Raw genomic sequence first — 265,433 nt, forward strand, 5'->3', positions numbered from 1 at the left:
GCCACCGCAATGAGAGGCTCGCGCACTGCAACGAAGAGTAGCCCCCGCTCGCTGCAACTAGAGAAAGCCCGCAAGCAGTAACGAAGACACAACGCAGCCAAAAATAAATAAACAAACAAAAAACACTGTTTCTTTCCACCTTGATTTCCCCTCCATCCTCCTACCCTCCTGCAGCTTTCGAGTGACTGCTGGTGTTATGAAGTCCAGCTAAGGGGTAGTTGAGGTGAGAATATACTATGCTTGGGTTTATTGAATGTATTTATACGATTTGTAAATGGTTTGGAATTTAGTTCAGTTATCGGTAGTCATCCCAGGGGAGAATGGCTTCTAGCAACACTGATATCACCCGCTGTACCAACTGTCCCAGAATCATGCATGAAAGTGCAGAGCCAGAGCTCAGATCAGTACACTCATGTGACCTACAGCACTCGGATGCATGTGGGTTTGAAATGGGCAGAGAAGATAGTCTCTGGAAACCTCTTTCAACCATGAGACTTAACTAATACAAATACCATGCAATTGTTTTATATTGTAGTATTTTGGTATGTACCAGCTACAGAACATTTTTAATTTGTTGTGATTTATTTTCTCATCCATTCCAAGGAATCATTTTTTGTATGTAATCTTGTATTCTTTTTCTTAATGACGCCCCTGTAAAGATAAAATCTCCAAGCCCCATGAAACTTGGACTTGTCCCTACAGCTAACCCTCTGCCTCAGCTGAAGCACATTCTCTCACTCAGAAATTTGGAATCTGGGGACTTCCAGCGGTTAGGACTCGGCGCTTTCACTGCAGTGGGCCTGGGTTCGATCCCTGGTCAGGAAACTAGAATCCTGCAAGCTGCATGGCCAAAAAAAACAAGAAGAAATTTGGAATTGGGATTTCTGTATCCCTGGAACTGTAACATGTAAACACAAAAGCCGTGGGGTTATCACGTTTCTCTCTATGGATGAAGTACTGGAGAAAGCTAGTAGGCAGAGTAGCCTGAGGCAAAGAGTTGTGTCTACTTTGCTGCCTACTGGTTCCTGCCTTTTCCCTTCCTGTAGGGTCTGTTTTAGTTTTCTACTGCAGAAATGAAAATTACCCCAAAAGTTAGTAGCTTAAAATAACAAACATTCCTTATCTCACGGTTTCTGCAAGTCAAATATTCCAGAGCCACTGAGCCAAGTGTTTCTGCTCAAGGTTTCTCATGAGACTGCAGTCAAGATGTCAGCCAGAAACCTTGTACAACCCTAGTGGGAATGGAAATTGGTTCAGCCATTCTGAAAGCAGTTTGCCAGTTCCTCAAAAAATTAAAAATAGGGGCTTCCCTGGTGGCGCAGTGGTTGAGGATCCGCTTGCCGATACACGGGACACAGGTTCGTGCCCCGGTTTAGGAAGATCCCACATGCCGCGGAGCGGCTGGGCCCGTGAGCCATGGCCGCTGAGCCTGCGCGTCCGGAGCCTGTGCTCCGCAACGCGAGAGGCCACAACGGTGAGAGGCCCGCACCGCAAAAAAAAAAAAAAAAAAAATCAAAAATAGAAATGCCTTCTGATCCAGCAATCCCACTTCTGGATATATATCCAAAGGAAATAATGTCAGGATCTAAAGAGATATCCATGATTATTGCAGCATTATTCACAATAGCCAAGATATGGAAACTCCCTAAACGTCAACAAATGAATGGATAAAGAAAATGTTATGGGCTTCCCTGGTGGCGCAGTGGTTGAGAGTCCGCCTGCCGATGCAGGGGACACGGGTTCATGCCCCGGTCCGGGAAGATCCCACATGCCGCGGAGCGGCTGGGCCCGTGAGCCATGGCCGCTGAGCCTGCGCGTCGGAGCCTGTGCTCCGCAACGGGAGAGGCCACAACAGTGAGAGGCCCTTGTACCGCAAAAAAAAAAAAAAAAAAAAAAAGTTGTGATTTTGTGTAGGTGAGATTTATTCAGTAGATAAGTAACTGACACCTGGCTTTTTTACCCTTACGTAAGTGTATAAAACATTTTATATAACTTCATGCATTCAACAAATATACAGTCTACTCTGATGGTGGACTGAGTCCTGGAGATAACGTGATGAATAAGAAAGTCCCTGTCCTCAAGGAATATATAGTCTTGCATTAAAATCCTTGTCAGACTGTGTGTCCCAACTACCCCTGGGTGGCTCTGCCTGTAACCATCAGCCTCTGCAACCTGCTCTCACTTACTGAGCATCCCCCATTTCTGGGTACTGGATGGAATATTGAGGCCAAGAGCCCCTGTCTTTGAGAAGTGGCTGTTTTAGAACGGACCAGATGGTCAGAGAAACACAGTTGTCTGAAGTTTAATTTTAATGTTCTGTGAATACTTTTTCCCCTTGAACGCTGCAGGGGATCTGGACCAAAGACTGTGAGTGGGTGAAAGGAATAGAGAAATGAAAAACTAAAAATGACAAAAAAGGGAAGCAATGATACATTCTCACTTGAGAAATAACTGAGAAGAGATTGCAGGGGGTTGATGTGGGTGTATGCAAGTGATATGTAAATGTGACATCCACGACAGCTCAAATTGTTACAGTCCTTTTGTTTTACATAGTTGAATGTTGGTCATTGGGAATATTCTCCTGGGACCTATCGTGCAAATTTATTGACCACTAATCTCACTCACCCTCACTACCTATTTAATCAAGTGATTAAGGTGAGACATTTTTCCAATCTGACCCTTAGCATCTTTTTTTGCATGACAGAGTTAGATACATAATCTTCAAATCTCTTCCATATTATACATGTTCTTAGAACAGAGAGTGATCGATTTCTTTGCCCTCAGTATTTCCAAAGAAACTACCCCAGGATTTTAACATTTCTTGAAAGGCTAAATCATGGTGAATAGGTAGGAGGAAGAAAAGGAGAGGATAGGAAAAGAAAGTTGTGGGAAAGAATTAAATATAAAAGGAAGCATAAGAGAAGATAGAAAAATAGAGATGAACTTGACAAAAGGTTGTAAAAAACTTCCCCACAACTCCCTAGGATCCACATAAATGCAGAGCCATAGGTCATCTGTTCCTTCCCAGCAGGAGCGTCGGCCACAGTGCTAGGTATGTATTAAGTTCTCAAATATTTTAAGTTGTTGAACTGAGCCAGATTGAATTCCATTTCATTGAATTTATTGTCTCTATGGCTAGCAAAGTCCCCAGTACTAGAGGGGTCAGAGCAGAGGTATAACGCCCACCTGGTGGGGACGTCGACAAGGTGAATCACACAACAGCCAACGCCTTTTGGAGGGACCCCTGATGTCCCTTCCAGCTCTGCGAGTCTACATCTCTATGACAATTTAGTCAGATTAGATTGAATTGAATTCCCTGAAACTCAAATTTTAAGCTCAGGAACACCTGAGTCTGTATTTGCAAATCCTGTTGTAGCCTGCTCTGCCCCAGATCTAATCAATTATTCCCATGTCCAACACCCAATGATCCTTTTGGGCTTAATTGTCGGGGAAAGTAACAACCTATCAGATTCTCTGGTCCTGCTGCCCTTCCTGAGATGCCATTAGTCAATTTTCAGTTCACTTTTCTGTTCCTTTCATTTCCCCCAAGTCATTTTCTTCTATTATTCAACCAGTAAGTGTTTATTGAGGACCACTGCATATCCTGCCTGTGTGCTTGGAACTATATAGAATACAGAACATGCAAACATCTTTGTCCCTGCCCTCCAAGGTGCCTAGAGTTTGGCTGGAGAGGCAAAACTGCCACATGTTTAGTAATTTTCAAAATGAGCTTAAGGCAGTTTGTAACCAAGGACTAAGTGCACGTCCATGGTGAAAATGCTGTAGGATTTCAGAAAAAAGGAATTTAGCTTTCAATTTGGGTAGTCTGGAGCGGGGGGGGGGGGATTTTTTTTAATATTTTTTATTTGTTATACAAATTTTAAAAGTTACTTTCCATTTACAGTTATTACAAAGTATTGGCTATATTCACCATGGAGTAGGAGAATTTTAAATTGGACATTTAAATATGGGATAGATGCATCTTAACTGGAGAAGAAAGAAGGCTATCTTAAGCTGGAAGAACAAGAAGAAGACAGTAATTAGAGCAGGGCATTACATGTAAAGGTCTGAGTGGATGGAGGACAGGGGCAGCCCACGCTGAGACACATGGGAATTGAAGCTGAAGGGTTCAGCACAGAATAACAGGCAGCTATAGCAATGTTTCTAAAAGCTGTCATCCTCAACATCTTCAGTCCTTGAGGCTGAAATCCAGCCACATTAACACTGGGGGCTATTTATGACTGAGGGAGAAAGTGTTTTGTAGTCATCAGCTCTCAAAGGCTCATTCCAGCTACTTCCCACACTCAGCACCATCTCAGGAATGAAGCATGTGCTGGCAGCAGCGAGCATTATTTGCAACAAGGTTGGCAATCAGCTGGCTAGAAGAGAAGGTGGGGTGAGATGTGGAGGTTTGAGTGAGAAAGGTAGATGGAGGAGGAAGGTTGAAGTGACAGACTGTAAGAAAGGTGAAGAAGAGGAGGCGTGCCTGAGAGATGATCATTAGTAAGCAGAGACATGTTCAGACAAAATTCCTCGCCACTTGCTGTGTGCGGCCCTGGGTCATTTCAGCGCCCTTGTGGCTGGACAGCACTCCCTCCAGGTTTGCTCTTCCTATTGGCCACTCAGAGTCTGTATGTGGTATCATTCCACTTCTATCTCAGATTCACCTTTTTCTTCTTCATTCTAATCACAATTTACCAATCACAGCCATTTAACAACCTTCAGCTGGCTGCTTCATGGATTTCTGACACCTCCTTGGAGATGCCGGCATTTACTACCCCAAGGAAAATCTAGTCCACCACGATGGAATCAAATAGGTTACCCTTTTTGTCTTTGTTTCCAGGCAGACAAAACTATATTCGGAAATTAGTGAATCTAAATTGCAATCCATAGTCAATTAAGTTATCATTAACCAGAAGCACACTTTGTGCCAGGCACTACACCAATCTACACATTTTATGTGCTGCATTTCACTTGGTTCTCCCAGCATTCCTTGTGAGCAGGGATTTTCAACCTCTCTTTACAGATGAGGAACCTGGAAGTCATAGAGACTATGTAATTTATACAAGGCTATACAACTAATAAATATCAGAACCAGGATTTAAGTCTGATTTAAATGATTCCCAAGGCCACATTAGTGTGGACCACAGAATTTTAGGTGAAACACAAGTTAACAAATTTATCTTAGTTCTTATTTTAGTTTGCATATGTTAATTTGGTGAGTTCCTACAGTCCTTTGTATTCAGCTCCTACCAGGTACCTATTCCTGCTTCCTTTAGATATTGAAGACAAGGACTTACCTAAGACAAAGAAACAACTTGCAGTTTCTTGTAAATGGTAGGTATTCGACTCATAGCTATTAAATGAATTAATAAATGAATTCCTACACACATGCATGAGTGAGTTAACAGTAGGCATTTATAAATAAGGATTTGAATGTGTAATAAAGAAAGAAGATAGTCAAAGTGGGATAAGAGGAAGTTTCCATTTTTCCTTCATAGAGCAAACAGTTCAAATATAGACACCAAATCCATCCAGGTCACACTTTTTCACCCTCCATTAATACAGTGGATTAAGTAGTCATTCCTGGCTCTCCTGCCAACCTAAGCCCAGTGTCACAGACCCAATAACCACTCCTACTCCTTCACCCTTGCCTGCCTCAAAGTATAGAGGTTTCATAAGCCAGACACTCTCTTTCCCTCACCTTTGTGGTTAGAGATGAACATGTGACCTACTTCTGGCCAATGAGCTTCCAGGAGAAATTAGCTAGCTGGCTTCTGAGGAAGAAATTTGTTCATTGATTAAAAGAAGTCTACCACCAAATTTATTATTAAATAAAGAATAAATATCCTTATCACTTAAGGTACCTTGCTTGAGTTTTCTGTTACTTATAACTGGGCAGATGTAATACAGTTGACCCTTGAACAACATGGCTTTGAATTGTGCAGATCCACTTATACTAGGATTCTTTTTCAATAAATACATATTACTGTAGTACATGATCTGCAGTTGGTTGAATGCATGGATGAAGAACCACAGATATGGAAGACTGACTATAAAGCTACACTGGAATTTTCAGCTGTGTAGAGGGCAGCCACCCCTAACCCCTGCATTGTTCAAAAGTAAACTATATATTCATCTAATAATTCCATTTAATTCAGTAGATTATGTTTTTAAGCCCCTACTAAGAACTAAGCCCTGGGCTTCCCTGGTGGCGCAGTGGTTGAGAGTCAGCCTGCCAATGCAGGGGACACGGGTTCGTGCCCCGGTCCAGGAAGATCCCACGTGCCGCGGAGCAGCTGGGCCCGTGAGCCATGGCCGCTGAGCCTGTGCATCCGGAGCCTGTGCTCTGCAACGGGAGAGGCCACAGCAATGAGAGCCTTGCATACCGCAAAAAAAAAAGAACTAAGCCCTGTTCTCTTCAAACTTTCTACTAAATCTGCCATCCTCTGACATGTCCTTACTCTTCCTTCTGTCTTTACTTCCTGGGAAATAGTTGGTCTTTCCTCTCCTCTATTTTACATTCTATAGGTCTATAAGAAAACATCTGCTTGACTGATTCTATTTCAAAATAGAGAAGGAAGGAGATTAGAGTTTATCCATGTTTTGTGAGCATTGTCTCATGTGAATCTTTACCATCACACTTTGGGGTAAGTATTTTACCCCTGTTTTGCAAAGGGAAAAACTCAGGGTAACTGACTCAAGGTTATACAGTTTGTAAAAGTGATGAAGCCAGGTTGTCTTAACCTGTTTAATTGCAAAAGCCATACTCTTTATACCTCATTCTTTCCCACCTACTCTCACTTCCGCATAAATTGGTTCCTTCGGGCTTATGCTGTTTGAACAATCTAAACTACCCACACATGCACTTCCATTTCTCTATCTGTATTTGTACAATTTACAGTCAACACTTGGTTATCAACATCTGTGGGGAGAGAGCAATTACACAGATATTCCAAACATAACTCATGTTTGTCTCAGAAACCCACAAGGTAATTTGTTTTTATAGCAGATTTTCCTTCTAATCATGTTTTCTTCAAGCTAACGCTAAGATAAATTTGAACTTTCTAAATACCCAGTGATGGCAGAGTAAAACAGCTCAAGCTGAGGAAGGCAACCACCTGGTAGGATTACAATACCTGTAGTATTGTTATAGCAGCCCTAGCAAATAAACACATCCTACTTTCAAATCTTTTAGGTAAATAGCTAGACGTGGAATTACCACATGATCTGATTAATCATATGGTAATTCTATGTTTAACTTTTTGAGGAACCACCATACTGTTTTCCACAGCTGCTGCACCATTGTACATCCCCACCAGCAATGCACCAGGGTTCCAAGTTCTCTACATCCTCACCAACACTTGTTATTTTCTGGGGTCTTTTTGTTTGTTTGTTTGTTTTTAGTATTTATTTATGTATTTGGCTGCACCTGGTCTTAGCTGCAGCACGCGGGATCTTCCTTGCAGCATGCAAACTCTTTGTTGCAGGGTGTGGGATCTAGTTCCCTGACCAGGGATCGAACCCGAGCCCCCTGAATTGGTAGCGCGGAGTCTTAGCCACTGGACCACCAGAGAAGTCTTCTGGGGTCCTTTTTTTTTTTTTTTTTAATTTATTTTTGGCTGCATTGGGTCTTCATTGCTGTGCGCAGCCTTCTCATTGTGGTGGCTTCTCTTGTTGTGGAACACGGGCTCTAGGCGCAGGGGCTTTAGTAGTTGCAGCACACGGGCTCAGTAGTTGTGGGTGCAGGCTCTAGAGCGCAGGCTCCGTAGTTGTGGCGTACAGGCTTAGTTGCTCCGCGGCATGTGGGATCTTCTCAGACCAGGGATCGAACCCATGTCACCTGCACTGGCAGGCGGATTCTTAACCACTGCACCACCAGGGAAGTCCCTAGATAAACTGTTTGAAGTGTGTTTCTTTTATATATATATATGGGTCACAGTTTGTTTTGTTGTGGGTTTTGTTTGTTTTTGTTTTGTTTTTTGTTTGTTTTGACCGCTCTGAGCAGCTTGCAGGATCTTAGTTCCCTGACCAGGGATTGAACCTGGGCCACAGCAGTGAAAGGACCAAGTCCTAATCATGGGACTACCAGGGAATTTCCCACAGTTTTTTGTTTTTTTAAATTATGCTTTCATAGACTAAAAGATACAAGCCAAATTTATGATAATGGTTGTCTCTAAGAAGGGAAAGGCTTGGGACTGGGGTAGAACACATGGGGATTTCAATGACCATTAATAATGTTGTTTCTCTCGTTAAAAAAAGATCTGAAGTATATATAGCAAAAACATTTACAGTTATTAACTCAAAGTGGTGGACATATGGTATTACATTTGTCTCTATTTTCAACTGAAAAACTTTTTTCCCAAAAAGTAGAGCAGTAAAGTACCAAACCATCTTTTGGGGGCAAGATAGAAAGTTCTATGCACTCATTAATCCCAAATTATTGACCATACACCATTTAAGAGGATGAAAGCCTTGTCTAAAGATTTGTACACTGGGACCCAGGAGACATGAGTTGAAGTTTTGAGTCCAACACTAATTAGGTGCATGACCCTGGGTAGGAAATTTCCTTTCTTTGAATATCACTTTGGTTTCCTCCAAGATAAATACTGAAAAATTATGGTGCATACCACTCTACTTATGAATTTTGAACTATAAACGAAGTGAAAAGAATTGCAAGAAAGTTTCATCTTTCTGTGGTGCTTCAGTGCTTTTTAAAACACTCTCATGTTTATTGCAGCATCATTCACAATAGCCAAGGTATAGAAACAACCTCAATGCCCATCACCAGATGAATGCATAAAGAAGATATGGTGTGTGTGTGTGTAGTATATACCATATATACATGGTATATGGTAAATATAATGGAATGTTCTTCAGCCATGAGAAAGAAGGACATCCTTCCATTTGCAACAATATGGATGGACCTTGAAGACATTATGAAAATGAGATAAGTCAGACAGAGAGAGACAAATACCATGTGACATCACTTATATGTGGAACCTAAAAAAGTCAAATTCATAAACACAGAGTAAAATGGTGGTTATGGGGGGCTGGAGAACAGGAGGATAGGAGAGCTGTTAAGGGTACAAACTTGCATGAAATAGTAACTAAGTCCTAGAGATCTACTAATGCACAGTGTAGTGAATACAGACAACAACACTGTATTATAACCATCAACCTTGCTAAGAGACTAGATCTTAATTATTCCAACCACTAAAAAGAAATGATAGGGCTTCCCTGGTGGTGCAGTGGTTGAGAGTCCGCCTGCTGATGCAGGGGACGTGGGTTCGGGCCCTGGTCCGGGAAGATGCCACGGAGCGGCTCTGGGAAGATGCCACGGAGCGGCTAGGCCTGTGAGCCATGGCCGCTGGGCCTGCGCGTCCGGAGCCTGTGCTCCACAACGAGAGAGGCCACAACAGTAAGAGGCCCACATACCGCGGAAAAAAAAAAAAAAGAAATGATAATTACATGACATGATAGAGTGCTAATTATCACTACAATGGCAATCATATTACAATATATAAATGTATCAAATTGACGTTGTACACCTTAAATTTACCAAATGTTATATGTCAAATATATTTCAATTTAAAAAATAAAAATATTCTTGAAAGGTTCAAACATGTACAAAGCAGACAGTATGATAAATTAACACCCGTTTACCTATCATTCACCTTCAACAATTAACAGTTCATAGCATCTCTAACACCACTACTCCTCCCACCCAGATTTTCTTACCTTTTAATATAATTTATTTTATATTTATAATGTATTTTAATATAATTTTTAAAGTTGCAAGAATAATACAGGAACTCTATGTGGCTTTTATAGTCACCAATTATTTATATTTTGCCCAATTATATGTATATGTACATAATAAATATATAAAATATTCATGTAACAATATATATAAATTTTTTCCAAACCATTTATCACTAAATAGTGAACAGTTCCTAAGAATAAGTCACTCTCCTACGTAGCCAGTAAAGCTATCAGAACGGGGACATTTCACAGTTATATAGTACTATTAGTTAATGAACCTTCATGTTCATATCTTGTCAATACTCCAAAGTATCCTTTATATTTTTCCCCATGAACCCACCCAGTTGGTTTTTTTTTTTTAATGCCAATGTCCTGTTATTTCCTGGTACTCTTTTTAAATGTCCAGATATGTCCCCTTTTTTCTTTCTTTCTTTCTTTCTTTGTTTATTTTTGGCTGTGTTGGGTCTTCGTTGCTGCACATGGGCTTTCTCTAGTTGCAGCGAGCGGGGGTTACTCTTCGTTGTGGTGCATGGGCTTCTCATTGCGGTGGCTTCTCTTGTTGTGGAGCACAGGCTCTAGGCACACGGACTTCAGTAGCTGTGGCACTCGGGCTCAGTAGTTGTGGCTCACAGGCTCTAGAGCACAGGCTCAGTAGTTGTTGTGCACGGGTTTAGTTGCTCCGCAGCATGTGGGATCTTCCCGGACCAGGGATCAAACCCGTGTCCCCTGCGTTGGCAGGCAGATTCTTAACCACTGCACCACCAGGGAAGTCCCTAAGTCCCTTTTTTTTAATGTTAATGCCTAGACTTTGCTGGTGCCCTAAGCATGTTCTTGCTCTTTCCATTGGGTAATCTCATCCTGACTCAGAGCATCACACCTCAGCTGAGAGCGCACTGGGCTAGACGCTCTGTAATTCTCTTCATGATTCCAGAACCACAACCAACCCCATTCCAGTAGCCTCAGCTGAGCCCAGCAAGGGACAGTCTCAGGGGAGCAGTGTCAGGAGACCAATGGTTAGGGGAGGAAGCCGTGTCCCCACCCCCAAAGCACAGTCAGAGAGACAAAAAGGAGGGAAAAAGCCACAACTGGGAGATGACCAGTGGGTGTTTTTGTTCCTGGTTAACGATTCCCTTTGCTCTTCCTTTTGCCCATTGGCATTTCCTATGCTTAGAAGTTAGCTTCATTTCTGAAAATATAATTTTTTTACTTGCTAATATAAATAAACTACTCATTCCATTAACAAGGCCAGCAGCACCTCCTCAGATGATTCCCTGGTGGCTGAAGCCAGGAGAGCTTCCTAGAGAGGGTCAGGTCCCAGAATGTCTGCCCCTGTGCCCCCAACTCCCTTCTGTGCTCCACCACGGCTGGGACCCAGAAACAACAAGAAAAGGAACCTAGCTCCAGCCTGATCTAGCCCTAGACTCACACTCCATGGAGCTCATGTCACCAACTCTTTCAACCAGTATGAGAGCCCAGAATAGGTCCTCAGCATCCAGCAGAGGCTCCCCTGGGTCCTTTAGTCAGAACAGCTGGGTAGACTGTCCTCCAGGTTCCTGCAAGCTCCCAATGGGGCAAGACGACTTCTTTTTATCCAGAATCCAGGGAGGAGACAGAAGGGCTCTTACCTGCTCCTGCTGAGTCTTCCTGCTGGCAAGATGGAACCGTAAGCTCCGACTCCTCAAGGAGACCCTAATCTCCCTCTGCCTCAAGACCAAAGCAAGTGACCAAGATCTGCAGGGCATGATCTCTTCTTCCCTGAGGCCTGAAGCTTCCAGGAACCCAGGAGGGGATATGGACCTGGGTGTGTCCATGAGGGCACGAGGCTATAGCCTTATAAACTGTGGCAGGACCGGGATGCAGCCACAGCTTCAGTCCTGAGTGCCATGGTCTCGTTTGCCTGAGCTGTGTGCCTTGTCATTGGACCTGGATGTGTGGCCACCTCAGAAACAGCTCTAGGAGGAGAACCTGAAAGACACAGGCTGGAATGAAGGGGACTCTCAGAATCACGCCACGGGCCTGGCGGGAATCTTGAGTCCCCAATGGAGGTTCACCATTAAGGTTGATAGTTGTCTATCAGAAATCCTACTGAGTTGCATCCATCAGAGCTGGTTCAGAGAGCTGAGTTTGCCTGTTCTCTTCTCCTTCCTGTCCCCCCAAATCTGCACCCACCCCATCCCCTACTCTGTCAGCCTTTCAGCATTTCCTGAGACCCCACTGCATTCAGGGGTCCCAGGTAATCTCTTCCAGCTCCCCACCCACTATGTGTTCATAATCTAACTTGTGGTGGGATGAAAGTTAATGGGCATCAAGTGTCTACCCTGTTTCCAGAAGTGTGCTAGGTACACTGACACACCTTGTCTTCCAGTCCTCACAGAAACTGAGGAAACTGAAGCTCAAAGGGGTTGAGTAACTCTACCAGGTCTCCTGACTCTTTCCAATGCAATTTTGCCCAGTAAATGTTTACCGAGGAGATTAATTCCCACTTCCAGGCTGTTGCGTGCCCCCGTCTCCTCCATCGAGCCCCATCTTCCTCATTTTTCAACGTCCAGCCCCGTCCCTCCTCTTTCTGAAGCCCTCACAGGTCACTCGAATGGTTCCCACTGCAGAGTGGGCACCACGCAACTTCACTCCTGTGTCACGGGAGCGAGTTTGTCTCAACCATATTTCAAGATCCTAAATGGCCAAGGCTATGCTTTATGCTGTTTTGAACAGATGTCGTTTAAATACTGTTGAGCAACCTCAACTGTCAAATACTTTTGGGTAACAGTAATTGTTCAAGTATTTGCTCTTCACTTGATACAAAACTTAGAACAGGGACTTACCTAGTGGTCCAGTGGTTAAGACTCCAGGCTCCCAATGCAGAGGGCACGGGTTTGATTTCTGGTCGGGGAACTAAGATCCCGCATGCCACATGGTGTGGCCAAAAAAAACTTAGAACAGCCTCTGCTTCCAGAAGTTAGTGTGAAAGGGAAACAAAACAATCCAGTCAGGGAAAGAAAGACTTGGAAACATGGACAAAGCCCTGCTAAAGAATTCTAAATCTATCCGTGGGGGTCAACCTGAACTGCCCGATTACAGCAGTGCACAGAAGGAGAATTCAGCTGGGTGAGGGAAGGCTGGCTAGCAGTGCTGAGGGATGGCTTTGCAGGTTTATGCAGGAAATCTGGAGGTACTTCACTAGCTGAGAACCTCAGGCTACATCTGCAAGGCTGTTGGTCAAGGCCACCACAGTTGAGAATTTTTTTATTTTATTTTTTTAAGATGTTGAGGGCAGGAGTTTATTAATTAATTTATTTATTTTTGCTGTGTTGGGTCTTCGTTTCTGTGCGAGGGCTTTCTCTAGTTGCGGCAAGCGGGGGCCACTCTTCATCGCGGTGCACGGGCCTCTCAGTATCGCGGCCTCCCTTGTTGCGGAGCACAGGCTCCGGACGCGCAGGCTCAGTAGTTGTGGCTCACGGGCCTAGTCGCTCCGCGGCATGTGGGATCTTCCCGGACCAGGGCTCAAACCCGTGTCCCCTGCATCGGCAGGCAGATTCTCAACCACTGCGCCACCAGGGAAGCCCCACAGTTGAGAATTATTGATAGATGTCCCTCTGAAGGAATAAAATGGCCCTCTGGGAGTTGGGATGAGAGTTGTAGGTTAGGAAGGAACACAGTCTGTCTGGACCAAGGCAAGAAGGGAGAAAGGGAAAGTTGGGGAGGAGGGCAAGAAACCTCATTTACTGGGAAGCAGGATCAAGAAGTTCAGCCTAAACCCAATGCTGAATATGACCTTGTGAGTGTGTGTGTGTGTGTGTGTGTGTGTGTGTGTGTGTGTGTGTGTCTAGGGAAAGGGGCTGTCATCCTTCTGCTGTAAATGTAAAACCTCTGAATGTCTGGAACACAGTAGAGAATCAATAGATGTGAGGTTACTTCCCCATTCTCTTGTGCCTGTATCTACAAATATAGGCCAAAGTATGCAATACTGAAAGTCAGGGTCCTGGTGGTGTGGCAGAATCCTATCACATGATTCAGCCTTGAAGTTTAACCTGCAAGGTCAACTTTCTGCCCTGCATTCCAGTTTTTCCACCCAGGTGACCCATGTATTTTTCATATTCACTCTTCCTTTTCTAACTTTCTTGGTTTAGGGGTTTAATTTTGCCCAAATGCAAATGTCCATGAGTCTCTGGTCCACAATGAATATTAATGTTTTCCTTTTTCTATCATAGGATGACAGTTTCCTTATACAACTGTTTCCTCGCCAGAAGTCATGGACATGACTCATAGTTCTCAAGAGGGGTGTGTGTGTGTGTGTGTGTGTGTGTGTGTGTGTGTGTGTGTGTGTGTCTGTTATTTAGGCAGCTACAGCATTATATAAGACACTGTGCTTTAGGAGACACATTCAAAAAAATTATATTTGGCTTGGACATCTTTAAATATACATGTAATATGATGAGTATATGTGCTTTAGAGAATCACACAAAGCTGGACATGACCTAATTCAAGGTTGAATGCTGGGCTTGGAAGGCATGCTCTTAAACTAAGGCTAAGTCTTAACCTGGCCTGCATCGGCCTCACTCAGATTTTTGGATTATTAAAAAGGCTTTTCTCAGATCTATATTAAGGATATTACTGTAAATGTAGAAAATCTTACTATGTAAACAGGTTTATCACTGCATCAGTTTTGAAAACAAAAAGTTAGAAGAACCCTAAATGTTCAAAGAAGGAAAAGGATTAAAAAATCCCCCCCCTCAATGGATTACGATGTAACCACTAAATGTAATGCTTATGAAGACCACATAATAACACGGAAAACAGCAGGTCAGAACATCTAGAGTGTGACTGTAGCAATGTGATAAAAACGAGTGGCAAAAAACCTGGGAAGAACACACAAAAATGTAAATGATGGTTATATTACAGTGGTAGCACGGGGGAAAAATGTTTTTCTCAAAAATTTTACTAAACTTTTGTAATGAGCATGTTCAATTTGATACTTTATTCTAAAAATGAATAGTTTAAAAATTGCTGTCCAGCAAGCTAAGTGTGAAAATTTCTTACTTTTGTCTCCTTTCAGAAAGTATATACTTACTAAATTCCTCCGATTCTCCACATTCCTTTAACTAATAAACCAAGCTTTTAGTGCATGCCTGGAATTGACGTCAGGACTGGAAAATTATGGTGAAGAGACTTGGTAGAAATTAATCTAATTCACTCACCTGTAAAAATATATATGAAGCAATTAGGTACAGCACAGTGTGGTAGGCCCTACCTAGATTAATAGTCAGAGCATGTATTGGTCAGATAGCTTACGCTACAAATAAACCCCACAATGTCAGTAAGTTAACACCACAAAGGCTTTTACCTTTGCTAAACTTGAGACAGATCAGGTGACTCTCCAGGGCAACTTTATCCACCCATCAGTATTTGAACCCCTTTCATCTGACAATGCCACCATCTCAACCTTGGAGTGCCCTCCAAGACTTTAATGCTGGGGGAAGGTCATGTAGAGTGCTTTTTAAAAAAAAATTTGTAAACACTTATTTACTCATTTACTTATTTATTTTTGGCTGCATTTTGTCTTCGTTGCGGTGCACAGACTTCTCACTGTGATGGCTTCTCTTGTTGTGGAGCACGGGATCTAGGAGCATGGCTTTCAGTAGTTGTGGCACGTGGGCTCAGTAGTTGTGGTTAGGGGGCTCTAGAGCGCAGGCTCAGTAGTTGTGGTGCACGGGCTTAGTTGCTCCACGGCATGTGGGATCTTCCCGGATCAGGGCTTGAACCTGTGTCTCCTGCATTGGCAGGTGGACTCTTAACCACTGCGCCACAAGGGAAGCCCCATATAGAGTGCTTTTAATTACCTGGTCTGAGGTTGCCTCACATCCCTTCAACCCCCACTGCATTAGCCTGAAGCTACTCATCTGGCTTCAACATAACTGCAAAGGAGACTGGGAAAAGTAGCCTCCTTTTTAATCCAGACATAGGAAAACTAAATGAGATTTCATAAACACATAGTTTTGCCTCTGTCACTGGCCAATTGGGCAGGTAATTACACCATCATCTGTATGGAGTTCTAAAACATCACCAGATTAAACCTGAAATAAGATGCTGCTTAACTCACGTTTCTGCATAATTGAGGTGGAGTGTTTCTTTGGGTGGAAATTTTTAAACATCCTTTGCCTGTGCTAAACTACCTCTGTTGAGTATTTTTTGAATCTCAGACTAAGTTCATGGTGCCACTACAAGCAGTAAAACTAACTCTGAGACCTGTTAGTTGACAGTTGCCTGAAGCTGCAGGTCATAGTTCCCTTGAATTCTAAAACTAAATAATGCACAACACAGTAGTATTTACTAAGAGTGATCTCATCTAAGCTTAAACCCTGTAATGTATCACCCAAGAGCTGGTACACACAAACATCTACCTTCCTGAAGAGAGAATAAGTAGCTACAAAAAGGAATGCATTTTCTAAACATGAAAGTCAGAAAACAAAATAATACAAGTTAAATGTGCATATGATATGGCTGTACTGTACAATTTTAAATTGACTATCAGTTGCTATCCACCTCAACTATATAAATGTTGAACAAATATTTATACTTTCAATCTGAGGAGTGGCAAATCAGTGTCCTGTCTCATTCACTCTTGTATCCTCAATGTCTAGAACAATGCCTGACATATTACAGGCACTTGATAAATATGCTCAGTAAATGAATGGATGGGCATTTGCATTCTTGTTTTCCTTGGACCAGTGGCACTGTCATCACCTGAGAGCTTTTGAGAATTGTAGAATCTGGGACGCACCCCAGACCTACAAAATCAGGATCTGTGATGGCTCTGTGTCAACTGGACTGACCACTTTTGAGAACAATTTGGCATCAAATTAAAAAGTTGAACATGTGTAGACAGTATGATTCAGCAATTCTATGAGTAGGCATATAATCAAGAGAAATTCTTGCACATTTTCATTATAAAACATGTACCAGAAGTGCTTATATCAGGACTGTTTCTCATAGCAAAAAAAGTGGAAGCAAGACAAGCATCTGTCATCAGTAGGAAGGGATGAATAAAATAGAGCATATTATACAATTCAGAAACTAAACAGTAGCAAAAATAAATGAACTACAGGTCTATGCATCCCGATGAACATGCCTCTAAAACATAAGGTTGAGTGAAATAAGGAAGCAACAGAAGAATGTACACAGTATTATTCCATTTGTATAAAGTTCAAAAAGAGGTAAGGTAATGATCAAGCAGTTCTACTCTCGGGTGTATATCCAAAAGAAACAAAAACACTAATTCAGAAAGATACATGCATCCAGTATTCATAGCAGCATTATTTACCATTGCCAAGGTATGGAAACAATTGTACCATCACAGATGAATGGATAAAGAAGGGGTGGTATGTATATACAATGGAATACTACTCAGCCATAAAAAAGAAGGAAATTTTGCCCCTTGTAGCAGCATGGATGGACTTGAAGGACTTTATGCTAGGTGAAATAAGTCAGGCAGAGAAAAACAAATACTGTATGATATCACTTATATGTGGAATCTAAAAACTACTACAAAATAGTGAATATAAAAAAAAGTAGCAGACTCACAGATATAGAGAAAAAACTGATGGTTCCCAGTTGGGGTAGGAGAGCAAGGGGTACTGTAAGGTGGGGGAGCCAGAGGTACAAACTATTGGGTGTAAAATAGGCTCAAGGATGTATTGTACAACACAAGGAATATAGCCAATACTTTGTAAAAACCGTAAATGGAAAGTAAACTTTAAAACTGTATGAAAAATTTTTTTTTAATTTTAAACAGCCCCTCTCAGGGGGTGAGCAAGGGCACCTGCTACTTGGTTTCACTCCCTCATGGTACAGTAGGAGTCCCAGTAAAGCCTTGCCTGAATTTCTCATCTGGCCTGTCATCAATTTCTATCAATTACAGAGTCCAAGGACCCTGGTTGGTAACAAAAGCGGGCTGACGCTAGGATGTGTGAGGATCCTGGGTTAGAGGGAGCCTGTCAGGAGCTTCCTACCTCTGGAGCCACTGAACCCCAGTTGCAGAGCCAGCTCACACTGAGGTGCTATAATACCTTACCTGGAATCCTTGGCTCTTATGAAGGTATTTTTGGGCTCAGGTAGTTGTTCAAATTGATGTTTCTGGGGGAGGACAAGCGCTAGAAATTGCTATACTTGTCATGTTGCTGACATCACCTCAACAATATATCTTGAAGTCGTGTGGCTGACAGGGTCTTGGTGCTCCGGCCTAGTGTCAGGCCTGTGCCTCTGAGGTGGGAGAGCCGAGTTCAGGACATTGGTCCACCAGAGACCACCTGGCTCCACATAATATCAAACAGCGAAATCTCTCCCAGAGATCTACATCGCAACGTTAAGACCCAGCTCCACTCAACAACCAGCAAGCTACAGTGCTGGACACCCTATGCCAAACAACTAGGAAGACAGGGACACAGCCCCACCCATTAGCAGAAAGGCTGCCTAAAATCATAATAAGGTCATAGACACTCCAAAGCACACCACTGGACACAGTCCTACACACCAGAAAGACAAAGACCAGCCTCATCCACCAGAACACAGGCACCAGTCCCCTCCACCAGGAAGCCTACACAACCCACTGAACCAACCTTAGCCACTGGGGACAGACACCAAAAACAACGGGAACTACGAACCTGCAGCCTGCAAAAAGGAGACCCCAAACACAGTAAGATAAGCAAAATGAGAAGACAGAGAAACACACAGCAGATGAAGGAGCAAGGTAAAAACCCACCAGACCAAACAAATGAAGAGGAAATAGGCAGTCTACACGTAAAAGAATTCAGAGTATAGATGATCCAAAATCTTGGAAATAGAATGGGGAAAATACAAGAAACGTTTAACAAGGACCTAGAAGAACTAAGGGCAAACAAACAATGATGAACAACACAATAAATGAAATTAAAAATTCTCTAGAAGGCGGCTTCCCTGGTGGCGCAGTGGTTAAGATCCACCTGCCAATGTAGGGGACACGGGTTCAAGCCATAGTCCAGGAAGATCCCACATGCCATGGAGCAACTAAGCCCGTGGGGCACAACTACTGAGCCTGCACTCTAGAGCCCAGGCACAACAACTACTGAAGCCACGTGCCACAACTACTGAAGCCTGCACACCTAGAGCTCATGCTCTGCAACAAGAGAAGCCACCGCAATGAGAAGCCTGGGCACCGCAACGAAGAGTAGCCCCTGCTTGCCGCAACTAGAGAAAGCCCACACACAACAATGAAGACTCAACACAACCAAAAATAAAAATAAACGAAATAAATAAATTTATTAAAAAAAATTCTCTAAAGGAATCAATAGCAGAATAACTGAAGCAGAAGAATGGATAAGTGACCTGGAAGATAAAATGTGGAAATAACTACCACAGAGCAGAATAAAGAAAAAAGAATGAAAAGAATTGACGACAGTCTCAGAAACCTCTGGGACAACATTAAATGCACCAATATTCGAATTATAGGGGTCCCAGAAGAAAAAGAGAAAAAGAAAGGGACTGAGAAAATATTTGAAGAGATTATAGTTGAATTATAGTTGATGCTACCAGAAAACTACTAGGTTATAGTTGAAAACTTCCCTATGGGAAAGGAAATATTCAGTCAAGTCCAGGAAGTGCAGAGAGTCCCATACAGGATAAATCCAAGGAGAAACACGTCAAAACACATATTAATCAAACTATCAAAAAATAAATACAAAGAAAAAATAGTAAAAGCAGCAAGGGAAAATAACAAATAACATACAAAGGAATTCCCATAAGGTTAACAGCTGATCTTTCAGCAGAAAGATCAGAAAACTACTAGAGCTAATCTATGAATTTGGTGAAGTAGCAGGATACAAAATTAATGCACAGAGATCTCTTGCATTCCTACACACTAATGCTGAAAAATCTGAAAGGGAAATTAAGGAAACACTCCCATTTACCTTGGCAACAAAAAGAATAAAATACCTAGGAATAAACCTACCTAAGTAGACAAAAGACCTGTATGCAGAAAACTATAAGACACTGATGAAAGAAATTAAAGATGATACCAACAGATGGAGAGATATACCATGTTCTTGCATTGGAAGAATCAACACTGTGAAAATGACTATACTACCCAAAGCAATCTACGTATTCAATGCAATCCTTATCCAACTACCAATGGCACTTTTTACAGAACTAGAACAAGAAATTTCACAATTTGTATGGAAACACAAAAGACCCCAAATAGCCAAAGCAATTTTGAGAAAGAAAAATGGAGCTGGAGGAATCAGGCTCCTGGACTTCAGACTATACTACAAAGCTACAGTAATCAAGACAGTATGGTACTAGCACAAAAACAGAAATATAGGTCAATGGAATAGGATAGAAAGCCCAGAGATAAACCCACACACATATGGTCACCTTATTTTTGATAAAGGAGGCAAGACTATACAATGGAGAAAAGACAGCCTCTTCAATAAGTGGTGCTGGGAAAACTGGACAGCTACATGTAAAAGAATGATATTAGAACACTCCCTAACACCATACACAAAAATAAACTCAAAATGGATTCGAGACATAAATGTAAGACCGGACACTATAAAACTCTTAGAGGAAAACATAGCAGAACACTCTATGACATAAATCATAGCAAGATGCTTTTTGACCCAGCTCCTAGAGAAATGGAAATAAAAACAAAAATAAACAAATGGGACCTAATGAAACTTAAAAGCTCTTGCACAGCAAAGGAAACTACAAATAAGATGAAAAGACAACCCTCAGAATGGGAGAAAATATTTGCAAATGAAGCAACTGACAAAGGACTAATCTCCAAAATTTACAAGCAGCTCATGCAGCACAATATCAAAAACACAAACAACCCAATCCAAAAATGGGCAGAAGACCTAAATAGACATTTCTCCAAAGAAGATATACAGACTGCCAACAAACATATGAAAGGATGCTCAACAGCACTAATCATTAGAGAAATGCAAATCAAAACTACAATGAGGTATCACCTCACACCTGTCAGAATGGCCATCATCAGAAAATCTACAAACAATAAATGCTGGAGAGGGTTTGGAGAAAAGGGAACCCTTTTGCACTGTTGGTGGGAATGTAAATTGATAAAGCCACTATGGAGAACAGTATGGAGGTTCCTTAAAAAACTAAAACTAGAACTACCATACGACCCAGCAATCCCACTACTGGGCATATACCCTGAAAAAACCATAATTCAAAAAGAGTCATGTACTACAATGTTCATTGCAGCACTATTTACAATAACAAGGACATGGAAGCAACCTAAGTGTCCATCAACAGATGAATGGATAAACAATATGTGGCACACATATACAATGGAATATTACTCAGCCATAAAAAGAAACGAAATTGAATTATTTGTAGTGAGGTGGATGGACCTAGAGTCTGTCATACAGAGTGAAGTAAGTCAGAAAGAGAAAAACAAATACCGTATGCTAACACATATATATGGAATCTTAAAAAAAAGAAAAATGGTTATGAAGAACCTAGGGGCAGGAGAGTAATGAAGACACAGATGTAGAGAATGGACTTGAGGACACAGGGAGGGGAAGGGGTAAGCTGGGAGGTAGTCAGAGAGTGGCATGGACTTATACATACAGCCAAATGTAAAATAGGTAGCTAGTGGGAAGCAGCCACATAGCACAGGGAGATCAGCTCAGTGCTTTGTGACCACCTAGAGCAGTGGGATAGGGAGAGTGGAAGGGAGATGCAAGAGGGAGGAGATATGGGGATATATGTATATGTATAGCTGATTCACTTTGTTATAAAGCAGAAACTAACACACCTTTGTAAAGCAATTATACTCCGATAAAGATGTTTAAAAAATAAAAACTAAATAGATGCCTGTGGAATAAATAATTAATGAAACTTTAAAAACACCATTACATGTCAAAAAATGGTCCACTTAGACCAATGTTCTATCTTGGAGAAGAGCATTTTTTTTTTTTTTGCTTTTATGATATTAGTCTCAAAAGTCAAGAGAAGTACCCCTTCATCTACAATTCCCAAGATTTCCCTATAATGACCCTTTTAACAGAATGTGCATATAAATTTGGTTAATGACCGGATCATACATGATTTTCCAAATATAATTGGAAGACAGTTTTTTTTAAAGCTGTCATAGAGGGGTTTGATTTGTGGTAAAATAATTTAGCCATCTTGGGGATGTTCACCTTCTAGGCAAGCTTCTTAGTTGTACTCGTATTAATTTGGAGACCTTTTGCTTGAAGGCAGTACTTATATCCTACTGTATGAACTGAAGGAGATATGTCTCCTTTCTCTTTTCATACCAGTAAAATCAGATGGTAAAGCTATGACACAGGCTTGGCCAACAGGTATTATCTTGTAGGACTTTGAATCTTGAGCAAGTGATAGCACAATACGACCCGTTAGCATTGTGTGACCTTCCCTGGTTATCTTCTGCGTAGCCCTCCAGAACTCACTTGGTACCTGTCAAGTTTTCAAGCCTGGTCCTCCAGTCTTCTAATATATATTCCAATATATTGGAATTCCAATATATTGGAATTCCAATATATTCCCTTTCTGCTTCAGATTATTATGTAATTTTCTATTGTTTGCAACCACATGCAAAGGATGATATAGTGTTGTTAAAGATGTAAGAAAACATGTTACTCTTTATCCTCATTCAAAACTGATTAAAATTCAAAAATTCAATAAAAAGAAGAGGGAGGAGATATGGGGATATATGTATAGCTGATTCACTTTGTTATAAAGCAGAAACTAGCACACCATTGTAAAGCAATTATACTCCAATAAAGATGTTAAAAAAATTTTAACAGGTAAAATTCAACAATTATAATATTTAGAAATGCATTTATAGATGGTAAAGCTATTTAAATTAAAGCATGGGGTGATTGACACAAAATTCGGGATAGTGTTTACCTCTTGTTGGGGAGAAAAAAGGGGGTGAAATTAGGGAGAGGCACACAGGAGCCTTCTTAGGTCATGCTACTCAAAATGTAATTTGTGGACCACCACCTTCTGCGTCACCTGGGAGCTGGTTAGAAATGCTTAATCTCAGGCTCTTCCCCAAACCTACTGAATCAGAATCTGCATTTTAACATGATCCCCAGGTGATTCATAAGCACGTTAAAGATACTTGTAAAGTTCTATTTTTAAGGTAGATAGTGCATACATAGGTGTTTATTTTAGCAATATTCTTTAAATGGTGTAGATTTTATACTTTTGCATGTGTATTTTGTAATTAATAACATTTTTAAATGTATAGTTTGAATAAAGTTTTTAAATATTTTTAAGTATACATATAGAAACAAAGACAAAAAGGAAGACCACAAAGATGGCAAAGAACTGAAACCAAACCCAGATATTTAGACTCAAAATCCAATGCTATTTCTACTCTTCCATGCCTTTGCCCCAAGGCAGTAAATGAACTGACTCCAAGGAATTGATCCATTTCCAATTCATGTTGCAACTGGATGGGCCAAAGGCCATGATAAAAATAGAAGACTCTTGGAAACTTTGGTGAACTGATCATTTTTATTTAGATATTCTGGGATGGGATAGGAAAGTTATTTTTCTATTTAGATAATCCCTGCCTCTCCTGGAAATACTTTCCTGAAAAATGTTTTGGAGAGTGGAACGCCTGAAACTTGAACCTTGTACTTACATGCTTTATATGTCTGGAAGGAAAGAAGGGAGAGAAGGGGCACAATTCAGAGAATTAATAAAATTATGAAGTCTCAAATATGATATAAACACTTAATTTGATTTTGTACCTGAATGTTATACACTGTATACATGAATATTTAAATTATTAACAATAGGGCTTCCCTGGTGGCGCAGTGGTTGAGAATCCGCCTGCCGATGCAGGGGACGCGGGTTCGTGCCCCGGTCCGGGAAGATCCCACATGCCGCGGAGCGGCTGGGCCCTTGAGCCATGGCCGCTGAGCCTGCGCGTCCGGAGCCTGTGCTCCACAATGGGAGAGACCACAACAGTGAGAGGCCCGCGTACCGCATTAAAAATATATATATATATTAACAATAGATTATACTTTAAATACTGACAATCAAATTTAATTTTTCTTCTTCTTCTTTTTTTTTTTTTGGCCAGGCTGAGGCTTGCAGGGTCTTAGTTCCCCAATCAGGGATCGAAGCCAGGCCCCCGTCAGTTAAAGCACCAGGTTGTAACCACTGGACCACCAGGGGACTCCCTCAAATTTTATTTTCTGCTGTAACTTTGCAATTCAAAAATCCTTATTCATTTGGTTTATTTGAAAGGAGATTTAATTTTATTGTTGAATATAAAGATCTGCTAATAGTAATCATGCAAATAATGGAGTTAGAAATCGTGTAACTATGAAAATGACTTTTCAATGCTCTTTTAAATTTTGTAAAGAGAAGGGACTTCCCTGGTGGCACAGTGGTTAAGAATCCACCTGCCAATGCAGGGGTCATGGGTTCAATCTCTGGTCCAGGAAATCCCACATGCCGCAGAGCAACTAAGCCCATGCACCACAACTACTGAGCCTGTGCTCTAGAGCCCACGAGCCACAACTACTGAGCCCACGTACCTGGAGCCCATGCTCCATAGCAAGAGAAGCCACCACAATGAGAATCCCATGCAACAAAGAGTAGCCCCCACTCGCCACAACTAGAGAAAGCCCGTGTGCAGCAATGAAGACCCAAAGCAGCCATAAAATTAATTTTAAAAAATTAAACTAAATTAAAATTAAAGAAAAAATTTGTAAAGAGAAAATGTAACATTGATCGTCTTTCTCCCTTCATAAAGAAGACTGCAACAAGCTAAATCATGGTCCACAGCTTGGTGGCCTGTGAACTTCCCTCTGGGAAGTGTTAGCTGATGCTGATTCTCAGTTCCTCTAGAATAGGTGCTTACCCAATGCTCCAAACTCACCTGTACAAAAAGTATGACTTTATTTTTTCTTGGCAAGGTCTTTTGAGTTCCTCTTCTGCCAGATGGCAAAAACATTCTCTCTGTCAATGCTGGGCAATCACGGTCAGTTTAACAGGACCCCCTGACCTTTGCCCAACACCCACCCATACACACACTCCTTCCCTTTCCCAGGGCTGAGAGTACCAAGGAGTAAGGATAGGATAGATAGAGATATTGCCTGGTCCTCTGTCATTGTCTCTCCATGCTGGTATTTACTGTGACATCCTATTCCCACCTGGTTTCCAATTGCCAGACCATGAAGTCATGGTTATAACTCTATGTCCAAAAGGAAAGCCACTCTAGACTCTCCACTACTCCTTGTACCCTCTCAGAGGGGGTCGGACGCATTCACCCTCTCCCACACCACTCCGGGTCTCTGGCCAGCCTGCCATACATGCATTCTTTCCATTGCTCCTACACCTCAAGAGGTATGGAAACTCTGGAGACTGGCCCACAGGATTCCTTCCGGATTCACCAGCCTCTAAGCTCACTACTGCTCTTTCTTCACCTTACAAGTCTAGGGAATTTTTATTTGGTCTTGGAGAAAAAGAAAGGCACTGGAAAAAGCTGGCTTTGACTGAGCACCTATTCTTATATGTCTGTGGTTAAGACATGATTTTATGCCCTGGGTTATTGATGACTCTAGCTTTTGAAGTTCAAAACCTTTTAATCACAAAAGTTTTATCTCTGCCTTGAGTTTCCAGAACATATTTTAAGTCTCAAAGCCCAGGGACTGACTTTTTTGGTATCTGCACTATGTTGCACCAACACTACACCAAGGTGTGGCTGCCAAGAGGTCTAGTGTGAAGGGGGAAGGATCATTGATTTTTTTAAATTATTTTTAAAAATCACGTGTATCAAAATAAGATTCCACGACATCTAATTGTAAAGATCCACACATTTTCTCCACTACAACTTACGTTTTAGCAACAAACTTTGCACATGTATGTACAGCATTTTGTACATGTGTTTTAAATTTTGTTGTTCTCTTTATTGAAACAGTTGTCAGACTTGTTTAAATTCAATAAGCATCAAATTTACTGTTTTTGGCATACCAAATGATATCTTCCTTTGTCTCAATTGTAAAATCATTAACATCAGCATTTTACTTTTCCATTTTCCACTCTACTTTTATAAATAAGGGCAAATACGCAATAAAATATTCAAGTAGTTATACAAACATTGCCATATTCAGATGGCAACACTGCTAAAATGAAACTATTAGCTGGCAGACAGCAGTACTCTGAGGTAACATAAAATGGTTATTTGTCTACTGAAATAGAAAAGTCAAATTTGGTATAAGAAGGTGTTCAGAGGTATGGCTATATAATATATGAAAGGGCCACTTGTTCAAAAGTTAATGATTACCTGAATTTTGATTCATTAAATGTTTGTTCACTCTTACCTATCTTCACATCTCTAAGTGGAAACAATGAAAACAATTTTACTTGTAACGGCTTTATCAGGATATAATTCCCATACCCTACAATTCATCCAGGTAAGAAAAAACCCACACCTCTCATATTCCTTTGTCCCTCCTTTACCCTCACACTACTACCACACTCACAAAACTTCTGATACCAGATGCTTGGGGGTTTCCCCCCACACCAAGCAATTCTCTGTGATACGAACAAGGTGTTCTACAATTCAGTTCAGTCTGACACTAACCAAAGTTAGCACAGACCCCACAGGTAAGGGCTCAGTCCCATAAGACTGCTCCCCACCTCAGACACCAAACCAAGCGGTAGGTCCCTAGGTTATCCACAACTGCAGTCTGACTTGGCTGCAAATTGGACGTTCCAAGACCACCATCACCCCACTATTTGACTCAGTTATTTGCTAGAACAGCTCACAGAACTCAGGGAAACACTTACCAACATTTATCAGTTTATCATAAAATAAAAGGGATGATAAAGGATACAGACGAACAGCCAAAGGAAGAGATAGATAAGGCAAAATCCAGCAGGGTGCCAGGTACAGGAGCGTCTATCCCCGTAGAGTCAGGGGGTACTACCCTCCCAGGATATAGATGTGTTTACCAACTCAGAAGCTCTCCAAACCCCATATTTTTGAAATTTTTATGGCGGCTTCATCATGTAGGCATGATCAATTATTCATTCAATTTCCAGCCCATCTCCCCTCTTGGAGTATTGGGCAGTGGAGTATGGGCATTATTTTTCATGGCTGAATAATATTCCATTGGATCTAAAACATTTATTTATCCATTCATCAGTTAATAGACATTTGGATTGTTTCCACCTTTTAACTATTATGAATAATGCTGCTAGGAACATTCACGTACAAGTTTTGTATGAACACATATTTGCAATTCTCTAGGAATAGAATTTCTGGGTTATACAGAAGCTCTATGTTTCATCTTTTGAGGAATTACCAGAATGTTTTCCAAAGTGTCTGCATCATTTTACGTTCCCACCAGCAGTATATGAGGATTCCAATTTCCTCCTGTCCTCACTAATACTTGTTAATATCCATCTTTTATCATTAAAAACATCTTAGTGAATGTGAAGTGGTATATCTCACTGTAGTTTTGATTTGCATTTTCCTGATGACCAAAAATGTCAAACATCTTTTCATGTGCTTATTGACCACTTGTATATCTTTTTTGGAGAAAATGTGTATTTAGACTGAGTGGGTTATTTTTGTTTTTATTATTGAGTTTATGTGTTCTTTATATATTCTAGATACAAGTCCTTTAGCAGATAATATGATATGCAAACATTTCTTCCATTCAGTAAGTTGTCTTTTCCTTCTTTTGATAGTGTCCTTTGATGCACAAAACTTTTTAAATTTTTATGAAGTCTAATTTATCTATTGATATGGACTGATTTTTTTATCACCCCTACCGCCTCTCAGAAAATTTATATGTTGAAGCCCTAACCCTTAATATGATAGTATTAGGAGATGGGGTCTTTAGGAGATAATTAGATCTAGATGAGGTCATGAGAGAAGGGCCCTCATGGTGAGATTAATGTCCTTGTAAGGAGAAACACCAGAGAGTTTTCTTCCTTCCTCCCTCCCTCCCTCCCTCCCTCCCTTCCTTCCTTCCTTCCTTCCTTCCTTCCTTCCTTCCTTCCTCCCTCCCTCCCTCCCTCTCTCTCTCTCTCTCTCCTGGCACTGTGATCTAAGACTCCCAGCCTCCAGAACTGTGAGAAATAAATTTCTATTGTTGAAACCACCCAGTCCATGGCATTTTGTTATGAGAGCCTGAGCTGAGAAATTTATTTTTTCTTTTGTTGTGCATACTTGTGGTGTCTTATCTAAGAAGCCATGACCAAATCCAAGGTCATGAAATTTTACCTCTGTGTTTTCTTCTAACAGTTTTTAGGTTTTAGCTCTTACATTTGGATCTTTGATCCATTTTTGGTCCATTTTGTATATGGTGTGAGGTAGGGATCGAACTTCATTCTTTTGTATGTGGATATCCATTTGTCTCAGCACCATTTATTGAAGAGACTGTTCTCTCTCTATTAAATGCTCTTGGTACTCTTGTCAAAAATCAATTGGCTGGGGGCTTCCTTGGTGGTGCAGTGGTTAAGCATCTGCCACAAATGCAGGGGGCACGGGTTCAAGCCCTGGTCCAGGAAGATCCCACATGCCACGGAGCAACTAAGCCCATGTGCCACAACTACTGAGCCTGCACTCTAGAGCCCACGAGCCACAACTACCGAAGCCCGTGTGCCTAGAGCCCATGCTCGGCAACAAGAGAAGCCACCACAATGAGAAGCCTGCACACAGCAATGAAGAGTAGCCCCAGCTTGCCACAACTAGAGAAAGCCCGTGTACAGCAACAAAGACCCAACACAGCCAAAAATTAATTAAATAAAATAAATTAATTTTTTTTAAAAAAATGTTTTTTAAAAGTTGAGAGAGCAGACATACTTTTCTCTTTCCTTATTCTAGGGGAAAATCATTTAGTCTTTCACCATTAAGTATTGTATTAGCTGTGAGTTTTTCATAGATACCCTTTATCAGATTGAGGAAATTTCCTTCTATTCCTAATTTGTTGAATTTTTTGTTTTGGGGTTTTTTTTTTTGCAGTACGCGGGTCTCTCACTGTTGTGGCCTCTCCCATTGCAGAGCACAGGCTCCGGACACGCAGGCTCAGTGGCCATGGCTCACGGGCCCAGCCGCTCCGCGGCACGTGGGATCTTCCCGGACTGGGGCACGAACCTGTGTCCCCTGCATCAGCAGGTGGACTCTCAACCACTGCGCCACCAGGGAAGCCCTGTTGAATGTTTTTATAAAGAAAGTGTGTTGGATTTTTCTCACATGTTTCTTTCTGCATCTATTTATTTATATTATGTCAGTAATAATGTCCCCTCTCTTATTCTTGATTTTAGTAATATGAGTCTTCTCTCCTTTTTTCTTGGTCAGTCTAGCTAAAAGGTTTGTCAACTTTGTTGATCTTTCCAAGGAACCAACTTTTGGTTTGTTTATTTTTCTATTCTGAGTTTAATTTCCACTCTAATCTTTATTGTTTCCTTTTTTTGCTTGCTTTAGTTTTGGTTTGCTCTTCTTTTTCCTCAAGTATCTTAAGGTGGAAGGTTAAGTTATTGATTTGAGATCATTCCTCTTTTATAATACAGGTGCTGATAGCTACAAAGTTCCCTCAAATTACTATTTTAGCTGTATCCCATAAATTTTGTTATATTGTGTCTTCAATTTTTCTCTTTTCTCTTGTGATTTCTTCTTTGACTCATTGATTATTCAGTTGTTAATTCCACCTATCTGTTAATTTCCAAAATTTCTTTTAGTTATTGATTTCTAATTTAATTTCACTGCGGTTGAAGAACACTGAATAATTTCAATCCTTTCAAATCTATTGAATAAACAGCTGTCCATATATTTATTAATTCTATAACCTTTCTAATGGTTAATTTGCTCAAGTCTTCTGACCATATATTGTATGAACTTTTTGTATAAGAAACACATTAACCATTTGTCATCTTTGCTGTATTTTTCACATTTTGCATGTATCTCATTTAATCTTGGTTACTTATGTAGAGAACTTTTAAATGTCTGTGTAGTCGAATATGTCTTTTCCTTTTTTAACTTATTCTATCACTTAAAAGTTTGTAAGTTAAAAAAAATTAAGACAGGCCACAGACTGAAAGAAAATATTTGCAAGACACTTACCTGAAGAAAGATTATTATCCAAACTATATGAAGAAACCTTAAACCTCAACAATAAGAAAACAAACAACCCAATTTAACAATGGGCAAAAGATCTGATCAGACACCTTACAAAGAAGTTATACAAGTGGCAGATAAGGATATGAAAAGATAAGCATTTAAGGAATTACAACTTAAAACAACAATGAGATATCACTACACAGCTGTTAGAATGAGTAAAATCCAAAAGACTGATAACACCAAATGGTGGTGAGGATGTGGAACAACAGGAGCTCTCTCACTCATTGTGATGGTAATGCAAAATGGTACAGAGACTTTGCAAGGCAGTTTGGCAGTTTTTTACAGAACTAAACATACTCTTACCATACGTTTCAATAAACACACTCTTTGGTATTTACCCAAATGACTTGAAAATTTACGTCCACACAAAACTTGCATGAACGTTTATAGCAGCTTTATTCAGAACTGTTAAAACTTGAAAGCAACTAGAACAAATAATTCTAAAATTTGTATGGAAACATAAAAGACCCCGAATAGTCAAAGCAATCTTGAGAAAGAAGAACAAACCTGGAGGTATCATGTGTTCTGATTTCAACTGTACAACAAAGCTATAGCAATCTAAACAGGATGGTACTGGCACAAAAGCAGACACATAGATCAATGGATCAGAATAGAGAGTGCAGAAATAAACCATATACAAAAGTAAACTAAAAATAGATTAAAGAGACTTAAATGTAAGACCTGAAATCATAAAACTCCTAGAAGAATACATAGTCAGTACACTCTTTGACAATGGTCTTAGCAATTTGGCGTGTGGGGGTGGGGGTTGGTTCTGTCTCCTCAGGAAGGGAAACAAAAGTGAAAATAAATAAATGGAACTACATAAAACTAAAAAGTTTTTCACAGCAAAGAAAATTATCAAAACAAAAAGGCAGCCTACTGAATGGGATATTTGGGATATTTGCAAATTATATATCCAATAAGAGGTTAATATCCAAAATATAAAAAGAACTCATAAAACTCAACATTAGGGAACTCCCTGGCAGTCCAGTGGTTAGGACTCTGTGCTTTCACTTCTGAGGGCCTGGGTTTGATCCCTGGTCAGGGAACTAAGATCCCACAAGCTGCAAGCCATGGCCAGAAAAACAAAAAATCGAAAAAAAACCTCAACATCAAAAAAAAACTGATTTTAAAATGGGCAGGGGTCCTGAATAGACATTTCTCCAAAGAAGACATACAGAGGGCCAAAGACACATGAAAAGATGCTCAACATCACTAATCATCAGGGGAATGAAAATCAAAACTACACGAGATACCACCTCACACTTGTCAGAATGGCTGTCATCAAAAGGACAACAACTAGCAAGTGTTGGTGAGCACGTAGAGAAGAGGGAACCCTCATGCACTGTTGGTGGGATTGTAAATTGGTACAGCCAGTAAGGAAAACAGTTTGAAGATTCCTCAAAAAATTAAAGAGAGAGCCGCCATTTGATCCAGCAATTTCACTTCTGGATATTTACCCAAGAAAAGCAAAAACTAATTTGAAAAGATATATACACACCAATATTCATTGCAGCATTAGTTACAGTAGCCAAGATATGGAAGCAACTTAAGTGTCCATGGATAGATGAATGGAAAAAGAAGATGTGAAATATTACTCAGCCACCAAAAAAAAAAAAAATCTTGCCATTTTCAACAACATGGATGGATCTAGAGGGCATTACGCTAAGTGAAATAAGTCAGAGAAAGAAAATTACTGCATGATGTCACTTGTATGTGGAATCTAAAAAACAAAACAAACAAAAGAAAATAAAAACAAACTCATAGATACAAAGAACAAATGAGTAGTTGCCAAAGGGGAAGGGAATGGGGTGGGGCAAAAAAATAGGTGAAGGGGACTAAGAGGTATGAACCTCCAGTTGTACAATAAATGAGCCACAGGGTTGTAATATACAGCATAAGGCATATGGGTAATAATATTTTACTAGCTTTGTATGGGAACACATGGGTACTAGACTTACCACACTGACCATTTCATAATGTATGCAAATGTCATATCACTATGTAGTACACTGGAAACTAACATAATATTGTATGTCAACCATATTTCAATATTTTTTAAAGGCTTATAATCTATCTGTACTTTTTAAATGTGTAAAATTATTAGAGACTAATGTGAAGGTACAGTTGACCCTTAAACAACATGGGTTTGAACTGAGCCGGTCCACTTTTTTTTTTTTTTTCACTTCTTAATCTATATTTTACTTATTTACTTTTTGGCTGCACCGTGAGGCTTGTGGGATTTTAGATCCGTGACGAGGGATCTAACTCAGGCCGAAGACAGTGAGAACACCAAGTCCTAACCACTGGACTGCCAGGCAATTCCCAGCCAGTCCACTTTTAAGCAATTTTTCTCCAATAAATACAAAGCACAAGTGAGATTTGTTCAAGATGGCAGAGTAGAAGGACATGCTCTCACTCCCTCTTACAAGAGCACCAGAATCACAACTAACTGCTCAACAATCATCAACAGGAAGACACTGGAACTCACCAAAAAAGATACCCCACATCCAAAGACAAAGGAGAAGCCACAATGAGACAGTAGGAGGGGTGCAATCACAACAAAATCAAATCCCATCACTGCTGGGTGGGTGACTCACAAACTGGAGAACACTTATACCACAGAAGTCCACCCACTGGAGTGAAGGTTCTGAGCCCCATGTCAGGCTTCCCAACCTGGGGGTCTGGCAACGGGAGGAGGAATTCCTAGAGAATCAGAATTTGAAGGCTAGCGAGATTTGATTGCAGGACTTCTACAGGACTGGGGGGAACAGAGACTCAAATCTTGCAGGGCACACACAAACTAGTGTGTGCATTGGGACCCAGGGGAAGGAGCAGTGACCCTATAGGAGGCTGAACCAGACCTACCTGCCAGTGTTGGAGGGTCTCCTGCAGAGGCGGAGGGTGGCTGTGTCTCACGGTGAGGACAAGGACACTGACAGCAGAAGTTCTGGGAAGTACTCCTTGGCATGAGCCCTCCCAGAGTCTGCCATTAGCCCCACCAAAGAGCCTGGGTAGGCTCCAGTGTTGGGTTGCCTCAGGCCACACAACCAACAGGGAGGGAACCCAGCCCCACTCATCAGCAGAGAAGCAGATTAAACTTTTACTGAGCTCTGCCACCAGAGCAACAGTCAGCTCTACCCACCACCAGTCCCTCCCATCAGGAAACTAGCACAAACCTCTTAGATAGCCTCATCCACCAGAGGGCAAACAGCAGAAGCAAGAAGAACTACAGTCCTGCAGCCTGTGGGGAAAAAAACACATTCACAGAAAGATAGACAAGATGAAAAGGCAGAGGGCTATGTACCAGATGAAGGAACAAGATAAAACCCCAGAAAAACAATTAAATGAAGTGGAGATAGGCAACCTTCCAGAAAAAGAATTCAGAATAATTATAGTGAAGATGATCCAGGACCTCGGAAAAAGAGTGGAGGCAAAGATCGAGAAGATGCAAGAAATGTTTAACAAAGATGTAGAAGAATTAAACAACAAACAAACAGAGATGAACAATACAATAACTGAAATGAAAACTACACTAGAAGGAATCAATAGCAGAATAACTGAGGCAGAAGAATGGGTAAGTGACCTGGAAGACAGAATGGTGGAATTCACTGCTGCAGAACAGAATAAAGAAAAAAGAATGAAAAGAAATGAAGACAGCCTAAGAGACCTCTGCGACAAGATTAAATGCACTAACATTCGCATTATAGGGGTCCCAGAAGAAGAGAGAGAAAAAGGACCCAAGAAAATATTTGAAGAGATTATTGTCAAAAACTTCCCTAACAAGGGAAAGGAATAGCCACCCAAGTCCAGGAAGTGCAGAGAGTCCCATACAGGATAAACCCAAGGAGAAAAATGCCAAGACACTTAATAATCAAATTGGCAAAAATTAAAGACAAAGAAAAATTATTGAAAGCAGCAAGGGAAAAATGACAACACACAAGGGAATTCTCATAAGGTTAACAGCTGATTTCTCAGCAGAAACTCTACAAGCCAGAAGGGAGTGGCATGACATATTTCAAGTGATGAAAGGGAAGAACCTACAATTAAGATTACTCTACCCGGCAAGGAGCTCATTCAGATTCGATGGAGAACTCAAAAGCTTTACAGACAAGCAAAAGCTAAGAGAATTCAGCACCACCAAACCAGCTCTACAACAAATGCTAAAGGAACTTCTCTAAGTGGGAAACACAAGAGAAGAAAAGGACCTACAAAAACAAACACAAAACAATTAAGAAAATGGTTACAGGAACATACATATCGACAATTACCTTAAACATGAATGGATTAAATGCTCCAAGCAAAAGACACAGGCTTGCTGAATGGATACAAAAACAAGACCCATCTATATGCTGTCTACAAGAGACCCACTTCCAACCTAGGGAAACATACAGACTGAAAGTGAGGGGATGGAAAAAGATATACTATGCAAATGGAAATCAAAAGAAAGCTGGAGTAGCAATACTCATGTCAGATAAAATAGACTTTAAAATAAAGAATGTTACAGAGACAAGGAAGGACACTACATAATGATCAAGGGATCAATCCAAGAAGAAGATATAACAATTATAAATATATATTCACCCAACATAGGGGCATCTCAATACATAAGGCACCTGCTAACAGCTATAAAAGAGGAAGTCAACAGTAACCCAATAATAGTGGGGGACTTTAACACCTCACTTGCATCAATGGACAGATCATCCAGACAGAAAATTAATAAGGAAACACAAGCTTTAAATGACACAATAGACCAGATAGATTTAATTGATATTTCTAGGACAGTACATCCAAAAACAGCAGATTACATTTTCTTCTCAAGTGCACACATAACATTCTCCAGGATAGATCACATCTTCGGGCACAAATCAAGCCTCAGTATATCTATGAAAATTGAGAGCTTCCCTGGTGGCACAGTGGTTGTGAGTCTGCCTGCCAATGCAGGGGACACGGGTTCAATCCCTGGTCCAGGAGGATCCCACGTGCCACGGAGCAACAAAGCCCGTGGGCCACAACAACTAGAGCCCATGCTCCGCAACAGGGGAAGCCACTGCAATGAGAATCCTGCATACAGCAGTGAAGAGTGGCCCCCATTCTCTGCAACTAGAGAAAGACCATAAGCAGCAGCGAAGACCCAATGCAGCCAAAATTAAATAAATAAATAATTCAAAAAAATTTTTTTTAAAAAAAGAAAATTGAAATCATATCACCAACTTTTCTGACCACAACACTGTGATATTAGAAATCAATTACAGGGAAAAAAACATAAAAAACACAAACAAATGGAGGCTAAACAATACGTTACTAAATAACCAAGAAATCACTGAAGAAATCAAAGAGGAAATGAGAAAATACCTAGAGACAAATGACAATGAAAACATGACGATCCAAAACCTATGGGACGCAGGAAAAAGATTACTAAGAGGGAAGTTTATAGCAATACAAGCCTACCTCAAGAAACAAGAAAAATCTCAAATAAACAATCTAACCCTACACCTAAAGGAACTAGAGAAAGAAGAACAAACAAAACCCAAAGTTAGCAGAAGGAAAGAAATCATAAAGATCAGAGCAGAAATAAATGAAATAGAAACAAAGAAAACAATACCAAATATCAATAAAACTAAAAGCTTTTTCTTTGAGAAGATAAACAAAATTGATAAACCTTTAGCCAGACTCATCAAAAAAAAGAGGGAGAGGACTCAAATCAATAAAATTAGAAATGAAAAATGAGAAGTTACAACAGACACTGCAGAAATACAAAGCATCCTAAGAGACTACTACAAGCAACTCTAGTCAATAAAATGGACAACCTGGAAGAAATGTACACATTCTTAGAAAGGTATAACCTTCCAAGACTGAACCAGGAAGAAACAGAAAGTATGAGCCGACCAATCACAAGTAATGAAATTGAAACTGTGGTTAAAAATCTTCCAACAAACAGAAGTCCAGGACCAGATGGCTTCACAGGTGAATTCTATCAAACGTTTAGAGAAGAGCTAACACCCATCCTTCTCAAACTCTTCCAAAAAATTGCAGAGGAAGGAACACTCCCAAACTCAATCTATGAGGCCACCATCACCCTGATACCAAAACCAGACAAAGATGTCACAAAGAAAGAAAATTACAGACCAATATCACTGATGAACATAGATGCAAAAATCCTCAACAAAATACTAGCAAACAGAATCCAACAACACATTAAAAGGATCATACACCATGATCAAGTGGGATTTATCCCAGGGATGCAATGATCCTTCAATATATGCAAATCAATCAATGTGATACACCATATTAACAAATTGAAGAATAAAAACCATATAATCATCTCAATAGATGCAGAAAAAGCTTTTGACAAAATTCAACACCCATTTATGATAAAAGCTCTCCAGAAAGTGGGCATAGAGGGAACCTGCCTCAACGTAATAAAGGCCATATACAACAAAGCCACAGCGAACATCATTCTCAATGGTGAAAAATTGAAAGCATTTCCTCTAAGATCAGGAACAAGACAAGGATGTCCACTCTCACCACTATTATTCAGCATAGTTTTGGAAATCCTAGCCACAGCAATCAGAGAAGAAAAAGAAATAAAAGGAATACAAATTGGAAAAGAAGAAGTAAAACTGTCACTGTTTGCAGATGACATGATACTATACATAGAGAATCCTAAAGATGCCACCAGAAAACTACAAGAGCTAATCAATGAATCTGGTAAAGTTGCAGGGTACAAAATTAATGCACAGCAATCTCCTGCATTCCTATACACTAATGATAAAAATCTGAAAGAGAAATTAAGGAAACACTCCCATTTACCATTGCAACAAAAAGAATAAAATATCTACGAATACACCTACCTAGGGAGACAAAAGACCTGTATGCAGAAAACTATAAGACACTGATGAAAGAAATTAAAGATGATACCAACAGATGGAGAGACATACCATGTTCTTGGATTGGAAGAATCAATACTGTGAAAGTGACTATACTACCCAAAGCAATCTACAGATTCAGTGCAATCCCTATCAAATTACCAATGGCATTTTTTACGGAAATAGAACAAAAAAATCTTAAAATTTGCACGGAGACACAAAAGACCCTGAATAGCCAAAGCAGTCTTGAGGGAAAAGAATGGAGCTGGAGGAATCAGACTCCCTGACTTCAGACTATACTACAAAGCTACAGTAATCAAGACAATATGGTACTGGCACAAAAACAGAAACATAGATCAATGGAACAAGATAGGAAGCCCAGAGATAAACCCACACACCTATGGTCAACTAATCTATGACAAACGAGGCAAGGATATACAATGGAGAAAAGACAGTCTCTTCAATAAGTGGTGCTGGGAAAACTGGACAGCTACATGTAAAAGAATGAAATTAGAACACTCCCTAACACCATACACAAAAATAAACTCAAAAGGGATTAGAGACCCAAATGTAAGACCAGACATTATAAAACTCTTAGAGGAAAACATAGGAAGAACACTCTGACATAAATCACAGCAAGATTTTTATCATCCACCTCCTAGAGTAATAGAAATAAAAACAAAAATAAACAAATGGGACCTAATGAAACTTAAAAGCTTTTGCACAGCAAAGGAAACCATAAACAAGACGAAAAGACAATGCTCAGGATGGGAGAAAATATTTGCAAATGAATCAATAGACAAAGGATTAACCTCCAAAATATATAAACAGCTCATGCAGCTCAATATTAAAAAAAAACAAACAACCCAATCCAAAAATGGGCAGAAGACCTAAATAGACATTTCACCAAAGAAGACATACAGATGGCCAAGAAGCACATGAAAATCTGCTCAACATCACTAAATATTAGAGAAATGCAAATCAAAACTACAATGAGATATCACCTCACACCAGTTAGAATGGGCATCATCAGAAAATCTACAAACAACAAATGCTGGAGAGGGTGCGGAGAAAAGGAAACCCTCTTGCACTGTTGGTGGGAATGTAAATTGATACAGCCACTATGGAGAACATATGGAGGTTCCTTATAAAACTAAAAATAGGGCTTCCCTGGTGGTGCAGTGGTTGAGAGTCCGCCTGCTGATGCAGGGGACACGGGTTCGTGCCCCAGTCCGGGAAGATCCCACATGCCGTGGAGCAGCTGGGCCCATGAGCCATGGCTGCTGAGCCTGCGCGTCCGGGGCCTGTGCTCCGCATCGGGAGAGGCCACAACAGTGAGAGGCCTGAGTACCGCAAAAAAAAAAAAAAAAAAAAAACTAAAAATAGAATTACCATATGATCTAGCAATCCCACTACTGGGCATATACCCAGAGAAAACCACAATTCAAAAAGACACATGCACCCCAATGTTCATTGCAGCACTATTTACAATAGCCAGGTCATGGAAGCAACCTAAATGCCCATCGACAGACAAATGGATAAAGAAGATGTGGTTCATATATACAATGGGACATTACTCAACCATAAAAAGGAATGAAATTGGGTCATTTGTTGAGACGTTGATGGATCTATAAACTGTCATACAGAGTGAAGTAAGTCAGAAAGAGAAAAACAAATATCTCATATTAACGCATATTTATGGAACCTAGAAAAATGGTGCAGATGAACCGGTTTTCAGGGCGGAAGTTGAGACACAGATGTAGAGAACAAATGTATGGACACCAAGAGGGGAAAGCGGTGGGGGGGGGGGTGATGAATTGGGCGATTGGGATTGACATGTATACACTGATGTGTATAAAATTGATGACTAATAAGAACCTGTTGTATAAAAAAATAAATAAAATTAAATTAAAAACAAAACAGGGCTTCCCTGGTGGCGAGAGTCCGCCTGCCGATGCAGGGGACACGGGTTCGTGCCCCGGTCCGGGAAGATCCCACATGCCGTGGAACAACTGGGCCCATGACCCATGGCCGCTGAGCCTGCACATCCGGATGTCTGTGCTCCGCAACGGGAGAGGCCACAACAGTGAGAGGCCCGCTTACCACAAAAAATTTTTTTAAAAATAAATAAAAAATAAATTAAAAAAATGAAATCTTATTCAGTAATATTTTTAAAAGAGCTATCAAGCCATTAAAAGACATGAAGGAACCTTAAATGCATATTGCTAAGCGAAATAAGACAATCTGAAAAAGTTACATTAATGTACGATTCCAACTATAAACATTCTGAAAGAGGCAAAACTATGGAGATAGTAAAAAAAAAAAAAAAAAACCATCCTTGCCAGGGGTTAGGGAGGAGGAAGGGATTAATTAGAGGAAGACAGAAGATTTTTAAAGTGGTGAAACCATTCTGTATGATACTGTAATGGTGGAAACATTACACATTTGTCAAAACCCACAGAAAGAGAAACTCACACAAAGAGTGATCCCTAATGTAAAGTATGGATGTCAATTAATAACAATGTATCAACCGATGTTGGCTCATGAATACACCGTATCAATAACAGGGGAACTGGTTCAGGGGTGGGTAGGGAGACACTAAGTAAGGGGATATATGGAAACTCTCTGTACTTTCCATTCAATTTTTTTGTAACTGCACCAAAAAAACATATTATAACTTTTTTCAAAGAGTTTGCAAGCTCTTCTCCCTAAAATCTAATATTCACTTGTTTTCTCCCCCTTTTAAATATAACTTTTAAAATCTAAATAAACGTATTATGTGGTATGGGAGGAAAAAAATCTTAGATTTTTTTCTTCCTACTTGTTAACTCCATCATCCCAACACCATCTACTGACTTTTCTTCCCTCTTTGATTTGTGATGCTTTATCATAGTCTTATGTAGAAGGACTTATTTCTGTGCTAACCCATATAACAGTTTGAATTACAAATGATCTACTCATCACCCAATAGGTTTATCTTTATTCTTAGCTTTCTGTGTCTCTTGTTTCTGCAGTGAACTTTAAAAACAACTCGATTTCCTTTCAGATCATAGACTATCAGAGTTGACAGGAACCTAAATATGACAATACCCAAATGACTCATTTTATAGATGAGGAAATTGGGGCCCAGAGAGTACATAGACTACCCCGTGGTCATGCAACTGGTTAAAGGAAGAAATAGGACTAGTACCCAAGTGTTTTTCACCTATGTCAGAAGATAATCTAAATCTAATCTTCCAATTTTTCAAATGGTTTAACGTTAGAAAATCTCAGAGATGTGTTCATTTATTAATTCGGGAAGGGGGACCCAGTGTGCAAGTGAACCTCAGGAAATCTAGGATAAGACAGAACACTGGAGCTCTATTTGCATGAGACGCTTCCCCAGCCCAGTCTCTGGGGAACATGTTTCAAGTTCTTGAATGAAGGGAACTACAAGAAATTGAAAGAGTGGGTAAAGCCACTCTTGAGCAGGGATGGGAGGGTGGCGGATGGTCACTAGAGCTGAGGATCCAGAGCTGGCCAACAAGGACTTCTACTTATCAAAGGAAGAAAATTTTATTCCCATTTCAAGGCAGGAACAGCACAGGAAAAAGACAGCAGTAGTCTTAGCAGAGGCGCCAAAGGGGAAATAACAGTAGCTACAGCAGAAAGAACAAGAACAAAGGAGGCAAGTCTCCTGAGAGATCAGAATACCAATGGCAAACTGGGTTGGGGTTCATAGTCCAAAACTCTGTCATAATATTTACTCAAGCCTGAAGTCTCTGAGAGGATGTGGTACAGGATTTTGCTCTAGTATTAACAAAACAGACCTCCTCCTCCAGGCGTTGCTTCCATTGACCCCCTCCTCTCAGGCCTATTCACCCACACTTCATTGTAATGTCTTGCTTGTGCGCAAACCCTTTGAAGTACTTTTGTTACGTAGTGCAGCTTCCACGTGCGCGTGTGGTGAGACATTCCCACGGAGCCAACCTTGCTTGAAAACAGCTCCGTACAGCATATCAAGAGCCTCAAAAATGTTCTTAAAAAAAAGTTGTTCTTAACTTTTGACCCAGAAATTCCTCTTCTAAGGAAATAATCCAGATGACAAAGATTTATGCACAAAGATGTTTATTACAGCATATTTATAATACCACACATAAGTAGTATACCTAAGTATCCAACAACTGAGCAAAAGTTAAATAAATAATGGTATATCCATTTGATTAAATATCATACAGCCATGAAAAAAAAATTATGGTCTTGAAGAATTAACTGGGAAATGCTATAAACCAATGTTAGACAAGAGAAGCAGGTAACTGTGTTGTTTGTATTGTATAGCTCTATTATGGTTTTTTTTTTTTTAATAGGAAAATACTAGATGGAAGGATGCCAAAATGTTACTAGTAGTTGCCTCTGGATGACAGGACCAAGGATTATAATTGACTTATCTTCTGCTTTAAGACAAACAAATAAAAAACTGTACTTCTGTACTTGCTAAATTGTTTTCAGTTATTACATCTAAAAAAATGCTTATAGCCAGTAAAAAGAATCATTTAAAAGGAAGTTACTCAGTGACCTTCTCTACTCTGTCGTCAGTTTGGAACGTCAAGGATGTACCTGGACCTGCTAGCATTTAGATTTAACCCCACAAACCTGTTTACTGTATCCTTCTACCCCAATTACAAGGCCCTCTAACTCTGAACCACTGGCTATCCACAGGACTAATACACATGAGATGAGGCAAACATGCAGAGGCACAAGACATCTCGCTTTGGGTGGGAATCTGTGTCTCCATTAGAAGGGAGTTTCCACTCTGGATTGGGGAAAGTGAATACATAAAGAATGGATGCAAGGTGGATCAAAGGAAGGGAGGAAATGTGGCTCTCTTAGACATGCCTTGGCTCTCTAAATTTAGAACTATGCCTGGAAATGAAAGAGACCTAACCCCATTGTCAGACTCTAGAGTTTCTCCTACAGGGGGCTTCACTATAGCCCTAGAGGACCAGGACTCCGGAGTTCGAACCATAGTTAAGTGGCTGGGAGGGGAAGATGAGATAGACTGCGAAGATAAACTGAGTCTTTACAGCACACTTTCTTAAATTTTAGTGTACTTAAGAATCAACCAGGGAGATTGTTTACATTGCTGATTCCTAGGCTCTACCGCCAGAAATTCTGATCTAATAGGTCTGGGGTAGAGCCAAAGAACATTGCGCTTTCATCAAGCAATCCCACCACCACCACCAAAAGGCTTCCTGATGCACTGAGCACAGCTTTAAAAATCTAGAGACTTTGAAATTATAGACAAAATACTGTGTGTGTGCACTTTTCTGGATAAAGTCCGTTACTATCATCAGATTCTCAAGGAGTTCCATAATTCAAGACGCCTAAGAACTGTCCTGATGCGCACAAAGAGAACTAGAGAAGCTTCACTCAAGCAGCAAGTCAGGGGGCCGGGGCAAGGTGTTCAAAAAAGAACAAAAACCTACAAACTCTGAGAAACCAAGCAGAACCAAGGCAGAGTGAAGTGAAAGCCAGCGAGGTGGAGAACGCTGAGGATGTACCTAAATCATTTTCACCTATAAGTCTGGAATGTTAATAGCTTATTTTTATTAGCCACAGGAACTTGGTGGATGGATGTGTGGCTTAAAGGCACAGGGGTCAGGAAGACATCAGCTCCAGGGGACAGTAATAGGAGGGAAGGTCAGTGGATTTTCCTAGGCAGATAGACTCCAAGGTTGTGGAGATAAGGGAAGAAATGGTGGTTAACTCTTGGGTTTTACAATCTGGAGTTCAGCTGCTGTAAGAATCCAGAGTACTGTCAGGTAGATGTGGTGGGGCACACCTGAGGCAGCTGTAGTTGAGATGGGGCAGTGATGATAGAAGTGGTCACCATTCCCTACCTCCCTATAAGATCAGTCATGGTGCACAGGAGGACAAGAATAGAGACTGTGATCAAAGATGCTGAGACTGCAGCAAGGAGGAGTTCTGGTGTTCTGCTGAGAATGGGGTAGGAGAGGGAGCTGGCTTCCAGCCCATACTCTAGGAGGTGCTCAGAGAGACTGACTTTGTTAGAAGAGTGAGCATATTTCCACACCCTCTTTGTTGTCCTTTGTGGACCAGGAAACAACTATTACAAATATTATCATAGGGACTTCCCTTGTGGCACAGTGTTTAAGAATCCGCCTGCCAATACAGGGGACACAGGTTGGAGCCCTGGTCCGGGAAGATCCCACATGCTGCGGAGCAACTAAGCCCGTGCGCCACAACTACTGAGCCTGCGCTCTAAAGGCCGCGAGCTACAACTACTGAGCCCACGTGCCACAACTACTGAAGCCCGTGCACCCTACAGCCCGTGCTCTGCAACAAGAGAAGCCACTGCACTGAGAAGCCCGCGCACCACAACGAAGAGTAGCCCCCGCTCGCTGCAACTAGAGAAAGCCCGCGTGCAGCAACGAAGACACAACGCAGCCAAAAAAAAACATTTTCATAAAACGTTTACCTCCTAGACCAAATGTTCATTAGCTACATTCCCCTCAAAACAAACTTCTCATTCATTTGTGATATCACAACAGTCTCTTAGCTGATTTCCCTGCCTCCAATCTTCTGGACAACAGCTCAAGGGATAGTCTTTAAAATATTCAGTTGTTCCCCTAATAGTGAAAATTTTTAAAGCTTCAGAATCCTGTTTTTAAATGAAATATCGCTGAGAAGTCCAATTTAATAAAAGTTAGAAGCAAAGCTGTTCTTGTTAAAATGTGTAGGCGAGCTACACAGCAGCTGTCCCCTCTGCTCAGCACCCCTCTCCCATCCTTGAGGCTGCTCTGGAGGCAACGCCTCCCAGAATCCCACTGGCCTGCTTACGGCAGTAAAAGTACTTATAACCCAAGCATTATAGTTGCTGCCACCATCCCCCCTTCCTAGTCCCATACCTGGAACAATTAGCTCCCAAATTGTTTTTCACCATTTTTCAAAACTTTTGACTATGGGGAATTCCAAATATACATAAAAATCAAATCAAATATAATAATAAACCTCCACATACCCATAATCCAGCTTTAATGATTAGCTCACAGCCGATCTTGTTTCATTTATACCTCTAACCTCTCTTACCCCACACCACTTAGAAGCAAACTTCCTCATAACATTCCATCCACTAGAATTTCATCACATTGCTCAGTCTGACAAGGAATTATAACCAACAATACCAGTGTCACATCTAAAAAATAATAATCCCTTAGTAAAATCAAGTATCCAGTGTTCAAATTTCCAATTTTCTCATAAAATGTTATGTTTATATCAGGAACCAAATAAGACTCATGCATTGTGATTGGTGGATGTCTTTTAATCTGTAGGTTGACTGATATCTTTCAGTCTGTAAGTATCCTTCCATCTCTTTTCCTCTTGCAATTAATTTATTTTAAAAATTAGGTCATTTGTTTTGTAATTCTTGCCCCATTTTGCTAATTGCATCCCCATAGTGTACTTAAACATTTCCCACATCCTCTGTATTTCCTATAAAATAGTAATTGGATATAGAGGTTTGATCAGACTCAGGTGTTTTTTTTTTTTGAAAAACCACTTTGTAGGTGGTATCTGTCTCTTTTTGTGATGTTAGCAGCTGTTGGTGCTCAGTGCCTAAGATCTATTTATTAAGGATGGCAAAATGGTGATATTTCAATCACCCCATTTATTAGATGAAATGTTTTTATAAAATAAACTTCCCCTCACCTATGAGGATACCCACACCTCAATATTTTTCACATTATGCCATCTGTCCTGCATGACACATCTTCTCCACCTGATGAAATGCTAGCTATACTTTCAAACCAACCAAAATATCACCTCTCAGTGAAGTCTTGCCCTCACTCCAAGCAGACTTCACCCTTCTTCTAATGCTAGAAACGTATCATTATAATAACGCTTATCTCATTGACTAATAAATTTAATGCCTCTATCCCTGGGGCTCAAAAACAGAAATGGCCTTTGGTCCTAGCACCTGTATAAAGTATTTATTGAACAAATATGTGCAGGATTTCACTTTACAAAAGTCAGTGTCACTTAAGTGACATTATGTAAATTTTAAGTTACAAAGCAACTCGCAATGAGATAACCATCACTAGAAGAAGAGTTATCAGAATTCAAGACACTTTACAAGACGGAGTAGAGCTGAATTACCAAGGGTCCACCATCAGACTTCAACCAGACTGAGAAGAGAGCCTGGGGCCTGACTTTTCAAAAATACAAAGACATGGTGAGAATCAGGTTGAACCCAGGTCCCTCCCAGGAATTCCGTCAGTAAAAAGTCAGAAGCAGGCTAGATGTGAACCCTGGTGGTACATCAGTATTTAAGAAGGGAAAGGAGGTCCTGAAAACAAGGACTAAAAGGAGGAGAGAATTTTCTTCCTAGAATGTTGGTGATGTCACTAGGGGCATGAAACTAGAGAACTCTGGCTTGGGAGCAGTTTTTGTTTGTTTTGTTTTTAAGAAGCTGCATGGTTTCCTAGTGCAAAGAGAAGTAACTAGCAGCAGAGAGTAGGGTTTGCTTGGATGTTTCATGTTTGGATTTTTTTCTCATCTTCCTGTAGTGTTTATTTGGATCTTGGTCTGGGGTCTGGGGTCTGGGGTCTGGAAACATGGAGGGCATGGATTCAATTTTCATTTAACTCTTCTTCCTCTGATGTAAAACTATAAGGTTCCATATCCTGAAGGATTCCAGGAGTCAACAACTCAGTGGGCAAGATATGAAAATATTCTGTCCTAACCTCCTATCTTTAAGTCAGGCTGACCAATTCACACACAACCCAGCAAACCATTTTTATTTAAATTTTTACTTTGCTTTAATGGAAACTATGTTGGACCTGTTCTCTCTGCCCCCTCCTACACTTCACTCACTGTTCTTTTTCTGCATACACTATGTCCCAGTTCTGTGATACACAGGTAGGCTCCTCACCACTTCCTATAACTGGTACCCCGGGAGTTAAGATTGTTCTGTCAGAGGTAGTACCAGATCTGATTCCCCCCATCCTCCTCTTGCCTTCTTCCCTCTCTACTTGTTTGAAGGTGATATGCTCTGTTCTCTAGTGGTTATTCTAGCTAATATGTACAGTTTCACGGAAGTCTTAAGCTAATCAATACATTCACTTTCCTCCTGAATATAAGAACATGAAAATTAGTGTTCTAGTCACCCCAAGTTACATGTTATTGATGTCCAGTATTTTAATTCTAGCTCATATTTCCCTCCCACAAATTACAGTTTTTACACTTAATGCTTACCTACTCTTACTAACATTATTTACCAGTATCTTTGTTCAGTGTTCCTTCTTGAATCAGATTTTCCATTTAAGACCATTTTCCTTCTGCCTCAGGAATCCTGACTTACCTGCGCAAACTCTGCTTTTGTCTGAAAATGTTTCTAATTAGCCCTCTTCCTTAAAAAAGTTTTACCAAGTGTCAACTTCCATGATAACTTTTGTTAATGGGATGCAGCGAAAGAATTCCAGTTTTCTGGCTTTCATTGTTGGTGCTGACCAGTCACCCATCTAGGCTGTTTTCTAAGGTTTGTCTGCATTTTATCTCTAGCTGCTCAAGATAGAGAGCATTTTACCTCAATGTCTCTAGATACGAGTTGCTTTTCATCTTGCTTGGCGAACTCACCGGGATTCCTAAATCTGAGGTTTAGTGCCTTTCATCAAATCTGAAAATTGATCGGTGGTTACCTCCTTGGATATCGTCTCTTCCTATTGTCTCCTCCTGGAGCTCCAGATACCTTAGTACATTACATCTTCTCATTCACTTGTCCTCTATTGTCTGCTTCTAAACTTCTTTGCCATTTTCCATTCTTCCTTTCATTCTCTTTGGACTGCATTCTGTATAATTTCTTGAGATCTTCCAATTCACTAGAACCCCTTCAATTTCTCCAAATAATCTGAGTTTTTATTTCAAATTTGTATTTTTCATTTCTAATTCAGAAAGGCTTTTTTTTTTTCCCCAAAAAATCTGCTGGGTTGTTTTTTGTCACCTCTTAGCTTCAAACTTGTATTAGCTCATTAATCAAAAAGTTATTTCATTAGTCTGTGTGACAATGCTATCATCGGAAGTATTTAAGGATCAGCTTCTGTGACTTTTTGGCCCCTTTTCCATTTGTGGCATCTTATTTCTTTGTGCATCTTAAAATTTTTAAGCAGGATTTGCTTTGGGAGTTTATATATAGGAATTGAGGTCTTCAAGGGATTGCACTTGCTTCTGGAAATCACCTGAAGGCAAGACCAACTCTAAGCAGATAGAGTAGGGAGCCCAGAAAAGAACCAGATATAGCTTTTTGACATAAGAGAAGCCATTTTAGGCCTAAGCTGTTTTATGATCTAAGCCTGGCCACAATGCCTGCCCTTGAACAGGTCTCAGTAATAATGATCTTAAGGGAACAAAAGAACAAATTGTTACTGGGCAAGAGAAGTAGCAACAGCAAGGCTAATAAATGAGTTCTAGAGACTCCCAGTTCTGTTTTAATGGTAAAGATTAGTCTGAAGCACTTTCTTGAGCTGTTTTTCAGAATTTAAACATCCCCTTGGGCACTCAACCACCAGATCAACTGGAACCTAAAGATGGTGATGTTGACCTTTTCTGGTTTCAATCAACTAAAGCTTGTACTCTGTCAACCTTAGCCCCAATTCTATGGTGAATTCTCCTGAGCCCAAGCTCCTTCATGAATATGCATGTAGCCTTAGCTTAAAACTTCCCCCATTTTGCTGATCCAGAGAGACACTGCTTTGGGAAAGATCCCTGGTGTTCTCCTTACTTGTTGCAAGTAATAAATCTTTCTTTCTCCTGATCTTTGGCTTGGCTGTGTCTTTGGCTTGACACCCACCAAGAGGTGAGCCCAGTTTTGGGGTAATATCAAGGTTGAGACATAAAATTCCTTGCTGCCCTCTTCCATAGAGTTGATTTCTTGTTCACCTTTACACTGAGGGTATCCTGGCTTTGCTTGGAGTCACCTTCGTTTTGTTTCCCATATCCTGCATAGTCACTAAAATAGATGCTGAAAGCCTGCTGAGTTTGGCAAAAGCTGAGTAAAAGCTAGCTCTAGCAGTTGCTTACTCCCTACAATTCCAGTTTTCACTTCATTTTTTAAGATCTATGGATTCCTTACTTTTGTGCTTGTTCAGCAATATGTTTTTAACTATTTTTAAAATAAATACATTTTACCCAGCATCTTGTTTCTGCTGAAAGTACTTTTCAGAGTATCCAATCCACCACAATGCCAAAAAACAGAAGTCTGAATTAGTCCCAACTATACACACTATACTCCCCTCACCCTTGATTCTAACAGACTGGGTTGTAAAAAGGCCCAGAGTGCAAAGTTTGCAAAAGCCCGATGCTAACTTTGCCTTAAGGATGGAGCAAAAAAGAATTGAAGACGAGAGCAGTGTTAAGTGCCTGGCACCGAACCGTGAATATCTCCTATTTCTTTTTCTTTTCCTCAGGCACAAATGCCTTATGGCATCAGACTACTTGTCCATTAGCACTACAAATACCTGGGCAAAGACAGCAAGATAGTAATCCCTTCTGTATCCTAAATAAAAGTGGAAGAACCTGTCCTTTTCAACAATAAAGATAGAAATGTATACAGTGAGAAGCATAGCAGTTTCTCCTCAGCTAAAAAATAAAACAAAATAGCTAGCTGTCACATGCTTACAATAATATTTATGGCTCCTACAATTACACTAACAGGTATGATGCTCTTGACTCAATCCATTCATGGCTGCATTTCATACTACATAAATAGGGAAAAAATAGTCAGGATATAATACAGACAGACCAAAATGACTATTTTCATTTATGCTTTCCCTACCTCATTTCCTCCAGCTTCCTCTCCATCCACGTCTGCCCCTAAATTCTGGGTGGATCAGCTGAAGAACTCATGTTTTAAGTGATGTAGACAGCAGCAAAGTCAAGAGGTCATAGGTTGGGATTTCCCTGGCGGTCCAGTGGTTAAGACTCCATGCTTCCACTGCAGGGTGCGAGGGTTTGCTCCCTGGTCAGGGAATTAAGATCCCACATGCCGCGCACCGCAGCCAAAAAAAAAACTTCATAAATTTACATGAAAAAGAAATTTGCGGAGTTCCCTGGTTGCCTAGTGGTTAGGATTCCGGGCTTTCACTGCCATAGCCCAGCTTCAATCCCTGGGTGGGGAACTGAGATCCCACAAGCCACAGGGCACAGCCAAAAAAAAAAAAAAGAAATTAGCTCCTACAATGTCGTGGGTGTGGGCACGTGCAGGCGCGCGCTTTCTTGGCATAGGCTGTCCCTCAGGAGTGATTTAAATTTCCAGACACACCTCCTTGGCTTTGGCCAATGGGGCCACTTGCTTCCCAGTTGAGGTACCCTTTGTAGCCGGAAGTGACACTTTATTAGTTAGAGCCATCGGCTCTAGGGAATTGTCTATTGCCCTAGAGGGCCCCCTATCAAGGGCTAAGTTCACCTCTCATCAGCTTGGGCGTTATATAGATGACATGATTTACAAAAGAAGTTTCTCCTACCTACATGCTACATGTCAGCCTGTCACTGTCATCTCAGATTCTACAGCAATCATTCCTTCCTCTGAGATAAACACTGTTTCCTATATGAGCACTCCTTTCTTGTGGTTATCATCACACCCACCATGAAACTAGTATCACTGCCAGGGGAGTCGAAGCCAGTCATCCTGGATTCTAGTTTGAAGCTGAATTCTTAAGCAAGTCTTTAGTGTCTCAAGTTGCAATTAACTCACCACAGGCATTTGAATAACCTAGGTTACTTAAGATTTCAGATTCCTGAGTCCCACTTATTTAAGCAATTTTTGGAAACGCAGCATGGAAATCTGCATTTTTAACAAGCTTCCCAGGTAATTCCTGTGTACTTGCTCAGATCTATAAGGCTGGGTGTAGTTCGTCTGTAACTCTATCTATGAAAATACCAAGATAAACCTTTACTATCCTGTACTTCAGATATAAAGACAGACAAAATGAAAAATAACGATCTAGAGTAACTGATCCTTAGTTCTTCCTGGGTGAGATACTTCTAGTCTGTAACAAAGTGCATTAGTTCAGCAAGAAAGAGCAAGTAGCCAAGTGAGGTCATAGCTCTGAGCTGTCAGAAAGTATGTCACAGCAAGACTCATTGCAGCTATTTCACAAACATGTTCACAAAAAAGACTCACTGAGGCAGAAGAGTGGTTGAGCATAATCTATAACCGCCTCCAGGGGAAAAAAAAAACAACTCAGGCTCTAAAGGATCAGGGAACAAATGGGCAAATCTTGACAAAATACACAGGATTCCGAAAGTTCGTATTAAGAGATACCAAGAACCTTCAAAAGCATTACTAAATCAGTGTCAAGAAACAAGATACAGGGACTCTACAAATCATTCTTTTAACACCTTGTTTTAGTTAAGGGCAGAAAAATGTTTTTAAAAGACCACAGATCTCAGCTGCATAGAATTCTCATGGATTGCACATGAGAAAGGGTCCATCTGTTTCATTCTCTAATCTAAGCCTAACATACACAACAATGCCTGGCATATGGAAGATGCTGGGGAAATATTTATTGAATGAGATAAAACAAATGGACCAATCGAGAGAAGAGTAAGGTTTCTATGTAGCTCAATGCCAGTGCATAATAAAGAATATGACAGAAATAAAGGCTATTCACCAGTAGCCGGGTTTTTCTACATTAAAAAAAAAAAAAACCTCCAGCAGGTCTGCCAACCCTCTCTGCAAAGCAAACTAATAGCTTTTGCCTCTGTGCTTCATCCTTCTGAAACTACAACTGCCAGACACAAACCAAGCTTTAAAAGGTTATCAGCTACAATGCTTAGATTTCCTGGTCTTAACTAGCCCAAGAAAGTTTTCATACCCAAGACCTAGTTCAACAAAATTGAGACATGAGCATCACCAGAAGCAGCTATATATTTTTAATCTAAAGACCAGGCATACAGAAAGCATTTTACATAAATTCTCGACTCTTAATAATGTAACAGGAAATATGGGCCCCAGAGGAATAAGCCCCTTTCTGTAGGTCTTAATCCTTGGCCTCTACAGTAAAGACAACCCCTGGTAATCCAATGAGTATTTGCTACCCACCCACATATTACTTGGGAGGACACAGAGGAAGCAGCTATAGGCCTGCCCCTTATCATCTTACTAAAAGATTGAGAATAGCCTGAGAAGCAACATTATGGCCTAGTGAGCCTTTTAATTCTACATATTCAGACTTACTAGGATGATAGCTGGAGCTGGTAGTTTCTAATCTTCTACCCATAAATGTTCAAGAGGGTCATGAATTGCAATGAGCTTTATTCAACGTTAGTTTTGTCAAATGTCGCAAAAGAATCCCAGTGACTTATTAATTCTTTATACTTCAGTTTCCTATCTCTAAGTTAGCAATAAGCTTCCCGTGCTCTACTTAGCCACATTTAATTTTTAAGAATCTTCAGAGGAAAAATGTTTCATATATAATTAAAAAGAATGTTCCTTGTTAAGAGTTGGGATTGAGCTCAAAATAAATCAGTCCTGGTACAATCCCCTTCTAGTTGCTCTGCAGAGAAAAAGGACACTGATACATAAGGAAGTAACCAAGATGAAAAGGAGAGAAGAGATACAGCTTAAAGTGAAGAAATGACACACACCCCCCACATACACACTTTAAAAACTTTATTTATATAAAAAAACTCATTTGTTTTTAAAAGCATTAACAGGAGAGAAAGAAAAACAGAAAAGGTATGGAGCAGAAGACATGCCCCTTAGTAGTGTTCGGTGGGAAGGTGGGATTTTTGGTTCTCTGAAATTGAACGTTTAGTGTTTTTATAAATGAAAAGGAAAAAACAGTTAAAGGTCCCCAAAAGCCCATGGCTGTTCTATTACCCACACCCCACCGACAAAAAGAGCACCAGGAAAAGAGCAGAAGAAGACAAGAGAAACCAAGAGTGGAGCCACATCTGGATGGGGGCGATCTCCCCTGTGCAGTATGCTCTCAGGGTCACAGAAAGGAAAAGGCTCCTTTTTGCCAGAAAAGGAGTGGGACGAAATGTGAAGGGGAAAAGGGGTAAATAAGGAATTCTAATGCAGAGGGAAGGCGGGTGGGGGGTTGTGCACTTTTCTCCTACCCCAAAGCCTCAATATATAAAGGAAGGGGGAGAGAGGAGCATAAAGATTTCCAGTTGCATTAAACAGAGCTTTTAGATTAAGGGGAGGAGTAAAAGGCAAATAAGGGAAAGGGTTAAAAAAAAAAACAAAAAAAATCAACCGCATAGCAGCTGATTCCTCTAGCCCAACCTGCTAATATACACTAAACTAAAAGGAGGAAGAACAGGGGTGGGGGGGTGGTCGGGGAGGGGGATATGGACACGACTTCCCTATAACCCCTTCAGAGATGACAATCATTCTGCGCAACTAAGGAGCAAGAGTCACACCACTCACTCCTCCCACCAATCTCATTTGGAGGTTCATCAGAACAGGATTTTTGCAAAATCCCAACATATACAGTTGAGAAAAACCTTCTATGGCTAAAATTAGAGGCTATTCCAATTCCCAGTGGAGAGACTGAGGTTCTCTAGGTCACCTCTCCTCTTCTTTCTGCTATTTAGGGCCAAGAAGTAGGTAAGAAAGCAACAAAATATAATTTGCAAAATCATGAGAAATGAGACTGCAGAGGCAAAGAAAGGCACATGGAAGGGAAGGAGGAGATGCACCCCAGGCCAAAGGCACAAAGAAGAGGCAAAGCCAGGGGCGAACCCCACCTTTTTAAGGGTAAAGGGGGCAGGAGTATGTACATCAAGTCCTTTAGTCAGCCAACCAATCCAGGGAGGAAGCAGGGGAGGATGGGGCTATAAGGGTGAGAAAAAGGAGAAATAAGGGCAGGGGGAAGCCAGCTTTGTAGCTTCCTGACAGTTTCAGACTAAATGATTCATGTACATTCCTACTCGCTCCTCCTAGAGGCTCTTCTCCCCAGAAGACATCTTTCTGCTCCTTCTCACCCAAGAAGTCTTCCTTGACATATTCTCCTCTTTCTACAGCCTCTTGAAAATGGCCAGGCCAAGTCAGCAGACATTATTATCACAGGATGGGAGAGGAGGGTTAAGGACAGCCTCAGTAAGGGGCAGCAGCTGCAGCCCAGGGCTGGCATGAGGCTTGGAGAAGAGATGGAGTCTGTAGGTCCTTGATGGTCCCTGCCCTGGAGATGAGGAGGGCAAGGTTTCTTAATCTCCGCTCTAGGAAACCTTCACTTGCTCAAGGGCCCTTGCCAAGTGGTATGTGCCAATGTCGCCGGCCGTCTTTGCTTCAAAAATAGTCATTAGGAATAAAGGAAGAGCTCACGCCCTCCACTCTCCAAAAAAGTAAAGGTCCCTTCCCCACCAAGAGAAGAAAAATCTTGCTTAAGAATCATGGGTTTATCAGATTGCTGGACACTGCATATATAGCATGTAACTTCCAATTCTTCCCATAGCTTCCAGTGAGGATTCCCACTCTCTCCCTCCCTCCACACAAGGCCAAGAGTTCCAGGGAGAGCTGGCAAAAAGAGCTAATCTGCAGCAGTCTCTCAAGATATGCATATAACTGAGTCAGGCTTCTTGGGAGTAATTGCAGGGGATCTGGAGGGGGGAGGAGGGACAATTAAGCTTCACTGGAAGAAGTTAGGGAGTTGATGGAAAGAAGGCAGCCACTTAGGGCTACAAGGGCAGGAGGCAGTGTGGCAGTGGGCACAACAGTCCAGCGAAGAAAGGGAAAAATCATCAGTCCATTTCACCACCAAAAAATAAAAGTACATATATTATAAGCCCAGATGTAGCGGAGAGAGTGGTGCTAAATCTTCTGCTGTAGGGAAAAAAGAGAAAGAGATGTTAATAGGGTTGGGACTAAGGAGAACCAAAAGAGAGCTGAGCAAATCTGAAGGGAAGAAAGCAGCACATAATGGAGAATCAGATCACCAGCGGCATGCCCCAGCCTCTGAAGAGGTAACAATCACAGAAGCAGCACCCCAAGCCCCGTGCGGCTGACTGATCAGATCAGCATGGTTGGCAAACTGCTGACACAGAGACCTCCTCCTCAAGGATGATCGTGGGGGTGGCTGAAGGACGTACCATGGGGGGGTAAGACATTTGGTCCCCCTCATCATCCAAAACCAACACATCCACCTCTTCCTCCAGAGATTCCTGCCCCTCGTCCTGCTGTGAACACATGCAGTGTGTTAGTATGAGAGTAAGAAAGCATGAGTGCGCGCCAGATCTAGGGAAAATCCCCAAATTTGTAAACTCAAACAAAACAAGGTAACAGTAAGTGAAGGGCAAGATATTCAAAAAAAGGCAGGAACAGAAAGAGAGTAATGCGAGAATAGATCAGTTGGCGTTAGTCACATAAGCAACACATTTATAGCCTTCTTTCTCCCATCTCGACCATCACAGAATAATGGCACCAGAAATCCCAATGTGAATCAAAACTCCTACTTTTTCCCTGAAAACCCCTACAAGGAAAGGTGCTGTCTTTCACTAAGTCCTTTTTTCCTATTTCACAGAACATGCAGGCTTCAAAACAGAACTAGCCTCAGAAGGACAATAGTATATAAAGAGAATTTACCATCAGGGGCGTTCCCTTCAATGGCTCCATTTCGCCTAGATCCCCAGATCGATCCAGTGTTCTATTGTGGTCTCCTCTCTCATTCAGTGTGGAATAGTTGTTATCTAGTTTAAAAAAAAAAAGAAGTACAGAGACATGATGTTCCCCTCTAGTGTAAAATATGTATTAGGCAGATAAATGTGATTCAGGCCCCTCTTTGGATTAGCATTTGAGCTTTACCAAAGGCATTAAGGTCAGGTGGTCCTTGACATAAAAAAACTTACATCTAACTGGGAAGGCAAAATATATCAAATATGATAATAAAGCTAAACTGAAGAGATCTATGAAGGGTACTGGAATTAGGAGAAGATAGTGAGGTGAGCTGCAATAGTTAGGAAGGACCTAACAAAGTAGACAGGAATTCAGCCAAGCCTTTGGGGATGAAGACCATTTACAAAGCAAGTGGGAAGGACATTCCAATAGGAGGTATTACAAGAGCAAGATAAAAAAGTATAGAGTGAAGAGACAGGATAGCAAGTAGACTAGGTGGGCTCAAACAGAGTATATGGAGAGTAAGACAGAGCGAACCTGGCGTCAGACTGTGAAAGGCCGTGAGCAACAGTTTAGGGACACACGCTTGATTCTGTATTAATGGGGGAGGCATATGAAGATTTTTTTTTTTTAACCTTTGAGCATTTGGGAATGTGGAAAAAGGTAGACAGATCAGGTTTTACTACACTTCCTTGAATCCTTCCCAATGGAATGTCCAGCCAGTGTCCTTCCAGGAAGGTGAATGGTGCGGGTGCTGGAAAGAGCTACAGAGCCAGACAGTTCTCCTCATCCCATATGATAATATGGCTTACTCCATATCCTTAGGCAGGAATTAATCACCTACCTAATGATTTTGTGTTTGATCCCATACTGCTCATCTGAATTTCTTCCCGATCAGGTTTCTTATCTACAGGGAGTCAGAAAGTTATCCAGGTCAAAACCCAACTCTTCAAAATCTAAACTCATAAAAATTGCTCTCTAGTCTGTCCTCCCTTCCCCCTCCCTCCCATCAAACTTTTACTAAGCACCCACCACAAGTGCCAGGCTCTAGACAAAGCCCTCATGGGACTTAAAGAGATCCCTTTCCTCCAGACTCTAACATAAGAAACGATTCACTCTAAGCCAGCAGGTTTCAAATTATTTGGTCTCAGGGCCCCTTTATATTCTTAGAAGTTATGAGGATCCAAAGAATGTTCACTGGTATAGACTACATGTATTAATAGCTACAGTGCTTTTAAATATTTATTTCATTTAAAATTTATTTTAAATATTTATTTCATTTAAAAGAACAATACTTATTCCGTTAACCTAAATAATACTTTTAATTTTTTTAAAGAAAGCATTGTTTTACATTTTTGCACATATTTAAAGTTTGGTTTAAGATAGCTAGATTCCCGTATCTGCCTCTGTATTCAATCCGTTGTGATGTTATTTTGGATGAACATAAATGACTCACTCTGCTGTACAGCAGAAACTGACACAGCACTGTAAATCAACTATACGCCAATAAAAAAAAAAGGATAAAAATTAAAAATGTTTTTTTCTCACCAGAAAGTTAAAAAAAAAAAAGAATCAAACTGATTCTTATTTAGTAGCATCACAGTGGATAGTGTACCAAATTGTTCAAGATGGCTTTATAAAACGTACACACTTATCAAAAAAAATAAAAAGCACTGTTTGACATTTTTGCACATCTTTAAAGAGAAGATAGCTAGATTCCCATATCTGCCTCTGTATTCAATCCGTTGTGATGTTATTTTGGATGAATTATATAAAGAAAATCCAGCATCACACAGATAAGAAGTTGGAAAAGGGAGGAGAACCTTATTAGTCTTTTCAGATAACTGTAGATATTCTTTGATAGTATACTAATACTCGACAAGGAGAGTTTCTTTCAGGTTAGCGCAATAAGGAATCTGAATCCAAACTAAGGCTCTCTTCATAGTCTGTTAAATTAATATCTATTGGTCTTACACTTTGAATGGATCAGTTACTCATGCATGATTTTGAAAATCATGCACTGGTCACTTGGAAAATACTGGTTCACAGAGTTATGCAGATTTTCTAAATGTTAACACATTTCATGATATAATATCAAAAAAATCACATTCATTAACATCGCCACTGATTTCATTTAAAAGTATATTAACTATTGGGATGTTACCAGGCTCACAGTGACAGATACAATTCTTCCAAAATTAAAATTTTTGGGCTTCCCTGGTGGCGCAGTGGTTGAGAATCTGCCTGCCAATGCAGGGGACAGGGGTTCAAGCCCTGGTCTGGGAAGATCCCACATGCCGCGGAGCAACTAGGCCCATGAGCCACAACTACTGAGCCTGCGCATCTGGAGCCTGTGCTCTGCAACAAGAGAGGCCGCGATAGTGAGAGGCCCGTGCACCGCGATGAAGAGTGGCCTCCGCTTGCCACAACTAGAGAAAGCCCTCGCACAGAAATGAAGACCCAACACGGCCATAAATAAATAAATAAATTTTAAAAATAAATAAATAAAAATAAAATTTTCTCTTGAAAATTCAGGCAAGTACTGTCAGTTATTTTTCCTCAAACTGACAAGCTCACTGTGTTCATTTTCAAGAAAATGTCTATTTTTTTAAGTAAAAATAGCGTTCCAAAAAAAAAAAGTGGTTAGTGTACCTAGTAACTCCAACAATAGCACAAGTGCTTTTCCTCAAGATTACCATCATGCTTTGGTATGCTGCAGGGTGCTTTATGAGTACCCCCTATATCATCAACACAGGCTATTAAAAAGCTGTGTACTCAAGAGCAGAAACAATAAAATTAATATTGTTACAGTCCCATCAAGTACGTTCTTAAGTGAAATTGGCTCCTTTTTTTCCCCCTACCCTCCCGAAACTGGCCCTTCTTATAACTGCAAGTACATGGCAACGAAGACTACAACAACTAGTTTGGTTTGGTGTCATCGCCCTGGTTTACACTCAGCCTCCAGCAATAAAGCACCACCACTGCTTATGCACCATCAGCACAAATGTCAACAGATTTGGTGATCCTCAGACCACATTTTAAGAACCCTGACTGAGGCAAAACCCAAGTGTCATTAAGATTAAAAGGGTTATAATAAGCACTAAATATATGATTTGTCTTTTGAAGAAAAATGTATCTGCTCACATGGCAGTGTTTAGAGGATATAGAATAGGAGTGGTTATCTCTGGATAACAGAAATAAGTGACTTTTTTTGTTGTCATTTTTCTGGTTTGTATTTTCTAATTTTTCAACAGTAAATACATACTACTTGGCATTATATGAAAATTCAAAAGGGAAAAAAAATCATTTTGCAATATACAGATCTTCCTCGGACTTACAACGGGGTTACATCCTGATAAACCTATCATAAGTTGAAAATATAAGTTGAAAATGCATTTTAATACACCTAACCCACCAACCATAGCTTAGCCCAGCCTACCTTAAACGTGCTCACAATACTTACATCAGCCTCCAGTTGGACAAAATCATCTAACACAAAGCCTACTTTATAATAAAGTGTTGAATACCTCATAATATAATGTATTGAATACTGTACTAAAAGTGAAAAACAGAATGGTTGTAAGTGTATCGCCTATCCACCCTCATGACTGCATGGCTAACTGGGCGCTGCAGCCGACGCTGCAGTGTGAGACGCTGTCCCACCATGCTATCGCTAGCCAGGGAAAAGAGCAAAACTCAGCATTTGAAACAGTTTCTACTGAATGCACATCACTTTTGCGCCACCACAAAGTCGAAAAATCATAAGCCAAACCGTCATTAAGTCAGGCACTATCTATATACATATGTCAAATCATTATGCTGTACATCTTAAACTTATACACTGTTATATGCCGAGTATATCTTAAATAGAGGAAACAGAGTAGGGTTCGCTCCCTGGTCATTTTAAGTCCACAAGCAAAGATGGGGGAGTCACACGCAGGCTAACTGCCTGTCTTATTTGCTGATGCTCAGGTCTACCAGCTTCTGGGTTATAATCCTGAGGTGAAGTATTACTCTCCCTCCACCAAAAGACAAGCTCATTCAGAAATAAATATATATGCTATTTCATTAGATGGTAAGCCATCTAACGAAAGAATAGCAAAAGAATAGCAGAAGTGGAATAAAAGCAGAGGGCTATGTCCCCTGGTTACTGTACCTGATTTCTGGTTCCGGTCAATGAGAGGGAGAGTGCTATCATCATATGAATGACTGCTCTGGCTTCGAGAAGCATTGTTTAGATTCACCTGGAGGCAAACAAAACACAATAATGTCACAGAGTACTGAATTCACCCTTATCTTATTCCTTAATGGGCTCAGACTTCTAGGTCCTTATTCCCGAATACGATTCTTACCAAAAGGTAACTCGTAAGGGTTAAATAAACACCTATATAGTGAAACAAAACTAGGATATTAGGGCTTCGCTGGTGGCACAGTGGTTAGGAATTCGCCTGACAATGCAGGGGACAGAGGTTCGAGCCCTGGTCCGGGAAGATCCCACATGCCGCGGAGCAACTAAGCCTGTGCGCCACAACTACTGAGCCTGAGCTCTAGAGCCTGCGAGCCACAACTACTGAGCCCGTGTGCCACAACTACTGAAGCCCACGCACCTAGAGCCCGTGCTCCCAACAAGAGAAACCACCACAATGAGAAGCCTGCATACCACAACAACGAGTAGCCCCCGCTCGCCGCAACCAGAGAAAAGCCCGCTTGCAGCAACGAAGACCCAATGCAGCCAAAAATAAAATAAAATAAATTAAATTAAAAAAAAACAAAAAAAAAAACTAGGATATTAGGCTTCTATTTGTGTTCTGAACAGATTACAAAGGTATCAAACACTCACGCTATCAAGGAGATACAGTCTCAGAAAATGACAGTTCAGAAAATGGCAAACTCCTTCAAAGGGCTAAGGCAGATTCGGAGAAAGTCAAAAAGGCCATCATCATCCTTCATTACCACTGGCATTTACACTGTGCTATGACACAGAGGGAGACCAGAGCTATTTCAGCAGCAAATGAACTATAGGCACCATTTTGGGGGAAAAGTTAATAAATGATTTCTTTACACACAGAGACTTGGGGCAAAAGTAGACTCAGGGGAAGTTCCCTGGTGGCCTAGTGGTTAGGATTCAGCGTTTTCACTGCGGAGGCCCAGGTTCAATCCCTGTTTGGGGAACCATCCCACATGCCGTCAAAATACAAAAGAAAAAAAACAAAAAAGTAGACTCAGTGTGACAGTGAAATAGAAGAACCAAAGACAAAAGCATTACCTGAGACCAAGGGGAAAAAAAGGTGAAAGTCTCAGTCCCAAGAGTTATTCTACCTGAAAGTCTGACTTCTTCCATCCTTCTTTTTCCAGTGGCTTCCGCAGTTCCTTGTATCCCCAGATTGTCTGTAATACAAGCGCTGCTGCTCGAACTTCTTTTTCTGAGCGGTTCCTTTTGAGGAAAGTAACACCAGATGGAATTTGGATGTAAGACGAGGGAAGAAGCTGAAAACTTGTACTCTCTAATATAATGTAACGTATGGATATAAATCCCAAAACGGGCAAGATCAAGTATTCACCAAGTCCCATATTTTAACTCAAACGGTGACACAAAGAAATGTTTGATGTAAGAGTCTTATCAATTTATGGATCAACATGAAGACAGAAAAAAGAGCAATACCTCTTTATACTTTCCATGTAAATAAGGGAAAATAACCTTAAAAAGCAAAAGGGGAAAGCCCCTTCCCAGCAACCCCTCTCTCATATTCAAACTTTTCCAGTTGTAATTTTAAGTGTTAATCTCACCCTGATTTGTTGATCAAAACCAGCTTCTCAATACCCTGTGTTTCTCGAAGCTTTTTGGCAGCCTCCAAGTTCTCAGCAATAACTTCATTGATGGTATTCAAAACAGAGACCACAGTGTCCTCAGAGAAATTCTGGGAAGAGCTCTGTTGCCCTCCTGGCAGATTCTTTACCAAGTTAGGAATAGCATGTTTACCTATAGCGGTGAGACAGGAGGAATGTGTGCGGGGAGAACAAGCTGAGTCAGGTTGTTAGGAGCCTAACACTACACTTAATCGCATTGCTCATATCAAGCATAGATACTACCCACATGAATCAACTTCCTTCTCCTGTAGGATTATCATTTCAAAAGAGCAAAGGACCTGGAATAGCCATGGATATACTGTCCTTCCTACTCTTTTATTTATTCTCTCTTTCAGTCACATTAAAACAATCTGAATACTTTATCTCAAATATGCTACACAGTCCATTCAGATAGTCTAATGAAAACAGTACACTGAATACTATACTACAGAATATTATACTACTATTATAGCTTAATAGAACAGTCATTGTGAATTTAAGAAAAACAAAAACTGGGCTCTGTCACTTATGAGCTATATTAACTCTGGACAAATTACTTAACTTCCCTGACCCTCAGTTTCCTTATTCTAACAAAAAATTTTAAAAAAAGGACCCTTGTAAAGTGGTGACATTTAAATGAGAATATACAGACATGCTTAACAATCCCTAGTAACAAAAGTACATGCTCAATAGATAGATATTGTTATTCTATTTTTGAAGAATCAGCCCCTCTTGTCTTTCCAAGAACCATTAAACTATAACCTTCTCCAACCTCCAGATTCACAAACTACGGAGGACTAGGATTCTTCCTCAGTCCTTTCAACAAATAAATTATTTAGCACCTGTTGGATCAAAGGTGCTGTACTAGATGCTAAGGTAACGGCTCCTCACCAATTAATTCTTTGTTGCGAGCATCCACAGCCAGATTTCTCAGGGCTCCAGAGGCAGCTTTCACGACCCGCTCATGTTCATTGGTCAGGAGGTCAGCAATGGCAGAAAGAGCCTTCTCTTGACGCAGAGCTGAGCGGATATATCGACCATACTGCAAGTAGCACATGGAAAGAAGTAGAACAGATTATAAATGGTAGCAAACTAGTTAGCTAAGTCCTCCCATCTCCAAATCCATTTTGTAAAAGGTACTCACCGTCCAGCGCCCAGCACACAAGTTCTGGATGGCCCCTGCTGAGGCTTCTAGGATGGCGGGATTCTTGCTCTCCTTGAGGAGTGAGATGTATATCCGAACCACCTCTGGTTGAAATAAAAGTTCATAGCCTGCACAAGAAAGGATAAGAAAGCAGAGGATGCTTACCAGTACCTACGAACCAGGCTCTGGCTGGTTGAACTCCAGTGTTAGTACTCTGGATTAATGGGTTTATGCTCCAATACCAGTAAACTCTCTAAACCCTCCCACCCACCCAACAGCAAACTCAAGAGATCTGACTACTACATCTGATGTAGTCAGATGTAGCCTTAAGAATGTAGCCTTAAGAATAAATCAACCATGGCAAGAGCAAAACATATCAACTCATATGCAACTCCTGTCTCTCCCTCCTCCTAGCCTCTTCTCTCCTCCCACAGTTTACCCTGACCTTGCTTGGCACTCAAGGGATTCATTTACTCATCGATAGCACTCAGAGTTAAAGATTCCTCATCTCAGATGAATTATTTCTAACTTAACTGAGTCATTCTGCCCACCTGAACTATGATTAAGTGAAAGGGGCTCAATTTTAATAACATCTGAATTTTTATATCCACGGGGAGCTGTGAATTTTGGACTTACCATATTGATGAATATAAAGATCCAAACTGTGATAAAGAGACTTCTTATAACAAGTAAAGTTTGAGTCCCAAGAACTAGTGGCTACTTAGGGTACTTAAGTTTCTGGTCTAGACTACCATTAGGTCCTTATCCTCAAGTAATCTGAAGAGTTGCCATAACAAGAAGTCCTTTGAAAGTTACTGTTATTAGTTTCCAAATACTTCTGTCATCACTTCAAATCCTTAAGTCAGAGGAGACAGAACAGTGAACGTACTGTACAGCCTACTGTTAGGCTGCCAAACACCTATCTGTGGACTACGTTTATGAGCTCTATGGAGCCTGAGAAGAAAAAGATGACTTACCTCGAGCAGGACTAGTTCTTTTAGGGAAATCCACTGTATCATTTATTGGATCCTCTGTGGGTTTTTTCCCTTTGGAAATTAAAAGAAGGGGGAAGGGGTAAAAAGTTTAAGAAAGGGAAGAGTCCACCCAGTATATTTTTTTATTCTTCAGTCAAAATCTTTGGATCAGAGATGCATCAAGAGGGGCAAAAAACAAGAAAACAGACAAACAGACAAAACACCAGGATCCCCAGCTTGTCCCTATCAGATACAAGAACAGAAAACAGGCAGCACGTGGGTAAGACAAGGATAACCACTACTGTTGCTGCCATCCTGAGTCCTGATAACTGGGGCTGCTGTCCAGAAATAGCATGCCATGAGCCATTAGCTCAGAAGAGCTAAACTTGTTTCAGTGGCCATCCTCAACTGAATTTTCCTACATGCATCCACAGGGAAGGGTTAGGCAAAGAAATACCAGGGAAGCTAAAACCAAAACATGCAAATTAGAAGTAGGTAAGCGCCTTAAAAGATTCCACTCACCTCTGGAGAACCACTCATCTTCCAGTGCATCACCCAAGGTGGAAAGTAGAGGAGAGAAATGAAGGAAGAAAAATGCGGCAGAGAGATGTCAACAGGATCATGGGAAAACAAGCAGGAAAGCAGAGAGGAAAAGAAAAACACAGGAAACACAAAGGAGGAATGGGGGAGAAGGCCCCAGATTAGTTGAGTTCTCGGCCTTCACTGCCCAATTACTGATGCCAATACCACCACCACCGCCACCACCACCACCGCCACCACCATGAAGCACACGACACAGGGGAAGCAGCAGCAGAGCAAAGAGACATCCTTGACTGGGCTGATTCCTGTACTTGCTCAGCAAGTATTTTGTACCTAAAGCTAAACGTGTTCCTTCCTCTCCCCATCCTTACATTAAAGAGCAAGGAACAAGGAACCAAGACTCACCTTTGCCCTTCTTGGCCCCAAAGCAGCTGGCAGCATGTGGCCCAGTACTGTTGGCAACATTGGGAGGTGCCTCTTGGTAACGTTCTGCTTGTGGGATTTCTCTGTGAACTTGATACGACAAGTTCCGAAGGAGGCAAACACAGTTCTCCACAAGCTTGGGATCACAAAATACAAGGTTCAATGAGAGAAGAGAACGACTATAGTGATTTCCTAGCAAGTACAGGCTTCCACGATTCACGTATTAAAATATTTATCCTCAAAAGCACAGCCCAATTCATCATCTCTCACAATACCTCAAGTGCCCACGCTTCTCAAAATTCTTGTAGCCTCAGGCTAACAGAAGGTTTCTGCTACCATTTGGTGTGTTAACACAAAACTCAGGCTCACTCTGACTTTTTTCCTAATCAGAAAAAAAATGCAAGTATGGCTAAACAGCTTTAAAATATATAGGTGAAGGAAATTCTAAAGAAAACAGTTTTCGTCTATGGTGAACGCCCACTTTAAGGAGTGGGGGCTGGTATAGGTATCTAATGTTATTTGAAAGCCTGAGATGATAGGTCTGCACTATGGGTACCTTATGGTTGTTGTGAATGGAATTCTCACCCATTAACCTACCTTGCTGTCTGAATCTTTCTGTCCAATCTCAGCCTGAACAATGAAAATGAGAGCATCCACCAAACCGTCACATTCCCGAAGTTTCCGGCGAGCTTCACTCCTCTCCGAGCTGACATTCCTGAGGGAAAAAGGAGAGGCTTCAAGATGACTAAAATCTAGAAACCCTCTCTTAATATCCTTAACATCTACAAGCCCCCTTAATATCTTTTCTTTTCACTGTAACAAATAACAAGTACCTGTTATAAGGAAGGCACTGGAGTTGACAGAAAATTGAATAAAACAGTTCCTGCTTTCAGGACATTTATAACCAGGCCAGGGAGAGGGGTGTATAAATAAAGTATACCAACAACAATAATTTAAGACAGAATAGATACTTCTTGTATGGAAGTACAAGTGAAGAATAGGGGCAGAGCACATAGGGGTATATTCCAAAGAGAGAAAGAATATATCGCACATTTACGGGGTATTAGAAAAAGAAATCAGGAAAACTTACATGAAATAAAAGCACTTGAGTTTAGCTTCAAAAGATAAATAAGCAGAGAAAGGCATTGCAGACAGAGGAAGAGCTCTTCCTCACTCTATCCTTCTAGTAGTTTGTACTCCATTTGTTGCATTTATCGCAGCCTGACTTGAAATACAAATAATTGAAGGCAAGAACACAGGTACACACAAGCCTAGGACTAGACGACTGCCTTACGTGCAGTAGGTATTGAACAAATGTTTACCAAATTATATGAACAAAGTCAAAGAGGCACAGAAGTGAGGAAGATATGCGGTTTACTTGCCGTTCCCCACATAAGGCATATATGATATGCAAGGGAGTAGTGACAAAGGTAGAAAAACAGGTTGAAGTCATAGTATGCAATACAAATAGGACTGGAGGCTGAGTGACAGGCTAAGGAGTTTAAACTTTTTTTAAAAGCAATTTAAGTTAGTCTTCAAAAATTCTACCTTCATACTCTCAGAACCCTTATGTTACCTAAGGCAGCCAGCTGTGTTGGTGAGCACGGACTCCCACTCAATGTGGCGCGGCTTACAATCTTCATTAGGTTCCCGCTCCCAGCCAGAATGCGGAATGATCACTTCATCTGTCAAGGCATGCAGTGCATGGTCCACAATCTCCATTTTGATTGAGTCATGGGATGAGAGATTCCACAGGGTTCCTGGCAGAGACAACTCATCAGATAGCTCTCCAGCACCCAAGACAGTATGTTTGAAGAATGCCAAAGAGAATCCCCTATTCCAACATTTCTCAGTCTTCCCCAATGACCAAATACCTTGTAATGATATTCAAGCTTTAGCCTGTGACCCACAATAATATATTGTACATTATGGCTCAATACAAACATACATCCCATGAAGTAAGGTTTCACAAAACAATACTTATTATAAGCCATACCCTCTAGGCTATCTACACCCACTTCTCAATCCCAGCACCACTGACATTTTGGGCCAGGTAATTCTTTGTTGTGGGGAGCTGTCCTGCCCAACATTAAATGTTTAGTGTATGTCCAGCGTTTACTCATTTGATGTTAATAGCACTCCCTCCCAACCTTCCCAAGTTATGACAACCAGAAATACTGCCAGACATTGCAAATTTCCTCTGGGGGGCAAGATCACCCCCAATTGAGAACTAATGATCTATGCTATTTCTTTTTCTTTCTTTCTTTCTTTCTCTTGGAACGCTGGTTGTGATCCACAAAGTTGTGTTCAATACACACTAATGAAGTATGACCCACAATCTGAAAAACCACTCTTCTAAAGCAAGGACCACAAGCACAAATGCCTATACATGCCAGGCAGGTGAGTCAGGACAAGCAGATATTTTAAAGAAATTACAAGAATATGGGTTAAGTGCCAACTGACACTCAGCTTCAATTCTGGGGAGACAACTTCCTAGGTGGTGGCAGTTGGTCAGAGATAACATGTTGGAAATTATTGTGAACTGGAGAGCACGTGCCCCAATCAGCTCAGACCAGCTACTGCCAGGTAGCAAAATAGATCCATTGCTACCAGTTCCCGCACGTTTAAAATAGAAGGCAAGAATCTGGAATTTTAAGTGAAATCTTCTGCGTTTAAAACATTAGCAAACAATGCTTTAAAATTTGGAAAACCTTGCATGATCCAAATCCGTGAGATGGATTTGACCCAAAGGCCACAACATTTAATCAACAGTCAAAGGACTAGAAATCCTTCTAGTTCTCAATCTCTCTAAGGGATAACAGTGACCCTAACCTAGCAGTTTCCCTTGGGCCTAGAACTCACCAGTAATAACTTCAGTGAGGTCCATATCACGAGCCTTTCGGAGTAATCGCACAAGAGCAGGAACACCATCACAGTTTTTTATAGCAATCTTGTTATCCTGGTCACGCCCGAAAGAGATATTCTTGAGAGCTCCACAGGCGCCAAGGTGCACTTCTTTCTTGGGGTGGTCTAACAATCCCACCAGTACTGGGATACCCTTGAGCTTCCGAACGTCAGTCTTCACCTTGTCATTGCGGTAGCACAGGTGTTGCAGGTATGCAGCTGCATTGGACTTGACAGCATCCAAACGGAATCCTAGCATGGCTATCACCTCTGGCAGCTCTGGCTGTCTCCAATTTGGGGGTGGAGGCCCTCCCTTGCGCAGGCTATCCAAGCTCGCTAAACTTCCCCGTTCGTGCTGGGCCAAAGGAGCCCAATAGTACTGGTCTGATGGTACCTCCTCACCAATCATGTCTTCATAGCTCCTGCAGTGTTGGAAGAACCGGAAAGAAAAAAGGAATACATTAAGTTGTTAAGCCTGGTTTCTTGGGGGGCTCCCATTACCCCTCATCTTCAAGGAATGAGTAACCCCAGCTCTAGTACACTAGATCTTATCTCTCCTTTGCATAAAAAATATACTGATCAATTTTTCTTAATGAGATAAGGCAATAATCTTAAACGCATCTGCAATTAGATTAAAGCTGCCATTTTTTTCTGTGAAGTTTACTAGCTTGGAGGAGCAACAAGCATTCGAAGAGTTAATCACAAAAAAGAACCAAATCCTGACTGCTTAGCGTTTGAACATATCTGACACCTACTAAACTTCTCCAGATAGAGATTGAAATAAACCTTCAGACAGCAGAGTTAATGAAACCAACTGACTTGGTACCACAGAAATAAGCGAACAATGTCTGAGAACAGCTCTCATAAGGCCTTAGGCTAAAGGGAAAATAAGGCATTTACTTACACACAGGAAAGAGCTGGTGGAATAAGACCCTTAAACACATTTCACATTTAAGTCTCTCCTTACCCTATTTTGGAAATTATTAAAAAAGAGATGATAGAGTAAAAGCAGTAAAGGATGTCTTAATACCTCATGTGAGGACTTGGCTTTGGTATTGATGAGGTATAAGCTTGAACATTAGTTTGCACTAGTTCATCCCAAGGTCATCTCTGCTACTCAACAAATGTGTTTGAGACATAATTTCTAGTCTCCAATTTCTAAAGACAACACTTCCAATTCTGTCAAAATAGACACTACTGACCACCATCACATTTGGGATACCCAGTCACTATGAAAAGGAACAGACAGAGCAACTGAAGGTAAAGAAAAACATCTAACCAGAGATATTGCTTCCTATTTCAGTACTACCAACGACCACTAGAGGGTGAGTCTGTCACACTATTATTTATTCATAACCACCAGGAAGGAAGAGACCCATTATCAGTGAGCTCATCTCACTCTGCGGCTCCCACAGGAGAGAGGAGAATCCATTGTGTGGAACTCTCCAAATAAGCCCGTCGTTTGTTCTGCAAAACCACTCCCACTGTCACCAAACCCTCAAGGTTTTAGCCTGAGCAGAGGGCCTGCCTCATAGCTGTCAACATCAACCACTCAAAAGTGATTTAAATGGACAAAGCAGTTAGTAAAAGATCACTATTTTGCAATATCAGTGAAACAAAATAAGCAGGTTATATAGCTGAGTTTTAAAAGTAGGCAACTAAACAGCATATTAAGATTCCATTTCAGTAGGGAAAAAATAAAGTCAGAGTGTGTTTACATGTATAAGAAAAAGAACTCAAAGGAAAAGCATCAAAATGTTAACAGTAGTTCTTTATCAATGGATGGTGTGCTTATCTAGTTTTGTAGTGATGATGTTTTTACTTTTATTATTATTATAATATAAGCAATTACAAAACAATTACCATAACTGAAGATTTTGGTCACTCAAGTTAGTTTTACAAGTGGATCATGACATTCTTTCCTTTGTCTTACAAATAACAAAGCTGTGCCCAGAAAGATTAAATGACTTGCTTAAGGCTACACAGCTAGTGGCAAAGGCACAACTAGAACCAAGGTCTTCTGGTTCAGTGCTTTTTCTACAAATCATTCTGCCTTACTGTTTTCGTTTGACCTTGTATTACTCTCCTAGCCCCAGAACAGGAAGCAGCAAATGTTCTTGCTAGTCAAGCAGGTTTCCAAGTCCAGTATCACCCTGGAATAAACCCAAGAACCGAGCCCAAGCCCTCTTTCTTTATGTCAGTTGCCACAGCAAGGGACAACACAGAATGACCTGGCCGCCAGCACCCACCTAGATCCAATCCCTCTACTAATGAGGAAGTCAGAAAAAGCAGACTTGTCAACAAAGAGAAGAAGCCAACACCCTAGGCAGACTCCTTTGGTGATAGCTGTTATCTACCACTGCTCCAAGTTGCACCAACTAAGGCCTGATGTGCTCCCTCACCCCCACCCCAGGAATAAAAGATGAGTCACATGGGAGTTGGATTTGCTGTCCAAAAGACACCTGAAAGGTGAGTGACTCAGGCTTAGGTAATGAGGCCTCTACCTCTGGGCCCAGCCCAGTCTGCTGTTCACCAAAGCTACGTCATATAAGTAAAATGAGCACCAAGGCATTTGTTTTAGAAAGTCATGACCTCATACAGAAATTCAGCAACAGCTGTTAGGATATCCTTACCATTAAGACATCCATAAATCTTCTCCCTTCATTCTTATCGTTTCTCTTTGCCTGGAAAACAGTCTCTGATTTATTCTAAAGCAGGATTGGCAGCCCATGGGCCAAACCTGTTTTCTGTACAGTCCCAAAACTAAACTAAGAATGGTTTTTATATTTTTAAAAGGTTGTAAAAAGAAGAACAACGGCATACAACAAAAACGATATACTGTTTGCAAAGTCTAAATTAGTTCTATTTGGTCCTTTACAGAAAAGGTTTGCCAACTGCATTCTAAAGCATTTTTTCAAGGCAAACCATCTACCAGTCCAAACGTCAATTACTACCTTTTTCACATCACCAAGGAATCCCCAGGGATAAACAGTAAAGTCGGAATTAGTGACCTTTCAGAGTGTCAATAATGTACCACCCTCTAAGGAAGCCACCCCCATTTCACTTTACAATCAAATGTAAGAACCTAAGCACAAAGTGTCAGGGTTTTTGTGAGATCAAGGTTTGTTTTTACTTGAGATTAAAACCATCACAGCGAAGGTTCTTATATATACCCTTAACTATCTATTCTGGCCTAAAACCCTCAACCTTGTTCTTAACACCAAACCAGAAGCTGAAGAAATTCACAAGAACAAATATTCCATAGCCTCAGACACCAGGTTCCAAAAGGGGGTCAAATCTTAGGCAGAAAATATAGAAACTCTTGGCACAGAAACAAAGGCCACTCTTCAGAACACAGACCAATAACCATCACAAGTTGTTTTCTATAATTAAAATACATGATATCTACAATGAAAAAGAGACAAAAAAGCATGTCAATACTTAGTAAAATCAGAAAAGGGAAGAAAAGGGTGGTCTTCCACAAAAACAGGCAGAGGAGGGGGCCACAACTACCTCTGATCCCAAAAAGCACTTAGACGGAGAAGGAAGAGCAACCCCTTTTTGCTGTCTTTGAAAGACCCTTTTCTTCCCTTTTTCTTGCCTACCTGAGGCGTCGCCGAGGGTCAGAGGGTGTCCCAGTCCGACGGCCAGTGCCATAATCAGACATCATGCCGTAATCCACGTCATCGTAGCCCATACTACGCTGGTCATCCTCGAGCCCATAAGGCTCTGGATGAAAACGATGCAGATCCACACTGCTCCCACCTACCCGAACCTGTGGCTGGGGCCCATAGACATCCTGTCTACTGGGTGCCCGGTAACCTTCCATGCTGGGCCTATACCGCTCCTCAATGCGGGTCACCCGGGACAGACTGCCATAGTTGTCACTGCTACTTGGATAACCATCTTCATAGTGGCGGCTATATCCATCAGGAGGGTAGTGGAAGTTCCTGGGAAGGGTAGCAGTGCCTGCTTGCCCCACATAGGGGCCAGGGCCGCCATTGCCATTCTTGCGGAAGTCACGACCCAGAGTCTGGATATAGTTGTTTGAAACTGATGAGGCATCTACAGGCAGCCCATCTGGTCCCATAGGGACTGGCTGGACTGTCCGTGTTGTCACAGTCTTCACTACTTTCTTGACCTTCAAGTAAAGAAAGAGAAAAGAAAAATTAATGAAGTGAACAAATTAAGCTTAAATTCTAGACCACTCTAAGAAAAGAAACGAACCTCTACCCCCAGCTCGCTTTACCTAGAAATGCCATGCAATCTACCACCTACCCTTCTCTCCATCTTACAGGAATTCTCCAGGCAGGAAAATTGCACAGGCAATTAACTATGCCTCTAAGGGAAGCTACTGCAGACTCTTCCTCATTCCATTAGATCTTCCCATATCTCTTCTATCTTCTCTGTCTACCCAGAGATCACTTTCTCTATGCCTTTACCACAGATCAGTGGCTCCTCACCCACCCTAATTAAGTGCTTAGCCCCTCCCCTTAATGAAGACCAGAGGAAGAACTTCTCCATCATCCCAGACCTTACACAAGTCTTAGCTTACCGTGGTCTCTGTGCGCCGAGTGGTTCCATCATCCGAGGTCTCCACAGAGACAACAGACATGGCTCCCTCAGGGTCCTCCTCCGTGTAGGTCTCCACAATCTGCCCTGGCTCCTGCATCCTGGGGATGGTGCTATACAAAAGGTGACTGTGATCCTACATGGAAAAGAGAAAAAAGAAAGAGCTATTATTAAGCCATATACGCTAACAATCCATCCCAATGAGAGGCACTGCCTCCCTAAAGACACTGCACCTTCTATGGGCCCCAGGATTTTTAGAGGGGTGCCTGTCCCCACTTTTGAATTTGTACAAAAGGGCAGAAGACATAATTTCCCAGTTCTAGACATTTAACAAACAGGAACTGAGTTAACTATAGCTACATCAACACCCAAGTGACAGAGACAGCAGATATAACTTCCCAGCTCCACTCATCTAAGGGGATATGAACGGTGTTGGACTGCAGCCACATCTACATCTGAGGGACCCTTCAAAAAAAAAGTTCACCCAATAAGAACTTTTAAGACGAACCAGAAAACCCCAATAAGAGCTATCTTCTGAATAGCTCTATGCTATTCTTCAGATATGCCTAAGGCTCCAGGTCAGCCAGATTCTAGGCATGGTTTTCTGCAAAGTAGAACCACGCCCATTCTAGAAAAGGGATGCAGTAATTGAGAGATCAAATACTGGATCAACGGTCATTACAATTAATTCCAAAATAAAACTACATTTATACTTTGAAACTCCATTTTTTAATTTTCCTAAATGAAAGAAACTAATTAATGGGAGCTTACAATGTGCCAGGCACTTTAGAAGACACCAATATGCTCTTAAGCTGAGGAAGTAAGAAAGATATGAATAAGCAACCCAGACCTTGAGCCAAAAGAATTACCTGGGGTCCGTTGAGTTTTAGATCTGAAAATTTCTGTCGCTCAAGGTCAACATCGCCCACAAACCGGCCGTTCTGAAACATAGCCCACAAGAAGACAATTCATTTTGTGGCCTTCTTTTGCTCTATCAAACACAAATGATCTTTGTTCCAAACAGGAAAAGGCCTTTCAAGAAGACATTTGTGGCCTGGAGTCCTTCTGTCAGTACAGATAAAAGCAGCACATCACTCCTTAGACTTAACACCTCAAAATTGGAACCGGGCCTAGAACTCTGGCAAACTGGGTCTCTGGAACATAGGAACGTAAGCTCTATGAGGGCAGAGGTTTATTGTGTTTTGTTTTTGGTCAGTTTTGTTCACTGTCTCCCTAGTGCCTTGATCGGTGCCTGGCACATAATAGGTACTCAAAAACTATTTTCTGAATAAACAGCAGAGACTCAGATAAGTTCCCCACGAAATCTTTTTGGAAAGCCATTAAGAACATAAGGAAACTTGGAAAGCCTAGGTTGGGGGGTTTCCAAAGGCTTCTTTATTGTTTCATGCATCTTCATGCTCTACAACCACTGGAAACTCCCATACCAGGCAGCTTTTTAAAGAAAGAGGCAAGAAGTATGAGTTTCTCTTTCCAAGTAGAAAGAAAACAAGTATCTCAACTCCCCTCAAGCAGATGTCTCAGTATCTTCATCACCAATTATTAGAGCCACTGAACACGTTCAAAAATGTCATTCTTAAGTTGCTCTGTCTTAAACAGCAGGAAATAATCTAATAACATTATACTACGTAAAAATACATTTGACTACTCCCCTTCAAAAAGAATGCAGTGAGATTCAGCCACCTTGGGAGACTCTTCCCCCACCCTACTCCCATTACTTAGGGAGTGTAATGCTGTAGGGAAAGGAAGTTAAACATTACTTTCAGGAAGAAGGAAGGGTGTGGTTTCATTGCTGAGCAGAAGTTAAAAATAAAAGAGAAAGAGAGAGAGAGAGAGAATCCACATACTAAATCCTGGAATTCCCCACCACCTCCAAGGCTGAGCAATCCTGCTCTCCTTTTCAATACATACCCCTCCCTCAACCCTAACCCTCTATTCTTGTTCCTATAAAAATCCTAGGAACACTGCAAACACACTGCTTCCAAATTCCTGATCATCCCCAATTGGAATTATATCCTCTCACTCAACACGCTCCTTAGCATGAGGGACCTTCTCCATCTTAAAAAATAAATAAGTAATCAATGAAAGGACTTATTGGAGCATGAGCACTGTTCTTCGTTCCCATCAGAGATCTCTTAAAATGAAGTCTATCAGGCAATGCCTACTACGTACACACACACACACACACACACACACACACACACACACAAAACCTCAGACAGATTACATCACAGCGAAGTCAGACTACAGAAACCATAGGAAACACAAGATACTTCTCATTTCTAACACCAACTCTCCCAAGTCACAGCAGAGTCAGCCAACCCAGAGACCACTGGCTCCTGTGGTTATTTGGGTTAAACAGCAGCATGATGCTCGCTCTCCAACTCTAACCGAAAGAATTAACAATAACCCCTTCCTCCAAGGAATGATCTGCACAGCCAACAAGAAGAGCATGGCGCAGGGATGCACAGTTTATGAACGCTGACTGCCACACCTTCTGAGCAAACTGTTCTCTGAGGGAGGATACAAGATGCCCAACTGCCCCAACCACTAAGCAATCCTGAATTTCTGATATGGGGGTGGGGGGGAACACACAAGAAAAAAACAAGTAAACTGAGTACAGCTTCAAATTATAGGATCTGCCATTACTAGAACTGCATCCCAACCCAGAAACCCCACTCCAGCAAACAAGAAGTCAGATGGATGCTTCTAGAGATAAGTCCACCCAACTCAGCACAGCAGCAATATTCCCTATCTCTTAATCAGTATTTATCAGCCTGTAAAGGTTATCATGAGGCATGGGCACTGGACAGCCCATAACCACGAGGAGAGTAGTTTCCCAAGAAGGATCATAGTCTCTCTATGACCATGCCAAAGTCCTACCTGCAGGTCTGATGGAGAGAGGGGTTACCTGATGCCGGCGGGTGAGGGTGCCGTTGGCCATGAGCGGGTTGGCATCTTGTGGCGAGACCCGGACGCGTTCCAGTTGCGCCGAGACGTGGCGCCGTTCCTCCTCCAGCGCCCGGGTCAGCTTCTCAAACTGGGCCTCTTGTTCCTTCACAGAGGCCAAGATGCTGGCGGTCGACTCCACCTCTGAGTCGTCCATGAAGGTAAGGGGCAGAGCCGCCGCAGGGCAGGGTAAAAAGGGAAGGTGGATCACAGGGGGAGGAGGAAGGAGGGAGAAGGCCCCCCTCACTTCACACTACCGGGAAAAGGTAAGAGAGAGGAGAGAAAGAAAAGGTCACAGGTCAGAGAAGACAGATGAATTATTAATCCCAGAGCCAAAGATGCCCTCTCGTGGTTTTACTGCAGCACAGAAAGAGAGCCACCACCAAGCCTGGACCCACCACCAGTGTCTGTTCAAGCAGGATCCTTTGGCCATTACCCTCTTCAACACCCCACAAGAAATAACTATTGAAAGGAAAAGTGCAACTAGATCCAAGGGAGAATGTGCCTAGGGGCTGTAGTCATGACATGAGTTTAAAATTAGGTTATTCTCCCCTGGAAAAATTTGCTGGCATCAACTCAATGAAAGATGTAACTCCACAGTATAGACAAGCACACGCTCTCCTGCTGGGGCGAGCCACCTCTGAGATACAGGGGCAGTACAGACCTTACTTAACCTCTCCCAAATCTGAACACTGAAATTGCTGGAGTGGTGGCAAAATGTACTAAATGAATATGCTAAATTAAAACGCCGGTAAGAAATGGATGCAGTAAAAAAAATTCCCACCATCAAAGGCAGGAAATAAAACTAAAGTCCTCAAATTGGATACATTTATAAAGGGATTTTCTACTTCTAAAAACTATACTACAGGGCTTCCCTGGTGGCGCAGTGGTTGAGAGTCCGCCTGCCGATGCAGGGGACACGGGTTCGTGCTCCAGTCTGGGAGGATCCCACATGCTGCGGAGCGGCTGGGCCCGTGAGCCATGGCCGCTGAGCCTGCGCGTCCGGAGCCTGTTGCTCCGCAACGGGAGAGGCCACAACAGTGAGAGGCCCGCGTACCGCAAAAAAAAACCACTATACTACAATATTGAGGGCAGAATGTGTGCCTTGGCTAACAGAGGCAAGAAAGCAACAGAATAAAAAAGTCTATGTGTAAAAAGGCAACATTTTCAGTGACCTTCACATCTCTTTGTGGAGTAGGAAAAGGAGCATTATATTAAATTATAAAGTTACCCCTTGAAGTAGTTCGTATTCTAACCTTCAATTAATAGCTGGAACTTCCTACATCTCTGTTATCCTGCAGAAAGCTCTAAACAGGCTACATTTTTACCTCTTTACATATTCCAACTAAGGGTAAATATCCAAGTATCTAGAGGGTTTATGTGTACCACTTCCACAATAAATGATATTCAGAAGCGAAGAGTTCCCCATACCCTATTACATAATCTGCAAGCTGGCTAGTAAGTGGAGGGGCATTGTAGTCATACTGTTGGATTTAGTAGGGTTTCTCTCTTATAAGTTGGCTATAAGAGACTTTCTGGTCAGTCCAAGATATACCACGTTGAAACGCAGGTTTTAGAATAAACCCTCTCCCCTATCCCCCACCCTCTCCTCAACCCCTCCAGAAAAAAGGCACTTAAAATTTTTTTTTATTCTTAATAAACATATTTACATACACACCTGTTAAGAGAAGGTCGTAACTGATTGGTTTAACAGAGAACAGCCCAGTCTAGATTCAAAATATCATGGGAGAAGCATCCCAGCCACCACAGCAAGGAGGAAGCAGGAAGAAGAGAGCTGTAGAAATATTTGGAGGAAAAATAGGAATGAGAGGAAAATAAAATATACCTAATACATTAAAAAAAAAGAGCAGCAAGGGCAGGTGTTGGGGAAAAAACAATCTGGGAATGGAAGGGAGTAATTTAAAATACGACTTGGAATTGCTTAATGTGACAAATGCCCTTTGGACTTTGCTCTGTTTTCAAATACTTGGACCTTGGTCGTAGTTTTCATTAAAACCTGGATTCTACTGTCATGTCAGAGTTCCTCTACATGTATTTCTGTAGAGAACCAGGAGCAGGTCATAATATGGATATATATTCACTTACCCCCTGTTCCCAGCAACCAAATTGGGAAGGAAAAAAAAATTGCTGTTGGAATGCCCTTCCCCCTCCTTCCCACCCCTAAGGCAGAAACCTCAGAGCCCAGTCCCAGCATGCCCACAAAGATATTGAGAAATCAATGCAATAGTCGTCGTGGGGAAGACATGTGGGGACTAGCCTAGGCTAAGCCTTTAGCTTCAGTTCCCTTTCCCACGCTCCCCAGAGCTCTACACCAAGCACAATCGCTTGGGCCTGTTTGCTTTAGAGTATATGTAGTATTCAGCAAGCAAGAGTACCCAGAGGAACTGATAAATAGGTGCCCAATAAATTCCTTAATTAATTCTCCATCACCAAGACTCCTTCCAGTGGATCTAGATCTCCTTCCAGTGGATCTAAATCCAAGAATGTGGCAGTCTTTTTTCCAAAGTCCTCCTACCCAGGCTCTGGGCTCCCGCAGTCACTTATCAACTCCTGTTCTTCCTTTAGGTCCAAAGCCCATTGTCACTTTCTCAATTCCCACCCTGCACTCCAACAGGCCACTCAAAGGTCTTTAATAAGCAGCCTTATTTTTTTTTGAATGTTGCTCCCTTTTCATCTCTGTTACTTCATTTGCACTTGCCCTCATCTGCTATGTACAATGACCTATGAACCTTCCACACCAAGAGGACCCGGAGCTGGGAAGATTCTTCCAGTTCTGGGTTTCAACAGGGTCTGTCTGAACTGTAGTTAGCACTCTGGCAGTCTCTGCCCTGTAATCTTCTTTGCTAATAAAAGACCAAACTACCACTACTTCAGGCATACAGTGCCAACACTCCCTGTTGCACAGAGAAACTGTCACCCTTCCATAAAATTGCCACTTTCTGCCCCCACAACTTTAGCTAATACAATACAGGGAGTTAGGAAGGGCAGTAGGGCCTCTACCCAGGGCTCTAGGTCGGGAAGCAATATCTGGAAAAACATCAGCTTCTCCCATCTTCATGGCTTTAAAAGCTGACCACCTGGCTCTAATTTGGAGAAGAAGGCAGAAAAGTTAAGAAAAAGAAGATCAGATTCCTAGGCCTAACAGCATGGGGGAAATTTTCTGCCTGAAAGAGGGCAGAAGCAGAGCTTTGTAGGACAGAACTGGACTCAGAAGACAGGTCCCAGTCCTGGCTCTGCCACTAGCCAACAATGGCAGTAAGTCACTGCCACGTTCTCATCTGTAAGATGCCAATACCACCAGCCCCGTCTAACTCAGAGTTGCTGTGAGGATCGGCTGAGAATTTAATGCTATACAAATGTGAGGTATTAAGTTGTTTCAAGAGTTAGTTTCTATCTTCCAATTACATTACTTAATAATAATGCCTCAGCCCAAAACTATTTTGTGAACTAGTAGACGAAATTAACTGGATCAAGTGCATAACTGGGTTCTAAGGAGAGGATGAGGCTGGTTTCCCTACTCCAACACTATTTACTAGGAGGTCCCACCTAGACCAGTGTTTCTGGGACACAGGGTGCTTCTCCTAAGCGCCTGGCAGTATCACAAAATTACACATCTGCTACAATGAGCTCTCGATTCCCTGTATGAGGCCTTAGCAGTTTATTACTAAGGAGAAAGGGAAGGTGAAAAGAACTAGCAATTACTGAATGTTTTACATTTACTATCCTGGCAATCCTTACAGCAGCTCTAAGGAAGTTTTACTGCAAATGAGAAAACAGGCTATAGGTGTAGAAATTACCCAAGGTCTCAGTTAATAGCAAATTTTGAACTTAAGTCCAATATAAAATGGACAGTCCAGCACCTCTCTCTTACAACTCTTAAGAGCTTTCTACCCAAACATCACACGAAAAAGGGAAAAGAAAAAATTTCCATTTATCTTTAGGTTAAAGGGTTATCCATAATATCTACAAATAAGAAATAAGTGGGAGAAAAGAAATAAATGGGAGGAAAAAGAAAGCATATGTGGGGGAAGAGAACGAAGCAGTTAGGCAAGATATATAGTACCCCACCTCACAACTCAGAGACTTGAGAGTCTTCTCCATGCCAAACATACACATCATAAGAAAATTATACTATAGACCAGAATCTGCAAACCATTAACTGATGTTGGCAGTTAGAATCAGGAAAGCCTTAAGACTACAGGCCAACATCTTTACAGGCTGGCCACTTATTATTTTCAATGGATTACACTTGTTCTCACTTAAAAACAGTTCATCGGGAATTTCCTGGTGGTCCAGTGGTTAGGACTTGGGGCTTTCACTGTCGTGATCCCGGGTTCAATCCCTGGTCAGGGAACCAAGATCCTGCAAGCCAAGCTGCACAGCCAAAAAATAAAAAAAGATCATCAAGGAATTGCCAAGGTGAGGGAGAGGAGCAAAGTGAACAAGTGAACCTTGCAATTCCCCTAACACTAGATTTTCTCAGAGTAACTGGTTTTACTCTTTTTTTAAAAAAAATAAATTTATTTTATTATTATTATTTTTTTTTGGCTGCATTTGGGTCTTCGTTGCTATGTGCAGGCTTTCTCTAGTTGCAGTGAGCAGGGGCTACTCTTCGCTGCGGTGCACGGGCTTCTCGTTGCGGTGGCTTCTCCTGTTGCAGAGCATGGGCTCCAGTAGTTGCGGCGTACAGGCTTCAGCAGCTGCGGCGTGTGGGCTTCAGTAGTTGTGGCACGAGGGCTCGGTAGCTGTGGCTCACAGGCTCTAGAGCACAGGCTCAATAGTTGTGGCACATGGGCTTAGTTGCTCCACAGCATGTGGGATCTTCCCGGAGCAGGGATCAAACCTGTGTCCCCTGCATTAGCAGGAGGATTCTTAACCACTGCGCCACCAGGGAAGCCCTGGTTTTACTCTTAACAAGCCATAGGTCCTATAGACCTACGAGTCTACAACAAGGCTCCCACATTCAAGCAATGACAACAGTAAACATTCAACCTCTTCTGTAAGAATTCTGAACCAGAAGAAGTTGAATTAAATCAAATACCCAGAAAGACCAAACAGTCTGACAATGCCAACCAGGTAAAAGAGGAAAAGAAGAAAGTCACTTGCCAATAGCACAATCCCCACAATGACTTGTTCTACTGTAAATTGGCCATAGAAATATAATTTGAAATTTTAATTTTTAGAGGTTAAGAACATAAACTTTGGAATCACACTGACTGCGTTCAAATCCCAGCTCCATTGCTTCTTAGCTATATGACTTTGGGCAAATCTCTCTAATCCTCAGGTTTCTTTTCTGTAAAATGGGAAAAATAAAATACACAGGGTGGTTGTGATGATTAAACGAGACAATCCATGGAAAGTACTTAGAAAATGTCTTGACGCACAGAAAGCTACTGCTACCAATACAATACTATTACAAACAGTTAACACAAGAGACTAGAGTTTTGGTCGTGTTGTTAGGGCTTTTGAATAAACCACACGTCTCCACATGTTCCCCTCTCCCACTTACTGTAGCTCTGTAAACTACAGGAATCCTTCACACTCTTAAAGGGAAAAAAAAAAAAAATTAAACTCCAGGCCAGGGGTCAAAAGACCCGGAGTTCAAGTCCTGGCTCTGCCGAAAACAAATTGTGAGACCTTGGAGAAGTTATAAATAACCCCTGTAAGTTTTACTTTTTATTACTTTTCAGAGTTTAGCTTTAATGGGCTAATATATGTAAAACTACAGGCTGGGTAACTCTGAACGTGTCTGCCACCTCCATGCACTTCAGGTAAGTATATCCAAAGAGATGAGCAGGATCAGGCATAGAGGCCTCTGCGGAAAGCAGAAAAGTTACGTGTCTTCAGATGGAGAACTCTAAACCCTGAAAAATAGTCTTTGGGTTCTTAGGAAAGAAGTGTTATCTTCTGTAAAGCCAGGTCCAAATGCAGCCCTCTTCACTTCTTCCTATTTCTTCATTATGAAATCAAAACCAATGTCAGAAAGTTATCCCTTCCCTCTAAATGCAATGATAAGCAAAATTCCTCTTCTACATCACCCTAGGGATTTCAAACTGCTTTTTTAAAAAGCACACTGAGCCTTCTATTAAAGAATACCAATCAATAAAATATAGCACCTGTAACACTACAGAACTGTATTACGTAACATTCAAACCAAAAAAGGTAGGTCTTCCAAACACCGAAAAGGCATTTATTTGCGTTAACTGGCATTTGCCGCAAGCTCAAAGCAATTAATGCTGTTCAACCACAAACAGAGAAAATTGGCACCTTATTTTTAAATCAAAAGGAATGTGTTTTGTCAATAGTTTTTCTATGGCTTCTTATCACAGAGTGCTTATACCAAAGTCCAAAGTCTTAGTACTCCACCCACCACTTGAAGTTCCACCATCCAAAGCTTAGAACAATTCAAAGCTCAGTCAGAACAACTCTCATATTTCTCCCTGCTGGAAAAACTCACTCCCACACTAACCCCAAGTCTCTGAACGTGACTTGCAATAAGATGGAGAAAGGACTCTGCTCACTTCACAGTCTCATGTCAACTGGGCACTTCTCAGAATTACAAAACTTGACATTCCAGAAATGGCATTGTCTTAGGTGTTTAGCAGTTTCTGTGCTTCCCTGGGGATCTGCTTTATGATAGGCTCAGCTTCTCCACTTAAGAGCACTCAAAAGGCTGACTGAAGGAGTCTCAGTTTTACAAGGAAGGACTAGGTCTCACTGTGTCCAACACAAATCTGATGAATTAAGGGAGTCTCCGGCAAATCACCCTCCTCTTAGGAAAGAGTGATCATTCTATCTCATTGGAGTTTCAGAGAAAAAAGGTAAAATAAATATATGAAAGGATTTTTTTTTAAAAGAAATACTTGTTAAAAGGCGGCTGAGCTAGCAATCTCTATAGGTCACTAGGACACCTTAAACATTCCAGTTACCTGTCAGGATTTAAAGTTTTTACTGTGACTTTAAAAGGAAAAAAAAAAAAAATCACCTCCACCGTCTTGACCCTAAATTCAGAAACCAGATGGAACATTCTTCTTGCTCTCTTTTCCCCTCCCAAGTATTCTGGGAACCCCCCAAACCATAAGATACTAAAATGTCTAAATGCTAGACTGGCTTTGAAGCAAAGGAAGGGTGTGGCTCTCAGCTCCTGAGGGGGCCCAGGACTGAAAGGGTATGGAAAGAAACAAAACCTGTTTCTCTCTGGAGAGTGTATGACACACACACAGGACTGGTCTAACAAGCCCTTCTGATCTCTCAGGCCAGGCCACCTCCTTCTCCTCCCCCACCACCCACATGCCTCTCCAAGTCCTTCCACTGGGACAGATAACACTGAATTTTCTCTCAATCCTGAGCGTCTGAGACACATCAAGTTACTTACCTGTATCCCTGTTGCAACCCTGCCAAAGGCACCTCACGCAGCCTTATAAGGAGAAAGCAGAGCTTTAGGGAGAGGCCAATAAGGAAACAAAGATAAGAAGGAGGGGCAAAAAACAGAGGGAGGTGTCAGACTGGAGGAAGGGGAGAGGCCAAATGCCTTTCTCCATTCTACAAAAGGAGGGGAAAAGAGAGGAGGTCAGGTATACAATGGGAAATTAGAAAAAGTCTAGTCAAAATGGAACAGTAGTGTTTAACTCCTGTCATAAAAGAGAAATCCTAAAATTAACTAGGACACCTTACACTCTTCCCTACCCTAGGCTAGAGGGAAAAAATTCATGGAAAAAAAGCTTAACCTTAAGGTTTACTAGAGACCACCCAACTGTCTGAGCTCACAGTCCTTTTTTAAAGTGGCAGCTTCTCACCAAACCTCCTAACTTTCTATCCCTGGCATTCCCACCATCTCTCTGCCCATCATTTGAAGATGACTTGGAAAAGCTGAAAGCACGTAACTGAATCATATTTACAGTCCAGCTTCCTAAGAAAGCCCTGAGCCCTGAAGAGAGCAACAAGACACCCCTTCCATTAGGTTTAGAGTATGCCTCCCTTTTGAGACAAGCAAGAGAGAGAAGGTGTGAGTCTATGAAGAAATCATAGGAAATATGAAGGTCCTATTTCAGCTCAGGGCAGACAGCTGAAGGAAATGTTTCTCCCTATCTAAAAGAAGAAAATCTGACCTTACAGGGGGAGAGAAGTTGTGAGTCATTAATTACTGACCTCCCCCTATAAATTATCACAGATACTCTTCCCAACAACCTCTGAGGTAATATTGGCCCCTTTTATAGATGAGTAAACTGTGCATCAGAAGTACTGGCTTCCCTGGTGGCGCAGTGGTTAAGAATCCACCTGCCAATGCAGGGGACACAGGTTCAAGCCCTGGGTCCGGGAAGATCCCACATGCCGTGGAGCAACTAAGCCTGTGCGCCACAACTACTGAGCCTGCGCTCTAGAGCCCACAAGCCACAACTGCTGAGCCCGCGTGCCACAACTAATGAAGCCCCTGTGCCTAGAGCCAGTGCTCTGCAACAAGAGAAGCCACTGCAATGAGAAGCCCGCGTGCCGCAACTAGAGAAAGCCCGTGTGCAGCAACAAAGACCCAATGCAGCCAAAAATAAATAAATTAAATTTTTTAAAAAAGTATTCACTATCCTGCTCAAGGTCATCATATAACTAGTAAGTGGTAGAAACGCATCTCTTCTACTCCAAGTCCATGTTCCTTCTCCTTGATAGAGTGAAATGAGTATGAACTTTCTACGCTTCCTGTGGTTAAAAGTCATTCTAACTCAAATAGAGAAGGTGACCAAAAGTAAACTTTGGGGGGAGGGGGGGAGGGGAGTGAGAAAGGATGAGGTGGAAGCACCTAGACCTTTGGGTATTGCCTTCATTCTAAAGAGCAAGACCTCACTCAATTCTGGAGAAGGCCAGAATTGAGAAATACCTTAGATTTCCCATTTTAAAAGGAAGAAGAACTCAGGAGAAAAGGTGAGAGGAGCAAAAGTAATAGTATTACTTGGTACACAATCACCTACTTTTCCACTGACTGGCCCGCTATAGAAATCTGACTACTTGCCACATTCTCTAATCACAGCTCAAGAAAGAAATCTAATCACAAACATCCCTACTCTCATTTTTAACGTGACATCTCACTAAACCAAAAGCAAAGATCAGATCAGAGGTGGGGTGGGAAACAGAAGGAACTAGAAGCAGGGAAGACTGTGCTAGCCAGCATCAGAACAGAGGGGAGGGATTGTTCTAGCGGTATGTTAGCAATCTGCCTCTAGGGCAGCTGTCCTCCTGGGTAATCAAAGGCCGGCTTGTGTGTGTGCTCAGGGACTAGCCAGCCTGGCAAGAAGCTGAGGACTCAGCCACCCAATCCACAAAGTGAGAAGAGATGCCTGTTTCACAGCTGGAATGGAGGGCAGGGAAAACACAAAACAAGAGGAAAAGGCGGCGGGAGGGGGTGGGGGGCGGCGGGCGGGGACAGAGAGTGTTACAGGTGCTATTTCAGTCTAGACAGAGGAGAAAAAAAAATCCTAGGAAACTACCAACCATTCCCTAGTTAAGCGCAAACAGAGAATTGCCAGTACCTCTCAATACTAAAATAAAAAATGGGTAGGTTTCTCCAGCTCTGTATGTAGTAAGATGTCAACTGGAAGGATGAGACCTAAAATGTAGGGGCCCGGCATTGCCTGGTTCTCTCTATTCCTTTCAGACTCAACAAGGTATCTGCAATATACACAGTGAATAAACATAATACAAATAAACATCTATCTCCTTCTAAAATTCCTTTCTTAATTAAATCCTAGAGATCTGTAAATAATAGTAGCACACATAAAAGTCAGTGAGATCCCCAATACTACGAGATCGAAGCCATTTATATAACTCAAGTGCTAAAACGCAAGAGGCCACAGTCAGAATTCACACTCCCTAATCCCTCGGAGTAGCTAGATGCTCTGAGACCCATTAGACACACAAAGGCTGCTCTCTTCTCAGTAGAGCCCTGTAGCAGGGCTGCTCTCCAGGGACAAAGAGATTTCACAGGAGAACCACAAAGACATTGCCCCTCTCCATTCCCCCACTCCCAGCTTTCTCACTTCCTGTCACAGTAGCACCAGACCACAGTCTCCCAGAAACAAACAAATACAAAGTGCTGGATTCTGGGCTTCAAGCCAACTGCATTCCAGGGCATCCTGTCTACCAATCACCAGCCAGAGCTCCCACTTTGCCCTGCTCAATTCCTTATCATGTTCAGGGAAAACAACCCTCCTCCCCAACCCAAGCCAACACTACATAGGACAAAGCTCAGGCCTTTAAGAATCGTCAGAACTATACTGTGTGAAGATCTAAGGGTTCAGAGGGGCTGAGGGGATTTTCAACATTCCCGCTTAGCTAGTTTCTTCACTTTGGAGGCCGCGGATCTTAAAACTGGTGTTATACTCAGCTCAGCTACGCGTGATACATCTCATAGAAAGCTTCATCGTGGCAATCTGATAACCAACCTGAATTCAGTCAATGGAATATTCCCACCTGGAAAAACTACTTCAGGACACATCCTCTGTCAACTTCTCTCTCACCCATTTCTACTGTTTTCAAAGTCTTTCAAACTCTTTTCCCCACAAGCATAAAGCTGATTTTTTAAGAGGCCCCAAACAGAACAAACAAAGGCAGCAGACTCCACCCTACGAAGTGGCAGAATAGGTATCAGCAGATGCTAGGAGCAAAGTTATCTACTTCCCTAGGGAATGAAAGGAGGCCCACTAGGAATTGCACAGTAGTTCTTGCAGCAAAAAAAAGTCAACACAACAAACAGCTTTTCCCGCTCACTACTCCCCCTGGAGTGGATCAGGGGCTGTAGACTTGGAACCTCATCAGAAAAGAAAGCCTCCCTTCCTAGTAAGGGTCCACAGCTGACACCAAGAATGGGCTAAATGATACATTTTTCTGCTATCTTAAACAAGCCCACTGGACGTCAGCTCTAAACTTCAGAAGCAAAGATGCAGATAGAAGTCAAGCTCTATTTAGCCAAAGACTCTTGAAATCCAAAACAACACCCTTTGCCCCCAGGGCTCAATTCTTGCATAAAGCATAGTATAAGGCTCAGCACAGAGTTCTCAAACCAGAGGGACATTCCAGGCAACTAACTAGTAATACACTATCATTTCTCATCTTTTCTCCTCCCTTTCTCCTACACTCCTTTCCCCTTCTTCTTGGATCTGCTAGAAGTACTCTGTGCAGAAGCCTGATTCGGATAGTACATGCTGATGCAAAAGGAGATAAGTCTAAAACACCACAATTAGAAGGAATTAGTCCATATCTGGCTATGATATAACCAGATGAAAGGAAGTGGGGCAGGTATATACACAATAGTCAGCCATTCTAGAACGGGATAGAAAAAAGAATATTGAGCAACACTACATTTTAGAACAGAACTTAACAGCAGGTCCTAGCCACTGCAAACTCTATCACTGAAGTACACACACAAAAAAGTTAGAGATCTCTTACCTAGCACTAAATCGGACTAACTCCCTTTTTCACTCAAGAATAATTTTAAAAATTAGTTACAATTGTTGGTATTCTTATCCAATTCTCCCTTATTCATAGCCCAGGCCAAATAAATCAGTCAATTAAGTACTACTGTGTGAGATGGTTTATATAAAAAGCAGATAAAAATAGTAGAGTAGAAGAGTTTTCTGAGATACTTTAAAAAAAAAAATAGGGTTATAAAAGACACACCCCAGACAGAACTGGACACATCCGTATCAATGCTGCTACTGCTACTCCAAAAGGATGCTCCGCAGGTTCTCTGCCTCAAACTGAGTAGGTGAGACAAACTGTACGCTGACTCAGAAATACAGAAACCCAAGATGGGAAGGAGGGAAGGAGACCAGTATAGCCAACTGATCGCAATTCAGCACAACTTCTTCAAAAGTCCTGATCTACTTGTATCTCTGGCTGTTTGCAGACATTTAGAAAACCCAACCAAAGGAATAACAAATGGGTAAGGAGAAAGTCAATGGAAGGGCCCAAGACTTAAGCTGAATACTCAATGGTTGGAAAAGTATGAATCTGTTTTGCTATATAACTTCCCACGTACCCCCTTTCTCTCCAAGTCAGGCCCAAAGCTGAAAGAACTGGAGGGAGGGGAGGCAGAGAAAAGAATGTGATTGGGAAAAGGTTTTGCTGCATTCCAAGTAGCCAGCATCCCACATAGCATTAAGAGTGCCCAAGAATCCAATCCCACTACTGAGAGTTGCTAGGACTCTGCTAACACACATCCAATTCCTCTACCACCCTCCCCCTAAGCACCCTGAAAAGCAGCATAATTGAGATAGCTTGATGAAGGCGCCAGCTGTTTCCACCACTCTCCCTCCCCCCAACCCCAGAGACCACAGTTCAAACTCACATCAAACACGTAATACAATTGGCCAGTAGGAAGGAGAAGCCAGAACTAAAATAGCAGGAAGAGTGCCAACTGGCCCCACTTAGAAGGAATGCTTTCTTGGCTCAATTTAAAATAAGAAACTTTTGTCATCCACTCCCCTCTGCCCAATTATGTTCTCCTTTCCACAACCTACCCCTCAGTGTCAAATGGATTGCAGTTTCTTCCCTACAACTCCTTGATCTATTTTCAAATGTCAGGGAATACAGGGGAGGTATAAGGTTGAATGTAAAATAATGTCTGGGAGATTGGAAGCCTTCCTGGACTGCAACAGCCAAACCTAGCACAGGGCTATCACATAAGGGCAAGTAGACAGGAGCCCACAGAGCACCCATCAACATGTTACAAGCAAGGAAAGAAGGGAGCAAATGCTTGTGCTACTGAACATTGATGATAGCCCTATTTACCATGGAACGAACAGCCAGCTGAAGTAGTAATGTGATCAGCCCCTCCCCCACCCATATTCTAAGTTGACCAGCATTAGCCAAGGAGGAAGGGAAGGAAGCCAGCACTTCCTTTTCAGACAGGAAGTAACATTGGCCCTTCCTGTCGAGTTTTAAACAAATTGTCCCGCTGAGTTTCAATGTTAACATCCTCTCCTGAATTTGTTCCACAATTTCAAAATGGAGAGGGGAAATGGAGATAGGGTCTAAAAGTTTCCCTTCCCCCTAAGAGGCAAGTTCTCAATTCCATACTAAGTGCTGGCAGAATCCCCAAATCAGGCAGTGACATCTGTAATTCCAAAATAATACGGGATACAGAGGTAGAAAACTTCAAATTAGCCACCTTCTTACCGTGTCTACTACCATGAACTATTCTTCTCTACTTCTTGTACTAAGTAAATAACCACCCTTCTGAAAAATCATATAGATATGTAGCTTAACTCAAATGTTCAGATCTTGTGGTCCTCAAGCCTAAGTGATCAGAATCACCTGGGAACCTTTTTTAAAAATACAATCTCCCGGGGCTTCCCTGGTGGCGCAGTGGTTGAGAGTCCGCCTGCCGATGCAGGGGACGCGGGTTCGTGACCCGGTCCAGGAAGATCCCACATGCCGCGGAGCGGCTGGGCCCGTGAGCCATGGCTGCTGAGCCTGCGCGTCCGGAGCCTGTGCTCCGCAACGGGAGAGGCCACAGCAGCGAGAGGCCCGCGTACCGCAAAAAAAAAAAAAAAAAAAATACAATCTCCCAAATCTACCTCCCCAACCCTCATACCTCAATTTCTGGAGGGAATGCCTCAGAATTCATGTTTGCAAAAAGCCCTCAAAGTGATTCTGAGAGTCAGCTACTGGGAACCACCGTACTGGCCTATCCCTGACAACCTTCTGACCACCACATTCCTCTCACAAAAAAGCATTAGTTATAAAATACATTATTTGGACCTGCTTTACTATTCAGCAGACAGCTCATTGTTCAGTCTGGATTTGAAAGCATGGATTTAAATATATAAATGGCCAGAATGACACAATCCTAAATGCTATATTCTAGACTCAGAACCTAAAAGGAAGAACTGTCTCACTTTGGAATCCTGAGTTGCAACAGTGGTGGACATCCCTATTTCCACTGCAGATTGGACAACCCAACTATTTTTTTTTCAATTTAACATACAGAGCTAGAATTTTTATTTAATAATATGAAAATCCAACCAAATCTTATTAAATATTTTTATAAAAATGAAAGCATACACAATTCTAGGATTCAATGTTCATCTAGTTGCCAATATAATTTCATACTGCATGCATGTTGTCACATATGTACATATTTAAGAGTAATACGAGTTATTAATAATCTAAAATGTGCCACCATGTAACCTGCAACTGTTGTGAAGACAATGTACCAATCTGTAAACCCAGTTATTTTTTAAATGACTCAGTTTAACTTTCCTCCAAGGAACAAAGAGCTGTGCCACATTTTCAAAGACTGTTCCACATTCCATCCCCAAAGAAGTCCGAAGTCCTAAATCTAGCATTCAAGACCCTAGATAATTTTAGCCCAGTTGACAATAGAAGTAACCAGAAACTCTGGATTCAAGTGTTACCTCTGACACTTATCCAAGTCACTAACTTCTGGTTTGAGTAAGGGCAAGTGAGTAGCAAGATGTTTTTAGAAGAGGCATAAAGAGAAATATTTCCACAAAGAAGCATGTCACTGAAGACTTAGGAAAGAAGAATGGCATGGAAAGACATACTTTCAAGACAACTACAAACATCTATAAATGCTGAAGTAATACACATCAAGCAGTTATTTAAAGCAACTTCAAAATTTGGGGGAACCTGATTGCCTAGAGTACTTCCTGCAAGATGATATACAGTTACCTGACCAAAGAGGAAGCGGATGGAAGGGGGAAAAATGTTTCCTGATTGAGGTCATGGCCCAAGGACGATATTACGTAACAGAATGACAACTAGATAGTTATAATTAAAAAGAAGAATAGAGGGTAACCAGGTCAAGTTCTAGGGCTAAACTCCTAACAGAGAGAGACAGAGAAATTCTTTCACTGAAGGACAGGCTAGCTAAACCAGAAATCTTGAGAGGGAAAGTAAGAATGGGTGATTCAAGACACAGCTACTCTGGTAATCAAATATCCTTTTACTTTCCATTATGGGGTTGCCACAGAACATCAATCACTAAACAGTTGGTGCTTCTTCTTCAATCCCACCAAAGCCAACCAGGCCAAGTGGTTCAGCAACACGCTTTAACAATCATTACTGCTTAAACACACATATAGAAAGGGAAAAGAGACATACGGTTAGTTATCAGGACTGATCATGTCCCCTGATGTGCCAGACAGAAATATGGATACGGTGACCTATAGAATGGTACCTGAAGCCATTTAATTCCAATGATTAGGGCTGCGGGGAAGCAGGAGCTTTTTGGTCTAATGAGCAAAACGAAAAGCAGCAGATAAGCGGGGTAGGCATAATATTTGGTCATAAACCAAATCAACAAATGTACTCAAAAGGAAACTCAATGTACTCAAAAAGAAGGCTGTCACTTCTACTATTCATAGAAATTTGAATCTGTAGATAAGAAGGTAGAGAAATAGATTTCTCTAGGGAAGAAAATTTTGATCTCCCATCCCAAACACATACAAGCTTATTCCAAGTAGTTGCCTTACTTTTATCATTCTCCAAGACAAGGGTCATCAATCTATGCAAATTCTGCTACTTTGCAAATTATGTGCTGACTATACTCACATGCAACTTCTACAATGGGACGAAGATGGAGGCTGGGCCAGGTGTTCCCTCAACTCCTTACAAAGCCTACACAAAAAATCGTTAACAGCTGTTGTCTCTGGGGTCTGAAGTGAGGAGACTTTTCTTGGTACCGTATAGTGCAGGAGGAGGTCCTACACTGTGTCCCCCCTTATCTCCAACACACACCCATTGGACCTCTCTGAACACATATACTGCCCCCATCTCTCTTGCTTGCTGGTAACAAAAAAGCCTCAGGGCCTCTGCACTTTGTACCCATATCTATAGGACTTCAATCTCTAATTTCTTAAGTCTCTTTCAAACATACCTTGTAAGTGAGGCCCTCCCTGACCACTCTGTATTAAACAACCTCACTCCCACCCCTGCACTTCTTATTCACCACCCTACATATTCTGCTTTATTTTTTTCTCAATAGTGTTATCACACTCTGACTTACTATATATTTACTTGCTTACTTAATATCTATCTCTTCCAACTAGAATGTAAGCTCTGTGAGGTCTATTTGGTGTATAGCAGGCTCTCAAATTTCTTTTGAATGAATGAATGAAGATGTTTTACTTTTTTAATGAAAACAAAAAGTTAAAGTTTAGAAAAATAAATCAGTATTATTTCATTTTTCTTTCTACACATTTTTTCTAATTGTGACCTTAGGCCCATCAATTGGGGTCTCCAGTAGCCTTACCTGCAGATTTGGCTGACCTTCAGCGGGGTAGACATTCAAATGGCCAATTCTGCCCTGGTTTACAAAGTAGTCAACAGAGAAGAGAAGAACAGAGAGGTTACAGTACTTCCCCCATTCCAACAAAGAAACAATGGAAAGAAATCAGATTGGCACCAATTTCTCCTTTAAAATAGACCACTCTATTTTTAAAAGTGTACTGAATATACACCAGCTACTTTATTTCAATGAGATTTACTTCACTTGCAATGAAATGGGAACTGTAGGTGCCTTGATAAAAGTACCGAGAAGTTGACTTAATTTCTACAACAATGCCTTATAACCTCAACCACCAGAATATATTTTGGTTTTTCAAATGTAAGCTCCCTAAAACAAAAACCTTTTCACTCCACAAAGAGACCTCTCAATATGAGACCACATTCCAATACAGAACATGGGAAGCACACACAAAATTGACAATGTACTTTGGGAAAACTAAGTGTCTTTTGCTCTACTGTCAACTGAACCAAAGTGAGTAATTAATTAGTAAATGTGGATGAGATTTGAAAATCGAAAAAATAAAACCTAATCTTAATTACTAGAAGAAATCAATCTTCTTGAATCATAACATTTAATCCTAATCTAGACCTAATTGAAATAAACCAAAAGCAGTATCCTAATACTTGTACCTTCACCACATGAGTACAATTTATTTCTATTTTAAGAACTAGAAATTTCTTCCAGGACTTCCCTGGTGGCACAGTGGTTAAGAATCCGCCTGCCAATGCAGGAGACACGGGTTTGAGCCCCGGTCCGGGAAGATCCCAAATGCCGTGGAGCAACTAAGCCCATGCGCCACAACTACTGAGCCTGCGCTCTAGAGCCCACTCGCCACAACTACTGAGCCCATATGCCACAACTACTGAGCCCATGTGCCACAACTACTGAAGCCCGCACGCCTAGAGCCCATGCTCTGCAACAACAGAAGCCACCGCAATGAGAAGTCCGTGCACCGCAACGAAGAGTAGCCCCCGCTCGCCACAACTAGAGAAAGCCTGCGCTCAGCGACAAAGACCCAACGCAGCCAAAAATAAATGAATGAATAAATAAATTAAGAAAAAAAAAGAAATTTCTTCCACATTATGTGTCAGTGAGGCAAAGTGATGCCCATGAAGACCACCAATCTAAGGGGAAAAAAGACGGGAGGCAAAAAGACAAAGGGAGACACCAAATAAAAAGGGGAAAGCAAATGAAAAGAAGAAAATGTAGGAGAATCAGTAGAGGGAAATGGGGGTTTAAAAAAAATATGGAGAGCTGGGTGAAGGAGTTATGACAGGAAGCTACGGAGTGTCAATAGAAATTAAGTTTAAATACTATTCAGAACACTAGTTTCATGGGTTATTTAGTATGAGGGAAGGAAAAAAAGAAGGAAAATCTTAGGCTGGAAGAAACCAAAAGTTTCCAGGCAAGGCTGCATCTAACACATATGTATTTCCCACAGGCCACAGTTTAGCTTTTCCACATAGAAGAGCAGACTTTTTTCTTAGAGGCACACTTCTCATAGGAAGCACTGATGAACTCAAAATTTCTACAAGTCTCAGTTTAAATAAAGGTTGAAAATAGAAAATGATGTTTCCTGAACATAAAAAAGGGAGGTTTATTTCAAGAAAGACATAGTAAAAAAAACTGCCTTCATTGCTATGTAACTGTTTCCTGTACATTCAAAACTAACGTTATCCTAAAAAATCCTGGTTGGACAAGTGAGACGGCAAGGAAAAGAATCTGGTTCAAAGTCAAGAATAATAAACCCAAAGAGAGCTTTTTCAACCCACTCTCTGCCAAGATTAAAGGAAGTTTATCCTTGGGTGCTAGAGTTCTGTCTCTTGTAGACACAAAAAGGTGGGAGAAACTTGTATTGCTGTTTTTTCCCCTAAAGTATCCAAGACTCCTAAGAAATTACTGCAAGAGATTCAAGCTTTGCCACCAGCTTCTCCTCCCTCACTCACACCTTACTTTACTTTATTAAGGGTTATCCATTCCCCTAGCACCCATATTTTGGACAACCCTGCCCATGTAACTCCCCAAACCTGCCTATTGCTAAAGGCACTTTTTTCCCCATTAAAGAAAAAAAGTTAGCCTATCCATCCAGGATGCCCATTTATTCTGTAATATAAGCATCTATATCCACCATAGAGTCTCAGGTTTTAAGACACCTTAGAGGGAACTTAGTCCAACAGACAAATGATGTTTGTTTGAGTTCACTTAAAGTATCCATTCTAATAGCAAACACAAGGTGTTCCCATGAGCTGGGCAACATCCTATGAATTTTGCACGTATTAAGTCACTTCATCATCACAACAATCCTGTGAGATGGTTAATATTTTTGTCCTTATTTTACAAACAAGGAGATCAAGGCATAGAGCAATTAAACAATTTTCCCAAGGTTACTTGGCTAGTTAAGTGGTAGAAGATTTGAACCCATGCAGTCTGGCTCTGGCATCCATGCTCTTAACCATGCAAAGCTGCCTTGCCTCTCTACATTTATGGAACACTGAGATTGGAAATTCCCTGTTTAGTCAGCATATTGATCAAAAAATACAGAATAATTAAGCATTTGTGGCAAAATTTTAACAATTGGTGTCAAGGTGAATGAAAGGTATATAGGAGTTATTGTGCTACTCTTCCAACTTTTCTGTAAGCTTGAAATGTTTTCAAAATAAAAAGTTAAAGTTTCTTTTATCATCACACAAGGGCACAAGCTTTGTGAAAGTGATGCCCAAATTATCTGTTAGCCATCAAAGAAGGCTTTAAGAAAACTCTGGATCCTTAGAATGTTCCCACTACATGCCTGATTTAAATTGCCCACCCCGGGACTTCCCTGGTGGTGCAGTGGTTAAGAATCCGCCTGCCAGTGCAGAGGACACGGGTTCGAGCCCTCGTCCGGGAAGATTCCACATGTCACGCAGCAACTAAGCCCATGCGTCACAACTACTGAGCTTGTGCTCTAGAGCCCGCAAACAACAACTACTGAGCCCACGTGCCACAACTACTGAAGCCTGCGCGCCTAGAGCCCATGCTCCGTAACAAGAGAAGCCACCGCAATGAGAAGCCCACGCACTGCAATAAAGAGTAGACCCTGCTCGCCTCAACTAGAGAAAGCCTGCGCACAGCAACGAAGACCCGGCGCAGCCAAAAATAAATAAATAAATTTTAAAAAAATAAAATAAATTGCCCACACCACTCCAGAAAGGCTTAAGAACTCACTGGAGAGGAAATGGCCTTAAAAATGGGGAACACTGTCCCTGAACCAGAATAGTAAATGTGGGCCCCGTTCTCAATACTCAATATTTAATAATCAATAACACGCAATTCCAAGTAGACTTAGTGGGAAAAAATTACTTCTAAAAATACATTATACAATATAACTAACTACAAATCAATCCATACCCTTATATCCCACTTGAACAGTTTTTCTTCCCCGCCTTCACAATCTCCCTGCCAGGCTATATCAATGCCCTCTATTGCAAACCTTGGAGGCAGCTGCATTTAGGCAGAGCAATCCCTATTTCAGCTTCTCAAAGCATTTAACCCCTTTTGCAAGGGAAGAGAACATGAAATCACATACTGATAACCTATGGCTTGTTCCTTTAGGCAAATTTCTTGTTACTATTATTCCAAATTTCCCATGAAAATTAATTTGGGTTCTTAAACTCATAAACTTCCCACTTTGTGAACAAAATCTCCTGAAGTTTCACAGTGAAAGCAGTGAAAAAAGTACAATGATATCCAAACATACTTTCTTTGAAGCACTAATGTTCAAAACTATGTTCCCGGGCTTCCCTGGTGGCGCAGTGGTTGAGAGTCTGCCTGCCGATGCAGGGGACATGGGTTTGTGTCCCAGTCCGGGAAGATCCCACATGCCGTGGAGCGGCTGGGCCTGTGAGCCGTGGCCGCTGGGCCTGCGCGTCCAGAGCCTGTGCTCTGCAACGGGAGAGGCCACAACAGTGAGAGGCCCGCGTACCGAGGAAAAAAAAAACAAAACACTATGTTCCCAAGCTTTTTGTTTTTATTAACAAGTATAAAAACCATTCACTTCCAACATGGCTGAAAGCAATAGTTCCCTGCTGCTGCCCTAATATGTTCTGGGTAATGAGTTCCTCTCCCCAAGAAAATGGCTGCATTTAAGGTTTCAGTGGTTGAAGTTAACAGCTGCCTATAGTATGAAATGAACTGACTAGGACCCTTACTTTTTTCTTTTTTTTTTAATTTATTTATTGATTTATTTTTGGCTGCGTTAGGTCTTCGTTGCTGCACACGGGCTTTCTCTAGTTGCGGTGAGCAGGGGCTACTCTGTTGGGGTGCTTGGGCTTCTCACTGTGGTGGCTTCTCTTGTTGTGGAGCACAGGCTCTAAGCGCATGGGCTTCAGTAGTTGTGACACACAGGCTCAGTAGTCGTGATCTGCGGGCTCTAGAGCACAGGCTCAGTAGTTGTGGCACACGGGCTTAGTTGCTCCGTGGCGTGTGGGATCTTCCCGGACGAGGGCTCGAACCCATGTCCCCTGCACAGGCAGGCGGATTCTTAACCACTGCGCCACCAGGGAAGTCCCGGACCCTTACTTTTTACACTATTATTTGTACCGTCTGCCCAGAAAGAAAACAGGATTAAAGAGAAATTAAAATTTTAAATCTTCAATTATTTCCAGAAACTTTATTTAAAAATGGAAGGTGGGGCTTCCCTGGTGGCACAGTGGTTGAGAGTCCACCTGCCGATGCAGGGGACACGGGTTCGTGCCCCGGTCCGGGAAGATCCCACATGCCGCGGAGCGGCTGGGCCCGTGAGCCATGGCCACTGAGCCTGCGTGTCCGGAGCCTGTGCACCGCAACGGGAGAGGCCACAACAGTGAGAGGCCCGCGTACCGCAAAAACAAAAAAAAGGAAGGTGGGAGATGTGTAAAAGGTTGAAACTACAGACTAAAGTTTCAAAATTACATTGCAATTTTATTAATCTTTGTTGAATTGCTTCCTATTTCAACTTCCTTTCAGCCTTCCCCACAAAAGTCCCTCACTGATTCCCATAGTGCCTATTTAACCAAAGCTTACTAAGCACCTCAATATATCCCAGACACTAAGATAGGTGCTAAGAGGATACAGAGGTAAAACAGTACCTACACTCAAGCAGGTCAGTACAGAGGGAAAGACAAAAATAAAAGATAATTTAATAGAGACACAGATGTAGAGAACAAATGTATGGACGCCAAAGGAGGAAAGTGGGGGGAGGGGGGAGGGATGAACTGGGAGATTGAGATTGACAATATATACACTAATATGTATTAAAATAGATAACTACTAAGAACCTGCTGTATAAAAAATAAATTAAATAAAATTCAAAAAATAAATAAATAGACAATTTTAATACAGTGTGATAAACATTATTTGAACTACCTGCTACAAACCTCTCCCTACAAGTTGGCAATATCATTCCAAACCACATGCCAGAAAATTCTCTGGAAGAAGAAATTTCACTGACAATCAAATGAAGTTTGAGACATTTCTAGTAAGTTTAAGAAATTCGAGGAGGGCAATGGTGTGCATATGGAAAGACTCCTGTTCTAAAGATTGAAATAATAGCCATTCTAACATATCTCGCTCCCCACCTCCCCACAGGCTTTATGGGAAATGGATTTTTTTTACGTACATTACTCTAACACGGAGGGGGTTGGAAATCTAAATGAGCACTGACCTTCAGCAAGATGAGCCTCTAGCAAGGGCTCATTTTAGTTCTGGCTCTTGTTTCTATTCTCTGTGGAGAATGGCAGTGTTTTAGTGGTTAAGTCCACTAACTTTGTAGTTAGTCAGACCAGGGTTTAATCCTGGCCTTGGTCACTTACAAGCACTGAAATTTTCAGCAAACCTCAGCTTCTCTGAGGCTCAAATTCCTTAAAGAACAAAAAATAAACCAAGAAACAAACAAACAAAAAGTTGTTGTAGGAAATTAAGTAAATACAATAGTTTATGCAAAATGCTTAGCACTCAGTAAAAAAACAAGGAGGGGGGTGGGGGAGGGAGGGTGGGCAGTTATTAACAAGGGACCACCAGGTACCAAAATAGAAAGCAATAAATTATTACAGAGCTAATCATTTTGCTATTCCAATTGAATAGTGATCTATGCTTAATTTATTTGCATCCATCCTCTCTCACTCATCCCTAGAGAGCAACTACCTCATAAACCCAATTCAAGGCTGAATTGCAATTACTTGGAGCTTTTTTTTTATTTTTAAGATTTCCAATAGTCCCCATTTTTATCCTAGCTGAAAGAACATGTTCTAACCCCTCTAACTCTCCATAACTGGAACCCTAAGAAAGGCACTAGGGCTCTAAGCACCCAAAGGAGGCCCCCACCTGGAACATACCATACCTTAGTCATATAACAAAGAAACCAACAGCATATAGGAGTCAGACAAGGAAAGAAAAATCTGCACAACTCTCACTTACTTGTCTTTTTTTACCCCAAAACCAAAATGGGGAGCAAAACAAAAAATAAAAGATTTACTTATTCACACCCCTTATTATATTTCCGGGAAGAACTAGTAGAGGTGAGGTAAAAGACAAATCTTCCATCTTATCAACCAAAAGGCTCTAATAGTACACACCAGTCAAAACAATGCCTCAGTTCGTGAAACAGTCCTGGACGCTAGTTAACTAGGATGTTCACTGCAGCTACACAAAGCCCAGCATTTAAAGCTGGACCCAAACCACCACCACTCAGTCATCCAGAACCTATTTTCAAACTGCCTTTGTACTCCTTCTTCAGATTCCCTCATCCCTCCCCCTAAAGGCTGAGTGGGAAACTGACACTCCGGTAGCAACATGACCAATTCTCCAAAGATCCACCAAGAAACCCCTAGGCTGGGGTCAAGGCAGAAAGAGCATTTGAAAATCTGGAAATGAAACAAGAACTACAGCCCAACAAACTGTACACATTGTCCTTTTTCTTTCTTTTTAACTGCACTTGCTATAATTAGGAGATCCAGACATTAAAATCTTACTGTAGCCCTTGCATAAATTATATTAAAAGAAGGAACAAAGTTCCATTTCCTCTGAAGCCACAACCTCACAAGAATGAAATCAGCTTTCAAGAAATACTCATGTCTGGAAAAGAAATTCAAGGAAGTGCTCTAGTCTGAAAAGAATTAAGGGGTGGGGGGTACAAAATCAGAGGATTATTATAGATACATACCAGTTTAAAGCTAATGAGCAGCTTACATATTAAGGCCCACCTTGTTACAATTAGGCAGTATCTATTGCAGTTTTAATTTTCAAATGATTCGCATTTTCAAAGGGAGAAGGAAGAGAACATACAGTTTTCAGCCACTGATGAGTTGGTTATATGGTTATCTGGCATCAGTATTTTTACAAGAATGTGTTTGCAAAACAAAAACAAATCTTAAAATTAAATATAAGATATGAAAGCAGTCATGGGCCTTCAGATCTTAAAAACTTCTGATTTCACGGCAAATTAACCAAATAAAAAACTCACCTCCAAAAAACAACTTTCAGTTTGGTTTAAAAATAAGAATTCCCCTTGTGCTTTCTCAACTGCATCCTAAACACTAAAGTTTGTGTAAGTGTTTTACTCTTAGCCTAACCTTATTTTAATCCAAGGCCCTTTCAGAGAGCACAAAGCTGAAAATATTTTCACATGTGCCACTTTACTCAGGTGAACTAACAAGCATGATTAGAATTTCCTTACTCCTTTAAGCACATAAACCAAACGTTATCGTATATGCAGACTGAACATACAATACCTCCACAAATCTTTGCTAGCAAAGGTAGTTTTAGAAGTAAGGGGATGGCAATTCAGTTACCATGGATCCATTTATTTTCTTTTATAAGGCAAAGCAGGGAGGCTAAGTCTAGAAGGAGAATGAGGCTCCTACCCACCACACCTGGAAAAGTAAAAGAAGGATCCACCCAGGAACAGCAGGGCTGAAACCGATCTGGGCCGTTCAAACTCTCTATGGGAAAAAAATATCACCATTTAAGCTGCAAAGCTCCCTGCAACTTTCCACTTCCACAAATCTAATGATAAAAGGGAGAAAAAAAAGTTTTGAAACGTATGAAGAACCATCTGTATAACTAGCTTCCGACCCGGACAAATTCCTTTCCCAACCCACACGCAACATGCCAAAAAAACCAACTTTTGGTTTGGGCTCTGAAAACAGAAGTTTGTTAGCCTAACCTAGAAAAAAAATACATAAAATCAAAGAACACACCAAAATGTAAATTTATGGAATTGCTCTCACCCCCCTGAATCTATTCATCTCCCTACATTAGAGAGACCAGAAGTTTGTTTCTGGGTCTTGAATATTTTACTTTGCTTTAAATATGATAAAAATACCAAAATTCCCCAAAATAAGTAGAAAGAAAAATTAACTGCTTAAAAGTTACCCGTCAGCATAACAGACCCTCTCGTTTTTAAATTCCCTCGGTTACCATAAGACAAAAATTCAACTTGGCTTATCCTCCTTTACCCGTCTATACACATATTTTTTAAAAAGGCACACACCTCAAATGTGGACTTCTAAACACCAGTCCTTTAAGAAAGAAAACCAAGGCTTCGTCAATGTTCTGAGAAAGACAAATCCAGCAAGGTTGTTGATTTTTCGCCACCTCTTCCTCCTTTCAGGATCTTTCCTGCTCTTCTTTCTCTCTCTCCCTCTTTTTTTTTCTCTCAGATCCAACACCTAAAATGGAAGTTGCACCCAGCCAGAGGCTAGGGAGCCTGGGTGGTGACAAACTGATCTGGCAGCCCTACCCCCTCGCTTTCCTAAGTGATGTCAGCCCCTGAGAACTTCCAATAGGAGCCGGGCATAAATCAGGGAGCTGATTTTATCCAATAGGAAACTTTATTATAGGAAATTAAAAAAAAAGGGGGGAGAGCAAGAGGAGGAGAAAAAGACAGGGGGAAGTTTTATATATATATTTATATTTAAAGTGGAGACCTATATGATCTCTGAGGAATTATGCAGCGCTGGGAGGGGTCGGGGGAAGGGGGCTGAAGGAATAAGGGGTTTTCAGAATGGCATGCCTAAGAACCTCGGCTCTCTTTGATGGTAGGGTTCTTGCTCCCTCCTTCCTTTCCGGGTGGGGAAGCAAAAAAGAGCTGATTTTATTTGCCTGCTGCTATTTGGTTTGTTGCTTTCTACCCCAAAGCATTTCCCCAAAGGAAGACAGGAAGGGAAGGAGCGTGAAATGCTAGAAACAGGACTACAATGTGTTGATTGGGACGGTAGGGGATATCTGAGGTAAACTCTCAATTTTATTGTTTTGGTTTAAATGCATTAGAGTTAATTAGAAAACCTAATGCTTGGAGTTGTTAACAATTTTCAGTGTCTATACTTTCAACCAGAAGGAAGCTGAATCCACTAGGCTGTTGAGGAAAATCACTGTCTTCCCATTTGTCCCCAAATCAAAATAATGTGGGTTTGAGGGGGAGAGTAAATGATATCCAATAAACAATATATTTGGAGGAGACGAGAGCATGTGTAAGGAAAAGAAAATCTCATACCTAGAAAATTCAATTTATTTGTTAACTTTGAGCTTAAGACTGTCTAGTTCATACATTCTGTTTATGCTTGACCTAAATAAAGGATTATAGCAAGTATTCTTTTTCTGAATTAAGAGTTATCTTTAATATGTTCTTAGACTATTAGGCCATGAAGGACAGAGATTGAAAAAAATTTTTTTTTACATGCTTGACAAAGACTAGTATTTTATGGTCATTCGGGGATTAGCTATGTGAAAATCATACTGATAAATTGAAATTTTTCTTTCTTACTGAAAAATCTGTCCTGTAAACTGCTACCAAATGAATCTTCATAACAGTTTCATAATCTAAAATAGTTAAGAGCATAGGTTCTGCAGTCAGACTGACTGGCTTCAAACCTTCTCTTCTGTAAGTATACTTAATCAAGTCAATGTACTACATACTTTGTGACCTTGTAAAAGTTAGATAATCTCTCTGTGACTCAGTTTCTTAACTATAAAATGGAGATAGTAGCTATATCTCTTTCACAGGACTGTTGTGAGAATTAAAATACACATAAGTTTCTTAAAATAATGCATGGCATACAGTACAAACTCAATAAGAATGAGTTATTATTACCAATATCTACCCTACCAAAAAACTTTCAGTGATTCACCACTGCCCAATAATAGCAATGAATAAATGAAGCATCTATCACGTGAGGGCACTTTGCACTCACTGTCCCTAACTTCTCAAACACCACCATGGAGATAGTATTACCACTGTTTAGAGACGAGAAAATCAAGGCTCAGCAAGGTTAAGAAACTAACCTGAGCTCATCTGGCTAAGGAGTGAGCCCCTCATCAGTCTGACTCCAAGGCCCATGCTCTTTCCATTACCTTACACTGTGGTCGGGATAAAGGCCAGGTTCCTCGTCTGTTTTCAAGATGCCATATCTATTCATCCAATACATTAAAGTAACACTTATTAACCATAATCTGACCTTTCCTTATCTTTCTAAACTGAAATTCCGCTCCTCCTCAGGATGAAAGTGCCCTTCTAATCAGGTTTATCTGATCGTTATCCACCCCCTCATATTTGGTCTATTGTCTCATATACCCTCATATTTGGTCTAATGTGGCCAAGTGCTGGAAGACCTTACAGACATCACAGCACTTGTCTGATGGGGTTTAAACAAACTGTAATAGAATAGGAAATGAATACATTTGACAGAGAAACAAACAGCCTTTAACTCTCATTGTCTAAGAATCTTTTCCAGTTACCTTATCACATCTTCTACCTCTACTTTCCATCTATTCCTAGTCCTACATAGCAAGTTTAAAAGCCAAAGATGAAAAAAAAAAAGCCAAAGATGATTGTCAAAGGAAAACAATCAACACATATGTTTGTTGATTCACTGGTTCCTAGATCAGAGCCATTATCTAGAATATGCTATGATTTTCTAGAGATGGATTAGGCTTGTTTCCTTCACACCACCAGTAACTTGCAAGTATTTTGCCTTCCTTTTTTCGTGTGTATGTGTGTGTGTGTGTGTGTGTGTTCCTGTCTCCCTCACCAGAAGATAAGCTCCATGAAGGCATAAAAAATGTCTTTCTAGTTTATGGTGTATCCCCAGAGCTCAGCCTTGTATCTCATATTTAGCAACAGATGAATAAATGAATGAAGTCTGTTAGCTTACTAGTTATATAATCCTGGACAAGCCATTTAACATTAATGAATTTGTAGATAACATTCAAAATAAAATTATATACAAGTCAAAAAAGTTAACTCAGTGGTGAAAAAGTTGTTAAATTTTAAATTTATCTCAAACAGCCATCTCCAAATAAAGAATCACAAGGATTAATACTCACTGAGAGAAAAACTGTTTATACTCAGTGAACAGAAAAAAGACTAGTTCCTTCTGGGTTATTCTGAGCACCATCCCACTCTTCCAGACGTCAAGGATAATGAAATAGACAAGTTTCCTGCTCTCAAGTTTACATTCTAGTTGGGGTGGTGTGGGGGGAGGTTGCAGAAGATTAACAGATAAGATGTCAGATGGAACATTATGCAGAGATCAAAACAGACTGATGAGAATGACTTGGGGCTTGTTCTAGACTGGATGTCAGGGACAGTCCCTCTGGACAGGTGACATTTAAGTTGAAATATGAATGGTAAGAAGCAGCCAACCATGAGAAAATATAAGCAATGGCAACTACTAATGCCAAAGCCCTAAAGTGTGGGGCTGAAACATACTGGATCCAGCAGAGCATGTTGGAAATGAGGAGGGAGGGATAGGTGGGAATCAGAATATGAAGGGTTCTATAGGTTAGAGAAAGGAGTTTTGATTTTATTCTTAGGTAGAAGAAAGCCTGAGGGGATTTTAAACAGCAGAATGACATAATCCAGTCCACATTTTGAAAAGATCTGGCTGCTTATGTGACAAATGGATTAAAGGAAGGGCAAGAGGACTTCGCTGGTGGTACAGTGGTTAAGAATCTGCCTGCCAGTGCAGGGGACACGGGTTCAAGCCCTGGTCCAGGAAGATCCCACATGCCGCAGAGCAACTAAGCCCATGCACCACAACTACTGAGCCTGCTCTCTAGAGCCCGTGAGCCACAACTCCTGAGCCCGTGAGCCACAACTACTGAAGCCCGCGCACCGAGAGCCAGTGCTCCGCAACAAGAGGAGCCACCACAATGAGAACCCCGTGCGCAGCAACAAAGACCCGACACAGCCAAAAATAAATTAAAATTTTTAAAAATAACAATAATATTAAAAAGTAGAGTCAGGAGTGAAAGCAAGGAAATTAGTTTGAAGGTCAAGTTGCAGTGATATGGAGTTGACTACAGCGGTAGCAGTAAAAATGGAGATAAGTCAATGGATTGAGGATGTGTTCAGAGATACAGGGTTGATTTTGTTTGGGGCTTTTTTTTTCTTTCCTTTTTTGCTTTTTGGTTTTGTTTTTTATGCATGGAAGACTACAGTCAGTGCTCACTCTTACAGCTCTCAAAGTTTAACTGCTCCACCAACAACCATCACCACATACACACAAAGAAAAGATACCATAAAATGGTGAAAGATTAGAGAAGAGCCGTGAAATAAAATTATACTTAAAAAAGAAGTGTTGGGGGCTTCCCTGGTGGCGCAGCTGTTGGGAGTCCGCCTGCCGATGCAGTGAGAGGCCCGTGTACCGCAAAAAAAAAAAAAAAAAAAAAGTGTTAAAATATTATGTAGGGTAGAGCATTGTGCTGTGATGGCTCTACTTCTAAAACAGACTAAAACTATAAATGCCAAGGAGAAGAATTTTTTTTTTTTTTTTTTGCGGTATGCTGACCTCTTACCGTTGTGGCCTCTCCCGTTGCAGAGCACAGGCTCCGGACGCGCAGGCTCAGCGGCCATGGCTCACGGGCCCAGCCGCTCCGCGGCATGTGGGATCCTCCAGGACCGGGGCACGAACCCGTGTCCCCTGCATCGGCAGGCGGACTCTCAACCGCTGCGCCACCAGGGAAGCCCAGAAATTTTAAAAAATCCAACTCCAAAAAAACACTGGCTATCCATACAAAGGAAAACAAAACATTTTTACTCTTTTCTACCCTCTGATGACAACACATTACCATACAAAGTTTGTCATTTTTGAAGCCCTGCGTAGGATGGCCATTTATCATTCCCTTTAGAAAATCTACTAACACAAGATGTAACTAAAATTGGATTAAAAAAAAAACATAAAACCAAGAAGTGTGTCCTCGTACCTCTTGAAAATTAATCTAATCCTGATAATATATTCATGAGGAGATATAATACTTATATTTTCTTTACAACCCCAAAGAATCACCTATAGTGGTATTGCACCTGCGTAATCTAGTCTTGATTCCACAGTAACAGATGCGTGAACAAGTATTGTTCTGCCTGTTTTTCCTTGCTTGCTCGCTTTGTGTGTGTGTGTGGGTGCTGACAACATCTAAAACCTGTCCTTCTGCTAAGTTTTATGTCCTTTCACGAACTGTTACCTCTTCAAAATATGACGGCAACCAAAAATGTCTTCTGTTCCTTGTTTCTTTCTTCGTTTTAAGAGCAGAAGCCTCAAACTAGGGAAAATATTACCTGACTTGGAAATCCACCCCCACCCCGCATATTTCAATCAACCACCTCAAATCCTTTTTGAAAAGGTGTAAAATATCAGTAAAGATACGCTTGAGCGCCCTGTACTACTCACCCCTCTCTACGTTTTGTCCGTGGGCAGGTTCCCCTTCTCTCAGACATCGTCCTTCCTGCCTCCAGTTGGCCTCCGCGGGGGCTGCTCCGGGCGAATTCACCACACCTTGTCCCCAGTGGCGTTGGATTCAGCCGGCTCTGTCCAGCGCTGGACATACCAGGCAGCTACCCGAAGCCGGGACCCGGGTCCTAACGCGCACGGGGGAGAGAGCAGCTGTCCAGATTTCTAACGTGGCTTGGCATTCTCTCTAAATGTTTAATCTCGAGATCTTCTAATTTTTGATATCATCCCTAAGAACAGCTGTTTCCAGTCGGGAAGTGTGCGAAGGAAATCAACACCAGTGACCCCCTCCAGACGGAAAGGTCTGCCACCCCCTGGGTCACCAGGTCTCCGAGATGCGGGGCTGGAGTGGAATCTGTGAAAAATTTGAATTCAGAAACTAGCCCGAGGACCTTGTTCCAGAACATTCCTGGCCTTAGGAGCCATCTAGTGAGAGACACGGGGGACAAGGTGCAGTTGGAGCCATCCAGAGGCCTTCTCCTCCATTACGCCTGGGGCACTCTTTGAGGCCGAGGCCATTCGCAGCCTCCTGAAAGGGAAGCCGCAGATGCCCTTCTACCACCTTGGAGCCTGCCCTGTTGGGAGTCCTGAGCCTCTTTTCCGTGTGTTTTCATCGGGTACAGAGGACGAGGCTGGCTTCCAGAAGAATTCCTTCCGAGCGGGCCCTTCCCCCTTCCTCTTGCAGCCCTATCGCCTTCCCGCAGCCTCCAAGTCCCTCGAGACTTAGCCTCCCGCCCAAAGCGCTCGTCCTGTGATTGGCTCTTTGAGGAGCCTCGGCCAATAGGGATAACGTATTCGGGCAGACGTAGGCCCGCGAGCTGAGGGAGGAGGAAGGACGTCGGGGCCGCGACGTGCGGTGAGCGGAAAGGTGGCGCGAGGTGTGTGGCACCGGCCGCGTGGCCTCAGGCTTTCGCTGTCACCACTTCCCGGTGCATAAGGATCCCCGAGCCTGCGGCAGGACGAGGGCACCGGGGAGTGGCTGCAAAGCCCGTGCGGCCGGAGGTGACGGTGTTGGGTGAGCCTTGAATTAGGGCCTCCGGGATCCCCACGCTCCATTCCCAGAAACCTTTGCGCCGAGAGCTCTCTCTTCAAAGGAGTTGGGCCGAGGCACCCAGCTTTGCAGGGCCTTCCCTGAAGCCCTGCTTTCCCCCGCCAACCCCGATTCCCTTGGTTCTGGATGGGGAGAACCCTCAGGACGTTGTGCAGCTTTGCTAAACCCCACCCCCACCCCCAGCCCCGTCCCACGCGAGCCTGGACCTTGGGAGGAAGCAAGGCAGGCCGGACCGAGGACCCAAGCACGGAGAGGACAGCAGGAGCATCTCCTGCCGCAGAGCTCTTCCAGGTTGGGTCTGGAGACAAGGCCCAGTGCTGGTGGATTGGGAAGCTTCCCCAGGGCCTACCTCTGGGCCCTTGCAACAGCTGCCATCCTCCATATCCCCATCTATCTGGCTGGGATGGAACTGAGCCTACAGTTTCTTAATTTACCTTTCCACTCTTTTCTTTCCTGATAGTTTGACGTGAACTGTTTGGAGCTTCTGTGCCACCTGACAGAACACTGCGTGCCAGGGAAGGAGCACCAGCTGTGCAGTGAGTGTGGGGATCTCAGTGCAAAAAGCTGGAGACGTAGTGAACCTGAAGTCAGAATACCCAGCTTGTGTTGGGAGGGGTAGAACGCTTAATTATCCTTCCTTGATTGTTAGCCAGAGAACTGACCAGATTGACAAACCTAAAGGCCAGATTCTTTGCCCATTTCCAGGTGGAATCAGGCTCACTTCGGTCAAGAACATCTGAACCCACGGTGGCAATATTCTTACTGCTGTGAGAGACCTTCCCACCAAGTCCAGCAGCTTCTTTTCTTCACTGTGCACCCTCTGCTGGTTAGTGTGGTAGAGTGAGCTCAGAGAAAAGAAGGTGTGTACGACTTCCTAGAGGTCATTTAATACGCCATAGTGTTTTGTTAAAATGTCTTAAATTGGGGAAGTATATACCCAGGAAACTCAGAAATGTGGTGCTCAGGAAGAATATGAGTAGTGAGCACCATAGGAGTTGAGTTTCTGGCAATGTGAATGAGGAAGGTTTACGGATAATAACAACTCCATTTTTGGAGTGCTAGTTTCGTGCCAGACACTCACAGTACTAAGCAATTTGGTAAAATTGACTCATTAAATCTCTAAAACAGCCTTACAAGGTAAGTACAGGACTGTTATAATTCCCATTTCCTAGATGAGAAAAGTAAGACTCAGAGAAGTTAGGTCATTTGCCTGAAATTATACAGCTAAGCTAATAAATAACAGAGCTGAGATTCAAATCTAGGCTGTTTCTGAGCTCCCACCTGTAACCACTAGGATGTTCTTTCTTAAGATACCCTTGGCACAATTCCTGGGCTTATGGTTCCTCAACTCATGCTTTTGTCTCCCACTTTCAAAATTTCCCTGTCATTTCAAAGACAAAAAAAAAAAATTAGGTATAATTGTGCTTCTGAAAGGTATTATTTCACCCACAGGAATCTGATCCATGAAAACCTAGGTTTGTTAAGAGACCAACATGTCCTCTCCTGCCAGTCCCAAAATCCTATACAGGAATCCCCGGTTCCTCCGGCTAGCTTTTCTGCAGCTTCATCACCAGCAACAGAGTGGTGTGTTCTGTGATGTCCTTCTGCAGGCAGAAGGTAAGAGACTAGTAGGGACTCAATTGAAAACTCACCATAGACTAAGATAAAATGACTTCAGGGCCAAGCAGTGAAGGACAAAACCAGGAAAGTGTGTAATTATTGCCTTTGAGTGCTGTAAGCTATTTGGTAAAGAGCTGTTTCTAGGACAGGTACATTTTTCCATGAGTGAAAGTGAGATTATGCCCCTTCTCTTAAAAAATGAAACTAATTATAAAGTTTTGTAAGCACAGAAATTCGGTAAAACATGGATACACCGTAGTGGGATGGTTGTGAACGTTGAGTTAACATACGTAAAGCACTTAGAACAGTACTTTTAATGTACTAAGCACAATGTAAGTATTAGATACTTACTTAAATGATATTACATATTTTCCTTTTTTCTTGTCTTCAAATTGATGGCTTTTATTGTTTTGTTGTTAAACCTAAAAACATATAGCTTATTTCCACCCCTTCCCTTTACACTTGAAATGTTAAATCAGCTTGGGGTAGAGCCTGGTATAGTGTAAAAGGCCTAAGACTAGGAGTCCGAGTTTAAGTCCTAGTTTTGTTACTAACAGTAACAAATGAGCAAGTAACTTCACCTCTTTCCAGTTCACTTTCTTCATTTATCAAAAAGGATTATGACAGCCAACACTGTGTAACACTCTAGTTTGCAGAGCACATATAGCACAGTTTAGTGTCTCATTTGATTCTTACAACAGCCTTGTGAGATGTGGAATGTTACAGGGTTCCAGCAGTACAGATGAGTGAATTGAGGCCTAGAGAGTTAAGTGACTTGTCTATTGGTTCTCTTAGGAAGTGCAGAGTTGGGATGCATTCCTTAATTCAAAATAAACATAAAAAGTATCAACTGCCCGGTGTATGCTAATGTACTTTACTAGCATGGCATATAGTATATATGAAGATAAGTCCACCCTCGTAAGGAAACCATGTAAAGGGGAGACGTTCAAATAACCAGTGCCTCCAGATAACTGGGCAGTATAATAACATTGGGGTGAGTATAAGCTGATACAGGAGCACAAAAGAGGAGCATCCTTCACAGACTTGAGTAGGTTGGGGGATGGGTGTTAGGGACAATTTCTTGGAGGAAATAACCCCATAGGGGACTTCCCCGGTGGCGCAGTGGTTAAGAATCTGCCTGCCAATATAGGGGACACGGGTTCGAGCCCTGGTCCAGGAAGATCCCACATGCCACGGAGCAACTAAGCCCGTGCGCCACAACTACTGAGCCTGTGCTCTAGAGCCCGCAAGCCACAACTGCTGAGCCTGCGTGCCACAACTACTGAAGCCCGTACACCTAGAGCCCATGCTTCACAAGGGAAGCCACCGCAATGAGAAGCCCGCGCACCGCAACGAAGAGTAGCCCCGGCTCACCACAACTAGAGAAAAGCCCACGCGCAGCAACGAAGACCCAATGCAGCCAAAAAATAAATTAAAAAAAAAAAAAAACAAGTGTTAAAAATAAATAAATAAATAACCCCATAGGTGAGTTGTGAAGGACACATAGAAGTAGGAGGAAATGGGTAAGATTTTCCCAGGCAGAGAAAACAGCAGGTACAGAGATGTACACATGTGACCAGGGATTTGCAAGTGGTTCATTATGGCTAGAGCACAGACTATGAGTGTATTGATCAGAGGTGTGGCTAGAGAGATCAGCAGGTCTGAAGTGTTATACCAAGGAAGTTGGTCTTATCCTCAGCACACTGAGAAATGTATTTAAAGGTTTCAAGAAGGTCCTAACTGCTTTAGAAACAGCACTGGGGCTGCAATGAGAAGAATTATTAGATTGTTATTGAGCCCAGATAGGAGGCTATTTTGGAATCCAGGAGAGAGGGAATGGTGGCCTGAACTAAGGCACTGAGAATAGAAAGAAATATATAGTTTATGAGCTATTCAAGAGAATTTACAATACTTGCTGCAGTTAAGAGCATAGACTGTAGCCCTGGGTTCAAATCTTGTCCCTGCTCCTTAACTGTAATTGTGGGCATGTTACTTCACTATGCCACAGTTTACTCATCTGTAATGACAGCTACCCCACAAGGTTGCAGTGAAGATTGAATTAATGCTGATAAAATCCTTAGACGCCTGGCACATAATAAGGACTCAAGAAGTATTAGCTTTTTTAAAAAACTTAATATTTGACTAGATGCAGTGGGTAAGAGAAAAGAATCAAATATGACTTCTGGTTTTCAGGCCTGGGCAATTGGATGAATGTGCTATCTTATTTTGAAGCAAAAATTGGGAAGTTTTGGAGTGTGGGGAATGATGAGTTCACTTTCTAGAAAGGTTGCATTGGAGGTACTTGTGGGACCTCCATGTAGTCATGCAGGCTTACGGCATACTTAATATCTCAGAAAAGATACCTGGGCAGATGTAGAATCTGGGAGTCATCGGCAAGCCTTTGGTAACTGAAGCCATTGGAGAGATGGAAATTGCCCATGAAATGCCCATAAAATGAGAAGGTTGTTCAGGACAGTGGATACCAGGCAGCGAAGAGAGCTCAGGAGAGAACTGAGCCCTGATCGTCCATATCCAGAGCTCATGATCTGTTAGACCACAAGCAGCTTCTACAGAAAGTTTTAAACTCTTGTGTGAGTCAAAAACATTTACTCAGCAAGTATTTGATCCCCTACTTTGTGTCAAGCACTGGCTATATACTTCAGTGAGCAAGACAGACACGGTCTCTGTCCTCACAGAGCTTACAGTTTAGTGAAGGAGATGGACACTTGCAGCGCAGATAGCTGAATGCTGTGATAGCTGCAGAGCACCTAACCCAGACGGCGTAGGGCGGGGGAAGGCTTTCTGAAAGCCTAAAATAGGTAAAAATTGAGTTAACTAGGTAATGGCAGAATGTTCCAGGCAGGCAGAAGAACTAAATTTATCCTTCAACTAATGTGGAGGGAAACTGAGAGAAGAGGCAGCACATTTAGGTAGTAATGTCTGTCCTTATCTGTGAACATGCCAGTCGGCATGAGACAGATAAAAAGTGTTTGGGTTTCCCTCCAGGTGAGGCAGTCCCAGCCCATTGCTGCATCCTTTCGGCCTGCAGCCCCTTCTTCACAGAGCGCTTGGAGCGGGAGAGGCCAGCTCAGGGTCGGAAGGTGGTGCTCGAGCTGGGGGGCCTGAAGATCAGGACACTTAGGAAGCTGGTGGACTTCCTGTATACCTCAGAGATGGAAGTATCTCGAGAAGAAGCCCAGGATGTGCTTTCTGCTGCCCGGCAGCTCCGTGTATCTGAGCTAGAATCCCTCCATCTAGAGGGTGGGAAGTTGGTGAAGGCCCCTCAGGGTCGAAGACTGAACAGGGAGTGCCTACAACCTCCAAGTGCTGCTCCCATCTCTGCCAGGGTGGTGGCATCCATCTGCCGCCCGCGAACTCCACTGCCTGTTACCCAGACTCCCTGTCCTCTTGGGGCAGTGAGATTGAAGTCCTCGGGGAAGGAGGAGGGACCCCAGGAGAACAACCGACAGAACATAGAGAACCTGTCGGGCACGCTTCTGCTCAAGAGGAAGGCCAGAGCCTGCCCAACTCCACAAGAAAAAGGCTCTTCACCATCAAGCCACAGTCAGGGACCTAAAGAGAACAAAAGTTACCCTGCCCTTGGTCCTACAGCACTTTCCCCACCCAGCTTGTACCCCTCTGTGGACGAGCGGCTGTTGCCCAGGAAGATCAGGCTGAGCCGCTCAAAGCTGTCTCCTGATGTCTGTACGTCCAAGCCTGCCGGCCTTTTAAGTGGACCCAGCTCAGTACCCCCAGCCCCTGGCCGGCGTCTCTGGCGGCAGAAGAGTATAAAGAAAGAAGCACCAGAGGACAAGCAGAAAACAGGGCGAACTAGTCCTCTACAGAGCACTCCAAGCCAGTCTGGTCTTGGAAAGTCGGGTGGGAACAGGAAGCAGAGCCCTGAGGTCAGGGCACCTAACTCAGACCCTGCAGAGGGGCAGGTCGGCAGAGTGAAGCTTCGCAAGATTGTCAACGGGACCTGCTGGGAGGTAGTTCAAGAGCCTCCCCTCAAAAACTCTCCAGATAGCCCTCAGATCCCAGAACCTGAAGACTCAGAAGAGCCTCCAGGGACTCGGCCGTCCTCAGGTAACGAGCAGGAAGTGACATCTGCTAGAATAGACCTGTGTGAGGACTCCCCCATGCACTCTAGGCTACAAGACATCCTGCTCTCTGCTAGCCACTCCCCGGACAACCCAGTGGTGAAGTCCGGGTTTGGGTCCAGTCCAGAGCTGACAGGGCAGGAACCGGGACTGGATATTGACTGCAGAGAGCCCTATGCATTTGACACAGGCCTGCTCCGGCAGCCGTGCGAGGCTGAGGAGTACCGAATCACCAGTGCTGCCGCCACCAGTGAGCTGGAGGAAATCCTGGACTTCATGCTCTGTGGCTCAGACATCGAGCCACCCATAGGGTCTCTGGAGAGTCCCCGGGCTGAGGGCTGCAGGACCCCTAGTTATCACCTGACAGAAACAGAAAAGAACTGGATTGAAGGGGAAGAATGGTGTTTGCCAGACGTGGAGCTCTGGCCCAGGGAAATCACAGGATTGGAAAAGGAACCTGCTGGTGAGAACAAAGGGCCAACTGAGCCTTTTAGCCCCCTTGTCATGCCCTCTGAGGTGAGTGAAGGGGAGGTGCTTTCAATGGGAGGCTCTTGGACTCCAGACCTGGAAATTCCCAGCTCCCAGCCACTGGATGGTCAGAGAGACAAACTTTTCCACATCAACTCCCTTGACCCTCCCCAAAGGTCCTATGGGGACCTCTTACATCCCTGTTCAAACTGGGTGGAGACTGGGCTGGAAGTGTCCCTAACTCCGGATGAAGTATTATACCCTGCTCCAGAGGCAAGCAAGGAGGGATTTAGCAACTCTGAGTTGTTGGATCCACTTCCTGCTAGCCCTGAAGAGGAAGAGATTGATGTGGTGGACTCGATGTCAGAGGGGATTGTGCCCATGAGTATTCCCTCCGTATGGCCCGACCCTTCCTCAGAGTCAGAAACAGAGGTGGACATACTAACGTAATGGAGTGGGGAGGGCAGGTTAGAGGGACTGGGAGGGTGGGAGATGTTGGCTAACAGAAGGCACACGGGCGGGCTGGCACATGGCCTGTCCTCTTAGCACAAGAGGCAGATACACCCCCAGCTCTCCTTCCCTCCCCAGGCTTTTGGAGGCAGACAAAAATCGTTCCATGAGGAGAAAACTATGAACTTGAACCATCTTACCTCTTTATAATCTATTTTGCAGTTAGTGACAAGTGAAACAATAAACTGTGTGTCACAACTCTAAGTGGGTCATAGGTAACAGCCAACAGCCAAAGCCAGGTCTCCCAGGTCAAGAGGCAACTCAGGAAGAGCTGAGAAAGACCAGCCCTCTGTGGTGGGGGTTCTGTGGGAGAGAAAATGTTCCAGAAGGAGGTGTGAAGCAATGCTGGGATGGAACACTAAGTGGGTGGGAGTGACAGGATATTGTCTAGTACCTAATGTGCGTGGCTTAGTCACTGCCAGTATGGTTAGTCTAGCCAGAACCTCCACAGGGGCCAGGAAGATGTACTTGCATCATCTCTTCGGAGAAGTGAGTTGAAAAAGATACAGCTGCTTTTTTAAAAAGAAATTATTTAGTTTTTCCCCATAGTTTTTACAAGTATTTCACATGCTCTAACAGGGACCACAGGAGTTCCAGGTTAATTGGTGACCTTAGGTTATGAAAAACACAAGGGGGACCAATCCCATAAGGCTGGCTTAGGGCATCCCTTACCATAAGATTAAGTTTTACTTCATTACTCATAGATTATATCAAGCTCAAATACTTTAATTTTTATTAAACCAATCCAAGAACTTTTCAGTGCCTTACTAGAGGATTGCGTCACAACTGAACCGCCGTTTCTGGAGAAGAAACCACAGCTTCAGGCACATGACTGAAGTTTGGCCATGTCCCGTCATAAATGCTCCAACATCACCAGGGACAGAGGCTGTGAAAATGAGAGTGGGAAAAAAGTTAGAGAAGGGCTCCAGGCAATCATATGGCCAGCCCTCCTCCCTTGAACCCACAAACCCAGGAGAGCTCAAGGACTGCATCCTCCCCCGACATCTCCCTCAGCCTATCAAGTGCCTGACAACATGCCAAAGCACTCTGTGAAGCACTAGGGATAAAGACAAGGTCAAATCCTGTGACCAGGAGTGAGAGGACTACAATGCAGGGTTATTACGTGGGTGGTGACAGAAACAACACACCAGTAACAAAAAAGACAAGGGGACAGGAGTAGGCATACCTGAAGTTACACAGAGATTTGATCAGGAAAGGGGAGAATCATAACCCTTACCAATAAATACGGGAATCCCCAATAAATAAGTGGGATTTACAGGAAAATGAGTTTTTTTAAACAAATATATAAAACTGGTCTACACCCCAAGGGCAACAATTAACTGCATCCTCTAAGGACACAATGTGCTTTTTTTTTTTTTTTTTGCGGTACGCGGGCCTCTCACTGACGTGGCCTCTCCCGCTGCGGAGCACAGGCTCCGGACGCGCAGGCTCAGCGGCCCACGGGCCCAGCCGCTCCGCGGCATGTGGGATCCTCCCGGACCGGGGTACGAACCTGTGTCCCCTGCATCGGCAGGCGGACTCCCAACCACTGCGCCACCAGGGAAGCCCCCACAATGTGCATTTTTGTAATCATTTACATTACCATCGGTATTCCACGACTTAGCTCAAAGACAATGAAATGAAACATGGAGTTAGCAAAGGGCACACTGGATAGAAATCATTTTTTGCGGACTTCAGTTTTTCCCACCAGTAAGGGGAAGAGGTATTCCCACTAGAGGAAATCCTGACAGCAGAAAAGAGTTATGAAAATGTAGGTCCTACGTGAAATAAGGGGTTTAACAGTAAGTGCTGCTCCGCCAATAGCCACACCAAGATCAGTCCACTCTCCCCCATTTCCCATTTCAAACCTCAGCGTGGGGACTTCTGCCCAAACCTCCCTACGAAAGGTACTTCTTCAGCTCCTTCACCACCTCTTGAGGTTCAGGGAACTTGAGTTTACGTGGGGGCCCCTTCTTAATCCCAGTCCAGAGCTCCGCACCTGGGAAAAGTCCACGTAAAGCGAAATTACTTTGCAATCCACCAGCAAGTCCCCGAAATCATCAGGTGGCGGCGGTTTGAGACCAGCGCTTCCTCGCCTCGGATCCATGCCCCCCAACGCCCCGCCCCGGGCCCTCACTCACTGCTGCCGTCGGGTCGCAGCAGTGTCACCTCGAAGCTGCCCCTCCGGGGCTTGGTAGGGTTCACCTTCACTGGAAGCTCCGGGGCCTCCAGGCGCAGCGCCTGGCTCAGGGCCGCGGCGTTGCGCCCGTAGACGCGTCAGCTCATGCTAAGGAGAGATGGGGGAGGTCAGAGACTGGGACCCTTGGTCTGCGGCGCCCTTGCCCGCCCCCCATTACTCCCCAGACCCCCTCACCAATGCTCGATAACGACGCTCGCCTCCTCCACTTCCTTCTGGCTGCTAGCCGGCTTCTCCCGCTTCTCGGCCGCTGCGGCCAGCGCCGCCTCGGCCTTCCGCTTCCTCCCGCGGGAAGCCATGGCGCCTGGAGCCCGGCTGGGAACCGAGCCGACCTGGGGCGGGAATAGGGTGGAGACGCGGCCACCGAGGAGAGGCCAGCCAAGCTCCAAGATCCAAACCGCAAGCAACCCACTCTGCTCTCCAAACAAAACCTCTTAAACTGCAGAAAGCGTGGCGGTGGGCGCCCACGTGGCCTGGGGGCGGAGCCTTCGGGCAGAGCCACTCCGCACGTAGAGACGGGGGAGGTAGGCTCCAGACCGAACCACCAGTGCTTGGGGGCGGGGGCGGGCAGCTCTGACAACGAGCCTGGCTTCACACAGGCTTTTCTGTAACCGCGCGACCAGCTAAATGGTGTGCATCACGAGCCCTACCCAAAACCTCCTTACGGGGACCCGCGGACCAATCCCAAACCAAGACAACTTAACTCTAGGGTTAAGGAATCTAAACCTTCGCCAGCTCTTCGCAATCCTGGGGACCGATGTACAGCATTTGGTGAAACTGATCAAGATGCCCTTTGAAATTAAGATGGACAACTCCTCTGCAGTTGCCCGGCTTTTCTAATACGTGAATAACACACAAAGGCGCAATCAAAAGTAAATCCCAGCCTCTTTATTATGGAAAACCATCAACTGGGTGTGGGGAGGACGTAGGAGGGTGAGTGAGACCCTGCCCAGGGGCTTTCTCCTCCAGGGCCCACCACACAAAGGAAGTCTCAAACTTCTATTCCCCTTCCTCCCAATCTCCATAAAATAGGGAGATAATTCAATACTATCTTCAATGAGAAAACTCTGTGGTTAAAGGTTTCTCCTTGGGACCAGTGACAGGCTTATACTTTTTAAATATAGGCCACAGACCAAGCCAAAAGGGCTTAAAGAAGCAAGAGTCTTGAGGGAAAAATCTTAGCACTAACTCTGCATCTTGGCCTGTTATGTTAGGGTTTAATCTAATCTAAGCAGGCTGTGTATATCCACTATGAGGAATAATGAAACCAGCGTGTGATGGAGATGTGTGGGCAGCACACAGCAGTTGACACACTGGCCCAAGCTTGGAAGGAAAGCATTTCCCCCTCCACCATATAAGATCTTTCCCTCCTTCCAGTCAAATAGCAGACCACAGCAGTAGAGGCCTTCCTGGAGGATACCTGTCATTTCCCTGGATGCCTCTTAAAAATCAGAAGCAATATCCTGCCCCTCCTGGGCAGAGCCAAACAGGGAAAGAAAAAAAAAAAGGCCAAGGCGTCAGGCAACGCTTGTGGCTACAGAAAGGGCAGGGCCTCAGAGGCGCCTGGGTTTGACAGGAGATGAAGTACTGGAGGCAGGGATCCTATTTGTCCTTCTTGCTCTCCTCATCTGGCACTGCAGTGGGCACTGGGGCCACAGGGTGCTCCTCGGGGATATTATCTCCAGCCTTTGACAGCTTCTTGGCCCGTTGATATAGCTCATTCAAGTTGAATTCTCGGATCACATTCTCCTGCGCAAAAGAGGTGCACACATCAGGGTTCAGGTTGGAAGGGGGTGTCATGTCTGGGAAGTAAGTACAGTTGACCCTTAAACAAAGGTGTGGGGTTAGGGGCGCCAACCCTTCTTACAGTCAAAAATCCACCTATAACTTATAGTCAGCCTTCCGTAGCCACAGTTCCTCTGAATCCGTGGTTCCACACGTGTGGCGGCTTCAACCAACCTCATGGTATCGTGTAGTGCTGTAGTTACTTTTTCTTTTTTTAATAAATTTATTTATTTATTTTGGCTGCATTGGGTCTTTGTTGCTGCGCACGGGCTTTCTCTGGTTGTGGTGAACGGAGGCTACTCTTCGTTGCAGTGGCTTCTCTTGTTGCAGAGCATGGGCTCTAGGCGCGCAGGCTTCAGTAGTTGCAGCACGTGGGCTCAGTAGTTGTGGCTCGCGGGCTCTAGAGCGCAGGCTCAGTAGTTGTGGCGCATGGGCTTAGTTGCTCTGCGGCATGTGGGATCTTCCCGGACCAGGGCTCGAACCCGTGTCCCCTGCATTGGCAGGCGGATTCTTAACCACTGAGCCACCAGGGAAGCCCTGTAGTTACTATTGAAAAATGTCCACATAAGCGGACCCACACAGTTCTAACCCATTTGTTCAAGGGTCAATTGTATTTAGACACAGTCTAGGAAAGGAGGAAGCAAAGGACAGGAATCTACTCTAACCCAGCTGTCCTTTTTTGGGTACCTGGAAAAGTCAACTGATATATACGTATTATGTGCCGGTCACTATGCCAAGAATTATGGTTACATTATTTAATGTAACCTGCAAAACAAAACCTGTGAGCCAAGTGCTACCATCTCCAATGTACTGCCAAGGAAAAAGACTATAGGTACAAGAGCCATTGAGACTAAATCTTAACAAATAATTGTTGCCCAGTACTACCATGTCTGGCACATGGTAGAAACAGTATAAATCTGCTAAGTGAATTCATGAATGAGGTCTAATAACTAGTCCACACTCTCAAAGCTTATGGGCAAGTAGCAGAACTAGGAATTAAACCCAGGTTAGGCTCTAAAACTTACCTACTGTTCCACACCCTCCTCCAAAACTTGCCCACTCTTTCATATACCTCAGAGAAAGTCCAAGAGACAGCTCGTCCTTTTTTGTCAATCTGTGGCCGCCGCATGACCTCCTTTCCACCTTGGAATAGGATCAGGGTAGGGAGCTGCTTGGTGAGGGGTGACATGCTCACTTGGTACCTACAGGGCCCAGAAGGTGCTCTGTAAATGCATCTGTGTATATCACTCTGAATGATCCCCCGCCCAGGCCCTTACATACCGTGTACTAACATCAGTGTAGCGTCCAACGTCCACCTTCCCAAAACTTAGCCCTGTACAGTTGTACCTGAGAAGTAGATTATTTAACATGGTGAAAGAAGAGAGAATGAATCAATGAAGTAGAAGTACAGATATTTGGGGATGGGGGTGGGAGTGCCTTTGGTTGCAATATGCAAAAATCAAGGCCAAAAACAATGGAAGGGAAGGTATAATTTCTGTCATCCCTCCCTTTGTCCTACTCACTTGAGGGACAGATCAGCGTAGATAGGAGCAAATGACTGGCAGTCATTAGACCAATTGGCAAAGAACTCCACGATCCAAGTGACCCTCTTGTCCTGCTCCAGCTCTTCCTGTCGTCACACACAGAGAACAAACAGTGAACCGGATTACACAGGCTCCTGGAAAGTTTCAGACTTTAGCACCTAATTCCTCATCCTGGCTTCCCTATACCTCTCCTCTAGATCCCACAGTGAACGAGTGCCCTTGACTTCCATTCTGAAGCACCGCTGTTCCTCCTAGTGAGTAGAGAGCACAACTACAAAATCACCCACAAGGGACCCAAGAAACAGAGGGAGAAAGAGTACTCACATCAATGGTTTTATCATTGAAGTACTTGATGTACTCAGGGCCCATATACAATGGGGGTTTGCATGTCATCAGGAACACTAAACACAGAAAAAAGTCGTCACAGGAAACATATAAGGCCTTGGGCAGCGGATTTACTTTCAAAGCAACTCAAAGATTTCAAGCACCAAAGAGTGCATTTTGTGGACATACACAGACACATTCCCTTCCTCTTAAAATCTCTGTAGATTCTTATCATCTAAGGCTCACACATAATTAATTAGGTATAAGATATGGCAGAAGGTTATGGAGAACCTGGTTTGGGGATGGAATTTGGTTCCCACAACCAAGTCTTGCGGTCTCCTTACCTATGCAGAGCGTGAGATAAAGCAGGCCCACGCGAATATCCAGGCGGAAGAAAAGAATCGCATTGGCCACTTTACTAAACATGAAGATGTTGCCGATATGTTGCTCCACAGTGACTGAAACACAGAGATGTCACAGGTCAGGCTGGGCTGCACGCTCCTATGACCTATTATTTGCCCCTGTTTCTGTAGTATTTTGAAATGGGAGAGGGGGAAGAGGATAAAAGTCCAAGATCAGGCTTCCCTGGTGGCGCAGTGGTTGAGTCCACCTGCCGATGCAGCGGACATGGGTTCGTGCCCCAGTCCGGGAAGATCCCACATGCCGCGGAGCGGCTGGGCCCGTGAGCCATGGTCGCTGAGCCTACGCATCCGGAGCCTGTGCTCCACAATGGGAGAGGCCACAATGGTGAGAGGCCCGCGTACCGCAAAAAAAAAAAAAAAAAGTCCAAGATAAAATTCAGCCTTGGCACGGAATGATGGACAAGTTCACCAAATAACGCCCCTCTCATAACATGGATGAAAGCACCTCAGAGGTCACTAGTCCTAATCTTGAGAGACAGAGAAGCAGGCTACACTTACTGGATCTGCGGTTCTTCATCATTACAATGGCACTGAGGAACATCAGGATCTCTACTTCTCTCTGGAACAGAAATCAGAGTGACAGGAATGCCATGAACAGAAATGATTTGGGTGAGCAAGGGAGCCAAATATGTAATAAAAACCAACAGAGATCCACACTGGGAATGGTAACCATAGCGAAATAACCGGAGTCAGCTAAGGTGTAGTGGGGAAAACACCAGTCAGAAGATCTAGATTCCAGTTCTATCCCTGCCACAAACTGGCTGGTGCCCTTCAGCAAAGCACTTAACCTCTGAGCTTTGGTTTCTTTGATTGAATATTTCAAAGTGGTGCTGTGAGGATTAAATAAGATGAGTATGAAAGAGTTAATATAAAGTACATGGTATAAAACTGTAGATATTACAATCAACTCAGTGTGACCCTGGTAAAATAACACTTTTCCAGGTAAACTTTCTCAGTAATATTCCATTAATACAACATATGGTTCTTCCATTTGTTTTTATTTAAGTTAAATCACTCCTCTCCACCTAATATTCATAGTGATAATCCATGCACCTTTAATATAATTTGAGAGCTGAAGGAGGCCTTTCAAAGCTCTCAAAGATCGTTTTCAGTACCCTTGGCTTACTGTTCTTTCTCTTTCTAGAATGTAAGCTCCATGTGAATGAGTGAGACAGACGATAAACATGACATAATTTCAAAGAGTAAAGACTGCAATGAAGAATAACAAGGACTTTGTGAGAGAAAGTATACGGGGAGGGTCTGAGGCTTTCCATACCTTTCTGTTTATGATACAGGGATCCAAATCTTTACTTCAGACAGAACCAATTAACTGCGATTTACAGCTAGCAGTCAGGGACTTAGGTTTTTAGCCCCAATCTCCAAGAAAAAGCAACTGACTGGATTTAGAAATGAACATGTAAAGTGGGGGGTAGGGAATGTGACAGACCTTACTAAATATTACATCCGAGTAGAAATTAGGAAGAGTTTTCAAGAATGAAGCTGGATTAGAATTGGCAGTTATAATTATGGAAAGATGAATTTAAAAAGGGAAGTATGGCCAATCAGGAGACCAGAGCTAGGACTAAAAGGAACATACTCTAAAGAGAGAGAATGGGTCTGTGGTAAAGACTGGCCATGTATACTCCAAACCTTATTTCCTTTTTCTCCTGGGCATACTGCAGGTAGACTCCCTCCTTCGATCTAGGGAGAACTGTGTGACTAGTACTCCTAAATGGAATGTGAATGGAAGTGATGTGCCTCTTCTGTGTCCAGGTGGTTAAGAAAGGGTATGTAGGGCTTCCCTGGTGGCCCAGTGGTTGAGAGTCCGCCTGCCGATGCCGGGGACACGGGTTCGTGCCCCAGTCCGGGAAGATCCCACATGCCGCGGAGCGGCTGGGCCCGTGAGCCATGGCCGCTGAGTCTGCACTTCCGGAGCCTGTGCTCCGCGACGGGAGAGGCCACAACAGTGAGAGGCCCGTGTACCAAAAAAAAATAAATAAAATAAGAAAGGGTATGTATGCCCTTGCAGTCCAGCTTTCTTTCTTCACCTGCTGGCTTGATGATGCTGGGATGATCTTAAAGCCATCAGTTGAAGACAGCATGAGACAGGGTTCCAGAGTAACTATATACGCCTGAGCCCCCTTGGTTGTTCACTTGTTTATTCATTGTTTTCAAGCTTTTTATTAAGGAAATTTTCAAACAATACACAAAGGCAGAGAGGATACTGAGGGTAGCAAAATATGCCACTTTGACATAAGGATTATTTTGAGTCTAAAGGCAATTCAGAAGAAGTAGAACAAAGCAAAGCTCCCTGCCCTCTACCTATCTGTCGAAAGGTAGGACGTAAATTCTCAAAGGTGTCCCTCCAACCTCTACCAAGGACAAAACTAATCAGGGGAGATAACTTTAGACCCTATCAACCTGGAAACAGCACCAGAGGAATCTACGTAACAAACTAGCCTTTACCTACCATTAGTTTACCTTTCCACAGTTTTCTGCTCTTGCAAGCCTAAAACTCTTTCCTTCATCCTGTCATTTCTCCACAAACTTATTGTTCTTTGTTGAAGATGCCATATAAGCTGGAAGCCACCTCTTTGAGTTACTGATTTTTCCCTGGGTATCTCCCCTGTATACAAGTTATACATGTTAATAAACTTCTGTTTGTATTTGTCTTTAATCTGTCTTTTATTAGGGGGTCTCAGGCAAGACCTCAGAAGGGTAAAGGGAAAACTCATTTCTGACCCCTACAATACCTTAATAAACCCCTATTACTCAGCTTCAATAGTAATATCTTGCCAATATGGTTCTATTTCATCTATGCTACCCATTTCTTTTGCTGGAGGAACTTAAAGCAAATTCCAACTACATCATTTCACCTGTAAATACTTCAGTATGTATTGCTTACAGATAAGAACTTTTTTTAAAAATTTTTATTCATTTATTTATTTATTTTTGGCTGCATTGGGTCTTCATTGCTGCACACGCGCTTTCTTTAGTTGCAGCAAGTGGGGGGCCACTCTTTGTTGCGGTGCGTGGGCTTCTCATTGCAGTGGCTTCCCTTGTTGTGGAGCACAGGCTCTAGGCACGCGGGCTTCAGTAGTTGTGGCATGCGGGCTTCAGCAGTTGTGGCGTGTGGGCTCAGTAGTTGTGGTGCACGGGCTTAGCTGCTCCGCGGCATGTGGGATCTTCCCGGACCAGGGCTTGAACCCATGTCCCCTGCACTGGCTCGTGGATTCTTAACCACTGAGCCACCAGGTAAGTCCCAAGGACTTCTTTTTTAAAACAAACCAAAATACCATTATCATACCTAACAAAATTAACAATAATTACTTATTGTTATCTAATACCTGGCCCTTATTCAAATTCAAAGAACAAAGTATTAGATTTTGTACAACTTTGTACAGTTGTTTGTTCAAATCAGGAACAAGCAAGCAAGAACCACAAATTGCATTTGGCCAATGTGTTTCTTTGGTCTTCTTTAATCTCTAAAGGATACCTGTTCTTCCTTTCTATCCCAGGCTATTTATCTGTTGAAGACCTTGAGTCATTTGCACTGTCAACTGTCTGACTTTCTTGGATTTGGCTGCTGGCAATACTCATGGTATGTGTTCTGACGATGATGATCCTCTATTTCCCATATTTCTTGTAAAATGGTAACGAAATCTAGAGATGTGAATACAATGAAATCCAAATCTTTTGCCAAAAATACATCATAGGAGGTACTAGGTACTCCCTACTGAATCACTTCAGAGGACATAGCAACCTTTCATCTGATGGCTTTACATGATCATTGTCTACATGTATTATTGCATTCGAGAATGCTACATGACTTTTAAATGCTATCACTCCTTCTGCATTAGCTCAAATTTTTCTTTATCAATTATTTGGTTACTCTGACAGTATGTAGAGGAAAAGCAAAATACTTGATTCTTTTTATTTAACAAAATAGAAATAAACTTTTATTCTGTTAAGCCACTGAAATTTTGAAGTTTACCTGTTATTGCTAACATTATTTACCTTATATTCTAATTTCCAAATCACCAAGGTAAATCAGCAAAACACAGATTTTCCAGGAAAACAAACACTGGCCATAAACCCTACATAGTTTAAAAACAAAAAAACATAACAGAGTAATATGAAAATATAAAACCTTACAGTATTTTGCACACAATTAAGACAAGAGAATACAGAGAAATTTATTGTATAAAAGGTCCCTGCTTTTATTAAAATCTTTATTACTAACCACTTATATGTTTGAGTCTCATTTTGGTTAAAGTGGTATAGATAAAAATAGAATCTTTTGAAGTAGCATGGCTACATTTGAGCTAATTAATAACACTGGGAAAGGACAGAGGAAGTATGAAAAAGTAAACAAGGGATGGAGAATAAAAGTAAGGAAGTGGGCTCTGTTAAAGGTCAAGACTCATTTTGGGGCTGAAAAAAGGACAAAAACTCAGGTGATCCTCCTTTCCCAGAACACAGATGCGGCTACACAGCAGAGGTCAGAGAGCTTCAACTTATTTTTCTGAGTGGTCTCTCCACTCCAGCTCAGGGAATACTGCAAGAGGTCTGAGATAGATTTCTCTGCAATGTATTTTTTACAATTCCATTTCAATAGCCCTAACCATTTTATTCATTTTTACATCCCCAGGATGCAGCACAGTGCGTAGCATTAACAGTCCTCACTCAGTAATTGTTAACTGAATTAAGCAATGGCTGACAGAGCGTGCTTATACCATGGCAGAAGAGTGGTTTCAAGCCCTAGTCACTCACTAGTTGTGTGACCTTGGACAAGTCGCCTAACCACGCCTAGATCAATTTCTTCATCAATAAAACAAGTATACTACTTGCCTTGTTTAACTCACTGGTTCCTCAAAAGGCTTTACATAATGAGCAGCTCTGGAAAACAGTGTACTTGCCTAGTTTGGGTAGGTCTGTTGTCGACTATGAACTGTGAGACAGAAAGGAGCTTGGACTCAAAAGGGAGAAGGCTTAGGCTGTTGTGCAGGCTAACCGGATGTTTTCCCATCCTAAACAAGAGGTTTAGGCTCGATGACGATCCACGCCCTACACTCCTAAAAGCCTGTTAAGTCCGCTAGAGGCTCGGAACCTCAGATGTTCTCAAAAAGGTAAACCTCGGGGCTCCCGGATGCAATCACAGGGGCAGGGGCAGGGACAGTCAAGGTCGCGGGGTCCTAAGGCGGGGGTCGCTCACCCAGTCAAAGTCACACGGGTTACCGTCTTCGCGTTGCGTAGGGAGACTGTGGCAGACAGGAGGCAGCTTCCTCACGAGTACAAAGGCAGCAGAGAGCAGGGCTGACAGAAGGTAGTAAGGTCGGGCCAGCCATCGTGAAAGTCGCGGCACTGAATACACTAGAGCAATTAGAGGTGCTAGGACGGCCATCTTTCCGGCCCTTGGGGCGCCGACCGCTCTTCGGCGTCCGTAGGTCTGGTCCCGCCTCTCCCACCATTGAGGCTTCCATTGGGCCCAGTGTCGGATGCACCACCTCTGGACCCGGAATTAGATATCTGATTGGCCTCTACGGCAGGTAAAAACTGAGAAAGGGATTTGATACTTTATTGGCTAACCTAGCTGTCGCTTTTTCTATGTGTCATATTATTGAATATGACTGTGGCGAACGGAGGTAGGAGGAGAATTTAATAAAGGTAGGTAATACTTCCGGAAAGTTCTCAGAAGGCGCCGGAAGTAGTTACCGGAAGAGGGTAGGCAGGGCCTGAGGCAATCCAATGGTAAGAGGCTCCTGGAGGAAGGGGGCGGTACCCCGGGAAAAGATTGACCAATGAAAGTCATTAACGCCAGACACCGGGACAGCGCCGGGGCAGAGGGGACGATGGAGAATTTCACGGCGCTGTTCGGGGCTCAGGCTGACCCACCGCCGCCCCCAACCGCACTCGGCTTCGGAGCTGGAAAACCTCCACCCCCACCGCCTCCTCCTCCGGGTGGAGGGCCCGGCCCCGCCCCGCCCCCAACCGCGGCCTCGGCCCCTTCCGGCGCTGACAAGTCAGCGGCAGGTTGTGGCCCCTTCTATCTAATGCGGGAACTGCCAGGTGAGTTCGAGGCCTGGCCAAAGCCAGCCAGTCAGATCATAACGAGGAAGGAATGGGCGTGCCTCTCAGCCGGCTGGCAGAGGTGAGAGATAAAGTAGGCAACGCGTGTGGGGATTCCAGAGCTGTATATCGGAGCGGACTCTGAGACTCTGAGGATTCACAAGCAAAGGGATGACATGAATTCTTGGGATGGATTGAGAATGAGAAGAGTGGATATCCGTGACCACCTTTCACGCTCTATCGTGCCCCTGTCCCTGACAGTGGCTTATGGCTCACTAAAAATTATCCAGAGTTTGAGTTTGCAACTTGAGAGTTCAGATTTAATATCCTTGCGAACTTAGTTTCAAATCTGCCTCAAACTTCCTGTTGGTTTGGGGTGTGTTGCCTTCCTTCCTAATCTGGGCCTCGGCGTTTCCCTCATCTGTTGGAAGTGATTAGAATTTTTTTTAATAAATTCATTTATTTTAGGCTGCGTTGGGTCTTCGTTGCTGCGCGCGGGCTTTCTCTAGTTGCGGCGAGCGAAGGCTACTCTTCGTTGCGGTGCGCGGGCTTCTCATTGCGGTGGTTTCTCTTGTTGCAGAGCACGGGCTCTAGGTGCGTGGGCTTCAGTAGTTGTGGCTCGCGGGCTTTAGAGCTCAGGCTCAGTAGTTGTGGCGCACGGGCTTAGTTGCTCCGCAGGATGTGGGATCTTCCCGGACCAGGGCTCGAACCCATGTCCCCTGCATTGGCAGGCGGATTCTTAACCACTGGACCACCAGGGAGATCCTCAAGAGTCATTCTGGATGTGTTACGTCTCCAGGATGCCTTTTAGTTCATCCCAAGTCCTACTGCTACATCAAGAGCTGAGGGAAATAATAATGAATATTGTTACACACTTTGAGGTTCACAGTGCAGTTATTTATGTTATAGTATTTAATACTTAAATAGTCCCTTGAGATCGGCATTGTTATCTGCATTTTATAGTTGAAAAAACTGAAGCAAGGACTTCCCTGCTGGTCCAGTGGTTAAGAATCCGCCTTCCAATGCAGGGGATGCAGGTTCAATCCCTGGTCGGGGAACTAAGATCCCACATGCTGCAGGGCAACTAAGCCCACGCGCCGCAATTACTGAGGCCCCGCGCACCTCAACGAAGATCCCGCCTGCCGCAACTAAGAGCCGACGCAGCCAAATAAATAAATAAATATTTTTTAAATCTTAAAAAAAAAAATAGCGAGGTTGACTTGACTTTAGTTAATTACTGGTTGATGTCTACCAGCAGTTTCTTTAACCTTAACCTGTTCTGATTGTACCTATTTACATCAATCACTTGATAGATATTGACTATCCGTTCTGGGCAAACACTGGGTGTGTAAAAGGGGAGCATGTGATGAGAAGGGAAGAGAGATCAGTAAGCCTGGTCCTTGCTTTTAAGCAGCTAATTTTACTTAAGAATGAAAAGTATGTTGTTTAAAGATAAAGTAATGACTGTTATTTCTTGTCAAGATCAATGTCATTATTTTCTGGTCATGCCTCACATACAACTACTAAGAACTGCGTAATGGTTTTCAAAATGTGTTTCTTGTTGTTCAACATGACAGCAAGAATAAGTTGTCACTTTAGCTGGACTTTGAAGAATTCATACTGGTGAGGAAAATTAGGAAGAATTTTCCTATAATTAGGTCAATTTTTCTAAAAGAAATTTTCTAAAAGGAAACAATACGAGGGGTATTTTTTTCAGGAGATGATGGATACCCGTTTGGATGGATCAGAAATTTTACATAGGGGAGTACCAGTTGGTCAGGCCCCAAAGCTAAGTTACAGTAAGATGTGTTTAACCGTGAGTGACAGTCAAAAGAATTTGAGCTTTTTCCTGAGGGAATAGGAAACCATTGAGATATTTGAACTGAGTACTGCTTCTAAAGATATCTGGAGAATGTGGGTGCCATGTACTAGAATAAAGGAACCATGAGTGAGGTGGGGAAGATTTGGAGTTAAAAAAAATTAAATCTGCAGTGAATTAACTAAGACAATGTTGGAAATGGAAGGTTAGTTGTCAGGAGAGGAAACTGAAGAAGAGAGATTTATAAATCATCTTCATAGAACTGATGGGCAAAACAGAAAGTTGGATGGACTCTTAAAGAATTTACAAAAAAGCACAGAGTGCCTTCTCACCTGAGCCTTGAGAATAATCACCTGGAAGGAGAGCTGACAGAGAGGAAAAAAATCAGGATACTCTTAATGGCAGGAAGCAGTGCTGAGTTATGAGAAGTACGGGGACACTGAGTCTCCTTCCATTACCGTGGACCACTCTTCTGAGATATTTGGCTTGGGAAGACAAAGGAAAAGAATAACGTAAGGCCTGAAGGTGGGGAGGAAAAATACATTGTTCATGTAATGTGTGCTGGGCACCAGTGGTACGTGAATGAACAAGGCATTTTCTCTGCCCTCAGTGGGCTCATAGCTCAGAACCTGAGTTTTATCAAGTGAATGATTATAAACAAGTCACTTTTGTCATTTGTACCCTGAGTGTTCATCATAACTATACATGAAATTGTAGGCTAGATATTTCTACCCTCGCCACTGGACCCTAGTTAAATTACTCATAAGTTTGTATTCTTTCAAAAAAGCCAGCTGTGAAATATTTATACTAATAAAGCCTTCCATTTATATAATACTTTATACTTTTCAATATTTCATTTGAACCTTAAGAAAAATTGTGTAATTAAGGTAGCTTTTACTCCATTCCATAGATAAGCGGAAACTGAGACATAGAGGACGGCTAGGATTAGAAATCTAGTTGCCCAGCTTCTAATCAAACCTTTCTTTCTTCTAGGCAAAGCTATCATATTTGGTATTATTAGGAGACTAAAGATGGTGGTAACAAAAGTTATGTAGCAGTAGCTAGAAAAATCTCCTGTTTTTCTCTGTAAAGGTGATTAGTGTTTCTTGCTAGTTTAAAAAAAAAAAAAGGAAGCAAGACACTCAAGCCACTGGGTCATATTTGACCCTAAGTTTGGTTGTAGCTGAGCTGTGAGGTTGTATTATTCTGGTCATGGCCAAAAGTATAATTTCTCATTAGTACATTTATGAAACACAGAACAGTGCACAGTGCTTAACACAGAGTATAAGCATCATGTAAGTTATTACTCTGGTTAGTCCGAGTGTATCCTTCATTGGGTTAAAGCAGTTTCCACTGCTGCCCTATTTGGATTTTTGCCTATTTTTTCTCCTTCTCATTCCAACCTACCATTCTATAGTATTATATTTTTAGTGTTTATTGTATGTTATTTACTTTTGCTATTTCTTACTTTTTAAATAAAATTATTTATTTACTTATTTTTGGCTGTGTTGGGTCTTCGTTACTGCGCGTGGGCTTTTCTCTAGTTGTGGTGAGTGGGGCTACTCTTCGTTGCGGTGCGCGGGCTTCTCATTGCAGTGGCTTGTCGCAGAGCATGGGCTCTAGGCGCGTGGTCTTCAGTAGTTGTGGTGCATGGGTTTAGTTGCTCCGCAGCATGTGGGATCTTCCTGGACCAGGGATCGAACCCGTGTCTCCTGCTCATTAGCAGGCGGATTCGTAACTACTGTGCCACCAGGGAAGCCCTATTTTTGCTATTTCTTACTTTAAAAATAACTTTTTAAATTATTTTTTTTTTGGGTAATTCTCACTTAAAAGATTAATTTACTTTCCCTTCTGGGTCAATGACTTAAAAAAAAATTCTCTCCTCTTGGTACTAATTTTTCTTATTATTATTCTCCCTGTATCTTCTAGGCAGCACAGAGCTGACAGGCAGCACTAATCTGATCACACACTACAACCTGGAACATGCCTATAATAAATTCTGTGGGAAGAAAGTGAAGGAGAAGCTAAGTAACTTCCTGCCTGACCTGCCAGGGATGATTGATCTGCCTGGTTCCCATGACAACAGCAGCCTCCGCTCCCTCATTGAGAAGCCCCCTATTCTTGGTGGCTCTTTTAATCCTATCACAGGGACCATGCTGGCTGGCTTCCGCCTCCACACAGGCCCGGTGAGTCCCCTCATGGGGAGGCCTGAGAGGCACGGAGGTGGTTTTTCTGTCTACCTCTGTTCCTTCATAACTTACTGAGCAGAACAGATGATGGGAGCAGGGGATTCCCTCCCTCTACTCACCTGGACCTTCCTTTGGTTCCTTCAGTTGCCAGAGCAGTGTCGTCTGATGCATATTCAGCCTCCCAAGAAGAAGAATAAGCAGAAGCACAAACAGAGCCGTACCCAGGATCCGGTCCCCCCAGGTAAGAAGTGGTTCTCTTCAAAGCCAGAAAACCGGACATTCTGAATCTGTTTTGACCTTCCTCAGTTAAAAACCCAGTCAAATTCCTTATGAGCCCTGGACTCCCAGATTCTCCTTAAAGAAGAAATTGACATAATGTGGGTCTCCTGGGCAAGTAGGACCTTGGGGCAGGAGCTTAAGCCCTGCCTCCAAATCCTTGCTGGTCATTTGAAGAAAAGCGGTTGCTCTTGACTAGGGGTTTTCCTCTAGTCTTCAGACTTACGGCAGTGGAGAATTTTGAACTCGACAGGTGATAGGCTCCTCATCTCTCCTACAGAAACACCATCTGATTCAGATCACAAGAAGAAGAAAAAGAAAAAAGAAGAGGATCCTGAACGGAAACGGAAGAAGAAAGAGAAGAAGAAAAAGAAGGTATGGGAGCGGCTGGTGTCTGCAGCCCGGTGAGTTTTCCCGTCTCACTCATCCTAGGTGGAGTCTGGCTCTCTTACTCTTGCTCACTTTTCTTCCCCAGAACCGGCACAGCCCCGACCACCCAGGCGTGGGCAGCTCTCAGGCCAGCAGCAGCAGCAGCCTCCGCTAGCAGGACCAGGGGACTCTGCCAGGAGGACCTTCCTGCTGTACTGAACCCGCTGACAAAGCTGCCTTGCAGGCTCTTGGCCACCGCCTTGGGAGCATCCCCTGCCGCTGGGACAGAAGCCAGCTCATGCTGTGCTCAGTTAAGATGAACACACTGTAAGAGAGAAGGGCTCTGCTTTTGTAAGCCTCAGCCCAGTTTGCTTTCTCATGGACATCTCTTCCTCTCCCAGGAAGCTTTCTTTTCATCTCTTTTGTGCCATTTGTCTTGATTTAGGACTTTATCTGATTTTTTAGGATTTTTATTTTCTTAAAATTGCATTTAGCAAACTGGCTGAAGTGTGGCTGCCTGTTAACAGGTAAGTGCCTTTCTATGAGAGTCAGGGTTTAAGCCAAGGCATGCTAAGATCTGAGGGGATTTGGGTCTTGTATTACATTCTCATCAGCAGGCAGGGAAACAACCAAAATGAGATTGGGGAACATGGTCCAAAGGCGAGGCAGAGCTTGCTAATACCTTTCCACAGCAGACACATAACACTCTGCCTGTAATGTTGAGAACCAGTAACCTGGATGATCTTCAGGCTCTGTCTCAAGGAGTGGATTCACTTAGGTCTCAGCTGTGTTCTGCGTCAGTTTTGTGTTGAAACAGAGTAGCCAATGGAAAAAGCACCCACAGTCACCAACATATTTCAGCAAGGTTGCTTCTTGGTCAAGCCTATCATTTTTTGAAATAAACCTCTGGCAAGCAAAGGTAAATGCTTCTCTTTATAAGAACTTTTGACCTGCCTCATTCCTTAAGACAATGAAATTACTTGGCCGATGTGAAAACATGTCTAAGACAGGAAAAAAAAAAAGGTAGCCTAAACTAGCAAAATGTAAAATAAATCCCTTCAGTCTTTGCAGCAGGCCAGATAACCAGAAACATCCATGAGAAAACAAGCTAATGCAATCTGACTTTAAGCTCAGTTTGACACAGAACAGTTAAAATCTGCTGCAGTGAGCCAAGACTGTTCACCTAGATCAGCAGGTGGAAAACCACTCATTCAGCTCGTTTTAACTAGGATTTCAGAGCAAGAGTTTAAATACTTAAGTTATGGACAGTGAAAATAAAGGGTTCTGGCCAGTTTTCTGAGATTTAGTATCTGATGGTGCCTTTTTAAAGTGAGGGCACAGCCTTTTGCTTTCGACCAACGGAAGAGACAATATGAGATGTCAGACTGCCACCCATATATCCCTCTAGCCTATCTGCCTTTAACAGGCTTTCATACTGTGATCATCCACTGGCTCACCTCTGACTACATCCAAAATGAGCTTTATTTTCCAGAGACAAAATTCTGTATTAAGGAACAACTGTGGCAAAAGTCAAGAGCTCTCTAAGCTTTGAAATGACAAGTTTTGGTGGTTCCAAAAGACCTTTTTCTGAAATATCTAAATCACTGAAATAAAAACAGGATCTCTTGTTTAAAGTGGTTATTTTCACTACAGTCCTGCTTAAAGTTGGACCAGGACCAGAGACGCTTATGCGGTTTTCCATGTAACTAACTTCCCATCAGAGATCATTCACCCTGCCTTAACCACACAAAATAACACAAGTCAGGGGGAGCTGGTTAGATCAGGATTTCTTTTTATTCCTTGTTGGTTTAAAATGGCTAATCAGAATAAAAAATAAAAGGGCTTCTGTTTAGAGGCTGGGGTCTCCCCTACTTAAAGGTTAGAACCCAGGTATCCCCTCTACCCAGCACCATACTGAGGTGGGCTGAGGGGTAACCCCCCAAGGGACAACTGGAGGGGCCTAGGCCTGCCACTCCTTCTCTCTATCCCGTTTTTGGCATGTGATGAGAAATATTGCTTTTTGGATTCTTCTCTCCCGGCCTTGAATTTAAAAATAATGTCAACCGTGTGAGTTGGGGGAAGGCTTTGAGGGGCCAGTTGAAGCAGCCCACCACAATTCCTCTCCCCCAAGAAGGGGGGATTATCCAGTATTGTTTCTGGAGCTCAGCCAAGCTCTTGTCCTGATCTCCCCACCACCACCACCAAAGTCATGGGGCTGCAACCCCTTCCCTGGGGGAAACTAAGTGCCAGTGAGCCTAGAAAACAAACTCTCCTCTCCAGGTCCTTCCCTCCTCTGACCAGAACCCCACCCAGACGCGCCTCTCCCTGGGTTTCTTTCCTGGTCACTTAGCACCAACAACAGGGGGTGCTATTTCCTTAGATGGTAACTGGGACAAAGAGAGGGAACCACGGGGGAAAGGAAGACTTCAATCGATGTCTCCCCTCTTTTCCTGCTGGTCTGAGGAATAAGAAGAGTAAAATCCCCCTCCTTATACATATCCCTCCCTCATTTTCCCATCCCAGGATAGATATATAATTTCTTTGATATTTATTTTTTATATATATATATATATATTTATATATATATATATATAATGTACACACACCTGGTAACGCAGAAGAGGAAAAAAATAGAATCCGTAACAATAATAAAAAAAATTATTTCTGGTTTAAAAATGATCTGGTTCCCTCCAGGCGAGCAATTGCACAAATGTCCACTGAGTCTGGTCCAGGGGTTAAGGAAGGGGAAGGTCTTAAAAGGTGAAGGGGGTTGCTACCCCAGTCTCAGGGCCCCAACTCTCCAACTCCCCAACCCCACTGCATTTTATAAAATGTCCTCATCCTCTTGGAATCGGTTGTTTAAAAAATGTCCATGCAGGGGAGGGGAGCCCCTTGAGGAAAGGAAGGTGGCCACCTGGGGCCCTTTGGTGTAGGCGCAGAGGTGTGGGGGAGGGGAGCTGCCCAAAGCTCACACCGAAATCTCATAGGTGGTGCCACCCACCCCTGACACCTTCTTGACTCCTCCCCTTGTAGGGCTACTGAGAGGTGGCTGGCCTGGGCCAGGGGAGGCTGAGCCTATATTCTTGGGCTGCCCGTTGGTTTTGCTGTAGGCGGTCTTGAGCTGTACTTCATCTCTGGGAAGAAAAGAAGAGAGAGGTGTCAGAAATGGGACACACAGCACCGAAAAGGGAGGTAGTTTAAAAAGTTAAGAGAAAAAAATGTGCTTTCTACATATATACTTTCTTACACAAAGATTCCCTTTTATTTTACTGCCCTGCTTACAAGCAGCCTGATACCCTCTCTCCTCTACTTATTCCTTTCACTCTCAGGCAAATAAATTACTTTTTAGGAAGACAGAAATAAGAAAAAAGTATTAATCCTCAGTCTCTTAACAGGAATAGCCCGTGAAGGCAGCTGGAGTTAAGAGTGAAAATGAAGGGCTATCTTACAAGCAGGATAACCCTGGGTCCACTTGCACTAAAATGTACAGGTGAAGCCCTGATACCTTCTGCAGGGCACTACGCTACTTTTAAGTCCATTGGGGGCCAGGATGGACTAATACTTACTTGGGTGTCAGTAATGGCTGCAAGGCCACTTCCTCTGTCTCAGAGACACCAGATGGGGCTTTTTGGCTGCTGTAAGACATAGATCGGCCCACGTAGGGGGCAGTTGGGCCTGGTTCAGGGGACCCTAGTCCCCGGCCCCTTAGCCCATCTGGCTTGCCAAAACGGGGGACAGCTGGGCGTCCCAGTGGAGTCTTGCCCAAGGGTGATCTCTTCGAATCATCTGAGGAGGAACTAGTACGAGGGGCGTGGCCTGAGCCTGGTGTTGACTGGATGCCTGAGTCCCCCAAGCCTGGTTCTTCCTCACGGCCTGGGAGTGGGGGTGACTGGCGTAGCAGCTTCTCTCGTTCCTGGAGGGAGGCCACGATATGGCGCGACAGATTGTCGTACCGAACTGGTGAGGGCTCTCGGTGCGTTGGGCCGGTTGGCACCAAACGTGGGTGCCTCTCGGCTTCCCGCTGCTGGGCCAGTCGGGCTGACAGGAAGGGAGAGGTGTAGCCTAAAGGTGGGTCTGGCTCAGGCCCTGCCTGCACGGACTCAAAATCAGGGCTGTCTGAAGGAGTGAGCAGACTGTCGTAAGATAGGCTTCCATTACGTGTCTGGTTGGCCAGGCTCTTATAGGAGGTGGAGGTTGTGCCCTCTGAACGAATGGACTGCAACTGGCCCAGCTCAAAGCCTGTGCCCTGGGCTGACTTGAGGCTGGAGGAGCGTGAGCCACTGGACAGTGGATCAAAGTGAAAACTTTTGCCAAAGGTGGGAGAACGGAAGCTCTCTGGCTCCAAGCTCGGCTCTGAACGGTAGCTGGGATGACGGCTGCTCTCCGCAATTGAGGTTGGCTCCTTCAAGCTGTCCCCACGACTCAACTGAGGGAGAAAAGCAAAGCAGGTTCTTAGTGCTCCCCCTCTTGTCCCCTCTTGGGACAGTAGGCCCCAGAGCCCAAGGAGGCAGTCAAAAACAGTATTTGCTACGTGCCAGCAATATGCTTAGAATTTTCACAGGCATTATCCTGTTTAACCCCTAAAGTAAATCTGTAAGTAGGAACAAATAATATCTCATTTTAAGATGCAGGAAATGGGACTTAGAGAGTTTAAGGAACTTCTCTGTGATGGCACAACTGGGTTTTGAACTCAGATCTGATGCTGTAATCAATGCTTTTATCTATTATGCTACCGTGACCTCTCTTGGATGAAGGACAAACTGTCAACGCTGTTACTAAGCCAACAATTAGTAAAATGCCTTTGGTTTTCTTCTCTTCCCTCTGCTTCTTCCTCCCCTTCTCCCAGAACAGCTGGCATACATGACAACCCTACTCCTTAGAGAGTACTCAGTACCTTGGCGCTGGAAGAGTGAGGCATGGCGGCTGATGCACTGCTGCTACTGTAGCCCGGCCGGTACTTGTACATGGTAGGGGTGGGGGGGCTGTCCTTGCCCAAGAGGCTGCTCTCTGCAGGAAGAAAAGGCCCAGGGGGCACCACTTTACAAGCTGTTCTTTTGACCTGGCTAGAGTTCCTTAAAGTACCGGGGGAGGACAAGGTAGGAAAAGATATACCAAGCAAAGGAGCATAATGATTTTGCTGAAACCAAGACTACAGACTCATACCAGCCCAGAACACAGAGTGAGTGAATGTACCAAACAGATCCCAGAATGTTCTCTGGTCTGTCCGGATGCTGAGAGTACACACAGACACACAGAGATGTCCAACTCACTGCCAATAGCTAACTGTTATGTCATCCCCTTTCTCCCGGCTGTCCAAAGAAGTGGTTCAAGTACCACTTGCTGGGTTTTCTCAGTCACAACACAAGCATTATCTCCCAGCCCTTGCCTGTGTCATCTCCATAGCTAACAAATAACATTCTCACTCCTGCTTCTGCCCTTACCCTCATTAGTAGCCAGGCTGAGGTGTGTCCGTAGCCCCGTGTAACGGCTCAGGTCCGGCTTAGGAGGGGGTGGAGGTTCAGCATCTGCAGACTGGCTTTCTGTTATCTCCAAGCTTCCTTTAGACTGGATAAATGAGGGAAAATCAGATTTGGAGAACTGAGCGTTAGGGCAACTCAAAGTATGAAACTGGTGTAAGAGGGGCACTGGGGAGTCATCACATACTTCTGAACTGGAATTGGAAGACAGGACACAAGATCAGTTTGGGGACGGTTTTGGAGAAAGAAAAGCTTTCAACAAGGGTTTCATTCTGTCACTTATTTGTTTATTTTCACCAACATCTACTTGCTGAGCTCCTACCATCTATAAACTGCTATGTTAAGTCCTATGAAGACATGCAAATGAATGGACTAAATTTCTACTGTCAATGAACTTACAGTCTAATGGGAAAAAGAAGATATGTGTTTAAGTAACTTTAACACAAATCAGAAAGTGATAGATACTATAAGAGAGATGTAAACAAAGCAAGTTTCCATCTCTTTGCCATGGGTGAGACCCCCCCAAATTACCTAGCTTTACTTCCCTAAATTCTCCTCACCTTAGTTCTCCTCAGCTCTCCCTGGATGCCATTGTCCATGATCTTCACAGTTATCTGCCCATCTGACACTTCTGGCCGAAGGAAGGGTGGTCTGATTACAATTGTCTTCTCTTTCTTTGGTCTCCCCAAATACCTGAGTGTCAAGAGTGAGAGGGCTTTCATTCATTCATTCATTCCAAAATATCTAATGGTTGCCTACCTTGTGTAGAGCAGTTTTACAAATACAAGAAACAGTCCTACCAGGCCAGGGAAAAGATCAGCATTGAACTGATTTCTTTGATTCTATGAAGAACAAGAACAACAGCAAGACCAGGCCTATGGGCAGATACACCTAGCTCAAGGCACTCGAGTAAATCTCATCCTCAGTTCTCCAAAGAGAGTAACATCTAAAGAATACAACTGAACTCACAGGGTCCATTAAAGGATGGTGTGCCTCTCCCTTGTAGGCACTTCTCATTCTAAGAGAACCCTCCCTAAAAGGCAGCCAGAACAAACCCAAAGAAGACAAAAGTGTTGACCAAGGGTGAACACTAGAGCAAAGGGGTAGGTGTACCTGGGTGCTGGGGAACTGCAGAGTACACGGCTGACATTGTTACAGCAGCCATTAGTGAAGGGGTTCACACCTCCCCGGAATTTACCCGTAACCTAGAGGGAGGGAAAAAGGACCAGATCAGTCAAAAAATGGGACCTTGACCTCCAAAAGCCCAAACACAAATCAATGACAAATTATTGTGCACCCACTATCGGGGAGATATAAAAATGAGTCAAATACAGTCCTACCATAAAGAAGCATAAGCTAAGAATGGGAACTCCAAAGTCAGGGTCATCAGTTCAAATTCTGGGTCCACTTCATGGTAGCTATCTGACCCTAATCATCAGTTTTCTTATGTAAAATGGGGATAAATAGCTCTCTAAATATTGAAAACTAAGATAACATAACGTAAGAATAAGCAAGTAAGGTTAGCTATTGTTATGGGCACAAAAATAATTGTTTTCCTTTAAGCAGGACTATAAGCTTCTTGAGGGCTGGCCCAGGTCTTTTACTGTTTCTATTACCTCAGAGCCTAAATCGACCAGTATACAGCAGACATTCTATAAATGTCTGTTAACTAAGAAATGGCCCATACTCATGCTTACATGAGGAACCTGGACACCTCATCATAAAAAGTATACACTAACGAGAGGGCCAAGAGACACATGCCCTGCTCTTCAGGGATCTCCCATCACTTCTCCCCATACCTGTTCATTGGTTGTGCGTCCCCTAGCCACCAGCACCACGTGAAATCCCGTGAGGCCAGCTACTGGGATGAAGAATAAGCCAGCCACACACATCACTGCCATTCTGAAGCCAGACAATCAAGGAGAGCAGAGCAACGTGATCTCGCCTTCCCCAGCCCGTGCTGTAGCCATCTTCCCTTTGACCCTCACTGCCACAGGACTCAACTTTCTACATTCTTCCCCCTCCCACTCCTGCAACCCACAGGCCTTGAAGGATACGTGACAGCCGTGCGGACCCCTGAGAGTTCCTCCATGTGGTAGAGGACATAAAGGAGGCCAAAGCCAAACACACCCATAATGTGGGCTGTCAGGGAAAGGAGGAAGAGGAAGAAATAACGGTAGTTCCGGCGACCAATACAGTTGTTCACCCAGGGGCAGTGATGATCAAATTCCTAGGAGCAAAATGAGACAGACTGAGCGGCATACTTGGACCACGGCACTAGATCATTTCTGTCAAGCAGAACAAACAGCAGAACTTAAAGTGTTTCTTTTAATAATCTGTCATCATGTTCACCATTTAGTTACAAAATTTAAAAACAGTTCATGCAGTTTATCTTGCTCTATCAATCTATAAGGAAGATGTTCCAGAGGTTGATCAAAGGCCAAGGCCACCTCTCAGTTTATCCTATGTGACCAAGGAACTCTGAGAGGTACAAATGTCAGAGGCTTTACAGAAACATTAAGATTCATGAAAAAAGAGGCTTAGAAGAAAAATCTGGCAGGCAACTGCTTACAGCTAAGTAACAACGCACTGAAAAAAGGGTTAAAAATAAAAGACAAGGAACGCAGAAGAAAGAAATATAATTGGAAAGGTTGAATGCAGCAGCATGATGAAGTGGAAGGAATGGAGAACACTAAGCAGGTCAAATAACTGAAAAGATGAGCCCAGGGATGGAAGGCTGGAGCTCTGACTAATGGTGCTGGGAAAGCCTATGCCTACCCACTTGGGCTCCTCCTGTAACAGAATATTTATGCTCTACCTCTCGTGTGTACATCGTTGCTAACACTTTCTGCCAGAGCTAGAACACAGCCCAGGCAGTCAGACAGGGCTACATTTTCGTCCATGGCCAAGAATCCACTGGATTCAATTCTTATTCTGTGGGTAGGAAGAAGATAACTTAGGTTCAGCTAACCCCACCCAGAGTTCTTACCTCCACACAGTTGTCACAGACGCTGCAGTGGGAACATCGAGGAGGACGGTAGAAGCGGCAGGTGGCACACCATTTCATGCGCACCTGGATGCCCTTGATCTCCACTGTTTTGTAAAGGGGAGCTCTGAAGTCATCTTCCTTGTCTTCATCCTCTTCAGCTGTAGAGAGTAAAAGTTAATGAAAAAATGACTATGCTAGAACTGTGTACTAGGCACTAGGGATGCAGTGATATTTAAAATATGGCCTCTGCCTTCGAGGAATTCAGTCTAATGGTGAGAGAGACTAGGAACTAGTAACTCTAATACGGTGAGATCAGCTCTATATACAACACTATGGAAACGCAGATGAGGAAGCAATTTATTCTACACTGGGAAACGAGGTTTAAGAATATGACTCAGAGGTGGCTCTGATATGGATATGCTGCTATTCTTGGTTTACATATTATATTTCAAAAGAAAGAGACACTTTATATATCAAAGTACATCTATAATGAGTTTGCGTAACAGTTCAGTGTCTACAAGTACACGACTGAACTACAACAATCCGAAAGAGGAAGTAACGAACTAACATCAACCTTTTTTCCACACTCAGACACCCTTGCCCAAAAGATCTTCCCCTAGTTCCCTATATACATTTCAGGACTGTTTCTTGGTTGCAGACATTCTCTTTACCTGAATGCCCTTTCAATTTTCAGCTGTCCGAAACTCACCACCCCACTTCAAAACTTAAAGGACATCATTTGCCTTCTCATCTATAGTGTGCAATTTTCATTTTTTATTATTAATCTAAAAAAAAAAATACTCGTGAGGAGGAAAAATTAAGTAAGTGATGGTATAGGAATTAGAAGTTTTCAAATGTACTGACTTAGGGAAATGCTAACAATGTAACTAAGTGAAAAAGTACAAGGTAAAGAACTGTACAAACAAAAAGATCCCATTTTGAAAACAAATAAAAACACACATATATATGCTACAGATTTACGGTATATATAAATAAATATTGTATGTATAAATCTTCACAATATTGATTGGAAGGAAATATACCACAATGTAACAGTAGTTATCTCTGGGCTGGGAAATATATTTATCTTTTTTATACTTTCTATATAATGAATATTCACTACTTATTAAAATCTTTTTTAAAACAAGTTTTTTAAAGGAAAAAAATTCAAATGCTACTTATATTGAATATCTGATTCTTCCACACTATCATGTATCAGAAGTGAGCTTTCTCTTCTTAAAGTACTACAGTTCTTTGATTACTCTTTAAAGTTACCACAGTGTATTTATGTAAATGTCTTCTCTATCTTCCCTTCAAGACCGAGCTATTTGACCATCATAATAATCATTCCAAATGACCATATCATAATAATCAATAAATATTTGATAAATGAACATTTAACACTCATTAAAATAGCCTTCCTTGGCTTTAGGGACTCAAAGCACCTTTTGTTAATCTACGCTTTGAAACAAAAGTCACCATGCACAGTGACACAGGCTTTGTGAGCACAATGAATTTCAGAAAAACCTCATCTCACTGAAGTTGCTATCCCAATCCCACCTGCCTCACTCTTACAAGGTAACTTCACATTTGAGAGAAAAATGAGATGTCATCAGTAACAACCATCATCAGTTCTCTTTCTATCTCTTATTCCACTAATGCTGGTTGGTCCTCACTCTCACCTCCTATTCCAGAAACAGCCTACTTCTGTAAGCATAACCCTTCCAACACGCAGAGGAAAGCATCTCCTTCCAGATGGCCACTCTTCAATTACCCTCTTTCATCACCTCCTGCTTCTCTCTTTTCTGGTTCCACCTCCTCATGCTATCAACATGCTAAAGTCTTCTGTATCATTAAACAAACAAACAAAACTCCTCCCTCTGCCCTAAGATATTCCATCTTCTGCCTTCTCTGCTTAACTTCCTGAAAGAATAATCTTAATACTCATTGACTCTGCTTCCTCATTTCCTATTCCCTGCCTTCCAAACCATTATAGTTTTGGTAATTTAACTGTCTCTCTCCCGCATACATACATAAACACACTATTAACTATTCTTGTGGGGAATTCCCTGGCAGTCCACTGGTTAGGACTCAGTGCTTTCACTGCTGGGGCCTGGGTTCAATCCCTGGTCGGGGACTAAGATCCTGCAAGCCATGTGGCCAAAAAAAATAACAATGAAAACAAAAACAAAAAACAACTAGTCTTGTGTGTGTGTGGTTTTTTGTTTTGTTTTGGTTTTGTTTTTTTGGCCACACTACGCAGCACGCGGGATCTTAGTTCTCCAACCGGGGACGAACCCATGCCCCCTGCGGTGGAAGCACAGACTCTTAACCACTGGAACACCAGGGATGTCTCAAACTATTCTTGTTAAGATCACTAATTTCTTAGACACTAAAACAATGGGCAACTTTGAGTTACCACACTACTGGACCTAATTTCTGATACTGCCAACCATCAGCTACTTCATGAACTTTCCTCAGTTCCCACTGTGTCCGGTTTGTCCTCCTCCTAACTTTCCTTGCTCAGTCCCTCTTCAGTGGCTCTTCAGCGGCTCCTCCTTCTCCTCATTATTACAATGTTAGTGCTGGTCAGGCTGACTTTCGTTCCTTCCTAATCTCATTCTACTTTCTCTAGGCGATCTTACTCCTGTTGCTTCAAATACTACGTGGCTGAGGACTCTGCCATGAGTCTGACTACTCAACTGCCCATTGGGTAACTACCTGAATGATCCATTAAGTATCTCAAATTCAACATGTCTAAGATGCTCTGTCTTCCCTCCAAACCCACTCAACAGTCTATAACTTGGGTCTTGGTTTATAAAGAACCAGCATACAACCTATCTTTCAGGTTAGGAACCTTGGAACTACCCTAGACAATTCCTTCACCCTCTCGCTCTCCCCTAGTAAGCAATTAGTAATGAAAAATTCTGCTGGGTCTACTAATGAAAAATCTGTAAATCCAGCTTTGAATTCAAGTTCTCATCTGGTCTGCATTATTGCAATAGCCTCCCAAAAGGTATCTGTACATTCTTATAAGAATTATTATTGTAAAAGGAAATGTGATCCTGTGATTCCCCCAATTAAAGACGTCTTGCTGTCCAAAGGAAGAATTATAATCTATTTAATTTAGCACATAAAGTCTTTTACACTTGGCTCTGGTTTATCTCTTGCCCCTTCTGGCCCCACCATGCATTCTAACTTCCACCCACTGAATTCTGCATTTCACAGCTACAATTCTGTATATGCCGCTTCCTCTTCCTAGAATGCCTTTCCTTTCCATCCTCTACTCGGTAAAGTCCTTCCTACCTACCTTCAGCAGCATTTCCCCAATTTATCTGGGCAGATATAAGTGCCCTTTTCTAAGGTCTCAAAGAACCTTTCTCATGCTTCCGTTACAGTTTGTTATCACACTGTCACTCTCTAATTCATCTTAGATAGTATCAAAACTAGCAACAATGCCCAACCCATGTGCTCGAAATAAATTTCTGCTGAATGAGTAACTGAAAATCAAAGAGTTGACCCAAAGTGGATCAGATGCCTAGAAGTTATGACATATATTCCTAAGATCCTGACTTGCTTTTCATCATTAGACTATAAAAGTATCCCAAAACCCAAGACTCCTAAGGCCCCAGACCAAATGTATAAATGTCCAAAAATCATTCTTTTTCAAAGGCAGTAAGATACTTCCAAGAGAGAGGAGGGAGATCTTACCTCGAGGGAAAATCCCTGGGTCCATGAAGGTGGCCATGCTGAAGTTGGCCAGCACAAAGAGAAAAACAATCGCATTGTAGATGGGCACTGCAGGTGACACGTAGAGGCTTAGTCCTGGACAGCTGCACAGATAATAAAGAAAGTGAGGAGCTGTCTCTAACACTTTGGACACCAACCACATAAAAAAATCTATAAAGATTCAGGGACTTCCCTGGTGGCGCAGTAGTTAAGACTCAACACTCCCAATGCAGGGGGCCCGGGTTCAATCCCTGGTCAGGGAACTAGATCCCACATGCATGCCGCAACTGAGAGTTCACATGCCACAACTAAGGAGCCGGCAAGCTGCAACTAAAGGCCCAGTGCAACCAAACAAATAAATATTAAAAAAAAAAAGATTCAGTCCCCATACCTATATATAAATCTTGTGTGGTTCACCTCTGAAGTCTCAAATTATCTTTATCCTTCCCAACAAGTGGGTCTAGTTTCCCACAGAAATACTCATTTTAGGACTTCCGTAGTGGTCCGGCGGTTAAAAATCCGCCTGCCAATGCAGGGGACACCCGGGTTCGATCCCTGGTCTGGGAAGATCCCACATGCCGTGGAGCAACTAAGCCCGTGCACCACAACTACTGAAGCCCGCCCGCTCTAGAGCCCACGCACCGCAACTACTGAAGCCCATGCGCTCTGGGGCCCGCAAGCTGCAACTACTGAGCCCACGCACCACAACTACTGAAGCCCGCGTGCCTAGAGCCTGTGCTCTGCAACTAGAGAAGCCACCGCAATGAGAAGCCCATGCACTGCAATGAAAAGTAGACCCCACTCACTGCAACTAGAGGAAGCCTGCGCGCAGCTACAAAGACCCAGCGCAGCCCAAAATAAATAAGTAAATACTCATTTTTGATCAAGGTACAAGACTCATAACCCTTTGCACTAAAGTCTGTGTTCTTACCTCGTGGATCTTTGCACATGTTTTGGACTCTGTCCTTACCTCCTTTTAACCAGGCACAAGAGCTAGGGACTAAGTATGTAACTGACACCAGCTGCATTCCCTTCTCTGGAACAGCCTGAGGCTTCTGGACCCCAGCCATGCCCCACTGACCTGCACATTCACCCAAAGCATGGGACACCACCTGCCTCTCTGGCTTCTCTTCCCTCCTCCCGGCTGGCTCTGAACTACTCTCAACTGCCTAAAGTCTCTCCAGGCACATTATACATCAGATATTCCTCAGAATTTTATTCAACTAGAGGCTAGTTCTCAAGGTAAAGAAAAGGAAACCACTCACAGGTAAGGAAGGATACCAAGACACAGGACTAGACCCCGAGATGAATAAATGAAGCAGAAGAGTGGAGGAGGAAAAAAAGGGAAGATATCAGACCAAAGCAGCCCCAAATCCTGCAGGAAAAAGAAACTGGCCACACATATCCAATATTCCACAGGGTTCAAATCAAGAGATACGCTTTAGGTAACTTTTCCTTGACAAAATAGTGACCTAGTCCAGGATTAAGCTCAGTTTCTGTCAGGATATATGTCTCAGGAATGCTGCAAGAGCTCTCCCTTTCTCTGAAGATGGTTCCTGGGAGCTGGAAGTGTCAAAAGAACATGTGATGTGCTGCTTGCTTGGTCAGTGGTATCAAACACCCTCTCTCCTGTCTCAGCTCAGGAAGAACTTCCCATAACAAGACAGTGGCTAAACACCCTAATCTGCTTTGTGGCTGAGAACTTAATCTCCAGAATTAGGCCAGCATCTGTCCTTGTTCCCTTTATCTAGACCAGCGGAAGGAAAGGAAGAGTTCAGTGAAGGAAAGGAAGAAGGGACCAAGAGAACAAGACAGCAACTGACTCCGGAGAATTAATCCACAGCAGTCCTGGATTCTGTTGAGAGGTTATCTGTCTCCATTAAAATAAAAAGAACAGGGCTTCCCTGGTGGCACAGTGGTTAAGAATCCACCTGCCAATTCAGGAGACACGGGTTTGAGCCCTGGTCCGGGAAGATCCCACATGCCGTGGAGCAACTAAGCCCGTGCGCCACAACTACTGAGCCTGTGCTCTAGAGCCCGCGCGCCTACAGCCCAGGCTCCGCAGCGGGAGTGGCCACCACAATGAGAAGCCCGCGCGCTGCAGCGAAGAGCAGCCCCTGCTCGCCGCAACTAGAAAAAGCCCACACACAGCCACGAAGACACAGTGCAGCCAGAAATAAATAAATTTTAAAAAATAAAAAGCACAGCCCTGAATAGTGATTCAGGACAATTCAAAAGAACTGAGCTCCTCAATGAAAAATAAACTAATGATAAGAAGTAAAACTGACTGTCACAAAGCATCTCACAAGTCTTTACCAGCACCATCTATTTATTCAAATTCCATTTAGCCATTCATTAAAAAAAAAATTTTAAGTAAATATTTATGATGTGCCAGGCTTTTTAGATAGTAATTATCAATTAACTCTGCTTCTCTTTATGGGTCAGTACATAATTGGGAGACAAAATAATGAAGCTAGAGCGCAGGCAGTGATTTCAAGGAAAAAACTTTCGACCTTCAGTCACAGCTCTAGTTTTATTCTACCAAAGTCTCCTATGGAAGCCTCTTCCTCTGGGGGTTCTTTCATTCAAAAAAGATGTCCCCATACCTTGGCAGGATTTGGGGTGGAATACAAGCAAGAAGGCAAGAGTCTTTACACAGCCCCACCCAAAGCCTGACCTCCTAGGATCTTAAAGAGGGAGGGAGAGAAACTGAAAACCAGTCGTCCAGGTCAGAGCACCTCCCTAGTACTTAGCTGTCACTTCAATTTCCACCCAGGGAAGAGGAGAAAGGGTGACTCACTTGACTCCTACAGCCTGGGAAGATAATTAGAAGGGAAAAAGAAATGAAATCCTTAGAACACTGAGGTGTCCGTGATTTAAATGTCTCATTCCTAGAACTGGCTACATGGCCTCTTGAGCTTCTGAAAAAATAAGGGTATACTCCATCTCTGAGGGAAACTAAGGTGAATGAGAATGAGACATCAGTCCCCTTGCAGGCCCAGATGTCAGTCTTTCTGAACCCATTCTTCCTCCAGTTTCTGCATTTCCAAACAAAGCAAATCACTCCATTTCTTGGACAGCCTGCCAATGACCTGCCCCTAGATAATGAACTTTACCCCTACAACCTTCTTTTTTTTTTTTTTTTTTTGCGGTACGTGAGCCTCTCACTGATGTGACCTCTCCCACTGCGGAGCACAGGCTCCGGACGCACAGGCCCAGCGGCCATGGCTCACGGGCCCAGCCGCTCCACGGCACGTGGGATCTTCCCGGACCGGGACACGAACCCGCGTCCCCTGCATCGGCAGGCGGACTCTCAACCACTGTGCCACCAGGGAAGCCCCCTACAACCTTCTTGATATCAACCCATCCCAGCTGAAGTGTGTAATTCTAGAATCAAGTTCCAATATCTGTTGCCAAAATAAAGCCTACCCTCACAGTGGCAGTATCTGGAAATGATGCAAATAACTCAACTTCACAGGCAACAGCCGCTCCTAGATTCAAGTCAAAGACCATTGCTTCCAACCTGAGCACTCTGAGGGAACATCCCACCAAGGAGAGGCCTGTGAGACCAAAGCCTGCTCCCACTGTACCCCACATTCTGCTTGGCTCCGGGAGAGGCTTGCCATTGCTACAGAACTTCGCCAGATTCCTAAGTGACCACCCCAAGTGGCCCATCTGAATCTGTTGCCTTTGATGGACAGAGAGGAGGGCTGGGCTGAGGAGCTGCTGGGCTCGTCCTTAGCCGATGGCGATAATCACAGAGCTCCAAAGCAGAGGGAGTGGCCGTAGCCCAGAAGGCTGGCTGACTCACCGATGAGACTCCCAAACCTACACCATCCCAGGGAGAACAGGCTCTTCTGCCCATCCCTTTAGCACTCCTGTTTTCAAGGCCAAATAAAATTGGGAGAGTGGGTTTCAATACCCACACTCCTGCAAATCTGTTTCCTAGCCCTCTCTAACTCTGCCCATTATAAAAAATGGATAAGTTCCTGGTAAGAAAAATAAAGTAGGAGTCAAGAAGCTTTGGATTTTAACCCTGTCTTGATCAATGCTTTGCTATTGTAGCCTTAGGTAATTCACAGGAAAGTCTCCAAGCTTGTTAGGTCAGCTACCTAATACAGGTACGAGAATGAAGGAGACAATGTCTTAAATGAGCCTAGAATTCTTTTTAAACCAGCTGGTTTAATACTGAGCATTCATGGGATAGAAGAAACAAAAAAAACCACATTATTAACTATCTCCATCATCATCAATTATCATTCCAGCTCCACCTTCATCGCTAACTCCACTTCCTCTCCTCTGAACTACTAGATTCAAGAACATTTAACAACAGAGGCACTTTGCTCCTAAAGAACAGGTCTATGCATTCCTCCCATGCCTAGCACATACTTTGACTATGTGTATGAACACTGTGACTAGTGTTCTTTGGTGATGAGGCAAGGCTAGAATGAATATCCCACTTCTTGCCCCTGGGGATCCTCAAGATTCCACAGGAAAACAATCTCTCCGCTTCTAGTGGATAAATTTCTCGTAAGAGACTTGATTTGTCCTGTCTTACCAGACTTTCAAGCAGCTGAGTACAAGATACAGGACTTGGGCGCTTATTCCTTGTTGAGAAAACAACGTGGGGAAGAAAAGAACAACCACTGCTCAATTAATGCCCTAAATCACGAGGCTGCTCCCACTCAAATCAGGTGCTAGCACCTCTGCAGTCATGGAAAAAAAGGGCCAGAAGGGAGAGTCACTGAGGTTGCCCAACTAACTCTGTGGATGAAATGCTTGAGAGAGGATAGAAGCAGAAACTGTAATGGAGAAAGCTCTTTCATGGATGGGACACTGGAAAGACCATCACGGATTTCTGGACAACCCTGACTCAGCCTTCCCACAGAGGATCACTTGCAGCGGAGACTTTACCCCCATGTCCTCCCCAACAATTTTATTTTATTTTAAGATTCTTTTTTTGATGTGGACCATTTTTAAAGTCTTTACTGAATTTGTTACAATATTGTTTCTGTTTTCTGTTTTAGTTTTTTGGTCACGAGGCATGTGGGATCTTAGCTCCCCAACCAGGGATCGAACCCGCACCCCCTGCATTGGAAGGCAAAGTCTTGACCACTGGACCACCAGGGAAGTCCCCACCTCATCAGTTTTAGAAACAGATATATGGGAAACTAGCTGACTTAACTCACAGCTCAAAGAGACTTTAGGGGATACAAGTCTGCGATTTATTTCAAATTGTATTGCCAGGAGCCCTAAGAAGGTCTCAGGGGTCCCCAGGAAGGCAAAGAGGAGATACGCAGTGTATGGGCCTCTATGTACCAGCCTCACTCGAACCAGAGCAGCCCTACTCTGACATTTTAAATACTGGGGTTCCCCAAAAGATCTCATTTGGGAAAAAAAAAGGTCATATTGCTTAAATAAACTGCTCTAGGTCAACTTCCTCATTATACACAGAAGAAAGAGGTCCACAAAGGTTAACAGACTTTACCAAAATCAGCTTGCCCCAAACAGTGCTTATTCCTCTCACCTGGCACTGCCCCCTGCCAATCACAAAAGGAGACTAGGCCAGATGAGGGTCCAGGCCCGTTATCTTAAATGCAGTGTCTGTTACCTAATGGGGACCAGGAGGGTTACTTTAGCAGACACGCTCCTTCCCAAATAGTGAAAAGGGAAAAGAATTAACACAGGTTCCCCAATAACTCCTGCCTAGTTTTAGTACTGGACAAACCCTATAAATGAGAGGGATGGGGGCAAAGGGGGAGACCTCAACTGTTCTATTCGAGGTTCTCTGGGGCAGAAGAGGATCACCATTTTTTTTGATGACGAAGCCCAACTGATAATTTCTGCTCATTGCCCTCCCTACCTGACAGAGAGACTCGGAGGGTAAATTGTTCCTAATTAGTGGAAGCCCACAGGCCTCCACTAATTATGTCTGCAACTGAAAGGGCTCGTCCTCCTACTCCAGTCCTATAGGTCCTAAAGTAATTCTCACCTGGGGTTTATACTGATGTAAGAACAGACAGCTGTAGCCTAGAGAAGAGAACAGGAGGATGACAAAGTAGCTACAGGTTTAAGGCCCCAAATAGGAGCTGGTTCAAAAAGAGCCTTCCTCTTATCTCTATTTGAAACCAGTAATTCTTTTTTAGGTGGTATATGGTTTTAAACATAGAACTGAACATCAAAAGGGACAGAACAGCTCTGGAGAACAGCGGCACACCTCAGCCCAGGTGTAGACTTGCAGAGGAACTGCTATGGTCAGATGGCAAGGAAGAGATGAGAATTTCAGAGGTACCAAGAGCTAGGTAAGATAAACAGGGTATTTATGTCTCCCCAAAGTGGACAGGGGAAAGCCTAGGGAGGAAAAGACAGCCCAGAAACGTGTCCTGAGGAAACTGCCAGGGAGAACTCTAGCTAAGACTTAAGGCTCTTCTAACTTTGGGTTAGAGGCAGTAATTCCAAATAAGAGTCAATACTGTCCTCCAAAATTCTTTGTCCTAGGGCTGAGAGACCATGGAATAAGGAGGGCCCCCTACTCTTCTAGCATCAGGCAACGGGGAAGTAGGTTAAACAGCTTCAACTCTCAGTTGAGAAAATGTCTATGTCAGGACAACTCTTTGTGGCAAAACTGGTATAACCAGCCAAACACTTCAATGGTTCCAGATTAGCAAATTAAGAACAAGGTTTCTGCTTGTCCAAACTCAAGAATGGATGGGTTGAAAGAGAAACCACTTAGCCAGTTCCCCAAATTTCCTAACTCCCGAAGGCTCTGCCTCTCAAAGGAAAACAGACCCTCTCCAATTAAGCAGGTCTAAGGGTGTCAAATTGGTGTTGTACTTATCCCTCCTGATACAGCACCACAACAGCTACAAAGATACTAAGATCCCATATAAATGTCCCTTGGTTAAAATGCTGATTCCACTTAGTGGTCATAAGAGCAGAAACCAAAACAAGTCTGACACTGAAGACTCACTCCTTATGGGTAGGAGTGGAATCCTTGAGGGTTTCAACAGGTATGCTCAGGCTGAAGAGCTGGGGGCCAAAGAATCTAGGACTTCTACTCTTTAGAGGAAGAGGTGGGAAGCAGGATGATGCCCACACCTTAGATAAGAGATTCACTCTTTCCTTGTTTAAAAACTAAATAGGAAAACATCGTATTTACTTTACTTCTGCATTATTACTCTTTTGGCCAAACGACCCATAGTTTTTAGAATTCCTTCTGGCATCAGAAGCTCTGTTTGGGTGGAGGGGGTGGGTGCCCCTTCCCTCCTATCTCAGATTTAATTTGTCTGTACCCCAGCAACTCCTGCTCATTCATCCTTCAATGACTCCAAACTGCTTTTATTCCCTACCACGTCAATTCATTCTCTTCCTCTTGCCAGCAACCTCACACTGGCTCTAAACAGCACCCCACCATTAGGTCTGAGCCTGAATCACAGCAAAGTGAACTCCCCAGAAAATCTAGCATGCTCTGATTGTTCCAAGAGCCACAACCGGAACACTAACTCAATGACTCAACAGTTTAAGGCTCAGAAGCCTGGTACTTGTTAATTTATAAACAGGTAACGGCAAAGACGCTTGCCAGGTAGTCGACAGCTGAAATACCAGGGAAAAGGAAAAAGATGTAAATCACTCACGTCTCCTCCAGTAACAAGCAGACGAACAAAGGCTGAATATCCTAAGTGGGAAATCTTTCGACACCAACTGTTTTTCCTAATAGGACCAGGGAATGGGAGAAATGACTGTCATTCCCTTCAGCAGGAACTAACATAAAGGAAGCCTTCTAGAACTCTCTTCCTAAGTAAAACTTGCCCTTTCCCAGTGGCCTTCACTTCTCCAGGCTTTGGCTCTTAAGAATACAGAGAAAACCATCTGATAACACTAAGAGCCAAGACCATCTTACTGGTATACCTTCGAAATCAACTCTGAAGTTCTCTAGTACTCCCAGTTCCCACAGTCTCAAATCTAAGCTTCAGATATCCTGGGGAAAAGCTACTACTTTTTGAAAAACCTTTCATCTAGTCCAGTTCTCTCACAGAATTGACTGCTTAGGCTGCTTCAAGACTCTGGTGATTCCCTCCCATTTCCTTCCTAGTGCAGAATCATCTAACGATGAAACTGGGTAGGAAAATATGAAGACATCTGTGATTTCAAAGGAAGGGAGGCAGGGGAAAGTAGAGGAGTCAGCAGAGTAAAATTCCTAACAAGGTCGAGAGGGTAGGCCTGTTCTTACTCTTCTTGCCGCATCTCTGGGATCTGGATTTACCTGTATCAGACCTCAAACTCTCCCAGTCACTTGCCTTTGCAAGTAAGTAGCCGAACTCCAGAGGAAAAATACCCCCTCACCCGCCTCCCATGGAGCTCCCCCGCCCATACCACCACTGGGAGAAAACTCACGTAAAGGCAAAGAAGAGGGTCGTAGCTCCCACTAAGAAGATGGCGGCTGCCGAGACTGGAACATACTTGCTGGGTTTGAATCTCTTTCCAGACTCCGCGGGCATGTTGGAGCTCTGATGGAAGATCTGCCCTGCCGCATAGCCCAGGCCCACACAGCGGCAGAACAGACAAGAAAATGGGATGAGGGAGACAACGGCCAGAGGAGTACAGAAGGAAACCAGGGAAGCAGAAAATTTAGAATTATCACCCTTCCCCCTCCCAAATAAAACCAAAGGTCAAAAGATCTCAAATGAAGGAAAGCACATGGGAGGGGGAAAGGTGATTCCAAATGATGAATAACCACCTCCCCAGAACAAGGCAGAAGGAGAGATTAAGAAACACAACTTGTACAGCTTAAAAACTGGAGACAAACAGTAGGCTGTACACATGAAAATGGCTGCAGGTAGAGAACATGGGCAGTCAGACAGATCACGGAACAGCTCATGGAGGGAGGCGAGTCTTCCAAAGGAAAGAAGGGGAGGATATCAGGGTAGGACGGAACACTTCAAGCAAGGAAAAATTCTTTGGAGGAGATACTACAGAACCTCCACGACTACCACACTTCCACAAGACGTGAGCAGCACCTAAAAGAGGTGTTTCTATTTCAATCCAAGAAGGAATCTGGCGCCCCTTCCAGCTTTAAAGAGAAGCCGTTTTTACTGCAGTCTTTGTCCCTTTCAGGCAGCTTTCTCAATGCCACCACTCCCACACCTTGACTTCAGGGCCTGTAGTCTGGCAATGGTGGTTTAATTTTATTTACTTTCTCTTGATGGTTAAAGCTGGGCAGCAGCTGTTACAAGGTTAAGTTGTAAATCCTTTTCTTTGAAGGGGGAGGGAAAACAGAGAGAGAGCTCGAGCTCGTGCAAGCTTGCCTGTCTTCAGTCTCTTGTTACTCCCAAACCCTTTAAGGGCTCCTTTTCCTATGGAGTTCATGCAAAACTAAAGGGAAACATATAATCCCTGAAGCCATGTTCTTCCCAATAAGCAAAATAAGATGAAGAAATCAATTCCACTTGATGATACTTTTAAAAGCTACTGTGGATGAAAGCAAAGTTCCAAAGAGGTCCCTGTTTCCAGGTTAGTCAATGTCTCTGATATTTCTTCTTCAATCTTGGGCTTTCTGGATGCAGAGTTCAACTGTGTTACAGTGCCTCACCTGGAGAAAAACAAATATCTTTATCAGAGAAATTTTTTCATGGCATTTCTTAAGACCAGCAAGGCTAAAACCCCACAAGCTACTCTGTTAAAAAGTGCCTTTTGAAAGAAAGATGATTTTCTACTTCACTATGTGTATGTGGGAAAGGACTGAGAATTGGGAGGACAATGGGTTCAGAATTCTTCACTCTTCTAAGTCCTCTTCATATTGAAAAAAGAAAAACATGGCTTCAGCTGGCCTAAGGTCATCAAAGAAATAGCTCTTGACACAGATGGGGCCCATCTCACCTGACACATATGGGCAGTAACAAATACCAAGAATATCAAAATCTAAAAACAAACAAAGGCACAGCAGTGAAGGGCAGTCCTAGAAAAGAGACTTGTCTTTGAACAAAGAGAATATTTATTGCTACAATGAAAAAAGAAAAAAGTAGGACGAAATTAGGACAGTCTCATTTCCTTTCTGTGTATGTCTCTCTCACTCTTACCCTTCTATACTTTTTAGTTATAAACTTGAAGAGGCAAAAGCTGAATTTCTGGTCTTCTGAAATAACTCATGAAAGGAGCTGGATGAGAAATGTCCCTGCACTGAAAGGTGAGATGCCCTCTATGAGAAACTGAGTCAACAAGGGCGGGGGGGGCTGGTCTTTTTCTTCCCAATTCAACAGTTTTTTATTCCTACATTGGCCTATTAGGAAGTCAAGTGAGCCCCACCTTCCCTTATATGATTAAAAATAACAATTATTTCTGTTGATGGTAGTAGTAAAATAACATTAGCACTTTGGATTTTATAGGATGCTTTTCGTCTAGTGATTGCAAAGCATTTAACTCATTATCTGGTGACACAGTTCCTTATCCCACTCGGTAAAACTGAAGTCTAGAGAACGCCTGAGGCCATTCCACTGAATGACTTAAGCAGTCAGGTTCAGAACCCAAGAGTCCACAGGCCCCTTTGCCGACACAAACCCTTTTTACCTCTTTCTCACCCACTACACTACCTGTTCAGTGATGACAACTTGGAATCTACAGACCAAAAATTTACTTAAGGTTTTTTCCACCTAAGAGGAGTAATAGCTTCCTTAATTCCAAAGGCTGAAATTAAAATACCAGAAGTTTTGAATAGTGAAATATCAACGTACCCTGGAACTTAGCACTTCCTTTCTTTTCTGTGGCATGAAAGGCTAAGGTGCCTTCCTTCAAGATTCATTCATTCTCTCTCTCTCAAAAAAAAAAAAAAAAAGAGTTTTAGAGGGCCAAACAGCATTATTAGAATAGATTGATTCCTACAGGAATCAAAACCCAACTTTCTGAATTTAGGCTTAAGTAACTTTGTTAACAATAAGAAGCAAATTCTTGCTTTACAGACAGTACTATTAAAGTAAACTTGCCCCTCAAAACCCCAAAGATTAGAGAAGATGGAAACTTGCACTGCTTATATTTTATCTAGGGTAGGATATCATTTAAACACCATATATTATTTCAGATTATATTTTCTGACAGGAGAACAGTCACATGGGCTAATACTGCCAAAGTAATTCAGAGACATAAAAGGCCACGGCATCTAGGGAGTACAATACTGGAAAACAAAAGATATCAGTGTCTTAGATGTTTAGGGCATATGCTTTAGAAGTGACAAGACAAAACCTAAGAATGTATTGGGTATAACAAAGATGCACCAAGGCTTAGCAGAAGGATGTACTGTGGGTAGCAGGGATGAGACTGCAGGGTGAGTGTGGCTCATCAGAGCCAGCAGTCTGGATCCATACCAGTGTAAGAAAGGTGTACAGGTATGTGTATGACACATTTCAGGCTTAATCTATGTAACAGTAATATGTATATACAAAACAAACTATAGAATATGTGGTTTCAAGGCTTTAACAAACGTTTAATACAAGTACCTCCTTAAAGGGGTAAATGGACATGGCAGCATGACTGAGAGCAAAAGTATTGTTTGTGGAAATAAAGTGGTATAATAGTATAATACAGTAAACCTGAACACAGTTATCAACGTTTCATGGAATAATCCACATGTCAAGATACTGGCTGAAGAGTCAAACAGAAGTTTAATATGGGTATTATCATCTTATACCGAGGTACCAAAGTACATGGCAATATAAATCTTGTAAGCATTTAAAGAACGAGTGATAATGAATATTCTGAAGAGATTTAATATAGTACAAAGGGATACTGGGATAAAAGGATAGAGATGAGAATATAAGGCCAACCTAGACAAGATGGCATTAACCAGTAAGTGAAAAATGCAAGGCAGAAAAATGGTCTAGAGTATAACATGTAAGTGATCCTACACCTCCTTTCATAACGCTGTCACTTTCTTACTTCTCATTTCAATGTTTTCATGCGGCCAAGTGGGTAAAACACTTTCTGCCCTGTCCCATAACAGATTCCTATACGTAAAAAAATGGCAAATATATTCGAGTTCCCACTTATAAAAAGTACAAAGTACTAAAAGCGTGGAGCTCCCGGCTGGTGGGGGTAGGGGAGGAAGCGGACGGATGCGAAAGAACAGGTAACAGGATGAGGCTTGAGCCAAAATAAGTATCAGAAGAATGGGGCGAGGGGACGTGAAACGCAGGGAGGGAACAGCATCCAGTCCCCAGCGCGGAGCCGGAGCACTGAGAAACACCGTATGGGGCAGGGCTGGCCGAGACAGAGAAGACGGAATCCGCGGCAGCAGGGCCCACTGGGGCTGCGGGAGCAGGCTGCGGGAGGCGACAGAGCCTCGGGGCGCAGGGCCGGGGGCGGAAGGGGCGGCGGCTGGGCGCCGGGAGCGGAGGGACCGGGGTCCCAAGCTAGGACCCGGCGGCCCGACACTAACCCGTTCTGAGCCCCGGCAGTCGTGGATCCCCGGCCTCTACGCGTCGCCTGTTTCCGGGGCCCAAGGGTCCCGCCGCAGTTGGATGACCCGGCCCGGGGGAGGAATGGGGCCTCAAGCCACCTCCCCCTCCTTGGTCCCCCTTCCCTAGAGGTCACTCTCCCCTCCCACCTTCCTGGCCCGGCACTTCCGGTTCCGCAAGGACCCGTGTCCCCAGTACTCACCCCCGGCGCGGTTCCCGTTACCGCTGCCGTCGTAGTCGCCGCCGCCTCTCAGCAGCGCCGTCCGGCCTCTGAGAGGCAGCGCGCGGCCCCCGCACGCTCCACGCCCGCCCCGCTCCGCGCGCTCCCGGCCCGGCGACGCTCGTCTTCGAGCCGGCGCGCGGCCGTTGCCCTCAGTGCCGGGTCTCGAGCCCTCCCAGCGTTCTCATTGGCTCCCTGTCCCGGGTGCGCGCGACATCTCGCGCGGGGCACTTTTCTCTCATTCATGCGGCTCGCGCCGCCGTGCCCGCCCCCGCTCACTCTCCCATTCACCCATAGCCCCCACCCCAACTCCGCTCTAGGGCGTGCGCGCGCACCCTGGCGACCGCGGCGACCTCGCGGCCTGATTGGCTGCAGGAGCACAGCGCCGTACCACGCGAGAAAACGAGAACGCGCGCGCACGGCCGTCAGGCTCCGCAGGCAACCGGGAGAGGAGGGTGGGCGTACTGCGCAGGAGTTGGAACTGGGGAAATGGCCGAGCGAATATTCCTTTCTCCTTTGTCCTGCTTTCTACCCCTCCTGAAGCAGAAATCCTCAGAAGTAAAAAATAATTATATGTGTTTACTGAAAGTACTCAAGAACAAGCAGCTACCCTCCCGAATTCGCCAACCCCCCCCTCCAATAAGTATGGTACAGTCTAGACAGGCTTCTGGCGTAACCAATCATCCACTGGCCCCTGCGTCTTCCTGCTTCAGCCCCTTCATGCATTGGCCAATGCGGTTTGGCCACTAAATAGCCCTCCCCCAATCCCTCCCCCCTTTTTGGATGGCGAAAACTTTATTTAAAACCATCTTTATGGAGCATCTTTATGGAACTCCGACGAGTTCCTTGGTACCAGCAGAATCCCAGGATGATGGAAAAGTCTGGGCTGTGGCTTCCGCAGGGAAGGGCCGCAGGGACTGGAAGAGTCAGTGGGGGCCGAAGCTCCTGCCTAAGGCACGGGAGGAAGAGGAAGGAGAGCGGCCGCGAGCCTTGGAGCCGTAGTGCCAACCGTGGAAGGAGGCGCAGGGAATACGCGCTGAGGTGGTGGCAGCCCCCTGGAATGAGGGCCGGCTCTTGGCTCCGCTTATTTCCCTGTGTTTCACCGCAACACAAAGGCTGGACGCCCCCAAGCCTAACCTCTCCCAATCCGGGAATACAGACAGGAAGGAAAAGGTTCTCTAGAAGCTCCAGTCCCTGGCGAGCTGCTGGCCAGCTCTACTTAGCTCACAGCGCCACATTTTGCCCTAATTAGCCCAACACAGCTGTGAACCCAAGAGCAAGGCCCCGTGTTCTCTCATTTCGCTCAAAGCCATTTCTCTTTTGAAAGCGGCTCTGGCTATTACATAATAGTCTTTCAAAAAAGTGTTCCACCAGCCACTTCTCTGAAGCCAAGGTGTCTCACCTGTAAAGTGTGATTCTAAATCCTGTGGTCTGTCCTCGGCTTTGGTGTCAAATGTTGATGGTTTGACTGTGCTCTGATAAGTTAGCACTAAGCAGGAAGGGAAAGGAGAAAGTGTACCTTCTGTTTTCTGAGGTCTAGTCTAGTTCCTTCTCTGACATGGCATATATAACAGGTTCTAGTTCATTCTTGCAAAGGGCTTCAATCTGCCATTTATTGCATCACACTGGAGAGTTCTCTTTTAATGACAGTGTTCATTTAAAAAATGAAAAATTTAAAAACTTTAGACCTTATAGAAGGTAAAGGTAAGGTATTGGAGATACAATATTTGTTTTATTTATAGAGGATTTTCTATTTGTAAATCAGGTTGTTTCCTTAGGAATAAATCAAATGTCATTTTCCTATTGTATATTTTTCTTGGATTTTAAGACTTCATTTACCCAACTTCACGGATTAGGGATCTTTCTCTTCCCACTTTCAACAGTCTAAGAACCTGTAAATTGTTTTGTCTCTTGGCTAGACAGTGCTAAATAGGAATGAGTATCCTACATTCTACCAACCAACCACATATACTAAACTCCCCTAGGACACTGGATTACTGTATGCCAAGCTCTTAGATAGGTGAGCACTAATGGTGGCATAATCACTATCCCAAGGTTTAGAGAGAGATTCCATTTTCTTATCCAGTTTTCCTTAGGATCGTGCAAGATATTTCCTGGAAAGGATGTTTAATAGAACATAAGGTTTAAACTGACAGCCACTTCTGAAAAGTACTGCACAGTAAAAACTAGACCAGGGGTCCCCAACCCCCTGTTAGCTAGGAACCGGGCCGCACAGCAGGAGGTGAGAGCGGCAGGCAAGCGAGCAAAGCTTCATCTGCCGCTCCCCCGCTCCCCATCGCTAGCATCACCGCCTAACACCACCCCACCCCCTCCCTCCGTTCTGTGGCAAAATTGTCTTCCACGAAACCGGTCCCTGGTGCCAAAAAGGTTGGGGACCACTGATCTAGACTAAAACAATGAGATATCCAGACCACCGAACTTCAAATAAATTACTTTGCTATATATGTCAAGTAATACCTTATAGTTTGTTTTTTTTTTCTAGTGTAGTTTATCTGTACTTCTTCAAATCCTCTCCACTTGCATTTCCTCATGTCTATAGATGGCAAACTACAGGGCCTTTTTTTTTTTTTTTTTTTTTTTTTTAGTTCAACTCTCTGGTATTTACAGGAAGACAGGAACAAAATGCTAGGCTTGGATTTAGGTGCAAAGAATGCCCTTTCAGAACCAAAACCACCAAAGACCTTTTTATGTTTAAATACTGCTGCCTTCCCTCCTGTCCTTCTGAAATGTCTTTGCTTGTGTTAAGGCACAGTTTCCCCTCTTGTGCTCTGGATCCCACACCCTTCATTTTCTTCTGAATTTTCTGACATTTTATTTGAAAAATGAAAAACACACCCATGTAAAGAACACACCCATACCCATCATTAAATTCTCTCCCTCTAGAATCTGTTGATATGCTGAGAGGCATCCTATCTAAAAACCTAACAACAAACTCTCCCTTGACTCCATAACCCCACCTCCACTTCCTTTCTAAGCAAAGCTTCTTGAGAGTTCTCTATAGTTGTCATCTCCACTTCTGTTTATCTATCTCAATATATTTCAACAGGATTTCATCCCCACCATTCCAAGACAACACCCTTCAAGGTCAACACCGACATCCATACTTCCAGATCAATAGTCAAGTCTCCTTCGCTAGCTCCCATTATAATTTACCTTTTATGTTTGGAATGCCCTGAAAGCCCATTATTCTGCCTCCTTCTGATTTCCACTTACACAGTCCCTAAGTGACTTCATCCAATGCCATTGCTTTAAATGCCCTCTGTAGGCCAAAAGCTCCCACGAACCTTCAACCCTAACTCTCCCCAACCCTCCAGACTCATGTTTCCAACTGTCTATGTGGCATCCCCTATAGATGACTAATAGCTCAAACTTAACGCTGCCGAAGTAGAACTCCTGCGGTTTCCTTTTCCCCTCTCCCAGAGTTTCCCTGATCTCAAATCGGATCTAGTTGCTCAAGTAAAAAAATGTAGGAATCATCTTTGATTCCACTTGCTTTTCCTCACCTCTTCCATCAGCAAGTCCTATCAATTTTACCTCCAAAATATCCCAAGGCAATCTACTCACCAACTCTACCTCTGCTGCTCTCTTCTAATCCATTCTCACATTGAAGCTACCACAGGTCTCCTAACTTGTGTCCTTGCTTCTTCTCTTGCCTCTATAACCCATTTTCCACACAGCAGCGATCTCTTCAATGTAAATTATTGATAAATCATGTCATTCGCCTGTCCAACCACCTGCTATGGCCTGAATTTTTGTGCCCCCCTCCCCCAATTCTTATGCTGAAATCTCCAAAGATGATGGTATTAGGGGATGGAATCTTTGAAAGATGCTTACGTCATGAATGTAGAGCCTTCATGAATGGGATTAGTGCCTTTATAAAAGAGGCTCCAGAGAGCTTCCTGCCCCTTCCACTATGTGAGGACACAGTTGAGACAGGCAATCTGCAACTTGGAAGACAGCCCTTAGCAGAACGTGACCATGCTTGGTGCCTTGATTTTGGCCATTCCAGCCTCCAAAAATGTGAAAAATTTCTGACGTTTATAAGCTACCCAGTCTGTGGTATTTTTTCACAGCGGCCCGAAGGGACTAAGACATTACCCCTCTCCCATCATTTCCCACTGCTCTTGGATTACAAAAGCCCTACATTATCTGGTCTTTGCTGCCTCCCTCCCCCAACCCCAGCCTCAACTTTTTACCACTCTCCCCCAGATTCACTACACTCCAACCACACTGGCCTTTCCCTTCATCCAACACATTAAGTTTTTTTTTCCCTTTCTTAGGGTTTTGCACTGTTTCCTCCACCAGGAAGATTTTGCCCCAATTTCACACAGCCATTCAGGTCCTAACTCAAAATGTGTGCTCAGAAGAGGCCTTTCCTGACCATCCAATCTAAAAAGCCTCCCAGCCACTCTCTCCTATCACCCAATCTTAAGTCTCTGCATAGCACTTACCTTTTTATGTTTAGTGTAAGCTCTGCAAGACTTCATCTATCTTGTTCCCCCATCTAGAATGGTCCCTGTCACATAATAGGTGCATGATAAAAATGTGTGGAAAGAATGAATGGGGACTTCCATGGTGGCGCAGTGGTTAAGAATCCGCCTGCCAATGCAGGGGACACGGGTTCGAGCCCTGGTCCAGGAAGATCCCTCATGCTGCGGAGCAACTAAGCCCGTGTGCCACAACTACTGAGCCTGCGTTCTAGAGCCCGTGAGCCACGACTACTGAGCCAGCATGCTGCAAATACTGAAGCCTGAGCACCTAGAGCCCGTGCTCCGCAACGAGAAGCCACTGCAATGAGAAGCTCGCGCACCGCAATGAAGAGTAGCCCCCGCTCGCCACAACTAGAGAAAGCCCGTGTGCAGCAACGAAGACCCAACACGGCCAAAAATAAATAAAATAAATAAATTTATTTAAAAAAAAAAGAATGAATGGATGAAAGGCATCATGATACTTATTCAATAATGCAAGTCCAAACCAGGAATGACAATTATTTACAAGAGATCAAAGAGAATGGGCTCTCCCAGCTTACCACCTGAAAGCTCAATTTACATTTTGACTTACGGTCTGGTTCCAATTAAACAACAGATTTAGCATCTATTTACCTAAGTGCCAAGGAAAGGGGACTCATCATAAAAATTCACCTGCTTAGCTCACAGGTGTTCTTGGCTTTCTTCTTCTCTAGGCATTCAGCAATAAATCATTCCAATAATGTTTCTATAATGCTTAGGGGAAAAACAAAAATTTTAAAAATTACACCAACTTCTGTGATATGGCAAAAATGTTTATTAAAATCTTTTTTTTTTTTCCCCAAGTATGAACTTTATTGGAAGGAGTCCTTCGAATTCACTCTCTCATCCTGGACAAACAAGCTAACAAGTACTATATACAGAATATAAAGCAGTAGTAAATTAGTCCACATAGTAGCACAGTGAAAAAAATGGGTCTTTTCTGGAACTCAGATCATTCAAAGTGGCAACTCAGGTGATCTAAGAAACCAATTATATTCTCATGGTTTTCCTTCTGGTTCAAGATCTGAAGAGTTAGGTTACCACCACCTGTTTTAAGAGGTAGAATATACGCTTTCGAGTAGTCCACCATTTACCAGTCAGCCTGGCCTCGGGAGATTCTCATACGTCAGCCCATCTGCCTTAGGTGATGGCCAGAAGATCTCTATGCCCCAGGCAGCAAAGCTTCCTGCTCGTCTCTACTTAAGATCCATGAACCGGATATCCATGATGAGAAGGAAGTTCTTAGGCAGTGGGCGGGGGGCTGGAGAGAGAACAGTAAACACCTGATGCTCTAGGTCCACACTGGTCACCACGATGAAGCCGGCCACACTGGTCTCTGAAAGGTTCTCCTCTGTGCCCTCAGCAGAGCTGACACTCAGGAGGTGGTGCACCATGTCTCGGCCAGGGCTGACGGGCACTAGCTTGAGCTGATTGTCCTCCTGAGACATGCCCAGAGGCAGACAGGAGTCTGGGATGGTGGGTGCCCCAACTTTGTAGATTTTCACATCTGAAAATTTGACATTGAAGGCGTGGGGATAGAAACAACCCCGGAATCCATAGAAATACTCACGGATACGCTCATCCCTACATTCCCGCCGGAAGTCCTTGGAGCGCTCAACCACGCCCCCGGATTTAGGGAGCAGCACGGTGCGTACAAAGTGAGGTAGGTCCCGTTTCAGTTCATTGTACAGTCGTTCTTGATCCAGAACCACAACTACGTCCACCTCAAAGGCGGAGGCTGCATGCACCAGTGCCTGGTAACCAGAGCCCTTGACCCAGCCACAGGTGTTAATGACACAGCCACTCACAGAGGCCCTTCGGTTCACTTCACACCTTTGGTTGAACACATCTGCTAAACGAGATGTAATCTGCAGAAGAAAGGATCGAGGTGAGGGAAAAAAAAAAAACCCCACAGAAACAAACCAACCCACAGCTCTTTTAGCCTTCTTTAGAATAAGTGGAATTAGATATAAAAAAATGGACATTCTTAATGGCTGTGGTTGTGACCCCATAACATGGATTTAATTTTTATTTCATGTTGCTTCTTCTGTCTCTTGTGTTTCATGTCCTAAGTAGAAATTTAATAAATCACTTAAGAACAGGTCCATAGAAACGTGTACCAATCTGAGGTTAACTTATTTTTGAAACCGTCTTTTCCAAAATCATGTGGCAATAATACCAGCTGAGAGGGAGCAAAGAATTTTAACTGGCAAACTTCTGCACAGCTTCCAACCCTGACAGCAGCCCTTCCCTCCACCCCACCTTGGCCCTGGCTCTGACCTTATTATAAAGCTTGATGTTGGTGCCAGGAGTGGTGGAGCCAAAATGATACACCAGAGGGGCCTGGATAGAGAATCCCTCTTCAACATCTGCTGGCCGCTCAATGTAGAGGGCCCCCATGGTACCAGGGATGGACACAGAGCCCTGGCCCACATCCAACTCCACGTAAGTGGGCCGGCGGCCCAAACGCACTGCGTAGTTGAGCAGCAGACGGCACACTGTGGACTTGCCCACATCAGTGGGGCCCACTACCATCACCCGGGGCCCTCGCTCTTCTTCCTTCTCCGCCTGCCTCCGCATCTGCTCCAAGGCTGTATGAGTGTTGAGATAAAGCAACATAGGGGTGTCCTTGGAGACATAAGCCACCTCGGTGCGGCCACTGAGCTGTAGAGAACAGCCATGCCAAGTGAAAACAGCCACCTTGGCACCAGCATCAAAGGTGAATTTCTTGTTTCGGGTCAGCTCTGTGCCAAAGATTTCTGCCATGCCAGCGAGCAGCTCCAACTGAACTGACTGAGATGCCTCCACCTCAAAGCGAAGTTCTGTTTCTCGCTCTAGTTCAAATTTAGTGGTTGGCTTCTTGTCATCATTGGCCTCCTCTCCCATCTTTTTTGTGTGGCTGCTGTGCCTAGAACACAAATATCAGATCAAAACAGAAGTCAGGACTCACTTCAAAATCCTCCAGTGGACGTTTCTCCTTACCTTGCTTCATACTTCTTCTTACCTCCGATCACCATCTGTCTCACTATATATTTGTTTATTGTCTGTCTATCCTCACTAGGACGTAAGGAGGGGTATTTTTGTTTGCTGCTGTAACTCTAGTACCTAGAATACAGCTTGACAACCCAAAGGCACCTCTATAAAAACACCCAGTGAATACATGACTCGGAGTAAGAAAACGGTATCTGCAGTTTGAAAGACTTGATTACATCACCTTCATCGCCCTACTGGGATACTCCAGACTTAAAAAGGCAATAGATGCCCAATCCCTAACCCTCTCAGTCAACAAGAAAGGGAACCAGCAATCCGGATGCAAAGCAGAGAATACCGGCTTCGGACTCAAAACAGCAATAAGAAAACAGCTCAGCAACCACTGGTAGTGTCTTTAGACAAATAAATCACTTAACTTCTCTGTACCTTTTCCTCAGCTGTCAACTAGAGGAACTTACACTTCCTCACACAAAGTGTTGCTCTGGGGATTAGCAGCGACTGCTGGAGTGGGGGAAAAATCACTACATAAACTAGAAAATGCCGAGGAACGGCGAAGAATCATCTCCGATCCCGGACCGCAGCTCTAGGTCCAGCATCTGTCCCAGCCTCCCCAGGCACCGAAATCTGCCCAGGCTCCAAGGAAGCGACGGTTGCGTTCCTGAGCTTATTATCTTACCTGTACAGCCAAGAGCCCAAACTTGCAAACCAAAAAGCCCTCACTAACTAGGACCTAAGCCTAACAGCTTGCCTCGCTCGCCTAGACCCACGCCGGAAACTCAGGCGTTTCCGCACTTGCGCAGTGGAGAAGCCGCGGCCGCGCGATGCCCCCTGTGATATGTAGTTGTGCCAGAACAGCCGCGAGCGATCGAGCTCGCGCAGCCGCTCGGCTTTCTGGGACTTGTAGTTAATGGATTGTTTTTGATCGTGACGTCAAAGGTGGGCGGGCGGCGGCCGTCATTGTTCGCGAAGCCCGGGGGCGGGCGGAGTAGGAGGCGTGGCGGTTACGCCCCCGCGCGGGGCGGGCACCAGCAGAGGGGGCCAACGGTCGCTGAGACGCGGCGGTCAGGGCCTCTCGCCACAGTACTCCCGCTCACCTGCCATCCGGGAAGGGATAGGGTGGCGGGATGGGAAGGGGGCTCGCTAGTCTAGGTCCCATGATCGCCTGGAAACGGGGAAATTAGCAGAACAGCATTTGGATATGAGGAAACCAAGGGGTAGGGAAAGTGGAGGAAAACAGCTTATCAGAGAGTAACCTGGACTGTCATCCCCAACCCGACACAATGTTTGCCCCCTAGAGAGCATTTAAAAAAATTTTTTTAAATAAACGAATAGAAGTCCAAGAATTTCTTCCAGTTACTCTGCAAGTCAATCATTACCCAACAACCTCTCTCCTATTGAGCGGGGAGTTTTGTTGGGGACTCTGTTTCCCGCCCTAAATCCCTGACAGTTATACAAGGTCAGTCATTTAACCCCACAAGCAACAGGTTAGGCCACGTCTTTAAGCTTCTGATGCGTTTGGACTTTGGAATCTTGTATTCTTTGGGCAAATCACAGACTTAAACACTCTGAGACCCAGTTTTTTGACTGTGAACTAGCGATAACAGTACCCAACCTCTTCAAGTCGTTTTGAAGACTGCATAGGATGATGTATGTAAAGTACTAAGCCCAATGCCTGTAACATAGAAAGCATCTGATGTTAGCTCTTAAGTTATTGTAAGTTGAGGAGGGGAAGCTATAACGATGCCATCTATCTGTAGTTTACATTTTTCAAAGCCCTTTCAGGTATCCTCTTTCACAGCCACCAGTAAAGTCAGTGTTATCATCTTCAATTTCAGGTGAGGTAGGAGACTAAGGTAGGTGAAGCGATTTGCCCAAGCTAGTACTCAAACCCAAGATTTTGGAGTTTGAGTGCCGTTATAATAATAGCAAATGCATAGTGCCAGATGCTACACAGTGTTCTATGGGCATTACAGGTATAAATCCATTTAATCCTCACAAGACTCCTGTGAAGTACACACTGTAATTGTCATCCCTGCTTTAGAGATGAGTACTTTTTTCAGTCCAGCTCACAGGGTTAATCTGAGTACAAAAGTCTGGTAAGATTTTCTGGGTTGCCTTTTTCCGGCTGGCCCCATTTTACCATTCCCTTCCTAAGAGTGCCTTCCTCACGTCTCACTTCTTTTAATTATTTTGGCAGCACCGGGTCTCAGTTACAGCACGCGGGATCTTCGTTGTGACATGCGGGCTCTTAGCTGGGGCAAGCGTGCAGGATCTAGTTCCCCGGCCATGGACCAAACCAGGGCCCCCTGCACTGGGAGCACAGGGCCCTACCCACTGGACCACCAGGGAAGTCCCTCACTTCTCACTTCTCACAGTACTTTTTCTTTGGTGGTTTGCTTTAATTATTTAATTCATTCACCACGCCTCTATTAGTTCTCCAGGGAACTACCACGTATCCCCTAATCTTTCACCATTCTTCAAAAATTCAATTCTAGTCTTCCGTTTGCAAAATTCTCTCCCTTAGGGAGCTCATCCTCTCCTGTTTCCATGCAGTCTATCTCCCAGATTTGTTTCTTTGCCTCTCCCTTGAGGCAATTTCTCCCAGCTATCTGAAGGTCATCTTAATTTGGGTATTGTATAGCCATCTTAGGCTATAGGGAGAAGAAACCCCTCCCCCTCCTTTGGACTGCTCTCCATTTTGCTTCTTAAACACAGAGTCAGGGCAGAACATTGAAAGCATCTATGCTTCCCTACACTCTCCTTCCTCACTTTCAATCTTTCACCAAGCACTCCTGTCATCTCCACCCCACCCCCAAATAATACTGTCCTCACATGTCTGGTTTATTCTCCTCTCCAGCTAAATCCTTGATAATTTTCTTCCTGAGTTCATTTAAATTAAGTGGCATCCTTTTTTGCTTCCACACTTTCAAACCTTGCCCTAAAAAACTACTCACCTTCCTTTTCCCACTTCCCACTGTTTTCCTCAACAAATGCCTCCTCCACTTACATTTCCCTTCTCATCTGTTGCCCAGGCAAGAATATTTCCCTCTTTCTTTACTCAGTTCTCTCAATTCCAAACCTCTGGTGACGTCACTCAAGATACCCACACTGTGTTTTCAGAATTTACCTTAAACCCCAGAATCTTCCCTGATTAAATATTCAGAATTCCTTTCACTTTTTCAGACCCAGCTAGCAGTGCCTCCCATTAACCTTATTTCCCTACCTTAACTTTTCCCCCTCCTTGCTTGTGAAAAGTACTTTGTTTTCTGAATGTTAGCCTTGGTTAGAAATGGGAGTTTTTATCTTAGAGGGTTATAGTCTGTGTCCACCTACTTTAGCAGCTTGCCCAGGGCAACACTCCATGAGAAATATTCTGGGTCAACTGAAATATAACTGGAAACCGATACAAAAATAGCAAGAAAGATGTTAAATTCTTCATCAGACATAAATCTGGCATGTGTCTCTTGAGCTATCAGAATTTAATAGTTAAATCTGCTCTGGGTTTAGGGGTATTAAGTTGAGAACATTGTTTTGAAATGACAGCAACTATGGTTTACTAAGTGCCTATCACGTGCCAGGCATTTTTTAGGTGTTTACACGTTGTCTCGCTTTACTTCACGTCTCCATGGGGTAAACATTATTAGCTTCATTTAGCAGAAGAGCAAAACAGGGGCACGAAGTTTATCAGTAACTCACCCAGTGGTGTCTCGTAAGTGTATTGGCAGAGCCGGGATTCCAGCTCAGGTCTCTCTGAGACCAAAGCCAGACACTTGGACAACATCTGAAGATGCAACTCAACGGCTGTTTTGTGAGCATCTTCTGTATGCAGAGTTCTGTGCTAGGCATCGCAGTCCTGGGATGCAGAGAGGAGTTTCCCAGAGGACCTGCCTCAGAAAGTTTATAGCCCAGTAGAGAATCTTATGTAACGTGGGTGTAGCACAAGTAATTTGGAGGTAGGTGATAAGAGGTTCCTGCATGTGAGATGTCATATTTGGTCTATGACTCCTTCGGGGGTATTCAGCTGGAGGCTTGGAAGTGCCTGGTACAAGCTTGGGGGCACTCTATGCCATATGTGACAATTACTGTGTCTTTCTTTTCCCTGCGTCAAGGCTGGTACCAGAGCTGAAATGGGAGATGTATCATCTTGAATGTGCGCGCACGCTCCTGACTCTGCACCCGTCTCTCACTGTCACCCGCCTAGCCACCACCTTTCCTCCAGTCCTGCCACCCGTACTGTACGCCATCCTTGCCCAGCCCTGTCCTTCCCCCAGGTTCTTGCAGTCTCCTTGGCCACACCGCCTTCCTCCAGAGCAGCCAGCCTCTCCTCTTGCCCCCGCCCCTCCCGTCCCGCCCCTCTGCTCCCATCCCTCTGCATCACTCCCCCAGCCCCATCCCTCAATGCCTGCGCGCTCCCTTCCTCCCAACCCTCCTCCTGTGTCTCCCAGCCCTGCTCTGACGTGGGAGGTGAGGGGGGTGGGGGATGGATGACTCACAGTGTTATGATGCAGTTCCACAACATACAGCTACATTCACCCACAGCCCGAGGTACAGACGGGAGACAACCTCTGGCCCCTTAGCAGCTGGCCAGCTTTGCAGCCCCAGTCTTGAGCCCCTAACTACCCTCCCCCCGCCCCCATCCCCTTCCCCATTGAAGGAGCGGAAGGAGAAGAGAGAAGAGTGAGCAGAGAGATTGAGAGAGAGAGAGAGAGAGAGAGAGAGAGAGATAGACGGAGATCTCTGGAGCAGACCTCAAGGTGAGGGGGCAGCCCTTCTCCAAATGAATCTTTTTCCCTTTGCAAATTTCCTCCTTCTGCTGCGTGTTGCTTTCTCCCCTTTGCAAAAGCATTATTCATCCACCCTTTGTCCTCCCTTCCCCCTCCCCGCTGCCTCCGCGCCTCTCTCAGCTCCTTCATCCCTCTCCAAGCTCTGACGGTTCCCGCACTTATTTCCCGGCAACTCTGGCTGCAGCATCAGGCATCACTGTTTATTGTTTTGCTGCTGGTGCAGACCCCCAAAGCCCGCCCTGGGAGCTGGCTGCGCTGCTAATTATTCGGACCCTACCCTACTAAGGAATGCCAGCCCGGAGGGGGCCGAAGCCTCAGAGCAGATGAGAAAATCCTTTGTGAGCAGGTGTCCCCCTCCCTTTTTGTTCCCCTAAGAGGCACGGGATTCGCACCTGTTTCCTGGAGCCTCCGCCTCGGCGCCTCTGCCGTCAGCGCTGGTTGCTCGGCATCCCCCTCCCCCAGCCCTCCCTCTCCCCCACCTCCCACGGTCCAGCCCCATCTCACTTGGGGGAGCATCCTCTCCACCGCACTCCACTTGCCTTTGTTTTTTTCCCAGTCATTTGCTCTACTCGCTTCTCTCGGTAATCTGAGATGGGGAGAGAAGTGACCCCTCCTCCCCTCCCGTGAGTGACTCTCCGGCCTTCTGTGCAGCCTCTCCTGGGCTGGATGGGGAAGCAGGGGAGAGAGAGGGAGGGAGGCGTGCTGGAGGCTGGGGAAGGAGTCTGAGAGCTAGGACCCGGCCCCCTCCCCAGGCCCCTCGAAGGTGTGTTAGTTGGAGCGCGTCAGAGGGGAGCCTGCAGGCAAAGTTGAAGGCAGAGCTGTGAAGTGGAGGCTGAAGAGTGTTCTGCTGGTGAGGAAGGCCCGTTTCCTAGAGCCAGAGCCCAGTGTCACCCTCAGCACAGCCCACGGTATCTTCCTGGGCCCCAGCAGGGGGAGAAGACCTGAATCTGAAGATGGTCTCTGCCAGGGGGTCTTTGTAGAGAGTGCCTGGCGGCCCCAGGAAGCACTGGAACAGCAGGGGTGCTGGCGGCCACCGCAGAGGACAGGATGAGAGCCCGTCGCCCTGGCTTGCTCAGTCCCACTGCCTCTGCTCTGCCTAGTGGCCTAGCATTGCCAAAGCACCCAGCTGGCATCTCGGAACCAGACTTGGGCTGAACCGTCCACCACGGGCTTGAAGGCCCCATGAAGGAGGGAGAAGACAGCCGCTCACTCGCTTATCAGAACCAACAGGGGACACCTCCCTCGTTATCCAGCACCCTCAGCCATTCTGGGTCTGGAGTCTGGGCATCTTCCTCAAAATTCTTAATCAGGACCCAGCAATTATTTTATCTCATGTCACCCACAGAGTCACTGCTGTTTGTCCTGCCCTTAGGAGACGGTGAAGAGAAACATCCTCTGCCTTGGGCCCCAAAGCACGGGTTTTGAAAATAAGGGCCTCCACTTTCGCTGCCCATCTTAGACGCTGCTCCACCCTGCAGACACAGCTCAGGAGTGCTGGCCTCCCCGACACAGTCCCCGTTGCCCATTGGTTCCAGCTGTCAGATGCGCCCGAAGGGAAGAGAGTTTCTCTCCTAGGCTGGGTGCCCAAGTCCTTAACCGAGGGCTGAGGCAGCCATTACAGAGGGCAGGAAAGAGAGACCGAGGGCCTCAGAGGCTGAGGAGACAAGCCCAGTGTTGCTTCTGGGCCAGAAGGAGTGGACCAAGGTGCAAGGCCGGGTAGCAGCCACGTCTGAGGTCTTTGGTACCCGATGAGACATTCATCAAGTTCTAGTTCCCAGAATGCAGGACTCCAGCCCCAGAAGAGGGCTGGAGCGGAGTGTGTGTACCTGCCTGCCTGCTCTCCTTCCCTTTCTCATCACGCCCCTCCCTCCCACACAAAATGTGTGATGGACCAATTATATTGCAAACGGAGGCCATGAGAAAGAAGAACTGCCAGGCACCTCCAACTTTTTAAAGGCTCTGAGCTCCAGAGACACAGAGCCTACCAGTGCATGTGGGACGCAGATCCTCAAAAAAGAACTGAAAACCAAGGAAAGAACGCTTGCAAATGACGTTGCTCCCATGGCAGCGCTGGTGCCGGCGGGCTGCTCTCGGTGGAAAATGGTGGAGGCTGCTCCCGCCCCAGGAGGGAGAGACACCACCTCCTGGGCTAGAGGCCTGGATCCGCTGCCAGGCTTGCCAGAGCAGCCTGTCATCCAGGGGACGGGGAGACCCAGTGCGACCGGGCGCTGAGGAGGGTTGCTGGCGATGTGGGGGGAAGTAGCGGTGGAGGTGAGCGGAGCCCCATCTTCTCCATCCCCGCAGGAGGGGCTCCTCACGTGGTCTCGGCTCTCCTGATGCACCTTCCCCTCTTCCCAGGTGACTTCCATTTCTATCTGGTTCACGTCTGGGGGGGCCCTGGCCGGGCAGCCCCCCCACATCTCTCCTGCCCTGAAACACGGCTCTAGCCAACCTGCTCCGCTGCTTCGCCTGCGACCGTCTGTGCGGGAGCTGCGCGGCACCAGCCCCTCCCGCCCGCCAGGGCGTCGCCCTCCGGCCCGTCATGCCCAGCTGCGACCCTGGCCCGGCCCCTGCCTGCCTCCCCGCCAAGACTTTCCGCAGCTACCTGCCCCGCTGCCACCGCACCTACAGCTGCGTCCACTGCCGTGCACACCTGGCCAAACACGATGAGCTTATTTCCAAGGTACGCCAAGTGGGGGCCTGCCACTCCCCTCCGCTCTCCCCCCAGGGCAGTCCAAACACCACCTAGGGGTGAGGCAACGAAGTCCAGCCTCCCTCCTCCGCGTCCCGGGGTGACTCAGGGCAAGGGTAACCCTGGGGTCGAGGGCTACCCAGTAGTCACCGTCTGTCCTTTGTCTCCACAGTCCTTCCAAGGGAGCCACGGCCGAGCCTACCTGTTTAACTCCGTGTGAGTCTCCCTCTCTCCTTGTGCATGTGTGCTTGTGTTGTGAATAATTTTCCTCTGGGAGAAACAGGGTGAGCCATCTGAAGGCGGCTTTGCACCTGCTGCCTTGGCCTCTCCTCTTGCGAAGTGGTTCAGGAACTCAGTCTACAGTTCTTCTGCGGGGAATCCCAGCACCGGAAGAAAAAGGCCCAGGCACTAGTCAGGAAAGGGTGGATTGCTGAGGGCAGGGGCTTCCATTTGGAGGGTGAAGCTCTCTCCAGATGGAAGGTCCTTTGGGCTGTTCGGGGTCTAGGCTGACAGAGCGACCCCACCGGGTCCTGGGTCCTTCCTGTTTCCTGAGACAGGGTCAACGTGGGCTGCGGGCCAGCTGAGCAGCGTCTCCTGCTCACGGGGCTCCACTCGGTAGCTGATATCTTCTGCGAGAGCTGCAAAACCACCCTCGGCTGGAAATATGTAAGTACCGGGGGGACAGGGCCACCCTCTGAAGTGGAGTCTCCGTGGCCTTCCAAGCCCCAGTGCCCACATGTTAGGTCTTTGCATGATCCAGAGGGGAGAGGGAGCTAGTAGTGGGCTGGACTGGGTGGGGGCTAGCGGGGTTGGGGATCAGGGGTAACACAGGTGGCAGCAGGACTGCCTGGGAGGGAACTGCTCTGTCCTGCGTTCACGGCTTCCCCTCCATCAGGAACAAGCTTTTGAGACGAGCCAGAAGTACAAAGAAGGGAAGTACATCATTGAAATGTCACACATGGTGAAGGACAACGGCTGGGACTGAGGGGCTCCGGCAGGCTGTGCCCTTCCTCCGCATGCCCCACCCTCCCCACCCCCGTCCCCTGGCCCTGCGAAGCGTCCATACCAGCATGAGTACTGCCCCACCCCTGGGGGGAGCCCGGCTCCCACCACCCCCTCCCCCGCCTCCACCTCGCCACTCCCAGGCCCCTTTGGAACGGGGCCCTGGGGTACCCCAGGGGTGTTGAAGGCTCAGGAGTGGGCAGCAGCCAGGGAGACAGACTGGGGGAAAGGGCTGGCTGTGGGGCCTTCTAGCCCCAAGGTCCTGAAAATTGAGGGGATGGCGGGGCGTAGACTCAGGCAGAGAGGACCACGGGAGGAATCGGTGTTTGCTCCACCTCTGTGAATGAACAGAGGACCAACTTTGAGTCATGGGACTGGTAGATCCTAGGCCACAGAATAGCAGGTGGGAAAAGGCTCGAGATGGAGTGAAATTTTGGCCTCAGACACCGGGAGATCCCGGAGTCTCTAAGGGTGAAGTTTCCCACCCCTGTTTGTAGAAGCAAGGATTCGTTGGGGGTGGAAATCCCAAATCCCAGGCCCTGGGTAATAAAAGAATCGCAGGGGTTTCCATTTCACTCCACTTGTTTATCTTGGCACTAAAGAGGCACTTTCAAGTATCTGACCCTTGCGTGGGGTAGGGAGAGTTGCCCTGGAACAGCCTCACCCCCAGCGGGCAGATTCCAGAGCAAGCAGGCGTTGTGGGCGTTCTCCGAGGCCCAGCCACTGCTCCCTGGCACCCAGTCCCTTGGGGGGAAGGCGGGAAATCAGTGCTACGGGGCCAGGCTTCCTCGTGGCTGCCACCAGCGAACGAAACTTTTGTATGATACATAAAGTGTTTGAGTCTATTTTTAATAAAAAGGGGAAAGCAACTGTGAGGCACTCGGTCCTCTGACTTTTCTTCCTCGTGCAAGTACCGTACCGGTCACATAACACCCCCATCCCAGGCCTGTCCCTTCACACCACTAGGGGGAAGCAGTTGCTTCGTCAATGGCAAGACACCAGGGGATGGAGATTCAGGTGAGGTTTTGCTTATAAGAGATGGCTTTTGTGAGTGGTATTCCAGCCGGAGTATCCAAAACAGCTCCTGTCTTTTGGAGCCCTTGACAAGTGAATCTGCTTTTGCCTGGTTCGGGCACCTGGAAGAGGTTTATTCCAGAACAAGGGTTTTCTTGGGTCCCATTGCCTTTCAGCCTGGCTCTGGAACGTTTTGGTCGGCTCATGGCCACACTTAAAGCTAAAAGGAAAATCGATCAGCCAAGGTGCTGCCTTAGCAGCTGATATAAAGTGGAACAAAATAGCTCAAAACTGCAGCATCAATGCAACCATGTGACGCAAGTGCAATTTTTGGCAGTGATGTGATCTTATTTTCGTGAGGTCACCGACGTCTGCAGGAAGGATTGGACGCATCATGAAAATCATTGTTTTTGTAAGCTAGCTTGTTATTTACAGATTCATTTATTGATACTGCAACTATTTGTAAGCGCACCTCTTACTTGCCAGGCCTTGTTCAGCACTGGGGATGCAGTGGAGAACAAGGCAGCCACGGCCTGACTTCATGGAGCTTTCGGTCTAGCGCGAGGACAAACGAGAACCAGGCAATTCCAGTGGGTGACAAGGGCTCTGAGCGGGGATGGGGGAGTAAGCTCGGGAGCTTGTAGGAGGGGCTTAGCCTAGACTTAAGGAGTCAAGGAAGGCTTTGCAGAGTGATGACTATGACGGCACTTGAAGGATGAGAAGTTGGGTGGGCGGGGCTTCCCTGGTGGCGCAGTGGTTAAGAATCCGCCTGCCAATGCAGGGGACACGGGTTCAAGCCCTGGTGCAGGAAAAGCCCACATGCCGCGGAGCAACTAAGCCCGTGCACCACAACTACTGAGCCCGTGTGCCACACACTGAAGCCCGTGCACCTAGAGCCCGTGCTCCACAAGAGAAGCCCGCGCACTGCAGCGAAGAATAGCCCCTCTCTCGCCGCGACTAGAGACAGCCTGCGCGCAGGCAGGAAGACCCAACGCAGCCAAAGATAAATAAATAAATTTATAGTAAAAAAAAAAAAAACAAGTTACGTGGGCAGAGAGGAAGATTGAGGGGAGGGGGATATTTCAGGCCGAGAGAACTGTGTGTTAAGTGGCTCAAGTTTAGATGAAATGAAAGTTTCCAAAGCTGGAGCCCAGATGCAAGTGGGTGATGAGATAGCACAGGAAAGACAGGCAGAGGCCATAATACACTTAGGAATTTCATCTCAAGGGCATTGAGGAAACACTGAACTTTTCTTGTTTCTTAATAAGTGGAGTCACATCACCAAATGGCTGTTTTGTGCCCAGAGAAGAGGCTCAAATAGAAATGTTAAGAATGAAAAAAAAGGAACATGAAGCTAACTGTACCGTCTCAAATACTGTTGTCAACGTCAGGATGGAGAGGCTGTCTGGGCAGAAGGGAGGAAGAGACCTGGAAGACACAGGTGCTAGATGAAGGCAAATAAGCCATGAAGGAATGATGTCCAGCACCCCCATCTGAGAGGCCTGATGGGGGTCTGTCCCATCATTCAGTTCCCACATGCCTGGTGATGCCTAATGCCTTCTCTCAGGTTCCAGCAAGCGACCCAGAAACGCTGTCCCTCTCAGTTCCACTTCCTGCACCAAAGTTCAGGAAGGCTTGTCCTTGAAAATCTCTGACTTTGAATGTCAGACACAAACTAGCCACCTTCTTAAAGCTCCCCAAATCTGCCTCTCTCTCAATTTACTTATTAAGCCAACTAGACACTGTGGGAAACAGGGAAGTGACTGGCAGTCATTGCCCTCAAGTTCTTTGCAGTCTCTCCCAGAAGAATCATTCTGCGAGTTGGGTTCAAGGGATGCTATTTAATCTTCAGTATCAGGCCGTGGGCAGTGCTGTCCGAATCTTGGATGCCCAGACAGGTGTGCCCTGGAGAAGCACCACTGTCAAATACCCTGTGACTAAGAGGGGTCATGCTGGGAACTGCAGGTGGAGATGAGGTCTCCTTTTCCTGCCCAAGAGCCAGGGAAGGAGCTGCAGGTGTGGAATGCCAGGGGCACACGAGTTCCTGTCCCCAGGGAGCAGTCCTTTCAGGTTAGCCCTTTTTCCTTTCCTGGGCATCCCCTTTTTCTCATGGAGGTCTATTCTGGTCCTAACAGTGCTTCTCCCAATCTTATCCACCCACACTCCGATCCCAAACTGAGTCTGGGAACTCCTCCTTCTAAGCCAACAAGCCACTACTTATATCCTTAACGGCTTGAACCTTTGGAAGATACTCGCATACAACCAGCAGGTGGCATCAAAACCCTCTACCCCTCAGCTCCGGCAATCTCAGTTGAGAATCTACTCAAGCCTCTCCAAAGAGACTGGTGAGCTGTCAGGCTTAGGACAGGATTAGATCTAGGCTCTGCAATTTAAGAGCTGTAAAACTTTGGCAGCTCTGCTGAAACCTTTCCGACTCTCAGTTTTTTCATCTGTAAAATGGGGGTGTTACCTGCCAAAGTCATTAGAGGTCCACCATAATGTACTTAGTGTCTAGCACGTGGACTGCACGTGGAAGCGCTTCCATAAATGTGAGCTATTCATAGGACTACTCGTAGGGAGGATTCTGGGTGAGGAAGTCTCAACGCTGAGGAGGCAGCTGGCGCTGGGTAGCACTACGCGGCCAATGCCCTTTTAACATTGCACTGCTAGTGATAGGCGCAGACAGTAGCACAATGTGAAAAGAGCTCCGGCCCGCAGCAGAGGCATGCCGGCCCTGCCTCCTCGCCCCTTCTCCCAGTCCCCGGGCCACTCAGCTCTCCTGGCCTCCCTCTGCCCTTTCTCATCTTCAGTACAGCTTTCCTCCCTTCTCTTCCGTTCTCAGCGTAGGTCCTCTATTTTCCCCCCATTCCTCTGGCCTTCTTCCTCACGCCCTTCCTAGCATTGAGACCACCTTTTCCCTGAGGTTTTGGGGCTGGGGGCACAGGGTCCAAGGAGGCAGCTTGGCACTCAATCTTCACAGGAAATGAGCGGTAGAAACCCCCCAAATCTGGAGGTGACATGAAGCTGTGTTCATCTGGATTTGTATCTCCGGCAGCTTCCCTCCAGAGAGGAGCTGGCTGACCAGGACCAGAGAACCCTCTCTTCCTCCCTATGCCAAAGCTCGCTCTCCTTTTTAGTTTAGATAAAGGGAAGTTCTAGGCCTTAAGGGGACAGCCTCAGAGGAACCTTCAGGACCAGAGGGATGGTGGAGAAAAGGTGCAGGGTCCCCAGGCTGCACAGGAGGGGAGGTGCTTCTGGAGGTAGAAGCTGCAGGTAAAGTCCCACCTCTGCATCTCCTCCTGGAGGTCATTAAATCCACTTTATGGGTTCAGCATTAAACGAAACGGTGCGGTTGATTCCCTCACCATTAGACATAGGCTTTCATTGGCAGTGGGATCAGAATCTGAGTTGTTTCTTGTTTATCCAGGGACTCCAGTTAGGGAGCTTTCAGCTCACCCAGAACTTCCCCATCCTGCCTGGTCTAACGGGCTTAAACCCTGGATAAACAATCCTGACAGCAGCCAAAGGTTCAGAGCCAGGCAGAGCTCTAGGGTGGCACATTCCTGGCTAGAGCTGTGGCCCCGGAAGCTCAACTCCAGTTCTGACCTGGTGAACTGTGTGCAGCCCAGAGGGTCAGGGGCTGTGGGGTAACTCCCCGGTGCACCGAACAGGGAAGGCCTCCAGGAGATAACCTCCGCCTTCCACAGCCGGCAGCCGGAGGAATGGCGGACAGACTCCCAGTTGGGAGCTCTTCCTCTGGGCTTCCCCTCCGGCCCCCTCCCACCCCCTCAGGAAGCAGGAGAGCCTCTCTCCCGCCTTCCTAGGCAGAGTTTGTTCCTGTAATCTGCAAAACGTTCTAACGGGGACCCAGGTCCCACTAGGGCCAGTCGCCAGGCCTCTGCTCTTGGGTTGAGCAAAGCAGTCCCAGCAGGGAACTGGATCATGCCAACAGGGGGCAGAGGAGCAAAGGCAGGACTGCCCAGCAAGTTCCTGGAGGTGAGGGGAAGATTCCTCACCAAGGAGTTCCCAGATCTCTCCCGGGGGAGAGAAGGGAGACGGGGCTGGGGCCAAGGTCCCTTCGGCTCTCACACCCAACTCACTGCAGAGCGGGCCCTGCGATTCAGCAGCCAGCAGGGCCCGTCCCCCAGCGTGGGCCCAGGAGCCATCCCCCAGCTCCTTCCAGAGGCGGGTGTGGAGACCGAGGAGGAAATGGGGGAGGGGAGGCCCCGGCTCAAGTTCTCTCCACTCCCCCTCCTCATTGGCCACAATCTTCCGGGCCCTGCTCCCCGGAGCAGCGGGGGATGGGGCCCAGCCTACGGAAGGGAGAGAAAGGGCAGGTGGAGGGTTAGCTGGAGCGCCAGGGGCAGGGGCTGGCCCCGACTGTCTCCTCCCCCCCTCCCCGCAGCCATGGCGACTGGAGGGGGAGGGGCCCGGGAGGGTCCTGAAAGCCCCGTTCCGTGAATGGGCTGAAAGGGGCAGGGGGAGGTGGGGGGAGGGGGGCGCGCTCGCCCTCTACGCCCAACGGTGCCCCCCCCCCCAGGACACACACACACCTAGAGGCTGGACCACACACGCGCGCACACGCAAACTCCCAACCACACTCGCTGCACAACTCAGCCCTCACTACACACTCACCCAAACAGCAAGCCCCGGAGTGCGAAGCCACAGCTGCTCCACAGAACACACCCCTCAAAACCCCACAACTCTCAGCCCAAGAGCGGGCCTCACACGCACACACAGCCCCTTGGCTCATCCACAACTTCTCAAGATGCACAACTCCCCGCCCGGCTGCAGCCCTTCGGCCACGGCGCTTCCCTCTGCACACACCCGCCCAGTCCCCGGCACGCCCGGCCCCAGACGGCCCGGCCTCAGCCCGGCAGCAGCCGCCCTCCCCTGCGCACCACCGCCCCGCGGGAAAAGGACCGCGAAGCCGCCCCAGCACGACGTGCCTACTGCTCGCCAGTTACGAGCGCTGCGAAAGGAACAAATGGAAGAGATGCCCACGAGGGGAGGAGGACGAAGAGGGGGAAGGAAGACGAAGGGAAGAGCCCAGACCAGCCCCCTCCCCTCACCGAGAGAATAAAACCGAAAATCGGTGGCGTTACCCCTCAGGGCGCTCAGATACCTACACAGTGCGCTTCCTTACGTTCCTCTGCCTGCCACCTCCTTCTTCCCGGGCTCTTTCTCTGCCCTTCCCTCCCTCTTGGCTTCCCTCCCTGGCCTCGCACCCCCTCTCTCACGCCCTCTCGCGCCCCGCCGGCTCCTCTCCCGGGCCGGGCTCGGATCCCCGGCGGCCGCCCCTCCGCCCGCCGGCCGGGACCAAGGTAGGTCCGGGGACCAAGCGGCCGCCGCGCCCTGGCCTCTGCCGATCTCGCTCTTCCCCCCTCGCCCCCTTTCTCCTTCCACACTCCCTGCCGTCCATCTTGAATACTTGGGATTCTTGAATGGAGGGAGCAGGATCCGCTCCCCCAGGCTCCCATTGGCTGTGGGTTAACCCTTTTGAAACGAGATCCTCCCTCTCATTGGCTGCCAGGCTCCCCTCTTCTCCCCCAACCCCCATCCCCTCCGCCTCCCAGCAGCCGGCGAGGTCTGGGCGCTCCCGGGCGCCCCCTCCCCTGGCCTCTCAGCCCCCCGTACCTCCACCCCCGGACGCCGGTCTCCCTGCCCTTAACATTCACACCCGCCACAGAGCTGCAGGTGAGGGCAGATCCGGTTCCCGCCAAATGCGGCCCCAAGGGTGGACTGGCAGAAACCCTGTTCCCAGATGCCCCTCGTGCTGGACCTGGAGACCTTAGAAGATGCAAGAGGTGCAATTTCCTGCCTGTCTCCGAACCCTCCTTGAGCAGAAGTACCTCTCCAACAGGGAATCCACGCAGCCTTCCAGCTTCACCCAAGACGATCCGAGAGCGCTCCTGAACCAACCAGCCCCCCGGGCCGGGCAGGAAGAGGGCAGCTCCGGAAAGGATATCTGAGGCTCTTCTGAGAGGCTGATTCCCTGATCGCCGCAGGGCAGGTCTGACCCTACCAGGAATGTGCAGCATCTGGAGCTCTGCTCAGTCACAAACACCCCCTGGGACCAACCAACGCAGCCGCCTGGCCCTGTGCTGGACCCACGAGGGGCTCTGAGCTGGGAGCCCAGAGGGGCATAGAGGAAGGAGGCAGCAGGGGGTAGGGCAATGAGTCAGGCCTGGGAACGGGGTACCTTTGTTCTAAGCCCAGATCTGCCATAACATGCTTCGCCAGGTCATGTCGCCTCTCTGGGCCTCAGTTTCCTGATTTACAAAAGTTTGATCTAGAACTTCCTATAGAGGTTTCTGTGTGAAGATGGAAATGCAGTATACTGCATCATCCAATATGGTAGCCACTAGCCACACGTAGCCACACGTGGCTACTGAGCATTTGAAATGTGGCTACTATGACTGAGGAAATGGCTTGCTAATTTTATTTAATTTTAATCACTTTTAAATAGCCACATGTAGCCAGTGGCCACTATACTGGACAGCGCAGGCCCAGAATCCCTGTGGTCCTGCTGGAGAACAACATCCCAGGAATCTTGCTGGGGAAAGAAAAAAAAAAAATCCTGGGGCTTCTCTGGTGACGCAGTGGTTGAGAATCTGCCTGCTAATGCAGGGGACACGGGTTCGAGCCCCGGTCTGGGAGGATCCCACATGCCGTGGAGCAACTAGGCCCGTGAGCCACAACTACTGAGCCTGCGCGTCTGGAGCCTGTGCTCCGCAACGAGAGGCCGCCATAGTGAGAGGCCCGCGCACCGCGATGAAGAGTGGCTCCGCTTGCCACAACTAGAGAAAGCCCCGCACAGAAACGAAGACCCAACACAGCAAAAATAAATTAATTAATTAATAAACTCCTACCCCCAACATCTTCTTAAAAAAAAAATAATCCTTTCTCTTTGTCTTCAGGTGCAAAATCTCCCAGATGCAAATTGCAAATCACCAAGGGCATCAACGCCTAGGAAATGTTCGAATCCCTGTCACCTTTGTCAGGAACCCTTTTCTTATGACTGTCGATCTGCTCTGTGGGAGCTGAGATACACACACCCACGACACACTCGGAAGATTAGGGCTAGCAGGATTTGCAAGTTTGCCCAACCTTCTTGTTTTTTCAAAGATAGAAGCCAAGATATCACAGGAGTTAGGGTGGGGGGTGTCACTTGCCCAAGGGCACACAGCAATTTAACACAATAAACTTAGTGCATCTCTTTGGAGCTCTTATACGCCCACCACGCATACTTTATTAAGTTAATTCACTAAATGCACTTCTCTAGCCCAGGCCAAAAGTGAACTGGGGTTGAAATCAGCCAATATGGCTGATACCAAGGGATAGCCAGCTCCATGGGAGAGGCAGACAGGCTGTCCAACCAGCACATGAATACCCAGAGCTCCTGGGTTGTAAGAACATAGGTAGCTCAGAGCCTGTTTCCTAAATCAATGTGCTTAAGAGACCCCATTGTGGCATTCCCCACCATGAGGAGAGAAAGCCAGCCGAGAGACAGAAGAGTGAGCCTGGGTTTATCCTTGGGTTAAGAGCAGGAAGCAGAATTAGCAAGCAGCTGGGGCTTCTGTAGGAGGAGGGGTGCAGGGTGTCCAGGATTCTGGTAGCTACAGGCTTGGTGCATACAGGGCGCTAACCCAGCAGACAGAACAGCCCCAGGAGCTGGTAAAAGGGACTGTAGCACCTGCCTGAGCTTGTACAGACCCTTGTCCAGTCCCCACTTGTGGAGGGCGTCTGCCTGGGTAATGTGCGCTGGGTAAGGGGAAGGCACAGAGCTGCCTGGAGAATGGCTTCTGTCCTCAGCATTTCTTTATTACAGGTGAAAATTGCTAATTGACTTCTCTGGTGACAGACAAAGAGTTCGGAGGAGGGAAGGATTGCTCCCAGTTGGGAATGGAATCTAAGAAGGCTTCCTGGAGGAAGTAGCATCTAAGACTTGAAGACCAGAAAGGATTTAAAGACAAGAAGATGGGAGGAAGGAAGACCAGGAAATGGCAAGGAGAGGAAACAACACAAAGGCTGGAAGGTGGGGAAATGGTGGTATGTGCTTAGAATGGGTTGTAAATTCGGTAGGAACCTAGGATATAGGAAGGAGAATAGCAAGGATGGAAAGTCAGGCTGAGAAAGGTTGTGGAGGGCTTGAACACTTCCCTCTAGGCTAGGCTCAGCTCCAATGACATCATTTTTCTTGAAGATGCCCTTACCCTTTTCCCCTGCCAAGAGATGCCTCCTACCTATTCATCAAGCTACCCCAGTGCCTCCACCCTCAGGTTTCTGCAGCTTCTACCTTAGTCTGAAGGCCGCCATTTGTGTTCCACAAACACCCTTCCCAAGGCAGAGTGGACTCTGGTTCCCCGCGAGGGGATGGACTCTCTTTGGTCCCTCTCAGCTCAGTCTCCAGTCTCTGGATTCCCTGTGCCCAGGTGTGAGCTGCATAAAGAAGGCTTCCTTTTTCACTTACCAGCTTTTAAACCTCTGTACAGCCCCATCCCATCTCAGGAGTTTAAAATGGAGGCCAAGGGACTTCCCTGGTGGTCCAGTGGTTAAGACTCCGTGCTTCCACAGCAGGGTGTACAGGTTCGATCCCTGGTCAGGGAACTAAGATGATGCACAGTGCGGCCAAAAAAAAAAAAGGTACCCAGGAGCTATTTGGCCCCAGCCCCTCTTACATTCTTTTCTCCCCCTTCCCCCCTCGGGACTTCCAGAGTGCTCCTGGGCTTTGCAGTACCCTTTCTTCCTCACCATCCCCCAGTATGTCCAGGATCTTTCTGGAGGTGGCCCTTTGCCCTCCTCCCTAATCTCCGGAGTCCTCCCCAGATTCCAGTATACCACTTGTGAGACAGCAAGACCTTCTACCTCAGTCCTCTGCCTCTTGGAAGGACGCAATCTGAAACTAATATTAGAGACATGTTGCCTCTCTGCTTAAACATCAGTGGAGGGAACTTGGCTTCATGGCTCCTAACTCAGAGGTGACACAGGCCTTTCCATATGTGTCTCTCTCCTTTCCCCTTCTTCCACAATAAGGCGCCTTTGTGTCTCCTCTCAGCTGATTATGTGTCTGAGGGCTTCCTGTGTGGAAGCCTCTGGAATCATTGCTGGGAAACATTCCTAGCCCCAAGGTGCTCGTAGTTGAGGGTTACAAGGCAGACACATAAAGAGGAAAGTCAGAGAACGACAGGTGTCCAAATAGACAGAAGAACCTTCTTTCGGAGGCAAACGCATTTTCCCGAGGTCTTGATGCTATCCTTGCTTCATCAGTTGCCCCATTTATTGCATCTCCAATCCCCTTCCATGAGCCTAGAGCAAGGTTCAGCAAACTATAGCCCACGGATGAAATCTTGCCCTTTGCCTGTTGGGGGTTTTTTTTTGTGTTTTTGGTGTGTGTGGCTTTTTTTTTTTTTGGTAAATAAGGTCCATTGAGACACAGCCCTGCTCACTTGGTGACACATTGCCTATGGCTGCTTTCACACTACAATGGCAGAGTTGAGGGGTCACCACAGAGACCACCCTACGGCTGGTAAAGCTTAGTATATTTACTAGTTGGCTCTTTACAACAAAGGTTTGTGGACAGTTTTGGACCCTGTCATCTCCGAAAGCTGTAACAGAACTCAAGGAAGTCAACTGAAATTACCCTGAGATGGGAGTGGAAAGGCACAGCCCAGACTTTCCCCCTCATCCTACAGATATGCTCAAATCTTCCCATAACCCACCGTGAAACTTCTCACAATGCTGGTCAGTTTGCCACATCTCCCCTTCATGTCCCACCCACTCTTAAACCTATGCAGTCTGGCTTTTGCCCCTACTTTCCCCTGGAATGTTTCCCACTAGGACCACCGCGGACCTCCCCATCCCTGGCCCATCATTCTTTTCTCGATTCTCATCACACACAACCTCTCTTTAGCTTCTGCCTCTCTTGACTGTATCACTCTTGAAATGCTCATGGTTTCTGGGAGACTAGACCAGTCTTGAACTGCCTCTTATGTCTCCAACTGTTCCTCCTCAGGTCCCTTCCCATGGGTGTTCTTCCCTCCCCTGCTGCTTAAATACACATTCTGCAAGGATTTGTCCATGACCTCTTCTCCCCTCCAGCCTTCTCACTGGACAGAATCATCCACATACCTGATTTTAACACTCTCATTTACGTTGATGACTTCCCAAGGTACAACTTCCGAACTGAAAGCCCAGATTTCTAACAGTGTGCTGCAGCTCCTCAGATCCTTTTCTTACCGACCAGACAAGCTGAATTTGTTCCCTATCGAGCACATCATCCTATACCTCTGCCCCTCACCTACTCACCTTTGCCTCTTCTTCCATCTACCCCTTAATTGTTGCTCTTCCTAAGAGATCTGCCCTTGGCCCTTATCTCTTTGAGGGCAATTTCATCCATTTTTACAGTTTCAACAATCACCTGTGCAAGAATCGCTGCCCAAGTCTATTGGGGTTGGCAAAAAAGTTCGTTTGGGTTTTCCCATAACATGAAAAAACCCAAACAAACTTTTTGGCCAACCTAATATATCTCCAGGTATGTTTGCAGCTGCTACCTTACATTCCCAAGTAGATATATGAGGTAGGTATCAGGTGCTTTTGCCTGCCTGAATTCCATCCTGCTTCTAGTAACTACACCTTAGCTTTCCTCCGGGGAGACAGCTGTTCTCTACTTTCATTCCGCATGGTTCACACGAGGCTGACCTCACCTACCCCGTCAGGGGCAGTCCCACAACCCACGTGTATTAGGTCTATGGCTGTATAACAAATTAGTCCAAAATTTAGTGGCTTAAGACAACACACATTTATTTTCTCACAGTTTCTGTGGGTCAGGAATCTGGGCAGGGTTTGGTTGGGTCCTCTGATCATGGTCTCTCATGAGGCTGCAGTCAAAGTATCAGGGCTGGGGTCTTATCTGAAGGCTCAAAGGGGAAGGAGTTGCTTCCACGTTAACTTTCAGAGTTGTTGGCAGGATTCAGTTCCTCAAGTGCTGTTGGACTGAGGGTCTCGGTTCCTTGGTGGCTGTTGGCCACCCTCAGTTCCTTGCAATGTGGGTGTCTCCAACATGGCAGCTTGCATCAGCAAAGCCAGCAAGAGAGAGTCTGCTAGCAAGATGGAAGTCAAAGTCTTTGTAACCTAATCACAGAAGTGACAACCCCTCAACATTGCCATATTCTGTTGGTTAGAAGTAAGTTACTCAAGAGGAGAAGATAAAACAAGAGTATGAATCTAGGAGGCAGGATCACTGGGGGACATAATTGAGGCTGTCAACCACAGAAGATTGAGCCAATTAAACAACAATAATTGATTCAAGGATGGGTATCTGATCAAAGTCAATCAGAATTAGACCTGAGGGGCTTCCCTTGTGGCTCAGTGGTTAAGAATCTGCCTGCCAATACAGGGGACACAGGTTCGAGCCCTGGTCCAGGAAGATCCCACATGCCGCGGAGCAACTAAGCTTGTGCGCCACAACTACTAAGCCTGCGCTCTAGAGCCCGTGAGCCACAACTACTGAGCCCACGAGCCACAACTACTGAAGCCCGCGCACCTAGAGCCTTGCTCTGCAACAAAAGAAGCCACCGCAGTGAGAAGCCCACGCACCACAACGAAGGGTAGTCCCCGCTCGCCGCAACTAGAGAAAGCCTGTGTGCATCAATGAAGACCCAACACAGCCTAATTAATTAATATTAATTAAAAAAAAAAACCAAAAACATGCACGCGTTAAAAAAAAAAAAAAAGAATTAGACCTGAGATGTTTGCCAGAACTTTGGAGAGAGTGGAATTGCTGGCATAGTTTTGCTGGCAGAAGAGGGTAAGCTTGAAACTGCTGTTGGTCATAACCACTGCCTCGTGGAGAGGAGAATCTGCCTAAACTGGAAACATAATAAGGAACAAGAAGGCAAGAGATGGGGAGAGACAGATGCCTGATAACATCATGTGAGAACCTGATACAGCCATGCCTACAGCAGAACCTCTCGAGTTTTCAGTTATGTAAGCCCGGACATTCCTTCTACTCACATCGGTTTCAGATGGATTCTGCCACCCGCAACCAAAAGGTTCCTAATGGATAAAATATCTCAGAAATACCTCGGATTCAGTTTGCCCAAACCCAATTTAATGATCTTACCTTCAACTTCCCCACAAACCTGCTTCTCTTCCTTGATTCTATTTTGCAGTTTAAAAGCATAACACAATTGCTTGGGGTGAAAACCTTGAAGTCATTTTTGCCCTTCCTTACTTGCTGTGGAGGTCGGAATAGCCCACGCAACATGGGCTCTATAGAACCGTAGGAGATACCTTTTTCCTTCGCAAAGATGGGGGAGGCTCTAAGGTGACCCAATGAAATACAATCTTAACTATACAGCTAAACAAGTAACTAGGTTTTCCTCCAAGTCATTAGAATCTTACAGAATTTCTGGATGTGAATCACACGATTCAGAGGATGAGAATACTGTATCTGACTCTCATATCAAAACATACCATAGACAAAGTGAAATTCTGGCAAACTGCCTGGTGACCGTGTCCTTTGGAAGGCACCCCGAACTGGTTTTGTGAAAATATTCCTTCTGTCTCTAAGGCAGACTAGAAGAAATTGTGTCATTTGGAAGTCAGTCATAATTTCTTTGACGTCTTTCTCCTTAGAATTCCAATCAAAATTCTAATCTTTACCTTCCTTTCCCTCTGCCGCCTTCATCCAGAATTGCCCTAAATCCTGTGCATTCTACCTCTCAGACATGCCCTGTTTTCTCCATTCCCCTGTCAGCTCAATATCCACCTTGGGGTTTTGGATCATCTTCTGAAAAACTTTCTTTCCAATCTCCACTCCATCAGAGTGTGAGTCCACAACACAGACTTCAGATCATCTGCCCCAAACTGTGATGGCTCCCTGGTGCTTAGACAATGCTTTCTAACCTTTATTGCGTTATGGACCCTTTATATTTTTTATTAAAAATTTTTTTCGCCTCATTGCGTGGAGTTGCAGGATCCTAGTTCCCCGACCAGGGATCAGACCTGTGCCCCTTGCAGGGGAAGCACGGAGAGTCTTAACGACTGAAACGCCAGCGAAGTCTCTGGACCCTTTTTTTAAAAAGCTGATGAAATCGATGGGTAAAGTAACTCTTTCTGGAAAAATCTGTGTTTTGGTGTACATTTCAAGGGGATCCCGTGATCCCTCTGGCGTCTGCAACATGGGCTCTATAGAATATTTAGATATTCCTAAATAGAATATTTAGATATTCCTAAATATCTTGATGACATAGCCTCTCATCAACTCGGGTGAGACCTTCATACAGAGACTACATTCCAAACTTCTTCGCGTGGCATTCGATGCCTTCCAAACTGAACTCTACCTGCCTTTCTAGCTGCACCTTCTGCCTCGTGCAGTTATGGTTAGTTTATGTCCGATTCCCCACCAGGCCAAGAGCCTCCCTTAGAGCAGAGGTTGTGCTTTTTTATTTTTCCTTGTTATGTCTCCCCAGATGGAACGAAAATTTCTCAGGAGCAACAATCAGAATGCCTAGATTAGTGCAGGATCAATTGTTAGTTCACTGCTGGGGTTTTTTTTTAATTTATCTTATTTTGGTGAGAATACTTAACAAACACTTAACATAAGATCTACCCTCTTAACAGATTTTTAAGGGTACAATACAGTATTATTGACAATAGGTGCAATGGTGCACAGCAGATCTCTAGGATTTATTCATCTTGCTAATTGAAACTTTATGCTGGTTGATTAGGAATTTTCCATTTCTCTCTCCATCCAGCTCTTGGCAATCACCGTTCCATTCTTTGATTCTAAGAGTTTGACTATTTTGGAAACCTCATGTAAGTGGAATCATGCAGTACTTGTCTTTCTGAGATGGGCTTATTTCATTTAGCATAATATCTTCAAGGTTCACCCATGTTTTCACATATTGCAGAATTTTCTTCTCTTTTAAGGCTGAATAATATTCCATGTACGCCTTTACCACATTTTCTTTATCCATTCATTGTCGATGGACAGTTGTTTCCACATCTTGACTATTGTGAATAGTGTTGCAAACTATTAATTTAAGATTTATTAATTTCTAGCAGCAAAAGGATTTTAGGGTGATGGGCCTAGCTAGTACGATACAATGCCATGGGCTCCAGATCTATATTTGGGGAGAGTTCTGATTTCAAAAGTTTTCAGTTTTAGTGGACCCCACAGGGATGGGAACTTCTCAGATCTTGTGCCATGATTTTGGTTTAGAAAACCTCCCCACTGGTGAACTTCTCACCACATTTGCCAGTACTAATGCCAGGAATCATTTTTGGTAGCTGGAGCCCTTTGGGACCCTGGAGAGACTTTTTTAAAAAAAATTTTAATTTAATTTAATTTTTATTTTTTGGCTGCATTGGGTCTTTGTTGCTGCGCGCGGGCTTTCTCTAGTTGCGGCGAGCAGGGGCTACTCTTCGTTGCGGTGCGTGGGCTTCTCATTGCGGTGGTTTCTCTTGTTGCGGAGCACAGGCTCTAGGCACGCGGGTTCAGGAGTTGTGGCACACGGGCTTAGTTGCTCTGCGGCATGTGGGATCTTCCCAGACCAGGGCTCGAACCCATGTCCCCTGCATTGGCAGGTGGATTCTTAACCACTGCGCCACCAGGGAGTCCGGACCCTGGAGAAACTTAAAGAACTGGTTCGGGTGGTGGATTCTTAGGTGAGTTTATTGATCTCATATTGTAGCTCTGACTCAATCCCCACCCCCAGCACAAGCCGGAACAAGACATAGGAATGTCTCCTCTGTGGCACCAAAATGGACTTTCTCAGGAAATCTGAGGTGAGAGAAAATTGCTCCCCTTTGGCCACATTTAAATTCCTCCCACGTTCCAGTCACCCCCGCCCCCACCTCCCACTACATGGGACATTTCATACCACACGGTGGGAAGTAGAAGGAAGATATTATCAGTCCATAAAAGTGCATGATCTCCGGGGACAAGGACTCTGTCTGTCTTGTTTGACATTATGTTTCCAGGGCTACAACAGTGCCTAGCACATAGTGGGCTCTCAACTTCTACTTGTTGAATGAATGAATGAATGAATGGGAAACGGGAGAAGTCAATGATTTCGGCTTCTAACTTACAAATGTTTGTCCTCAGAACCTCTATCATTTCTTTGTGGGCACATGGATCTTGTGATTTCAGCCAACCATAAGCACTGAAGGATCTAGGTCCTACTAGACCTGTCAGGATCAATGGGATGACTTCAGATTTCTCTCATATGTAACATATGCAGCATCGATAAATCAGATGCCCTCATTGTGCGCAAGGGCCTCACATGATGGTATCAACGTGCTATGGTTGGAGTTATCAGTTAATATTAGTTTCTACCTCATGACCCATAATGGCCACTCAAGCTCCAGCCATCCTGTTTTATTCCAGCCGATAGAAGGCAGGAAGAAGGACTGAAGAAGGGTGTCCCCCTCTTTTTTTTTTTCTTTTTTTACGTTAAATTATTAAGAATATTTATTTTTGGACCATTATCATTTTTTTGTCCACTTTTTATAAATTTCCTACAATGAATGCGTGGGTGTGCCCCTCTTTTAAAGAGACTTTCCAGGGACTTCCCTGGTGGCCCATCCAGTGGTTAAAACTCCGAGCTTCCACTGCAGGGGGCACGGGTTCAATCCCTGGTCAGGGAACTAAGATCTCATATGCCACATGGCATGGCCAAAAATAAATTAAAAAAAATAATAATAAATAAAGAGACTTTCCAGAAGTTACCTATGATTCTTCTCCTTACATCCCATTAGCCAGAACTTAGTCACATGGCCACAGCTAATTTCAGGGGAGGAAATCTTTATTTCCTCCAGGTAACCAGCTAAAACTCAGGGGCTCTATTACAAAGGAAGAAGTGGGGAACATATTGGGGGAGACTGTTAACACGTTGGGAGAGGTGGTTTGACCTGGAAAGTCTTACAAAACCAGAGAAACTTCTCTCTACTCACAACCCCACTCACTGCTCTCATCTGTGGCACGGTGGTCACCAGCCCAATCCCACGTGAGAGTGGAGGGGTCTGTGCAGTGGTGAGAAAGCATCGCTGCTGGAGTCAGATGGCCACAGGTTCAAGTATGTCTCTGGACCTCTCCTTTCTTCCCTTTCTGAAGTGAAGAAAACAATGCCCATTGTGTAAAGTTATGGTGGGATTTCCTGGGAAATCCCTGGGACAGACTTGCTGCCCATGAATGGTGCTTTTTAAAAAAATTGTGGTAAAAAAACCTATACAATTTACCCTTTTAACCATTTGTCGTGTACAGCACAGAAGTGGTAACTATATGCACATTGTCGTGCAACAGATTTCTAAGACTTTTTCATCCTGCAAAACTGAAACACTGCACGTGTTGAGCAGCAAGACCCCTGTTCCCTCTCCCTCCAGCCCTGGCAGCCACCATTCTACTCTCTAAGAGTTCCACTACGTTAGATGCCTCACATCAGTAGACCTGTACATCATTTGTCTTTTGGGACTGGCTTATTTCACTTAGCATAATGTCCTCAAGGTTCATCCATGTTGTAGCATGTGGCAGGATTTCCTTCCTTTTTTTAAACTGAATCGTATTCCTTTGTATGGACATGCCATATTTTCTTTATCCACATATTCTTTTTTTTTTTTTTTTTTTTTGGCTGCATTTGGGTCTTCGTTGCTGCGCACCGGCTTTCTCTAGATGTGGTGAGCGGGGGCTACTCTTCGTTGCGGTGCGCGGGCTTCTCATTGCAGTGGCTTCTCTCGTTGCAGGGCACGGGCTCTAGGCACGCGGGCTCAGGAGTTGTGGCTCGTGAGCTGTAGAGCACAGGCTCAGTAGTTGTGGTGCATGGGCTTAGTCGTTCTGCGGCATGTGGGATTTTCCCGGACCAGGGCTCAAACCCATGTCCCCTGCATTGGAAGGCGGATTCTTATCCACTGAGCCACCAGGGAAGTCCGATCCACATATTCTTCATCCAGTATGTTTAGGTTGCTTCCATCTCTGAGCTATTGTGGCTAATGCTGCAAGAATGGTGCTTCTTATGAGACTACTTAGTATCAGAGACTAGTTCTCTTCTTTCTTTCATTATCCTTTGGTGGGGAGCTTCATGGTTTGTTTGTTTTTTTCTTTTCCTGTGTGTAAATAATTGTTAGGTTAAACAACTTAGGTGGAAACAAGGTGGATGAATCTGGGAGTTTTATAGATACTGCATGTCAATTAGAGGGAAAGGGACAAGGTGCCTCAGGACGTTTACAGAGTACAGATTCTCTTTAGGCGGCCTATTTGAATAGATAAGAGGAGCTGCAGGGCTGTCACATTGTTGAATCCTAGAGCCACTAAAATTCTAGACTCCAGATGTTTATTTACAGGAAAGGTGCAGAACCCTTGTCCAGTTCTGACTGAAGCCATCCACCCCTGAATCCTAAATCTTGACCCCAAGGATCAAAGGCCTCGAGCAGCAGTAAGGAAGAAAGACCATCTAACACAAATGTGTGGTTCTCTCATTGAGAAGTAACTTATCAGGCAAAACCCTAGCTGATAGTAACTATGAGAAGCTGCGCCTTGGTATTCCTTCCTCCAGTGGTTTCGTTAGGAGACACAGAAAATAAGAATAACATCAATGTCATCATTATAAAAGGAAATCTTTACCCAAATATGGATGTTGCACACTTTGAATCAAAAGCATTTGTTACACATTTATAGGCATAGATGGTATCAGAGAAGCATGGACTGAATCAGCTTCCCAAAGAGCTTCCGAGTAGCTGGAGTGAGAAGGCAAACACTCACGAACATGGTGACATTGGCTGGGAAAAGTAGAGAACACTACTGGTGGGGAGGGGAGGATGTGGTTTGCCCTGGACTTAGAAGAATGACAGCATTTAAATAAGCGGACAGGGTTCAGAAAGGCATTGTTTTCTTTTGTTTTGATTTAGCCAATATGTACTGAGGGCCAACTCGGTAGGAGCCAGGCTCCATGCTTGAAGCTGAGGATAATGACGAAAAGACATAGTCACTGCCTTCCAGGAGGTTCTCAAAAGTATTTCATCAGGGGAGCAGATTTTTCTAATGAGGCCCACACTGCCCTGGCCTCACCCTCTAAAGGGGCCCAGAGGCACCCCCAGGACACCCAGTCCCCACGAAGCACAGCTTGATGAGCAGGGTTGGGGATACAGGGCTGACAGTCTGGCTGTGGCAGCAGAAGGGGAGTTGGCTCGGGCGCTGTACCCTGGAGCCGGCCACCAGTCAGGCACCTTGTGTCCACGGTGAGGCCATCCTCCAGAACCTTGCTCGCCCGTCTCACCCACCTGGCTGTTGCCATGCATTTTCTGCTCAGCCCCTGACCCTTGGCCCATGGGACTGGTATTTGGTCTCCCACTGTGGGACTCCTTCAGACTCTGGCTGTTTCGTTGATTTAGGACAGAAGACGAGGAAGAAGTGCTCGTGGGGTTTCCAAGAGGAAACGCTCAGCAATAAGCAGGCTCTTCAAACCTGAGACGGTGAGCTGGGGAGTCACCGCATGGAGGTGGGGTAGGGTAGGAGATGCGCTGGGATCCTGCGCAAATGGCAGAATCTGGTTTGAATAGCACTGCTAGCCTGCCCAGCTGGGTGACCCTGAGCAAATCATTTCTGAGAGGCTGCTTTTCCTCATTTGCAAATCTGGCAAAACAATACCAAGTCACAGGATGACTGCTAAGTTTCAGTGAAATACTGAAAATGAAGCCCAGGGTGGGGCACATGATAAAAGCCCGAGTGAAAGGGGCTTAAGCGAGGGAGAGGAGTGGGGAGCTTCACAAGAGCCCCTGGAGTGTGGAGAGGGAAGAACAGAAGGCCGACAGCTGAGCCAGAGTGTGCCCTTAACGCTGTACAGCCGATCTCCCGGTCACTCAAGGAGAAATGGCATGGCATGGGGGAGGGGGCTGGGCGGGCAGACTGTCGCTCGGGGATGATGGATGAGCGAGCGTATTCCGTGGCTTGTAATTAGTGCCGACTGGCCCTGAGATCCTTCCCCTGGGGGAGTGTTCCCTGCTCCTCCTGCTTGGGAGGCCCTCCTCAGGGCTCAGGGCTGGCGCTGGGTGTAAAGTTTGCCCTGAAGCTCTGGCAGTCTTCCAGCGGCTGGTGTGCGTGTGCTTCTGCACGTGGGTGCGAATGCAGACATATGTGACTCTGGTATCAGTGTATGCATGCATGTGCACATATGGACGTTTGTGTGTACTTACACCTATGTGAGTGTGCACGTGTGCTAAGTTGCTAGTCAAGACATGGTTAAATATGCAATGAGAAGAATACATAAAATGCTAGATTTTTGTTGGGTTCACTTGAAGGGGACTTTCAGTTTGAAGAAGTCACTTGACTGGCAGGCAGCCATGTCCTGAGGGAGGAAATAACAGATATGACCACGCCCCTTCCTGAGGTCCCTGGTAGCCAAAGCAGGTCAGGATGCAAGAGGTGTCCTAGGGCTTCCCTGGTGGTGCAGTGGTTGAGAGTCCACCTGCCGAAGCAGGGGACGCGGGTTCGTTCCCCGGTCCGGGAAGATCCCACCTGCCGCGGAGCGGCTGGGCGCGTGAGCCATGGCCGCTGAGCCTGCGCGTCCGGAGCCTGTGCTCCGCAATGGGAGAGGCCACAACAGTGAGAGGCCCGCGTACCGCAAAAAAAAAAAAAAAATAAAAATAAATAAATAAATAAATAAATAAAATATTTTCTGTATCCTAGAATGATGTTATCGTTCATTAAGCGGTGGCGTTAGCGCCAAAAAACGCTCTCCAAAATCAATAACTTTGTAATGGAAGTTAGATATGATAAAACATTATGAAAAAGCCCAAGTAACTGTCATAACATGCCAAGAAGTTAGTTTAGGAGCACCTACTCTGTGAAACGTGAGACTTTTAGTGTTCAGTAAATAAAAAACAGCACAAAGGCAAACATATTCTACAGTAGTTGAAGATTCCTTTCCCTACCTTCTACAATTACTCTTCTGGGAAATATAGTGTCAAATTATGTGAGTCTTGAATTATCCAGCGTCTTCGGTAGCGTATCTTTTTCGTAAGGTGTGATCTCCTCCTAAATGAAATTATGTACGCCATGAAAATGTCTCAGCTTGGTAAATGCGTAATGCATATTAGGTAGTTTTTACAGTTATTCTTAATCCCAGCCCTAAGGGTTTTTAGGGACCACGTGGATTCTGACACAGCATGTGGCTCAGGTCGGGAAGTCTTCTGGAATCCAGGTAGAACCTAAAGGTATTGAACTTTTGAAAACAGTGGCTGAATGAGTGTAAATTGTTAACTCTGGAATCAAAGTTTAAATCCCCGCAGTAGCTGTTTAAGAATCTGAAACAGATTATGTGTCCAAGAGGCTACACGGGACAAAGTTTCAACAGTGACACCATGTGGCAGCAAGGACTAACTGCAATGCAACCCTAATCCCACTCGAAGATTCTTTCTCTGAACACCCTCAACTAAATCCACCAGTGGAGCATTGTGTCACCGGGGATGGGAAGCAGATCACTGGAACTTTGCCTATCCCAGAGTGGGACTGCAGGGCAGGACGAGGAGGTGGGCGTCTTAGGTGTGTGTGTTTATGAGTGTATGGCCCTCTGTCTTCCTCAAAAGGGATCCCTGTGGGTGGAGGAGTTGGGGGTTAAGTATGCCAGCCACAGAGATAGCAGAAAAGGAAGGGTAAAATTACACGCAGGCAACATGACATTCCATGTAATAAGTTGTTTCTAATATTATAATGATACAGACAAAAAGTTCTTGATTCTTTAAGGAAAATCTCAGAGTAGCAAGCTTTTGGGGAAAGTTGCTGACTTTCTCTACATATACATAAGACCACTACGGTAGATTAGAAAAATGGCCACAGTCATTCATGCCTCCTTATATGCATGCCTTTTGCAAAATGACTCTGCAGGTCTTAAGAGTGGACACGTTTCTGGAATTCCCTGGCGGTCCAGTGGTTAGGACTCTGTGCTTTCACTGCTGAAGGCCTGGGTTCAATCCCTGGTCAGGGAACTAAAATCCTGAAAGCTGTGTGGTACAGCCAAAAAAAAAAAAAAAAAAAAATGTGGACACATTTCCCTGACGCTTTGAATCTAAGCTGGCCTGATGATTTATTTTGGTCAATAGAATGAGGCAGAAGTGATGTTATATTACTTCCTAGCTTCAGACTCAAGAGGCCTTGTGTGTTTCTGCCCACTTTCTTAGACCCCTGCAACCTCCATTTGAATAAGACCAGACTAGCCTCCTGGAAAATGAGAGACCAAATGGAGCAGAGCCGGTGAGCTGATTCATTTCAGCCAAGGTCCCAGCCATATGGAAGAGCCTGTACAAACCCAAAGCCAAACCTCATCAGACCTTCCAGCTAACCCCCCAGCTGAGTCCAGCAGACACATAATCAAGGCCACCCTAAACCTGCCAGGCCCTCACAGACTCAGTGACTCATGAGCTAAATAAATGTTTATCGTTTTCAACAAACTAACCCCCTAAAAGGGACACGTGCCCTCTTACAAGAGAAGCCTCAGAACAGAAAACATTTAAATTCCCTTCACTCTCAGACTTTCTACTCTTTCCAGATGTAAAGGGATCTCCTCTTTGCCCCACCTGGATGTGGTGATGCATTCATTCAATCATTCATTCACTTAATAGATTTTTTTTTTTTAATGTAAGGCACTTTGATAGGCGTGGTGGGGCACATGGTACAGGGCATAAAAAACACAGATCTGATTTATTATTATCATTTTTAATTTTATTTACTTTTGGCTGCATTGGGTCTTCATTGCTGCATGCGGGCTTTCTCTAGTTGTGGCGAGCGGGGGCTACTCTTGGTTGCAGTGCTCGGGCTTCTCATTGCTGTTGCTTCTCTTGTTGCGCCTAGAGCATGGGCTCTAGGCACGGGCTCAGTAGTTGCGGCATGCAGGCTCTAGGGTGCGTGGGCTTCAGTAGTTGTGGCGCACGGGCTTAGTTGCTCCATGGCATGTGGGATCTTCCCGGACCAGGGAGCAAACCCATGTCTTGTGCATGGGCAGGCAATTCTTGTTTTTCTTTTTTTTTCAATTTATTTATTTTACTTATTTATTTTTGGCTGCATTGGGTCTTCGTTCCTGCACACGGGCTTTCTCTAGTTACAGCAAGCAGGGGCTACTCTTTGTTGCGGTGCGTGGGTTTCTCATTGTGGTGGCTTCTCTTGTTGGGGAGCACGGGCTCTAGGCACGTGGGCTTCAGTAGTTGTGGCATGCGGGCTTAGTAGTTGTGGCTCATGGGCTCTAGAGCGCAGGCTTAGTAGTTGTGGTGCATGGGCTTAGTTGCTCCGCGGCATGTGGGATCTTCCAGGACCAGGGCTCAAACCCATGTCTCCTGTGTTGGCAGGCGGATTCTTAACCACTGCACCACCAGGGAAGTCCCAAATCTGATGTATAGTCTAGTTTGAGTAGAAAGGAAATACACCTGGCCCAATAAGCCACCTCGTACATTCGAATTCAGACAATGTGGGATCAATTTATAGATGTGTGATATCTGGATAGTTAATCTTTCTGAGTTGCCGCTTCCTTATCTCACAAACAGGAATAATACCTGGCTCTCAGCATGGTCAGGAGGGTTAAAAAATTTGTAAAGCTCTGTGCCCATGGGTCAGGATCACATTCTCCGTCAAATTTTGGGTTGGCCCTGAGCACCATCTTTATGACATCAGGATCTCCCCCAAGGAGGGGGGAATCTTCCTGAATCTGAGAGGTGACTGCTTTCAACAGTTCCTCACATAAGGCTCAGTGTAAGTCCAGCCCCCCAGATGGGAATTTGGCATCTCTCCAGCAGCCTGAGAAATTGACTGAGAAGGGAAGGACATACAGAGATCACTCTGCAAATGAAGCCTGATGTGAGCGGTCTCTCCATGTCCACCAAACTACAAATCAAGTGTGGGTGATTCTTATTTGGCTCTCAGCCTTGGCTGGGAGACTGAGCTGCAGGGAAGGCCTCTGGCTGGGGACCTGCCATTCTTAGGTTTTGCCCACAGTCCACACGGGGAGCCGGGTCCTGAAGCACAGTCTGAAGATCAGGAAGCAAGCAGTAGTAGATGAACGACAGGGCAGGGGATAAGCCATGAACACCCACCATGTCTTCTTTCTTCCCCTCTCAGAAACCCCTGACCTCAACCAGAACATGCATAATCTAGAAAGAGCACACAGGAAGCTTGGGTCTTGACTTCCCTGGCTGTCCAGTGGTTAAGTCTCTGCGCTTCCAACGCAGGGGCACGGGTTCGATCCCTGGTCAGGGAACTAAGATCCCACATGCTGTGCGGCGTGGCAAAAAAAAAAAAAAAAAAAGGAAGCTTGGGTCACCACCGATCCTGCACTTCAGCCCTGATCTTGGCACCCCTCCCAGGCCATAGAGAAAGAAACCAGCCCAAAGGGCAGAGAGCTGCAAGTGTGGCTGCAGGATCCAGCTAGGTCAGTTACTGCACTGCCCTCCCATGCCTGCTTCTCCTTATCACCAGGGTATGTGAGAGGGGTACAGAGAAGCCAGATTCTATAGAAGTGCCTACGGTGAGAGCTGCAGTGATGTAAGCATATATCCTAATGGCTCTGATGGCCTTAAGGAAAACACTCTCCCCACAGAAACGTTTCAGGCAGGACTACTTTGACCTAAATTGAGACACTATTAGAAAATTAAATCAGATACCTGATAAATGTCTGTGGACTGATGGCTGAATCCCCATGTGTTGTCCTGGGAAAGTAGTCATACCTCTGGGCTGTTTGTGCTTGGGAACCTGAATGTCTGAGTGTGTGAGAGAGCTGGGAGGTGAGGGGCAAGCGGGGGGTAAGTGGCAGGGGGCAAGGACGACCAGACCTGCAGCTGAAGGGCTAAAGCCAGAAATCAGTGAGCACGTTTGGGCTGACAACATTGTAACAAGGAGAGAGGAAGGATGGGAGAGGAGAGAGACATAGTGGCCGGGGCGGTGGGGGAGAAATGGAGGCAAAGAAAGGAATAGAGACAGGAGATTGAGACAAAAAGACAGGATGAGAAGGAAGAAGACGGCAAACAGGGAAATAGAAGGGCTAAGCGCTGGAGCTTCAGAGTCTCAGAGTAGAAGCTGGAAATGAGGAAAACCTTTCTCTTTTTTTGGCCACGATGTGTGGCATGTGGGATCTTAGTTCCCTGACCAGGGATCAAACCTGCGTCCCCTGCAGTGGAAGCGTGGGGTCTTAACCACTGGACCACCAGTGAAGTCCCCCAGGAAAACTTATTAAGAAATATCTTCAGAGATATTTAATATCTAAAAAAAGTGCTCTGTGTTAAAAATCAATCTTCCTATCTGTCTCCCCCATCAAGCTATAGGTTTTTTTTTATTTTTTAAAATTTATTTAGTTTGCCTGTGTCAGGTCTTAGTTGCAGCACATGGGATCTTCGTTGCAGCATGTGGGCTCTTTAGTTGCAGCAGGCGGGCTCTTAGTTGCAGCATGTGGGCTCTTGGTTGCGGCATGCATGTGGGATGTAGTTCCCCGACCAGGGATCGAACCTGGGCCCCCTGCATTGGGAGCATGGAGTCTTACCCACTGGACCATCAAGGAAGTCCCAAGCGATAGGTTTTAAAGGCAGACATTAGGTTTAAGTCATCTTTATATCCTCTGTGCTTAGTGTAGTGCCAGACACAGGCTAGGTACTCAATCAGTTGGTTGAGCAAATAAAATATGAAGAAAAGGCAGGACTTGAAGATAGAAAGGCAGAGACATAGAAGAGAGTGGGTTTGAGCTTAGACTTCAGAGTCATAAGGATGTGCTTTCAAATCCCAGTTCTGCCATCTAACTGCAGGACTTTGAGCAAGACAGCCTTTCCGAGTTTAGAGTTGACCATATAAAGTTGTTGTAAGGATTAAATGTCTGCAAAGCTCTTAGCAGATAGCCTGTGTAAGTTCCCAACAATGTTAGCTACTGTTATTACTGTTGTCACAGTTGTTGCAAACAAATAAGCGAGATAGGGGCTGTGCTAAATGGATTGCATGAAAAGCCCCCACTTAATGACTCTGCCCTGCCACTTTGTAGTGCCTTTCCACTCTAACTCTGGGTCTGGCCATGTGACTTGCTTTGGCTGATGGGACAATGGTAAACGTGATGTAAGCAGAGGTGCAGGGTGTGAAAAAGACTGCCTGTCTTTGACTCCTCACTTGGAACTCTGCCACTGCAGGCTAGCACTGCTGGAAGGATGCCAGAGACACGCAGAGGACAGCCAAGGTGTTCCAGCTGAGGCCATCGTAGATCAGTCATCCCCAACCAACCCACCAACTATTACAGATGTATGAGCGAGCCCAGGGAAGGTCAGCCAGGTCCGTCCCAGATCAGCAAGACCACTCAGCCCTACCCCCCAGACTTATGTGAAATAATAAATACTTGCTATTTTAAGCCACTAAGTTTGGAGTGACTTGTTACAGCAATAGCTAGCCGATATAGGGGCCTCGGAAGCCCTAGTCCTCTAAAGTTGAAAGGCAGATGAGAGAGGAAGTCATGGTCTGCCAGGTTTTATTTGTAGGGTCTGCTGTGTTTGTACCAGAGAAAGCTGCAAAAAGTGCTTTGGAGAGTCACAGGGAAGGGATGATAGAAGCAGGTCCCCTCACCAGACCCCAAGGGAGCCCTTCAGGTGGAGGGCAGACCTGAGATGCGAGGCAGCTGGGGACAAGTCCAGGCAGGCAGCAGCAGGGCTGCGACTAGAAGAGCTGAGGCCAGAGGGGTCGGGCTTGCCCTGGTTGGCCTCCCGCAGGTCTCAGGTCCTGGGGTCATATATCCGCCCCATGAAGACCGGGAACTTGTGCTGCTGGTCCCAGAGCACAAAGAGGAAGGGCTGCTGCACTTCAAAGACCAGCAAACTGCGGGCCACAGAGATAGCGGAGGCTGCAGCCGCCTCCACCCCGCTCTCCGTCAGCTCCAGCACGGACTGATGCTGCATCGCAGAAAGCTGCAGGTCCGGGTCCTCTGTCAGCCCGCACAGGTTGAGGTTGTAGGTAAAGTCAAAGAATTCTAGGGCATAACCAGAGAAAAACAATAAGTCAAAGACCAGCACGATTGTACAACACGGGGAATACAGCCAATGTTTCGTAGTAACTGTAAATGGAAAGTAACCTTTAAAAATTGTACAAAAGGGACTTCCTTGGTGGCGCAGTGGTTAAGAATCCACCTGCCAGTGCAGGGGACATGGGCTCGAGCCCTGGTCTGGGAAGACCCCACATGCTGCAGAGCAACTAAGCCCGTGCGCCACAACTACTGAGACCACACGCCACAACTACTGACGCCCGCGCACTCTAGGGCCCACGTGCTGCAACTACTGAGTCCGCGTGTCTACAGCCCGTGCTCCGCAACAAGAGGAGTCACTGCAATGAGAAGTCCGCACGCCGCAATGAAGAGTAGTCCTGCACTCGTTGCAACCAAAGAAAGCCCGCGTGCAGCAACAAAGACGCAATGCAGCCAAAAAATAAAACATAAAATTGTATAAAAATTTTAAAAGTTAAATTAAAAAATAATAATTTAAAATATTTTTTAAAATACTGCAATTAAAAAAAAACCCAGCACAAAACCCTCAGCTGTTGGAGACGTTTGTCCTGATTTTTCTGGGTTTGTCCCAAGTTCCAATTCCCTCTTTCTCCTCCTCCTCCTTGTTTATCAAATTATAATCGCATTATAATGTGCCTTCCGGTCCAGTTCATGGGATCCTCTAACAGTGCGCCCGTCTTCACTCCAATCACCACTTTCTCTCAAGTGGTGAGAAGCCTTGCCCCCGACCCCCAAAACCCTGAAAAGTGATGCCATTGCTTCCTTATCAACAAGGCCCTTGGAAGTGAGGTAATGTATTGGAAAGAGGACATATGTTCTCAAATGAGGTCACATACAAGGGTGTGATGTCATATACTAGGAAACAAGGTCATCTATTAGGAAGTCAAGTTCTATAACAGAAGATGAAGTGATATATTTGGACATGACATCAAAGATCAGGAAGTGAGGTCTAAGGTTAGGAAACAGAGTATCTGTTGACTCCCCTAAACTCAGAAGCCTCCAGACCCTTTTAGTAGAGAGCTTCTTGCATGTACTGTGGGGTGGTTGAGTTTTATGACACGTCTCTGAGGGAGGAGCACCCACTCCCACCTCAGTGACCTGTTCCCAGGGTCTATGTCACAAGGGACCGCAATGGAAACAGTTGGGACGGCTGTAGACCTATACTGGGGCTCCGGCTCACTTCTAACCAGCTTAAGGGACCTTGCGTAAGTCATGCAAACTTTCTGAGTCTCAGCTTCCTCCACGATTCAGTGGGATAATCAGAGGATTGAGGGGCAACCTGAGATTACGGATGAGAGGGTTCACGGAATTCCTCCACCCCCAGCCCACCATCACAACCTCCTCTCCTCTGATGGCCTAGGATCAGTCCTGCCAGTGCTCACCCAGCAGGTCCTGGTTGCTCTTTACTTTGATGCGAGGCATCATCAGGTGAGTAGGATGGAACTTGGCCGACTCCAGCTTCCTCATGATGGCCTTGAAGACAGGGGGGCTGAGAGCCTGCTCCATGTCTTCAAGACGGTGTTTCAAGGTCTGGGGCACCAGGATCACAAAGCTCAGGTTGTGGGACAGCTGCAGACGTCCGACCTGGAGAGTAAGACAAGCACATTGTCAGTCTTCCTACCCCAGCTCTCTCCTGGCTCCTACCCTCTGTGCCCCGAGGCTGGTCTTCAGTCCGCTGCTACAGTCTGTACTGTTTCAACAAGCAGCAGCCATAAGTAGGCTCCCAGGCTTTGCCATGAGATGAGGATGCCAGCTGGGTGAACAGTGCTGGTCTAACCCTGTGCTGGTGAGAGGCAGAGGAATGAGCACGAGTTTTTTTTTTTTTTTTTTTTTTTTTGCGGTACGCGGGCCTCTCACTGCTGTGGCCTCTCCCGTCGCGGAGCACAGGCTCCGGACGCGCAGGCCCAGCAGCCATGGCTCACGGGCCCAGCCGCGCCACGGCATGTGGGATCTTCCCGGACCGGGGTATGAACCCGCGTCCCCTGCATCGGCAGGCGGACTCTCAACCACTGCGCCACCAGGGAAGTCCGCGCATGAGTTTTGATCACACAGGCTGAGGATCACATCCTGACTCTACTGCTGAGTGACTATGCACTACAGGCAAGCGATCCGATCTCTCTGAGCCCAGTTCCTTTCAAGTATGTTGTGCATAAAGTATATAATGTGCATAATGTACCACCACAGTCATCAGGTTCGTCCTTTCAAAGACTTTTGATGGCTTTTCACTGCCACGAGATTAAGTATAAACTCTCGGTCTGGCATTCAAGATTGGGTACCAGCTGATCCTAGCCTACCTTTTCAGTTAGTTTCACTAGAAGGACTTACAGCTGACGGCCAGACAGAAGCATGAGAGAAATGCAGGACCCACAAGGCCAATACAGGGCTGTTCTCAGCTCAGGGCAAATTTGCCCCCAGTGGACATCTGGCAATGTTTGGAGCTGGCAGAAACAGGAGCTCACAGTGCTACTGGCATCTAGTGGGTAGGAGCCAGGGATGCTGCTAAATCCTACAATGCCAGGGACAGCATCTTATAATGAAGAATCATCGAACCCCAAATGTCAATAGTGCCAGGACTGAGAAACTAATAGGATATGAGAGATTATTACTGAAATGGCATTATGGTTGAGGTTGAGAGATGGACAAGAATCATCTAGAATGCAGAATTCAATTGGGCAATGAAGAAATTAACTGACAACAATCTATTGTTGGAATTGAAAAAATGGTCCACAAGAAGCAGGTTGTACACTGATTTATCACCTGAAGAGCATGGACATGGGGATACCTGTTGACAGAGGCTCTAGACAGGGTACACTCATCTGGCAGTACACACCCTTCATGTCCTGTGTACAGACCTTGCCTCTGTGACCAAAAAATTACCACACTGTGGTCTTGAATTTTCAAGCCAACAACCTCAGCATACCTGAGTTGGTAAACCTAACCCCCTTCATTGGGTAAATACTCTTTAAATCCCAGGAAAATTTAGAATGAAGTATGGGAATAACAAAATAAGCCAACTCTGTAGTATTAACACCAGGTGATAAGTTCAGAGCAATCTGTGTTTGTTATTTAAAATAGCGTTTATAATTTTTAAGAGAATCAGACATGCTAGTTTTATGCTTTTGAACAAAAAGGTGTGGGATAATTTCATTTGGTTCGAGAATGATGTTGAGATGTTGACTGAAAGTTGATTTACTCTTCAGATTGAATTTTCAATTCACAAGTGGGCTTTAGGTGCTAGCAAGATATGGCCAAGCAGGGCTGTAATTCTGTTCTGTCAGGTATCTGACATGCTAAAAGAGAAAATCAAGTATATCAAATGTACGAAGTATTTATAAAGTATATACATAAGCTCAAAATGCTTAGGGGAATATTAATTAACCATATTTGTAAATGAAACAAATGGTTTAAAGGAGTTTAATCTGTTCAAAATAGCTTAATTGAAGAACAAATGAAAGTTAGTGTTTTATATAAATATTATGATTAATAATGTAGCAAATTCAGCTAAAAATGTAAAGGCTTAAGTAAAACTTTGATTTTGAATTTATAACATGAATATATTAAATCAAGTATTTGTTTAAAACCCACGAAACTGTAAGGAGTGGGGTTTTTTTGCATGAAACTCCTTCTTTGCCATTAAAAAACCCTCACATTGGGGCTTCCCTGGTGGCGCAGTGGTTGAGAATCTGCCTGCCAACGCAGGGGACACGGGTTCAAGCCCTGGTCCGGGAAGATCCAACATGCCGCGGAGCAACTAGGCCCATGAGCCACAACTACTGAGCCTGCGCGTCTGGAGCCCGTGCTCCACAACAAGAGAGGCTGCGATAGTGAGAGGCCTGCACACCGCCATGAAGAGTGGCCCCTGCTTGCCGCAACTAGAGAAAGCCCTCGCACAGAAACGAAGACCCAACACAGCAAAAATAAATAAATAAATTAAAAAAAACTCTCACATTGATATTCTCCCCTATATACTCTGAGTTAGAGTGATGCCCTGAACCGGCCGTGTATATTCACTCTTCTCTGCCTTATGCATGTATTCTGGTTCTGTTAAATAGCTGGGAATGTTCAAAGCCATTGGATAGGGATGGATGGATGGAAGGGTAGAAAAGTGCATGAATGGTTAAGAGTGGTCAAAAGTACCCACCTCTGTGACGTCTTCCTAGCCATTCATACTAAGGGAGTTGCTCCCTTTCGCATCTTCCATTGAATTCATTCATTTATTCAGCAGACATAATGAGCACTTACTATATGTGGTATTGTTCTAGGCCCTCAGATATAGTACGCAAAAAAAGAGGTAAGGTCTCTGATTCCAAGGAAAGAGACTATCTCAGGGAGATAGATAATACTGCAATCAAATAAGCAAGTAAACAACATAATTCAGATAGTGATAAGTACCATGGATATAATAAAACAGGATGGGCTTCCCTGGTGGCGCAGTGGTTGAGGGTCCGCCTGCTGATGCAGGGGACACGGGTTCGTGCCCCGGTCCAGGAAGATCCCACATGCCACGGAGCGGCTGGGCCCGTGAGCCATGGCCGCTGGGCCTGCGCGTCCGGAGCCTGTGCTCCGCAACAGGAGAGGCCACAGCAGTGAGAGGCCCACGTACCACAAAAAAAATTTAAAAAAACAAAAACAAAAACAGGATGATGTTACTGGGTGAGGAAGAGGTACTTTAAGGAAGGGGAAGGCATCTCCACAAAGGTGGCCTTTTAGCTGATGCCAGATGAGCAGAAGGGACAAGTTATGTGAAAAGCTGAGTGAAGAGCGTCCAGGCAGAGGGAAAAGCTAGGGAAAGCTCCCGAGGTGGAAACAAGCCTGGCATGTTCCAGAACAGATCCTCTATTTCTCAGACTGGTACCAAGCCGCTGGGTATCTCCCATTGTTTGCTGTCTCATAGTTCTGTGTCTTGCTGTCCTAACAAGGCAGAAATATCTGGTCATCGGGCATGAGAGAGTTTACTAACTAGAATCTTCTGGGCTCCATGTTCTCTCTTCCCTCCCTCCTCATCCACTGAAATCATACTGTTCAATTTCTGCTAAGGAACTTAAGCCATTTAACACATGCACACACATGCACTTACCACATACATGAATGCATGGATATACCTAGACATGTGTACAAATACAGATGCATGCCGTACACACGTACACACACAGAGGACTTACTAAGCCAGCAGGGCCTACTGGTGGGTAGACTGGAAAGAGAAACAGAGGCACAGAATAGGAACACGACTCACTTTCTGCCATTCAATGCAGTAGAGATGCATGAAGAAATTTTAGAATCCTGCTTTCCAACCTCAAATATATAATGCCTGCCTCGGCCAAGGCTGGAGAGGGGGAGAAGGAGAAAAGATAGGGTGGAAATAGAGTCAGAAGCAGTTGAAATGATGATTAAGGGTAAGGCTATGCCCCACACCGATGGAGCCACAGCAGGAAAGTCAGGATACACAAGAGGCTCTGAAACAGGAGTGCGAAGGGCCGAGAACTCACCTTGGCCTTCAAAGTCGGGTCTGTGAAATGGGCCACAGGGTACTTCTTGCTGTTCATCATGGGCACTTTTATCACAGAGGATCTGCTGTAAAAGCCCTTCATATTTGTTCTGCTGTGGTTAAATGTTGTCTTCCACTTGGCTAGAGGGAAGAGTGGGGGAAGGGTTACTCTAATGCAGGTGGGGAGAGGATGAAGCGGAGTTAAAGGTTCTGTTGGCAAGGGGTGGGGCAGGTACCATGGGATCCAGTCGTGGAACTTGGGGTCGAGTGGGTTTTAAGCCAGGAGGAGAAGGTGGAACTCAGGACGGGAAGACACCCTGGTCCAGGGCCCCCTTACCACTCAGGTAGATAGCGTTGAGAAGGACCAGGCGGAAGTCATCGGGCAGGCTGTCCAGCAGTTGCCTGATCTTGTGGTTGGTCTCCTCGGCCACCCAGGCGTTGATGAGCTCCAAGTTGACTTTACTGTCATTTGCCAGGGCTTTGGGGCTGTTGCCATACAGGCTCCGAGAGGCATTCGCAAAGGTGTCCCTTATAGCCAGGTCTGGCCCCGGAAGCAGGTTGAGAGAGGGAGGCATGAGATCCCGGAACACTCTCTCCCCTTTCAGGAGCAGGCTTGGAGAGGGGGCTCGTTTCCCATCACTCTTTCTGCTCCAATGGACATACTATGTCGGAGCAGGGGTCCAGCCCAGTCCTCTTACTGATGTGCTCAGTGAGACCCAGAGAAGGCAAATCCTGAGCTAAGAGCCGAAGAACTCATCCCAGGCTTTCACTGCCTCTATCTGCCATGGGACCACGGCTTGGCAAGGTAACTCTTTGAGATCTTAACTTCCATTTGCCTGTATTTTCCCTCTTTTCTTCCCTTAATTCAACAGGGAACAGACTCTGCTTTTCAGCCTCACTGGAAGGTGTGTGACAAGACTTCCTGGGTTTTGCTCTTCAAAGCCCAGGTCCACCAAAGAAAAAAAGTGTTTGAAAGAGAAATTTTTCCTGGACTAAATAGATAATATTGAATGCAGCTGTATTTTCCACCAACCTAGCAAGACAGAGGATAAATCTGATTTATAGCAAATAAGTAAATGCAACATTTCTTGAATCCCTCTAAGCCATATTTTTCCCATCTCTAAAAAGAGGGTTTTTGGGTTTTTTTTTTTAGATAATGGTGTGATAGGTGAGTTTTCTTTCTTTCTTTCTTTTTTCTTTCCTATATGTTCTCAGGTTATTTTTCTGTTTGTTGTATTTTTTTTTTTTTTTGGCCACGCCGAGCGGCATGCGGGATCTTAGTTCCCCGACCAGGGATCGAACCCATGCCCCCTGCAGTGGAAGCACAGAGTCCTAACCACTGGACCACCAGGGAATTCCAATATTTTCTCAGTTTTCTACAATGAATGAGCATTGCTTTTATAGTAAAAAAAAAAAAAAGACAGGGAAATTTTTTTCCTTATTCAAAGAGGAAAATCACACTAAATTTGTAATTTTTAAGCTCAGCAGAACTGAGGTTTCAAATATAGTCATATCTGAAGCCCACAATACAAAAGGGCTCTGGTTGAGGCTGGTGGGAGTTCAAAGCCCACCTGGCTTCATCTCCCTCTCACAGGAAGTGACACCTCACTTCCCACTCAGCCTCCCTAACTCCTTACTCCCACCAGGACTTCTGCAGCAGCTCTGCAGAACCCTAGGGCTCTGGGGAGCAAAATTTGAAAGAACTGCATTAGGTCATTTTGGAAGCTTATTGCTCTGATTACCTACCTAATAATGTAATATACATAAATGACAACAAAGTCACATAACACGAAAGTACAAAGAATAGGAGTCCCAAGACGCCCTGACCCAGATTAACAAACTTTTCTTTTCGGCCTTGCAGCTTGCAGGATCTTAGTTCCCCAAACCAGGGATTGAACCCGTGACCACAGCAGTGAAAGACGAGAGTCTTAACCACTGGACCACCAGGGAACTCCCAGATTGGCATGCATTTTTTGTCTATTTTATGTCTAAAGATCTCCAGCCCTCTCTATTACTGAATGCAGAAGGCTATTCTTTTTTTTTTTTTTAAAGAAGATGTTGGGGGTAGGAGTTTATTAATTAATTTATTTATTTTTGCTGTGTTGGGTCTTCGTATCTGTGCGAGGGCTTTCTCTAGTTGTGGCAAGCGGGGCCACTCTTCATCGCGGCAGAAAGCTATTCTTACTTTAGATGGAGTTGATGAATGCAGATGACTTGTCCAAGGTCTCACCAGGGGACCTATCCAGCTCCCAGGAGACACCTGATATTTCTGAGGCCCCAACCTGCTCTGCATTCCGTCCCCCTGTTCTAGTTCTAACATTCCCTCTGTCCTCTCTTTCCCCAGTGCTGGGTCTCCATCAAAATCCTGAGGACCCAGCTCAGCACCTGCCATCTTTCCCCGGGGAACTCACCTGGGCTGTGGAAGATTTGAGAGACTGTGGTAAAGCCTTTGGACCTGGAGGCCTTCAGGGCCTGGTGGACACAGGTAAAGTCTTCGGGGTAAGAGAGGAGTTGCTCCAGGCTTTCCTTGGTTTCTCCTCTAGCCCCTACAACAAACAGCAGAGACAAGGGGCAAATGCAGGAGGAGTGGAAAACCACCATTGGGGACCAGGGTTGAGGGACCAGGCTGCAATGGGGGGAATCCCATATCATCAGAGCCAGAAGTGTTTGGGAAGATAATACATGTCAGAAAGAGAAGGGTGGGGGAATTATGAATAATCACAGGATTTTCTAGGGCTTTGAATACTTTCTTCCTCCGTTTTCCTACCTAACTTTAATATCACTTATCATCCAAAGCCTGGTCCAATCGCTGCCTGTTCCACATGACCTATTATTTAGCTGGTTCAGGTTTACAAAGGTTCGCCTTATAGGCAGGGACACTAGATCATGGTTAAGAAGAGACGTCAGGAAATCGTAAAGGAGGATGCATGTGCAATACCCTTTCCGTTTTTCATTATTGAATACTTATTGTACACATCTTCTGTGCAGTAATAGATAAAATGTATCGAGCACTTACTTCATTCCAGGCATCAGAAGTGCTTCTCCCATATTATCTCATTGAATCTTCACCATAACCCTTTTACGTAAGGACAGTTCCTATCCCCGTTACACAGATGAGAAAACTGAGGCTTAAGAGAGTAAGTAATCTACTCATTTTAAGATCACAGAGTTAATAATTGGAGGATGGAGAAAAGATTCAAGCCATATCTTTTGGGCAATAAAAAAATTAACTGAAACCAATCAGTTGAAATGTGCCTCCCAGGGGACATTTGGCCACATGTGGAGACATTTTGGCTGTCATAACTGGGGGGTGGGGTGCTACTGGCATCCAGTGGGTACAGGCTAGGGATGTTAGGATTCTGGGACTACAGAAGAAAGGTTCTTATGTGCTCACTGTATTGTCTCTAGTAGCCTTCCTGGAATTCCCCCTTGGAGTGACAGCTGTTTCCACTGCTGTAGCACTTTGTTGGTGCCATTCCTAGGGTAATTACCCCAGGGGACTTGATTGTGATCTCTCAGGAAAGCAGACGAATTAACATTTTTTGACCTCCTACCACATCAGGCACTGGGCTATCTGCTTAATTTTTTTTAGGTCACTACAACCATTTCCATTTTACACAGAAGGACTCAGGCTCAGAGAAGTTAACTGATCTGCCCAAGGTCACACAGCTAAGAAGCAGCATTATCATGATTCTACTCTGCATCTCTCTCTTATCATTCATCTTCCTTATGGCCTTACCTGGAACCATGATTGGTGGCTCAGACCTTATTTAATATGTTCTTGTACAGTCCATAGGATTTTATAAGCAATAGTGCCTATTACATCATTGTTAAATGAAAGAATAAATGAAAGTTCCAGAATAAAAAGATTCCCCTCCCTCACCCCCAATGTAGCCCATTTTTACAGCTTCCTTCCAGAGGCATAGATAGCTGTGTATGTATCTGGATACGTACCCCCCTCATGCGAACATCTAACACGTAACCTGGAGAGAACTCAGTCAGGTTCTTACCGAGCAGGACTTGAGTGAGGAGGCTGGCGATGCTGAACGGGGAAAAGACAATGTTGGTCTCCTCCTTCTTCATTACTGAGAAAGTGTGGTAGAGATTCAGGGAGAAATCTGTCAAAGCCTCCCCCAGCACGGCCTCTGCTGAATGACTCTCCAAGTCAGAGCAGGAGGTGACAGGCGCTGGGCAGAAGGACTTAGTAGTGGCCTGGGTTGTTGGTTGGATGGGCTGAGTGGTGGACTGGTTGAAGGGCTGGGTGGTATTGACTGTTTCGATGGTCAAGTTGGTTTTCAGCAGCGTGGAAGAGCCCTCGGTGTCTTTAATGGATACATTGTTGGGAATATCTCCTTTGGGGATATCTCCTTCACTTTCCCCTCCTTGTAAGCGCTCTGGATCCACGGGGCTGATACCAATCAGATTTGAGGAGGCTCTATCCTGTGGTTCAAGAGACTTTCTTTCTTTTATTATGAGGCACAGTCCCCTTCAAACACTCAAAGCAGGAAGAGAATTATTCCTGGGAAAGCCTGGTGGCCGAGGGGCCTGCCCTGGAGCCACCACCAGTAATTCCTTCAGAGAAAGCGTGTATTATCCCATTTCACTGGTAAAGGAAACTGATGCTGAGACAACTTATGTAACTAGCCCAGGGTCTCAAGGGAAGTGGAAGGAAAAACTAGGAGTCAAACTTGGGTCTGATTCCAGATCCTTGATCACTACCACATCATCTGATACATCTCAAAGGGCACTGCCAGTGTCAACTTCACACACATACACTGAGTGCACACGCCAAAATTAGGCACCCACCTTTGTCCTGGGCTCATCCCCTATCCCTGACCTCCCAGACCACGGCGGAGAGCCTAGGTCTCGGCAGCCCAACCTCCATTCCGCAGCTCAGTTTTCCTCAACAACCCCTTGCTTTCAATATCGCAACATGCTGCCCATCTCCTTGCCCTCTTTGATCCTTCTGCTTTATTCTCCACTTCGTAAATCAGGACAGGTAGCCTCGGAGAAGTGACTGGCTCAAGGCCAGCGCAGCTGGTACCGTAGCGAGTCAGGATTAGACCCTGCGTGGGTCTGAATCCCCGCTCTTCCCATGCTCTGTACGAACTCCGGCGCTAGGATCACACTTGCTGAGCCCAAGAGGAGCTCTCCTCATTCTCCGGAGCCTGAAGGGTTAATCCTCAGCACCCCCCTCCCCTCCCCCACCTCACGAAGGGGTCACTCACCCCAGCCAGCAGCAGCAGCAGGAGGGTCAGCGGGGTCAGCCTGGAGGCCATCTGGGCGGCGACGTCAGCCCAGACCTGCAGAGCCAGCCACCGTCGTCGGTGCCAGCTCCGAGCCTCGGGCCTAGGGGGCCTCCACCCCGCCCCGCGCCGCCCCGCCCCACCCCGGGGCCCGCCCCCATTCCATTCGCGGCCCTAACCCCTCTCTGCGAATCCCGCCCCCTCCCTCCTCCGTGCCGGGGCCACCTTCTCCCTGGCTCCTCCCCCTGTTTTGTTTTCCCCAAACCGCTTCCCTTTCCCGGCACCGGCTGCCCTTTCCTTTCCCCCCAGGCCCGGGTCTCCGTCCATCTGTTCCATCCAGAGGGTCCTGCTTTAGCTAAACAATGAGGCCAGGGGCCCTGCTAGGAGGGGAGGTCCAGAGGGGGCTGGGCACGACAGCCCTGGGGGAGGAGATGGAGGGGAAGGAGGGGGAGGCAGGGGTCTTAAGAGGAAGCAAGCAAACAGAGACTGCAGAGATAAAGGGGGGGCGGGGCACTGTGGAGGAAAAGGAGATGAGGATGAGGAGACCTCCTTCTCCCAACACCCTTCTCCCCAGCACCAAACCTGCGCCAAACTCCCGGTCACTGGGCAGCTTCAGGGCAGACTAAGTGGATAGTCACACAGCGTCGGGGCGGGTGGGGGGGCGGCGTGGGGGCGGGTGTTCGGTCTTAGCTATTGGCTGGCCCAGGACACTGCCCAGTTACAAATTAAGGCTGATTGATCGCTGGTGCGATTTCCCGTAAATCAGGATGGGACGGATACTGATTCGTAAGCCAGGCGGGGAATTTAGCCCAAAGCCCCTTGGGAGCCGGGGGTGGGGAAGCTTGGGTGCAGCTCTCAGCTGTACACGACCAAGCCTCCTCCTGCATCTTTATGGGTCATGATAGAAACAGCACAGACACAACATGTTCTCCACAGTTCACAAGCAACCAGCTTTCCCGGAATTGCTCATCTCAGTGGATCCTCAAAGTAACCCTTTGGAAATAGGCCCGACTGTGCCCATTTGATAGTTAAGAGCCTTAAATGGCTGGCTCACTCGGAGAGCCCTCACTTGAAAATAAGGCTGGACTGGACGTCCTGAGGTCCTAGCCCCACCCCCACTCTCCTCCATGGGTGTTCTGCTTCTCCTCTTGGAAACCCGGAGTGCTTCCATTCTGTAACAGACAAGGAATCTGAAGCACCCAGTCCAGCGAGCGTTCACCTTAAGTGAAAAACACAAAGCTGGGCTATATGTGTTGAGGGTGGGAGAGAGTGGCCTGGGAGCCAACAGACCTGGCTGTGAGACCTGGCTTGCTGTGTGACCCTGGCAAGTTGCTTTCCCTCTCAGCACCTAGCTCCCCTCTCATGGTTGCCAGATAAAATACAGGAAGTCCAGTTACATTTGAATTTCAGATAAACGAAAAAAAGTTTATTGGGAAATATGCCCCACACAATATGGGGCCTACTTATACTAAAAAAAATAGTTTTTGGTCTGTTATCTGAAACTCAGATTTAACTAGACATTCTGTGTCCTATTTGCTAAATCCGGCAACCCTACCTCTGCAAAACAAGGTGGTCTCTGATGACCTGATACAGGTCTGATGTTCTAGGATCACCTCACTGCTGGGCCTGTCCTATTTGGCACATTCTGGAAAGTTGGCTGCTAGCGCCAGAACTGCTACTCTAAGGGGTTGACCAAGGACAGAAACGAGAGAGAATATTTGTGTGGTTCCTTGGGGGTGGGGAGGGGTGTCTTTGGAAAAGACAAAGACACCAGCTTTGCAGGTACTTCATTCCCTGCAACCACTGGGGAACCTCCGAAGTCATGGGGAAGTTCCTTCACATCAGTGCCATGGTTGAAACAGCTGCGTGCACAGTGCCACTTCTCCATCCCCAGCACCCAAGGTGGGGCCTTCGAACTTGTGGGTCAGCCAAACAAAAAGAAGATGACGAAAATCAACCTCATTCATCCTTTCATTAATTCTCATGACACCAGTGAAGTGGGTGCTAATATTAATCCCACCTGAAATCAAATTTTTAAAATATGAGACTCAGCAGAAATTATTTGATTCATCCAACATCACACAGCTAGTAAGTGACAGAGCCAGGATGTGGACCACGTCTCTCTGAGCCCGAAATCCTGTATTAACAGGATTTATATATGGCCTCCTGGCACGTGCCAGGAGCTAGCCTAAAGCCAGCAGCAGAGTGAACATCCTGTGTCCGGCTGCAGGACTGTGGTGCTCCGTGGACCAGAGTCTCAGCGTGGACCAGGACCAGTGGAGAGGTCTTCCCGACCTCCTTTAGGCATCTCAGCTCTCCGGCCAAAGCCATCTCTTCTGGACATTAGAGGGTGTCTCTGCTTTGTGGATACTGTCCTGCCTGATGAAACTGGAGTGAAGCTGAAGCCCTTCCTCAAAGTGAATGGCCTGAGGTTGACTTAATCAGGTGTTTGCACAATTTCTCCTTAGTGTGGGCGATCCGATAGTCAATCAGCTTAAGATTGTGAATTCAGTCCTTTCCCCACCATTGGGGGCAGGTCCTGGGTTTCTCTGCCATTAGAACCTTCCCTTCCAATGGGTGAGGAGGGATAAGCCCACAGGAAGCTCTTTCTCCGTGTCATATGTGTACATGACTTTTCCCTGCTGTGGGGTTCCTGGTGGTGGATGAGTTCTCACTAAAGCTCTTTCTGTACTCAGAGAGGTTTTTTTTTTTTTAGATGTTGGAGGTAGCAGTTTATTAATTAATTAACTAATTTTTGCTGTGTTGGGTCTTTGTTTCTGTGCGAGGGCCTTCTCTATTGCAGCAAGCGGGGGCCACTCTTCATCGCGGTGCGTGGGCCTCTCACTGTCGCGGCCTCTCTTGTTGCGGAGCACGGGCTCCAGACGTGCAGGCTCACTAGTTGTGGCTCACGGGCCTAGTTGCTCCATGGCATGTGGGATCCTCCCAGACCAGGGCTCGAACCCGTGTCCTCTGCATTAGCAGGCAGATTCTCAACCACTGTGCCACCAGGGAAGCCCTGTACTCAGAGTGTTTTATCAGGTTTTTCCTTCTCTACAGGAGAAACCTGTAGTTTCTCCTCTGAAAAAAATTGCCCCAACCTTGGAAATTGGGCAGAAGAATTAGGGTCACCAGATTCTCAGAAGACAGAGAATCATTTGGGTGATTATTTCCTCATTTCTCTCACAGATAGCGCACAACTAGTACCGCTATAGATGCAGAGAGAGGTTGAATGATTACGTACAAAGAATGTCTTGGGCAATAGGGCTCAATCCTCTCTTCAGAACCCTGGCTGAGGAATACCATTCGAGGAGAATAAAATTTTCTTTGATTTCTTATTTACTATAGATCAGGGCCCAGAATCTGTAATGTCAGATGTTGACCTGCCAAAAAGGAAAAGACGCAAATATTTTTTGTCTGGGAGAGATGAGAGTGAAGTGGAAACATCTCTTCTGATTAGCCCTGCCAGGTAGACCAGGTGCACAAATTCACCTAGGACGTGTGTGACATGAGCCAACCATTTCTCTTATGTATGCACAGCAACACACCACCTACTCGACTACACACACACACACACACACACACACACACACACACACACACACATATAACATCAAAGATCGGAATGGTAGTTACTAGGGATGGGTTGGGGATGGGGATGGGGAATTATTGATCAATATACATAAAACTTTGGTTAGGGACTTCTCTGGTGGCACAGTGGGTAAGACTCCATGCTCCCAATTCAGGGAGCCTGAGTTCGATCCCTGGCCGGGGAACTAGATCCCACATGCATGCCGCAACTAAGACCCGGTGCAACCAAATAAATAAATATTAAAAAAGAAAAGCTTTGGTTAAGTAAGATGAACAAGCTCTAGAGACCTGCTATACATTGTACCTGTAGCCCACACCAATGTACACTTAAAATTTAAGAGGATAGACCTCATGTTAAGTGTTATCACGATAAAATAAAATAAAGTAACCCTCGATTTTCATCTTCCTGTCAGTCTACCGGTAGGAGGTAGTGGGGTGTGAGAGACAAAGACCTGGATTAGATCCAAATCATTCTTGAGAAACAAACACCCAAACCCCAGACTCACAACCTATTTGAAGGCCCTGTAAGACCAAAGAATACAAAGCTTTTCTGGGTAGAACAGAAACAGATGATGACTCCTGATGGGTGTCCTCAATGGGCTCCATTCTTTCTTCCTTCCTTTCTTTTTAACAGATTTATTTATTTATTTTAGCTGCGCCAGGTCTTAGTTGAGGCATGCAGGATCTTTAGTTGTGGCATGCATGCGGGATTCTAGTTCTCCTATCAGGAATCGAACCCGGACCCCCTGCATTGGGAGCAAGGAGTCTTATTCACTGGATCACCAGAGAAGTTCCTCGTTTATTTCTTTCTAAGGAAATTTTATATCATGCTTTTAAAGTTATCACTACAATGTCACATGCGTACTTTGTAAAAATTTTCAAACAATCCAGACATTTATAAAATGAAGAGTTATTCCAGACACAGCTGCTGGTAACAGTTGCAAGTGTATTCTTCAAGACCCTCCTCTCTATTTATGAAGTTATATCCACCTCTCCTGCACACGTAATTATTACTCTTCCATAATTTCTTTTCCCACTTGAGTGTCACGGACATGGTTCCATGTCGTTGCAGGCAGCTGTACCTCATTCTTCCTTACAGCTGCCTAGTATTCCAGTGTGTGGACGTATCATAAACTATATCTTTGATCTCACACTGAGAGGCATTTGGGTTGATTCCCAGGCCCCTAACTGCATTCTGGTTCCAGAAGGCTCCCTCTCTCCTGCCCACTTTTACTCTTTTACTCAGCAGCTTACCTGGCTTCTCTGCCACAATCCTGCCTGTAACCTTTGGCTCCAGCTCTCTGTTGCCACCTTTTTGGATAGAAAACCCAGGTTTGGACAATTTACTCAGCTGTGAATTTGGTTCCTTTCATATGATGATTTATTTATTTATTTCTTCCCTCCTTCCTTCCTTCCTTTCTTCCTTTCTTCCTTTCTTTCTTTCTTTCTTTCCTTCCTTCTTTCTCTTTTCTTCCTTTCTCTTTTTCAGCATGTGGGATCTTAGTTTCCTGACCAGGGATCGAACCTGCATCCTCTGCATTGGAAGTGCAGAGTCTTAACCACTGGACCACCACCGCCAGGGAAGTCCTCAGATTATGATTTCTTGTTTTGACCTGCTGCTTCTGCTTCCCTGCACTGCTCCTGAGGATAAAAGTGCCCGCCCCAGTCCCAGGAAAGCCAGCTCACCTGCTCCGTCCCTCATCCATCCATGCCTGACAAGGGGACAGGAAGCCAACATCCTAACACTGCCCTATTTGGACATGCAGCCCACATGGTCACCTACCCAACTGAGGACTTTTCTATGCTCCACCCTCTAATATGTAATTACCCTTGCCCTACAAACCATGTAAGTATCTTTCATCATCCAACTATTTATCTGCTACAAATGATAGTTTTTTTCATCTGGAAGAGGGGCTGCACATCCCCCCACCCCCACCCAGGGCCGTGTGTGATTAGATGCAGTGCAGAAAGGGGAAAGGATATATGCCTCTGAGTCACACTGACTTGGAGTCAAATCCTGTTTTTCTACTTATTAACTGTCCGGGGGGAACTTAATGTCTCTGAGGAGTCATAGTTTCAGAATCTAATATGGGGGTTGTGCTGTCTCCCCTACAGGGCCATTCTGAGGATTAAGTAAGGCAGGTGAAAAGTACGTAAAATGTGCTTGAAAAGGTAGCAGTTTTTGAGTGGTGATGACTAATTTCTCATAAATTCCAGAAAAAGGAATCATTTTTGTTTCCCATTAGAGTGGTCATAAATTGCGCATTCACGAATGGAGTTTTACATCAAGGCAGGTGTTCGTTCTTGAGCAAATCATCCTTGTAGGCCCACCTAGACTTTTCATTTCGTTTTCCGGTGAAACACATAAGGCACAAGGCATCTGCCATGGCTGCCCAGCGTCTCTGTAACATTAAACAACAGCAACTATAAAGAGTAATTCATAAAGAAAATTACATAAAATAAATGTACAATTTAACAAAATATTATACAGTTCACATCCATGTAACCACAACCGTGTTCAAAAAAATAGATTATTACTGTCAAGCCATAAGCAGCCACCGTTCACCTCTCAATCACAATTCTGTTTCCCTACAGGAAACCATGGTCTGAATGTTATAGTAATTACTTCCTTACCTTTCTTTATACATTTGCCACCTAGGTCACTGTTCCTAAACAATATCGTGGGCTTCCCTGGTGGCGCAGTGGTTGAGAGTCCGCCTGCCGATGCAGGGGACACGGGTTCGTGCCCCGGTCCGGGAGGATCCCACATGCCGCGGAGCGGCTGGGCCCGTGAGCCATGGCTGCTGAGCCTGTGCGTCCGGAGCCTGTGCTCCACAACGGGAGAGGCCACAACGGTGAGAGGCCCGCGTACCGCAAAAACAAACAAACAAAAAAACAACCAAAAAAAACAATGTTGTTAATTTTGCCCATTTTGGAAGTTTATATAAATGAAATCACGCAGTATGTATTCTTAAACATCTGGCTTCTCTCACTCAACATTACGCTTTTAAGATTTGTCCATATCAGTGCAAGCAGCTGTGGTTTGTTCATTTTCAGTATTCTATAGAATTCCTTTATGTTCATATACCACAATTTTATCTTTTCTAGTATTGGTGGACACTTGTTTCCAGTTTCAGGCTCTCCTGTGTGATGCATTTATGAATATACCTGTGCATGTGGCCTGTTTCTCTAGGGCCGACGTTGCTGAGTTAAAAGATGTGAGCACCTTCAATTTTTCTACCACATCCAAAGTGATTTTACCAATTTAAACTTTCACAGCGGTTTATAAAACTGTTGTATTAGACCTTGTGATGGTTAATTTTACGTATCAAATTGGCTGGGCCATTGTGCCCAGGTATTTGGTCAAACATTATTCTGGATGTTTGGATGTTTCTGTTGAGGTTGTTTTTTTTTTTCAGAAAAGATTAGCATTTAAGTCAGTGGACTTTGAGTAAAGCAGATCACCCCTATAATGTGGACGGGCCTCATCCAATCAGTTGAAGGTCTTAACTGAACATAGACTGACCACGCCTAAACAAGAAGAAATTCTTCCAGCAGACAGCCCGTGGACTCTAACTGCGATTCTTCCCTGAGTCCACCCTGCCAGCCTATCCCATCAGATTTGGCACTCACCAAGGCTCCACAATCATGTGAATCAATTTCTTTTTTTTTTTTAATTAATTAATTAATTTATTTTTGGCTGCATTGGGTCTTCATTGTGGTGCACCGGCTTCTCACTTTAGTGGCCCCTCTCGTTGCGGAGCATGGGCTCTAGGCGCACGAGCTTCAGTAGTTATGGCACGCAGGCTCAGTAGTTGTGGCTCGCGGGCTCCAGAGCACAGGCTCAGCGGCCATGTTGCACGGGCTTAGTTGCTCCGCGGCATGTGGGATCTTCCGGAGCAGGGCTCGAACACGTGTCCCCTGCATTGGCAAGCGGATTCTCAACCACTGCACCACCAGGGAAGTCCCTGAATCAATTTCTTAAAATAAATTTCTCTCTCTCTCTCTCTCTCTCTCTCTCTCTCTCTCCCTATCTATCTATCAACATCCAAAATACATACATATATAGAGAATATATATATATATTTAATAAATTTATTTATTTATTTTCTTGGCTGTGTTGGGTCTTCATTTCTGCGCAAGGACTTTCTCTAGTTGCGGCGAGTGGTGCCACTCTTCATCGCGGTGCGCGGGCCTCTCACTATCGCGGCCTCTCTTGTAGCGGAGCACAGGCTCCAGACGCGCAGGCTCAGTAGCTGTGGCTCACGGGTCCAGTTGCTCCGCGGCATGTGGGATCTTCCCAGACCAGGGCTCGAACCCGTGTCCCCTGCATTGGCAGGCGGATTTATAGAGAATATTATATATATATATATATATATTTTTTTTTATATATGGAGAGAGAGAGGAAGCCAGTCTTTGTTCTACTAAGGCCTACAGCTGATTAGATGAGGTCCACCCACATTACAGAGGGAAATCTGCTTTACTCCAAGTCCACTGATTTATATTTGTATATGTATGTAGTATACACATACACACACATCCTGTTGGTTCTGTTTCTCTGGATAACCCTGACTTATACAGACCTAAAATTGAGGCTTATTATGCGCTGCCTTGACAGGTGGCAAAACAGAGAGGGCTTTAGTGGCCTAAGTGCAAGTCCATCTCCTCACTCTGTTCCATTGGAAAAGGTCCCCTAGCCAAACAACCCTCCTTATCCAGGGGACCAGGCACAGTTCCTGATTACCTCTGAGTACTGGGATTCAGTTTCCTGTCAGCCTGTAGAATTATTCAAACAAATCAATCATATCTTACCAGGGGAGCCAGAGGGCACTCCATCTTCCTGATACCACAAAGCCTGCTTCCCACAGCCCCTCTGCTCTGTGTGGCCCTGTATGGCATGGGATGTCCTCATCCCTCAGGATGTGAGTATATGTGACCAATAAGCTGCTGTTGATCTTATCTGTCCAAGTGTCAAGTGTTGTGTGTTTAGTGATCCCCCTAACTATAGGGCAGGAATCCCTCCCTCACCAGTGGAATGGGAGGCGTTTAAAACAAAAAGCTAGTATTCCATCAAATTCTCACCGACACCTGGTATTGCCATAATTTAAACTTTTAGTCAGTCTATTAATATCTCATTATAGTCTTAATTTTTTTCATTGAAGTAAAGTTGATTTACAATGCTGTACTGCAAAGTGATTCAGTTATACATATATATACATTCTTTTTTTAATATTCTTTTCCATTATGGTTTATCATAGGGTACTGAATATAGTTCTCTGTGTTATACAGTAGGACCTTGTTGTTTATCCATCCTATATATAATAGCTTACATCTGCTGACCCCAAACTCCCACTCCGTTCCATCCCCAAACCCCCTCCCCTTTGGCAACCACCAGTCTGTTCTTATGTCCGTGATTCTGTTTGTTTCATAGATAGCTTCATTTGTGTCATATTTTAGATTTCACATATAAGTGACAGCATATGGTATTTGTCTTTCTCTTTTTGACTTACTTCACTTAGTATTATAATCTCTAGTTGCATCCATGTTGCTGCAAATGGCATTAGTTCATTCTTTTTTATGGCTGAGTAGTATTCCATCGTATATACATACCACATCTTCTTCGTCCATTCCTTTGTCAATGGACACTTAGGTTGCTTCCATGTCTTGGCTATTGTGAATAGTGCTGCAATGAACATAGGGGTGCATGTATTTTTTTGAATTAGAGTTTTCTCTGGATATATGCCCAGGAGTGGGATTGCTGGATCATACGATAATTCTATTTTTAGTTTTCTGAGGAACCTCCATACTGTTTTCAACAGTGGCTGCACATTATGCTGTTAATTTTTATTTCCTTGATCACTAATGAGACCATACACTTTTTCATGAGCATTGTCCGTTTGTGTTTTTTTCTTTGGTGAAATGTCTTGTGGCAGAAACCGATTGGCTGTTCATCAAAGTTGTTTCCTTTTTCTCCTGACTGTACGGCTCGACTGCATTTCCCTGCTTCCCTTGCAGCTATGTGAGCCAGGTGGCTAAGATCTAGCTAAGGAAATGCTAGCAGAAGTGACATGAGCTATTTCTAGGCCTGGCCTTGAAAAATCCCCCACCCATGAAACTCTCCTTTCTCCCCCACCTACTGGCTAGATGTTGATGTCCACGTTGCCTTGGAGGCCTCATGATGAAGACAGCTGAGTGTCTGCCAGCCTGGGTACGCAAGTGACTTTGTGGCGCAGCACCTCCTGTGGTCAAGAACATCAATTTTGGACCTCACCTAAGCAAAAATAAACTACAACTTCTATTGTATAAAGCACTGAGATTTGGGGGTTGGTCGTCATAGCTGTTAGTCTACCTTTACTGATACTTGCTGATTTATCTATTGAGACTTTTAATTTAGGAGTTCCTTTTGGGTATAAGTCTTTTGTCAGTTACCTGTGTTGCAAATATATTCTCTTCTGTGGTTGGTCTTTTCCTTCTATTAATACTGTCTTTCGAAGAATAAAAATTATTCATTATAATACGGTCAAATTTATCACTCTTTCCCCTTATGATTAGCATGATTTTGCATTTGTTCATAAAATGTTTCCACATGGAGTTAATAATGTATTCTCTTGTTTTGTCATCCAAACTTTTTTTTTTTTTTTTTTTAGGTGGGGGAGCTTTCATATTTAAGTTTAGAATCACCTGGGACTCATGTTTTTGGTATGATGTGAAGTAGGTGTACAACTTGCTTGTTTTCCTGTGTGGATCTCAAATTGTGACAACATCACTTATAAATTTTGGTATCTGGTAGACCAAGTCCCCCCACTTTTTTCTCCTTCAAGAGTGTCATTGCAGGGCTTCCCTGGTGGTGCAGTGCTTAAGAATCCGTCTGCCAATGCAGGGGACACGGGTTCAAGCCCTGGTCCAGGAAGTTCCCACATGCCGCGGAGCAACAAAGCCCGTGCGCCACAACTACTGAGCCTGGGTTCTAGAGCCCACGAGCCACAACTACAGAAGCCCGCGTGCCTAGAGCCCATGCTCTGCAACAAGAAAAGCCACCACAGGGCTTCCCTGGTGGCGCAGTGGTTGAGAGTCCGCCTGCCGATGCAGGGGACGTGGGTTCGTGCCCCGGTTCGGGAGGATCCCACGTGCCGCGGAGCGGCTGGCCCCGTGAGCCATGGCCTCTGAGCCTGCGCGTCCGGAGCCTGTGCTCCACAACGGGAGAGGCCACAGCAGTGAGAGGCACGCGTACCGCAAAAAAAAAAAAAAAAAAAAAAAAAAAAAAAAAAAAGAAAAGCCACCACAATGAGAAGCCCACACACCGCAACGAAGAGTAGCCCCCACTCACCACAACTAGAGAAAGCCTGCACGCAGCAATGAAGACCCAATGCAGCCAAAAATAAAAAAAAAAAAAAAAAAAAAGAGTGTCATTGCTTTTTTTTTTTTGCGGTACGCGGGCCTCTCACTGCCGTGGCCTCTCGTTGCGGAGCACAGGTTCCGGACGCGCAGGCTCAGCGGCCATGGCTCACGGGCCCAGCCGCTCTGCGGCATGTGGGATCTTCCCGGACCGGGGCACGAACCTGTGTCCCCTACATCGGCAGGCGGACTCTCAACAACTGCGCCACCAGGGAATCCCCTCATTGCTTTTCTTGATCCCTGCATTTCTATATGTATTTAGGATCCGTTCGTCATGTTCCACGAAAAAAACAAAAAAATCTGTTGCGATTTTTGACTGGTATTAATTTACATCTATAGATTATTTGGCAGGATAATGGACAACTCTTCCAATTAATGAATATATTATAGTTTTCCAGTTATTTGGGTCTTCTTTAATATCTCTCAGTATAGCTGTTAATTTTTTTCTGTAGATGTATCCCACCTGTTTTTGTTCATTTTTTTCCTAAGTGCTTGATACATTTTATGCTATTAGACATAGTTTATATTTTAGTTTGATCAATGTCACTAAAAATCTTTTTTGTGTCTAGTTTCCCCTTTCTTCTGTTTATGTAACAAGGCCTACTTTTATCACTGACTAGCAGTCTTAGATTTTGTATCTACTTTACAGCTCCAGTTACATTGAATTTGGTTGGGTTTGGGTCTTCAATCTTAGATCCTAACCAACAAGGACTTACTGTATAGCACAGGGAACTCTGCTCAATATTATGTAACAATCTAAATGGGAAAAGAATTTGAAAAAGAATAGATACATCTGTATGTATAATGGAATCACTTTGCTGTGTACCCGAAACTATCACAACATTGTTAATCAACTATACTCCAATATAAAATAAAAAGGTAAAAAAAATCTTAGGGACTTCCCTGGTGGTCCAGTGGTTCACACTCCATGCTCCCAATGCAGGGGGCCCAGGTTCGATCCCTGGTCAGGGAACTAGAGATCCCGCATGCTGCAACTAAGACCTGGCACAGCCAAATAAACAAATAAATATTTAAAAAAACCCCTTAGATCCTAATCTGAATCCTCTACCTCCACGTCAGGTTCTGTGTGTGAGGCTAGAAGGTGGTAGAAGACTGACTAACCTCTCACCAGAGGGTCTAGGGAAGATTGATCTTTCCTTATATCCAGCCCATTAAGCAAGCCTTCCAGTAACATCAGAATGTATCCTGAATCCACTCCTCTCCTTCTCTGAGGCATGACCCCCAGTCTAGCCACAGTCATACCTCATCTGGACCACTGAATAGCTTCCTAACTCGCTTCCATGCTCCCACTCTGCCTCTTCCATGCATTCGCCATGCCACAACCAGAACTGTAAGAATATGAGTTGATTTTCCATGGGAGACCATTCTGATGGGAAGCCATTTCAAAGGCTTTCTCTCCACACTTCTAATAAAATCGAAATTCTCCAGCCTCTCTGGCCTATGAGACTGGTCCCAGCTTACCTCTGTCTCCCTGTCCAATCTCCTCTTGTGTTCCTCAACACCCCCCTTATTCCATCTGGCCCCCAGCCTTCTGACAGTTTCTAGACTATGCATACTCTTTCCTGCCTCTCTCCTTGTTCTTCCTGTGCCAGGACTTTTCTTTCACCAACTTTCTGTGTGGCTGGTTCATCCTTCAGGTGGGTTTGAACCTTTAAATATTCCTCCTCAGAGCAGGCTTTCTGACCACCCTCACTGTTATTCTCTGCCATACTGCCCTTTCGCTTTCCTCATTACCTTTATCACAAGAGGGCTATCATTTTGTTTGCTCCTTGTTCCCTTGATTGTTATTTGTCTTCCCCTCTAGACTGTGAACCACCTGAAGGCAGGGACCCCACCTGTCTTGTTCAGCATTCTATTCCTGATACATCATACGGTGCTCACCATCTAGAAGAGATTCAGTAACTGTTTGTTGAATAAGTGGATACGTCTTGCCTAAATCAAAAGACAGAAGTCCTGAGGGTGGGGACTCCTCACAGGAGCTGGATGAACTGCTCAGAATCTCAAATGATTGTGTGTAGCGATCACTGACAACCATGTGTGTGACTGGGGTAGGAGATGGGTGAATGAGTCTAGTATAAATGTTCTTCACCCAGTGAGAGGGTGCTAACTAAAAATCGACATTCGCCATCTGCCTGTACAAGGATGAAGCCACTAGCCTCTGCAGCTGCTGACCTTCAACACACCCAGAAGGGAGTTCAGGGTGGAGATAAGGAGCGAGGCACACTGCTCTGGGAAAAACTGGCAGAGCAGACTTTCAGCAAGTTAGATATTTTCAGGAGAAGATTTTATGAGCCCAATGCTTGCATTTCCTCCTATCTAGAAAAGCACTGAAATCATTAAATGTGACATCTGCTCCTCGTGACAAGCAGCCAGCCTCTGCCAACATGTATCTTGACTGCACGTGCCCCCTTCACTAAAATCATAGAGAACACTGACCTTCCCTCTTTGAATAAAAAATGCTGCCGCCATATCTGTAGACAAAGGATGTCGCAGCCATCAAGCTATCGCATTACAGCCGCCCCGATGGTGAGCCCTGAGGGAACTCAGGATGGAAACAATGCCTGCTAATGCAGCCACCCCCTAACAGTACACCCAGAGGAGACTCAGGATGAGAAAACACAGGATACTGGCCCCAGACAGCCTAGGTGCACACCAGAGGAATGATTTCAATGAGCCCAGATTTTGCATCTTCCCTTACAAAGAAAAGCACTCAATTCCTTAACTTCAGATATCCGATTTTCTTTAATTAACAGTAATCTTTTGATGTTCTGACTACTTGGTCTTTGTTGCAAAAAGTCCTGTATCCTTCCCTCGCCCCCTCGCCTCTTCAGAGCAGTCCCTCAGAGTGATCTGAGAGTCCTGTTTCCTGGGCTTGAAGTCCTCAGAATGTCCACCAAATAAAACACAACTCTCTGCTTTTAGGTTGTGCATTTTTTTCACTCAACACCTTCTACCTCTCTGGAGCAGTTTCTCAGAGCTATCTGAAATGCTATGTCCCAGGCTACAGTCTTCATTTTTTTTTTTTTTTTTTTTTGCTGCACTGCGTGGCTTATGGATCTTAGTTCCCCAACTAGGGATTGAACCAGATCGGGTTGGAAGCTCAGAGTCCTAACCACTGGGCTGCCAGGGAATTCCCTACAGTCCTCATTTTACCCCAAAGAAAACTTAACTCACATTGAGCTTTTTTTTTTCAATCAACAAGGGGATTCCACCCGTTGGTCCCTAACAATTCCATCTTTCTGATCCCTTTCCATCCTTCATCTCAGTGAGTTAAAGGACGAAAACTACCCACAAACAGGAAGAACGGGCATGAAAAGAAGCACACCAATGGCACACTGGTATCAACGGCTAACTTCTGCTGTGGCTGGGGGCTAATGTGACACAGCCTCAGGGTTTGCAATCACAGTTCTTGCCTGCCTTGTGAGAGGTTCAGATTCCATTTCTGCTCCATGCAACTTCCTTTCAGCCCACCACCCGGCACACAGCAGAAACTCAACAGATAGTTGTTGACTGATTGGATGACTCTTCTTTTTTTTTTTTGGCGGTACATGGGCCTCTCACTGTTGCAGCCTCTCCCTTTGCGGAGCACAGGCTCCGGACGCGCAGGCTCAGCGGCCATGGCTCACGGGCCCAGCCGCTCCGTGGCATGTGGGATCATCCCAGACCGGGGCACGAACCCGTGTCCCCTGCATCGGCAGGCGGACTCTCAACCACTGCGCCACCAGGGAAGCCCTGGATGACTCTTTTGACATGGGCCATCAAGGACACAGATGAGGGACTTCCTCGGTGGCACAGTGGATAAGACTCTGCGCTCCCAATGCAGGGGGCCCTGGCTCGATCCCCGGTCAGGGAACTAGATCCCACGTGCATGCCGCAACCAAGGAGCCCACGTGACACAACTAAGACCTAGTGCAACCAAATAAATAAATATTTAAAAAAAAAAAAAGGACACAGATGAAATGGTCCTACCATGCTTTCTAGCAGTTATTTCCTCCTGCACACCCACCCAAGTAGGCACCTATGGCCGCTGCAACCAGGAGGCTGGGGATGCCCATTACCTCCTCTAAAGAAGTGATGAGGCTAAGAGAGGAGAGACACAAAGATATTACCTGGAGGTGGGAGTGGAGCAGAGGAGAGCAAGTCCTCTCCCAAATTCCAGAGAAACAGCTACACCAGGAGCACATTAACCATTCAGTGCTGTGGAGGCAATGCTCTAGATCCCACTCTCACCCCAATATATTTCAGTCATGCTTTCCTTGTAACTGCTAGCCCCAAGTTACTCTCATTTTCATACCTTACTAAATACATAGAAATTTAAACATTAACATTAATTGCCTTCATTTACCTGTGCGCTACCATAACATGATCTTTTGGTAAAATTTTCTTTAATATTACAAATAGGGCTAGATTGATGCTTTCCATCCATCCTAACTGAATTCTATCATCGCTTCACCTCATCCCAGGGTATTCGTTGGGGATCCAAACCCCGCTGTCTTTTCATTTAGTCAGAAGCTCCCTAGGGCTTCTCTGGGCCACGCTTCCGGCCACGGTGCAGCTCAGACAAGTGGCAAAAGCTCCCGCCTCAAAGAACTCTTGTCTTGTTTGCATTTTCAAAGACACCCTTTCATCCGCAACGCCATTCTGATTTGCCATCCAGAGAGCTGACCCGGAAAGCGGGATCCATCGGTGGCTTCTGGCTCTCCTGCTAGGTCTCTGGACCTTCCCCTCAGCCTCTTCTCCTTTAGGCTACAATGGAAAAGGAAGAGGGAACAAAACCCTGGGAGGATGGGGTAGCCAGGGCCCTTCTTTGCACCTCAGGATGTGTGCTCTGATCAGGATGTGGCTACCTGGGTGACCAGAGTCGGCTTTCAGGCCTTTGAAGAGCCCCCTAGTCAGAATGCTGGTTTACTCTTCTTCAAAGCTCCTTCATTTCTTTTTTACTGTTTTTTTAACAAGGTGCCACCGCCTGGATTTAAAGGGACTTTGTCCTTTTTTGGCCTCTCTGAATGATTTTTAAAGCAGTGTTCTGATGGAAACAAAACCTATCTCTTTTTTTAAAAAAATATTTATTTATTTGGTTGCTCCAGGTCTTAGCTGTGGCATGCAAACTCTTAGTTGCAGCAGGCATGTGCGACCTAGTTCCCTGACCAGGGATTGAATCCAGGCCCCCTGCATTGGGAGCGCGGAGTCTTATCCACTGCGCCACGAGGGAAGTTCCAACAAAACCCGTTTCTGATGTAATTTCCTGGTAGGGTCCTCTGGGCAGTGAACTCCCCAGGCCCGAGGGCTTGGCAAGGGCAGGCTGTGGGGTAAGTCCTGCATCCCTGTGCAGACCACCTAAGCCAGTGGGGAAGGGATAATCCTATTCCCAGGAAGTGCCTTGTCACAAATTGTCCTGAAGGGTGGACAAAGCTTAGGAATTCCGGTCCTGGCTCCACAAGGCTTTATATTCCCAGACCTCAGTCTCCTCATCTGTAAAACAGTGGACTTTTTTTTTAAATAAATTTACTTGTTTTATTATTTATTCTTATTTTTGGCTGCATTGGATCTTCATTGCTGCACATGGGCTTTCTCTGGTTACTACGAGTGGGGGCTACTCTTCGTTGTGTTGTGCGGGCTTCTCATTGCGGTGGCTTCTCTTGTTGGGAGCACGGGCTCTAGGAGCGTGGGCTCAGTAGTTGTGGTACACGGGCTTAGTTACACAGCCGCATGTGGGATCATCCCGGGCCAGGGGTCGAACCCGTGTCCCTTGCATTGGAAGGCGGATTCTTAATCACTGTGCCACCAGGGAAGCCCCTAAAACAGTGGACTTTTATTTTTGCCATATTCTCACACCGCTGTACTAGTATGTACTTTCATATTTGCTGTGGACTGAATTGTGTCTTCCTGACACCCTCCAAGTTCCTATGTGGAAGCCCTAACCCCAATGTGATTTTATCTGGAGATAGCCTTTAGGAGGTAATTAAAGTTCAGTGAGGTCATAAGGATGGGGTCCTAATCCAATAGGAGGATGGCCTTCTAAGAAGAGGAAGAGACACACACATATGTTAGGGCAAACACTGACTGAAACTGCCTGCCCTGGACAGGCAAGGTAGTAGCCACTTGCATGAGGTATCTTAAACAGGAGGTCCTGGTAAGGAATGCTGAACTAACAAGCTACCACCAACCAGAAGAATTCGGGAAAGGTCAAAGGGAGAGAGGAGACTCCAGTCTATATGTCCTACCAACCTCTAAAAGGCTTCTCGCTGGAATCCATCCTGGCTGAGTGATGTGTGCGCCACCAGGACAGACCCTGAGCCAGAGTCATTGGCCAGAGACAACCCGGAAACTGAGCCCATTCCCATAAACCCGGAGACGGTGAGCCACGTGGCAGAGCAGTCCTCCTGGTTTCCCTTACCCTCCTGGACCCCACCCAGGTTCCGCTTCCCGATAAAGTCTCCTGCTTTGTCAGCACGTGTGTCTCCTCGGACAATTCATTTTCGAGTGTTAGACAAAAGCCCACTCTTGGGCCCTGGAAGGAGTCCCCCTTCCTGCAACACCTACACCTCCTCCACGTGAAGACACAGAGGAGAGGGACCTCCCTGAACATTCTTCTGTGCTGGCGTCCTGATCTCGGACTTCCAGCCTCCAGGACTGTGAGAAAATGAAATTCTATTGTTTAAGCCACCTAGTCTAGGATATTTTTATGGCAGCCTGAGCTGACTAATGGACTCATTTTGTTTACTTGAATATACCTATATAAAAAGGAAACTTGAATTCTCCTCTGTAAATGGAAAATCGGTAGCCCTCACCATATATAGAATGAATCAGGGCCAACCAGACACAGGGCCTTGAGCCCAGAGTACTTTTAGGGGCCTATGAAAATGCTTTAATTTTAATTTATTTTAAAATCAGAAGAAAAAATAAATGCAATAACGAAACCAGTCTAGATTATATTCTTATTTATACCAATAAAGTCTTGAAATGTAATTTTTAATTTTTTTTAATGCAGGAAGGTGGCTCACCAAGGCAAAAGTGCCTAGGGTCCATGAAAGTCAGAATGCAGCCATGGAATGAACGTACCTATAAGAGAAATGCAATGAAAACAAACGATGTTCCCAAATTCTAGCAGATTCCGCCTGCTGAAGTCTCTGTACTTCCTTCTGTGCCTCCTCATTCCTTGTTAAAAATGGAAATTAACACGTGTTAGGTATTAAACACTGATTAGCACCAAACTGATACTTTGTCCTGGAGAAATCAAGAAGGATCAAAAGAAGTTGAAAAGGGAAATGTTTTCTCAGCTTATGATTTATTGTTATTTAGTACCACCTAAAATTGCTTGACATCCCTTCAGTGGGTTCATCCTGTACAGGTGAGACACTGGCTTTGATGATGATGGTGATGATGATGATGACGTTGACCATCATATTATTGTGGTCCAGGTTTGTTAGGAATGCCTACCATGTGTCAGGTCCTTGGCTAAAAATTTTCATATTCAAATCTCACTTAACGTTCACAGAGACATTGGGAACAAGGTATTATGAGAAAATGTCAGAGCTTTAAATCCAGCCCCGATTGACCCTAAATCCCATATTCTTTTTTGCAGTACGCAGGCCTCTCACTGTTGTGGCCTCTCCCGTTGCGGAGCACAGGCTCCGGACGCGCAGGCTCAGCGGCCATGGCTCACGGGCCCAGCCGCTCTGCAGCATGTGGGATCTTCCCGGACCGGGGCACGAACCCGTGTCCCCTGCATCGGCAGGCGGACTCTCAACCACTGCGCCACCAGGGAAGCCCATAAATCCCATATTCTTAATTCCTAGGTTATACTTCCTATGTTTGTTTCCCTCTTTTCAATTGTCTTTAAAAAACACATTGTATTTGTTTATAGTTTTGAACGGATAGTTATTCACACAGTAGGAAATTTTAAAAATACAAAATAATTGAAATTAAGTCTCCCCACCCCACCCCAAGACACTCAGTTTCTCTCCACAGACTGATAAACCATCAGTTGCATCCTTCCAGGTTAGTCTATAACTGTTTAAAGATAATTTCCAGAAAAAGATAAAACCATGACTTTCATACAGATATAAAACGGACACATGTTAAAGATTTCATTCTACTCATTAATCAACAAGGGAAACAGGCAGGTGTTAAACTCAAAAAGAATCTGGAAACGGACACATTTATAGTTCAAGAGTATTGAAATGAACATACAAATAAAGGCAAAACTGGTTTTTCCATGGAGTGGGAGAAAGAAAGTCAACTAAACCTCTATTGGACAGAAAAAATTTGCATGTCCCTAAGAATTATTTTGCATCAGTTACTACAAATTACAGAATTTCAAAGACAATGAAAGGCAGGCAGTCTGAAAAGGGTATGCTGTTTGTAGATAAAATTTTTTTCCCTCCCAAACTGATAACTATTCTATCAAGTTCTTAAGTATCCTTTCAGGTGAGTCTCTAACCTGCAAACATAAATGTATACACTGTAGTCTTTAAGCAGACAGCTAGGATGTCATACTGTCTATGGTGTCTGAAAAGGTTTTTTTTTTTTAATTTATTTATTTTTGGCTGTGTTGGGTCTTTGTTGCTGCGCTCGGGCTTTCTCTAGTTGCAGCGAGCTGGGGCTACTCTTCATTGCAGTGCACGGGCTTCTCATTGTGGTGGCTTCTCTTGTTGCAGAGCATGGCTCTAGTTGTGTGGGCTTCAGTAGTTGTGGCATGCAGGCTCAGTAGTTGTGGCTCGCAGACTCCAGAGCGCAGGCTCAGTATTTGTTGCACACGGGCTTAGCTGTTCCACGGCACGTGGGATCTTCCCAGACCAGGGATCGAACCTGTGTCCCCTGCATTGGTAGGCGGATTCTTAACCACTGCACCACCAGGGAAGTCCTGAAAAGGTTTTTTTGTTTTTGTTTTCATTGTTTTTCATGTATTAATGTATTTCCTGACTCTTTTTTCAGATGATCTCTGAGACCCCCTGTCAATGACAGAACTGTCAGGAAGGAAGGTCCTGGCTCTCCCAAGGGTGGAAGATGACTATTCTCACCTGAGAAGTGCCTGGAGGGGTCCTGAGGAGGGACCAGGCACTGTCACACCTCCCAGACAGGTACACATCTATGTCTCTGACCCGAGGGTCTGCAAGACAGGAAGGTAGCAAATTCAAAGAGACTCCAGAGCAGGGCTCTTACAGGGCTAGGCAGCTAAAAAAGCAAGTGAAACTGGCCCAGCCAGGAGCAACAGGGAGTGGTGAGAACTGCAGTAAATGAGGGCAAGTTTTCCTGCTCGAAAGGGGCAGCCCCTACTCAGCTCCAGCCAACCATTGCCATAAGCAGGTGTGGGCCTACATATTGCCAACGGCCTCCTTTTCCAAGAGAAGTCAGAAATACAAACTTTAATGTAAAAATATTTCCTTTATAAAGAGAGAATATTTTTTATTTATTATTTTCTTAATTAGTATTTTTTAAATTGAAGAATAGTTGATTTACAATGTTGTGTTAATTTCTGCTCTACAGCAAAGTGATTCGGTTATATACATATATGTATTCTTTTTTTTTTTTTTTTTTTTTGGCGGTACATGGGCCTCTCACTGTTGTGGCCTCTCCCGTTGCGGAGCACAGGCTCCGGACGCGCAGGCTCAGCGGCCATGGCTCACGGGCCCAGCCGCTCCGCGGCATGTGGGATCTTCCCGGACCGGGGCACGAACCCATGTCCCCTGCATCGGCAGACGGACTCTCAACCACTGCGCCACCAGGGAAGCCCACATATATGTATTCTTATTTTAAATTATTCTTTTCCATTATAATTTATCATAGGGATATTGAATATAGTTCTCTGTGCTATACAGTAGGACCTTGTTTTTTATCCATCCTATATATAATAGCTTACATCTGCTAATGCCAACCTCCCACTCCATCCCTTCCCAAATCCCCTCCCATTTGGCAACCACAAGTCTGATCTCTATGTCTGTGATTCTGTTTCTGTTTCATAGATAGGGTCATTTGTGTCATATTTTAGGTTCCCCATATAAGTGATATCATATGATATTTGTCTTTCTCTTTCTGGTTTACTTCACTTAGTATGATAATCTCTAGTTGCATCCATGTTGCTGCAAATGGCATTAGTTCATTCTTTTTTATGGCTGAGTAATATTCCATTGTATATATGTACCACATCTTCTTTATCCATTCATCTTTCGATGGACACTTAGGTTGTTTCCATGTCTTAGCTATTGTGAATAGTGCTGCTATGAACATCGGGGTGCATGTATCTTTTTGAATTAGAGTTTTGTCTGGATATATGCCCAGGAGTGGGATTGCTGGATCATATGGTAATTCTATTTTTAGTTTTCTTTATGGAATCTCCATACTGTTTTCCATAGTGGCTGCACCAGTTTACATTCCTACCAACAATGTAGGAGGGTTCCCTTTCTTCCACACCCTCTTCAGCATTTGTTATTTGTAGACTTTTTGATGATGGCCATTCTGACCGGTATGAGGTGATACCTCATTGTAGTTTTGATTTGCATTTCTCTAAAAATTAGCAATGTTGAGCATCTTTTCATGTGCCTATTGGTCATCTGTATTTCTTCTTTGGAGCAATCTCTATTAAGGTCTTCTTCCCATTTTTCGATTCGGTTGTTTGTTTTTTTGTTGTTGAGTTGTATGAGCTGTTTGTATATTTTGGAAATGAAGCCCTTGTTGGCTGCATCATTTGCAAATATTTTCTCCCATTCTGTAGGTTGTCTTTTCATTTTGTTTGTGGTTTCCTAAAGAGAGAATATTTTTAAATTTAAATGTTATTTATTTTTGAAGAGGTAGTTCATTCACACTGTTCAAAAATTTAAAAGGCAGTAGGGTTTATAATGAAAGGATTTCCTCCCCCTCCCATACCCAGTCACCTAGTTACCCTCCCCAGAGAAAATCAGAATATCTTGTAACCTTCCAGAGATGTTGCAGGCATGCAGAGGCAAATATTATTTTTCCTTTACTTATACAGATCATAACATACTTTTCACTTTGTACTATATTTTGCTTTTTTCCTTAAAATTTATCTTTAAGAGTCTTCTCTATCAATACATAAGCAGCTTCCTCATTTTTTAAAAAAAAATTAATTAACTTATTTGTTTTTATTTTTGGCTGTATTGGGTCTTTGTTGCTGTGCGCAGGTTTTCTCTAGTTGTGGTGAGCGGGGGCTACTCTTTGTTGTGGTGCGCGGGCTTCTCGTTGTCGTGGCTTCTCTTGTTGCAGAGCACAGGCTCTAGGCACGAGGGCTTCAGTAGTTGTGGCTCGCAGGCTCTAGAGCGCAGGCTCAGGAGTTGTGGCACACAGGCTTAGTTGCTCCACGGCCTGTGGGATCTTCCCGGACCAAGGCTCGAACCCATGTCCCCTGCATTGGCAGGCGGATTCTTAACCACTGCACTACTAGGGAAGCCCCTGCTTCCTTATTCTTGCTTACAGCTGCCTAATATTTCTTTGCATGCATGTACCATAATTAACTTAATCGGACCCCTCTTGATAAATATAGATTGTTTCCAAAATTTTGCTCTCATAAGTAAACCTCTATTTATATTATTTCACACATTGATAAATATATCATCTATAGGCAAAAATCCTAGAAGTAGAACTGATGGATTAAAGAAATGTACATTTATGATTTTGATAGTTACTGACAATTTTCTCATCAGAGAGATTGTACAAATTTACATTTCAACTAGCAATATATGAGAGTGCCTGTTTTTCCAGACTCTCCCAAAGATGTGTATTATCCATCTTTTTTATTTTTCATCAATCTGATAGGTGAAAAATGGTAACTTAGTATTGTACATATGTATTTCTCCTATTGTGAGCATAGTTGCTGATCTTTCCACATGTTTAAGAATAATTTCTACATGATTTTCATTGAATTATCTTTTCATATCTTTCATCTGTTTTCTACTAGAGTTGTTTTTATTTTTCTTTATTTGTGGGTGCTCTTTATATATTAGGGGAATTAATACTTTGTTTGGAATACATTGCAAATGAGTTTCCTAGTTTGGTGCTTATAGCTCTCATTTTTAAAATGTTGCATTATAGTTAAAACCTGGCACAAACCACACAAACAATACCTGCAAAATCGACCTTGTTTCTGAGCCACCAGTTACCACTTCCATTTGCTAATCCTAAGAAAATGAATGGGAAAACCGAGGTATGGAGGCAGTAAATTGCATTGACCAGAGTCATGTGGCCATGAGCATGGAACTCACCATATTCTGGTCTGGACCAGGGAATGCTTCCTAAATACCAGTTGTCCCTGATGGCAAACCAACAGTGAAGTGTGACCCCTTTGCTCCCATCAAAAGGTTCAATTCAGAAAATGTCAGGGACTGAGGCTGGGGCTGAGACAATTAGAGGAAACCTACAAAGAACTCACTAGACCACGCATAAGGATATCTGGGTTCTGATCCATGACTTGGGTAAGCCATTTCCCCTGTCTGGGCCCCTGTTTTCTCATCTACACTGTGCAACGTTGCAGAGAGTGGAGTGGTTAGACAACCCTAGATAATCTCAAAACTCCTTTCCAGTTCTGGGTTTAAGGGGACCTGAGGCTAATTTGAAGGTCCTGGGGCAGGCACATTCTAGAGGTTGGTCCCTGTTAAGAAAGACAACTTACAAGTACACATCCCTTTGCAGGAATCAAATTCCTGAGTATAACCTAATGAAGCAGACAGGACAGAAATTTTCACCACCATCTTTAACATGAGAAACTGAGGCCCAGGTAGACATAGTGGTTAAGAAGTGAGAAGTCAGCAGTCTGTGTTTAAGTTCCAGCTTAGAGACTGGACAGATATGTGACATTGGGCCAATAACCTAGCCTCAGTTTTCTTACCTATAAAATGGAGACAATTGGGAATTCCCTGGTGGTCCAGTGGTTAGGACTCCATACTTCCACTGCCAGGGGCCTGGGTTCGATCCCTTGTTGGGGAACTAAGATCCCACAAGCTGTACAGTGCAGCCAAAAAAAAAAAAAAAAAAAAAACGGAGACAATAAAAGAACTTATTTTATACAGTTAGAGTGAAAAGTAAGTGAGAATGATGGGACAGATCAATTATAATAACACATACCAAGCACTTAGCACAATGCCTGTGCTATGGATTGAATGTTTATGTTCCCCTAAAATTCATATGTTGGAGCCCTCACCCCACATGTGGCTGTATTTGGAGATGGAGCCTTTAAGGAAGTAATTAAGATTAAATGAGATCATAAGGGTGGGGCCCTGATTCAACAGGGTTAGTGTCTTTATAAGAAGAGACACAAAACAGCTAATGTTCTGGGACTTCGCTGGTGGTGCAGTGGTTAAGAATCTGCTGCCAATGCAGGGGATGTGGGTTCGTGCCCAGTTACGGGAAGAAACCACATGCCGCGGAGCGGCTGGGCCCGTGAGCCATGGCCGCTGAGCCTGCGCGTCCGGAGCCTGTGCTCTGCAACGGGAGAGGCCACAACAGTGAGAGGCCCGCATACCGCAAAAAAAAAAAAAAAAAAAAATTATTGAGATATAATTGACATATTATACTAGTTTTAGCTATACAACATAATGGCTCACTGTTTGTATGTACTGGGAAATGGTCACCACAATCAGTAAGGCAAGTTACAAATGATTTTTCTTGCGATGAGAACTTTTACCTCGCCTCTGGCGAGCAATCTGTTCTCTGTATCTATGAGCTTGATTGGTTGTTTGTCTGTTTGTTTAGATTCCATATATAAGTGACTTAGAGGCCTTTCTCCTCCAACTTTTGTTGTCTATACAGACATATGTACCTTCTACTCGATGGTAGAGACAAAGGGTTGGCCTCCCCCTTCCCTGCGTCCCGCAGAGAGCTCAACAGAGGGCCTTGCAGGAGCAGGCGCTTGGAAATTTTTGTGGACTAAATGAATAAATGCCGACTCGATCAGGGAGAAGTAAAAAGAGTTCTCCTACTCAGGAAGATAGTGTTGCCATTGCTCTAAGGGAGCAAACTCAGGCATCTCTGTTCCTCCAACCCAGCACATTCACTCCTGAGCGGGCACTGGACTTCATTTTAATACTGATTATTATTGTTATTACAATATTTTTACTGTTATAACTGTCACTTCTTGTCCAAATATAAGCACATTACTCCTCACATCCACTATTACTAGCCCCATTTTACAGATGAGGCACTGGAGACACAGAGAGGGGAAGTAATTTACCCAAGGTTATTCAGCCAACGATAGTGCAGCTGGGATTCCATCCTGATTATTTATATCTTGAGCTTGAAACTCAGCGGGGCCCAGTGGGGCTCCCAGGCACAGAGGTCTTTTTGTCTCCCATTTCTTGTACGCAAGACTCCAGCCTCCATGACCTTTCCTGAGTTCCAAAGGGCAGATTCTAACACTTGCTAATCAAGGGAGGAGCAGCCAAGAAACCACCTGAGGCGAGATTAAAGGGAGCAGAGGACTTCCCTGGTGGCGCTGTGGTTGAGCATCCACCTGCCAATGCAGGGGACACGGGTTCAAGCCCTGGCCCAGGAAGATCCCACATGCCGCGCAGCAACTAAGCCCGTGTGCCACAGCTACCGAGCCTGCGCTCTAGAGCCCGCGAGCCACAACTACTGAAGCCCGTGTGCCTAGAGCCCTTGCTCCGCAACAAGAGAAGCCACTGCAATGATAAGCCCGCTCGCCACAACCAGATAAAGCTCCCGCAGCAACGAAGACCCATTGCAGCCATAAATAAATAAACAAATAATTTAAAAAGAAAAAAGATTAAAGGGAGCAATCAGGATTAGGAGACTGCCCACCTGAACTGAGATTAAGGGAGTGCACATCCTGCACACACCCCAGCCTTGTCAGAGACCCCGCCCTTGAACTATTGCTATAAATCCCCGCATCAAATCCTCCCAGGTTGGGACACACAGTTTTGACAGGCATGAGCCTGCTGTGTTCCCCTTTGCCTGGCAAAGCAATAAAGCTCTTCTTTTTAACTTCACCCAAAACTCTGTCTCTGAGGTTCGATTAGGCACCGGTGTACAAAGGCTGAGATTTCAGCATCAGACTTACAGTTTTCAAAGTTCCTCCGGGGCTGTGAGCTTAGCCTCGCAGTGGTCCTGGGAAGCAGGTGGAAGTTTCCACAGCTCACCAAAGGCCATGCTGCACTGGGGGGCAGATATGGAACTAGAATCCAGGTCTAATAGGGCTCATTCTGACACACAAAGGTCTGCCTTGTGTGAGAATGTGAAGGCCACACCTGTGGGCCTCCCAGCTGGGTGAGGGTTTGGGGTCCACCCCAGGATGGGGAGGCTGGGCTAAGTCCATGATCCTGAATTCACTTTGGGGCCTCGGGGCTTCTGTGAGAGAAAGGAAGGCGAACCACAGAGTGGAGGACAGACTTTGCTCCACATTACGGAACCACTTTGCGTTTCCATATTCACAGCCAGGCACCTTTGCTCATGTTCCCTCTTCTTGGAACGCTCTCATCCCACGTTCTATTCTAGCTATAACTCATCGGGCTTGCAATTCACCTGGATCTTTATCTCTTCTAGGAAACCTCTGCCCCTCTCTGAGGCTGGAACCAGTGACCCTCCTCCCAGCTCCCACAGCATCAGTTGATTGCCTGTAGCTTAATGCTGACCACTTTGCACTAGAAATGCAGGGGCTGCATTCTTTCTCTCTGTCCCAATAGCCAGAGAGCTTCTCAAGCGCAGGGACCCCACACTGTGGTCAGTGCCTGGCACTCTGTAGTAAATGCTTATTAACTAGATGAATGACTGGAGGTGGGTTCAAACGCCTTAGTTCTTTCATTGCTACCTATGTTAAGGGATTGTGGACAGTGTCCTATTCATTTTTGCCATATAGAAGATGTCCAGTTTGGGACTTCCCTGGTGGTCCAGTGGTTAGGACTTGGTGCTTTCACTGCTGTGGGCCCGGGGTTTGATCCCTGGTCGGGGAACTAAGATCCCACAAGCCGCTGTGGGGTCTAAAGAAGCAGAAGCAGCAGCAGCAGCAGCCGAAGCCCAGTTAAAGTTTCCTGAATTGGGGCTTCCCTGGTAGTGCAGTGGTTGAGAGTCCGCCTGCCGATGCAGGGGACACGGGTTCGTGCCCCAGTCTGGGAAGATCCCACATGCTGCGGGGCGGCTGGGCCCGTGAGCCATGGCCGCTGAGCCTGCGCGTCCGGAGCCTGTGCTCCGCAACAGGAGAGGCCACAACACTGAGAGGCCCGCGAACCGCCCCCCCCCAAAAAAAGTTTCCTGAATTGAATTAAACAGAATTAATCATCCTGCAAATACAGTACATCCCACATCTGAGCAGAGAAGTTGCTTGGTTCCAACACACTTAGATAAAAAGTAAGTGAGGGGACTTCCCTGGTGGCGCAGTGGTTAAGAAGCCGCCTGCCAATGTCAGGGACATGGTTTCGAGTCCTGGTCCGGGAAGATCCCACATGCCGCAGAGCAACTAAGCCTGTGAGCCACAACTACTGAAGCCCACGTGCCTAGAGCCCGTGCTCTGCAACAAGAGAAGCCACCACAATGAGAAGCCCGCGCATCGCAACGAAGACCCAACGCAGCCCAAATAAATAAATTAATTTAAAAAAAAAAGTAAGCGAGGGAGTGCACTCAAAATATTTTCTGATTTCCTTACTCCTCTGGACTGGGGATGGGGGTGAGGAAGATGGGTTCAGTCCTCCCAAAGAGTCTCATTATTACTAGGAGATTCTTCCCCAGATGCTGCTGCATGCTCTGGGGCTGCTAGTCCACAATGGCCTCAGCTTCGTGCTGGGGAAAAGGCCCTCTGCTCTTGAACAGGGGTGGAGACTCCGGGCTGTGTTTTGGGGCACACAGTAGGCCTGCAGTTTGTAATGGAGTGATGGTAAAATAAGGCAGGCCCCTTAAGTACATCTTGGGGCTCCCAACACCCCAACTATCTCCCAAATCTAACATATAGTAGGCACTTGCTAAGTATTAAACCTAGTAAAGGATTGAAGGGTCTACCAAACCCCAAAGCAAGAGAACGGATCCAACAGCGCCCCCTTGCGGTGCTCTGCATCAAGAAGTCACCTGGGAGAAACGTCTGCAGTTCCACCACCGAATGCTGGACAGCACAAAGGATTCCAAGCTGCCAGGGGAGGGGTCCTTGTCGCGGATATAGTCTACGCTGTCTCCCACCCATTTTTAGAGATGGGGCACATGGCCTAGAGAGGGGAAATGATTTGCCCAGGGGGCTCTGGGAATTCGCTAGAGGGGCTTAGGGCGGCGGTCTGACGGCGGAGACCCCCGCGCGACCTGTCGCGGAGCTGCGCGTGCATAGCGAGCATCCTGTATTTGCTTAGAGCGAGTGTGTGTTTGGGGCGGCGGCTGAGAGGAGATGGTGCAGCCCCCGGCTGGGCCTCTAGCGGCGGAGCTGGAACTAGAACCCGGATGGGCGGACCCCGGCCCCGCGCCCCCTCGCGCTCGCTGCCTGGTGCAGGGCGCCGCCTAGCGGGACGCCGGGATCCGGCAACGCCGCGCTCTCCCAGGCCCGCCTGGTCTCACGACAAAAGAGCTCAAGTTCCGGGGATCCGAGCCCACCGCCCCGGGGACCGGGCGGGTCCTCCCCTCGGTGGCCTCGCTGTCTCAGCCGAGGCGGCGGGGAGCAGGTCAACCCGGTCCCCGCGGGTGGAACGGAAAGTGGGCGGGGCTCCCGGAGGTGGTGTCCCCGGGGCGGGGTGCGCGGAGTTCGCAGTCCGGTGCGCACTCTAGCTGGAGTCCGTCGGAGCTTCACACTCGGTCCCGAGATGACGGCGAGCAAGCGGGTGGCGAAGGTAACCGCGAGTAGGATGACCCCTTTGTCACGGTTCCGGTGACTTTCTATTCCTTCCTCCCTCCATCCCTCCTCCAGCTCTCCGAGCGCATTTGTTTGTCTGGGTACCAGGGCTGGCTGAATCCCTGCATCCCTGCCCCCTCCCCAGTGGAAGAGTGGGTCTACGAGAGGGGCCAGAGCTGGAGTTTGGGGAGCTGAGGACGTGTCGAATTGGGGTGTCGCTGGCTCCCTGAGCTGTGCTGGGGATGGGGATGAGCCACCTCCCCCCAGATTGGTTTCAGTTTCATTTCACTGCCAGAAACTTGTGATAACAATTACGTGCGTCTCAGGTGCGGGAAGGGTTGGTTCCTTGGTGTCTTTTTTGGAGCCAGGCGTTCTGTTGGGGGTGGTGGCAGGTGCCTTTTGAACAGAGAGAACCAGGACAGGGTCCTTGCCTTGGAATAGCCCATGGCCCGCCCCATAGTTTCGTACCCACATTAGAGTCCCGAGAAGTATGCGATGCTGAGTGGGAGTTGAAAGCAACGTTCTCAGGGTATTCTCGGGAGGAAAAGATGCCAGGGAGAACCTAGAAGGTGTCCTGGAGCAGGTGGCGTGTATTCATTTGTTCTACAAATGTTGTTGAATGCCTCCTATATGCTGGTTCCTGTTCTAGGAGATACGGAGGCAGAGATAAACAAACCTACCCCTTCTGAGCTTTCATTCCGATCAGAGACACAATTTGAAGTGAGGTCGGGAAGGATGGGGAGTTGGCGATTTTCCCCAGGAGGTGGGAAAACCCAAGGTGTTTGGAGGACTGAGATGTGGCTGGGACTGGGGACAGATGGGGAAGGTAGAGCAATCCTGGGTCGGACACCCCTCAGGCTTTGAGGCTCTCAGAAGTGCCCCTCCTATGTGCAGGCTTGAGGGGGGTGAAGAGGGAGTGCTACCCTCAGCCTCTGAGAAGAACATGATCTGAGATTGGGGCACCCAGAGCAGGCTCAGCCCAGAAGGACTGAAATCTAGAGGTTGGCAGCAAAATAGGGCAGAGAGTCTTTCCAGCCAAGTGGGAAAGAGCTAGGAGCCAGTATTTATAGCACTGGCACCACTAAATGCCAGGTAGTTTACATTAGTTATTTCATCTCATTCTCACAGCAACCCTGTGAGATAAGTCCTATACCTCCATTTTACAGATGGGGAAGTTGAGGCTCAGAGAGAATAAATTGATTGTCCTGGGTCACCCAGTAGGGAGTGATGGGGCTGGGATTAGAGCCCAGATTGGTGGGGCTCCAACCCATAGGCTCTTTCAGTGGCTTCCCTACTTTCATTTTCTGTTCCTCTGAGTCAGGTGATTTCCTAAGAGGCCTCTGGAACAAACTGTGTGTCCTAGCTTGGCTTTCAGCAACCCCAGGCTTTGGGAAAGCCTTGAGAGAACTCATATACAACCAGTAAAGTCCAAGTTCTTCCAGTTATAGTAAACTTGGGGAAAATGTCCATTCCAGAGCTTCTCTGTTCAACCTGGGGCTTCATTCTTGCTGAAGAGTCACAGATGATACTGGAACTAGGACTTGTAGTAGCAGATGCTTCTAGTTTGGGGCAAAAGATAAATGAGGGGTCATAGATTCTGGGCAGAAGGCGCAAGAAGCAGTTTGTTGGCATGAACAGAGTTGGGGTATGGAAAGATAAGAAACAGGAGATAAGGGTGTGTCTGTATGTTGGGGGGCAGAGAAAGTTTAGATGGTGCGCAGTGGGAAGGGACCTCTCCCCAGCGGTGGACTGGCTTTGGGGACCTTTCTCTCTGCCTTTGTTTATACCAGGGCTTGCCAGCCTTGTCACTATTGACATCCTGGGCCGGATAATTTTCCGTAGAGTGTTTGTCGGCATCCCTGGCCTCTACCCACTAGATGTAGTGGCACTCCTCCATTTGTGACAGCCCAGAATGGTCACAGACATTGCCAAATGTCCTGGGGGCAAGTAGGTAAAGTAACCCCCCAGTTGAGAACCACTGGTTTATACCATTTGGTGTTCCAGAAAAATATGACCTGCCCTTGAAAGTCTTTTTTTAAAAAATACTTTTATTTATTTACTTTTTATTTTGGCTGCACCATGTGACTTACAGGATCTCTGTTCCCAACCAGGGATCGAACCCACGCCCTTGGCAGTGAAAGTGTGGAGTCCTAACCACAGGACTGCCTGGGAATTCCCTGAATGTCTTTTTATCTGTTGCTGTTTTTTTTTTTTTTTAAAATAAATTTATCTATTTAATTTTGGCTGCTTTGGGTCTTTGTTGCTGCACGCGGGCTTTCTCTAGTTGTGAAAAGCGGGGGCTCCTCTTTGTTGTGGTGCGCGGGCTTCTCATTGTGGTGGCTTCTCTTGTGGCAGAGCACAGGCTGTAGATGCACGGGCTTCAATAGTTGTGGCACATGGGCTCAGTAGTTGTGACGCACGGGCTTAGTTGCTCCGCGACATGTGGGATCTTCCTGGACCAGGGCTCAAACCCGTGTCCCCTGCATGGGCAGGCGGATTCTTAACCACTGCACCACCAGGGAAGTCCCGCTGTTGTTTTTTTTTAAAGGTCTATTACAGTGGGGAGAGGCAGCATAGGGGTAGAGGGGTAAAAGGTACAAATCATTAGGTATAAAATAAGCCACAAGGATATATTGTACAACATGAGGAATGTAGCCAGTATTTTATAATAGCTATAAATGGAGTATAACCTTTAAAAATTGTGAATCACTATATTGTACACCTGTAACATATAATATTGTACAGCAACTATACTTCAATTTTTAAAAATTTTTTTAAAAAGAAAAGGAAGTATATTTTTTAAAAAGTCTATTGTTCCACAAGATGGACCCCAGAATGGAGAGAGGGGTTCTTTGGTCTAATACATTTGAGAAGTACTGCACGCTTGGGCACATACCTTGGAGAATCACAACACACAGTAACGTATTAAAGGCTTTGGGAAGTCCTGCAGGAAAGAAGTCTGTTTAGCCTAGTGTTTCCCAGTGTACTTGACCGTGGAGCCCTTTTCCCATAATAACTATGAATCTTGCATGGGACGCACCGTATGCATTTGCTCTCACTGGGCCCTCTGCCTTGGTACCTCTCCAGTTCTCTGCGTGGTAGATAGACTCTTATTCATTCCGCATGACCCAACTCACAGTGTTACCCTGCGTGAAGCTTTCCTGTTCCCCTCTCCTCTCCTTCCCTATTATGTGTCCACACGTTAGTCACATAATCACATCCGTGTTTCTTCCATGACTCCAGTGAAGTTCTCGAGGGCTGGGCCATGTCTTAGTCAGGTGTCAATAGAGGGTGCTATTGAGGAGACGGCTGTTGGGGGAACTCAGTGATGTCCAGTGACTGGGTCACCTTTCTGGGAAAGTGACACTGCTTGTCCTCTTGTTTCTCTGCTTGGTGTGTAGCGTTCTCCTCTGCTATGGTCTGCCTGAGTCATTTCCCCTCCCCAGGCCTGGTCTGGAGCAGTTTGACAGGCACAGGGTGATGTCTTTGCTGCCTGTTCTGCCCTGAGCACTGTAAAGGCACATTGTCATACTGGGTGCTATGGAAGGGAGGGAGGATCTCGTGACTCTCTAGGAAGAGAACAAGAGGACAGACATTAAGTACCTCGGTTTCAGGAGAAAAGGCTCCTAAGAGAGTTTACTCCCAAGTTGTAATATCTGGAAGCAGTGATGTGCATGCTCCCTCCACCTGGTACTTACGGAGCTGGGGTGAGGCTAAAATTGGGTGATTCACTCAAAGCCCTGAGCACGGTGCCTGACACATACCAAGTGCTCAGTGAATGGGGGCTATGACTCTGCCATCTTCTGTCCCCTGGGCGGTCCTGTTTGGGACTTGGACAGTGTGCTGGGGGGCAGGGGGGAGGGGGCTGAAGTAGGGGCGACGAGGCCAACTGCCCGTGCTCTGTCCCCCTGCAGGAGCTGGAGGACCTTCAGAAGGAGCTCCCCAGGTACCTGCGGAACCTGTTCAGCGATGATGCCAACGTGCTGGTGTGGCACGCTCTCCTCCTGCCTGTGAGTATCCACAGGACCGTGGCGGGGGACTGGGGTCACTTACGCCAGGAGCCTGGGCAGGGAGGGTTAGGGCTGGGCAAGAATCTTCCCTGCCTTCGAATCCTGTTTTGTTTTGTTTTTGCGGTACGTGGGCCTCACACTGTTGGGGCCCCTCCCGTTGCGGAGCACAGGCTCTGGACGCGCAGGCTCCGCGGCCATGGCTCACGGGCCCAGCCTCTCCGCGGCATGTGGGATCTTCCCGGACCGGGGCACAAACCCGTGTCCCCTGCATCGGCAGGCGGACTCTCCACCACTGCGCCACCAGGGAAGCCCCCGAATCCTGTTTTTCACTGGAGGTTATCATTGGCAGAGGGGGTCTCTCTCTGGATTGATTGCTTCTGAGGTTCAGGCCGACTGATGAAGAGGCTAAAAGCCTTTTGGATTTAGTAAGGGACCCCTTCTGCAAGCCAGTAGCTACCACGCCCACCATGGAAGCTTCAGTAGACAAAGGGCATTAAAAAAAAAAAAAGAAAAAGAAGAAGAGATCTGTTGGGTCTTTGTCAAAGGATAGGGATGAAGTTCCTGTTTCCCACAGTTGGTAGAATTTGCTGCCTTAGACCTAAAATGTGTTTTGTTCTCTTTTAAAAATCGTATTTCAGAAAATTATTGTTACATATGACCACACAGATAACTCATCTCTACTATTCTGCTTTTTCTCTGTTTATTATTAAAGATCATCTCGATAGAATCTCCCTTTGAAAGTAATATTCCAAAGGACCTATCAAAGTGCAAGATGTCTATTGTATCATCTAATTATTAGTGACCACAGATATTTTCTTTGAGAAGTTCATCTATATACCTTTGGATACTAGGAAATAAAAATGGAAACAATTGAGCTTTTTATTAGCTCTTTGGAATTTAAGGGGAACAATTCATTTGATTATTTAGGATTTGGACTTCTTACTGACAAGGCAGTGGCTTGGGTTGTGCCATTTTCCTTTATTTTTTATATTTTTAAATTTATTTATTTATTTATTTTGGCTGTGCTGGGTCTTAGTTGCGGCACACAGGACCTTCGTTGCGGTATGCGGGCTTCTTATTGCGGCATGCATGCGGGATCTAGTTCCCTGACCAGGGATCGAACCCAGACCCCCTGCATTGGGAGCGCAGAGTCTTACCCACTGGACCACCAGGGAAGTCCCTGTGCCATCTTCTCTTTCAACTGACCTGTAGCCCAGAACAATGGAGAAAGGCTTGAGTCAGGGCAACCCTTGACCCTCTGTCATGTCCTGTGGGCTGCTGGGTTGAAACAGTCCACCACACCTGCTCTGGGCTGGAAGAATAACAAAATGCTTTATTTAACTCAGGACTTCGGAAGAAGTAGGGCTTTCTCAGCTGACCCTAAGGTGCAGTGTGAAGCCCTCTGTCTGGTCCAACTTCCTCATTTTTATAGATGAGGAAACTGAGCCCCAGAGCTGCTCAAAGCCACACAGCAAGCTCGAGGCGGAGCCAGGATGGGTTCCCAGGACCCAGGGCTCTCAGCTTCATGGCTCCGCCACCTCCTTCCTCTGATAAGACCCGGGCAGCCCAGCCTGCAACCCCTGCAGAAGGACACACAGATGCTCTCTCGTCCTTTTCTGAGGCCTCACCCGTGGCTTTGTGTCTGCTTTCCAGGTCCCAGCCTCTTATTATCGAGAACGTGAAAGCTAAGGCATTTTCTTTATCTGCCCAGCATTTGCCCCAGCTCTTATCTCAGACACACCCAAGACCCCTACGGCCTCCTTTCTGCCTTCTGCTGAGGAAGAGGAGCTCTCTTAAAACCTTGACTCTACGCTTGCATACCTGTGTCATTCTGACTGTCTTTGTCCTGTCTTCTCTATCACGAAGGTTCTGGAAGGTTTTGGAGCTTTGGAACCAGCCTGAAGGCCCCTGTGCTCTATGCGGGGGTCACCCAAGTCCTGAGGTTCCTCCCCACTAGGGTTGTAGAGTACTGCCCATGTGTGGAGAAGCCAAGTTGACAGTGCTGAGTTCCCATCCTAGCGCTGTCACTGTGGCCCTGGGCAAGTTACTTATATACGTTACACTTGAGTTTCCTCATCTGGAAATGGAGACGCTAATACTCAGGAGTTTTCATAATACTTATCCTAATAGCTGACATGTACATAGTGCTTGCCATGTGCCAGGCCCTATTCTAAGCTCTTAACATAAATTAGCTCATTTAATTCTTACATAAACCCTATGAAGAAGTCTGTTATTTGTTCCGTATGGAAAAGCACAGAGAGGTTAAGTTACCTGCCTGAGGTTACACAGCTAGGAAGGGGCAGAGCCAAGAGTCACACTCAGGCAGAGGGGCTCCAAAGTCCACGTAACCCCTACACTGTGCTGTATGGGCTAACGTGTGCGGAGCCCTTAGCACGGGGTGGCACAGAGTAGATGCCCAGCAAAGCCTTCTGGTTGCTGGAAGTCTAGAGCGTCTTCTACTGGCTCCTGGCAACTGGTCACTCCAACTCCCACTTCTTTTTTTTCTTCTTTTAACATGGCAAAATACACATAACAGTATGTACCATCCTCATCATTTTTATGTTCTGAGTTCAGTGACACGAAGTACACTCACATTATTGTGCAGCGATCACCACCATCCATCTCTAGAACTGAAATTCTGTGTCTATTAAGCACTGACTCCCCGTCCCTCCTTCCCTCCAGCACCTGGTAACTAATTTTCTAGTTTATGTCTATGAATTTGACTATTCTAGGTACATCACATAAGTGGAATCATACAATATTTGTTTTTTTTTTTTTTGGATCTAGCTTATTTCACTTAGCACAATGCCTTCAGAGTTTACTTGTGTTGCGGCATGTCGCCATTCATGATTCTTCCTAGGAGTGGAGCAGAGGATGCCTGGGACCCTGGGGTGGGGGCGGAGAGAGGGGGAAACCAGATCGAGGTCCTAGAAGGAAATGAGCAGCGGTGCCTCGGCACAGAGCTTGATCCCTCTCCTGCACAGGAGAAACCTCCCTACAACCTCAAGGCCTTCAACCTGCGCATCAGCTTCCCTGAGGAGTATCCATTCAAGCCTCCGACAGTGACATTCACAACCAGGATCTACCACCCCAATGTGGACAGCAACGGGCGGGTGTGCCTGCCCCTCATCAGCAAGGAGAACTGGAAGCCTTTCACCAAGACCTGCCAAGGTGGGCCTGGGCCCTGCCTAGAGGGAGGGACCTGGACTGGATGGGGGAGGGGGTCATGGGACCGATTTTCACTTAGAAAAGCCCAGAAGAAAGGAGATAAAAATTGTGAGTTGGGCTTCCCTGGTGGCACAGTGGTTGAGAGTCCGCCTGCCGATGCAGGGGACATGGGTTCATGCCCCGGTCCAGGAGGATCCCACATGCCGCGGAGCGGCTGGGCCCATGAGCCATGGCCGCTGAGCCTGCGCGTCCGGAGCCTGTGCTCTGCAACGGGAGAGGCCACAACAGTGAGAGGCCCACGTACCGCAAAAAAAAAAAAAAAAAAAAAAAAAAAATTGTGAGTCTCAGCTGAGCCTGTCATCAGATAGAAGGGGTGTGTCCTGAGATCCTGGGCTGGCTGACCTGCTCCTGCCTCTGTTCTCATACCTGGGCAGGTGGGAGAGAGCAGCGTTGCTCTGGGTCAGGGGAGAGAGAAGCAGCTGGGCTATAGAGGGAAGGGCTTGGGATAAGAAGGCCGCATGCCCTGGGGACCCTGGTGAAGTCTTCCTTTCCAGGGCTCAGTGCCCTAAATGACAGCTGAGGGGACTGGCCTAACAATGATAACATACATCACTTAATTAGGCACTTGGGCACTGTGCTAAGAGCTTCACATGCCTTTTTTTTTTTTTGGCTGTGTTTTGTAGCTTGCGGGATCTTAGTTCCCCGACCAGGGATTGAACCTGGGCCCCCAGCCCAGTGGAAGCTCGGAAGCTCGGAGTCCTAACCACTGGTCTGCCAGGGAATTCCCACATGCCATTTTTTAAAAGTTCCCTTTTTTCTTTTTCTAAAACAAATTTATTTATTTATTTTTGGCTGCGTTGGGTCTTCGTTGCTGCACGTGGGCTTTCTCTAGTTGCGGCAAGCGGGGGCTACTCTTCATTGTGGTGCACGGACTTCTCATTGCAGTGGCTTCTCTTGTGGCAGAGCACGGGCTCTAGGCACGCGCGCTTCAGTAGTTGTGGCACGTGGGTTCCAGTAGTTGTGGCTCGCGGGCTCTAGAGTGCAGGCTCAGTAGTTGTGGTGCACGGGCTTAGTTGCTCTGCGGCATGTGGGGTCTTCCCGGACCAGGGATGGAATCCGTGTCCCCTGCATTGGCAGGCCGATTCTTAATCACTGCACCACCAGGGAAGCCCCACTTTTTTTCTTTTTAAGATTTATTTATTATTCATTTAATTTATTTTTGGCTGCATCGGCTCTTAGTTGCGGCTCGTGGGATCTTTGTTGCGGCACACGGGATCTTTCCTTGTGGTGCGCGGGCTCTTCGTTGTGGTGCGTGGGCTCCTCTCTAGTTATGGCGTGTGGGTTTTCTCTTCTCTAGTTGTGGCACGTGGGTTCCAGCGCGTGGGCTGTGTAGTTCGCGGACACAGGCTCTCTAGTTAAGCCTTGCAAGCTCAGTAGTTGTGGCCGCAGGCTTAGTTGCCCTGTGGCATGTGGGATCTTAGTTCCCTGACCAGGGATCGAACTTGCATCCCCTGCATTGTAAGGTGGATTCTTTGTCACTGGACCACCAGGGAAGTCCCAGAAGTTCACTTTTTTATTTGAAGTGTAGTTGATTTGCAATGTTGTGTTAGTTATACTTATGCACATGTGTTCAGTTATACTTATGTACATATATTCTTTTTCATATTCTTTTCCATTATAGTTTATTACAAGATATTGAATATAGTTCCCTGTGCTATACAGTAGGACCTAGCTGTTTATCTGTTTTATATATAGTAATGTGTATATGTTAATCCCAAACTCCTAATTTATCCCTCCTGCCCCCCTTTTCCCCATGGTAACCATAAGTTTGTTTTCTATGTCCCTAAGTCTGTCTCTGTTTTGTAAATAAGTTCATTTGTATCGTATTTTAGATTCCACATACAAGTGATATCCTATATTTGTCTTTCTCTGTTTGACTTACATTACTTAGTACGATAATCTCCAGATCCATCCATGTTGCTGAAAATGACATTGTTTCATTCTTTTTTATGGCTGAGTAATATTCCATTGTATATATGCACCACATCTTCTTTAACCATTCATATGTCGATGGACATTCAGACTGCTTCCATGACTGTTGTAAATAGTGCTGCTTGGAACATTGGGGTGCATGTATCTTTTTGAATTAGAGTTTTCTCTGGATATATGCCCAGGAGTAGGATTGCAGGACCATATGGTAGCTCTATTCTTAGTTTTTAAAGAACCTCCCTACTGTTCTCCATAGTGGCTGCACCAATTTACATTCCCCGCCAACAGTGTAGGAGGGTTCTCTTTTCTCCACACCCTCTCCAGTATAAAAATTCACTTTTTTATTCCATATTACGTTTTTGGTATCTATCCATTGATGACAAATCGAAATTATAATGGAGTAAACATAGTTCAGGCATACAAAGATGGAGTTGGGTAGCCATTGAGGACCTGGTCTGAGACATGTCCCTGCACCACTGAGAACTTGAACTTTCTAACTCAGGGACACCAGCCATTTTTAACCCACCAACTTCATTTAATCCCCTCAGAAGCCCCCTGAAACAGTGCTCTCGTTAGCTCCATTTAACAGTTGAGGACATCGAGGCATATAAGAGGAGAAGCGCTTGCCTGAGCTGGCAGGTGGCAGAGCTGGGATTCGGAGCCTGCTTGGGTGCCTCTGGAACAGCACCGTCCAGCAGAACTTTCTGCGGTGATGGAATCCTTCTGTAGCTGCCCTGTCCAATGCCACGGTCACTAGCCACGTGTAGCTTTCGAGCACTTGAAATGTGGCTGATGTGACTATGAACTGCATTCCTAATTGTAGGGAATTTCCATTAATTTAAATTGAGATAACTCCCTGTGGCTGGTGGCTACCATAGTGCTCACTATGGCTCTAGAGCCTGTGGATGTAATCAGTGTGCGATCAATCCTGCCTCTGGACCAGCTCAGGAGTTCTTAACCCTGGAAACAAGAATCCTGGGGGCGGGGATGGGGAGGACTGGTCCTTGGATGAGCTTCAGGAGGTCGGTGAAGTGCTCTGGACCCAGAACCACACGTCTGTGTGTACGCGTATGTGCACGTGCCTGGGGAGGTGGGCCACTGCCTTCACCAGGATTCCAAAGTCGCCCGTGAAAGATTTCCAGCCATGGGGCAGCAGTGGTTTCCAGTCTTAAGCCTCAGAATCCTTTTTCCCAAATAAAAGTTGTTTTAGAATCCTAATAACACAACAGAGAAAAGCAAAGTGCTTCTTCTCGAAAAGGGAATAGAACCCAGAAACCCTGTTTATCTCACCAACCCCCATGATGGGTAGCTTCTGTGACACCGTGAAACATAGTTTGAAAAGCACTGATGTAACTGGTTATGGCTTTGGGCATCATCAGTGAATGTGGTAAGAGGCATTTCATTTGGTTGTAGCGTCATCCTAAGACATGGAACCTCCTGGGGGGCTCTCCCAAGGAGTGGGTGTGACGTTTTGGGGGATCTGGGAGTGGGCAGCCATCGCTTCCTTCCCAGGATTTTTTTCCTTCCATCCTGACGTCCTGATCTGACCTCTCTCCCCAGTTTTGGAGGCCCTCAACATGCTGGTGAATAAACCAGAGCTGGGGGAGCCCCTTCGCTTGGAGCTTGCCGACCAGCTGACACAGGATCCGGAGCTATTCAACAAGAGGGCCGAAGAGTTCACCCTCCAGTTTGGAGTGGACCGACCCTCCTAACTCTGCCTCTGGCCCATCTCTGCACTGGATGCTTTCTGTGTGATGGACGGACCCATGTCATGGGCTAGGGGCCAGAGCCCCTTTGTGGTCCATTTCCTGCTCATTTCTTCCAAGTTTTCCTTCTTAGATTGTTAGTCATTTGTGTGTGTGTGTGTGTGTGTGTGTGTGTGTGTGTGCGTGTGTGCGTGTGCGTATGTGTGTGTGGTGGTGGTGGGGCCGCAGTTATGTGTGTGGTACGGGGATCCGCTGGCCTCAGGTGTGCTTTCCCCACTTCCTTTCTCTGCCCCAGAGCCAGGGGCATTTAGGTTTGCAGGGTCACAGGCCAGCTCTCCAGCGCTCTGTGATGTGGGAAGCCCGATCCTTAGAGACTCAGGCTGCCTCGCAGGCCGGCTCTCAGGAAATGAGCCCAGCAGCCAACCAGAATCCGCTGAGGGCCCAGGCATGGGGGGTGCGGGGAGGGCAGAGGGGCAGGGGGGAGTATGGGAGGGAGACAGGGCACAGGGAGGAGGGACTCCTACTTACGGTTGAGTGTTTTGTTGATTGAGTGATGGAAAACAGCCAGACCGCTGATAGACATGTATAGATGCAAAACCTTTTCTCTTCCACGGATGAATCATAAAGTGAAGAAGCTAATCTCCGTCCCAGAAATCTGACTGCATGGGTTTTTTTTTTTTGTTGTTTTTTTCCTTTTAATTTTTTTTTTGGCCACACAACCAGGGATCGCACCCACACCCCCTGCAGTGGAAGCGCGGGGTCTTAACCACTGGACCGCTGGGGAGGTCCCCTGACTCCACGGTTTTTAAACCACTTGCTATCCCATTAGGTTGCTGGTTCCTAGGGACCAGGCTTTAGGCGGGGAGGTGTTTCCCCTCCAGCTTCCAGTCCACAGGAGCCACGGAGACCATGTGTTTGCCCAGCTATTAAAGCCACAGATGGACCGTGGAGTCCAACTGAGTGTTCACTGAGGGGACGGGTGGTTAATCGGGAGAAGAGGAGGCTGGGGATTTAGCTGCAGCCTAGCTAAAGGTGTGACCCTGCTCTCCATCAGCTGAGGGCTCGCTGGCCACGAGGACTAGACCACCCTTGGCCTGAGCGGTCGTCGACACATCCACAAGGATAACATCCCCATTTTTATAGAGGAGGCAACCAAGGCACAGAGCGCTTCAGTGGGTTGCCAGGTCCACTCTGCTGATCAGGGCAGAGGCCACCCCTCCAGCTGCAGTGCCAAGCTGGTTGGGTTTTGTTTTTGTGTTTTTCATGAACTGTTCTCATCAGTGCACATGCTCCAAATGTCTGATAAAGCCAGACAAGATTGTTAGCGGGAAGTTATACTCAGCTCCAGGGTTCATCTCTAGTGAGCCGCAGAGAGACAAAAGCCAAAAGTCTGGCCAGGGTTGGAGGGATTAACTTAGCACAAAGGAGGAGCTTTCTGGGTGCAGTGGTTCTAAGCTCCTAGAAGACCACTGGCTTTTAAGAGACAGAATATGGGGTATCTTTGAGTCAGGGGAATCACTCCAGGCCCCACTAGCCTAGTTGGGGTGAGATTTGTAGAGAGTCTTCTACTCTAGTCCCTGCCCTGGAATTCCCTCCCTAATCTGGGAGAAGTGTGGAAAAAGGGAAGAGAATTGGGAAGGTGCCACCCATGGCTGGAAATGTAAGATGTGTTGTTACTTTGGGCCACCACTTCAAGAACACTTACGTGACAGGCCCCGGGCAAGGCTGTTTGTCCTTTTCATGATCTCATTGAACGCTCACAGCACCTGCATGATTTTGAGCTCCTATCATCCCCATGCAGACGGTAAACTGAAGCTCAGAGAGGTTCACTCACTGGCCCAGGGACACACAGCTGGTTAGTGGTAGGACCCAGCCCACTCTCCTTTCCCAAATGCCTTTCATGGTTGTTGAGAAAATCATGTCAGACGAGGAACCCTGGCGGCCGGGGTTTATTATCCAAGTGAGAGATGTTCCTGCTGGGTTAGGGAGGGAGCACTAAGGGGCTAGACCGGATTTTACAAAAGAACTTTTCATGTAGTTAAGACTGGTACCATCTGCCCTTGTCTGAGCCCCAGCACTGCTGCCACCATGAGCAGGAGTGAGCCTCTGGGCCACGGCTGGTCAGCTGGGCTCCCTGCCCGCCTCTGCCCACAGGGTTGGTCAGCCCCTCATTTCTTCTTGGTCTTCACCAGTCCCTTCTGCACGAGGCTGCGGTACAGCTCCTGGATGTAGGTGTAGACGCACTTGGAGTCGGGCACTGCCAGCCGCACCATGTCATCCACTTCCAGCAGCTGGGCACAGTCGGCCAGTTTCCTGAGGGGCAGGTTGGGGAGGGGTGAGGAGGGCTGGAGCAGAGAGCCAACGGTGAAGGATGCGGGGCCTAAGGGGACAGCCCGGCGAGGATGAAACCCACAGAACTGTGTGTGGCAGAGCTGGGAGGTCATCTAGGGCAACCATCCCATTGTACAGATTAGATAACTGAGGCCCAACAGAGTCAAGACTCAAACTCAGCGTGGTCTGATTCCCAAGCCCCTGTTTTCATTGCACTGTGTGCCTTCACGTAGGAGCGGGACCTTCTGGTCTATAGTTCTGCGTTAGCCCACCCCTCCCACGTGCTCATATACCTGTCCTCAGGGAGAGTTTAAAAGACAGAACACCAACACTAGCCAGAGTGTTGCCTTGTAGCTGCAACATCTCCAGCTTCAACCAGTTTCCGTGTATGTATTGAGGGGTACTATGTGCTAGGTACTTTTCCAGGGAATTCAGCACTGAACAAAATAAAAATTCCCCACTCTCATGTCACTGACATTCTCACTGCAGTAGACAGTAATCAAACAGAAATCGATGGTACATGAGATGATGAGAGGTGCTGTGGAGAAAAATAAGGCAGGGAAGGGGGACAGGGTATGTTTCTGTGTTCAAGGGGATTTTTAAAAAAATATTATGTTCGTAATGGCTTTATTTTTTTATTTTTCATCTATTTATTTATTTATTTTGCGCCAGCGCCTCACAGCTTGTGGGGTTTCAGTTCCCCGACCAGGGATTGAACCTGCGTCCTTGGCGGTGGAAATACGGAGTCCTAACCACTGGACCGCCAGGGAATTCTCCAAGGAGAATTTTAATAGGGAGCCCAGGAAAGTTCTCTTAAAGAGTGTAAATTGGGGACATCCCTGGCGGTCCAGTGGTTAAGACTCTGCACTTCCAGTGCAGGGGGCACAGATTCAATCCCTGGTCGTGGAACTAAGATCCCATGTGCCGCGGAGCAGCTAAGCCCGTGCACCACAACTACTGAAGCCCACGCACCTAGAGCCCGTGCTCCGCAACAAGAGAAGCCACCGCAGTGAGAGGCCCGTGCACCACAGCAAGGAGTAGCCCCCGCTCGCCACAACTAGACAAAGCCCGTGCACAGCAACGGAGACCCAACACAGCCAAAAATAAATAAATAAAACAAATTTATTAAACAAAATTTAAAAAGAGAGTACATATCTGCGGGAAGAGGATTCCAGGCAGAGGAAACAGCATGGGCAAAGGTCCTGAGGCAGGAGTGCTTAATGTGTTTGAGCGACCGCATAGAACTTAGCAGCAAGTCCTCTCTTTCTAAATTCCCAGCTGCTCTTTGGGGCCACGTGCTACTCCTGGCTTTGCTAAAGCCGATCTTCTGATCTAACCGCTGTTGGGACCTTGCCGCCATGTGCCAGGAGTTTTATCAAGTGCTTCCCTTCCCCCCTTTTTTTTTGGTTGCGCCACACAGCTTACAGGATCTCAGTTCCCCAACCAGGGATTGAACCCGGGCCACGGCAGTGAAAGCCTGGAATCCTAACCACTAGGCCACCAGGGAACTCCCCAGTGCTTTCCCTTGAATGGTCTCATTTACTCCACTCCTCTGTGTTCAACCAGCAGAAGAGGAGCTGGAGACTCGGAGCATTTTGGTGATTTGCCCAACGTCAAAGTGAGTGACACAGCTGGGACTCCACCGCAGGCCTGCCTGATGCCTCTGGCATCCCTGCCCTGTAGCCGGGTCTCAGCAGTCCCAGCCTGCCAAACCGCCATGGGTGCTGGCGTAGGAGAAACCAGGGTCCCAGCGGAAATCCTCTCTTAGAGCTGAGGCAGCTGGACCGAAACCCAAGCCGGGCTGGCCTGGGAGCGGGAGGCAGGAGCACAGACTGGAGGATTTCGAAGAAGGGGACAAGCTCCCTGCAACCGATGCAGTGATCTTGGCTCCTGGATGTGGGTCGGGGTGCTGTTCCCATGCAGGAGAGGCAAAAGCTTCACTCCCACTGGGCCTGGGGAACGGGGTCAGGCTCCTCGAGCAGCACAGCCGATCAAGCCGCCTGGGGGCCCCAGCGTTGACTGTTCCGTGGGAATCAGAGGCAACTTCTAGAAGGGAGCCAGCTGCAGCAGGGGCCCCCTTACTTTGCACGCTTCATCTGCACCCCAGGCCCTAAAAGAGGTTAAGTCAGCTGCCGAGGTCAAAGAGCTAAGAAGGGGGACTTCCCTGGAGGTCCAGTGGTTGGGACTCTGAGCTTCCGCTGCAGGGGGCACGGGTTCGATCTCTGGTCATCACTGGTCAGGAAACTAAGATCCCGCATGCCTCATGGCGTAGCCAAAAAAAAAAAAAGAAGAGCTAGGAAGAAGGAGGCACCCCCCCACCTCTTCTCCCTCCAGCCTCCATCCCCACACATCCCCTGCATATCCTTCCCTTTTCACTGCTGCCTGATGCCTCCTCTCAGCCCGTCACCATCACCTGATTATTCCTTCTGCCTTTCTGTGGCTCTGCAGGCTGGCAGCCAAGGCAAGGCAGCTGCGGGAGGACCACGACCCCGCCCCACAGGCCGGGGACACCTGGTCAGGGCCAAGCCACGTGGCCTTCTGATGTTCACCAAGAGCTCTGCCCCGACTAGGAGTTTCACTTTCCAATCCTGGTTCATCACCATTAAAGGTGCTTCTCGGGCTTCCCCAGTGGCACAGTGGTTGAGAGTCCGCCTGCCGATGCAGGGGACACGGGTTCGTGCCCCGGTCCGGGAAGATCCCACATGCCGCGGAGTGGCCAGGCCCGTGAGCCATGGCCGCTGAGCCTGCACGCCCGGAGCCTGTGCTCCGCAGCGAGAGAGGTCACAACAGTGAGAGGCCCGCGTACCGCCAAAAAAAAAAAAGGTGCTTCTGAGCCCAGAGCAGGACATGGTGCTCCGGATGCCCTCAACCCGCCACCCCAGGGCACTCCCCCCACCCCTTGGTGGGACCAACTGGAAGGGATCTTCTGTAGCACCAAGTCTGGTGGATTTCAAACGGCATCCCTGGTGCCCTAGGGCCCTATAGACATGCTTCAGGGACCATCTTGGGAAGCAGAGCTGGAGTGCTCCAAGAACCCCTCCCAACCTCAAAAGGCCTCCCTAAAATCTGTCTAATATGTTGGGCATTCATTTAATATTTTGCTTGAGGAATCTGTCAGGGGGGAAAAAGCATCTGAAAAGCACAGATCAATACCGGCCATCTCGTCCATCTCGTCTTGCCGATGGGGACACGCAGGCCCCGAAAGGGGAAGGTTGCTGCCCAGGCTTCCCTGCAGGCTGGCGGCCAGGCCTGGACTAGACCAAAGGGCTCAGCCTCCTGGACCAAAGTGCTGCTAACATCCCCAGTGACTTATTCCCTGCCCCCGGGCTTTAGAAACGCACTCAGCGGGAAATGCATTCCTGGTCTCAGAGCTGTCCTCGTGGACCACTCCCTATGCATAGTCCTATCTCTACCAGGCGGCTCAGAAGCCCCTCCCAGGTGGGAAAGGACGGGCGCTCCAGGCGTGAGCTCCTTGGGAGCCCCAAGGCCATCAGGTCATGTCTCTCCGGTGGGCGGAGATGGAGGCCTTTGGCTGAGTCCGGTTTTGGTGCTTTGGTGGGGGGAGTGCCCCCTCCTCCCCCGCCACCTGGCAGCCATGTCCTGGTCTCTTAGGTTCTTCCTTGGGCCACACTGATCCTCACACCCCTCCTGCCTGTCTAGTCCACCCCTGTCTCCATCCCTCCACCACCCCGGCACCCAGCTGTGTGAACCCCAGCAATAAATGCCCTCCAGGTCCCACACTGACTAATAATTATCATAACAACTGTGATATCATTCATTATAACATAGGAGCTAAGATTTTTTTTTTGAAGTGTTTGCCATGGGTTAGGCACTGTTTTTAGGGACTTTACTTAATTACTTACTTAATTCTCACCATAGCCCTGCCAAAGAGGAAATGTCATGCCCATTTTAAAGGTTAGAATATGGAGGCTCAGAGAGGTGAAGGAGCCTGTCCAAGATCACACAGCTAACAAATGGCAGAGTCAGAATCTGGCCCTAAATCCCAGCAACCACCCTGCCTGCCCCTCCTCTACCCCTTACCCTGCCTGCATTTTCTTCACGGCACCTGTTCCCTTACATTATATTTCACACGTGTGTGTGTTTATGATCTGTCTCTCCCTTTAGAATGTGTCATAGGCACGCAGGGATTTTGTAAGTTCCACCCACTGCTATGTCCTAAAACAGTTCCCAGCAATCAAAAAATATCTGTTGGGGACTTCCCTGGTGGTTCAGTGGTAAAGAGTCTGCCTTCCAATGCAGGGGACGCAGGTTCGATCCCTGGTCAGGGAACTAAGATCCCACAGGCCGTGGGGCAACTAAGCCCACGCGCCACAACTACTGAGCTCGCGCGCCTCAGCTAGAGAGCCCACGTGCCACAAACTACCGAGCCCGCCTGCTCTGGAACCCGCGCACCACAACTACAGAGCCCACACGCCACAACTAGAGAAGAGAAAACCTGCATGCACAGCTAGAGAGAAGCCCGCGCGCTGCAACAAAAGATCCTGCATACCTCAGTGAAGATCCCGCATGCCGCAACTAAGACCCGATGCAGCCAAAAATAAATAAATAAATCGTAAAGAAATATCTGTTGAATTCATGAATGTGTGGTGACAGCCTCCACCTGACCACCGCACTACCCGACCCCTGTGAATCCGGCCCTCGATTCTGTGTAGGTGAGCCGAGCTCCCACCCGCCTCTGCATCCCCTGGCATGGCTTACTCGGCTGTGGAGAAGGCCAGGGAGAAGTTGTGCCGGCGCTTGGCGGGGTCCAGCGCAGCGTAGTCAAAGGCATCGGGGAAGAACTTGTGGATGAGGGCGCAGAAGGCCATGCCACTGCTCCAGCTTGAGGAGAAGTTCTGGATGTCCACATGCTGCGGGCAAGCGGGGCCCAGAGGCCTCGGTGAGCCTCAGCCAGAGGACCCGGACTTTGCCCCCTCCGGACCTGCGCCCCTCTGGGCTTTGCACCACGCAGAGCCTCCCAGCACTGCCGCCCTGGGGAAGGGTCCCTTGCCCACCATGCACCTCGTAGCTCCTCGTCATGGCCCGACACCACTCCAAGAGCATGTTCTTAACGCCGCCGATGGCTGCCCCCGCGGCCTTGGTGTTCCGGAACAGGGCCGTGGGGCCCGAGGCTGCCCTATGCGCGAGGGACAGAGAAGGTCAGGCCAGAGAGGTGGGAGGGTCCCATCAGGGAGGAGCCCCAGCCCCAGATGTCAGTCCTCCTGCCGGGGCTCGGGCTGTTCCTATTGCCCCTCAGGACTCCCCCCCACCGACTGTCCAACCAACCCAGCCCCACCGCTCCTCGCCCGCATCTTACCCCCCAAACTTGTCTACGATGGCTTTGCGGTTCTGGGCACGGGGCCCCCGGGGCCGGGCAGGGGCTGACACCCTGCGCTCTGGCGCCTTGTCTTTCTTCTCCTGTGAGGGAGGGGGCTCCGTGGGGCTCTGGGACACGTCGCTGGGTGAAGATTCACTGCATGGAAAAGTTCGGAGCAGGGTGAGAGGGGCTGGGACCAGCCACTGAGGAGGGAGGAGGCCGGCTGAGCGCGGCCCCTGCAGTCTCAAGAGGCATACGAAGCTGTGGTCCCCACTCTCGCCACGTTTCCTCTGGGCCCAGCACCGGGAGGGGCTGGGAAGAAATAGTGACGCTCAGTCTCACTTTGGTGAGCACGTGGTCTGGTGGCATGTGTGGACAAACCTAGGGCACATCTGAGGTCTGACCTGGGGCTGGATCCTGCCTTTGCCTCTTAGTTGCTGTGTGATCTTGGGACTGTCGTGTCACTCCTCTGAGCCTCAGCTTCCTCATCTGTAAAATGGGGCAAGAATTGCTACCTGACAGGGTGGTTCTAAGGCCTGCGTGGGAGGGGGAATGTAGCCCACGCTCCAGGAACATTCAATCGGGTACCTTCCTCTAAGAAGGTGACACGGAGGTGAGCTTCAGCTTGAAATAAAGGAAGACTCTTTAATGATGAAAGTTGTGCCCTGGCGAGAGTAAGGCTATCGTGTTATCCAGCACCAGCCAGGCACCAGGCGCTGGGCTGAGGGCTTTACACACAGATGTCTTTGAGCCTCACAGAAGTCCTACGAGGTAGGTACTGTGACTGTGCCCACTTCACAGGGGAGGAAAGGGGCAGTGATGTGGCCACGGTCACACAGCTGGTAAGTGGCAGTGTCATTGTCCAAACTCAGGCTTTCTGCTCACTCGCTTATGGGTGAGGCTGACACCGCGGAGGCAAGCAAGACCAGGAGGCTTCAGCAGTGAGTGAGAGACGGACCAGGTGTGCTCCACGGCCCCTTTGCTCCCACACTCCGGCTCCTTTTGTCTCCTGGGCTCTGCCCTGGGCTAGAGGGCTGAAAACCATAATTCCTGGCATATCTTGAGACCAGCACTGGGGAGGCCCAGGCCCAGGGGATGGCAGCCTTTAAAGGAAGCAAGCGGGGGCTTCCCTGGTGGCGCAGTGGTTCAGAGTCCACCTGCCGATGCAGGGGACACGGGTTCGCGCCCCGGTCCGGGAAGATCCCACGTGCCGCAGAGCGGCTGGGCCTGTGAGCCATGGCCGCTGAGCCTGCGCGTCCGGAGCCTGTGCTCCGCAACGGGAGAGGCCACAACGGTGAGAGCCCCGCGTACCGCAAAAAATAAAAAAAAAAAAAAAAGGAAGCAACTAGTAGCAGGGGCTGGAGCTGGGGCTCCAGAGTCTGACATTACCTGGCTGAAGGACTGGTCTCTCCGGAAGCTGCGGTGTCTGGACTCAGCCCATCTAGGGGAAAGGAACGGGAGGGAGGCAGGCTGGGGTGACCCGTGGTGCGCGGCCCGCGTGCTCCCTCAGGGAGGCCCCTGCGGTGTCCGCGGGCTCCTGGGCTCTCACTCACCTGGGCTGAGGCCGCTGCCCTCCTCCGTGGGGCTCTCGGGCCATTCCTCGGCGGACCGGGGAAGCGCTCCTGCCCCTTCCTCTGCCCCTTTCTCCGCGCCCTGGTCCTGCTCTTCATCAGGACAGCCTGGCTCCTGGAATGAACATGGGCTGTGTGGGCCCGCACCTGCCTGAGGCTCTGTGAGGGCTTCAGAAAGATATGGAAGGCAGCCTGGAGCGCAGTGCTGCATCCCCCACCCCAGGCTCTTGATATCAGTGGGTGGAAGACTGGATTGTCCCAAAGGAATAAAGCAGGGGAGGGGCTTGCTTGGGGGAGGGCTGGGCAGGGGGCTCCGGAGAATCGTGGGGCCTCCTCCCTCCTCTCCTCTCCTCTTCCTCACTCACCACCTCCTCCTTCACCTCCTCCTCCTGTGGTTTAGGCTTGGCCTCATCTTCCACGGCAGTCTTCTGAGAGTCCGACTTGGCCTCTGGGGCACTGGCTTTCTCTTGGGTTTCAGCCTTGGGCTCCTCCGTCTTGTTGCTCACCTCCTGAGAGGCCATTGTGGCCTCCTGCTTCCCAGCAGCCTCCCTGCCTCCAACCTTGGCCTCCTCCTTCCCAGCAGCCTCCCTGTCTCCAGCCTTGGCCTCCTCCTTCCCTTTGGCCTCCCTGCCTCCAACCTTGGCCTCCTCCTTCCCAGCAGCCTCCCTGTCTCCAGCCTTGGCCTCCTCCTTCCCTTTGGCCTCCCTGCCTCCAACCTTGGCCTCCTCCTTCCCAGCAGCCTCCCTGTCTCCAGCCTTGGCTTCCTCCTTCCCAGCAGCCTCCCTGTCTCCAGCCTTGGCCTCCTCCTTCCCAGCAGCCTCCCTGTCTCCAGCCTTGGCCTCCTCCTTCCCTTTGGCCTCCCTGCCTCCAACCTTGGCCTCCTCCTTCCCAGCAGCCTCCCTGTCTCCAGCCTTGGCCTCCTCCTTCCCAGCAGCCTCCCTGTCTCCAGCCTTGGCCTCCTCCTTCCCTTTGGCCTCCCTGCCTCCAACCTTGGCCTCCTCCTTCCCAGCAGCCTCCCTGTCTCCAGCCTTGGCCTCCTCATTCCCAGCAGCCTCCCTGTCTCCAGCCTTGGCCTCCTCATTCCCAGCAGCCTGCACCTCATCATTCACATTGGGTTTCTCCCTAGATCCAGGCTTGGCCTCTTTCTCATCAGCCTGCTGCTTCTCAGAGGCCAACGTGATCTCCTCTTTTCCCTCCGTCTCCTTGGGTTCGGAGTTGGTCTCTTCTTTCCAATCAGCCATCTCCTGAGGAGCCACGGTGGTCTCTTTCTTCCTGCTGTCCTCCTTTTGAAGTTCAGCCTCCCCTTTGGATTCCCCCTGGAATTCAGCTGTAATGCTATCCTCAGCTGGTGCCCTCTCCTGCTTTCCTGCTCCGTCTGGAGGCCCCTCTGTGATGGTCCTCTCAGCTGGGCCTGTGGCCTCCTCCTCAGCAGAGGCTCCCCCTCCCACTGTCTCTGGGACCTCTGTGGTTGGGGACACAGGGGTTCCGTCCTCAGAGGGCTTCCCTTCCTTCTGCTCCATCTCTGAAAAGAGAAGACAAGCAGGCCTGGTCATGCCCCCTTTCTGCCGGTGAAGGCCCTGGAGTCTGGAGACGTGCGATTCAGTCCTGGGTCCCCCACTGCTCGGACATGTGACACAAGTATCCACTTTCCCTTCGGCTAAATGAAGCGGTAGAGCACCACGTCCCCCACAATGGGGTGCTGGGCCAGCCACGTTTACCTGATGTTGGGTGACGTTCACCTAAAGGCCCTCTGCAGGTTGTGACTTGGGCTTTAAGGAACACTGGGTTCTGTGATGCCTTGTCAATGATTTGGCCTCTTTTTGAATAAGCCAGTGAGGTGGTTAGAGTCTGACTAGCCTCCTAGACCCCCATGGAGCACTTGCTATTTTCCCCTTTTTTTTTTTTTTTTTTGCAGTACGCGGGCCTCTCACTGATGTGGCCTCTCCCGTTGCGGAGCACAGGCTCCGGACGCGCAGGCTCAGCGGCCATGGCTCACGGGCCCAGCCGCTCCGCGGCATGTGGGATCTTCCCGGACCAGGGCACGAACCCGCGTCCCCTGCATCGGCAGGCGGACTCTCAACCACTGCGCCACCAGGGAAGCCCCTATTCTCCCCTTTTGATGGAGATAGCTGCCCTCATGCTCAGAGCCCAAAGCAGACAGAAGTCTCTAGATAGAACTTAATAATACTGTTTTTTGTTTTGTTTTGAGTGTTTACTTTATTTATTTATTTTGGCTGCACCGGGTCTTCATTGAGGCATATGGGACCTTTTAGTTGCGGCATGCATGCAGGATCTAGTTCCCTGACCAGGGATCGAACCCAGGCCCCCTGCCTTGGAAGCTCGGAGTCTTACCCAATGGACCACCAGGGAAGTCCCTAATAATACTGTTTTGATTCAATTGTATTTATTTTTACAGTTACTTTCTGTTTCTGGCCAGTGATATCGAGTTTCCATTTCCAATAGTGATATAAAGTTTATTTTATGAATACATTTATTGAAGTAAAGTAAGTTAATTCAAAGGAAGACGTTCAGGAAAGCGGAATACAGGATACAAAATACCTAAATCATGGAGGTGGTGTTAAAATGCCTGAAATTTGGGAAACCCTGGGCCAGCTTGGTCGCTGGATCTCTGCCAGCACTGCCCGCCTGTGTGTGTGCTTCTCTGAAGAGCTGGGCCTGGGCATGGAAGAATTTCTTTTGGTGAAGAACGGAAGATACTCTCCCTCACTAACCTCTGCAGGGAGATCTGATCCTCCAACTTTATCATGAGGTTTCCTATTCAAGTACTGTGTATACAGTCAGCCTTCCTTTTCCATGGGTTCTGTGGATTCAACCAACCTTGGATGGAAAAAATTTGAAGAAAAAATTCCAGAAAATTCCAAAAGGCCAACTTGAATTTGCTGCCACTTCAACTATTTACATAGCATTTACATTGTTATTAACAACTGTTCACATGACATTTTCATTGTACTGGGTATTATAAGTAATCTAGAGATGATTTAAAGTATTAGAGAGGATTGTAAGGTTCTATGCAAATACAACATTTCATACGAGGCACTTGAGCATCCGCAGATTTTCATATCCGCAAGGGAAGCTGGGACTAATCCCCCACAGACATCAAGGGATGATTGTACTGTCCGATCTACAAAAACAGCTGTGTGTGGGGGGGCTTCCCTGGTGGCGCAGTGGTTGAGAGTCCGCCTGCCGATGCAGGGGACACGGGTTCGTGCCCCGGTCCGGGAGGATCCCACATGCCGCGGAGCGGCTGGGCCCGTGAGCCATGGCCGCTGAGCCTGCGCGTCCGGAGCCTGTGCTCCGCAACGGGAGAGGCCACAGCGGTGAGAGACCCGCGTACCGCAAAACAAAAACAAAAACAGCTAGGGGTGTGTGTGTGTGTGTGGTGCGGACAGGGTCAGCTCCTTCAGCCTTCTGTCCTTCTTGGGGGCGGAGGGTCTGTTTACAGAGAAAATAATCCCCAAATAACGTGTTCAGGGCATGACTCAGGCAGTAAAAGAAGTACACACTCCTTGTCACTGGCTAAAAATACCTCCTGCCCTCTGCAGGGCCATCGTTCTGGATACAGTACCCAGGGTACCTGAGTAATTGGGACAGAGGCAAGAAGACAGGCATGAGGGACAGGGCTCTGTTTCTGCCACCCATTCAGGTCTTACTGCCCCCAGATCGAAGTCCTGGTGTCCCTGGATTTGGTCTCCCACCGTTTCCTAGGAAGTCGGCTGGGATTTTCAAAGATGCTCATGCTGCCCTCCAATTCCACCCCTCCCACCAGAGCCCCTTCATGGTTCAGCAGCTCTGGGAATCTGTTAAAGTTAGAGGGAAACCAATGAGCCTGGGAGATGGAATGCACATCTGCAGGGAGCTAGGAGCATGCCTTGACCCCCACCTCCTGGTCTGAGACCTGAGCATGTCTCTTTGCCTCTCTGGAGAGAGCCTCGGTTTCCAATACAATGACAGGATTGGTCTAGATCAGGTTTGCAAACTGTGTTCTGTGGAAAACTGGGGTCTCCCAAGACCTTATTAAAGGCTGCGGTGGCGGGGGAGGTGTTCTTTGGCTAAGGCTGTTCCAGAAACAGGCTACTCTTGACCCTTTTAGAGTCTTACAACTTCATTAGCACTTACATAGATTCCAGACACCCCATGGTAAAGGAACCTTAATTTTGCTCAGCTCTATTTAACTCGCTTTTCTCCAAACTCATGTGGCCATGGATTGTTTTTTTCTTGCTTCGTTTTCTTTTCGCTTTATTTTCCCTGAGGTGCATCTATTGCCCTCTTGAGCGATGCCACCTTTAGCGGAAGAAACTATGTCCAGTGCCGGTCTAAACGATCCACACCACCCACCCCTGCCTTGCACTCTTGTTCGGAAGGCGGTGTGGAGGAGCGGTGAACGGCATTGGTTCCGGAGCTTCCTATGATGGGATCCCAGCTCCCACTTCTTCTCCCACCGTGACCTTGAGCAAGCTACTTACCCTCCCTGTACTTTGATTTCTGGAGATAAAAATAGGTCTCACCTCACAGGGACAGTGGAGGGTTAAGGAAGGGACAGTGGAGGGTTAAGGAAGCCAATGCACAGGAAGCGTTTTGGGGTGTGCCTGGCCTGGCAGGGGCTCTCGGTATACATCAGCTTGTATGGCGCAGGCTGGCCTCTGCCCAGCCCTGTGCCAGATTAAGGTCCTGACTCAGCCGTGAGGGCGTTTAGCTGGTAGAAGACAAGGCAAGCAGAACTGAACACCAATGAGATGATGAGCCCTTTTTTTTTTTGCGGTACGCGGGCCTCTCGCTGCTGTGGCCTCTCCCGCTGCGGAGCACAGGCTCCGGACGCGCAGGCTCAGTGGCCATGGCTCACGGGCCCAGCCGCTCCGTGGCATGTGGGATCTTCCCGGACCGGGACACGAACCCGTGTCCCCTGCATCGGCAGGCGGACTCTCAACCACTGCGCCACCAGGGAAGCCCAGCCCTTTTTATTTATTTATTAAAAAATTTTTTTTGGCTGCGCCGTGCAGCACGTGGGATCTTAGTTCCCCGACCCGAAATCGAACCCGTGCCCCCTGCATTGGGAGTGCGGAGTCTTAACCACTGGACCGACAGGGAAGTTCCGATGAGCCGTTTTTATACCTCAAAATGTGGGAGTAGGGCTTCCCTGGTGGCGCAGTGGTTGAGAGTCCGCCTGCCGATGCGGGGGACACGGGTTCGTGCCCCGGTCCGGGAAGATCCCACATGCCGCGGAGCGGCTGGGCCCGTGAGCCATGGCCGCTGAGCCTGCGCGTCCGGAGCCTGTGCTCCGCAACGGGAGAGGCCACAACACTGAGAGGCCCGCGAACCGCCCCCCCCCAAAAAAAAGTTTCCTGAATTGAATTAAACAGAATTAATCATCCTGCAAATACAGTACATCCCACATCTGAGCAGAGAAGTTGCTTGGTTCCAACACACTTAGATAAAAAGTAAGTGAGGGGACTTCCCTGGTGGCGCAGTGGTTAAGAAGCCGCCTGCCAATGTCAGGGACATGATTTCGAGTCCTGTTCCGGGAAGATCCCACATGCCGCAGAGCAACTAATCCTGTGAGCCACAACTACTGAAGCCTGCGAGCCACAAGACTGGTAAGTCTCCCAAGGCCCTCTGTGCCCGTCAGGTCCACATGGATGGCCACCTGCAGGCTGCTCGGTGGGTGACCTCAAGTTGCCCAGCACTGCAGGGCTGAGTCCCCGAACTCTGGCATTGAAAAAGAGTGGACATAGTGATGGAGAGACTTAGGAAGGAGCCTGGATTTCTCCAACTGTGGGGCCCTGCTTGGAGGCTCCTCAGGTCCTTGGAAGATGGGAGAGGAGTTGGCAGATGGAGGGGGTGCCTTGAAAGGGGCCCAGGGCCTCTCCTACCTGTCGGGCCTCTCCCTGGGGGCTTGCAGTCGTCTCCTTCCTCCAGCTGAGCGGCTGCACTCCCGGGCTGTCTTCAAGCCCCTGTGGCTTCTAGCCCCCAGCTCTTCAGTCCCCGCTTCCCCTCCCCCTTCCCCTCCCCCGGCCCCCCCCGCCTCCCCCCCCCCCGCAAGATCCTGGGGCTACAGACAAGCATTGTTTACTGCCCTGTTGGTACAACACTCTTCCCTGGACTGGGAGGCTCGGATTTCCCGTGGAGATCTGGCAGGTGGCACCTTTCAATCACAGCCAGTGCCTCCCGCCTGACGCCGGGCAGCACGCGTCCTGCGATCATCTCCCTTCCCCATGTACTCGCCTGGCCCTGGCAACTGCCCAGACAACCTGCAGGCCCATTTGGAGCATGGTCACCAGCTGTCTGGCCTCCCCTGCCCATCCAGAGCCCAGGCTAGGCCTTCTCTGCATCCCCACCACCACGTTCCTTTAAATAGTCCCTTTTACCCTTCCTCAGACTAAAGCAGCTGCGGAAGGGTGGGCTAAGGAGGGGTGAAGGGGCCAGCTGCGGAAGTGGCGATGCCTCTCAGGGCTCCCACTGGACGGGGAGCGGCTGGGGAGAGAGAGAAGAGTGATGGCCCAAGCTGATGGGTCGCTGCGCTGAGAGTCTAGGAAATACAAAGCCGAGTTCTATTTGGAGCTGAGGCGACGGGTACACAGGAGGCTCTCAACAGATTTTTGTGCTGAATCGAGATTTTGCTCAGAAAGACGAAACACCTTTACCTCCTGTACGTGTCCTGTGATCTAAGAAAGGTACTACTTTTGGAGAACGTGTGAGGGGCTTGTGACTCCCCCTCCCCCTCCCCCTCCCCCTCCCCACTGCTTCAGCAACACTGGCCTCCTTCGTATCCCTCCGATGAGTCGATTCCTTTCCATACTCAGGACCGTTCTGCTTCCGCTCTTTGCAAGTCTGGTTCTTTCTCATTCTCCTGCTCTCAGCTGAAATTTCATTTCCAGAGAGGTCTCCCATGACCTTGAGATCCTCTCCATCGCTTCTGCATATTTTATTTTCTTATGGAATATGGATTGGAATCCAAAGTTACCTTATTTATTTCCTTGTTACCTGACTTTCTCTCTAGACTCTAAGCTCCATGAGGGCAGGGACTTTGTCATGTTCATGGCTGTATGCCCAGGGCCTAGCAAATTGCCTGGGTCATATGAAGTGCTCGATAAATGGATAGAGAATAAATAAATAATTTAATTAGTTAGTAGAAATATGGAACGGGAATTTGGGGGCCTGTTCCTGGGATGATCTGAAAGCCAGGTTTGGGTACCAATGGTTGAACAGTGCAATATTGTTGATTGCCAGCTGCATTTAGTGATAAGATGTCTGTGATTTTAAGGGCATTGTGGGGGCTTCCCTGGTGGTGCCGTGGTTGAGAATCCGCCTGCCAATGCAGGGGACACGGGTTCGAGCCCTAGTCTGGGAAGATTCCACATGCCGCGGAGCAACTAAGCCTGTGCACCACGACTACTGAGCCCGCGTGCTGCAGCTACTGCAGCCTGTGCTCCTAGAGCCCGTGCTCCACAATGAGAGAAGCCACCACAATGAGAAGCCGGCGCACTGCAATGAACAGTAGCCCCTGCTCACCACAACTAGAGGAAGCCCGCGCGCAGCGAGGACCCAATGCAGCCAAAAAAAAAAGAAAGAAAGAAAAACAAAGAAAAAAAATGTCATTGTAGAAAAAAGACTTCATCTGTTAGCGATACAATTAGATGAAGAAAATATGGCTAAATGTTGACAACTGTGAAATCTTGGTGATGGGTGATTAATATGTGGAAGTTCAATATATTGTGCTCTCCACTTCCGTGTACTTTAAAAATTTTCCCTAATAAATAAAAATCTAAAACAAAAAGATTCATTTTTATTGAGCATCTGTCATGGACTAGGTGCTTTAGATACGATATCATTTTTATCTTTTTGTTTGTTCGTTTGTTTTGTAATGATTTTTAAAACTTTATTTTGAAATAATTATAGGTTTATAGGCAGTTGCATAAATAGTACAGAGAGGGTACAGAAGGTTAAATTTTACTTAAGATTTATCCACTGAAGGCTAAATCTTTCATAACTATATGCAATATCAAAGCCAGGAAACTGGCATTGGTACAATGGCATGTATACTTCTATGACAGCTTAGATTTGAATAAACACCTTCTCCCACAATCAGGGCACAGAACCAATTTCATCAACACAAAGATTTCCCTTGTGCTATCCCCTTAGGCACACCTCCTTCCCTCCCCCCACCAACTCTAACCCTAGGCAACCATTAATCTCTTCTCCCATCTCTATAATATTGTCATTTTGAGAATGTGATTTAAATGGAATCATACAGTATGTAACCTTTCATAAAACCTAACAAAAATCCCATCTAGGAAGCAGATTCCTCTCTTAAGAACCCATCTCCTTTTTCCATGCAATTTCTTAATACTCCATAATATGTTGACTAGATTCTCAAAAGTAAAAACCAGGATAACATATATACAATAATATACGTGGCAGCATTATCATAATAGCCCCAAACTGGAAACAACCCAAAAGTCCATCAGTAGGAGAATAGATAAATGAACTGTGGCTTATATATACAATCAAACACTAGACAGCCATAAAAAAGAATGAATAAGAGATACACACGACAATATGGATGAAATCTTATGGATGCTACATTGAGCTAAAGAAGTGAGGCACAAAACGGAAAACAATGTATAATTTCCTTTACATGAAGTTCAGGAGTAGGCAGAACTAACTGATGGTGATAGAAGTCAGAATAGTGGTTCACTGCAGAAGAGGGAGTATTGACTGGGAAGGAACATGAGATAACTTTTTAAGGTGCTGGAAATATTTTGTATCTTGATCTGGGAGATAGTTATAAAAATGAATATATATTTAAAAAGTAAGCTTGTGTATTTTACTACTTTACTATCTGAATGCTATACCTAAATTTTAAAGTATCAAGGCACAGGGTCTGACAAAGAAGTTTGAGTCCTTAGAGCAGTAATGAGGCCGAAATTTAAAATTGGGACTTCCTTAGGGAAGCATATGGTGACCAGCCATATAAAGTGTCTAGCCCACCTTCTCCTATGGGCAGTGTACCACTGCATTATTAATTTGCATCTTCTAAATTTCGTTTACTGGGAAATCCCTTGAAAAATCCAGGGATTGAGGTGGGTTTTTCTTGGGGGGGGGTTGCGGGAGGGGGGCGTGCAGACCCGAGGAATACATTAAGTCTTGAAAGATGAAGAGTTCACAAGTACCCTCTGTCTTCCTCACCCAAACACACTAGGTCAGTTCTGGTGGCAGCCACAGTGGCCCTATTCATCTCTTTAGGGCCCAGGGCGTCTAACAGAAGCTGACTAAAACATATTGTATACTTGACTCATCTTTCTGCAAGCAGAAACCGTGCCTCGCTTGTCTCTGCAACCCCAGAGAAAGTTTAG

General features: G+C 45.5%; 11 protein-coding genes and 1 long non-coding RNA gene across 31 annotated transcripts; 5 read left to right on the top strand and 7 right to left on the bottom strand.

The window, feature by feature from the left end:
• Window positions 1-51,454: 51,454 nt before the first annotated feature.
• CTNND1 (catenin delta 1) lies at window positions 51,455-98,831 on the bottom strand. Of its 7 annotated transcripts, none has more exons than XM_060159098.1 (19): window positions 98,617-98,831; window positions 75,468-75,584; window positions 73,752-74,042; window positions 71,692-71,763; window positions 70,806-70,958; window positions 69,856-70,391; window positions 66,209-66,672; window positions 64,923-65,106; window positions 63,944-64,061; window positions 63,329-63,482; window positions 62,387-62,455; window positions 61,410-61,537; window positions 61,157-61,307; window positions 60,206-60,398; window positions 59,738-59,852; window positions 58,575-58,662; window positions 55,263-55,325; window positions 54,389-54,492; window positions 51,455-53,629 (listed from the first exon to the last, which is right to left on the bottom strand). In XM_060159098.1, exons 3-19 carry the CDS (start codon window positions 73,944-73,946, stop codon window positions 53,618-53,620), a joined length of 2,799 nt encoding a protein of 932 aa, XP_060015081.1. In that variant the 5' UTR covers window positions 73,947-74,042; window positions 75,468-75,584; window positions 98,617-98,831; the 3' UTR covers window positions 51,455-53,617. The 7 variants fall into 7 exon arrangements, with proteins under 7 accessions (XP_060015081.1, XP_060015082.1, XP_060015085.1 ...); XM_060159099.1 differs by lacking the exon at window positions 98,617-98,831 and adding an exon at window positions 90,075-90,186; XM_060159104.1 differs by lacking the exon at window positions 51,455-53,629 and adding an exon at window positions 53,637-53,982.
• Window positions 98,832-105,627: 6,796 nt separating this feature from the next.
• On the top strand, window positions 105,628-112,483 carry BTBD18 (BTB domain containing 18). Its single transcript, XM_060157684.1, has 3 exons — window positions 105,628-105,763; window positions 106,356-106,520; window positions 109,530-112,483. Exons 2-3 carry the CDS (start codon window positions 106,397-106,399, stop codon window positions 111,539-111,541), a joined length of 2,136 nt encoding a protein of 711 aa, XP_060013667.1. The 5' UTR covers window positions 105,628-105,763; window positions 106,356-106,396; the 3' UTR covers window positions 111,542-112,483.
• On the bottom strand, window positions 112,307-114,280 carry SELENOH (selenoprotein H). Of its 2 annotated transcripts, XM_060157686.1 has the most exons (4): window positions 113,976-114,271; window positions 113,743-113,888; window positions 113,470-113,600; window positions 112,307-112,487 (listed from the first exon to the last, which is right to left on the bottom strand). In XM_060157686.1, exons 1-3 carry the CDS (start codon window positions 114,095-114,097, stop codon window positions 113,500-113,502), a joined length of 369 nt encoding a protein of 122 aa, XP_060013669.1. In that variant the 5' UTR covers window positions 114,098-114,271; the 3' UTR covers window positions 112,307-112,487; window positions 113,470-113,499. The 2 variants fall into 2 exon arrangements, with proteins under 2 accessions (XP_060013669.1, XP_060013668.1); XM_060157685.1 differs by lacking the exon at window positions 113,470-113,600 and having other exon boundaries at window positions 113,976-114,280.
• A 384-nt stretch (window positions 114,281-114,664) lies between these two features.
• Window positions 114,665-123,367, bottom strand: TMX2 (thioredoxin related transmembrane protein 2). 2 transcript variants are annotated; one of them, XM_060159105.1, is made up of 8 exons: window positions 123,089-123,346; window positions 118,372-118,432; window positions 117,796-117,909; window positions 117,452-117,528; window positions 117,107-117,213; window positions 116,865-116,930; window positions 116,656-116,785; window positions 114,665-115,547 (listed from the first exon to the last, which is right to left on the bottom strand). In XM_060159105.1, exons 1-8 carry the CDS (start codon window positions 123,275-123,277, stop codon window positions 115,401-115,403), a joined length of 891 nt encoding a protein of 296 aa, XP_060015088.1. In that variant the 5' UTR covers window positions 123,278-123,346; the 3' UTR covers window positions 114,665-115,400. The 2 variants fall into 2 exon arrangements, with proteins under 2 accessions (XP_060015088.1, XP_060015090.1); XM_060159107.1 differs by lacking the exon at window positions 114,665-115,547 and having other exon boundaries at window positions 116,693-116,785; window positions 116,876-116,930; window positions 123,089-123,367.
• Window positions 123,368-123,651: 284 nt separating this feature from the next.
• Window positions 123,652-130,229, top strand: MED19 (mediator complex subunit 19). 2 transcript variants are annotated; one of them, XM_060159117.1, is made up of 5 exons: window positions 123,652-123,942; window positions 127,691-127,947; window positions 128,095-128,191; window positions 128,480-128,601; window positions 128,702-130,229. In XM_060159117.1, the coding sequence occupies exons 1-5, from the start codon at window positions 123,675-123,677 to the stop codon at window positions 128,768-128,770; spliced, it is 813 nt and encodes a 270-aa protein (XP_060015100.1). In that variant the 5' UTR covers window positions 123,652-123,674; the 3' UTR covers window positions 128,771-130,229. The 2 variants fall into 2 exon arrangements, with proteins under 2 accessions (XP_060015100.1, XP_060015101.1); XM_060159118.1 differs by having other exon boundaries at window positions 123,659-123,942; window positions 128,507-128,601.
• Window positions 130,230-130,365: 136 nt separating this feature from the next.
• Window positions 130,366-153,602, bottom strand: ZDHHC5 (zinc finger DHHC-type palmitoyltransferase 5). Of its 8 annotated transcripts, XM_060159111.1 has the most exons (14): window positions 153,436-153,598; window positions 151,518-151,598; window positions 149,185-150,379; window positions 148,425-148,500; window positions 140,773-140,894; window positions 137,062-137,219; window positions 136,130-136,302; window positions 135,872-135,974; window positions 135,186-135,277; window positions 134,633-134,765; window positions 134,037-134,160; window positions 133,490-133,602; window positions 132,162-133,021; window positions 130,366-131,729 (listed from the first exon to the last, which is right to left on the bottom strand). In XM_060159111.1, the coding sequence occupies exons 5-14, from the start codon at window positions 140,807-140,809 to the stop codon at window positions 131,564-131,566; spliced, it is 1,959 nt and encodes a 652-aa protein (XP_060015094.1). In that variant the 5' UTR covers window positions 140,810-140,894; window positions 148,425-148,500; window positions 149,185-150,379; window positions 151,518-151,598; window positions 153,436-153,598; the 3' UTR covers window positions 130,366-131,563. The 8 variants fall into 8 exon arrangements, with proteins under 8 accessions (XP_060015094.1, XP_060015091.1, XP_060015096.1 ...); XM_060159108.1 differs by lacking the exon at window positions 148,425-148,500 and having other exon boundaries at window positions 153,436-153,602; XM_060159113.1 differs by lacking the exon at window positions 148,425-148,500 and having other exon boundaries at window positions 150,096-150,379.
• YPEL4 (yippee like 4) lies at window positions 150,953-169,480 on the top strand. Its single transcript, XM_060159119.1, has 6 exons — window positions 150,953-150,973; window positions 165,628-165,727; window positions 168,116-168,440; window positions 168,622-168,665; window positions 169,007-169,115; window positions 169,345-169,480. The coding sequence occupies exons 3-6, from the start codon at window positions 168,300-168,302 to the stop codon at window positions 169,432-169,434; spliced, it is 384 nt and encodes a 127-aa protein (XP_060015102.1). The 5' UTR covers window positions 150,953-150,973; window positions 165,628-165,727; window positions 168,116-168,299; the 3' UTR covers window positions 169,435-169,480.
• Window positions 158,743-161,736, bottom strand: CLP1 (cleavage factor polyribonucleotide kinase subunit 1). 3 transcript variants are annotated; one of them, XM_060157690.1, is made up of 3 exons: window positions 161,650-161,736; window positions 160,263-160,890; window positions 158,743-159,850 (listed from the first exon to the last, which is right to left on the bottom strand). In XM_060157690.1, exons 2-3 carry the CDS (start codon window positions 160,866-160,868, stop codon window positions 159,179-159,181), a joined length of 1,278 nt encoding a protein of 425 aa, XP_060013673.1. In that variant the 5' UTR covers window positions 160,869-160,890; window positions 161,650-161,736; the 3' UTR covers window positions 158,743-159,178. The 3 variants fall into 3 exon arrangements, with proteins under 3 accessions (XP_060013673.1, XP_060013672.1, XP_060013670.1); XM_060157689.1 differs by having other exon boundaries at window positions 161,400-161,730; XM_060157687.1 differs by having other exon boundaries at window positions 160,965-161,730.
• Window positions 169,481-178,302: 8,822 nt separating the features above from the next.
• On the top strand, window positions 178,303-195,826 carry LOC132525785 (uncharacterized). Its single transcript, XR_009542359.1, has 3 exons — window positions 178,303-178,503; window positions 188,856-188,936; window positions 195,612-195,826. It is a non-coding gene; the product is annotated as an uncharacterized LOC132525785 (long non-coding RNA).
• Window positions 195,827-195,931: 105 nt separating this feature from the next.
• Window positions 195,932-207,851, bottom strand: SERPING1 (serpin family G member 1). 2 transcript variants are annotated; one of them, XM_060159121.1, is made up of 8 exons: window positions 207,782-207,851; window positions 207,182-207,256; window positions 205,964-206,393; window positions 204,365-204,499; window positions 202,291-202,494; window positions 201,955-202,094; window positions 197,851-198,052; window positions 195,932-196,438 (listed from the first exon to the last, which is right to left on the bottom strand). In XM_060159121.1, the coding sequence occupies exons 2-8, from the start codon at window positions 207,230-207,232 to the stop codon at window positions 196,185-196,187; spliced, it is 1,416 nt and encodes a 471-aa protein (XP_060015104.1). In that variant the 5' UTR covers window positions 207,233-207,256; window positions 207,782-207,851; the 3' UTR covers window positions 195,932-196,184. The 2 variants fall into 2 exon arrangements, with proteins under 2 accessions (XP_060015104.1, XP_060015103.1); XM_060159120.1 differs by lacking the exon at window positions 207,782-207,851 and having other exon boundaries at window positions 205,964-206,408; window positions 207,182-207,247.
• A 27,825-nt stretch (window positions 207,852-235,676) lies between these two features.
• UBE2L6 (ubiquitin conjugating enzyme E2 L6) lies at window positions 235,677-247,796 on the top strand. The gene is made up of 4 exons (XM_060159123.1): window positions 235,677-235,968; window positions 239,885-239,980; window positions 242,965-243,151; window positions 246,698-247,796. The coding sequence occupies exons 1-4, from the start codon at window positions 235,942-235,944 to the stop codon at window positions 246,847-246,849; spliced, it is 462 nt and encodes a 153-aa protein (XP_060015106.1). The 5' UTR covers window positions 235,677-235,941; the 3' UTR covers window positions 246,850-247,796.
• A 968-nt stretch (window positions 247,797-248,764) lies between these two features.
• Window positions 248,765-262,088, bottom strand: SMTNL1 (smoothelin like 1). The gene is made up of 8 exons (XM_060159122.1): window positions 261,951-262,088; window positions 256,428-257,584; window positions 256,045-256,177; window positions 255,881-255,932; window positions 254,492-254,647; window positions 254,197-254,311; window positions 253,894-254,045; window positions 248,765-249,156 (listed from the first exon to the last, which is right to left on the bottom strand). The coding sequence occupies exons 2-8, from the start codon at window positions 257,580-257,582 to the stop codon at window positions 249,012-249,014; spliced, it is 1,908 nt and encodes a 635-aa protein (XP_060015105.1). The 5' UTR covers window positions 257,583-257,584; window positions 261,951-262,088; the 3' UTR covers window positions 248,765-249,011.
• Between the last annotated feature and the right edge of the window lie 3,345 nt (window positions 262,089-265,433).

Source organism: Lagenorhynchus albirostris, chromosome 9 (genome assembly GCF_949774975.1).
Source record: "Lagenorhynchus albirostris chromosome 9, mLagAlb1.1, whole genome shotgun sequence".
In the NCBI taxonomy this organism is placed as follows: Eukaryota; Metazoa; Chordata; class Mammalia; order Artiodactyla; family Delphinidae; genus Lagenorhynchus; species Lagenorhynchus albirostris.

Coding starts and splice junctions, on each gene's coding strand:
- ZDHHC5 (XM_060159109.1), bottom strand. CDS start 149,288: ATGCCCGCGGAGTCTGGAAAGAGATTCAAACCCAGCAAGTATGTTCCA. Junction 136,303..137,061: donor TCTGTGACAACTGTGTGGAG/GTAAGAACTCTG, acceptor TTTTGCTCCTAG/GAATTTGATCATCACTGCCC. Junction 134,161..134,632: donor GAGAGCTGAGGAGAACTAAG/GTGAGGAGAATT, acceptor TCATTTATCCAG/TCTAAAGGAAGCTTGGAGAT.
- TMX2 (XM_060159105.1), bottom strand. CDS start 123,277: ATGGCCGTCCTAGCACCTCTAATTGCTCTAGTGTATTCAGTGCCGCGA. Junction 117,529..117,795: donor TTATCTCACGCTCTGCATAG/GTAAGGAGACCG, acceptor TTCTGTGTTTAG/TGTTCCTGATGACATGCAAA. Junction 116,786..116,864: donor TACACTGATGTTAGTACACG/GTATGTAAGGGC, acceptor TGGGCCCTGTAG/GTACCAAGTGAGCATGTCAC.
- MED19 (XM_060159117.1), top strand. CDS start 123,675: ATGAAAGTCATTAACGCCAGACACCGGGACAGCGCCGGGGCAGAGGGG. Junction 123,943..127,690: donor TCTAATGCGGGAACTGCCAG/GTGAGTTCGAGG, acceptor TGTATCTTCTAG/GCAGCACAGAGCTGACAGGC. Junction 128,192..128,479: donor CCAGGATCCGGTCCCCCCAG/GTAAGAAGTGGT, acceptor TGAACTCGACAG/GTGATAGGCTCCTCATCTCT.
- CLP1 (XM_060157687.1), bottom strand. CDS start 160,999: ATGGTGATCGGAGGTAAGAAGAAGTATGAAGCAAG. Junction 160,891..160,964: donor AAGAAGAAGTATGAAGCAAG/GTAAGGAGAAAC, acceptor TTTGTGTTCTAG/GCACAGCAGCCACACAAAAA. Junction 159,851..160,262: donor ACATCAAGCTTTATAATAAG/GTCAGAGCCAGG, acceptor TTTCTTCTGCAG/ATTACATCTCGTTTAGCAGA.
- YPEL4 (XM_060159119.1), top strand. CDS start 168,300: ATGCCCAGCTGCGACCCTGGCCCGGCCCCTGCCTGCCTCCCCGCCAAG. Junction 168,666..169,006: donor GCCTACCTGTTTAACTCCGT/GTGAGTCTCCCT, acceptor TTCCTGAGACAG/GGTCAACGTGGGCTGCGGGC. Junction 169,116..169,344: donor CCACCCTCGGCTGGAAATAT/GTAAGTACCGGG, acceptor CCCCTCCATCAG/GAACAAGCTTTTGAGACGAG.
- SERPING1 (XM_060159120.1), bottom strand. CDS start 207,232: ATGGCCTCCAGGCTGACCCCGCTGACCCTCCTGCTGCTGCTGCTGGCT. Junction 204,500..205,963: donor CCTCACTCAAGTCCTGCTCG/GTAAGAACCTGA, acceptor TGTTTGTTGTAG/GGGCTAGAGGAGAAACCAAG. Junction 196,439..197,850: donor GAGCAACCAGGACCTGCTGG/GTGAGCACTGGC, acceptor GTTATGCCCTAG/AATTCTTTGACTTTACCTAC.
- CTNND1 (XM_060159104.1), bottom strand. CDS start 73,946: ATGGACGACTCAGAGGTGGAGTCGACCGCCAGCATCTTGGCCTCTGTG. Junction 55,326..58,574: donor TGACCGGAACCAGAAATCAG/GTACAGTAACCA, acceptor GACTCCCTGTAG/ATAAGAAACCTGATCGGGAA. Junction 54,493..55,262: donor ATCAAACACAAAATCATTAG/GTAGGTGATTAA, acceptor TTTTTAAACTAG/ATAACAACTATTCCACACTG.
- UBE2L6 (XM_060159123.1), top strand. CDS start 235,942: ATGACGGCGAGCAAGCGGGTGGCGAAG. Junction 239,981..242,964: donor GGCACGCTCTCCTCCTGCCT/GTGAGTATCCAC, acceptor TCTCCTGCACAG/GAGAAACCTCCCTACAACCT. Junction 243,152..246,697: donor TTTCACCAAGACCTGCCAAG/GTGGGCCTGGGC, acceptor CTCTCTCCCCAG/TTTTGGAGGCCCTCAACATG.
- BTBD18 (XM_060157684.1), top strand. CDS start 106,397: ATGTCCTCTCCTGCCAGTCCCAAAATCCTATACAGGAATCCCCGGTTC. Junction 106,521..109,529: donor TGTCCTTCTGCAGGCAGAAG/GTAAGAGACTAG, acceptor GTTTCCCTCCAG/GTGAGGCAGTCCCAGCCCAT.
- SMTNL1 (XM_060159122.1), bottom strand. CDS start 257,582: ATGGAGCAGAAGGAAGGGAAGCCCTCTGAGGACGGAACCCCTGTGTCC. Junction 256,178..256,427: donor AGGAGGTGAAGGAGGAGGTG/GTGAGTGAGGAA, acceptor TGTTCATTCCAG/GAGCCAGGCTGTCCTGATGA. Junction 255,933..256,044: donor GGGCAGCGGCCTCAGCCCAG/GTGAGTGAGAGC, acceptor CCTTTCCCCTAG/ATGGGCTGAGTCCAGACACC.